At 44.9% G+C, this 258,798-nt stretch overlaps 12 protein-coding genes and 2 long non-coding RNA genes across 27 annotated transcripts; 11 read left to right on the top strand and 3 right to left on the bottom strand.

The window, feature by feature from the left end:
• The first annotated feature begins 14,556 nt into the window (after window positions 1-14,556).
• PSKH1 (protein serine kinase H1) lies at window positions 14,557-42,963 on the top strand. Its single transcript, XM_079987898.1, has 3 exons — window positions 14,557-14,677; window positions 19,995-21,013; window positions 42,532-42,963. The coding sequence occupies exons 2-3, from the start codon at window positions 20,093-20,095 to the stop codon at window positions 42,847-42,849; spliced, it is 1,239 nt and encodes a 412-aa protein (XP_079844024.1). The 5' UTR covers window positions 14,557-14,677; window positions 19,995-20,092; the 3' UTR covers window positions 42,850-42,963.
• An 8,538-nt stretch (window positions 42,964-51,501) lies between these two features.
• LOC307221876 (leukotriene B4 receptor 1-like) lies at window positions 51,502-53,418 on the top strand. The gene has a single exon (XM_079986594.1). It carries the CDS (start codon window positions 52,403-52,405, stop codon window positions 53,399-53,401), a length of 999 nt encoding a protein of 332 aa, XP_079842720.1. The 5' UTR covers window positions 51,502-52,402; the 3' UTR covers window positions 53,402-53,418.
• A 544-nt stretch (window positions 53,419-53,962) lies between these two features.
• LOC307221877 (leukotriene B4 receptor 1-like) lies at window positions 53,963-56,633 on the top strand. The gene has a single exon (XM_079986595.1). The coding sequence runs from the start codon at window positions 53,980-53,982 to the stop codon at window positions 54,955-54,957; it is 978 nt and encodes a 325-aa protein (XP_079842721.1). The 5' UTR covers window positions 53,963-53,979; the 3' UTR covers window positions 54,958-56,633.
• Window positions 56,634-59,398: 2,765 nt separating this feature from the next.
• LOC307222525 (leukotriene B4 receptor 1-like) lies at window positions 59,399-63,770 on the top strand. Of its 2 annotated transcripts, none has more exons than XM_079987863.1 (3): window positions 59,399-60,670; window positions 62,193-62,239; window positions 62,493-62,579. In XM_079987863.1, exons 1-3 carry the CDS (start codon window positions 59,673-59,675, stop codon window positions 62,510-62,512), a joined length of 1,065 nt encoding a protein of 354 aa, XP_079843989.1. In that variant the 5' UTR covers window positions 59,399-59,672; the 3' UTR covers window positions 62,513-62,579. The 2 variants fall into 2 exon arrangements, 1 of the variants encoding a protein (XP_079843989.1); XR_013841795.1 differs by lacking the exon at window positions 59,399-60,670 and adding an exon at window positions 63,648-63,770 and having other exon boundaries at window positions 62,146-62,239; window positions 62,493-63,581.
• Window positions 63,771-66,090: 2,320 nt separating this feature from the next.
• On the bottom strand, window positions 66,091-88,108 carry EXOC3L1 (exocyst complex component 3 like 1). Of its 4 annotated transcripts, none has more exons than XM_079987853.1 (13): window positions 85,813-88,108; window positions 82,914-83,171; window positions 80,997-81,216; window positions 79,759-80,437; window positions 78,976-79,093; window positions 77,242-77,367; window positions 77,005-77,105; window positions 70,473-70,583; window positions 70,215-70,356; window positions 69,185-69,310; window positions 68,420-68,575; window positions 66,939-67,063; window positions 66,091-66,215 (listed from the first exon to the last, which is right to left on the bottom strand). In XM_079987853.1, exons 1-13 carry the CDS (start codon window positions 86,095-86,097, stop codon window positions 66,131-66,133), a joined length of 2,532 nt encoding a protein of 843 aa, XP_079843979.1. In that variant the 5' UTR covers window positions 86,098-88,108; the 3' UTR covers window positions 66,091-66,130. The 4 variants fall into 4 exon arrangements, with proteins under 4 accessions (XP_079843979.1, XP_079843977.1, XP_079843978.1 ...); XM_079987851.1 differs by having other exon boundaries at window positions 66,135-66,358; XM_079987852.1 differs by having other exon boundaries at window positions 66,135-66,358; window positions 82,914-83,069.
• LOC307222527 lies at window positions 72,726-73,760 on the bottom strand. Its single transcript, XR_013841796.1, has 2 exons — window positions 73,539-73,760; window positions 72,726-73,484 (listed from the first exon to the last, which is right to left on the bottom strand). It is a non-coding gene; the product is annotated as an uncharacterized lncRNA (long non-coding RNA).
• A 110-nt stretch (window positions 88,109-88,218) lies between the features above and the next one.
• E2F4 (E2F transcription factor 4) lies at window positions 88,219-103,556 on the top strand. The gene is given in 10 exon segments (XM_079987864.1): window positions 88,219-88,456; window positions 91,710-91,819; window positions 92,882-93,044; window positions 93,638-93,683; window positions 94,481-94,542; window positions 95,101-95,389; window positions 98,144-98,335; window positions 99,521-99,568; window positions 100,247-100,291; window positions 101,299-103,556. Coding segments are annotated over 10 exon segments (1,200 nt in total). The 5' UTR covers window positions 88,219-88,327; the 3' UTR covers window positions 101,415-103,556.
• A 1,587-nt stretch (window positions 103,557-105,143) lies between these two features.
• ELMO3 (engulfment and cell motility 3) lies at window positions 105,144-130,043 on the top strand. Of its 5 annotated transcripts, none has more exons than XM_079987858.1 (22): window positions 105,144-105,519; window positions 106,420-106,550; window positions 106,736-106,836; window positions 107,037-107,077; window positions 108,643-108,715; window positions 108,833-108,883; window positions 109,846-110,015; window positions 115,090-115,189; window positions 116,055-116,206; window positions 116,688-116,766; window positions 117,799-117,849; window positions 118,466-118,588; window positions 119,615-119,746; window positions 120,640-120,744; window positions 121,206-121,314; window positions 122,636-122,772; window positions 123,620-123,783; window positions 124,292-124,404; window positions 124,609-124,713; window positions 125,738-125,820; window positions 126,525-126,602; window positions 127,603-130,043. In XM_079987858.1, the coding sequence occupies exons 3-22, from the start codon at window positions 106,759-106,761 to the stop codon at window positions 127,813-127,815; spliced, it is 2,157 nt and encodes a 718-aa protein (XP_079843984.1). In that variant the 5' UTR covers window positions 105,144-105,519; window positions 106,420-106,550; window positions 106,736-106,758; the 3' UTR covers window positions 127,816-130,043. The 5 variants fall into 5 exon arrangements, with proteins under 5 accessions (XP_079843984.1, XP_079843983.1, XP_079843982.1 ...); XM_079987857.1 differs by having other exon boundaries at window positions 105,145-105,395; window positions 106,420-106,504; XM_079987856.1 differs by having other exon boundaries at window positions 105,145-105,519; window positions 106,420-106,504.
• Window positions 130,044-131,070: 1,027 nt separating this feature from the next.
• Window positions 131,071-144,384, bottom strand: LOC307222524 (uncharacterized protein). Of its 3 annotated transcripts, none has more exons than XM_079987860.1 (7): window positions 144,265-144,384; window positions 138,233-138,334; window positions 136,396-137,379; window positions 135,834-136,046; window positions 133,767-133,979; window positions 132,200-132,417; window positions 131,071-132,037 (listed from the first exon to the last, which is right to left on the bottom strand). In XM_079987860.1, the coding sequence occupies exons 1-7, from the start codon at window positions 144,289-144,291 to the stop codon at window positions 131,863-131,865; spliced, it is 1,932 nt and encodes a 643-aa protein (XP_079843986.1). In that variant the 5' UTR covers window positions 144,292-144,384; the 3' UTR covers window positions 131,071-131,862. The 3 variants fall into 3 exon arrangements, with proteins under 3 accessions (XP_079843986.1, XP_079843987.1, XP_079843988.1); XM_079987861.1 differs by having other exon boundaries at window positions 133,767-133,976; XM_079987862.1 differs by having other exon boundaries at window positions 133,767-133,913.
• Window positions 144,385-144,467: 83 nt separating this feature from the next.
• On the top strand, window positions 144,468-152,119 carry TMEM208 (transmembrane protein 208). Its single transcript, XM_079989269.1, has 6 exons — window positions 144,468-144,606; window positions 145,546-145,641; window positions 148,071-148,130; window positions 149,495-149,631; window positions 150,599-150,683; window positions 151,492-152,119. Exons 1-6 carry the CDS (start codon window positions 144,601-144,603, stop codon window positions 151,627-151,629), a joined length of 522 nt encoding a protein of 173 aa, XP_079845395.1. The 5' UTR covers window positions 144,468-144,600; the 3' UTR covers window positions 151,630-152,119.
• A 2,070-nt stretch (window positions 152,120-154,189) lies between these two features.
• Window positions 154,190-171,102, top strand: ZDHHC1 (zDHHC palmitoyltransferase 1). Of its 3 annotated transcripts, none has more exons than XM_079989129.1 (12): window positions 154,190-154,477; window positions 160,610-160,708; window positions 161,817-162,035; window positions 162,500-162,675; window positions 163,479-163,580; window positions 164,553-164,677; window positions 165,001-165,159; window positions 165,989-166,101; window positions 167,439-167,524; window positions 168,172-168,241; window positions 169,519-169,633; window positions 170,490-171,102. In XM_079989129.1, the coding sequence occupies exons 3-12, from the start codon at window positions 161,817-161,819 to the stop codon at window positions 171,023-171,025; spliced, it is 1,701 nt and encodes a 566-aa protein (XP_079845255.1). In that variant the 5' UTR covers window positions 154,190-154,477; window positions 160,610-160,708; the 3' UTR covers window positions 171,026-171,102. The 3 variants fall into 3 exon arrangements, with proteins under 3 accessions (XP_079845255.1, XP_079845253.1, XP_079845254.1); XM_079989127.1 differs by having other exon boundaries at window positions 154,192-154,477; window positions 168,148-168,241; XM_079989128.1 differs by lacking the exon at window positions 154,190-154,477 and adding an exon at window positions 156,974-157,089 and having other exon boundaries at window positions 168,148-168,241.
• A 13,813-nt stretch (window positions 171,103-184,915) lies between these two features.
• TPPP3 (tubulin polymerization promoting protein family member 3) lies at window positions 184,916-200,330 on the top strand. Of its 2 annotated transcripts, none has more exons than XM_079987850.1 (5): window positions 184,916-184,953; window positions 186,045-186,125; window positions 193,541-193,734; window positions 197,320-197,473; window positions 199,556-200,330. In XM_079987850.1, exons 3-5 carry the CDS (start codon window positions 193,547-193,549, stop codon window positions 199,742-199,744), a joined length of 531 nt encoding a protein of 176 aa, XP_079843976.1. In that variant the 5' UTR covers window positions 184,916-184,953; window positions 186,045-186,125; window positions 193,541-193,546; the 3' UTR covers window positions 199,745-200,330. The 2 variants fall into 2 exon arrangements, with proteins under 2 accessions (XP_079843976.1, XP_079843975.1); XM_079987849.1 differs by lacking the exon at window positions 184,916-184,953 and adding an exon at window positions 187,494-187,574 and having other exon boundaries at window positions 186,066-186,125.
• A 19,857-nt stretch (window positions 200,331-220,187) lies between these two features.
• RRAD (RRAD, Ras related glycolysis inhibitor and calcium channel regulator) lies at window positions 220,188-228,051 on the top strand. The gene is made up of 5 exons (XM_079986593.1): window positions 220,188-220,331; window positions 221,234-221,626; window positions 224,390-224,463; window positions 225,848-226,052; window positions 227,136-228,051. The coding sequence occupies exons 2-5, from the start codon at window positions 221,242-221,244 to the stop codon at window positions 227,411-227,413; spliced, it is 942 nt and encodes a 313-aa protein (XP_079842719.1). The 5' UTR covers window positions 220,188-220,331; window positions 221,234-221,241; the 3' UTR covers window positions 227,414-228,051.
• Window positions 228,052-248,794: 20,743 nt separating this feature from the next.
• On the top strand, window positions 248,795-252,454 carry LOC307223441. Its single transcript, XR_013842088.1, has 3 exons — window positions 248,795-248,909; window positions 249,009-249,108; window positions 252,410-252,454. It is a non-coding gene; the product is annotated as an uncharacterized lncRNA (long non-coding RNA).
• The last annotated feature ends 6,344 nt before the right edge of the window (window positions 252,455-258,798 follow it).

Raw genomic sequence — 258,798 nt, 5'->3', positions numbered from 1 at the left:
TGTTCAGGCACACCATCATCTTTATGTATGCTAGTAGTAATCTTGCTTCTGTGTGCCAGTCCTTTATAAAGTACGCGGCTTCTTCCCAAGAATCCTGGGAACTGTACTGTACTCTTCACAGTTTATGTGCAATTCCCAGCACCCTTTAACAAACTCCAGTGCCCAGGGTTGTTGGAGCCAGGTGTGTGCTTTAACTCTGTGGTGTGTCTGCAGCTATAGGACACTGGATATAAGCATTCTGGTGCTGGATGGGGAGAGTGGGAGAGGAGGAGAGAGGGTGTGCTAACTGGCACATGTTTCCCCCCATTAAGGGTATTAACGGCTTTGCTTGGATTTCAGCTCTGTATTCCCAGCGCTGCTTGCCCATAATGTAATTAATCTGCCTTTTTGCTTAAAGCCTCTCCTGAGCCCTCGACACCCACCTCTGTTTCTAGCCCAATTAAGCCCTTCCATAGCGTGGCTGCAGTTCTGATACATCTCCTGGCACCCTCTACGCATTTGCCGCATGCCCAGGGCATGCAGGTACAATGGCTGCTTCCAACCTTGGGGCAAACATCCGCCGCTATGGCACAGATCTTGCTCGTTATTCAGTTTTCAAATGTCTCTTTCTTTTGTTATTTTTCTTGAATGGGCCAAATCCTAGCTGGATTGGACATTCAGCTTCTGCTCAGGCCAGATCCTCTAAACTACTTTAATCACTTGAGGCACAGATTCTGCACGGGAAATTGTTGCTGTTTTACACCCCTGGGCCTTTCTCCTGTTGATGATACCTAAAGATGGTTGGGCTATGTTGAGGGAGGTGGGAAACAGAACTTAAACGTTGTGGTTAGAATGATGGAGGAAACTTCACGTCAGACGCTTCCACTACTTGGTTCCTGCATTTCAGATACAGGACTGTGCACTGAAATAAAGTACAGTAGCCCATGACAGAAGAGGAGAAAGGTATGCATGGCAGTGAAGAGAGGCACGTTTTTCTCCCTCTCCCATAAGGCTAGAACTTATGGACATCAAATGAAGCTGAAGATTAAGGCAGACAAAAGACAGAAACAGCACATCGTTAAACTGGAAATGGCTCCTACAGGAAACAATGCTGGCCACCAATGTAATTGGTGTGGGTGACTTTTAAAAAGGATTAGGCATATTAATGTCAATGGCTATTGGCTACTAGCCATGATGACTGTGTTTTACCTCCACTGTCGGAGGCAAGGTGCCTGTGACTGTCAGTGGCTGGAGATTCACAAGTGAGGAAAGCGCTGTTGCATTTTGTCCTGCTTTAAGGTTTCCCAGAGGCATCAGATTGGTCAATGCAAGAACAGGATGCAGAACAAGATGGGCCTTTGGCCTGGTCCAGCAGGGCTCCTATATTCTGCTAGATAAATGGGTTGCATAACGTCAAGGCTCCAAAGCTTCATTCCTGTGCTTTCCACAATGTTGGTTGAAGGTTTTTAAGAGCTGTAGTGGTTGCTGAGTTGTAGCAGGAGTGTGCCAATGCAGTGCTGTGCCCCAACACTTGTCAAGGTGTTCCGTGTGTCAGAAGCGGTTTAGTCATGCTGGCCACATGACCTGGAAAAACTGTCTGCAGACAAATGCCGGCTCCTTCTGCCTGAAAGCAGAGATGAGCACCGTTCCCCATAGTCCAAATCAACTGGACTTAACTGTCCAGGGATCCTTTACCTTTACCTGGTACTCAGGGATATGTGGGGAGTGACCTGGGGGTGGTTGTTGGCCTGTACAAAGCAGCCCTAAATCTTTGGCTTTCTTTAGCCTGTGCTTCTTGTACCTGAACATGACAGAAATCTGGGCTTGCGAGCTGCTGTCTCTGGGGCAATGAGCTCAGCATTTTCTGAAAGGCACAAACAAGAGTCTGGTGCCTCCAGAGAGCCTCTGCCCCCAAAGGCCCCCTGCTTATTTCCATTCCACGCTCTGTGCTGGCACGCTTCAGGGAGAAACGGTCTCTTCCCTGTTAAGGCCTAATATAGCAGCAGGTGTGCACTGGGACAAGCAGGGGAGGAAAAATGCTCTGTTCACCAGGCTATATCTCACTGAATGGAAAAATGGGCTAAGGCAGGTAAAGTGTCTTCTTCTAATCTCCTATGTCCCTTCACCAGGTATCCCACTTGAAATTCCACACTCTACTTAAATCCTGCAGCAATTTCTCCAGGTCCTTTGATGCAAACTAGATGCTGGAAGCTGCTTTATACCTGAGCAGCCTATTCATCCATCTAGTCTGTATTGTTTAGTCTGAATGACAGTAGCTGTCCAGGATCTCAGATAGCAGCTCTCCCCATCTCCTGCTAGGGATGTTTGAGTATTCCAATGGAAATGGGAAGGCAAATTGCCAGTTCCCCTTACCCCAAATTGCCCTTATCTGTTCCATGTCCAGAACAGGACTCCGGCAAATGGGAATGTAGAAGCATAAAACACACCCCGATTCAGTGCAGCAATCCAGGTAAAAAATTATCAAACAAACCAGCAACAATTTAAAACCCAGCACAAATCTTTAAGTGGATCTAGATATCAGGTCTAACTTATTTAAATCTAAATAAAAAGGCCTTTAAGGCTCATGGGCAGCTGGTTGGCCACTGAGAGAACAGAGTGCTGAACTAGATGGGACTGAGACCATATATAGCAGCGCTCTCTTAAAATCAGAGAGAAAGAGGAGCTATACAGGATGAAGTACCACAAATGTGGGGCTACCACTGAAAAGACCTTATCACTTGTGCCTCATCTGACTTCGATTGTACGAGCAGAACCTCTGCAACCATCCTTAAGGCCCAGGCATAGGCTGCTATGTTGCTATATGCCCAGACAAACAGGGACATTGTCTTGGTACCACGATCATGCTAGACCACATTAGAGGGGGAAAGCAACTTTTGATTGCAGTGCTTGATTCTTTTTCTTCTTCCACATTCCACTGCCTTGCACCCATCTTTTCCCAAGTGGCATACAAGGCACTGAGATGTAAAGAAACCAAGTGCAGAGACCAGGAGATACATAGCAATAACAAGATGATCTGGTTATTTTAAGGGTCCTCCCTTTGCAGCCAAGATTAAATGTATATCCTAAGCTTTTACTTTTAGTTTTAAACTGTCTTTTTTGGTCAGGGGAGGGAGCACACAAAGTCCTACTGATCCAAAATCAACAATTGGTGTGATGAAATCTGTTGAGAAGGGAGAAAGGCCAAAATCAAAATCAAGCAATTTGACCAACAAATTTTTTTAACTGCCCTGTGCGTAGCCAGGGGGTGGGACAGGAAAAGGGCTGCCCTTTGTAAATGTGCACATTCAGCAGTTCTCTGCAAGGTCCCTCAGCATTTAAAAGCAGCCAGCAGGGCAGATAATCTGCCTATTCTTCATTTAGAATTTCAACAAGCCTGTGTTTAAGGGTGAATTAGTGCTGGATATCTGCAGGATTCAGCTAAGAGGATAAGCCAGGCTCATAGTATGTGTGAACAACAGAGGATACCCAGCTCAGCCTGAGTAGTTACTAGATGAATCACTTATCCAGGGCATACTCTATAGATCACTTAACATGAATTAACCACCAGTTTATTCATAGTCAAACATGTAGTTTTGCTGGATTTTTTTAAAAAAATCTTTCTATATGCCAGAGCCAGCCCTAACACTAGGCAGAATGGGGTGACTCCTTCAGGTGGCAGATGCTGGGGAGACAGCAGTAGCATCCCTCTGAGCCTCCCAGCCATTACCCTTTGATGGAGGACAGAGCTGTGTATGCCATACAGTCTATCCTGGCCCTCCTAAATTAGCCTCCTGCCCTCAGGTGCAATGGAAGATATTATCCTGTCCTCAGTATTGAAGAAAGGTTCAGCTTATGCCTTAATAAATGTGTTACTTTTTGATGCAACAGCCTAACACGGCTCTGGAACTTACAACTGTATACTGGCAGGTATGTTTATGATGCTAGGTGAAACTAAAGACTTGGTTATCAGAAAATTATACCTGTATCCAAAACTGACAGGTATGCATTTTGTGACAAAAACCTCCTCTGATCAGAAAACAGAAAATATTATCTATCTTGACAGAGCAGGTGTAGGTTTCTAATGCTACACAGGCCCTAGGAAACACTATGGTGACTTTCTCGGGTACCTGAATTTTGTTCTGATAAATTTCTGGACTATACTGGTAATGCTTTGAGCATGTAAACAGAAAAATGTTTAACATTTATTATTTTTGTTGTTATTATTAGACTGGGATCCAAAATCCCAGGAGCTGAACTACTGCTACAGACCAATTAGCTGACCCTGTTTTTGCCTATAATAGACAAACCAAATTTTCTTTTGGAGCTGTGACAACCTACACAAACTGTACTCTCTGCTGCTTGTTCTTCGACCTGTTTGGCTGCACTCTCTGCATCCCCATCAGTCACTATTCATAGGTGAACCAAGAGCCCTCTCACATTAGCTGTTCTTGTTTTATTTCATTTGGGTTTGATTTTATATTGACATAGTAAGAATGTACTGCGTAGGAGGTAAGAGGGACTGTGCTGGGAAGAGGCTGCGGCTGGATGTGGACAATGCATCCTGCCCCTAGATGGTGCTTGATTGAACAATACAAAGAAATACGTGCCTGGTGCACTGAATACCAACTACACTTCTGAAGGAAGAAGTTGAGAATCCATAAAGGCAGCAAGATGGAACAAATACAAGGTTCTCGTCAATATTCACATAACAAGGAAGCAAGCAAGCAGCTAACCAAACTATCAGTGTTAGAAACTTGCTGTGAAAGGGCAGCTCAGGCACATGGAAGCGTGACTCTGATAACAGTCCAGCCCTGTGTGTGTACTAATACTCTAAATTACGTACTTCTGTGTTCAGTGGGGCTTGCTCCCAGCTAAGTGTGCATAGGATCGCAGCCTTAATTGTAGATTTGAGAAACACCTCAACTGTCATCTAGTCAGTAGTGACTGGTGCCCAATGAGACTGGAGAGGCAGAAAACAGGGCCCATCAGTTGGTGGCACCAGAGACAGTGACAGACAGAGCCAAGTACTTCCACCATCCTCTTCTCTGCTGAGGAATCTGACATCCAGTGTCACCCCTAGACAAGATGTAACTAAGAAAGCAGGCAAGTGGGAGCAAACCGAAGTTGGTGGGGCAATGACCCATTTATCCTAATGGACCATCCATCACTGCATCTAGTCCAATCTGTTGCCGGTGTAGGAGATCCACTACTCTATCCCCAGTGTAGCAGTTATACAATTTTAGACTTTGAACTACTGTATATGATCTTACATGGGTTGATGGGAGGCTGTTGTTTAGATGGTAATGTGTATTTTATCACTTCAAAATGTAGTAAGCCGCCCCTGCAATGTTTGTGGTGAGGGGTCCTCCTGCTCATTCTGCTGAATGAGGCCCTGGGCTTCTTGCCCCAAAGTCCAGCCATGATGACAACAGTGTACAACATCCCTGATAGGGTAGAAGGGCGTTTTGTAAAAGTCTCCTGAGATGTCAATAAAGTTCTTCCTCATGTTCAGTCAAAATATCCTTTCTTGTCATTTGAACCCCTTGGTTCAGGTTCAGCTTTCTGGAGCTACAGAAAACAACTCATTATTACCTCATTAACATGCAGAAGAACTGAAGAAAAGCCTGCTGGATCAGGCCAACGGTCCATTTAATCCAACATCCTGTGGTCACAGGTGCCTAGGAGAAGCCCACAAGCAGAACCCAAGCACAAGAGCACTCTCCCTCCTGGGGTTTCCCACAAATGGTGATCAGAAGCATAGAACCTTGGAAACAGAGTGTGACCATCATGGCCAGCAGCCGTTGATACCATTTGCCTCCGAATCCTCTTTTAAAGCCAGCCAAGCTAGTGCCCATCACTGCCTTCTGTGGGAATGAGTTCCACGGTGTAACTTTGCACTGTGGGAAGAAGCATTTTCTTTCGACTGCCCTGAGTACTTCAGCATTCAGCTTCATTGCATGTCCACAATTTCAAGGGTTGCGAGAGAGGAAGGAAAACTTTCCGCTGCCCACTTTCTCCACGCCACACATCATTTTATACACCTCTATTGTTTTGCCTCTTCCTCGCTTTTTCTCTAAATGGGTTCAGACGCTGCAACCTTTCCTCACAGGGAAGTTACTCCACCCCCTTGATCATTCTTACTTGCCCTTTTCTAGCTCTGCAATATCTTTTCTCAGGTGAGGAGACCAGAACAACACAGAATATTCCAAGTGCAGTTGCATCATAGTTTTGTATAGCAGCATTAGGATATTGGCAGTTTTGTTTTCAATTCCTTTCCTTATGAACTCCAGCAAGAAAGTTGCCTCTTTTTTACAGTGGTTTCTTGGGTTAAGAACTTAATTCGTTCCGGAGGTCCGTTCTTAACCTGAAACTGGTCTTAACCTGAAGCACCACTTTAGCTAATGGGGCCTCCTGCTGCTGCCACACCAGCGGAGCATGATTTCTGTTCTCATCCTGAAGCAAAGTTCTTAACCCGAGGTAATATTTCTGGGTCAGCGGAGTCTGTAACCTGAAGCGTCTGTAACCTGAAGCATATGTAACCCGAGGTACCACTGTATATAGCTGGGTTAACGTCTTCATTGTGCTATCCACTACAGTCTCATTTCTGGTCAGCCACCATCAATTCAGACTCCATTTTTTTTTTGGTCTGGATGAGCCTTCAGACACAGGATCCTCCTCTCTTCCGTGAGCCATGGTACAGTCCAGGCACAGGCTGACCAGCGAGAGAGAACTAAGCTTAAGAGGCTAGGCTGCAAACCAGGAGAGTCCTTGAGTTCTGCCAGAAATAAGATTCTGGGTCAATATGAAAAGTTGTAAACTCTGGGTTTCATTTAACACTTTATGTACAATTTAAAAATTGCATTATATTATTGTCTTGTGAACCACCCTGTAACTGGATGAAGGGCAATCCATAAATTAAATTAATCAAATAAATAAATAAATGCCGTTTATCTTGGTGGGCAGATGATCATTTTAAGGTTGACCCTCATTTTTATAATGTTCCTATCTGCTGAGTCTATTTCTATTTATATGCTCTTGTTTTATTGTGTTCATGGGATTGCTTCATTTTTAATTGCTATAAGCAATTTAGATGCATTGGGAAGGGTATACGATTTTTAAACAATAAATAAATAAATAAATAAATAAATAAATAAATAAATAAAGTCAAAGACCTGGAAGGAGCAAGTTTCTGGCTTGGAGCTGTCCAAGGTCCTGTGATTTGAGCCCTACCTGGGCTGACTATTCCAGAGGTGGACCGAAGGTACATCAGCTTTTGCTTGTAGATCTCTGGGTGATTTGCAACTAGACTATAGCAAGGGTTTCTGAGTTTCAGTTGCTGCTAACAAAATTGTTCTCAACAAAATGACTTTTCCCACTTAAATTAGGTGGTTGAAATTAAAAGGTGTGTGAGTAACCAGGAATAGACTGCTGTGTAAAAGGACTGTGGTTTGTAGTCAACTTTTAGTTAGAGTAGACACATTAACATTCATAAATGTAAATTAGTTACATAATAAATGTAAGTTAGTGGGCACAATGACTACAATCTTGTGAGCTCAATTCAGTTATGATACTGCAAAAAAACTTCTAGGCTCAGAATACTCTGGCTGACAGACCTCTGGTCTTCTCCTGTGGAAGCATGTGCTCTGCCACTGAGCTACAGCCTTTCTGCTATCAGACACAAATTCAAGCTGCAAGTTCTCCATCCTTAACTAAAAGCATGAAAACCACCCATTTGCCCTTGATCTTAAAGTAGACCTGCCAAATCTGAAGTCTGCCCACCTCTGGACTATTGCCAGTCTTAGCCACCTCTCATACCCTGTCCCACCTGTAGCCAGGACAGAATAGTTCACACGGACTAGCAGAATTAGCACAGGAGGAAACTTCAGGACGAGGTTGTTGTGGGGCTCAAGCAGGGTTTTGTGCTCAAGCCTGTTTGCTTTGGCCTCTGTCACTCACAGTAATCCTCATATTGCCCAGTCAACTATGTGGACTAGCACAGGTTTGAACAGTCCCCTTGTGGCTTGTGGGAAATACTATTCTCCCACTCTCTCCTTTTCTTCTGACACTTAGGCTGTGTGCATGGTATATTTTTAAAGCACACTTTGAACATCTTATTTCCCTCAAAGAATTCTGGGCACTGTGGCGTGTTAAGGATTGCTGGGAACTGTAATTCTGTGAGGGGTAAGCTTGAGCACCCATAATTCTTTGAGGGAAAGAATGCATTTCAAATGTGCTTTAAAGGCATAGTGAGGACATCCTCCATCTGAAATTACCCTTCTAGAGACACCATCAGGGGGTGGAAGAGAATGTGGTGGAGGCAACTGGGCTAAGAGGGCAGCAAAAGCAATATAGACAGAGGCTCAAGCTTAGGAAATTCCCAGCCTTCCATTCTCAGCCATCTCAGCTTCCATTCTCAGCCATCATTTGTTACCTGTGTGTGCACACAAATGAATCCACTCAATAGAGACTCTTGACTGCATTCTCTTGTGTCCCAGCTGCAGGTGAGACTCAGCCTGCAATTTGTACAGCTATTTGAAAGCTAGTTTGAACTGGTGGGTGATTGATTCCTTCGTCAAGGGAAATGGGCACAGTGCACCCCTCTTGTCCATCACAAAACTCTCCAGTGACCTACTTTACCCTCCCTGCCGTTGTTCTTAATTCCTAGAAATGGCTGCGCTCCAGATTTTGCCCATCAAGGCAAATTAATTGGAGTCAATCCTAATTTGCTCTCTGCTGTTCTTTGGCCAGAAGATTAAATGCTTTGCAGACATTATCCTCCTCCTCTTCCTCTCTCTCTCTCTCTCTCTCTCTCTCTCTCTCTCTCTCTCTCTTTGCTAAGGGACAAACCTCCCTGAATTGGGATGGACAGGCGGGTGGGGGAAAAGGATAAAAGAAGGGAGAGTTAAAAGGAGATGATGTTTAAATTCACTCTTTGTAATTGTGAAGCGGGGGTGGGGGGAAGATGCTGCGCTGCAGCCATTGTTGAGAAGCCGGGCACCAGATGGTGAGACTATTCTGGGCAGCTGTGTGACAGCAGTGGGCACACGTGGAATAGAGCTGTGGGGGCCAAGACCATTCCTATGACAGTGCCCTCTTAAGATCATGCTGGAATATTGATGATCCTTACAGGGCCTGCACTGAGAGGATAGCTTGACTGAAAGTCAGTGTTGGCTTAGAGCGGTATGGCTCTATGTGAAACATTACATCCTCTCTCACTTTAGCATACTGGGGCCACATCCATACCATACATTTAAAGCACTATTATACCACTTTAAACAGTCATGGCTTCCCCCAAAGAATCATGGGAACTGTAGTTTGTTAAGGGTGCTGAGAGCTGTTAGGAGACTTCCATTCTCACAGGGCTACAATTCCTAGTGTGTTTTAACAACCAACTCAATGAACTCTGTGAAACTGTAGTACATACATCACGGTTTTTTTTCCTTTTAAACAACAACACCACAGAGGTCTTGCACAAAGAGTCCAAGATCTGAGCAGGTGTTGTTACAAGGTGGAATCACTGCTTGGCCAACACCATCTTAAGCAATATTTGAATCTTTACAAATCCCTTGAGCCAAGGAGAGCCTTACTCTGTTTTGTCCTGCTAATGGTTACCAGGTAATTCATTCTCCAAGGGCTAGGACTTCCTGCAATTAGTTTCCTGCAATGTCCCTGGATGTGTTACCTCAATGAGAAAAAAGAACCTTCTTTCTCAGGACACTGGGGAGAAAAAGGAATGGGATGTTATGGTTACACCGCCATAGGTCCCATCATCATCATCATCATCATCATCATCATCATCATAGTTTCTGGCATTTCAGTTTGGTAAATAACTTTTTTCAAAACCAGATGTACATCCCTCCATCATGTCATATGATTTAAGCAAGTCGTAATCCAGGAAAACCTCCAGGAAGCAGTAGTTTTCCATGTGATTCATATATCTCTTTATAGCAGGGGTAGTTCCTACTTTTGAATACTAAAGGTAAAGGTAAAGGGACCCCTGTCCATTAGGTCCAGTCGTGACCGACTCTGGGGTTGCAGCGCTCATCTCGCTTTATTGGCCGAGGGAGCCGGCGTACAGCTTCTGGGTCATGTGGCCAGCATGACTAAGCCGCTTCTGGCGAACCAGAGCAGCACATGGAAACGCCGTTTACCTTCCCACCGGAGCAGTACCTATTTATCTACTTGCACTTTGAGGTGCTTTCGAACTGCTAGGTTGGCAGGAGCAGGGACCAAGCAATGGGAGCTCACCCCATCACGGGGATTCGAACTGCCGAACTTCTGATCGGCAAGTCCTAGGCTCTGTGGTTTAACCCACAGCGCCACCCGCGTCTCTTACTTTTGAATACTAGTCCTGGTAAAATAGGATTCCTATTTTGTTTTTAGGAGAGAAACTGTGTGAATGTACATTTGTGTACGTCCATGTGCATGTGAATCCTGGGAACTATAGTTTCTTAAGGCTGCTGGCAATAGTTCTATGAGGGGCAAACTGCAGTTCCCATGTATCGTGTGCATGGAGGTTTTATATAAAACATAACGGCAAGCAGTAGGGTGCAGATTGGTGAGGGGCCACAGCTGATCTAGAGTCATCTTTCCTCACACAGAAGTTCTGGTTGCAGGTCTGATCCTAACTCAGTGTAGGCACACCACTCAAGCTTTTGATTTCAATGTGCTTCGGTGCACCTAACTCTGCAAGGGATCAAGCTGTTATTTCCTCAAGCTGTTACCAAAATAAGCTCAGTTCTAGAAGACCCCTGCCCCCATTCAGTGTGAAGCTGAATTTAAATAGAATTAACTGAACATGAATCCATTCCTTTTGGCCTCCATCCAGATTTGCAGATACTGATAGTGGCCTTTTTTGCACTCTGAGAAGGGCACCTTTTTTGCCACATGTTCTCCTTGCCCCAGGCATCTGGAAAAATCAGATGCCTCATGTAGCCTGCCCTTATTACTGGCAGAGAACTAAGTTCTGGTGAGGGAAAGCAGCTCCATTTGTATTATGTCAGTAGTTAAAACACAGAATACTAGCAGCTTCATATGTGGTGTTACTCAGGAATTCTAAAAAACATGCTCACTGGGCAACAGTCATTCGTTCCCCTTACCTTGGGATTCCCAGGAATAATAGTTTGTGACTAAGTAGTAGACTTTGAGCACTTCCAGAGTTTTGCTATTTTGAGGTGGGATTCATTCACATATTGGTAAATTCAGGTCACATAACTAAAACTGATTTGGAGCTCTTGCATAATGAATTCACTCCCATAATTTGACTTTTTGTGACAAGGAAAGTGATGGGGAAATGTCCTGGGAATCTTGGGGTAACATTTGCTTGACACAGCATCTTTTAACCTCCCTGCAAACTTTGTGCAAATAAATCAGGATGAATGCTCAATAAGCAGTTTGTCATGAACTGGATTGTATTTGTTTTCAAAAGAATGGTGTTTGCAGACAGGATTATTTTTCTACTGATGTCACACAATAGACAATTTTTTTCCACAAGAAAACAAGTGGTTTTGTTAAGAGAAGTATCCAAAGAATCGGGGAGTACAGATGAGAGAAGCTTGCTTTTGAGTCAAGTAGAGGCTTAATCCAGGAGTGGGGCCAACTCTTGTCTCCACATCACACAACATGATGTCAGTGTCTGTTTACAATTTCCAAAGGACAAACAGGATGGTATTTCTGCAAAAGAATTAATGAATACTAATTGGGTCTTAGAAATGACAATTCATAGAAACCAGAGTGAACATTCCTGTCTCTGAGGTGGTCTTTTTCTGAATTTAAAGGCTTTATACTAAACACACTCAAAAACCCTGAATGTTTTCAAGGCTAGTAGAGCTGCTGACCTGGAGTTTGTTGATTGATTTGACACAATTTCTTTTGACCTGTATTGTGATTTTTAGGTTGGTTCAGTTGGCACAAACAGTGAGCAGCTCTCACATATGACAACAGACAAATTGAGCACAAACTTCCTAGGTAGTCCGGACCCATCTCCATCTTTGGGCTTATTGAATGCATGTGACTCAGTCTCATTTACTGCAATTAATTTGATAAATGTAGTGCAGCCGGCTCCAGTTTTGTGGGTCAGTCAGGTGCTCTCAGCAGGCCTCAACCTTAGCACTCCTATTCTGCAATGCACATCTGCAAACTTGTTTGCTTTTCTCTTCTGGAACCAATCCATGCAACCATTCAGATAAAGAGAGAGAGAGAGAATAAAGCAGGCAAAGGATGTTGCTGTATCACCTCACTCTTCTGATTGTTTGCATGCTAGAAATGACAAGTGAACACAGGCATTGACAGCAGTGAGGATGAGGAGCAAGACCAGCAGTCTCCAGGGAATGGCAGTGGGCCCTTTGCAGGGGTATTGGCCACAAGAGGTGCCCAACAATTTTTGTAAATAGCCCTGTGATCTTCAGATGAAGGACAGTATAATAATTTAATAATAAAATAATATGTAAATAATACTGCTGCCGCCAGCCCTGACTGGCACTTTCAAGCATCTGTTGAAGTAGGCGCTTGCCTCCAAGGCCCAGCTGCTGCACATGGTTTCTCTCTCTTTGCCTTTGAACAATGAAGAATCCTGCATTCCTTGAAAGGAGAGAGGACATGCTACCCTTGTAGGATATCATGTGTCAGAAGGGAAATAAACAGATATTATTGCAAAAGGCAAATGCAGTTGGAGCAAACTTCATTGCTTGTGCACCCAAGCTTTCAGTTAACCTCATATCTGATTTAAATATTGTCCCATGCCGATCCACTTTCAGCTTTGTTAAATTGGAAGAGAATGTGTTAATCCAGACATAAAGCCACAATCCTCTTGTACTAAAGTAGCCCCATTAAAATAAACTGTACCAATTTTGAGCAATAAGAGGATAGTAACTCTGGGAACAAACTTCAGTGAGTTAATAGTCCTAGAACTGGCCACTCAAGAAGCAGTCTAGTATGTTTCTTTCTTATCCAATCTCATGTGTTTATTAGTTGTCACAGAAGTCTCCATGGTGAACCCTGACTTCTTTGCCATGCTAGGATCTGGATTACGGCGTTGGATTCTATTTATTATTTATTGTTCTTTCTAATAGCAAACTCAGGTGGTAAGTGCCGACAGAGACTGAGCTAAAACAAGGGCATTAGAAAATAAGATGGAGTGGTATGAGCATCCTCAGGGGAATCCGAAGTACAAAACATTAAAGGGGAACCCACAAAAACCAGCTGAGTGAGGATCGTACCAAAGAATGTTGAGTGTTAATGGAAGGAGGAAACCAGAAAACTGGGGGTTATGGGAAATTGATTACTCTGCTTGAACTCTTTATGCTCTCATACAGGAGGGCATAGCTTGCTGACAGAAACTCTAGAAAAGAAGAGCAATACTGCCAAAAGGTGAGATTACACTGTAACACCAAAATCCATATTAGGGAAATAATTTTATCATCAAATAGAATCATAGAATTGTAGTGTTGGAAGGGACTAAGAGGGTCATCTAGTACAACTGGCTGTTTTCAACTCTTTGTCAGGCTAGATGGTAAATAAGAAATTTAGATGCATGTGCAACTAAATTTACAAGCTAAAGCAAAAATACAGCAGTCGGCAACACATGAAAAAATCCCTAAAGAGCCCGCTTAAATAAAACCAACTGCTGCATCTCATGTTGAGTTGTCAGGGAGCTTTCTGTTATTTTTCTGCACAATCCTATACACATCTATTCAGATATACAGCTTCAGTCAATAGGATCTACACTCAGGTAAACCTGTATAGGATCGCAGCCTTTAAGCTGTACTTATTTTGATGAGTGTGGATATGCTTTATTTAGTATTTTTTAGGCAGAGGCGGTTAGTTTTGGGTGGCATGGAAGGGCAGTAAATAGTTATTGGATTTATTATTACTGTATTTTTAGTGCCAGGGAAGGGCAGAAGAAGTGCTTAGAATTTCTGCTATAGGTGCCTTGATTTGGTGGGGGTGGGGAGCAAATTGTCTCGATTCGGCTGTGTTTTTGTTCTCTTGCTGCTCTTCCTTATTGCTCGGACCTCCAGATGTGGCAAGGGACGTCTCAGTTGCTGGTCTTTTTTGCTGGTTGGTAATTCTAACACACCCAGCTTGGAAAAAATGCAAGTATTTCCAAAAAGTCACGGAATATGGAGGGGTTTTGTGTCGTTCTTATAATTTACGTGCCCTGCGTTTGCTGTAAGCCTCGGATATAAACCTCAAAGAACTTAAACGGTGATGGTTTTGTTTTTTTTAACTGTCACGGTTTGGTGAGACGAGATTTTAAAAACGCATTAAGCAAACAAACGCATGTTAAAAGAGGCGCATGTGTACAATGTATTCGTATGAAGGCAAGCAAAAACAGAAGAAAACAACCGTGAGGGGAGAGAGACCAAGGGGCGCGCCAGTCGCCGCCTCCTGTTCTCAAAGGCAGCCCGCACGGGCCTGTAAAGGGCTCCAGCTCCGCTCTTGGCACCCGCTTCCTTCCTTCCTGGCCTCGCCTCGGTTTCTATGACAACCACGGCCACCTCTTTCCCCCCGCTCCCGCCCCTCTGCGTTAAGCGCGGCCCACGACTCGCCTCCGCCAATCACAGCCGGGGAAAGCGGCCGCGCGCCATGTGTGTTGTTATCCCGAGCGCTCACTGATGACGCAATGACGCGAGCGCCAGGCCATAACCCCCCATTTGGGCTTGGGCTGGACCCGGCGCCCACCCCGCCGCGGGCTGAGGTGAGTCGGTGTGGGGCGACTTGGCCGCAGAAGGCACTGAGCTCGACATGGTCTTCTTGCTATTCGGCGTGGTCTTGGCGGGGCCTTGACTCGGGGGGGGGGATGTCTTGGGCGCACCAGACCATAGAGGGGCCTGCATTTCTCCCTTGTTCGTGCTGTATCCGAGGCCTGCTTTGCAGGTCCGCCCCCCCCCCCGCTCCGGCCTGGCGTGGAGCTTGAGGGCTTTCGCAGTGAGCCTCTGTAGTCCTTCCGTTTGCCCAAAGTAGCACTTCAGGCTGCTCCTCTTTGGCATTCGTAGCTCTTTCCCCCGGCAGCCTCAAAGCTCTAGTAGGGCAGCGCCTGTCCTTAGAATTCGAGTAAGCAAAGAAGGAAGATGCTTTAGTGCTGACTGTGCTTAGTCCCGTTAAGTTGGTGTCACCATAAGGTCAAGGAAAGGGAATTGTTTATCTCTTAAATAAAGGAAGCTGCGTTGTGCCAGGTAAGACCATTTGTCCGTTTAGTCCAGCATTGACTACTCCAGCATTTCCCAACCTAGTGTCCTCTTAACTGTTTTGAGCTCCCAGTTCATCACCCACAACCAGCTTAGCCAATGGTCAGAGATGATGGGAGTTGCCCTACAGCATGCGTAAGCACACATGTTCTCCATCGCTTGTAGCAGTTGTTCTTCAGGATGTGAGGCATAGGTCTTTCAAATCACCTGCTCCCTGATCCTTTTACCTGAAGATTTCAAGTACTCTGTCTTGGATCACCTTCCTGCAAAGCATGTGCTGGAGTTTTGGTTCCTCTCTGATTGGTCTGCCATTAAGAAATTTGGGAGTATTATTCACTTCTATAGCTTGATGCTGGTAGAATTTAGCTCTGGTTGACTGTTACCTGAAAACTCTTGAGTGTAGTGAGAGAGAATGAATGGGAGTAAATATGGCTTGCTACTGTTTCTTAACATATTTGGCCCTCACAGGAAATCAAGTGAGCTTCCATACATGCATCGTATACAGAATTGCTGCCCTGTTTATGCTTGTAGAAAAAAAGGTGGAGGAGGATTAAGTATAGGCTTCAGTGTTGTGTGGGTGCACATCGGTTTTCTTCAACATGCAAGAGGAAGAATAGGTTGTCAATGTATAAAACAGAAAAACAAGGGTGAAAAACAGCTTGTTACTTGTGACTGAAGTTTTCTTCCTACATGATTACTCCTTGTCTAATCTTGTCTTGAAAGCTTTAAAAATATGTGCCGTGGAATAAAACTTGTTAAGACTGTTTACAGAGAACAAGGGTTTAAATGGGCACTTCATTTTCTTGTGTTCTCATAGCAGTTTGAAACATGCTAAAATTTCATGGTACACATGGTCAACACCTGACTCCTGTGGTACTCTTGTAAACTGCCCTTTCAAAAATAGTCTCTCTCAGAGGAGCAGGGCAGTGGCCACCTCTTAGACTGTCCTGTGGCAAGCAAGATTTGGGAGGCACATGTGCTGAATAAATATGAAGGGTATTATCTGCATGGTTACGGTATAGTAAAGTTGCACTGGTAAAGTAATTGTACACCTGATCTTTAAACCTTAAAATTATGCATTATTGGCTTTTGTAATAAGTGCTGACGCACAAGAATTACCTGCACTTGAAGAAGTAAGAGAGGCCTGGACAAAGCCTGGTTTCCATGGAATTTGAGTGAAATTGATCCAGGGTCTGTGAGTGATGTTATACAGTTTTAAAACCACAGGACCTCTTTACAGAAAGAACCACTGCTTCAATCAGCTTACTAGGGAGACAACCTTTTTGCTTCTTGGTATGAGCTTTCGTGTGCATGCACACGAAAGCTCATACCAAGAACTGACTTAGTTGGTCTTTAAGGTGCTACTGGAAGGAATTTTTTTGTTTTGACTATGGCAGACCAACACGGCTACCTATCTGTAACTGGAACCTTTTTGCTTATATACCCACTAGTTTTCTCCTTGAAGTCAGTAGAATATCAGAAGCCTACTCCACAATAGCTTAAAGCTGGGCTTTCAGCATGGATGCTCCTCTTCTGTGGAACAGCATTCCTGTTGAGATATGAAAAGTGCCTATTATTTCATTTTTCCGTGATCGACTGCAGACCATTTTGTTTTGACAGGCATTTCCAACTGGGTGAAAAGGTATCTGCCTTAGTTTTAGTAACACTACAGAATAAACACCTATAGTTTTCATCGTTTGTACTATTTTAAAAGCTATTTTAAGTAGGGTGTTGTTGTTTTTGTAAATTACCTTGGGATACATATGGAAGGTGATTAATAAATTAACAAAATAAGTGTAGTATTGCTAGTTCCCCCCACCCCAAGATGGTGACTGCCCCTTTCAAAGCTCTGATTTACTAAGAGGATGCAGTTGTTACTCTACCAGTCTGTTACCTACCTTCATTCCTGCCTGCAGCAGCAAGGTTGACTTTAGATATGAGAGATGGTGGCTAATGGTGCAGCTACTGCAATATCTCTCAATGCCTTGATAGTTTTAATAGGAGAGGCATCAACTCGAGATGAAGACCAGGCTATTCTGTTTGCATTCCAATCACTTCCTTATAACAGCCTTCTAGGCGAATATTGAGAAATATTTTACTTCCTTGGTAGGTTCTGGGACAATATCTGATTGCACTGACGAGCATTGTTTCCCCCCGCTTCCACCCTTGAGATTTGTGTAGGATTGGAAGGAAGTACATCTGAACTCTTCTGAAAGTACAGTTCTCAAAACATTTTCTTGTTGAAATTCTATTGCAGTCTGTGAAGGGTTTGCACAATAAATCTTTTTTTATAATATCGTAGATTTTTTAAAAAGACATTTGAAGGAGGAATAAACATTAAATATGATGACAGGTACCTTTAAGATGAAAACAGGAAAACTTGAGGTGCTAACTTTTCTCACAGCATTCATAAGGAAGAAAAGTGTGTGTGTGTGTGTGTGTGTGTGTGTGTGTGTGTATGTGTATGTGTATGTACACCAGCCTTTCCCAAGCTGGTGGCCACCTGATAATTTGGATTGCAACTCCTGTCCTCCCAGACCATTGTCCACATTGACTGGAGTTGTTGGAGCTGGAGTCCAAAATGTCTGGAGGGCATTAAATTAGGGAAGGTTAGTTGCTTTGACTTTGCAGTGTGAAGAAAATGTGCTCATCATTTTTTAAAGATTATTTTGAAAGGTATGCTTCTAACACACTGAGTAATGCCACACTTCAGATAATTTTCCTGATACTTTTGAATGCCAATTGTGCATGATTGATGTTTGTTACAGGTGCTTTAAATTGACAAAGACATGTGGTAAGCCATCAGCAGAGGGTGGAATGTCCTCTACTCTGGCTTCCCCTTCTACTTCTTGAGCCTTAAGATCATTCCCGTCCTGTGAATGGAGGTTTAGCTTTAAAGAGATTTTTAGGATTAAATGTTAACCTTTGAACACTGACTTCCTTAAGCTTTTTGTTTTTTCAAAAGTGGAATGCTGCATTTCTTTCTGACATGCCTTTAAAATTCTGTTGTTTAGCTGCTCTTAGTAGATGGGATTCTCTTACGGTTGCTCTGGTTTCATGTACGTTTGAGGAAAGGTAAAATATACAATGGCAAAAGATGTTTGAGAACATCCAGCAGCTTTCTAGTACTTTCCATTGAGTAGCTTGAGTTTAGACATCTTTTCCTCTCTCATGGACCAGAATGGGAAAACTCAGACTGAGAAAGTGACATAAACTCCTGTCCAGCATTTTTTCTTTAAAAATAATAATCTTCAAACACTGTAAAATCAAGCAACCTTCTGTGGTGTGTTGGGATATAGGGGTGCTTTTCTCTTTTGATAAAATGAATGGAAGGTCCTCATTTTCCAAAAAGCGAGCCAATTCAAAGATCTGTCTGAAAAAATGATGAGACTGGTAAAATGTAATTCTGGCACCTAAGAATTTATTATTCTATTTGAAACTTTTGATGCTTAATTCCTAGGAATCTGAAATATTTTTAAACCCTGATAAGGAAGGTTATTTGGCAATTTAATCAAAATAAAAAAAATCCTTCCAGTAGCACCTTAAAGACCAACTAAGTTAGTTCTAGGTATGAGCTTTCGTGTGCAAGCACGAAACTGGCAATTTAATATTAGCCCAGCAGCAGAAAATGCTAAAGCTTGTAATGGAATTTTGTACCTGTGTAATCTGTATGATAATGTTGATAGTATTGTTTGAGAGTCAACAGTTTCAGCATTCAGCATCTACAACCCTAGCTCCAGCTGCTAGAAGGAACAATAGAGAAAAGAAGGTGCCAAACCAAACTGTAGGTCAATATGCTGATCAGCCAAACAAATAGACAAATACTGAGTTCACTTGGAAATCTCTTGACTTCTGTGAAATTTACTTTTAGTAACTATGCTAAGCTAGAATGCCTTCTAGTTATACAGCTGCTAGACTCCATTGCATTCCCATATTCTTTTTGCAGAAAACATTCGCTGTTCCAGCATCAATTTCCTGTCTTCAGCTTCATAGGTAACCTATAATTTGGGTGCAGATGCTCATGAAATGTGAGCACTTCATACCTGTGAAGTGATTCTGGTGACTTTCTCCCTTTCTCACAATATCTCTGCACATGTTTGGATGCAATTAATTAACTTACATGTTTTCCTCTACTGGAGATTGTATTAAGGAAGCTCTAGCCAACTGGTTTTGGGAGGACTTGGGTTGATATATTGAAACAGTTTGAACTGTATATGTACTAAAAGTTATCTTGAGATGCTCAGAATTGTTGGATCATTTTATTTTTAACTTGATGGAGTTAGCACAGAACTAAGAATGTCCGAGTCTTGGCTTATCAGTGGAAGTACTGATGTTGTGGCATTTCTTTCTTTGGTTTCATGACAGAGCTGTGGTTTAAAGCACACTTACACTCCCCCTTCCTAATTATATTTTCTGGGAAGCCAAGTCTCCTGAGTCATAGTAGAGATAATTTCCAAGTGATTGAATAAGCAGGAGAAAGAATTGAGGTTATTAATATGGTTCAACTCAGACATCACACAGAGGTATGGTTTGTGTCAGTCTTCCTCCAAGCTGGTGTCTTCCAGATGTTTTGGACTACAATTCCCATCAACTCCAGGGATGGTGGAATTTGTATTCTAATGGGTGCCAGGCTGTGCAAACCATGGTTTGGAAATCTACTTCAAACTGTAGTTATTGATTCTGATTTGTTGGTGATCACAAACTGTGGTTTAAGAATTCAAATATTGCACTAAGACCTGAATTAAGCTTATGTGCAGAAAGGAAGGGGGCATTTATTGAATAAATATAGTATGCTCATCTTTCTCTCTCTCTCTCTTTCCGCTCCAGCTTCCTGGGATGTCGTGGAGATTGGAATTGTTCCAGACATGCTTGCTCTGGTGTTGCTCTGGGAGAACACCTTGATGGATGATTAGTACCATTCAGTGATGGGCTGTGGGACTAGCAAAGTACTTCCTGAGCCTCCCAAGGATGTTCATTTGGATCTCGTTAAAAAGGTGGAGCCATATACTGGTTATAAAACTGACATATATAAGCACTTCATCAAGGGTGATGGAGATGCCATCAAATCTGCTATCCCTTCTCCTCCTCGTCACACTAACCCACATGTGGAACAGGCAGAGCCTCGCAAGAACAGAGTGGCAAAGTACCGTGCAAAATTTGATCCCAGAGTGACAGCCAAGTATGATATCAAAGCCCTGATTGGCCGAGGCAGCTTTAGTCGTGTAGTACGGGTGGAGCACAAGGCTACCAAGCAGCCGTATGCAATCAAGTTAATAGAGACTAAGTACCGTGAAGGAAGGGAAGTGTGTGAGTCAGAGCTGTGTGTGTTGCGTCGTGTTCGGCACACCAATATCATCCAGCTCATTGAAGTGTTTGAGACTCAGGAGCGTGTCTACATGGTGATGGAATTGGCCACTGGAGGGGAGTTGTTTGACCGAATCATTGCCAAAGGTTCCTTCACGGAAAGGGATGCTACCCGAGTGCTGCAAATGGTGTTGGATGGAGTTAAATACTTACATACATTGGGCATAACTCACAGGGACTTAAAGCCAGAGAACTTGCTCTATTACCACCCAGGCATGGATTCTAAGATAATGATCACAGACTTTGGGCTGGCGAGTGCTCGAAAGAAGGGAGACGACTGCTTAATGAAGACTACCTGTGGGACACCAGAGTATATTGCCCCAGAGATCTTGGTCAGAAAGCCCTACACAAACTCAGTAGACATGTGGGCACTGGGTGTGATCTCATACATCCTACTAAGTGGGACTATGCCTTTTGAAGATGACAACCGCACCCGCTTGTATCGGCAAATTCTGAAAGGAAAGTACAGTTACTCAGGGGAGGTGAGTGTGTCAAGGTTCCAGCAAGGGAGTGCCTGTTGTGCCAGTGTATTCTGTGATGGTCTGAAATCTCTGGTCTCTACAGGAAACACCCTCATCCTTAAATCTTGAAGCCTACTGCAACCCTGGTCCTTTAAAAGCTACTGCTTTCAGAATATATAGTGTATGTTTTTTTGTTTCAGAAATTAGGCCCCCTTTTGCACAAAATGTCTTACAAGAAGCAACAACAATGAGGTTGTCTGCGTGAAAGCAAAAGTAACAAGTGATTTCCAAGCAGTGGGAATCTCTGTCCCTGCTAATGGGAGGTGGTAAGGCCAGGCTTTTTCAGAAATGGAATTGAGAGTCATTTATCCATTTTTTGGAGATGTATTGCATTTCCTCTAAAGAAAAAAAAATCCTCTCAAAATGGTTTGCAAAGAAGAAAAATGTAAAAGAAATATTAAACTAATACAGGGTGCCTCGCAAGACGAAAAAAATGGTTTGCAAAGAAGAAAAATGTAAAAGAAATATTAAACTAATACAGGGTGCCTCGCAAGACGAAATTAATCCGTTCCGTGAGGCTCTTCGTATAGCGGTTTTTTCGTCTTGCGAAGCAAACCCATTGACAGCTTAGCGGATTAGCACTATTAGCGGTTTAGCGGCTTTTAGCGGATCAGCTGATAAGCGGCTTAGGGCTTAGGGAAAGGGGGGGGGGAAGGGGGAAAAAACCGCAGGAACTGGCTTTTAAGCAGTTTGGGAGGCCTCACTCCTCTGGAAGATAGAAGAATGCATGAGAGCTCTGCCAAGTCTTTACAACAGCTTCAGATGGGATGAGCTGAAAAGCCATTCCCCTCTAGGAGTCTGCCTGTCCTCAGGAAAGATGGAGCTAAATCTAACTTCTGAGTCTTGTCTGGTGCTGTTCAAAAGACCAGTGGACCCTCCAGAAGTTGTTGGACACCAGCTTCCATCAGCTCTGGCTAGCATGGCCAATGGCCAGGGCGAATGGGAGCTGTTGTTTAGTAATATTTGGAGAGGCACACATTCTCTGGAGAGGCAATGCTTTAGAGGCTATTTCTAGGAGGTGCTGGCATGTATCAATTAAATCTGTCATTGTACTGCTTTGGTCTGCTTCATTGTGTGTCTTATGGTTATAGAAAGAAGAATATATGAATGTGGAGATAAGTTCTATACTTCCTTCAGTAAGTTACACTCAGAAATAGAAATAATTCAACTATTGCCCCTAGTGGCATCTCAGCAAGAACTGAGCCAAATGTTTTATATGTGTAAGAGAGCAATTTTTCAGTCGGGGGTTGAGAAGTGACAGTAAAATAACTGACTGAAAAACAAACGAGGTACTTGCTAGTTCTCAGGCTGTGATGACATTTCAGTAATGGATGAAGAGTCCTTTTTATATTATTTGGGGTGTAATGTTCTAGATGCTAAATCAGGATATAAGTTGCTTTTGAAAACATTGAGGCAATTTTCATGGCTGTGCAGGTTTTGATAAGTCTTCTAAATAATGTGCAGTTGGTCACTCTTTGATTTGACTTGTAGCTTCTGTATGTTTGTGGCTGGGTTGTGTCAGGCAGTCAGATTTCACAAGCAAGTAGGTAACCAACCTACAGTATGTAGGCACCCCATTTATATTCTGTAGAGTAGTAGTAGTAGTTGTTGTTGTTGGTTATTTTGCCATGCCTGTTTTGCTTCCTGTAGACCACAGCCAGTGAATCCAGATGATCCAACTAGTTTCCCTATTTGTGAATTGTGAATGAATCTGACAGCTGCTATGTCCTGACACTGATTTAAGCAACATGTTTCACAGTGTTTAAGAATGAGTGATAATCAATGGAGAAGTAGGTCAAAGAGCTGATAGCGGGTGGTAGGCTCCCAAGCTCCCACAACACCCCCCCCCCCAATAATGGGTGTCTTGAAGAAACCATGCTTCTGCTAACCTGATAAATCTTAGAGAATCAGTTTTCTTCTTCTTATCTTTTCTGGTGTAATGGGAAGAAATCAGCCATAAGCTTGTTTTATCACTGGCCTTCCAAAAACAAATTAAGAGAACTTTTATTACACAGAAATCCTTTAAAACTGCACTGGATGCAGCTGTGGCAAACTGAGTGTAAGATTGAGAATGTGGGAGAAAAAGGCTGCTACAGAAAGGCCCCTACCCCCCCTTTTTTAGCTTTAACTCTGTGAAATGAACACACTTTTATCTGACAGTGGCACTCCCAAGAGGCATGTCTGTGGAGATCCGATCATAGAGTTATAGATTCGCCTGCAGTGACCCTCTGGGCTAAAGCATAAGAAATGTGCTTTTGAACCAGGGAGGAGAGTGTCTGCTAACATAGGCTCTCATAGAATTTCACAGGCAGAGAACTTGCATCATAGAAGAATCCAAAAAAGGTTAGATGTTTTTCCTTCTCTTCCTATCCCCAAAAGAAAAGCTGTACTTTCCAAGACAAGGCTTGCCTCAAATGCTGAACTGAGATTGTGGAGTCCTATTGAGAGAGAGAGTGCAAGAAGATCAAACACATCCATTCTTAAGGAAATTAGCCCTGAGTGCTCACTGGAAGGACAGATCGTGAAGCTGAGGCTCCAATACTTTGGCCACCTCATGAGAAGAGAAGACTCCCTGGAAAAGACCCTGATGTTGGGAAAGATGGAGGGCACAAGGAGAAGGGGACGACAGAGGACGAGATGGTTGGACACTGTTCTCGAAGCTACAAACATGAGTCTGACCAAACTGCGGGAGGCAGTGGAAGACAGGAGTGCCTGGCGTGCTCTGGTCCATGGGGTCACGAAGAGTCGGACACGACTAAACGACTAAACAACAACATTGAGAGAGAGAGATGTGAAAGCTGATATTCAGGCTGACTTGTGAAGTATTTCCATTTTCTTTATGAGAAATGAAGAGAGCTTACAATTTGGGTTCTTTTCCTGGAGCAGAGTGTCTGTTTTCAAGAGGCTAGTAGGCAATTGATGGGAAAGCTATACCTTAATAGCTCATTTAGGTCCTGCTGACCTCAGCTACTCTAATTATCATTCTCTGGCTCCTGATGTTATAGAGTTGATGGCAAAGGCATGGCGTTTAAGGCAGTCTGGGGATAAGTGACTTGGCAAGCCCTTTTGATGATGTTAGCTCCCTAGGTAAGGGTTACAATGCTTATCGAAGCTGGATCAGTACAGCCTATCCATCAGGAACTAATTGTGTTCTCCCCTGCCACCCTGCTCCCTGCTGCTCTTTCTTTGCTTTATCAGGGCTTTGCTAAATAAGCTGAAGGAGCTAGTTTTACTGTCAAAAATCCTACAGGTAACATAGCAGAAAACTTCTTCTGTTCTAGTGTTTCAAATAGAGAGGAGAGTTCACATGCTTTCCAGAAATGTATCCTGTCACTCTTTTGCATTTCTGATTTGATGCTAACAAACTAGAAGGCTTCCAACTACTTAAAAGTTGGAATTCAAGGGAGAAGTAGCTATTTGCAACTTGGCATAATATGTGGAGTACAGGTACTGGAGGCTGTTGGCCTGTGGGGAAACTTAGTGCTTGGGAGCTGGTATAGTGTAGAGTCTGATGTATAAATCAGGAAGTCCCAGCTTCAAATGTCACCTCTACCTTGAACTCATTAAGCTGCTTTAGGCAAGTTACTTTCTCATGGCCCTGGTTCTCCCATCTACAGTATGGGGGATAAAAACGCAGACTTAGGATTGTTGTAAAAATTACTGGAAAATATACATGGAACCAAGGACCTTATACCAAGTCAGGTGGTTGTTTTACTCAGTATTGTTCACAATGATTGGCAGGCAGTCTCAGGCAGGATTTGTTCCCCGCTCGACCTGGAGATGCTGGGTATTGAACCTGGGACCCTTCTGCATGCAAAACAAATGATCTACCTCTGAGTTATGCCTACTTCTTCTTGAAAGCACTTTGCCAATGTTAAAGTACTAAGACTTGCAACAAAATGTTGCAGTGTATCATCACCTTTGTAGAGGAGTGCTCCTCTTCAAGGTTCCAATCAGCCATGTCTTCCACCTTGATTTTCCATCTTTTTGGGCAGGAGATTATCTCCGCAGAATCTTTGCTGCTGTTAGTGCCCCTGCTGAGTCAAGATCAAGATGTCCTTTGGTCACAACAGTGGCAATGCTCAGGCCAGAGTCTGTTTCTGTTTCTAGTTGAATGCTACCATGTCATGCATCACCACAGTTCCCCATACCACTGCCATCCTGTTCCCCAAGCTCAGGTCACTATTCATATCATCTGGAATGATTCCCTCTCTTCCTACCGTTTGTCTTGAAACAGACAGTGTAGTGCTGTAGAGATTTACAGTCCTGGCAAGCTCTGAGTAATATTTGCAATAGTGCATGGAGCCTCGTTTGACAGAGTGGCAGGCAAACAGTTAGTTGTTTTACTATTATGTTCACCCATAATGGAAGCCACTAGCTGCATGTCATAAGAAGAGGAAAGAGTCCTGTTGGATAAGGCCAAAGGCTCATTTAGTCTAGCATCCTATTATCCCAGAAGCAGGATATGAGTGCAGCATCACTCTCCCTACTTGTGACCTAGCAAGCTGTATTTAGAGCCTTCAACAATGAAGACAGAACATACCTATCATGGCCAATAGTCACTTATTAATTTATCTAATCTTGTTTTAAAGCCATGAAAGTTGATGGCCACCAATACATAATTGTGGGAGTGAATTCCATAGTTGAACTATGCCCAGTGTGAAGAAGTACATTGCTTTTCCTGTGCTGAATCATACAACATTCAGCTTCCATTATGAGAGAGGGAGAAAAAGTTATCTCTATCCAATTTCTCCAACTATGCATACCTCAGTGGCTCAGCCTTTCAGCAGCCCCTCCTAGAAGGCATCATAAGAGTTGACTGGTACTCCGGCAAATAATTTTTGCATAGAACAACTTGGAAGTTCGTTGAAATAAATTGCATCATTTTTGTATCTTCATTTCTACTTGCCCCCATGTTCTTTGGTGCCTTTCGCTTGAACTGCTGCATTCTCAAATTCTTCCGTATATTGTTTGTGTTTCCTGGCTGCTCTGTCTCTGTGCTTGTTGTCTTAGATCCAGAACATTGTAGTGGTTAGAGTGTCAGGCTAGGAGTGGGGAGAATGGAGTTGAAATTCTCACTGAGCCATGAAGCTCACTGAGTGCCCTTGAGCCAGTCAGTTACTACACATTTTTTGCTCTATAAGACTCACTTTTTCCCTCCTAAAAAGTAAGGGGAAATGTGTGTGCGTCTTATGGAGCGAATGCAGGCTGCGCAGCTATCACAGAAGCCAGAACAGCAAGAGGGATTGCTGCTTTCACTGCGCAGCTATCCCTCTTGCTGTTCTGGCTTCTGAGATTCAGAATATTTTTTTTCTTGTTTTCCTCCTCCAAAAACTAGGTGCGTCTTGTGGTCTGGTGCATCTTATAGAGCGAAAAATACGGTATTTCTTTTGAACCTAGCTGACATCTGAAGAGCATTACAAAGATTATTATTAAATTTTTATACTGCCCTTCATCTGAATATTACAGGGCAGTTTACATTATAAAAACGCAAAAACACATACCATAAAAAGAAAATAAAACAATGCCTGCCATCAATGGTTTAAAAGACCCTAGATTGTTTAGGAGAAGAGGGATGTTTTTGCCTGACACCTAAAGATAGTAACAAAGGTGCCAGGCAAGGCTCCCTGGAGAGAGCATTCCACAAGAGGGGAGATAAAGGGTCGGGGAGAAAACCAGTGTGGTGCAGTGATTAAAAGTGTTGGACTATGACAGTGCAGTTCACTGAGTAAATGTGGGCCAGTCGGTCTGTCAGCCTAACCTACCTCACAGGGGAAGGGGAGAACCATACATGCCATGCTGAGCAACATGGAGGAAAGCAGGATAAAAATTTAACAAATCCTCTTTGCGTTGGCTTTTACTTCAAGATCTACTTTTACTTACTAAAGAAGCCCAGTGGAATCTGCGGGGAATGTTTTAGAGGACATGTCTAGAGTTACTGGAAGCAAAGTAAGAATCCTGAAAACATACTTTGTAAACTTTCCTGATCATAATTTAAAAAGTGTAGGCTGCATTATCTGTCTTGAAAGAGTGGCTGAAATCTATTGTCATGGATATTTGTTGACTCGCTTGAGTAAATGGTCCACCAACGTCACACCCCCCCTTCCTTTTGCTTTGTGACTCACACCAGCTTTTATTCTCTGATGAATACCACCTTCAGATGGGATGAGGCTTAAACACCTTGACGCACAATGCACTTTGAAGGGTCGTGTTGCATATTTAGCCTGGAACACGATGTGGTGCATAACAGTTTCTGGTTGACATTAGCTTGGGTTAGTGTGAAATGGAGGCATACAGAATTATAAAAGGGAAAGGGAAAGGAACATAACATAAATATTCAAAGACTCCTTTGTATTTAAGCTCCTCCTAACACCATAGCATCTGCCTTCTTCCCATTTGACACTCAAGCTTAGCTTTTTGCTATGACTTCACCAAGTCAGCTTCACGGGACGCAGTCCAAATAAAATTGGGATATCGTAAATATGTGTGATTTTTCCTTCACTCCTCAATGCAAAAACATGTTTACTCATGGGAATTGGTATCCCAAACATGTAAGGGCTGTGTGCCATGTGGGGATGCAGGAGGAACAGTGCAAACAAAGGGACAGTTTTTGCTGATGCCAGTGGGAGAGCATCTGATTTGCATGCAGAAGGCCTCAGTTTCAGTTTCCAGTATCTCCATGTAGGACTGGGAGAAACCCCTTTCTGAAGCCCTGGAGATCTGGTCCACACATGCAATATTGAGCTGGATGGACCAATGGTATATCAGTGTATGGCAGCTTCCTGTGTTCTTGTGCACAGGCCTAAAAGAAAACTAAACATTCCCAAGTCTCATCTAAAAGCAAGCAGGAATTCAGTGCATGTGCATTGATCTCAATGGAAATTTGGCTTGCCTTTACTAGCAGGGATGTGTGTTTATGATGTTATGGTATTATTATTATTACCTTATTTATTTATTTATTTATTTATTTATTTATTTATTTATTTATTTCCTGTTTTTCCCCTAACAGGGATTCAAGGCAGCTTACAGATAAAATATCGTGCAGTCAGATATTTTGGTGCTAAAAATATTTATACTTTAAACATCAACTTTAGGCAGGCAGTTTGCCACTTTAACTTTTTGTACCCACTTGTCAATCCATAACTCCCTGGATGGCTTACTACAACATATTCATAGCATATAACAAGAAAATATAGCCATAATAATAAAGTTCTGCAATCCTGTATTGACTTACCTGGCAATAAGCTCCACTGAACTCCACTGCATTTTCTTTTGAGTAGGATTGAACTATCAATGCCAGTAAGAGCCCAGAAAATTGAAAGTGATTTTTCTTTGACCCCCTCCATCACATTTGGCACTGCTACAAAAACGGTCCTGACTTTGGTAGACTTCCACCACACTTTGATAGTAGGGGCATTCAAGGGGTGGCTGATTGTAACAGCGAGGGAGCAGGAGGTCTTTTGGTTAATGCTTTTTCTTCATACATCCCTATAAATGACTGCACAGTTCTTCTGAGTCTTCTGAGGATTTGACTTTCCTGCAATAGTTACAGAAGAATGTTCCCAGCAGGAAACTAACCCAACTGAGACTGTAAGGTTGTTTCTTTCTTTCCATTGACTGATATACAGTATTTGATTTTCTTTTTGAAATTTGAAAGGTCTGAATGCCTGTTTCAAAGGATTATTCATTCCAACTCCCTCCTTACCTGTAGAAAGGGTGCTCGGAAGGTAAAATTCAATCTGATGTTTTCCATGCTTGGCCACACTGGCTGCTTCAAACATAACATGATGAATGAAATACATTCAAAGACAGCACAAATTAGAGGGCCCTTTGAAAGAGGTGTTTCACTTTCCTTGGTCCACTTTGTGCTTTTTTGGCTGGATGTGAAGATTTGGCTGTCTCCTTGGATGGTGCTTTGGAAGCAACTTTTGGATTTTTAAGATTGTCTTCCTAGTGGTCTTATTAGAACCACCCCTACCCCCACCATGTGTGAGATGCATTAAATGTTGCACATATTTCCCACAGAGGCCTAAAATTGTGCGTATGTACAAGAATGAACAAACAAATCAATGAAAATTCTGACTGGAATAAATAGAGGCTAGAAAATTCAGCTTTTACTGAGAAGAGGAACTGTTTTTAAGTGCACCTGAGAGTTCTGTCTCCTGGAAGAGAAGAGAAATCCATTTACAGAGGAATGTGCTCTTGTGTCCCAGATGAAGAGAGCATTGAGCAAGTATGGGTGAAGGCTGCATGTGACCTGAGGGGCCTCTACTTAAGAGACAGAGTGTTCTGGTCTCTCTCTCTCTCCCTCCCCCCTTTCTTTCTTTAATTTTTTTTCTTTCAAGACGGAGGAACATTGAAAAGAGCCTGAAATAGGCTGTCTCCATGCCTGAGGTGGAACGTTGAGGTCAGCCTGACAAATGCACACTCTATGATGAGGCTCAGAAGCCTTTTTTGCTCTGCCTCTTTTTCTTATCTCCTACACCTGACCTTAATGCAACTGTTCATCTCAGGCAGAGGTAGCCAACGTGGTGCCCTTCAGTTGCTGTTGGCCATGCTGGCTGGGGCTGATGGGAGTTGGGGATCCAGCAACATCTGAAGGGCATCATATTGTCTATCTGCAGTGCTGATGTAGTTGACGTGGTTTTGTGCTGAGCTGTGTGGCTAACTTACTGGAACAGTGGTAGAAACTTTTGCAGAATTAGAAACTCATGTAGCAATGCCAACATCCTGCTTGGTTACCTAGGGTGAGTGCAAATCTGCTCGAAGTAACCAGATATCCTGTAGTAAAGATGTTTCTTTGGGGAAGGGGGGAATGGACCTACATTTGGACCTGTATTGCAAGCTGAATTTGACACTTCTCATTGTCAGTTTCTATGAATTACTAAGCATCTGTATTGTTTTCTGTAAAATGTCCACTTTCCATTATGGTGCATTAATTATAAACTTCTTTGAGTCTCCAGGAGAGTATTTTTCTCAAAAAACATTGGTACCTCAGGTTAAGCACTTAATTCGTTCTGGAGTTCCATTCCTAACCTGAAACTGTTCTTAACCTGAAGCACCACTTTAGCTAATGGGGCCTCCTGCTGCCGCTGCGCCGCTAGTGCGATTTCTGTTCTCATCCTGAAACAAAGTTCTTAACCCAAGGTACTATTTCTGGGTTAGCGGAGTCTGTAACCTGAAGAATCTGTAGCCCGAGGTACCACTGTAAAGTGAAATAGTTTGAAAATCACACATCAAACACTTGTTTGAGATGGAAGTGAGTTCCTTGAATAATACTGGGACAAAACTAGTATTGCATTTGTTAAAATAAATGTGATTATTTAGAGAACGTGGAGAATATCAAATCAAGCATACAAATGCACACACTCACAAAGCTTCTAGCTCTGATTTAAATGTGACAGAATGCACAGTACACATTGTAGTTTATTTGCCTTCTGAAGGTGCTCAGTCCATTTAATAAAATGAGAAGGATAGTCTCCCATCAGAATAGAGTGAAGACTTCTTCTGCAGCATGAATCCCCTGAAGAGTAAAGAGGCTATCTCAGTTGTTGCATCCGTTTTAGACTTATTTGTTCACCGTCTTGACATCATAAATACATAGTTTCAACAGACCGTTAAAATATTTTGGGCTTGGGTCCCTTTTGACACAAGCCTGATTTGCCATGTTTAAAGAGAGAGCAAAATATGTTGGCCTTACGTCACAACTGACTGGCAAGTTGTATAAGTAGAGGACAGCAAAGTTGGGCTATAATGCAAATAATTTCATTCTCTCTCCCCCCCCTCCCCCCGTCACAGGGCATTGCAAAACCTTGTGAATAACCCAAGTAAACATTCCTAGAAAACTAAAAAAAGAAAGAAACCAAACTAGTTTAACTAATAATGCATGTTTCTTTTGGTCACAATGGGAACCCACTGAATCCACCAGGCAATATGGTGAATCTATTCAGCTGCATATGGAGCCAGCAGAAGAGCCTGTTCTTTCTGCCATACTAAGTCCACACATACAATGCAATTCTTTGGTGACCTAGAGGCTTTTTCTTGCCATTTACACCAGAAGGAAAATTTCTTCCTTTTCTAATACAATATTTTTATCTTATAAAATACACAAAATCTTATCATAAATAAGTAAATATACAATAGATTATCTTGATACATTTGTCATGAATATAAACTGATGGAAGTATCCAAAAGACTCAACATCTGTAAATTATTACAAATATTCTGCTCCTCAGAAAATCATGTATAAAACTGTTGTTACATTAATATTAAAATTTCTAAAGATTTATACATTCTCAGAAAAATGTTGCAACTGTGCCTTCTATTTCTGGGAGCCAACATGGTGTAGTGGTTAAGAGTGGTGGACTCATAATCTGGTGAACCAGGTTTGCTTCCCCGCTCCTCCACATGCAGCTGCTGGGTGACCTTGGGCCAGTCACACTTCTCTGAAGTCTCTCAGCCTCACTCACCCCACACAGTGTTTGTTGTGGGATGAGGAAGGGAAAGGAGATTGTTAGCCACTTTGAGACTCCTTAAGGGGAGTGAAAGGCGAGATATCAAGTCCAAACTCTTCTTCTCTCCTCAGCTTTTGATATCATCAATCATGGCATCCACCTGGGAGATGGGCTTCAGGGGCACTGTTCCGCCATGCTTTCAATCTTATCTCCACGGCTGGTTCCAGAAGGTAGCATTGGATGAGTGCTCCTTAGCCCCTTGGATTTTGAGCTATAGGGTGCCACAGGACATAATAATGTCTCTGGTGCTATTTAACATCTACATTAAACCATTGGTGGCATTCATTAGGAGTTTTAGAGTATCGGTAGGCAACCTAAGGCCCAGGGGCCGGATGCAGCCCAATTGCCTTCTAAATCTGGCCCGTGGACGGTCCAGGAATCGGTGTGTTTTTACATGAGTAGAATGTGGTGGGCTAGATGAAGGCTGCTCCTTTTCTGTGGAATAGCATTCCTTGTCAAGATATGGCAGGTGCCCATTATCTGCCCTTCCCAGAAACAACTGAAGACTTTTTTGTTCTGACAAGCTATCCCAGCTGGAGAAATCCAACTCTTCTGAAAGCTACTAAAAGCAAAGCCATTTTCAACAAATCTATTAGTCTTTGTATTGATATAGCCATAACAAACCCAATCAGTTTATTTTTCAACTCTTTTATAGTTGAAACCTTATTTAATCTCCAGCATTCATCATAATTTATTGTAGCTGCCATAACTATATGCACTGTAAGTTGAGAACCTACATTTTACTACATTTAACACAAACTAAGAGCAACTGTTACTGTAAAGACAAGAAGGTTTATTGAACTCTTCCAAAAACCAAGCAGACCTTCCCACCCTGCTTGCTCAAATATGTCTCTTATCATTCTGTCCAAGCTCTGGTTTATGTTTACTTTATTCCCACCACCCCTTGTCTTTCTGAGAATTGGTAGCTTTGTCTGTCCCTCTCCTCCTTTCCCTCCTGCAGTTCTGGGAGAGTGCCAGTCTGGAGTCCCCAAACATGCTTCCCAATTAGTTATTTGTTTGGACCTAAATTCTTTTCTGGAAGAATTGTGTGGTTCTGCTAAAACCTGAGAATCAGCTCAAGCAACCAATCAAGCATTGATTGGTTAAATGGTAAGCTGTTCAGACAGTTGGTTATGGGGAGGAAGCTTCCCGCTGTCAGCTGTTTGTAGCACCTGCTGATACTGGATTTGCCGGCCCAGCTATATAGATTCATGCCCAGTGGCTTGTAGCTTGCAGAGTTCCCATACTGTGGCATGCTGCACATGAGGAACGTCTCTCCTGGGGGAGCCTTTATTTTGAGATATTTCAGGAGATTGATTTCCAGAGTGATTGGGAAACTAATTTACAGCTGTATTATCCTAGACCAAAGGGGGTTCAAATCTTGTAGAGATTGCATGATGAGTACAATTCAAGAGATTTCTCTAGTTACGTGTCTGTCATCTTGAACTTTCTGAGATATATGGAGTGACATTCCTAGTGACATCCAGATCTGATAATGGCTTAACTGCTTGCCAGTACCCACTTAAAACAAGGCAGCACAAAATTTCCTTTATATTGTTCATTTATCAAGGAACACCAGTGGATACATCTGGAGCCCTTCATGGTCTATTTTTGCATGATGTGTCAAGTCACCAGACTCTTCCTGTAGACCTGGATTTGCCAACCACTTTGAGCCTGTGGGCACATTAGCAAACCAGAAAAATGCTTGAGGGCACCACACACATGCCACAACTCTTCCTCCCCGACTGTAGGGCCTCTAAAATTGTCCCAATGTCACAATTAGGTTTCAAAAATGGAGTCTTATTAGCCAGATGTAATTTCCGTGGGAGGATGGGACCTTACCATGCACCAGGGAAACCCTCTGTGCCATCGAGCAGTAGTTGTTAGCAGTGATATGTTGCTCTCCTGACTTCCCAACACTGCATGTCACTGCCAGTTTCTGAGAGGGAGAGGGGCAAGGCATTGGGAGCTTTGATGCAGTGCAGGCACAGTGGTGGAACCAACCTGATGCTACTCCAGGGGAGCAATACTATTAATAGCAGAGCAAGTGACTATGTGTAGGCAGTCAGCTGAATAAACCCATTAGGGCTAGGGCCAACCTAGCCAAGGCCAGTGTTTCTGTTCCCCTTCTTCCCTTGTGGTTCTGTACTCCCCACCCCATCCCATTCCTTGCTATATTGCTGTTTTCACTATTTATGATATTGGTGTTGCTTAATAACCGCTTCAGAAACCAAACATTTAGTTTGGCTGGGCCAGTCCAGTCTCTGGCAAATTTATATATAGTTATCCTTGCCCTGATTTGAGAAATGGGCCACTCTGGTACTCTTACAGCAGAGAGCCTAATACAGCATTTTAGGCTGGGAGGTGTATGTTTGTGTCTCCACAAATTTTAATTGCATGACTTAGAATCCTGAGAATCTCCTCTCCCTTTTTCTTTAAATGCCTGTTTCCAGCCCTCAAGGTAGCAAAGAGAAGCTTGAAAGTGTGTTTGCAATGCCTGTATACTATCAAAAGAAATTGTGGGGAGCAAATGGAAGAGGATTTGCTGTCAGCAGGGTTTCTGTGGCCTACATAACTTCTTGCCTTTCCCCATGACTAGCTGAATAACTTCTATAAATCTTCTAAATTTGCATAGTCTATGCATATTGCAGTATCCAGTATTTCTTGGTGTTGAATTTGATCTACCTTAGACAAGAATTATACCTGCTTTTGGGTTGGTATAACCATGGGTCCTTCTAGCTCAGTTTTGTCAATGCTGGCTGGCAGAGGCTCTCCAGGGTTTCACAGTTTCCCAGCCTTATCTAGAGACATCGGGTATTGAATCCTATGGCACTCAAAGCCAGTGCTCTGCCACTGATCTACAGCCCTTCAAGAGTACAGGGCTGCCATCTGTTTCTGTACTTCTGTGTTGTTAAGAAACGCAAGTAACCCAGACAGTACAAAATAAGGGTGGTGCCTGTTGAGGATGGTACCCACCGAAGATGCAGCAATTGTTTACGGCGGCTTTACTTTTTCATTTGAGCAGTGTTTTACAGAGTTTCTGACTGCTTGGCTTGCACAGGCTTTTGCTGACTACCACCAGCTGCCTGGCAATCTGTTTCTCAGGATTCATTAACTTCTTTTCTCTGGTGTGTGGTAAAGTATTTCTTGCTTGAGTGGGTTGATGCATTTAAGCTTGCCTAGTGCTTGGTCTTGGGGGACGCAGGTGGCGCTGTGGGTTAAAGCCTCAGCGCCTAGGACTTGCCGATCGAAAGGTCGGCGGTTCGAATCCCTGCGGCAGGGTGCGCTCCCGCTGCTCGGTCCCAGCGCCTGCCAACCTAGCAGTTCGAAAGCACCTCCGGGTGCAAGTAGATAAATAGGGACCGCTTACCAGCGGGAAGGTAAATGGCGTTTCCGTGTGCGGCTCTGGCTCGCCAGAGCAGCGATGTCACGCTGGCCACGTGACCCGGAAGTGTCTCCGGACAGCGCTGGCCCCTGGCCTCTTAAGTGAGATGGGCGCACAACCCCAGAGTCTGTCAAGACTGGCCCGTACGGGCAGGGGTACCTTTACCTTTACCTTTTTTAGTGCTTGGTCTTAAATGTGGCTGCCTTTAGTTGTGCATAGTGTATGCCTGTGTCTTAAGACTCTGTTTCTTAGGATGATGTGTGTCTGTTGTATGTTATCCAATGACCTCTTTTTAACAAGGTGTTTGTGCAAGGGAGACCACGTTGGCTATTTTCATTTGAGAAAACTAGGTTATAGGAGATGATGGCACCAGATGGCCGCATATCCTTAGAGTGCTGTGGATTATTAAAGGGTTTGTCATGCTCTTATCCTTTTTTCCTCCCTCCCGATACTGTCAAGTGCCCATTGCTTAAGATCTGTCATGAGTTGTGTCATCTAAGAGCAGGGGTGGGCCTAATTTCAAAAGATCTCTGGCAAGAGTGATCCTATAGGGAGAGAAGAAGAAGGGGTGGCAGAAATTAAAAAGGCCAACTCTACCATGTGTGCCTGGACGGATTATCCCCAAGCGAATGCAACTTTCAACAGAAGACAGGTTCCCCATTCCTGTTTTAGAAGCTGTACAGTTCAGGGCCTCAACACACCCTGGTCTGACTTAAGAACTCCTAGGTACCCATACTTTCCTGTTAGATGTTGGTAGGCCCCTCATCAATGGCACAAGAATCTATTGGAAGGAGTACTGGCAATTCTTCTCAATGTTTTATTCATCTTGCTATGCATACAGCTGATCCCACAGTTTTGGTGAGGAAGGCTTATAATTGTGGAAGGGAAAAACCTCTACATTCCTGTCCCTGTTGAAAGCCTGGAGCACACATCATCATAAGATGATAGAGTTGTGCTTCTTCTAGGCTGGGAGATGCCTGTTGTTGCACAGGCAGTCCTGATTAATCCAGCCGATCAGCTCCTGATCCCAGTTTTATTCTTCTTGTTCAGGAATTAGAAGCATGTCCTTGGAAGCCTGCCCTAAGGTCACTGTTGTTGGGGGCTGACACTGTGAGGCCAGAAGTACTGTGATATAATTCTTTCCAGCCCAGTTTACATCTGAAAGAATTTTTAAGCTGAACATTAAAACAAGCAATACTTCTGAGTATGGGGACGGGTCAGAGAGGGGCAGTGCTAGTTTCTACTTTTTTCTCTTAAGAGGCCCAGATAAAGGATAAAGTATTCAAGCTTCTCCTGCTATTAGTGCTGGCTACAGGGAAAATATTGTCCTAGTTCACACAGGAGCCTGTAAACAAGGCTCTGGGTGACTGTAGCAGCAACTAAGGATTCCAACAGCTACTACAGCCAGTTGGAGAGAGCCCCCCTCAGTCCTCTCTCATTGTGGCTGCTCACCCTTCCTATGGCAGTAATGCTTGCTTTCTTGCTTCTGCTGGTCCAAGAGGGTGAAGGAAGTAATTGCTTGCTGCAATTTATTGGGAATCCAGTAGCTCTATTTTTATTTTTGCTTCTTTGAATTCTTTGCTTGGAAACCTTTAAGGTGCATCACAGACAGAAGTCACCTGGATCCCCAACTCTTTAATGGATCTCCTCATCTCAGATCAAAATAAACATACCCACTCCAGATGTCTGCCCTTGCCATGAGAAGAGTTTATGAGGAAGTGTGGGCCATTTCTTTTGACTTGGGGTTTTGGACTAACACCCCTAAACTGCACTAAAATGCAAATGTCAGCACAGTTTGCAGTGCCCATTTTGTCACCTACTTTGAAAAGGCCGACAGCAGTATGCCTAGCTCTGATTTGTGATTGAGATGAACAGTCTAGATAATTTTTTGTGTGAGTAAAGTTCAGATTTTAATTTATATTAAGTTGCTGGTCAGCCCATCACGTGCACAGTTAGCTATGTATTGAAATGGCCTCTATGATTTATTTATTTTTAAGCATGGAGAGTAACTGCTTGCTTGGCGCTGAAAGCTCCTTATGGACCAAGAACCTTTGGTCATGTTTTTAAGCTAGATGAGTGGTTCAGATTTTATTTAATCTTTCTTAATGTAAGATTAAAAACAAGATTAGAAAGTTCTGGTGGCAAGACCAGCTCCTTGGAAGCTTATTGCAGGATTAGAAGTGTATTTCTTCTTGCTATCCAGAAAGCTCCCTTGTGCTACAACAGACATTAACTCATTTGTCTCACTGTGGAAGATTATAATCCACTTTCCAGTAAAGTAACCCTAGCATTTAGTTCACAGCAGGGCTTAGTGATGAATCGAACTGCCTCCTCAAGAAATCCGAGAGAGTGTGGTGTTACAAAAGTTTCCTTCCTCACAAGCTTTCACTCTATACAAGGCTGTGGTTCTGTCTGCACTACAGACTTGGTGTTGCACAATAAAGCCTTTAATACTGAGCCAAAGGAAATGGACATGTTTCACAACAGCATACAATTAAACTATGGGATTCACTCCAAAGAAGGCAGTGATGGCCACCAACTTGGATGGCTTTAAAAGAGGATTAGACAAATACACAGAGGATAAGGCTATCAATGGCTACTAACCACAATGGCTTTGTTGGGGGACAGTATGCTTCTGAATTCCAGTTGCTGGAAACTGCAGGAGGGGAGAATGTTCTTGTGCTGAGGTCATTCATGCAGGCTTCCCATTGGCATCTGATTGGCCACTGTAACAGAGGCGGTTTTAGGGTAACAAGACTGGTGCGGCACACTGGGTACCATGCTGCAGGGGGCACCACAACAATGCTGTAGAGCAGAGCATGAGAGGCAGGGTGCCATTGAAATTGGAGAGCCCAAAATTCACCACTGACCGTAAGAACAGAGTGCTACATTAGATGGCCTGTTGGTCTGATCCAGCAGGCTCTTATATTCTTACTTCAATAGTTATCAGCAACTAGAGGACTTGTAGTTCAGTCTCGCTCAGGGGAGCTTGCTGTTGGACTTATAAACAGTATGGCCCCAAATAAAAATGTATTATAGGAGAACTTCCGGGTTGGCGCCATCGCCGAATGGCGGACTCCCTCCGAGCTTCGGAGGGAGCCTGCTCGGCAGGGGCTGGGTTCTACCGCGCCGGCGACGCGGGGATCCTCAAAAACCATGGGCGCTGAAACCCATGGGCATGGTGACTCGGCGGGCACCGTTTGCGCCCCCCGACCCGCGAAGGAGCCTTTTTAAAGGCTGCGGAGCTGGTGACGGGGGGGTGGTGGTGCTGTGAGTCCTCCGCTTCCCCTGCCGAGCGAAGCCGCATGCCATTCGACGGAGAGCGCTGACTTCTTCCATTGAAAATTTGGTCTTTAAAAGAATAACCCGTGAGTAATTGGAACTTGGATTAAAAAAGGGGAAAAATTCTATTTAAATTCGGAGCGAGCGGGGGAGGTGCAAAAAGGAAGTCAGCCTCCCCCCTGTTGTAGAGGAGCTAAAGCAAAGGATTTGACAACTAAGATCGAGTGCAACCTTTTTTTTTTGATAAAGTTATTAACTTCGCGATGGAAAATTATAAGACTGGGCTGGAGGAGAAAAGTGGAATGTGAATTAAAATGCAACCCCCCCCCCCGGAAACCCCGGGAGCGATCTGTAAGAGCGCCGGGAGAGGAGAAATAGAGGTTTTGACAGCTGTTAAAGGAGCTGTCAAAGAGGAAGAACAAAAAGAGAACTTTGTTAGGAGGACTTTGCTGGTCACATTTGTTACAAATTGGATATAAATTGTTTAAAACAAGGAATAATAAGTTACTTTGACTGTTGGGTGTGATCGGGAAGGAAACTGAGTTACTATAATCCCTCTAGAGGAGCTGTGGGACACTACAAGTATTGCTGGCATCGAATTTGAATAGGACTTTTTATCGCCTGGGAAACTGCAGAAATGGAACACTATTTTGTCTACAGAGGTCTACACACTAAAGGAGAAGAATGGAAGGGACTTGACGTAATGTTTTGTTCCTGAATAACAAAGCCTCTGCAGAGGAATTAGAAGCTTTTTGGAATTAGAACATTTGTGCAGGAGAGCAGGGGGAAAAAAAAAAGAGGAGGAGAGAGAACAACAAGAACAATAAGAATAACAAGAACTGGACAAAGTTGGAAGATAGACTCCTTCCAAGATTGGACATGTGAAACCAAAGATGACCAAAAGATGGCAAAGACTAATAAAAAGACGGCAAAGCGGACTGGTGAAGGACTGTGGTTTAGATGTGGGAGCTCCAGGATGACAGTAGACATTGATGGACATTGGGAACGCAACCGGGAAAGGGGGGAGGGAAATTTGGAATCCAAAGGGTGTTAAATTACATTATATTCTTTTTTTTTTATCTTTCTGTTTATCTTAATCTGTATTGCATATTAAAGAGGGGAACTCGTGGAAGGGAACAGGTCGATTTTAGGGGATGGGAAAATATTTTTTTTAAATTGGGCCAATGATAATAATTTTAAAATTTGGGGTAAGAATTTGTTGAATCTATTTGAAAGAATTGGAATACAAGAGGGGGAGGGGAGGGGAAGTCCTGGAAAGATGCCAATGAAAATAAGGTTTTAAATTTGGATGTTTTTCTTTTTTAGTTATATTTGAAAATCTTTAATAAATATTATTTTAAAAAAAATGTATTATAGGAGAAAGGAAATACAGAAGGAAGACACAGACTGGCTTTGTTCAATGAAATGCAGATACGCAGAATCCATGTGCTCATCTAAACATGTACTTGAGGGCAGCTTTGAGCTGCCATAGGAACATAGGATACAGTAATACCTCCACGAACGTCCGCCTCGTCTAGCGTCCATTCCGGCGAACGTCCACGGCAAACCCAGAAGTACCGGAACGAGTTACTTCTGGGCTTGCCGCATGCGCAGAAGCGTTAAATCGCTCTTTGCACATTCGCAGAAGCGCAAACCGCTCCACTTGCGTGCGCAGACGTGGCACTTTGCCCTGCGTCCTTTTCAGCTAGCGGCTCTGGACCAGATCCCAGTCACAAAACAAGGTACAACTGTACATCAAGCTCAGCATCAGCTAGACCAAGACTTATGCTAGACTTATGTAGATTTTTCAGTTTCGTTGTTCTGTATGGGACAATGACAATAAAGATGTATCGTATCGTATCATATCGTATCGTCAACCTGGTCCCTACCGCCCACTGGGTGTTTCAGGATTCTAGGTGAGCAGTAGGGGGTTCTATGGCACAAGCTGAATCCTCCTTCCATTGAGCACTGGTGGGCGGTAGGAAAATTTCACCATCAAGAAAGATGTATTAGTGGGCAGTAGGTAAAAAAAGGTTGACTACCCCTGAGCTAGACTGACTAGTAACAAGTAGCTCTTTGTAGTTTCAGGCAAGAGTCTTTCCCCAGCTCTTCCTGGAGATATTAGGGGATGAATCTCAGAATTTCAAGCTTATGCTTTCCATTTGAGCTATAGTGCTTCCCTTATTACTGGTTTACCTATAAGAAGGACTCACGTGCTTACCTCTGCTTAAAAACCTCAAATGAAAGGAAGCCCACCACATTCCGAGCTAGTCTGCCTCTCTGCCAAACAGCTTTTACCATCATAAAGTTCTTCCTAATGTTTAGTTGGAATCTCCTTGCTTGTAATTTGAATCCATTGAGGGCCTAACCTTTGGAGCAACAGAAAACAAGCTTGCACTATCTTCTTTGTGACAGCCCTTAAGATATTTGAAAATTGCTATCTTATCTCCTCCCAGTCTCCTCTACTCCAGACTAAACATACCTAACAACACCCTCAATCATTCCTCATAAGGTTTGCAGAACAGCAAGAGTCTTGATCCAGGTTGGTACTTCGGTTGGGGGAGGATTACCTTAACATTTTCTCCATCACTGTTTCATGTTGAAAATCCCTCACACACCCCTCAGAATCTGCTATTTGCTGTTTTGATTTTTTTGATTTTGTTTTTGTTTTTTAAGTGGCAGAGAATCCCAATCATCGGGCTTCCAAGATGTGGTGAATATCATGTATACTTTGACCCTCTTTGGGCAAGTTACTTTAAGGCTCAATTTCTATTAATCTGAAAGGGAGAAGTGAAAGATTATACTGTAAAAATGATTTCTCCCCTACCCCCCGCTTCCATTGATGTCGTTCTTCCATCAAAGTTCAACCCTGCTGCTGTGGTTCTGTGAAATGGATCAACTTTGTCAGGAACTTGACAAAGAAGCTGGTAAACTCATCTTGGCTATAACCTCAGCAGGATATACTCTTTTTTCCTTTTTTCTTCAGGAGTGTAGCTTAATTAAATCAAGCCAAAGATACATACAGTACAGCAGGTGAAACCTGCAGCAGCATAAACAGATCAATAAACCGATTTGTGTTTGCTGACCAGAAGAGATTTCTAATTACTAGTGCTCTGTACTCCCCATTTCTGATGGCGTGGGAGTAATTGAAAGCATAAGAAATCCAATTCCCTCTTGTTTGGGAATTTGTTTCTGTTTAGCTCCACTTAACTGGACTGGTAATGCTGACTCGTCTGTCGAGGCTGAAGGTGGTAATTTATTTCCAGTTGTCTACTTGGGATCCTAGTTCCTTATTCAAGAGTTGCTTAAATTTTTTAGTAGGAGTTTATTTTTAGAGGTTTCAATAGCACATCAAAGTATATATGTGTGTGTATTTATTTATATCTGCCTAAAAGCACACATGTGCCCCAGACTTCCTGCTTCCATACTGTCTGAATCCTGTATCAAAAAGAGAACGAAAGCTTTGCTGATAAATAACTGTAAGCAGCACCGAAGGGGAAATTATCCTCCAATTTGTGAACATATGGAAATACTGTATATTCTGTATTGTTGTATAATATCTAGGATTTATTGCATGGAGAATCAAATAATATTATTATTACTGTTGTTTTTGTTGTTATTTAATCTATACGCTGCTTGCATGCCAAAATGGCTTCTAAGTGGTTTGTAACTATAGAATCAGAATCAAAATACACAATAACATTAAAAGATCCATAATTAAAATATACAATAAAACAAACAATTAAAAAAGCATAATGAAAACAGTGAAAACCCATTTCAGGAGATATGGGAGATAATCCAGCAAGTTTCTTAATACATGTGAAAGTGTTCACACACACCAAAACTGATTTTTAAAACTATTGATTTAGCATGTTTAGAACTTTTCTGAAGTTCTGTCAGAGTGCAAATACTGAAAACCCAAGTATTAGTAAATGCCTTTTGACTTTTCACACAAAACTTAATTAAGAGATGTAGCAGTATGGTTGCTCATTAATCATACGTTTGCTGCCCCTGTAGTTCTGCTGCCCTGAAATCCATTAGTCTCCAGTCATGTACCTGCCAATGTACATCAGCATCTGTGGCTTCTTACACTGCTCTGGGTGAAGGAATAACAAGGGCGAGGCAAGTGATGTGGTTCCTTCCACTTGCCAGAGCAAGTGTGGTAGGAATGCACACTTATTTAAAACAAGACTGCTTGCACATTGCCACTCTTACTCCAATGTGGGATGGTCTGTTTGTTACCAACATTAGAATTAATGCTTTCTTCTCTCCCCACCCCGTTTCTTTATAATTTTCAGCCATGGCCCAGCGTGTCCAATCTTGCTAAGGATTTCATTGACCGTCTGCTCACAGTGGATCCTAGTGACCGGATGACAGCTCTTCAAGCCTTAAAGCACCCCTGGGTGGTCAGCATGGCTGCCTCTTCTTCCATGAAGAACCTGCACCGCTCCATATCTCAGAACCTCCTCAAGAGGGCATCATCTCGTTGCCAAAGCACCAAGTCTGCCCAGTCCACCCGCTCCAGCCGCTCCACTAAATCCAATAAGTCCCGGCGGGTACGGGAGCGGGAACTGCGAGAGCTGAACTTGCGCTATCAGCAGCAGTACAATGGCTGACAACTCAGCAGGAGGCTGCCTGGCTTGTTCTTTCTTTGTCATTGGGACATGTTCTGCACTGTGTTCACTAAGTGAGGGGGCCCCAAGCTCCAGCCCTCTTCTCTCAAAGCCCAACTTCCTATGTCCATCTTCCTGCCTTGGGAGATGGAGCTTTAGGGATGCTGCTGCCCCTGGGAGCACATCTCACCTGTGTAGGGTCAGGGGATTAGAAAATCCTGCTTCTTGGCCCAGCCCTGGAAAAAAAGTCTACAGTTAGTTGCCTGAAATACTGGAGCCACGCAGAAGAGTCCTTCCCTAGCCAAGAATCTTTGCTACTCCTATTTATTGATTCCCAAGTTTTATCTAGCAAGCCTCTGTTGCTACAGGGTCTGGATGCTACAGGGATGATTTAGGCCAGGGTAGCTAACATGGTACCACCCAAACATTGTTGTACTACAGCTCGTCATCTCTGTTGACTGGCCATGCTGACTGGGGCTTATGGGAGTTGGAGTCCAGCAATAACTGAAAGGCACCACATTGGCTATTGCTGACTTAGGCTGTTGGTTAAAATCAGGATCATGGAACCCCAGGTGCAGAAGGAGATTACTGAGTTCCTCTTCGGGCTGCAGCCTTTTGCACTGCATCAGACATTGCCCCAGAAGTTTTTGTGACATCAGTTGGGGGTTTTCTGCACCCAAGAGAGAGGGTAGGGGAGCCTGTAAGTCCCAGTTCATGTGTGGAACACTGTGCACAGCTCTCTGAATCTTGGGCTATGCACTTTCACAGTTTCAGTTTTCACTTGGTTTTGCACTTAAATGGCTGCTTTCCATCCATACAGCTGTGAAATGGGGACCAAATTCTCCTTTGATACTTGTTGGAGGAAATCAGAATTAGTGCTGCTCCTCTCACTGTCCTGTGTGTTGAAGGCTGGAGAAATGGTTGTGCCTTAACGACACTAATTTTGTTGGCTGGGAATGGCTTTTCCTCCCTCTATTTTGGAGCCTTATCTTGCTCTCTGTTGTATCTTTCCACTTAACGCTGGAATGAATTATAGGAAACCCGGTCATCATTCTGACTCAATCAGTGCTCAGATGTGTGACTCAGTACTGCAACATTGCAAGTGACTGAGGAGACATCAGACAGCTTTCTTCCCTCTTCTGACCTCCTGTACACACACCGGGGGGGGGGGGTCTCTCATCACAGGGGTGACATCAAAAGTCTGTTTCTCTCATTAAAGGCTTGAGTGGGTTCAAACAACTGCTGTGCTTGCCTCTACAGCTGGCACACTGGGGTGCAGGCAATGCAGCTTAGAATCATAAAATCACATAGCTTAAAAGGACCCAAAGATAATCTACGCTGCATCCCCCCCCCCCCCCGGATTAACCCACTTTCCCTTGGTTTTAGTGTGCTGCAAATAAAGAGCCAGAGAGCAAATCAGGTGCTCACACCAGAGCTGCCTCTTGAATTAAGTAATATGAAAAAAAATTAGACAGTAAGCTTGGTGCTTATTACAGCAGCAAATTGCCAGAGTCAGTAGCCAGTCTGAGCAGAGAGACAACGTGTTTCTGTAGGGATTTTCTGTCTCCAGTTAGACAAAAGTGCAGCAAAATGATGTAATGAGGTACCAGAGTCCTGAAATAATAGGATGGCCTGGGGGTGGGATAAATTTATTTGGGATATAGGAGCAAGTCTTGTTGTTCTGCCCTTTCATTCACCCCAGTAGATAAGGTCAAGAAAAAAGGGCAGCTATTGGAGTTTCCAACCTTAAATCAATATTTCTCTGTCCTTTTCATGATTGGCATTGTGCCCTCACATCAGCTGCTCTGTTTCACAGAAACCAGCTACTTCCAGCTTCTGGTGGCACATCCTGTTTCCAAGAGCAACTCTCTTGTGCTGGTTAATGTGTCAGGATACATTGTCAGACATCAGCTTAAGGACATTGCGTCAGTCATGGTAGGCAGGTGGCCATATCATTTTGGGCAGTTAAATTTTATTGACGTCAACAAAGGCACTTCCTGTCCCAATGAACAGTGACTCAGTGGAGGTGTTAAGAGTAAAGGTGTACGAAGTGTCTGGGAGTGATACCATTGCAGTGGGATAGCCCTTGGGTGCTCCCAAGTGTGCATTTCCCTATGACAGAGAGGGAGGGAGTGATGGTGCAGCAGTAGCTGTGATGTTGAATCGCTCATTAGTAAGGATGTGAGTCTGCCTTGTCCTCACCTTGTTGAGACATCAGCATTACATAGGAAAAGTAATGTAACACACAGCTTGTGTGCTTAAGAAGCTTTAATCCACTACAGTGGGATTGATTCATGTCCATGTGTTCCTGCAGTAGTTCTAGAGGTACATTATGCAGAATCAGTTTCTCAGCCCAGGGTGACATCTAGTGGTCCAACATACTCTCTCTGTCAGTAACCAGGCTCCTATTGATGCTTGGCTTTACCTCATACAGTGGTTTCACTTAGGTTACTTTGCAGTTGGAGATGCACCTGCTATTTATGTGTCACCAGTGAGTATTGCCCACTACTGGTGGCACACTGGTCTTTCCATTGACTTTTGTAGTGTGTATGTGACTGCTTCAGGAGACACCCCAGCATGGGTGGTAGTGGTAAAGGTCTCTGCCTTGTCTCTCTATTTCCAGTTGTCTATTCTGGATAGGACACCAATTTTATAGAGGGTTATTCCTTTAGACTCACTCACACTTTCCCCCACAGTTATTTCTGTTACACGGTGGGGAAATTGCCAAATGTGAGGTGCCTATGTTCAACAGCCCTGGTGGTGAGAAATCTCTATGTTAAGGAATTATTAAGTTTGTAGGTCAAAAGAAAATGACCACATGACCTCTCACTGTTGTTCCGTCCTGGATTACAGAACTCCTAGTCCATGCTTTTGCTTCTCCTGCCCAGAGTTCATGCCAGTGAACCGGATTCATTGTGTGCATTTGCTTAAAAACAAAAAGCAACAAGATGGCAACACTCGGGTACTGAATTGTCTCTAGATGTTGACGTTGGTCTCTATCTTATACCAGCCCTTCCCTCCCTGTTGGAACAGTAAATATTGTAAATATATTGGAACTTAGCAATACTGTGTAAAAAACAAACCAACCCCTACAGCATCTCGGATCTAGTGGTGCAAAATCCACCTATCCACTGTGGAATGGGATAAGGTCAATGATTGCCACTTCAGAGAATGCGCAGCTTCAGATTATGTGATGTTTTTGTTGATAAGAGAGGACTCGCCCCAGAGACATAGCTGGGAATGGGGATAGGGGTATCATGGACAAGAGGCAGCTTCTAACTGGGTTGTGCCATTTGAAATGTCTCACGTTTTTGAGCCTGGAGATTCTACATGATTACTTCCTCCTACTGGTTTCCAAGTACTCCATGTACAGGAGTTCCCCTTCTGTATCAGCAGATTCTTCATGATGACTTCCTCCTACTGGTTTCCAAAATTGCCCTTGCCCCTTTGGATAGTACCTAGAAGTGTAATTGTGCCTTAACACCAGCCAGCAGGGATAAGGAGGTGTATTATGCTGGGACAAAGGGCCTTGGGGTAGTTTAATCAGAAAGGGGACAGGCTAGCATCTGCTATGTCTCTTCTCTTAGTGTTGGGAAAGTTAGTTTCTGTTGCTATAAAGGCAGTGCCCCAGTCATTAATGCCTAGTTCTTTGAAGTCCCCCACTCCATATGGGACCAAGCCCACACTCACAGTGGTTAGAGGCTTCCTTGCCCTCATAGCCTTACTAAGCAAACTCTGATGGCCAGCTGTAACAATCTGGAAGAGCTGGGTCTTCCAAGGGAACCTTTTGGCTTGGTCCTTCTAAGCTGTGGTGCTTCTGTTTTGAGGTGCATTGGGATGCTTCCAAATGGAGTTTTTTCCTTTTCTTTTTCTGGACTCATGTATGCTCCTACATGAGTGGGCTTCAAGAGATCCTTAGGCTTTCAAAACCATTTCCACATGCATGTCAGATGGTGTTCCCTCCCTCTTCAACTTTTCCTGTGTCCTCCACTCCTTGTACAGCATTGAAGACTATCCCCAAGAATTTTGGGGAGTAGCTTGTTGAGCCAGCACAGAGGTCTTCAGTCATAAAGGAGAGCCTCCCAAAGTTTGCACGATAATTCATTGCATGGTCATTTTGGGTCCTAGCCAGTGCTTTTTTCCCTAAAAAAAATGTTTTGGGGTACTCTCATTCTGTCTGAGACTCAGGAAACACCATGACAGGAAATGAGGCCGCCATTGGGGGTAGCAACCGAACTAACGATTCACCGTGCTAGAGAAGAAACTATTTTTTTTAGTTTCTTCTCCCGTTAGATTCACAAAATCTTTAAGGGGTATGCATACCCCTACATCCCCCCAGAAAAAAACAACAACCACTGGTCCTGGCCATGGAGCATGCCTGAAACCAGTAAGCCAGATGGAAGATATGTCAACCCTGTGCTGATACCAGGTTGGGGAGACAGCAACATGTGTAACGCAACCATTTGAGGTTTTTTCCCCTACAATTGAGTGATTTATAAATTTTATGAAATAATAATGGAGTTGCTACAGGTAGCACAATCTGCAGGAATAAATGTCTCCCCCCCCCCCATTCCACGTCCTCCTTTCTTCCTTCTCTGATGCTGTGGAGCAATTTTAAACCCCCATCTGGAAGCTCCCTTGGTCTTTATTTCTGATGTGCTGATTACTTTATTCATCTGTTGAAGAGTTATATGGTCCCTTTCTTAGAGTGCAGATGCCACTGCTACTGAAATATATTGTGACTGAAGCACAGACTTCTGCATGAGCTGTCCTTGTACTCATCCAATTGCTACCTTATAAGGAAAGAAGTCTGGTGGGGAAGTCCCTGATGTGATGGCATGTTAGGGAGATAGTGAAGGCAACATGGCACTTTTTAGCTGCCATAATGTGTATTTTGGCCCTCGGCTAACCAGACAGACAGCTGAACCTGCCATTACATGAGTCTCTGGTTTGGTGGCCAAGCAGTGGCCTGGGATGCCCTGGCTGAGGCTGCATTCTTCTCTGACACACACTAACACCAAAAGTATGGGATTGTCTTCATTGCAGTTGAGTGAAACGTGTTTGTCAACCATGTTGTTTAATCTAAATATGAATGAGACAGCTGAGATGGTCCTCTGAAAAATCTGTCAGTAGCAAATGCCGGGGGGGGGGGGAGCACTAGAAAAAGGTGTGTGTGGAGAGGAAGGAAGGAAGGAAGGAAGGAAGGAAGGAAGGAAGGAAGGAAGGAAGGAAGGAAGGGGGCTCGGTTGCATCATTCTGCCTATGCAGCTTTTACATACCTTTAGAAAAGTTGCCTGTTCTGCATGCCTTATACAATTTTCATGCTGCATTTGCCAACCAGTGCCTTATCTGAAGCAATCAGTCTCTGCCCTCAGAAATCCAGGGTTCACTTACAGCCCTGAGTCAAGCTCCAAAGAACTGCACAGTTAGTAATGCACATCAACTAGTCTTCCATGTTTGTGTTTGTCGTACTCCTGTTTCCCCCTTTCCCCCATGCTCTGCTACAGACAGTTTTTGAACTTGGGAGTCTGCTATGACACAAGCGACTCCGGTTCAAAGGGAGGAGCAATAAAATAAAAAAATCTCCCACTGGGCACTTTCTAGCCTGACACTGTTCTGTGGATCTCAGCTGTAGCATTTGTCCCCCACTAGCAGAGACATGAGGGACGCAGGTGGCGCTGTGGGTTAAAGCCTCAGCGCCTAGGACTTGCCGATCGAAAGGTCGGCGGTTCGAATCCCTGCGGCGGGGTGCACTCCCGCTGCTCGGTCCCAGCGCCTGCCAACCTAGCAGTTCGAAAGCACCTCAGGGTGCAAGTAGATAAATAGGGACCGCTTACCAGCGGGAAGGTAAACGGCGTTTCCGTGTGCGGCTCTGGCTCGCCAGAGCAGCGATGTCACGCTGGCCACGTGACCCGGAAGTGTCTCCGGACAGCGCTGGCCCCTGGCCTCTTAAGTGAGATGGGCGCACAACCCCAGAGTCTGTCAAGACTGGCCCGTACGGGCAGGGGTACCTTTACCTTTACCTTTAGCAGAGACATAGCAAAGAATGTGAAGTGCATTAATTGACTGAGGGTGGCTATCCGAAACAACCAGGTGCCCTGCTTTCTGGTTGGGCAGCCCCTGTGTTGAAAAATCCATTTGTCTCTGCTTTTCCATCACTCGGTCTTCTCTTCTGCTTCATCTTTGCTTGTCTGCCTCTGTAGTGTGTAATGAAAGGTTGTTTATAAAGTTGTGGATTTCAAGCTTTCCATTTGCAGTGTACATTCTAGCCCAACTCGTCTGCAAAGGAACCCTTCCCTGCTTGCCCATCAGAGAACCCCAGCATACTGCAGAGGATTCTGGGGCTTGTAGGGCATGACCTGAGCAATGGCTGCTGGTTAGGCCTTGTTGGGTGTTGCCATTTAACCTGTACTAAAGTAGAATGCCTTAGAACACAACACACCTACTACTGGCTATGCATTGCTGGGAAAGATTGGTAGTGATGGGCAAGCTGCCTATTGGGAAAGCTCGTTTGCCGCTACTGATTTTTCTCACTAATAAGTATTCAAAGAACCTCTGGGTTCTTGGAGTACACTTTGAAAACCACTGTTTTAAATAAACAAGGCTGCAGTTCTATAGCCACTTACCTGGGAGTCAGCACCATTGAACTCAGTGGGACTTATTTCTGAGTAGACATGCACAGGACTGCACTGTGTAAGACACACTGTCTCTGGCTAGTAGCAGGCTACTTTCCATGCCGCCTGCAGTCTGGTGGCCTTTGGACTGGGGGGCGCCACCTCTTGGCCTCCACCTGCCCTTATCTTCTCCCCTGTCCTGTGAATGGTTCACTTTTGACCCTGCAGTGCTTCTTGGAAGTCCTCCACTGCAGGTCTTAAGGAACTCGCTTTCACTTTTCAGACATTCTCCCCCACCCCCTGCTCATCACACTCAAGTTGCCAAAAAAGATTGTTCCTAATCTCTCTCTCCCTGTTCTCAATGGGACAGTGAGATTTTACTTTTTGTCTCAAGTATTCATGTCTGTGATTTTTGCCTTAGGTGCCTCTTTTATTTTTTACACTATGGAATCTCTACTTTTTTAGAGTGTGATTTGATACATGGCAATTAACCTGTAATGTTGAAATTAGTGTATAGAATTATTTATTTTGTGTATTCAGTCTGTTTTTAAATTTGTAAAAGTATTCTGTTTATTCAGTAAAGTGTTGATCCTCACTTAGTGGTCAGTGTATTTCATTTGGCGGGTGTGGTGTGGTGACTGCTTTATTGAATACATTGTCATTGTCTTTATATTGGTTCCTTTATGTGCATTTTAGTGGATGCTCAGGCATGCTTTATGAAGGGAGCCCTCTCAGGATAGCAAACGTTCCTAATCTTTCCTCTGCTTTTCTTCCACCTGCATCTGTTTGATATTTCTCTTGGGATATCAATTACTTGCTGAGCACAGGATGGAGTACTGTATGTGCCCCCCCCCCCCCGATGGAGACTGGAGCAAAGTGGTTTGTATGATGTGTATTTCAAAGGTATTTTTAATGACAATGAAAGACTGGAGAGTTACTATTATTATTTATTAAATTGTTCAGCTTCCCAGCAGCATCTACCTCATTGTTGAAAATGGAACCTTGGTTCAATCCAGCAGAAATCACATGAGCTTTCCACTCCTCAATAGAGTTCCAATACATAGCCACAAACTGAAAGTGTGAGAAGTTATGCCTGAGAAAATAGATGTTGTAATCCAATATTTCTTGTGTCCTCATCACATTTTCATGTGAATCTATGCCACCAGAGTTCAGACTGTTGTATTCCGTATCTGCACATGGAGGCAATTGGGATCTTCGTAGGTGCTGTGTAGCGTGAGAAGCTAAGCTACATGGATGGGTGCTTCATCTGAAAAAAAATGCTTAACACATGCTTTTGGAGAAAGACACTTTCAGTATAGTGCTTCCTCAGTATCTCTGACTCTCTTTGAGTTAACACTCTTACCTGGCAGGAGGAGGCTCCAGTCCCTGCAGCATATAGATCATAGATGTGGTGATACAGTTGCCTCAGTATTGCTGGCACTAGCTTACTGTCACCAGGGATAGAGCCACGTGCTGTAGATTGGCAGCCGAGCCACTTGCTACTGAAACAAATCAACCTCAGGTAGGGAAAAGGCTAGGCAAAGTGGTGCCTGGTGCCCATTCAGACTGATAGGGTGGAGGGCAGGAAGACTCAACCATAGGTAGAGCCAGAGCTAATGGCAAGCAGAGACAACTAACTTTGGCTTTGTCCATATTCTCCTGCCTGCTGAATTCTACAAGAACAACACAGAGAGTGCCATCCACTCTTATGTAGGGTGGGGCTCATCTCTCTCCCCCCCCATTTTATTCATGTTGGCACCCCTGGAAGCAGGGCCATTCCACTGGCTCTGCTGCAATACACGCTCCCTCGGGCACCTTTCTCAACTGTGACCTGACTGCAGCTGCTTATCTTGTCTCTCCATCAGTCACTACCCAAGGAGAGGAAGGAAGCAAAAACCACGGGTGGCACAGACCTGATTTGGTGATAGGTACACTGGCATTACTCACCACAGATAGTGCCAAGCAGGTCTAGGTAGGCAGCAGCTGTCCACAGGTTTCAGTAAGGCCCCAAGGGAACATCAGATCTCCTGGTACCCCTTATTTTATATGGGCTCCTCATCTGCACCAAGCAGCTTATTGACAGTTGCCCTTCTCTGTGTGTCCTTGAGCTGATAATAGCAGAAGGCCCAATTTAGCCTTGTGTTAAGTGCAGGTGCTGGACCAAAACGCTTCCTCACCAGGACCCACAAAGCCTCCAACAGTATCTATTCCTCATAACTGTCTCTTTATGAATGGGAAACACAACGTTCAGAATTAGGTGTGTGGTTTTTAATTCCCGTGCTTAATGGCTCAGCTATAGAACTATCTGAAGAAACATGGTGTTCCGTGCTCCACACGTGTCCAAGTAGTGAGAGTTTGCAAGCACTGGGAAGAGAGATTGATTATTAAAACACTTTTAAGACTGCAGTTAAGTGAAAAGAAAGGGTTCTTCTAACAAGTCAGTACCCTTAACAAATGACAGTTCCCAGGAGTTTTTGCTGAGAGCCATGGCTGTTAAGTGATATATCACTGCTTTAAATGTAAGGTGAAGGTGTAGCCAAAGGTGTCACTCCAAAGCAGCTCTTTTCACCCTAAAAAGCCATTGCATGTAATAGTGCAGTGCGACCACAGCTAGGACATCAAAGCATACTGTCGTTCCTTCTCAACACTTTAGCAATTGAGTGTAATAGGCATGCATTCTCTGTTGGTGTGTGACTTGGAATAACAGAGTTTTTCCATATTTGTCTATTGCAAAACAGTTGGGAAGTCCTAGTTTGAGCAAAAGAGAGAGAAAAGAGGAAGCCACTTCAAAAGAAATGTTGGGTTCTTACCATTTTTGAAAATGTGGTAATTTATGTACAAACTGCATCAGTTTCAGTCATTTCCCTTTTGCCACTAGAGCTCTTCTTACACTTGTTCTCCGACACCTATTTGCAAAGGCTGAGCTCTGCAGAAGGCACAGGATGGCTCTTCTCAACATCACAGACACACACTCGAGCAACACGGTGGCAGAGGTGTCATGGGTAAAGGCCAGCTTGCTTCCAAGCCTCTTCCTTGGGGCTTGCTTCCTGGTTGGCATGCCTGGGAATTGTCTTGTAGTCTGGACGGTTCTTACTAAGTTCCCCCAGCGCTCCTTCACCATTAATGTCATCTTGAACTTGGCCTTGGCTGACTTAATGGTCATGTTGACAGCGCCATTCTGGATCTACTACTTTCTCAACAGCTGGGTCTTTGGAAATGTCATGTGCAGACTTCTCCTCTACCTCGTCTACTTAACTGTGTATGCCAGCATCTTCTTCATCACCCTGATGAGCCTGCACCGCTTTGCTGTTGTGGTCTTTCCGTTCGCCTCCCAAATGTGGCGGAGGCAACATGTGGTGTGCCGGACTTTGCTGGCAGTTTGGTTGCTGGCAGGTGTCTTTGCATGCCCAACTCTGATATCTGCATCGACCAAGAACAAGGTTGGAGAGTGTACGGATGAAATATATTTCTCAGATGAGCATCGCCTTGTGGTCAACATTCTGGAGACCTTGTTTGCCTTCGTGATCCCGTTTTCTATTCTCTCCATCTGCTATTCCTGCATGATGAGAAGGATTCGGACACTGAGACGCTGCAAGGAAATGAAAACTGGGAAGCTGGTTGCAGCTGTGGTGGGTGCCTTCTTTGTGTGCTGTCTTCCTTACCACATCTTAAATCTCGTCATAATCTCTGCATTGTTGCTGAAATATACTCAGCCGGGGAAGGCAATGGCCTTGCTAGAGACAGCTGAAGCTCTAACAAACCTTCATGGGTCTGTAGCTTTTTTAAGCAGCTGCCTGAACCCCATCCTCTATGCTTTTGCTGCCCGGAGCTTCCGTGGGGGACTACGAGAGACCAATTTTGCCAAGTTATTTGCCAAAATGCAGGAAGACACAGAAGAGAAATCTACTAAGGACATTACTGTTTCAATGCAGGTTCTGTAACTCCAGGGGAGTAAGGGAGTAACTTTAGAATAAAATATTCCTCCTCTGATACGAGCATTTTCTGTATATATTAATAAGCAAAGGAAGAACCTCAGAGGTTGCTGGGGTAAAATAAATGGATGTGAGACCAAGGCAATGCTGTTGTGGCACCTGGCAATCTGAGGGAGACCCAGAGAGTTTTTGTGTGCAGCAACAACCTTATCTGTGATTCATTAGCTACTTTCCAATGTGGAGAACTCTTTATGTCTATCCTAGCCAAGTAACTTTCCTCCTTGTACCCAGGTAAACATATTCCGGGGGCATGTAGGTTGCAATGACAGAGCTTCCGTACTTAGCATAAACATATGTTGCAAACCAGTTGAGTAGTCCTAGTTTGAGTACCAGAACAGAAAGGGGAAGCCCCCCTTCAAAAGCAGTGTTTGGCTTTTACCAACATTTTGAGAAAATGTGGTAATGTACCTACATCATCTGCATCAGCCCCAGTCATTTCCTTTTTGCACTGGTGTTGTAGTTTCACTCATTTTCTGACACCTATTTGCAAAGGCTGAGCTCTGCATTGGCTCCCCCCCAATATTACAATGATGCATGGGAACAACACGGTGGCAGAGGTGTCATGGGTAAAGGCCAGCTTGCTTCCAAGCCTCTTCCTTGGGGCTTGCTTCCTGGTTGGCATGCCTGGGAATTGTCTTGTGGTCTGGACGGTTCTTACCAAGTTCCCCCAGCGCTCCTTCACCATTAATGTCATCTTGAACTTGGCCTTGGCTGACTTAATGGTCATGTTGACAGCGCCATTCTGGATCTACTATTTTCTCAACAGCTGGGTCTTTGGAAACGTCATGTGCAGACTTCTCATCTACCTCGTCTACTTAACTGTGTATGCCAGCATCTTCTTCATCACCCTGATGAGCCTGCACCGCTTTGCTGTTGTGGTCTTTCCGTTCGCCTCCCAAATGTGGCGGAGGCCACATGTGGTGTGCAGGATGTTGCTGGCAGTTTGGTTGCTGGCAGGTGTCTTTGCATGCCCAACTCTGGTATCGGCATCGACCAAGAACAAGGTTGGGGAGTGTACAGATGATATGTATTTCTCGGATGAGCACCGCCTTGCAGTCAATGTTCTGGAGACCTTGTTTGCCTTCGTGATCCCGTTTTCTATTCTCTCCATCTGCTACTCCTGCATGATGAGAAGGATTCGGACACTGAGACGCTGCAAGGAAATGAAAACTGGGAAGCTGGTTGCAGCTGTGGTGGGTGCCTTCTTTGTGTGCTGGCTGCCTTACCACATCTTAAATCTCGTCATAATCTCTGCATTGTTGCTGAAATATGCTCAACCGGAGAAGGCAAAGGCCTTGCTAGAGACAACTGAAGCGCTAAACAACCTTCATGGGTCCGTATGCTTTTTAAGCAGCTGCCTGAACCCCATCCTCTATGCTTTTGCTGCCCGGAGCTTCCGTGGGGGACTACGAGAGACCAATTTTGCCAAGTTATTTGCCAAAATGCAGGAAGACACAGAGCAGAAACTTACTAGAGAAGGTACTGCTTCAGTGCAGGCTCTGTAACTCCAGGGGAGTAAGGGGGTAATTTTAGACTAAAATATTCCTCCTCTGATACGAGCATTTTCTGTATATATTAATAAACAAAGGAAGAATCTCAGAGGTTGCTGGGGTAAAATAATGGATGTGAGACCAAGGCAATGCTGTTGTGGCACCTGGCAATCTGAGGGAGACCCAGAGAGTTTTTGTGTGCAGCAACAACCTTATCTGTGGTTCATTAGCAACTTTGGAATGTGGAGAACTCTTGACGTCTATTCTATCCAAGCAACTTTCCTCCTTGTATCCAGGCTATTACCTGCTTACATTTTTGCTCTGACCAGGACACCTCACAATATCTCCATGAAAGAACCATGAGCCCTGGCTGCATTAAGATGTGCTACCTCTACTCAGTCCTTCTTAGGGATGGACAAATCTATCAATTTCAGTTTCTCCCACTTTCCCATTTTTTCAATCTTAAGTTCAGTTCTTTACATTTCCACATCAGTTTTTTTTTTAAAGTCCTCATGAATATTCATCAGCATTTTAGCGTGGATTTCTTTTAGTAACTACATTTTGTATGCATATTAACCTGATATACACATTTTTGCAAAGCTATTTTCACCAAAAAAATGCAGACTGGTGTTTTATTTTCACAAATATAAGCAATGATATGCACATTTTCATCTAGCACTTGCATTTTTGTACCTATTATGTGGCTGGAGAACTGCACTGCAAAACTGGAAGAAGTGCAGATTTAAATGGCTGTTTCACTTCATGTATTTTTTAAGAAAAATACAAATTAGGTAGGTTCATCTTTAAATATGAATGAATTGAATTTACCCCCCATCCCTAGTTCTGGTGGCTACTTGGGTACTCAAGATAGAAGATGCTCATGGCAGGTTCTTTCCTGAAGTTTTCCAGTGCTTACAATAATCAAGTCAACCTTCTACCTGCAGAAATTGCTGCAGAACTGAAATTGCTGACCAGAGATATCACCTTGAAATATTATTGTGTCTGGTGGGAATCTGTTTTGGCTATCCTGCTATCCCAGCATTCCTTTGCTAAAGCCCAAACTTTTAAAGTATTTTGAATAAGGGCACAGCTAGCAGCAATACTCTTACAATACTTATGTTGAATTAATTCATCATTTTTTAAAATTTATTTTCAAACTGTGAAAATGCAAATATCAATTTTCTGGTTATCGTGCTAATTTATCATTGTTGATTGCAACAAGAATTTGAATGCCCCAACGGGGGGTGGGGATGGAATGGGAACTAATGCATGATAAAGTTATCATTCAGAAGTTAAATGGTTGGTGTTAAAATGTTTGCAGTTTGTATCTATCTATATGTCACATAGATACACAAATACATGGTACAGGGAGGGCAGCATGAGACACCTAGTTATAACTAACTAATTATGTGACCCCTGAGCATCAAAGGCTTCTGCTGCTGCCGAAAGTCCTCGAGATGGGGTATTATTGCTTGGTGATTGTTGCTAGGGTCAAGATTTAATTTTGAAGATGTATTATTTTGGGTGTTATTAGTCCTCATTAAAAATTATCAGTGGATTGTTTCATCTTATTGTATATTTATTAATAAGAGATGTTTTCATTAGCCTATTGTTTATATAACTATTTACATGTTCTTCTGTCTTGCAAATGCTCATGAATTATGTAAACTTTTTGAAGTTGTAAGCTGCTTTGAGCATGATCTATGATGAAAAAACAGCATACAAATAAACAATGATGACACATAGGAATGGCTGACAACTTATTTTCTCATCTTGGGTAGACCTCTGTGTATAGGGTGGTATATAAATGATAATGATGATTATAATAATAATAATAGCAGCTGAGATGATATGATGCCATCTTCAGGTAAATTCCACTTTATTTTGCACTAGTTGGGCTCCACCTGGAATACTATGTCTAGTTTTGGATGCTATAAGAAGTATTTATTTAAAAAACAGAATAGGTTTAGAGGAGGGCAGTGCAGATTATCCATGAGACAGGAAACAAGTTGTTTGAGTAAAAGTTGAAGGAACTTGGTAAGTTTAGCATGGAAAAGACCTACCAGCAGTGCTTTCCCCCCCCCTGAAGATTCTCAAGGTACTGGCACTTTTTTTTCCTAGAAGAAAAGCACTGCCTACCAGGGACATGTTAGCCATCTTAAAATATCTGAAGATCTGACATTTCTTTGCTACCCCAGATTAGGGCTATGTACACGTTAGTGCCTTAAAGTGCAGCAAGGGCATTTCCTCCCCCTCCCCCTACTGTGTTTCAAGTTGCATTTGTACTTGCTGTACCCACCAGAAAGTAAGTGGGGTGTCTTCACCCAATGTGCTTTACCCGCTTTGTTTCCCCATCCCAGAAACCCCCACATCTCCTATTCAAGGAAGCTGTTATCTGTGCATGCTGCACTTGGGGGCACTTTTCCTTATCGTATTTTCATGAGGCTGGTAGTGCTAAATCCCTGAAGAGAAGGGACCTCATGGAGATAATTAAGGGAACACTTTGTCCGAAAAAGGCACTGTGAGAAAGTGTGGTTTATGTGGCAATTTTTGGAAATGCAAGTTCCTGTTTTTGTTGAAGCTGGCGAAAGAGCATAATTTCCTCTTACATTTTCAGACATGGAATCAGGGTGGTTGCCTTGTGTGTGTTTGTGTGTGTGAATGAATGAATGAGGGAAGACTTCCAGTTGTGTATGATATTTGTAGTTAACAATTTGGAATGAGTTGTTATGTTTCCTATCCCTCCTTCTGAAAATAAAACAAAACTAAGTTTAGGATTTGCACAGCAATTTCCAGTGTCACCAAAGTGTTTACACTTTTGACATTTCCTCACCTCAGGGTCAGCACAGGGAAGAAATTAGTTCAATTCATAATTCAAACCTACAAAATTTGCACTTCTAAAACCTATACAAACTAAAACAGATCTCTTTAAAATGTCACACTTCTCCATATTTTGCAATGCAATTTTGCAACCCCAGAATGCATACAAAAATGTGTATATTGGTCAAAACAACGTACAAAAATGTGTTCTATTAGGACAAAATAACTTGCAAAAATTCATATACTTGGCACAACTGTATATAAGTTTGTTTATTGGGAGAAATGCACATTAAAATACCTAATAAATTTCCTGCAGACTTGCTTTTTAAAAACATTATAGACATATCTGGAAATGAAGCAAACAGCCTCAAGTTCAGAGACTGGAAACAAACTTCATGTGATGTGATTGGCTGCTGCAGCCTTCTGACAATGAGGACAGCATGACTCTAAGCTCTATCTGGGTGAAATTGGGTCGCTTTGGTTCCTGAGCACATGTTTGCTTAAATAGGGCCATCTCACTTCATCTGTGTTAGGTAAGAAGAGAGTGGCCTCAGCCAAACAGAACCTTCAACTGTGGTTTAATGTTATAGGAACAAAGTAGTGAGGTTATGTGGTTTCTTTCCCCCTTCCCTCCTCCATTGCTTCTGCTCTTGACTTGTCATGCCATCTGAACATGACAAACTGGTCAGTGTTAACTATGGGTAAGTAAATGTTGTAACACCATTATGACTTCGAACCATTGTTTGTTACATGCAAGTTCCTGCCTATTTATCATTTCGTTTACTCTGACGAGTTTGAAGTTGAAGGGACGTAGCCCTAGTTAGAAATGACTGACTAGCTTTCTGTATGTTTCTGAATCACGAGTTTACTCCTAGAATAAGATTTTATTGTACAGAGCCTGACGCTTTCTTACAGGAACTGATAACTGAACTTTGCTGGTAACACATGATTAGTATGTTGGTCTTTGCATGAAGTAATAGGAAGTCAGGATATTTACTCATCCCTTCCAGGACCAGTTTGTCATCAAGAGATGGAGGAGTGCACCTTTGGGAGTGGAGTCTATGGGGTGCCAGCCTGGGCAGTGTGTATGGAGGTCCTGGGCCGCCCAGACGACCAGAACCACCCTGCTCTTGGCTCCACTGATGTGGTCTAGAGGAAAGGAAAGCAAGACAAGACATTTGGCATCAGCTTGGCAGCAGGAGTTGCCGGAAGGAGGCATCAAAGATGCCATCCACCCGCCTTAGAAACTCCACTCTGGATTTGTGTAGGAAGAGTTTGATTGTGTGATGTGTGAAAGAAGTATTTCCTTTTGTCTGACTTCACTACCACTGAATGTGGCGATGGCCATTAGCTTGGAAGGCTGTAAAGGAGATTAGATAGATTTGCAGAGGATAAAGCTATCAAAAGCAGTAACTAATCATTATTTAAAACAAAAAAAAATCCTTCCAGTAGCACCTTAAAGACCAACTAAGTCAGTTCTTGGTATGAGCTTTCGTGTGCATGCACACTTCTTGAAGTGTGCATGCACATGAAAGCTCATACCAAGAACTGACTTAGTTGGTCTTTAAGGTGCTACTGGAAGGAATTTTTTTTGTTTTGACTATGGCAGACCAACACGGCTACCTATCTGTAACTAATCATTATTTAAATAACCAGGTTAATAGGCATGGAATTTGTGTATGAAAGTGAAGATCAACATCATAAGAATTCAGGATTTGTGGTGATTGTCTTTGCATTCCAACTCTGATATTCACATAGAGCCAGAAGGTGAAAGCTGAAGGATATGATGGATTGCACGAATTTCTTGAGAAGCTATGTTACTGCATCACCCCAGGCCATTTCCTCTGCATTTACCATGAACCTCTATATAAGATGGTGCTCACTCACTCTTTGCAACTGCTAATCCCCGAATGAGATCCACAATGGCTCTCAATAGTTCTACAGAGACTGGATTGAACAACACAGGGGTGGACACTTTGTGGGTGCAGCACACTTTGCTTCCAAACCTGATTCTTAGTGCTTGCTTCCTGACTGGCATACCTGGGAATAGCTTTGTGCTCTGGATCATCCTAACCAAGTTTCCCCGGAGATCGTTCACCATTGCACTCATCCTGAACTTAGCCACGGCTGACTTAATGGCATTGCTCACAGTGCCATTTTGGATTTATGACTTTGTGACCAGCTGGAACTTGGGAGAGGCTTCTTGCAAGCTCCTTGTGTACTTTAACTATTTAACTATGTACGCCAGTATCTTTTTAATCACCCTGATGAGCCTGCATCGCTTTGCTGTGGTGGTTCTTCCAGTTGCTTCCAAAAGGTGGCAGAGACCGCATGTGGTATACATAACTTTCGTGGCAGTTTGGTTGTTAGCAGTTGCCTTTGCGTCTCCAACTCTGATATTCACATCAAGCCAGAATGTGGAAGGAGATTGCTCAGATGACGTGTATGGTGCCCAATGGCAGCAGATTGTGGATAACGTGGTGGAGACTTTGTTCAGCTTTGTGATCCCCTTTGCTGTGATCGCCATCTGCTATTCCTGTGTGGCAAGGAAGGTTGGGACTCTGAAATTCCATCAGAAGATGAAGACCAAGAAGCTGATTATTGCTGTGGTTGGGGGCTTCTTTGTGTGCTGGCTCCCTTACCACATCTTCAGCCTCCTCACCGTCTGTGCACTGTTGCTGCAAAGCACCTTCCCAGGTGTGGCAAAAACTCTGGATCATGCCGACAAGGTTGTCTCAAACATTCACTGGGCTGTAGCCTTTTTAAGCAGCACTGTCAACCCCATCCTGTATGCCTTTGCTGCACAGAGTTTCCGTGGGGAGCTACAGGGGACCAGTTTTGCCAAGTTATTTTTCAAGCTGCATGAAGACACTGATGAAACATCTGCTAACACTACAACCACCAAGAGGTAGGGCAGAGTCATAACTAAAACTTATTGGTTTGAACTGAGTTTCATCCATGTAAGCACATGATCGTGGATTTCAACAGTTCTGGGCAAAATGGAAGCCTCTAGTTTCCAACGGTTGTGATATTCATTTCCAGTGACAAGGGTATAGCTGAAGCTAAATAGAGTAGCAGCAGGGAAAGATTCCCTCGGGGTCTTCTCTTGAACCTGACAAGTTTCTATGTGCATTGCAACCACATTTCTGGTTTGCTTGCAACTATCCCATGTGGAGAACTCCGTCTGTCTACTGCAGCCCATAAACTCTCCTGCCTGCCCCCAGTCTGTTACCTGCTTCTTATCAAAGTCTGTAAAATATTCATTTTATCCCTGTCCCTTCCGTGCCTTCCAGTGACAACGGTATAGATGAAGCTAAACTGCCTCAGCCCAATATACTTGAAGGAGCGTCTCCACTCCCATCGTTCAGCCTGGACACTGAGGTCCAGCGCCAAGGGCCTTCTGGCGGTTCCCTCACTGCGAGAAGTGAGGTTACAGGGAACGAGGTAGAGGGCCTTCTCAGTAGTGGCGCCTGCCCTGTGGAACGCCCTCCCATCAGATGTCAAGGCAATAAACAACTATCTGACTTTTAGAAGACATCTGAAGGCAGCCCTGTTTAGGGAAGTTTTTAATCTTTGATGTTTTATTGTATTTTTAATATTCTGTTGGGAGCCGCCCAGAGTGTCTTGGGAAAACCCAGCCAGATGGGTGGGGTATAAATAAACTACTACAACAACTACTACTACTACTACTACTATTATTATTATTATTACCAGTGCTTTTTTCAGGGCAGGACAAGGAGGGGTACGCATACCCCTAAACATTTTGTGAATCTAAGTTTGGCCTCATCGAAGGGCAGTATTTCAATATGAGTAGGAAAATGAGAGCACCACTAAACTTTTTTTTAAATAAAAGCACTGATTATTATTATTACTACTACTAAAAGAGCAGGTGGGTGGGGGATGGAACCTGGTATAATATAATACTGTATTTTATAAGAATTCTAAGATAATAAGAATATAAGATATTAAAAGCCCTTGTTTTGATATTAGCTTTATGACGTTGGTTTGATGTGTTATTGTTGAGATCAGCACTTATTAAACTATCCGATGTAGTCATCCAGCAATTCCCGCCCACCCAATGTGCCAGGCATCAGTACATTTGATCTCTGAAGTGTCCCACCCAACCTGGGCTGTGGTGGAGTTCAGCATGGACTAGCAATGGCTTATGGACAGCACCAGTCTGTGGACCACCACTTTGAGATAGCACTGTTGTTGTTGTTAATACCCCGCCCCTCTGCCTGGGTTGCCCCAGTCACTCTGGGTGGCTTCTTGCAGGCTTGCTTATAAATAGACTTTTTATTGTTCACTCATTGTGAGGCTTTTAAATGTTATAAACCGCTTTCAGTAGGCTTCTCCAGAAAAGTGCCTTTAAAATATTGTGAAATAAAATAAATGGACCCAGTATCTGTTGTGTGGTATTATGTTTGCAGGTGGAACATCCCAGCTGTGGAAACTGCTGTTGATTGTAGGAGAGCCAGTGTGGTGTAGTGGTTAAGAGCGGTAGACTCGTAATCTGGTGAACCGGGTTCGCGTCTCTGCTCCTCCACAAGCAGCTGCTGGGTGACCTTGGGCCAGTCACACTTCTTTGAAGTATCTCAGCCCCACTCACCTCACAGAGTGTTTGTTGTGGGGGGAGGAAGGGAAAGGAGAATGTTAGCTGCTTTGAGACTCCTTCGGGTAGTGATAAAGCGGGATATCAAATCCAAACTCCTTCTTTTGTAGGCATGAAGTCACCCAAGATGAAACATGAAACAGCATTGCCTTGTGCATGAACTCTCATCATTTGCATATGGCATATAAAATCAAGGTGGGAATAACTAGTGCTTGTGGTTGCTTGGTATTCAATGAAGTATACTCTGTGCCTGTTCAGAGGCAAACTTTTCTTTCTTATAACTTCTCTTAAGCCTGGCAGTGCTACATTCCTGGAAGAAGAAAACAGTAGTTGTCATGAGGGGGCAACTGCCACCAAGCCCATTTGGGGGAATAACTTTTTGGCAGGATTGTTTCTGAAGTTCCAGGCCAGAATTTGATATTTATTCTGCTGCCAGGTATGTTCCAGAGGACAGGTGCTCTCAAAAGCAGGCTTTGTCAGTCAGAGACAACCAGAAACCAAGCTTTAAATCAATTTTTTGGTTAGCCACCTTGCACTATATAATCCGCTCAGAACTTTTAATTGAACAATATCATATTAAGAATGCATAAACAGATGTTAACTCACTTTAAGGGAACATAGGAGATAAAAGTCAACTGTATACTTATTGAAAGCTGGACATATCTTTCAATATATTGAAAAAGAATTAAAACATAAGAAGATGATCCTCACTGGATATGAAGAAATAACATCATTTGAATCACATTTCTTGAGACAGTTACACCATTTTCTTTTTTCTCTTTTGGGACTTGGGTTTGTTCCTTTTGCATCCGTCCAGTGTAAATAAAACTATGTATTGTGTATGATCAAAAAAATCTTATTAAAAATACTGAAGGTTATTAAATGACATAACATAAGAAACATTTCTGGTTGAAAAAGTCCCCAATATGAATATGCGATGTTTTCTAGAAAGAAAATCCAAAGGCTTTATTAGAAATCAGTGTGCTTATAACAGACATTCAAGGGACTGTAGCCTTTTTAAGTTGCTCTCTGAAGTACTATATGACACTTCCATGGGGGACTACAAAAGCCCAATTTTGCCAAGTTATATGTGGATGATAAATCTGCTAAGGATACTACTGGTGCAATGTAGCATTTGTAATTCCAGATTTAGGCACCATATATGCAATACATTTGAAGTGGCATTATGCCACTTTTTAACAGTCACGTAGAATCATAGAATCATAGAGTTGGAAGAGACCACAAGGGCCATCGAGTCCAATCCCCTGCCAAGCAGGGAATCCTGGGAATCCTGGGAACTGTGATTTGTTAAGAAAGTTGTTAAGAGAGCCCTATTCTCCTCACAGAGCTACTGTTTCCAGAGTGGTTGAACAATCAATACTTTTTCTCAGGGAACTCTGAGAATTGTAGCTTTGTGACAGGAATAGTGGGCCTCTTAACAATCCTTAGCACCCACAGAGTCATGGGACCTATTTAAGGGTGTTGGGAGTTGTGAGGAGACCCTTAACAAACTACAGGTCCCCAGTTTTTTTAGGAGAAGTCATGTGTGTATATGGAAGCTTTAAATGAATGGTGTGACTATAATTTAAAGCAACACATCAGCTCTATTTTCTTCTTGACAGCCCTTAAGGAATTTGAAGACAACTATTATGTCACCCTGTTATCTTTTATTCTCCAATCTAAACACACTTATCTCCTTCAAACATTTCTTATAGGATTTGGTTTCCAGATCCCTCACCATACTGGTCTTGTACCAGTGGTGAAAGGAGAAAGGGGTCGACCAAGGATGGAGCTTTGATTTTGCTGCATTCTATTGTTTTTGGAGTGGCATTGTTCTGTGAAGTTCACATAGTGCACATGGAACATGGCAGGCAATCGTGGTTAGCTGGGGTTAAGGGAAATGCACTCTGTAGATGCTCAGAGGCAAACCTTTATTTCTTATTATTTCTCATGAATCTGGTAGTGGTAAATCCCTGAAGAGCAGGTGTTGTGAGCAGGTAGCTGATGAAATCCTTTGCTTGAAAAAGGCCCCATGAGAAAGTGTGTTTTTGAGAAAAGAAATGCAAGTTTATGTTTTATACCTGTTAAAGGAGGGGAAAGAACATCACTTCCTGTTGTAGTTTTCAAAATGTGTGGCTTGTGGTGGGGGGAAGAACTTCTCTTTTTCTCTGCAAGGACAGCAGAAATGATTTCTAGATGTGTACTTAACAGATTTTGAAATGAATTGTTTTGCATCCACACTTACGCCACTATGTAACCAGCCCTTACACCAGGGTTGGGTTGGGTAACCATATGTACTACCTTACAGAGGACAGTCCTCTATTTGAAGAAAGCCTTTATCTCTGTCCTTGCAGGGGACTAGAGATGGGAGAATCTGTTAATTTTGGTTTCCCCCAGTTTTGCATTCCAGTCTTAAGTTCAGTTGTCCACATTTCCACATCAGTTTTGCAAGTTAGAAAGATAAAAAAGGTTCTCATGAAAATTCACCAGCATTTTAGTGTTAATTTCTCTTGCATGAAGTTTTGCCAATTTTTTTGCAAAGCAATTTCCCCATATATATTGCACTTTGGTATGCTATTTTCACCAACATATATATTTATTTATGCACACTTTACCTCAGTATTTGCATTTTTGTCACTTTGCTTGGCTGGAGAAATGCAGTGCAAGATTCAGAAAAGTGCTAATTTTGATGAATGGTTGTGTTTTGGTTCCCATATTGATAGCGAAGCGGCGAATTAGGTAGATTCACCTTTAAATGTGAACTGATTCAAATCCCCCCCCCCCAATCCCCACAGCGAACCTAGCATGCAAAGAGATGGTGGCTTATCTCTTCCTTTCCTGATTGGCCAGGAGTTTAGGGCCCAAGATATGCTGGAGTGGTTGGTTCCCATTGCACTAGGAAGAAAAAAAAGGATAAGCCTGTCTTCCCTAAGTGCCGTGTTCACCATAAGGGCTACATGCCTTTAATTTAGAAAAGAAAAACTGAATGCTATTTATCTAGAAAACATTATCTAGCAAGCATATTCGGTTCTTAAACATGAATTGATAAATATGTTGCTCTTGTGCTCCATGATTGTGCCCCATGATTTGCATAGTTCTAGGATAAAGCACATTACGCTGTCTGCATAATTTGTAATGACAATGCAATAAGCACTGCTCTTTTGGGAGTAGAGGCCAGAACTGGCTTTGGTGCCATTTGCCAATCATATTAATCTTTTCTAAATGCTATAAGAGATGGGCTTCAGTGTACTAGTTGGTCTGCACAAGTGTTACACTCATATACTGTGTAGAATTCATAAGTGGGTTTGGGTGTGGATGTGATCTGAGCATATATTAACACCCAAAACCACACAACCCACAGAAAACTAGTGCAACTGGTGCGTAATAGACAACCATTCCTGTGTATTATCTTGCATAGAATATAGAGCAGGTGTGGAGAGCCTTTGGCCCGGCAGATGCTGCTGAACTCCCAACAGTCATAGCAAACATGGCCACTGGCTAGGGATGATGGAAATTGTAGTTCAGCAACATTTGGAGGGCCAAAGGTTCCTCACACATGGTAAGGAGACTGCATGTGGCTGTGCATGGCTGTGAATATGGGAGAGAGAACACAAAACTGACTAAATTTAGCCCCGTCCCCACAAAATGGCACCATGTGTTTTGGATTGCTGGAATGTAAAAAAAACCCACCAACAACAGGCTCAATCCCCCCTCAAGTTCCATCTTGCCAGGTCACCAGCTACCATCCTGGCAAAGTTAGCAATGCAACTGTAGACGTATCAGCATCTGTGGACGTATCAGGCACATTTGGACTTCCCAAGGCAGAAGGGTGGCTCTGGAGCTGGAACAAAAATGTTGCTAAAAACTGGGCGATAGTTCTCAGGCAGTACTTGAGGATTCTGCACCATGATCTCCAGCACGTTGTTGTGGATTTCTTTAGAGATGTCGCCACGCAAGTGGAGGAGCATGGAAACGTGGTCTTCGCTGGTGAAACAACAGGCACAAAACGTGTTACCTCTCCCTCGGCCTCCTGCTGCCAACCAGGACTGGCCCTACCTTTAGAAAGAGTGAGGCGGCCACTCCACAAGGGGATGCTAGTGGGTGGAGAGTTGGAGAAGAGAGCTGTATGTTCTCCATTGTGGCCTACCCTCCAATCCCTTAGCTAGGCTGCTGTTCTCAGGTACACTGGAGGAAAGGTACCTGATGCCAGTGCCGAAGGAAGATTGCTTTGGTGGAAATGGCCTTGTGGGCCAATGTGGACCCCCTGGCAGGCCAAGGTTAGACTGCAGGTTGGAGAGTTATCACCCTTGCGTTATTGCTGGGGCGACTGCCAGAAAATGTTTTCGGCCTTGAATTTGGAGAACGGAAGGGATGCCTAAGGCCTCAGATCCAAGACCTGGCATCTCCAAGCAAAAGAATTCCAGCTCTTACAGTGCTAGAAAAGAACAATGATTCTCTCTGTGTTGTATTTCCTGTGCTTCCTGTTTAGGGGCAAAATGCAAATCCAGTGCTTGGGGAAGCAGTGGTGGAAGATGGAAAAGTGCATTTGCTTTGAGTGCCCTACCTGATATCAGGATATTTTGTCACGAATCCCAGTACTTCCAGGCTCAGCATGGAGGGGTCCTTGAGACTGACGAGCTCCTGCAGGTCAGCAATAACTCTGAGAGTCTGTTCATTCTCTTCCAGGCCCTGGGAAAGGAAGCAGGAGACAAACTATACCATACCAGGAGGACAGAGCAGATGGACCGATGTGGAGGCTGCAAGATGAATTATGATTGTCGAGTGACTATTACTACTGTTAGCAGTTGCAGTTATACTGAATGTGGGTTTTGCATTTTTATACATTGATTTTTGTTGAGATGGGTAAACCTCTCGGAGATTTTTTAAAAATAAATATAACATGGTATACAAGTTCAATAGATAAAGAATACCGTATCATACTGTGCCATAATAAAAATAAATAAAAAATGGTCTAGTAGCACCTTATAGACCAACTAAGTTTGTTCTGGTATAAGCTTTTGTGTGCATGCTCACTTCTTCAGATACCTGCACACAAAAGCTTATACCAGAACAAACTTAGTTGGTCTATAAGGTGCTACTAGACCATTTTTTATTTTTTATTTATTCTTATTTCTACTGCGTCAGACCAACATGGCTACCTACCTGATACTGTACCATAGACATTAAAGCAGAGAGCAGCCCAGTCATTGCTAGACTACCTTCCACAGCATCCTTGAACAAAGTTCAACTAGGGAACAACTAGCAGCTGTTGGCAGAGCTAGCCTCATGACCAGGTGTTCTGCACTGTTGTTTATTCCCCAACCCCAACCCACCTTGCTGCACCAAACTGGCTTGGGTTGCCACCTCATGACCAAAAGGATGATTGCCTGATGTGACTTTTTCATGCAGGTACTGAAATGCAAAGACACCTCAGGAGTAAGCAGTAACTCTAGCTTGGTATTATCGGCCAGACTTGCTAGCCAACAAAGTTGATCTCCCAATAGTTCGGCCCTAGGAGAAACCTGCACAGGTTTCTTTGGAAGCTGGAAGTCATGCAACTAGTTGCTAGGGATGTTGAAAATTTTGCTCAGTCCACATTTTAAGTGAATTTATTCCATTCTTACTTCCCAGACTAATACAGGAACTGGAATGCAGTTATCCTTCAGTTGTTGAATATCTTAAAATTTTGCAATATAGTTCATGGCTCAAAAATATACAAAAATGTGTACTTCGGGTTAAACTGCATATATAAAATGTGAATTTCCCCCCCAGTTAAAACTAAACAAATAGCTGGTTGATGTGGAAACAGTAAATAACTAACTTATGAATGAACACGTGCAAAACTGACATGATCTGGAAATAGAATGATCTATTCATCCCTATTGGATGCATATTTAATCTTTGCTGGCCACGCACACAACTCTGTATTCAGCTTGGTGAGCAAAGTCAATCTCCCTTTCCTCTGTGATCACCAGCAGCTGCCAGCCCCATCCTTGGAACGTGTTTAGCAAAACATGATAGCTGTTAGCTGTTCCTTTCTCTCACCAGGCTGCAAAAGAGCTCCATCAGCTGAGAGGCGTCTTGCACCATCTGCCTGGCCATCCGGCTTCTCTCCTCAGCGTTCCGGCAGACTAGCCTTTTCTGCAAGAGAGCCCTCACGTACTGGCTCATGACCAAGCGCTCAGTCTCTGACAGGAGGTGCTGGACATCAAGGGGGGAAAATTGCCATGGTCATTCTAGTTAATGGGAGCTGCACTGAGACAAAAGGCAGAAATGCAGTGTGTGTGTTTCCTGCAGTGGTGACTGGTGCCCACTGGGCCTGGTAGGGCAGGAGGCAGGGAGGTCAACAGTAGGGGGAGCCAGAGCCAATGGCAGGCAGAGATAACTAATTCTAGGTTTGTCCCCATCTTGCTGGTGATGGGTGGCGCTGAAGCTGGCAGTGGGCATGGCCAGAGCAAAAAGTGGAAAGGACCTCCCTTTGACACTCTCTCTCTCTCTCTCTCTCCCCTCTCCCCCCCGTCTCTTTCTTCCACCCCATTTTCTTTCTCTTTCTGATAAGTTTGCAGAGAGCTTACCCTCGCTTTCTGTCATTCCACCAGTCTTGGCTCCCTGCCCCTTTCTTGCCAGGCCCCCCTCACCCACTTGAAATCCAAAGCCCAAAGGCCACATGTAAACCTCAGGCTGCAGACCCCCCACTTCTAGACTCTAGAGGCAATACTCAAATGGTAGACCACCCTCCCTGAAGCTAGCCAACCAGCAGTGCACAGAACTTCCCACCGCTGTCAGCCCCCAGCTATGGAGGGATCTTACCATGCTGATTGGCCTGTGAGTTCTGCAAAAGAATTTCATGTGCATTTCTACCACCTCGCATATGCTGCTCAGCACCTGGGATTCACCAGACAGCCATTGACGGGAGGGCATCTGAGCAAACGGAGGCTGGGACAGAACAAGGGACGTATTAAGTTGTTTTAAAAAGCGCTCTCTCTCTCTCTCTCTCTCTCTCTCTCACACACACACACACACACACACACCACCTTCCAGAAGGAAGTCCAGAATGGCTTACAGCAACAACAAAAAATACAGGCAAACCTACAAAATGGCATAGAGCTCCTCTGCAAATACTACATTTTACGTTGCCTTTAAAAGACCCGCTCAAGGAAGTATGTTTTGGTTTGCCTCTTGCAGGGTCAAGCTCTGGTGTATCTCCTTTGAGCAGAAGATCTATAGCTGTGAAGGCAGAGCAGATAGTTAGCCTGGCTTCCACCAATTCACCCTCATCAGGAGCTTGGCTGCTGCAAACTAGGGCTCCACAAGCTTCTTTGTGCTTGCTTGCAAGCACAGGCACTCAGGACCCCTCCAGACATCTTTTCTTAAAATTGCATTCATCATTATTTGTGCTCATGGTGGTATTAGGGCAGTTGGAAGTGGGAATCTCTAATCCGTTTACTATGTGTCAGAGGCGGGGAACCTTTTTCAGTCCGAGGGCCACATTCCCTTCTGGGCAAGCTTTTGAGGGCCACATGCCACTGGTGGGCAGGGCCAGAGGCAAAAGTGGGCAGAGCAATGCATGTTGACTTTACCTTCACACAGTAGGTTAGTTTTGACAATCTCACACAACGCTCTCTTATCTTCTATCCAGGCAAGCAGGAAGCATTGTCAAAGTTCAGGGGTATATTCTAGCCTGGGAAAAACTCGTGTGTGGGTGTGAAACAGGGTCAGCAAGGGACATGGCCTTGGGAGAGTTCCAAGGGCCAGACAGAGAGGCCTGCAGGGCCACATTTGGCTCCTAGGTCTGCGGGTCCCCACCTCTACCATAGGCTTTCTTCATAACAATGGGTACCTGCAGATCTTTCAGCATCTCCTCCAGCAGCAGCTGGCATGCCTTCTTCTGGGCTTTCTCCAGGGCAACGTGAAGGGTTGATGACATCTTGCTGGCCTCTGAGGATGTTGATCTGCCTTCACACAGGGCTGCAATGGAGGTGCTGCCAGTGGAGGGAAGAGGAATAGCTGGGAAGCGGGCTTGCATGTGGCCTGCTAGCAAGAGAAGCCCAGATACAGCAGGCATGTGGAAGGAATCAATCACAGGAGTTGGGAATACCTGAGAGCCTGGCAGTTGTTGAGGGATGATAGCAAGTAAGGCACGTAGCACTTGGAGGTTGCAGGTTCTCGTTGATGCTCCTTGCCAAATCCCACCAGGTCTTCATACAGGCTGCAGAGAGCACAGCAGTTGTCATGGCATCTTGCACACCAGTAGCCAACCCCCCCATCCCATGTGTCTTGAGAGTGAAACAGTGCAGAGTTCCACATATGATGAAGAATAAGCAGACCTATGCCCTGTTAGGGTGTGAAACCTAAGACGCTGGCAAGTTAGCAATGTCATGTCACTTTAAGTAGTGAAGCTCGTTATGTTGTTAAGTTGCTCAGTATATAAAGAGTGTTTGTTTTCTCTGCCTCCGGGGGGGCGTGAAGCAAAATGTCTGAAAGCTCCGGAGGTGTTTCTGTTATCTTTCTGCAATAAACCTGTCTTTGGAAAGACAGGCTTCCCTGTGTCGTTATTTCCTTGCTGCTGAGACTCTGAAGCATGTACTGCAACAAGAATCTCTGCACTGGACTTAATCAATGCTCTGCAAAGAGAACTGTTGCTGGTTGCGCAGCGGAAGCGTTTACTGGACCAGTACACAAACTCTCTTAGGTTATGGCTCTTTCTACGTTTCTACAGCTGTATTGTGTGCAGAGAAAGTGAAAGCAGCTTTCGGATGAGAGAAGACCGGCTTGGTCGTAAATCCAGCTCTTAAAGGAACTGAGAGGCTGCAGAGAGCTGCGTAAGTGAAGATTTACAGCTTCATTAGCTGCAAAAGGCTAGCTTGACCTCCCGTTGTGTTTTTGTTTTGTTAATAAAACCAGAGGACGGTGGTAGGTTGCTAGTGAAGAGACGGAGGAAAAAAAAAGTTTAAAAGGCTTCAGAGGAGGCTGGAGGCGTCTGAAAAGTGAGTAAAACAAATCCCAAGGGGAAAGAGAAGCAAGGGCACACAGAGGGAGTAGCAGCTGACCCCAAGAATGGCAGTGGAAAATTTCCAGGTTCCCTTTACAAAGTTGAACTCTGCTAATTACGTGCAGTGGTCTAAGAGGGCTCAAGTCTGGTTGGAAGCCAAAGAAGTGTGGGCTGACTATGTCCAGAGGCGAAAGCCATTTGTGGCTGTTGCAGCAGATGCCACAGCAGAGCAACAGGCTGCTGCACATGCTCAGAACAGGGAACATGATAAAATGGACACTAAAGCTAGATGCATGTTGATGGTATCGATAGACGATTCCCAATTACCTCATGTGGAAAATTTAAGGTCTGCATTTGAAATTTGGGAAGCTCTTAGGCGAATTCACCATAGAGCCACCATAGAGCGTGGGGGAACTAGCAGGCAGAGCTGTAAGGAAGCCTCACAAGTGTCTGCTATGGCCAGCAAGTCATGTTTTCGATGTGGCAGCAGGTTTCATTTGATAGCAAAGTGTCCAGAAAAGCAACAGGAATTTCAACAGTCCAAGGTCAGTTTCCGGAGCTACAGGGGAAGACGAAGTGAGAACTACAAGAGTCAACGATCCAGAGGGGGAGCAGATGCTGATAAGGGACTATCTGCAATGGCAGCACAAAAGAGTCCTAAAAGGAGGCAACAAACTTTGAAGTGGATAGTTGACAGTGGAGCAAGTCACAGTTTAGTTCCAGCGACATCTAGAGGCAGCTTGATGAACTGCAAGACATTGCCAGTTGCAAAAACTGTGACTATAGCAGACAATAGTAAACGAGAAATGAACCTTAAAGGCACAATTTATGTTAATTGTTTGCAAACTAACCTTCCTGTTTTTGTTCTTCCAGGAATGAAGAATGGACTTTTGAGTGTGTCATGCCTGGTAAAAAGTGGTTTTAAGGTTGAGTTTGAAAATGATGTGTGCACCATTTCGAAACAGGGGAAGGAGCTAGTTAAAATTCCCTGTGAGGATGGGCTTTTTGTTTTGGATGAAGAGCAGTTAGCAGCAGGTAGATGTTCAACAGGTGAAGCGCAAGCTAAGTGTGTAAATAAGGCTCCTCATACAGGTTGTGCACATCTACTACACAGAAGGTTAGCTCATATATGCTTTAAGTATGTAAGCAAGATGCCAGATTTAGCTGAGGAGTGTAACATTAAACCCTGTCCAAATTTTCTGGATTGTTGTGCTTGTAAACATGCTAAGGTTAAGACATGTAACTATCCTAGATCTGATAGAGTAAGCAAGAAACCCTTTGAACTTGTGCACACAGACGTGTGTGGCCCTATGCCAGTCAAATCGCTTGGAGGTGCGAGATTTATGCAAATTTTGGTGGATGATTTTTCAAGGGCTAGTTGGGTTTTCTTTCTGAAAGAAAAATCACAAGCAGCTTCCATCCTGATGGATTGGATTGAAGAAGTCGAATGTAAATTTGACACCAGGGTGCGTAAAATACAATCAGATCGTGGTGGGGAATATGTGAACCACACGCTGGAGACGTGGTTTAAAAGGAAAGGTATAGTTCATAGACTTACCAATCCCTATTCACCACAGGAGAATGCAGTTGCCGAAAGAAAATTTCGAACATTACAGGAAGCCATTGCTGCTTTGCTGTTTGATTCTGGACTTCCACAGCGGTTTTGGGCTGAGGCTGCACTGTATGCGAATTATACTTTTAACAGAGTGTACAATAGCACAGTAGACAACACTCCTTACTTCATGCTATTTGGGAAAAAACCAAAAATTGATCATCTAAGAGTTTTTGGATGTCGTGCTTATGTGCTGGTGCCTAGGGCACAACGTAGGAAAGGCGATCCTAGATCTAAAGAAATGCTTTTCTGTGGTTATCAAGCAAACACAAAAGGTTGGAGATTTGTGAATGTAGAAGGCAATCAAACAAAAATCACAATCAGCAGAAGTGCGGAATTTTATGAACAGGATGGTTGGAATAAAATTCATGGAAATCCTGACATACTATTTGATGTGGTGAACAGTAACAATGAAACTCAGGCCCCAGGGCAGGTATTAGTTCCAGAACAGGCTGAGGAATTTGAGTCTGAGGACGAAGGTGAGAAATCGCCTAGTTCACCCAAGTCTGTAAAGTCAGAATCTTCTAGCTCTTCTAGTTCACCTGTACAGCAAGAGAGACCTGTAAAGTCAGAATCTTCTAGCTCTAAAAGTTCACCCGTACAGCAAGAGAGACGTGTAAAGTCAGAATCAGAAAGTTCTTCAACTACTAGTGACAAACAGGTGACGACTAGTGATTCTGGGTCAGAGGGGGAAACTGAAGGAACATCCCAGGAACTGTTAAGGCGTTCCAAGCGTGCCAACAAAGGGATACCTCCTGAAAGGTACCAAGCTATCAGTGTTTGGGCTGGTTTGGCAAATTGCGAACCTGAAAGTTTTGAGGAGGTTGAGCAATTACCCCAGGAGGAGGCCAGTAGGTGGCGTGAGGCCATGCAAAAAGAGTTGAATTCTATGAAAGAACTGGGTGTGTTTTCCATCACCAAACTGCCAGAAGGTACCAAGGCAGTAAGTTGTAGGTGGGTGTACAGGATAAAGACAACAGCGATGGGGAAACCAGAGTACAAAGCAAGGCTTGTAGCTCGAGGTTTTACTCAAAGAAAGGGGTTACATTATTCCGAAGTCTATGCACCCACTTCAAGGAGTGAAACCCTTCGGGCACTATTAGCAGTTGCTGCTCAGAAAGGGTTCAAAGTGAATCAATTTGATGTCTCTACAGCTTATCTTCATTCAGACTTGGCTGAAGAGCTCTATATGGAGCTACCGCCAGGATTGAAAGTTGGTAAATCAAATCAGGTATGGAAACTACATAAATCTATTTATGGACTCAAGCAATCTGCTCATAATTGGAATGAGTGTTTGAATGACGTTTTGGTAGGCATTGGTTTTAGCAGGAGCAAGGCTGACAATTGCTTATATTTCAGAGGTTCAGGAGATGCTCAAGAATCTTTGCTTGTTTATGTAGATGACCTGATTTATACTTCAAAGACACAAGAACAAGTAAAAAAACTAGCCAAAGAGTTAAATAAATACTTCAAAGTTAAGAATCTTGGTGATGTAAAGGTCTATCTTGGTGTTCAGATAGATAGGACAAAAAATGGCAGTTTTCTACTGAATCAAAAAGGCAAGATATTGCAAATGTTGAAAAAGTTTGGCATGACGGAGTGTGCAGGTGTTAGAACACCAATGGAAATGGGTTTTGTAAAAGACAATGAGTTCAAGGATAGTGCTGAATTCAAGCGTGCTGAAATCTTTCAGTCAGCACTGGGAAGCTTACTTCATCTTTCGCAATGGAGTAGACCAGACATTGCTTACGCTGTTAACTTACTCAGCAGAGAAGCTTCAAAACCTAGTGTAAATGCATGGAAAGGAATTCAAAGAGTGTTAAGATATTTACAATACACCAAAGATTTTTGCCTTGAATTATCTTCTGAAGGACAAGCACAGATTACTTGTTGGGCAGATAGTGATTGGGGAAATTTAAAGGATAGAAAATCAGTGTCTGGCTGTGTAATAAAATTTGGTAACTCTCTGATTGGGTGGAGATCCAAGAAACAGAACCTGATTGCTTTGTCGTCAACAGAAGCTGAGTTCTGTGCCTTATCTGAGTTATGTAGAGATCTAGAATTTTACAAATGCTTGGCACAAGAGATGTATGAAAAGGCCATCACTCCAATCACTGTATGGGGTGATAATCAACCGTGTCTTAAGTTAGCACAAAATGGGCAGTTTAAAGGTCGTACAAAACATTTGGATATCCGCTTTCAAAATGTTTGTCAAACGGTAAAAGCAGGAATTGTTAAATTAAATTACTGTCCCAGTCATGAAAATCAAGCTGATGGTTTTACAAAACCGCTTGGGTTTCAGCGGCATGAAAACTTTTGTGAAGAAATGGGTCTGAAGTAATTTTGTTTTTGTATTGCCAGCGAGAGGGGGTGTTAGGGTGTGAAACCTAAGACGCTGGCAAGTTAGCAATGTCATGTCACTTTAAGTAGTGAAGCTCGTTATGTTGTTAAGTTGCTCAGTATATAAAGAGTGTTTGTTTTCTCTGCCTCTGGGGGGGCGTGAAGCAAAATGTCTGAAAGCTCCGGAGGTGTTTCTGTTATCTTTCTGCAATAAACCTGTCTTTGGAAAGACAGGCTTCCCTGTGTCGTTATTTCCTTGCTGCTGAGACTCTGAAGCATGTACTGCAACAAGAATCTCTGCACTGGACTTAATCAATGCTCTGCAAAGAGAACTGTTGCTGGTTGCGCAGCGGAAGCGTTTACTGGACCAGTACACAAACTCTCTTATGCCCCATCTTCAGTATACATTTAAAGCACTTTTGCCACTTTGCCACTTTAACAGTGGTTTCTCCCACAGAATCCTGAGAATTGTAGTTTGTTAAGGGTGCTGAGAGTTGTTAGGAAACTGTTTTTCCCCTCACAGAGCTACAATTTTCAGCATGGCTTAACAGTCAGTGCTTCTTCGCAGGAATCATAGATCTGTAAGGAAAATGTGTCTTTAACAAACTACAGTTTGGGATGAATGAACTTGTAATCTTGAAGCGCCCTCTGATGGCTTTAGAAGAATTAGACAAATTCATGAAGGGACAATGGCTACTAACCACTATTGTTAAATACTGCCTCCAGGATCGGAGGCAGACAACTTGTTTACTGAGCTTATGAGGAGGTTAGACTACATCTGGTCTTTACTGAGCTTTTTTCTGATTTGTTTGTGTGGTGATTATACAACAATGAGGATTCATCCTGTTTTGCTTGCGAGTTGATTTTACCTCTTTCTATTAGATATTTGCCCATCCTACACTTTTTAGTGCATTTCTCTATCACTTTCCTAACTGCAAATAGTCAGGAATTTGTTTTAAACTGGATTTGTTGTGCTAGGTCAACACAGAGCTTTCATCCACCTTCATTTCTGGTATGGGCTTAAATTCTTTTTGCATAATACTGACAGATCTGGAAGTAATGCCTCTTCTGGGGAAGAGCAGAGGAAGAGAGAGAGAGCTATTGCACTCATGTCCTGTTTGCAGGATCTCCACAGAGCTATGTATGGGAAGCAAGATGCTGGACTAGGCAGGCCTTTGGTCTGATCCCTCAGGGGTGTTCTTGTGGCGCAGAAATAACATACCTCATTTCAAGCCCACTAAAGGTTTTCTGTAAGGAAAAAGGAGCCTCAGTTGGAGCAGGATTAGGGAAATGAGCCTCCACAGCCCTCCAGTGAAAGAAAGGGGAAAGGAGCAGGGATCCTTAGCAGGAATGATAACCAAACTCAAGCAAGAACCCAAGATGTCTCATTGGGCTGGGCCTGAAGGTCCTATTGCTGGTGAATTAATGTTAGGGACATGGGAAGTTACCTTATTCTGAGTCAGATCATTGGTCCATCAATGTAATGTCATCACTGATGGGCAGCAATTCTCAAGGGTTTAAGACAGCAGTCTCTCCCAGTCCTCCCTGCAAATGCCCTGCTTGGGACCTTTGGCATGCAAAGCAGGTGAGTCTTGATGCTTTCCCTACTGATCTGTGCTGTGATGAGCATCCTTTTCTTGCCTCTCAGTCCCTACTCTGCATCAGCAGCATGGAGAGAGAACTGACCTGCCCAGAAAGACCTCAAGCTCCTCCAGGGCCATGTTGCACAACTTCTGCTGCAGAGTATCTGAGATGAGGGATGCCACTCGGATATTTTCATCCAGCATCTGGGGCAGGCAAAGAAAGAGGAAGGTGATTGGATGAGTGGGGATCAAACACATGGCTTTGCTTCCGCAGCCAATAGGACACGCTGTACAGGAATCAGGTAGGCTTCCCTGCAGTGCATTGTCTTTCTTCTCTGACCTTCATGACAATCATGGGAAGGCTGGTCTGGAAGCAGCCTTGATAGTCTGATTCAGGCTCCTCTTCACTGAACCACTCTTTAAACTCCATCTCCAACGTCTTCTGCATCCACTGAGCAAAGCTGGCCTAGAAGAACAAGCGGAGATGGTTTATGGCAACAGAGGTTGAAGAACCTTATTCACCCCGAGGCCCGCATTTTTGTCTGGATAACCTTCTGAGGGCCAAGTGCCTATAGTGGGCGTGGCTGGAGACAAAAGCAGGCGGAGCAACAAATGTGAATGTCACCTTTGCATATGGGCTAATTTCTCCACATTAAGCTCTCTATCTTCCATCCAGACACATTCCAGCCAAGAAAAAGCACTCATGGGTATAGCCTGGGGAAAGTTCCCAGGGCCAGATAGAGAGGCCTGGGTGGGGTGGGGTGGACAAATTTGGCTCTCAGACCTGAGTAACCATTCTCTTTTTAAGTGAAGACCAGGGACCCTCCACTGCACACAAGCCACTCACAACCCCAGCAGTGTTCATATTCATTTGCCTAGCTCCTTTCTCCTGCGGATGAGAAACATCTCTTTAGTGGGGCAGCTGATATACAGTACATACAGCTCAGATCCATACCACACATTCACAGTACATTTAATGCACATTGCTTCGCCCGAAGAATCCAGAGAGCTACAGTTTGTTAAGGGTGCTGGGAAATATAGCTCTGTGTGGATATGACCTGCAGTATGTGTTCGACCTCCACCTCTGGTCTTCCTGAAAACCTGCCACCTCCTATTTTTATCCCTATTTCTCTCCACTGCTGTGAAACAATGGATGCTTCCAGACTGTCACTATTTTCAGGTGGAATTCAGCCACAGGCCAGCAGGTTCAGGTTTGCTCAATTATAGTTGATTAGAAGGTCTTGCACAACAAACCTGTTTCCCTGAAAGGTAGCACTTTCTGTGCTATTTTTGGGTGGGATTCGATCTCATGCAGCAAACCTGTCTCCCAAATCAGGATGAATGTTCGTTAAATAGCCAACACCTTCCAGCCTCCCCAGCAAACAAATCAGGATGAATGCTCAATAAACAGGTGGTCTGGCTGAAGGCTACTTATTCAGAATAAAAGCAGTTTGGGGTAGAGACCTATTTTGAACAGAGAAGTAGCAGACAGAGGAGGAATGCTTAGCCCTTTCTTCACCAGCCATTTCCCCATCTGCTCCAAATCGCCCTCTTGACCCTCAGAGTCCCATGTGCGTGGTTGCCTGAGTTTGGAACCCTGAGCAGGGCCAAATCAGTTGGGGAGACAATCTGGACCAGGAAAATGGGTGGTGGGAAAAGGGTGAAGCACCACTGCCTCATCTACCCCCTACCTGTTTAAAACGGGCGTCTCCTGAAGGTGCTTTTCTTCAGAAAGAGGAGACAACAAGGATGCTTTACACAACTTTGTGTATAGCATAGCATGGCATCCAGTAATATGCCACTTGTCCCTTATTCACAGGAATATGCTGGATACTGAGTTAGACAACTGGTTCCTCTAGCTCAGTAGTGGTCCATCCAGCCCACAGCAGCTCTCTAGACTTTCAGATGGAATATTTCCACATTCACTGGTAAGAAAATATCTCTGCCTGAATATTTGGAGAACTTCATATTAACACTCTCCATCACCCAGGTTTCTAGGCCAACCAGCAAATCTAAATATATTAGTGCTTCAATATCCACAGTCATTTTGTTCCCCATAGTCTTCACGACTCACCTGTACTTTCCCTACATAGGTCTCCTCCAAGTAGTCTACTGTATCCACAGGAAGCAGAGGACCCAAGACTGCGATGTCCACTTCAGGTAGAAGGCTTGGGTGGGTCATCATTTCTGAGCTGTGGAACACAAGAAGGGTCAGGAGCAAAAGGTACCTAAGTTCAACTTTCCACTTTCAGGCTATTCAGTACACCTGAAGCAGGATTATATGTGCATATTTCTAGTATTCTTGTACGGGGAAATGCAGCCCATTGCCAAATCTGCTTCTTTGCAAATGCCACCCAACGGTTGCCTGCTGGTACAACAGTGAACATGACTGGATAAACACCCACCTGTTTAAAGCATTATCCTACCACTTTAACAGTCACAGCTTCCCCAAAGCATCCTGGGAACTCTGCTTCGTCAAGAGTGGTGAGAGTTCTCAGTAGACCAGTGGTGGCCAAACTTGGCCCTCCAGCTGTTTTGGGACTACAATTCCAATCATCCCTGACCACTGGTCCTGTTAGCTAGGGATGATGGGAGTTGTAGTCCAAAAACAGCTGGGGGGCCAGGTTTGGCCACCACTGAAGTAGACCTTTCACAAACAACAGTTCCCAGAATTCTTTGGGGGGGAGCCATGACTGTTAAAGTGGCCCACGAGTACTTCAGATGGATGGTGTTTGGGATTCCAAGTCAGAGTTATGGGCGGTAGGCAAATGCAAGCCCCAGCACTTCTTTTTCTAAAAAAATTAATGACCCCTCACTTCCCCTATGAACCCCAACACCTGCCATTAGGAGCACTGACCTTGGGTAGACATGGAGTGTCCACTGGAGAAGAGTAAAGACCTCCTGCTTCTCCAGCTCCCGAGTGAGGATGTGATGCAGGTGTTTGGCAAGGCTTTGATGATACATGGCAGCAAAGGCTGCGACGATATTGTAGTGAGGCGGGCAGCACTGGGCCATCAGGTCTTTCACAACACACAGTTCAGCCAGGATGCTGTTCTGCAAGGACGCCAAATGCTGAGCAAGGTGCTGTCCTTGGGCATTGCTTGGCATGGCCTGGAAGTGGGAAGCGACTATGGTGTCCTGTATAACCTGGAAGAACTTCTGCCTCCAGCACTTGGGGCGCCCTGGCGGGAGGAAGCCAGAAGGCAACTGAGTTCTCAGCAGCAAGGCAGCATCAATGCTCTCCTCACGCTCAATAATGCGTAGCGTGGACACAAAGAGGGAGGGGTCCTCAGACACCAGTCTTGTGCTGTGGGCCACAACGTGCCACAGGTGCTGGGCAAGGGCATCATTCAGTTCCAGGAGGCCCCTGAAGTAGGACTCCACACTGGCCAGGTGCGAGGAGCTGAGCAGGTTGTGGTGATGCAGCTGGAACAGGATGCTGTCCCGTAAACTCTCTAGCTCCATGAATCCTGCATGGGCTTCCAGCAGGTGGTGATTCTGCAGGAGGTCAAAAGTCTCGGAAAGGAGTTTGTGTACTGTGTAGGAAAGAAGAAAGGGAGAAAGGGCTTCAAAAGCATAACCTGGGGAAGAAAGAGGAATGATATCCAGTGTGGTTAGAGCAGTGGTTAGAGCAGGGGTTTGGAACCCTCTGTCCAAGGGCTGGGCAGATGAGGGGGAAAGGGGTGCTGTACAAAGTATGCAGCTCCTCTACAAGATTATCTGCTGCAAGACGATCAAGCCAGAGAGGGAAATGTCTCAGCTGAAAGGTAGGTGCGTTGCTTGCAGATATATAGAAGGTCATCCCATGTGTTTTGGAATTGCATGCATGCAGTTTTCCAGATGCAATGGCATTTAGATATTTGAGGTTATGAATAGCCTCTTTACCCAAGCCCTTGGCTGAGTGCTCTGTGCTGGTGCTTTGTTATTCTGATATGATTGTTTTGCAGTTTAATTTCATAATTTTAGTTGTTCATTGCACTCATTCTAATTGTGTGGTTTTTGTAACCCACTCTGGGACCATTTGGTGAAGAGTGAGGCACAGATGTAACAAGTGGATATAATAATAAATAACACATATTACAAACTGAAGCTCACCTGAGAAAAGTTGGGGCAATGTCTGGGCAACTGAACCCAGCTGGGCATGTTCCACTGCCACCTCCCGTAGTCTCTGCAGGCTCTGAAAAGAGTCGGTGCTGGATGCCAAGGACTGGCATATATTTCTCAATGCTTGTCGCACATGTCGAACATCTGCAGTGGCTGAGTGCAACTGCTCCAGGCCTGTGCTCACACCCTCTAGGTAGGACTGCACAGTTGACTAGGGACAGAGAGAATCAAGTGGCAAAGAGGACACAGAGACTTCACAGGCAGGACAAAGGGCCGTGGCTCAGTGACAAAACATCTGCTTTCCATGCTGAAAGTCCTAAATTCAATCCCCAGCATCTCCAACTAAGGCTGGGATGGACCCCTGCTTGAAACCTGGAGAGCCGCTGCCAGTCAGTGTAGACAATACTGTGCTAGCTAGCTCTGACTCAGTATAATGCAGCTTCCAGTGTGAAAAGCTCATATCTGGATCTCCAAACCCTTGTGCTATTAAATTCATAATCAAGGCTGCTTAAACCAGTGAGATTTCAGGATCAAGCTGCATTAATACTTGAAAGAGTGGCTCTTCTAGTATATGCCAACCTGACAACCGAGGTTTTGGGCAATGCCCAACAGACAGTGACCCAGGATAGGGTCTTTTCTGTTGTGGTGTCCTGGATGTGGCATCACCTGCCTCTGTAGGTGTGCCAGGCATCATCAGTATATCAGCTGTCATAAAGACACACCTCTCCACTTGGACCTTTGGGACCCCACTGGCATTGGGGTGTTGGGTGATTTTGGATTTAAATCCTTTTTTGCCAAGGTTATTCAAGGCTGCTAGTTCCAGTTACAGATAGGTAGCCGTGTTGGTCTGCCATAGTCAAAACAAAATAAAATTTTTTTCCTTCCAGTAGCACCTTAAAGACCAACTAAGTTAGTTCTATTGCAGTCGTTAAGAGTCGTCAACAGGCTCATCACAGCTATCTGCCAATCACCCAATCCCACCACCCTTCTGAGTAATACCCCTCCCCACCTTCTCACTATATAGAAGGGTCTGGTGACTTCTGTTTCAGTGTATCTGAAGAAGTGTGCATGCACACGAAAGCTCATACCAAGAACTAACTTAGTTGGTCTTTAAGGTGCTACTGGAAGGAAAAAAAATTTTTTTTGTTTTGACCAAGGCTGCTAGTGTTAATCTAGTTTTATCCTGGGACAGAGCAACGGGAACTCACCCTATCGTGGGAATTCAAACCGCAGACCTTACGATCGGCAAGCCCAGGAGGCTCAGTGGTTTAGACCACAGCACCACCCACGTCCCTAGAACCTTGGTTATTGGGTGGTTTATAAATAAATCTAGGCATAGCCAGGGCCTGGCATCTGGGATTGCTACTGATGGGCACTTGCCAAGGCCCATAACTCAGCATCAAGCCCTGAAACTCCCTGATCCTGCTGGTTCTCTTTTTTACAAACAACAACAGCCCTTGCCCGCTTTGAGCACGCCGCAAGTGATAGGGGTAGGGAGAAGGTGCAGCTGCCTTTGGTCACATGACCCTTCTGGTGAACCCATCCAATGGCCATCCAAAAGCTGGAAGAGCCAACCCAGGTGTTCGGGGAACAGTCAGTGGAGGCTGGTACATTAGGGCGAGTGGGGCACTGCCCCACCAGCCTCAGTCTGCTGTCACCCATTCCCCAACTGCCTGCCTCCATACTTACAATGGGTTCAGGAGGTTGCATTGCCTATCCCCTTCCTCTTCCTTACTCAGTGTGGCCACTGCAGAACTCAACAAGGAGGAGGATGGTGACAAAGCTAGAATCAGTTGTGTCTGCTTGTCATTGGCATTTGGCTGCACTTCATGTTGGGTCCCCTGACTTCCGCCCTCCCAATCCCAATGTGCACTGGCCAGCACTGGTTCCAGCGCTGCAACTACCAACCTTTATGCGGGATTGGATGGAACTGTTGCGTTGTATCTCTCGGATCCGATACTCCTCAAGGCCCTCTAATTTGTCAGGTCGGTAAAAGACCCCAGATGCCCATTTTAAGGCAGCTCCTCTGGCTAATTTTTCAGCCTTCTCCACTTCTGGCCATTCCTGGTCTAAAACAGAGAAGGAAGAGGGAGAAGAAGGAAATCCACACATACAGCTGCGAGTCTTTGCAAGACAGGAATTGCTCTTCCATCCCCAGCTGCTCCCCTGGAATGCAGGAAGGAAACAGGATGTGACCGCCTACCCACGATCTGGATAGCCTAGGGGGAGAGGTGGAATATCGGTGGAGGGGAAGCTTCTGGGGCTTGGAGACACAATGACCTGGGAAAAGGAGGCACACTTGTATTGTCAGACGTCTGGTTTCAGAGACAAGAGACGAGGCGGGAGAGGGGGCGTTAGAAGGGCGTATGGAGTCTGATAACTAATTCCCTCTACTGTATCTGAAGAAGTGTGCATGCACACGAAAGCTCATACCAATAACAAACTTAGTTGGTCTCTAAGGTGCTACTGGAAGGAATTTTTTTTATTTTGTTCCCTCTACTAAAGAATAGCTGTTCTATTTATAATGGGCATAAGGGCAATTATGAGGCTGCTAGCATGCTACCAGAGTTAGTTCAAGCTTTTGCTTTTAGCATTCAAAGCCCTGTACAACTTGGGGTCAGGTTACCTGAGGGATCGTCCAGCAACTTTGCAGTGGAAGCTGGAAGATAGGAAATTTCGCAAAGGCAAATGGATTATTGCACTATAAACAGCCACAGCTTCCCCCAAAGAATTCTGGGAACTGTAGTTTGCTAAGGGTGCTGAGAGTTGTTAGGAATGCTCTATTGCCCTCACAGTTCTGCAATTCCCAGAGTTCCAATAGCCAGGGCCACCCCTTGAACTGGTTATTAGTAAGGAGTTGGCAAGTGGCTGTGGGGAGATTTAACTTGGTGGGGCAGTGCCCCATTTGCCCTGATGGACCAGCCTCCACTGCAATTGTGTTCCTCGGGGGGGGGGCATTGTTAAGAGTTCTGCATGCTGCAGATGTATGCATGAGGTCAACTAAAATCCAGGTCTTAAGTGTTGTTGTGGCTTCAGCTCTATGGAATCTGCTCCCTGGTGAAATTAGACAAGCACTTGGGCTTTTAGGCAGCTATTGAAAGCTTTCAAAGAGGACTTACCCTGAGGAGTGACTCAGCCGTTTTATACTCAGGAGTGACTCAGCCATTTTTAATGGCATCTTGTAATTTAAGACTTTCAAGATTTTAAATGTTACATACAGTGGTACCTCGGTTTATGAACGTAATCCATTCCAGAAGCCCATTCTTAAACTGAAGCGCTTTCCCTAATGAGGCCTCCTGTCGCCGGTGCCCTTCTATCATTTGGCTTCCGTTCCTAGACTGAGGTAAAGTTCGCAAACTGGGACATTACTTCCAGTTTTGTGGAGTTCGTAAACCAAATAGTTCATAAACAGGGCTGTTCTTAAACCGAGGTACCACATATTTCTGTTGTACACTGCTTTGGAAACTTTAGTTTGGAAGTGGTTTCAAACTCATTAAAGAAATAAATAAAGGGTGAATTCAAATGACTGGGCAAATCTGTACCATGTAGGATCAATCTTCCCCAATATGATGCCCTCCAGATGTTTTGAAATACACTGCCCATTTAACTTGGTGGGTCCACTGGGAGTTGCAATCCAAAACGTCTGGAAGGCTGATATAAAGAAACCCAACATTGCCACTCCTCTCCATCCAAAGCATGAAGGTGTTGTAACACCAGGCTTCACCTTGTGATAAGAGGCCTACAGACCAGAAGTAGCCCACTGTGTCCCCTCCAGATATTGTTGGACTACAACTCCTATTATCCTTGACTATTGCCCAGCTGGCTTGTGGCTGATGGGAGTTAGAGTCCAACAACATCTAGAGGCACTATGTTGTCTAATCCTGCACTACTTTATTTATTTCTTTTATATCCCACCTTTTTCTCCAAGGAGCTCAAGCTGACATATGGTTCTTCCACACCCCACATGTAATGCCAACAACAACCCTGTGGAGTAGATTAGGCTGAGAGCCAGTGATTGGTCCAAGGTTACCCAGTAAACATCATGGCTGAGTGGATGACCCTGGCCCCCCAGAGCCTACTCTGACACTCTAACCACTGCTCCACATTGACTCTAGACTCTAGACTGACAGCACCCGACATAGCGGCATACACTAGAGTGGCCGTGTGTCCTGCTTTCAGAGGACACTTCTCTACTTGAAGGGCTCTCAGGGGCCAGTCCTTTATTTAAAAGTGTCCTCTATCAGAGCACCACACAGTAAGGTTTTAAAGCATCTATGGTATTGCTCCCAGTGAGGACAGACAGTGGACAGACAAACCAATCTCTGGCTCTGATTTTTCTAGCCCATTTATTTCCAAAAAGGACAGTTACTATGACATGTAAGTATCTCTCTGAGACCTCTGCCTTCCTACATGACCCCAAGAATGCAATATTATCTAGGAAAAAGTATCTGTGACATCTCACAGCCCAGGTGGATAAAGTTTAAGTGCTTTTCTTAAAGTGGAAGGTGCCTGGAACCCATATACTGATGGTTAGGCTAAAATTGTCTGGCACCTTCCTCCTTAAGGAAAGCACTTTAAAATCATAACCTCATTCATTGTACGTGTGCCGAGATGTCAGGTACAGTATTTTTTCCCCTCATCAATTGCAAGAACAGGGAGTTCTTTCTCAAGTAGGGAGAGAGAGAGAAATCAACACAGCTAGGAGACTTGCTTTACCCAAAGCCCATCTAGGAAGGGCCCCATATGCCTCACCCCACCCCACTGAATGGTACGGTCACTGGGATCCTGTAGCTGCATTTCCCGTTACCTTTGGATCTGGTGGAATCGTCCTCCTCTGCAGACATGCCCATAGATTCAGCTGCAGTGCCCAGGTCCAGAGCTTAGGGCTGGGCTGAGCAGAGGAAGCAGAGCCAGCAATAGCAGTTTCCGTCAGTGATACTACTTCCAGCTCCTCAGGGGCTTGTTCTGTAACACTGCAGATAGACTCAGGATGTAGGAACAGGAGGGCGGAGGAAACAGAAAATGCACTCGAAAGTTTAATTCTTAGGGAATGCAGATTAAGCAGCACAGAACAACTCTGGTATATATGCATGCCTGGGTTGTGGTCACCAGGATTCCTGCATGTCCCTCTGCCTTCAGCGGTAGCTACTGGTCTTTGGGACTAGTAAGGAAGGCAGGGAGATCAGCAATAGGTGGAGACAGGCAGGCAGAATGACAAGCAGAATCAACCTCTAGCTTGTTGTAAATAAGGAGGAAGACAGGTCCACAAGGGTCATTTAGTCCAACCCCCGCAATGCAGGAATCTTTTGCCCAATGTGGAACTCGAACCCACAACCCTAAGATTAAGAATTTCATGTTCTACCAACTGAAGATGTGTTCTTTCGGATATTTGGGGCCCAAGTCATACAGGGATTTAAACACTAATGCACCTTGAATTGGGGCCATAAATAAACTGACAACCAATATACTGAGTTCCTTTTTTGGAACCTAACACAGCATGTTAAAACACACACATATAATGTGGCTGAATAGACAAATAATATGAAGTGCTTCTTTTCTCAATGAAAGGGTTATCTAATGATCAATTGCTTGAGTTAGTCAGTGTGCCCCATCCTGGATAGTTATTGCTTATTTGTTTATTTTACATTATTTCCTTTCCTCTGAAAGGGCTCAAGGTGGCTTACAGGTAAAACAAGAACCACTAGAAACATAGAAAAATCAATCATTAAAATACAACGAAACACTGATAGAATTAAAAATATGTAATATATAAAATATGTTTAAAACATACCAATAATTACAATAAAAACAGCACAGCACCAGGTCACATGACTGAAATGAATGGAGAAGTATTCAGCTTAAGTCCTGGCCTGCAGCCCCAGCAAGCTTTTGCTCATCCAGCCAAGCCCTGTGTGAGCTGGGGTGAGCCAACTATGCCAGCGTATTCCTAGCTGAACTTGCATTCAGACTTACACTGGGGTAGCTGAGCTCAGAGTTAAATAACACTGAGGAAAACTTTTGCCTGACAGCTATTAGTATGGTTTCCACTGGGTGTGCATTAATGTGGTGGCACAGCTTATAGGGGGATCTCAAGCTGTAAGAAATCCAGTTCCCACCCCTGCACTGCAAGACCAGATATTTCTAAAGTGGGTTGCTACACCCACCATTCAGCTGTGATCTACATGCCAAAGAAGTATTTCACTGTAAGTGCTGTCTGGTAAGATAACCCATCCATCCAACCAGTTGCAACCATAGATTATCAGATCAGCAGGAAACAGTTTGTGTCTGAGGACAGTGATAACTGGGACACACAACAAGGGCTAAGAGAGGCGAGGACATATATACAGATGTTGAGATAGGTGAAAAGCAAGAGACTTTGGAATAAGGGGGTGTCATAGGTGCATTATGGCAGTAAGGTCCTAGATTTGAAAGTTATTGCTGTACTTTATAAATCTTTTGGGGACATTGATGACTATTATGGAATAACACTTTGCACATAATTCTTATTTCATTTGCTCTCACAACTACCCTGAGATAGATCATCACCGTTTACACTTTGCAAATGGGAAAGGAGTGACTTGTTTCAAGCTTAGGCCATCAGTGCCAGGAGCTGAAGATCAGCTCTCTACCTATTATGGGGCAGTGGCTCCCGCATGAAAGGTGTGTGGATTTGTATGGATTAAATCGCTAAACACAAGTCCCTAAATTGGATGTCTCTAGTCATGTGATTTCTTTCGGTTCTGCAAAAGATTTGACTTAAATAAATAAAAAAGTTTCTGTCCTGTAGTAGCAAACTACTGTAGTTTGCTATTTACAGTACGTCAGCCTACAAGTGGAACCCGCAACAAAATGTTGCATCATTGAGTGTGCACTGATTTAACCATTTGGCAACAGAAGTCCACCACTCATAAAGAGGAGATCATAACAAGCCCACCGGACAGAGCTATATTCTGCTCTTATGGACAAGAAGACAACGGAGAGGGGGGGGAAACGTTCATTTTCCGAACATCCCACAGGCGCAACCCTTTGGAATCCTCAAGGCGCCACCAGTGTTTACACGCCACTGGCCAGCAGGGGACGCTACAACGGCACGAGAGGGGAAGCCGGTGGTAGTGGTGGTGGGCGGAGCCGAGCAGAAGGAGGCGGGAGGGAGCGTGGCGGCGCTCCGCCCTCTCTCCCAAGATGGAGCCTTCCCTCCTCCTCCCTCCTCCCGTCGTGCCCTGCGGCGGCCGGAAGCGGCAGAGGGGTCAGCGCGCGGGGGCCGTACCGGAGACCCGGGATCTGCACCGGCCTCGGCGGCGGAGGGCCTGAGCCGGACGTGGATGGCGGAGTCCGCGGCGCAGGCACCGGGGGGCGCCCCGAGCCGGCACGAGAAGAGCCTGGGGCTGCTCACGACCAAGTTCGTGTCTCTGCTGCAGGAGGCCAAGGACGGCGTGCTCGACCTCAAGCTGGTGAGGAGGAGGAGGAGGAGAGAGCGGGGGAAACGGGGTGGCCGGGGGGGGGTCCTGCTTCCACAACATGGCTGGGGGTGGGCTATGGCTGGCTCCCATCAGGGCAAGAAGCACTCCTGCTGGGCAGACTTAGGGCTTCTTGGATCTATTTTGTTCCCCTCCTCCCCCCAAAATCCCCCCCTTCATCAGCCAGAGGGAGCTGAACACACACACACACACACACACACACGTGTGTCACTCAGCTAGTAAGAACAAGGTGCCAGGATCTGGGATGGGTTCCCTTGTACCACAACGGTATTGATATCACAACCCTTTCACGCTTAGATTAGCTTTCTTCATTTCAACAACAGCCCCATTAGTGATTTTTTTTTGGGGGGTGGGTTGTGTTGCTGCTATGAAAACAGTTAAGAAACCCTTGCCAGTAGATCCCAGTTGCTTTCTGCCCACCCGATGGTACAGACAAGGGAAAGGAGGCAGCGTGGAGTGGCGGTGGCAAGATTTGCCTCTTGGGGCCGGATCGGGCTTACGGAAAGTAAGGATCGGGCCCTATTAGGTATCTGTTCCGACCACCTCCTTTTGTCTGGAGCTTTGGTCTGTTGCTGTGTGTCCACATTTGGGATCTCTTGACTCCGTTCCATCTTCCCATGCAGGGTTGGATGTGTGTGTGTGTTAGGAAAAATCCCAGTTAATAGATCTTGCCTTGAATTGGGCTTTTCTCTCTCTCTCTGTCCTCAGACCAAATGAGCAAACTTTGGGAGCCAACTGCTTCCCCACCTGTTTGCTAGCTCTTCCTCTGACCTCCCTCACCTCATATCAAGGAAGCATGACCGTTAAGGTGCAGCATCCGCCAAAAGGGGAGATAATGCTGAGTTGCATGTTGGGTATGGACTGCAGGAGTGCATGAAGGGATCTCTGCGGGTGGGGGTGTTACACTGAGCTGGTTGCATATGTATAACTTAGTCACAGGTGTGATCAGTCTGTTGCCAGTGCAGAACTCCAGCAGTTGCAGGAGCTTCTGCTTTACCGCAACAGTGGCTTCTGTGTGAAAGGGACTGCAGGTGTTCGCAACCTTGCCTGAAGTGCTTAACCTTAACTGAAATCTGCTTTTGGTTCCACTGCAATGCAGGCAGATGGGGAAACAGCCTCTGCAGTTCAAAACGGTTTAGGACCAAACATGGGAAATCTAGAGTAGAAAAAGTGGGCAGGAAGAAGCTTTTAATGCTATGAACCACAAACTGTTTAAACAACAACAAAAAAAGCATTAGTTTAGTGTTACTGAATCCAGATGTGGCTTCTTATGTGAACTAGGCCAGTAAGCTGCATGGCCATCTAAGGGCCTTTGGTTTGGAAGGGAACAGCAGTGGGAAGGAGCCCTGCTGGAGCCCTGTCTAAGGTGATTGATGATGGCTTTGACAGCATAGGTCTGTGTATCTTTGCACCAAAGCAAACCCCCCTCTCTTCAGGTGGTGCTTACGCCTACAGAAGTGCAAGGAGGGTTGCAGCTTGAGACTTTTCATCAAGGCAGCTCTTGTATTTTGCTAACTCCAGAGGAGCAGACATAAGAAGCTGCCTTGTTCCCCCTAGCTCAATATTATCTAAACTTTAAATTACTGGCAAAAGCTTGCCAGGGTTTAAGATTGGAGGGTTGCATACAGTTTAGCGCCACTCAGAGTAGATCCATTGAAATTAATGGGCATTATTAATATAGGTCCATTAATTTCAGTGGGTCTACTCTGAGTAGAACTTGTGTACAATCCAGGGTCCTTCCTATCCCTACTTAGAGATGCTAAGGATTGAACCTGACTTCTTTTTCATGCAGGCTCTGTTAGCAGCAGCATATGTCCATGGGCACTTTATGTATGTTCTTATGTAGTAGTCATACTGTTCTTGTGAATGACAAAGTTGCACTTGTCTATTTAACAAACATGAACTGTGCTGCATGTTGCTGACCATAGCTCAGTAGTAGAGCACATGTTTTGTGTGCAGAAGGTTCAGAGTTCATTCGCTGGCATTTGAAGATTAAAATAAAATCTAACGGCAGGTAATGTGAGCTGCTGCCAATGAGAGCAGACAATACCACGTTACGTGGACACATAGCATAAGCTGCTCTTACACAACTCCCTTTGATCCATTTGTGCTCCCAGCATTGTGTGACTGAAAGACATCTGAATATTTTTATATGGGTGAAATTACGAGTCCTCTTAATTTCTCTAGAACCTGCTTTCTAATAGTAAGCGCTCTAATCTACCTACCTTTTCACCTTTACCTTGAGAAAAGGGCATCTTGGTATCTACAAAATCTTTGTTAACACATCAGGCATTTGTTAACACATTGCATTTTATGCAACAATGATATAGGGGATTTTGATTTTTCCCCTCTATTGCATCTTACTGCTGGATATGCTTCCAGGCATTACCTGTTTATGCATGCTATACATTTGGTGAAGCTGAGGATCCAGAAAAGTCACAGAATACAACCTAGCTGCCCTGCAGCGATACTGCCTAAACAGGATATAGAGAGTTTGGTTCTTACACTGGATACTGATAATCCACATCACTGTTCATTGATGTTCTGAACAGTGGATATATAATAGTAATAGTAATAAATAGGAAATCATCTTTTATATGTTATAGATTTTGGGATTGCAATATTATCATCATAATGATTATGATATTACATTATCCTGTTCTTCCTGCAGGGAGCCCAAGACAATTTACATATTTCCCTCTCCTGTCTCCCATTCACAATAACTTGGCTAGATAGGATTAGGCTGAGAGAGTGACTGCTCCAAGCAAGGCTTTATGGCTGAGTGCAGATTTGGATTCCTCACCCAGTTCTCTAGCCACTACACCAAGTTGTCTCTTTGTGTGGTAATGTAGCAGAGAAAGCAATGCCACACACGTACGCTTTTCTGCCATGAAAGGTAGGATTTGTGCCCTCATCTGCCATGACATCAGGCAGTCTTTGGGGCCACTTGGAAGGAACCCCAGGATGGCAGATGGGTTGCAGCTTCTCTTGCTGAACTTCTGTTTTGTTTATAAACTAACCCCCCCAAAATGGAACATGTGGGAGGCAAAGAGATTTAATTGATGGTTCCTCTCCCAAACCCAAGACACTGAGTCCAGGCATGTTCCTATGTATAACTGACAAAGTGGCTGGAGGTGTTTTTTTGTTTTGTCAGCTTCCTGCTGTTCTCTGAGTGGCTCAGGCATTCGTGAGCAGGGCATGATAATGTTTTGGGTTTCCTACACAGGCAGCAGATACCTTGGCAGTGCGGCAGAAGCGGCGCATTTATGACATCACCAATGTCCTTGAGGGCATAGGGCTGATTGAGAAGAAGTCCAAGAACAGTATACAGTGGAAGTAAGTGCCCGTGAATTGGAGCAAGGATTGGTGATCCTGAAACTAGGCTCTGTTCTCAGTGATGCATGGGGGGCAGTTGCATTTGAGGAGTGTGGCACAGTCACAGCTTGCATTTGAGTAGTTGACTGTGTCCTGAGTGCAGCATTTAAGGCAGTTTTGAATAAGCTTCACCAATGGTCATGCTGTACTTCTGTTTGCTGAGTGGTCACAAATAGTAGGGAAATAGCTTATGAAATTGAGCTGTAAGGGGAGTTGCAGGTACCCACAGCATTGGGATTTAGGTGCCTGCTTAAACTCATCTCTTTGCATTTGCTTTTCCTGAGCAGTGATCCAGTTATGTTTGATGTATTAAGCAGATATACTAATTTGGGATGTATTTTATAATTGTTTTACGAATATAAATTTATTTTATGCTGTTTGCCACCATGATATTTTCCCCTTGATGTTGGCAGTATAGCATTTATAGGTTCTAACTTATAAAAAATGTACCTCACCTGAAACCTAATGACATGATGTACTATTTGGGAGTAAAAACATGACTGAAGTTTGGAGGAACTCTCTTCCGAGGGAACTGTGTTGGTGGAAGGAGATCTTTGAATATTTTATTTTTATTATTTATTGCATTTATAGCCCACCTTTTTCTCCAAGGAGCTCAAGATGGTCACAAGGTTTCTCCCCATTCTTCATTTAATCCCCACAGCAACCCTGTGAAGTTGGTTAGGCTAAGAGGCAGTGACTAGCCCCAGGTCACACAGTGAGATTCATGGCCCGGTGGCAATTTGAACCCTGGTCTCCCAGATCCTAGTCCTGCACACTAACCACTGCACCATACTGGATAGAGACATAATATCTAAAGGGCTGTCCATTCCTCTCTGGAAAGTTTGAGCTTGGAAACAAAAGGGAGGAATAGTTTGTGCTCAGCGCGACTGAACAATCCTGTGGGTTTGGGGAGGTATTTTGCGGTTGCGATGGCAGTGCCTCTGATAGCTCATGCCCTCTAGGGAAGCTCTGCAAGAAGTGGCCTCTCTCATTTTTCTTGCTTCCAATTCTCGTTCCCTCCAGAGGAGTAGGTCCTGGCTGCAACACTCGTGAAATTGCCCACAAGCTGATAGAGCTGAAGGCAGAGATTGAGGACCTGGAGCAGCGGGAGCGGGAGCTGGAGCAGCAAAAGATGTGGGTGCAGCAAAGCATCAAAAATGTGACGGACGATGTACAAAACAGCCGATATCCTTCTGAGTGCACCGTAGTCCTTTTTCCTTCTTCCCCCTTTCACTTCGAGTTTCCAATGCTCGTTCCAAGTTGATCCTTCTAGGATGGCGGAAGGAAAACATTACTTTCCAGGGCTTGAAGGCAGTGACACCGATCCTGTAGTGCTGGCACAACTCTTTAATTTCAAATCACTTGCCACTCTGTGCAGGATACAGAAATTTCAGTCTTCTTGCTGGGTCAGGTCCACAGCATTGGCCAGTGAGACATCTATGGTGAGATAGTGACTGTGTGTGTCTTTGGGGGAAAGCCATAACTATTCACTGTTGTTTGAAACTACTTTATAATACAGGTGGGTGGGTGGAGCTTAAAAAGTGTTAAGTAAATGTATTGGATCCAAAATTTCCTCCTCTGCTGCTGCTTTTGTAGAGATGCACCCAGTAGGTGGGGCACATAGGACACATTCTGACCAGCGTGTTCTGCAGCACCGACTGATAACTAGATCTGTTGTTCACTTGTTTCTTCCAATTCCCCTAAACATCTTGAAGTGTTCCTTTGTCCAATGATCTTGTTGTTTCTGGATGCATCTGGTTTTCCCCCTTAACTTCAGGAACGTTAGCCTATGTGACTGATGAGGACCTCTGCAAATGCTTTCCAGGTGAGGATGTGGTGTATCCTAGCTAGATTCCCCCCCTGTATGCCATACCTTTTCCTTGGCATGGTGCTCTCCAGGTGTTATTAGGCTACAACTCCGATCATCTCTGATCATTGACTATGCTGGTGGGTGGGGGAGCTCAGCAACGTTGGGGACCCCACTCCTTGCTCTAGGAACAAATGAACTGAGCTGGGCAAGAGTTCCAGAGTTTAGAGCCTGTTTTTCTTAGAAATGAGGCAAACCTTCACAGCTCTCAGAAAGTGCAGCAGCCCTTGTCTTACTACCCAGGCTGGATTCCCCTCATGTATACTCTGTTTTGCCATCACCTTGCTTTAGTCACTTAGGTCTACTAGCATTAGCCAGATAAATATTGTGAATGAAATGGCCTTTTGCTCTGAAAAAATACAAGCAGCCTTTAAAAAAAACAATACACAAATGCTCACACTGCCCTTCTGTATCTGAGAACTGTACGCAAGTCTGGGAGATGTCCTTTTTTCCTGCCAATGTTACTGGCCGCATTAAAGGTTTGCAGACCAGGTAAAGCATGGATGGGGAAGTGTTGTCCCTGCTGATGTGGCTGAACTATGACTTCCATCAACCCTGGCCATTGGCCAACCTTGTGAGGCTGATGGGAGTTGGCATCTAGCAACATCTGGAGGGCCACAGGTCTTCCATCTCTTGAGGGAAGAGGTGAAAAAGGAGGAAAGAGAAAGAGTGCGCGTCTGGGCTTGCAACGGCTTGCTGCTCCATTCTTCACCTAGATCAGATTAGTAAATGCTGCGTTTGCTCTCTTGTTCCAGGTGACACACTGCTAGCCATCCGAGCCCCATCGGGTACTCAGTTAGAGGTTCCTGTCCCTGAGGTAGGTGGCACATGGGTAACAAAGGAATGGTCCCTGGTTGCAAAGAGGCTATGGTGGAAGTCTTATATGAGGGATCGCTAACCTTTGGCCCTCCTGGTGTTGTTGGGCTCCTGTTGGTGCCACCGTAGCTCATGTTTTGCCTGCAGGAGGTCCCAGGTTTAATCCCGAGCACTTCCAGTTAAAATGTGGTCGGGCAGGAAAAAACCTGTGGCTGAAACCTCAATGAACTGGTGACCCTTGGAACACTCAGCAGCATCTCGCATTGCAGGTTGATGCTGGCTGCAAGTTGTCAAGGAGCTTTCATTTTGCATTTTCTTGCACAACAACATTCATCTGGCACAAAACATTTTGCCAGTGGAACAAGTGTCCCGCTAAGATTGTTGAGATTCCTGCGTTGCAGGGGGTTAAACTAGATGACCCCCAGAGTCCCCTCCACCTACAGTTCTATGATTCTAAGTAACTTAACACTATATTGGATACAGTCCTTTACACACATAGATGCATCACTGCGCTGGCTTGGGTGCCTTACCTTGTAGCAATCTCTCTTCCTTTCTTTAGGGCTTAAATGGTCAGAAGAAATACCAGATCCACCTGAAAAGTACAAGCGGTCCAATTGATGTCCTGCTTGTAAATAAAGACGCCTGGAGCTCTCCTCCAGTGGTACTACCTGTCCCTCCCCCGGAAGACCTCATTCAGTGTCAGCCGGTCACACTCTCTAAGGCACAGAGACCACCTGTTGCCCACTTCCAAGAAGCATCTCTTCCCAGTGGCACCCACCCTTCTGCGCCTGTTCCCAACAGCACACAGGACCAGGTCTCTGCTGTGCAGAAAGCAGCCAGCGCCACAGGTGAGTCGCAGAGGAGCTTTCCCTTCCTGTAACCTCTCTCGAATATGACACTGAAGTCGAGTCACTTGGCCTTGCTGTCAGCCTCTTCCAGATGAAAGGCGTTGGCAGGCTTCGCTAGAGGCCTGCCTTCTTCAGCAGTCACCTGAGAACTTTGGAACCTGGCCTAGGCAAGGTTAGGAAGCCTCCAACATCACTGTCCCTTTTCAAAACTGCACCCAAACTGGACTGGAGATCCTGTAGCCCTCCAGATATCGTCAGGCTGCAGCTCTCATCTTCCCTAACCATGGGCCACACTGGTTGGTGCTGATGGGAGCTGGATGTCAGCAACATTTGGAGGGCCACAGGTTCCCCCCACATGCTGTGAAGCCTTCCTATTTCATCAAACCTTAAGGGAGAATTTAAATTTTCTGAGTTTTTTCCATCGTATGTGTAGCCTCCTTGTGATTTTATAATTGTTTGGCTTTTTGTTTATTTGCTTTAGTGTAAATTAGTTTGAATTCTTGGAAAGTAGTATAGCCAGGCAGCTGTAAAGTACTTGGGTCTCAAACTGGAATAATATATTTACAGTGGACTGTACCAGCTTTTCCCATCATGTTTAAAAATTATAGTTGTATATAAATTATCTGACATAATTTTCAGTACATACAATTATTGTAAGCCAATAACACATACGTTCCTTTTTTCTAGTTCTGAAACAGCACATTCTTTCATATATGTAGTTACTGTATTTCTTATCCCAAATTAAGATATGGAAAGCACATAACATCCATTCATTGTAATCATCACTAGTCTTAATGTATTTATTTCTTTAAACACATTATTAAATAGGCCACCATCAAAGTGGTATACACTGAGAATGAAACACAGAAACACAAGCTCAAAGAACAGTAAAATCAATTCAGCAAACTCAAACAATAAAACTATCCATACAGGCTCTTAAAAACAACAGTGCTATTTTATCAAATATAAAATTGATCTTCCATAAACGTCTGGCTTACACCTTGGGGTAAGATTTCCTTTTAAAAAGCCCGTATTCAGTAGGCGACTAAACATCCTCATGTTAGGTGCCTGGCTCGTAATTGATTCAGGAGAACTGGATCTACAACACTTCTTATACATTCAGAAACCCAATCAAGTATTGACAGCTGTTTTCTCTACTGTTCCATTGTTGGGAGAGAGAGAAAATCAGTCCTTCCCCCCACCACACTCCCAAGTTTCCCTTCTCCACATCCTTCCTTCCTTAAACTTGATATTGTGCGTGTACTAACATATTCCATGTATCAGTGATGGGGAACCTGTGACCCTCCAAAAGAGAAATTGTTGGACACAGCCACAGCCAGCATGCCCGATAGTACTACAAAAACATCTGAAAGGCCACAGGTTCCCCATATATGGCTTACATACCAGTTTAACAATCTGCCTACTGCAAGTGCATCAGAAAAGGGCAAGTTTTTTCTGTGGCAGGTCTGCCTGAGACAAATATTTGCTTTGCCTTGTGCATTTGTTTGTGTGTATGTGTGTTCTCTCTCTTTTTTCTCTCGAGGATTAAATTGCGGTCTACCACTCCTCACTCCTGGAATGTGTGTTGAATTGTTAAGGCAGTGGCTTGGTTTTTTTGTCTAAAATTCTAACCTCAAACCTACCTTTGATAACTGTTTACAGGTTGACTCTTTGGGAAAGCTGTATCTTCCCAGTTGTTAGGTTTTAATAAAAAGTATAGCTGGGTTTTTTTGTTTTTTAAAGTTGCGTAATAGGTTGTTATTGTGGTAAGAATTTACTTCTACACCACCTTGCTCTCAGGCGAGGGTAAATAAAACACGGAACCAAGGAAATAATTTGAGGCTAGCGCCCAATTAGGAACCCAGCATTTATTGTAGCAATAAGACAGAGCTCAACTTAAGTGGTTGTTCTAGCTGAACCACTAGTTAAGAAGTCGCCTGCCACTAAGAGAATTAGAACAAGGGTTTTATACTCACAGGACACAAAAGAGTCATAAAACATCTAAACGTTCTTAAAACATCAACATCCTTCTACATACATCAGGAAAAGTTACAGGTCATGAGAAGCAAAACACGCATGGCTCAATCTTGATCCCCACAATCAGCTTGGGGTGCCCCAAGAGTGCCCAGGCCATATGGTCTCAAATGTAGCATTTCTATCACTGTTCCCCTGGCAAGCAGCCCTTCATCAGGTTGTTGACATTCCTTCCTTTATCTCACTTTCCTTGGGGAAGCTTCAAGGATAGCTGATTTTATACTCTGGTCCTAACTCATGATAGATTTAGAATAACATCCTGGAGGGCCATTTGTGCCACTTTCAGGGTCAGATAGAAAAGGAATGCAGCGTGGAAGTCATAAAATGCAAACACAGAGAATATTAGAATGTTTTAAAAATCTACACCCTGGGTCTCTAATTCTTACATTATTGTGATAATGTTCATGTTGGTTAAGTTGCATCTGGCCTGTGGTGCATATGTCTGGAGTATGGCGGATAGCATAACAGAAAGCTTTTGGTTATATGAAAATTCATCCCCTTCATGTGGGAAAAGGCATGTTGAGGAGAAAAGTTCTAATCAATGACCTATGAAGGCTAGTAACTTCTGTGGCATATTTATAAGGCTTAGGGGATGCCTGTGGGCATTTAATGCAACACTGTACTGCCCTGGAGTTTGCTGGTTGAGTGTCATGTCCTATTCAGTGTGCAATCCATGAAATGTTGCAAAATTGTCGCCATCTATGTCTTACACCTTTGCAGATAGTGGCGTCTCAACGGCAGAATCGAGAAGCAGCGGGGAGCTGGACCCACTTGCCCCCTCGACAGCACCAGCCAGCCCACCTGCTGGGCTGGACACGCAGCCCCTCCAATCCTCTGCCTTGCTGGACAGCAGCTCCATCCTGCCCAGTCCCTCCACCTCCTTTGAGCCAATCAAGCCAGACCCCACAGAAAGTGAGAATTCTCTGGTTGCTGCCTTTTGGGTTGGGGGTTCCTCTGTTCCCAAATGGGCATGGCACAGAGTCCCTCTTTTTCCAGAAACTGGAGCAGCTTTGTAATGGTTGCTATGGTTAAAATTCTGCCGTGGAGCAATGTTTGTGTGCATATGGTTTGTTTTGGGTTTTTTTGAATAGCAAAGCATCTGCTTTGCCATGTGCAACAAGGGTGGAGAACTGGGTGTGGCCAGCAGGCCAGATTGACCCCACCTCCCCCTGTCACAGGCCACTTTTGCAAGGTGGGTGGAGCTCCTCGCCTTTCAATCAGCTGATGCCACAAGTCTCACTTTGAGGGCATGCAGTGCATATTAAAGAAAACCCCAACGTAATGCTGTATTGGAGCGGGCAATGAAATGGGATTTCTAAAATACCGGTAGGCAGGGTTGTGGGCAGGATATTTATGTCAGTTTTTGTGCTTTTTTCATGTCCATGGCTTCGTACAAGGAATCCTAGGATCTTTAGTTGTGTGGGAATGAGTGTCTCCAGACATTACTAGCTACTCTCAGAACTACAGTTCCCATGATTCTTTGAGGCCCGGTTCACAGACAAGGCTCAACTGGAGTAGTTGCGAAAGGCAAATGGGAAGCATCAGCTTTCTGGCTGAAGCTAACTTTCAGTTGCTGCATCCAGCAAGGGCAAACTGTGGCTGGTTTAAAATATTGTTTATTTAAATGAGCAAAGCTAAAGCCCTAGCTTCTGATCCTGGCTTGTACTGTACAAATAAAACCATAGCTTAAATTAACCATTGTTCCAAGGTTGGAAGTAGCAACATATTCTGGATAAGTAAGATCTGGTGCTTCTGAGCCCCTCATCCTGGTGTGTGTTGCAGGAGATCATGAGCCTGAGGCTTGAGCAGATGGATTTACCGTACATAGGGAGCCCTTTAGCATTGCTTCCAAACTGAGCCCTCCTTAAGCCCACAGTGTAGATATACCATCAAGCTTCACAACCATCTGTAGCAGAACTGTCTAGCAACATGGGCTTCCGCCAAATATTACGGCAGGCATCCGTGGTGTGTGGGATGGACGGACTCGTGATTGTGAACAGAGGCTACCAAACAGGGGAGAGCACCCTGTATAGGTTACCGCACTTTGGACATTATTGGAGCAGCATGGAAACCAGTGCCGTCTCTTCTGTTTTTCAGTACCGGAACTTCCCAAAGAGCTTTCGGAGATGTTTGATCCAACAAGAGGTGTGTTGCTTCAGCAGAACTATATTTGTTTCACTTTTCTGGGGCAACGTGAGGGACCTTTGAACCTGCTTGATCTCACATTTTCTCCCATGTTTTCAGAGGCCCTTACTATACTCGGTTTGGAGAAAGCAAATATCATGGCAGAGTGGCCCTCTGCTGGATACATGTGAAATAACAGCTAGCTCAGGGATGCTCATGCTGTGGTGGTGACACTGCCCTTGCTGTGAAACTAGGGTGCCTGTAGCTATCGCTCTGTCTTGTACAGTATTACTTGGTGCATTGCAAGCTGGCATCTGTTAATAAGCAGTTCCTTTAGGCCTCATTGCTCTGTTTGGGTCATCTGGAATGTAACACTTCTCCCTGGGCGTCCAACACTTATCCCAAGAATAATGGGAATTGTAGATCTGTAGGAGTGAACTACAGTTCCCAGGATTCTTTGGGGGAAAGTCATGTGTTGACTGTATTATAAATACACAGTTGGGGTGTGCAACTGACTGCTTCTGTTTACAGTTAACATCCAGGTAGTTAACATCCATCAAAGCCAAAGCTGGCTTCTTTATCATGAGAGTGTATTCTAAACTGACATACCTGAGCCTTTGTTTGAAATGATACAGAATATTCTATTGTACAATCCCAAAGCAGAGTGTGTGGTTGCAATGCAACTCTTTCTTCACACAGAATGCATGAATTCTGAGCTGCTCGAAGAACTAATGTCATCTGATGGTAAGGATTAAGCCTTTTGCTATTTCCCAGTTTTGGGGTGGAGATGGGTTTGGGTAAGGCTAGAAAGTTAGGGTATAGGAAATTGAGTTGGTCCAGTTGAACTGTAAGCAAATGGTAAAGCTCAGCTGAACTGTAATCAACTGAGTAGGTTAATGCACACTGGTCTCAAACTAACACAGGTGTGGGTCTGTTTACAAGCAGGACATCATTTGGATCCCTTGTACTCCTGATGTTGCTGAATTACAACTCCCATCATCACTGGCCATCGGCCATGCTTACTGGGGCCGATGGGAGTTGTAATACAACAACATCTAGAAGGCCAAAGGTTCTCCATATCTGGACTAACTGGTTAGGATCCACAAGCTAAGTGGTTAGGATCCACAAGAAGTGACCTAAAGTTGCACGTATTATTTTTGTTTTAACTGTCCCTTCCACCCACCACAAAACATAAAGCATATGTTTATCTTTGCTGCCCCCTTTTTGAAAAACAACAACATACATGTTGGTTCTGTAGTAGTTTAATTGCCATGGCTGTTCATCCCCCAAAATCCAGGGGTTTGTAGATGGGTGAAGATACTAAGCACTTCGTGTTGTGGGTCCTTAACCCCACCAGTTCCTCTTCTTTCCCCACCCTGCAGCTACACTTCCTCAGAGAGAAGGAGTAAATGTGACATTGGTATATCTGCAGTTTATTTGTGTGCCCTAAAAGAGGCATAGAAGAGCAAAGGAGCTTATAGGTTCTAAAGTTAAAGCAGGGTACCGTGTTTGAAGGTTGGGTTTAATGGTGAGTCCTGAGGGTCAAGCTACAAGTTGACATGGGCAATCTGCTCCTTGGGTCTTCTAAGGTCTTCTACTTTTGGTAAAGCATGCAGGGCAGGGAGGCATGTGGGTCGGGTGTTGCAGCATGTGGGAGGGCCCTTGCCCTGGTTTTTGTTGCCAAAGGGCCAGCATACATACAGGCACAGTGAGCCAGACACAGCCTGACTGTACTCCTTTCCCTTCAACAGTATTTGCTCCTTTACTCCGTCTCTCCCCGCCTCCTGGTGACCACGACTACATCTACAACCTGGATGAGAGCGAAGGAGTGTGTGACCTTTTCGATGTGCCTATCCTCAACCTCTGACTCCTGGCATATGGATGGACTTTAGGATACGTGTTTTTTAAAAAACAAACAAACCAGTCTTTGGAAAAACCTGGTGTTTTTTTGGATTCCTTTTCTGCTCTAGTGCTTGAGTGACACACTTGGCTGCTCTGGTCTTGACTGAAGATCAACAGGGATGGACTTGTGGACCAAGCAGCAGCAGCAGCAGCAGGAGCAGCAGCTCCCTTTCCTGGCTTCTTTTCTTCCTTTCCTATGTTGCACAAGGCAGTCCCCTGGTTTCCCTCTTGCTCCATTTTTGGCTGTCCTTTCACTAGATCTGAGGCCTCCTTCCCAGTGGCCTGCGGTCAATTCTTCCTGAACAGCAGAAGAGCTTCCTTGGGTCTGCAAGCCTGGCTTGGCTCCCCTACACTCCTGGTGGCACTTTCTGGAGAAAATAGGGCTGAACAACAGGGGCAGGGAAGGCTTGTGCTGTCTTGTCTTTATAGCTTGTCTCTATGTATTTCAGAGGTGCTCATTTCCTGTTCTTTCTCTGGCAACTACACACTTGGCACAAGGAACGAGGGGGAGAGGGGGAAGCGACGCCTCGTCAACCCTGCCTTGGATCCATTTTATGTATGGAAGGTGCTCAGAAGCTTCTTCTCGAGTTTCAGCCGCTTCTGTTTCACTTTGAGAGCACGACGATCACTCGGTCTTGCAAGCCGAAACATGTCCAGTTCTTCTCCTTTAGCCGTGTAGAGGTGCCAGTTTTGCACAGTCACTTTTCCTCCAAAGAGTCAGGATGGAGAAACAAATTGCCCCCTCCCCAACAGCCAAGTTGTTTAGGGATGGGGAAGCTTGGCTGGGATTGCCTGCAATGCAAGGCCCTGAGCTCGACAGTGAGAGCCCAAGATGGAGGGGCTTGGATTGAGGAAAGGGGCCAAGTCTGGGTGATTTATTTCAATATCCTCGGTCAATGCTGAAGGTGGGCTTTTTTGAGTGCATTCGAGCTACTGCATTTTCCCCTTTCCAAATTGCTGGTTTCATTTGGATGCCCGTCCGTGCAGCTTACCTTCTCTCCCAGAGTCTGTATGCGACACATCTTCCCCACCTTCCAGCACTGAGTATTGCTCACCTCCCCACCTGCACCCGTGAGGATCTGGGTTGGTGAACCTCCTCCTATGACTCCTTTGCACTTCTCAACCTCTTTCCCATAACCGCAGTGTTGCTCTCCAGTCTGCAGTTGTGCTTTTACCAGATGCCAGCCCCTAAATCACGCTCCCTGGCCCATAACCTTTGCACAGTTCTCGGCCGCAGGCACTGAATATGAAGGTGGTGCTGCCTTGCACCCTAACCTTAAAAACTGCTGCTTGGGTGAAGAGTTTGATTTCAGTGGGATTTCGACCTGCAGCCCTAAGCACACTCACCACTAAGCCGCCCATATTAAATCAGGGAATGTTTGTGTTGTCATGTGGTAGCTTTTGGCCAGCAAGAGCTAGTTTAAGCTGGCTGCCCTGTCCTGCTTCCTAAGAGTGGCCACAAGGCTGTAAGTGGTGCAGCCGATACTTCCCTCCGTATGGAATATACAGCCCTACAATTCCTCGGCATCCTTTCCAGAGTGGGAACTTGTTAATACTCTGCTTCCAGATGCTTCGTGTTTAGAGAAGCCTCTGGTGTCCTGTTTAGCAGGGATGGGCAACGTGGTGTCCTCCAGATGTTGTACTCCAACTCCCATCAGCCCCAGCCCACATGGTCAGGGAGCTTTGGGAGTTCTAGTCTAGCCACACCTGGAGGGCTACCCATGTGCTTAGGCACTTGTGAGGACACCTTCCTGGCCTGCATGTCTCTGTTTCCAGAGCAGTTCCTGCATTGCACAGATGCTCTAGGAAGCCCAGAGGTGTGTCGCATTTCTTCCTCCCCAATAGACTCACAGGCTTCTTGGTGTCTTTCGGAGGGATCTGTTTAGCAGCTGAACCGTCACTTCCCTTTGCTATAAATTTCTTGCCTTCTCTTTAGATGACGTCCTGAAAAAGATACCTAAAGAAAATGTACAATGGGAAGGGGGGTGGAAATGAACTTTGATTCATATATAAAGATTATTTTTATACTTTTTGCAGCAAGAGACTTGCCTGTAATATTTGTACAGTTTTTGTTTTTTTTTGAGTGAATAAACAAAACCTTTCCAAAGCTGTTTCCTGTCAGCATGTTGGAACAAGCCATTTCATGTCCTCTGCAGCCTGGCTGATGCTGTGTATTGCAAGGCAGAGTTTAAAGAGATTCTAATGCTAAAGAAGGATTTCCATTGCACGGAGCGTCTGGAAAAGAAGCAACAGCTGCCTCTTTTGGTTTCTTTTTCAAATAGTCTCATCCAGTCTCAAATTAGGCAATAAATCAGGTGTGGCTAATATTTGCCCCTCCAGATGTTGGTTTACACCTCCCATCAACCCTGGTCATCAGCCATGCTCTCTGGAGCTCATGAGAGGTGAAGCCCATTAGCATCTGAGGGCACCATGTTGGCTCTGGTTGCATCTGTCAGTCTAGGCAGTCAAACTGCTGGAAGGTTGCAGTGCCTTCTGTGGCTGTAGAGACTGATACAGGAGAGATGTTTAGTTGCAGCTGGGGCAGATGAAGGCCTCTGGTTGTGCTGCTGCTGCAGATGCACTGTGGCGTTTCTTCTCTCTGCGCTCCTCCCAGCAGCCATTCCTCCTCCGGTCACTACTATGGATGCACAACCGACGGTAACTGATGGTCTCCAGGTGCTGTGGTTGCCTGCATCATGGGGTTGGGGTTGCCAGCCTTCATGCCACCTTTGCAGACATCTTTGTAACACAGAGTTGATCTGCCAATGGGTCTGGTACTGGGAGCCAGCTCCCCTAGAGCACATCCTTGAGTATTCTATCTTCCGTTCTGTGGACGTGACCAAGCCAGTGTAGACGTCGCTGAGACAAGAGAGTGAACATGCTGGCTACCCAGTGGTGGAACTTATCAAATAGCACCCGGGTCAGCGATGTGGGGTGTGCCCTCGAAGATGGCACGGCCCAGGGGGAGCCCGCTGCGGCAGGGACACATTCATGCACCCCAGTCCAGGAGAGTGGGTGGCAGCATTGCTGCCTACTCTCCTCTGCCAGAGCTGCTGGTTGATTGCCCACACCGGCAGGGTGTGAGAGGGGACTCTGAGGGGTGTGGGTGTGCCTGGTTCATGCCCCGCCATGGTGCGCCCAGAGCCACCCCCCCCACGCTACTCCACTGTGACTACCCCAAAGGTACTGTGCATTGCCTTGCTTAGTGGGTTTGGGGACTCTTGCCCTGAGGCTCCTGCCGCCCACAGAGCCTTATCCTGATGGCAGATTGCTGCTCAGGAGAGACCAAACGGTTAGGGAGCATCTTGCTCTGGGTACCGCCCATCCCAAACCATACTGACTTTTAGAAATCCCGGACCACAAAGCCCGGCAGGAGAGGAATCATTGCCACTTAACCACTGATGGAGGCTGGGATTATGGCCACCACCTTTTTGATTTTGCCAAGCCCCGCTCCCCTTTCGACGGCAACCTCTTCACGCCCGCACCCTCGACGTGCAAAAATGCAGCACCCTGGAACCTTTTGCTGGAAACGGGGAGAAGCTTCCCCACTTTTACACGAAGCCGGTGCCGCGACGGCATTTGCCGGAGAGGGGCCGGGAAGCGAGGCGTCTGGGGGCCTGAGGATCCGGTGATGGGCTGCGCGCCGCCGGCCGGGGGCGCCCCGGCGTGTTGGACGGGACTGGAGGGATCCGGACTTCCTAGCCCTCCCCAGGGGCGGGGACGCTCGCCTTCCTCCTCCGCACCCGTGGTTGGCGGGGGGGGGGGGAGCCCAGCCACCGCCCCGGAACTACCGAGAGTTGAGCAGGAGGAGGCCGGGCCAGCGCGTTCTGGCGGCGAAGATCGGAAGACGAGGCGGGAGGAGGAGGCGAAGGAGACGGCGAGCGCCCGGACGAGACCTCCTCGGCGCGTCCTCCGGGGACCCCATCAAGGGCACCTGTTTGCAGAGGTGCGCGCCGGTCCCTTGCAGGAGCCAGGCTGGGGCTGCTCTCTGCAGGGCGCCTTCTTTTCCCGGAGGAGGCAGGCGGCGTGGTTCATCCGGGCCGCCGTCCCTTTCCACTCTCCCGCGGCGGGTATGTCTCCACTCCTCGATTGGGGACGAAGGGAGGCAGCCACAGTTTGGAGGGCAGAGGCTGAAAGCGAAGCAGGGGGGAGGATCCATCGTACCCCCGCAGGGATCGACGGACGTGGGGGAGAACTGGGGGATCTGCAAGCGGCGGGACGGTGCGAGGGAAGCTTTGCAAAATCCTGCCAGATCAGAGTAGCTGCATGTCGTGTTCAAAGTTCCAGAGAGAGGAATTTTGACTTTGGGACAAAAAGGGTTAAGCGGCTAATTACTGGTTTCCGGAGTCAGGGGTGATTTGGTTCCATTTCGTAATTTATTTCTCCTTATGATATCCGCTTCAAAAAAAGTTATATTTCAGGGATAGCCTGAGAGCTGGGGTATTTTTTTGGAGCTTGAGCAAGTGCAAAGTGCCTTGTGGTTTTACTTCACCATCTTTAAAATGTGGGAAGACAACCTTGCTGTGTTTGGAGGTCCTCTTGTTCATTGGGGAAGGGCCTTAGCTCAATGGTAGAGCATCTGCTTTGCATGCAGAAGGTTCCAAGCTCAATCCTTGGCACCTCAGGTGGGACTGGGAGAGAGTGCCTGCCTGAAACTCTGGAGAGCTGCTACCAATCAGTGTAGACAATATTAAGCTGGATGGACCAAGAGTCCAACTCATTTTTAGGCAGCTCCGTGTTCCTGTTGTGCTCAGTGGATCCCTGGACATCTGCTTCGAAGTTCTGCCCTGGGTGTTATAAACCAGGGGTTGGAAACTTCCTTCAGTCCAAGGGATGCATTCCTTCCAAGCCACCTTTGGTAGGTGGAGCTACAGACAAAAGTGGGCGGAGCAATTGATGTGAATTTTTGCCTTTGTGAAGTAGGCTAGTATCTACACCTATTAACCCACCTGTCTCTATCCTCCATCCAGGCAAGCAAGAGCCATTATCAGAGTTCAAGGACGCATTTCAGCCAAGCGCTGGCTCACACACTCACGGAGGGTGTGAACAAAACCGGTGAGGGTTTGTGGCCTGGGGAGAGTCCCTTGGGCCAGACTGAAAGGTGTGGATCTGGGCCTGCAATTCCCCTCCCCTGTTACAAAGCTTTGAGAACCTAGCAGCAAATACGCAAAACGAGCTTCTGGTTCCTAAATGGGCTTCCTCGCTTTCAGTGGCAGGGGATTCCAGAGGATTCCTCTTGTGGCTACTTCTCTAAAGGCCTTCTTAACTCCTGTGTTCTTCTCTCAGGTGGGAGCAGGTGAGGCAGCACCATGCCGCCCTCCAAAGATGTTGTGAAAATTGCTGTCCAGATGATGGGCGCCATCCCCCAGCTCATTGAGCTTAATCAGGTGAATGCCTTGCTGCCTTACCATTCTGTGCTTTGTCCTAGGAAGGGGTTCCTGGCTTAACTGTTACCCTAAGTGCTCTACAAAGCAGGACCACATCCAGGTTGGGATCCTTCTGGGCATATTTTATCTAGAATGGAAATGGTTTTGTTTCTCCTGTGTATGGAATCTGGTCTCCATGTGCCGTGTGCTTTTAATTTCAGGCCAAGCCGCTGTCGGCAGTTGTGAAAGAGGTCTGCGACGCGTGAGTAGCCTCTGCTTTCCACCTTCACCTTGAATTAGAGCAGCTTAGAGGGCAAGGAGTGAACTGCCGACTGTTACACAGACCTTTTCCAGCTAGAAAGCCATACTCCATAAATTTCTGCAAAAATCTACCATAGTTTTCTATGAACATGTTGAGCTTTAACTTTGTTTACTCTTTCCAGCTTTATGCATGAGTAATATCTTCAACTCTGTTGTTATATGCCCAAGACTGCATGTATGCACATGCACCACAATTCTGTCTAAGCCCAAAATGTGACGTTGGCTGCAGGATTTGGTTTCCTCAAACTCTGGCTGCAGGCATTCCCTTTTACTTTTAAATAACTTATTGCGCTAGAGATGGTTGCAAAGATATGCTTGAAAGTGTGTTTGTGAACAAAGCCCGGTTAGATGTCTGTTGCTGGAGTGGTAACTGAATAAGATTTTCAGAGTCCAATGATGGAGCTTCTGTGTCCTGTGTAAGCAAAACAGAATCTTGTTGCTCCTTAAAGGCTGCCAAACTTACGATGGAGTCAGTTTGGACTCTAGTTTGCAAAACATATGCCATAATAAATCTGCTAAGGTGCCACAAGACAGATGATTTTTGCTACCACACAGGGAGTGGTGCTTTACAAAGCTCTTTGGCTTTGTTCATGATTAGCAAAACCAGAATATATGTATAAACATTGCAGAATAAACGGAGCAAAACATATGTTTTACAAAATTGCACAATGAGTTTTCATGTGCATGATTTATGGAAGCTTCAGAATTCAACTGATTTTGGCATAGAATTTAATTCATTTTAGGGCAGTTCACACACAGCCCTAAACACTTCTTAAAAGTGTGAATAAATAGAGGTAGTTTTTTCTTTTTCTTTTAAACGGCTGTTCTCTGTTTAAAGAAAGCTGAAATGGTTTGAGTATTAGTCTATCAATCTACCTTTTCATCCATTTGCATATAGGTAAAAACAGTACTACCTTCGTTGTTAGAGATAGTATGCCTCTGGATGTCAGTGGCTTGGGAATCGTAAGTGAGGAGAGCAGTGGGGCATTCAGGTCCCCTCTTTGGGGCTTCCCATAGGCACCAGGTTGGCCATCGTGAGAACAGGGTGTTGGACCTGATGAGCCCTTGGCCTGACCCAGCAGGGCTCTTCTTATGAAGTCTGAAGCAAGAAGCTTACATTTTTAGGTTTTTAGTGATGCCTGCATTTGTCCTCTGTGGCATCCACCTGGAAGAGTCGCTCCCTCTTCTTTGTGGTGGCTCCTTGATTGACAACTGCATTTTTTTTAAAGTATTTAAATTAAAAAGAATCAGGGACCATTCTTATTGACATTCAAAAAAGCAAACAGTGTTGCTGCTCTTAAAAAAACAAAACAAGCTTAGGTCATTCCGCCCCTCCCCCCCATGTTGAACTGAATACTGTAGAAATTGATCTGCCCATCAGAAGCGTACTGCCTCCTTGTGGGATGGGAATATGTCCTTTAGAGCTGGTCGAATTTGCCTGAGGACATGCAGATGCTTTTGTGATCCCTGCTGTTGTAGAACTCTGACGGGTGGTCTCCAATACAGGTGGAACTTGAATAATTCGGAGCGCTACGCTCTGCAGTATGTGGATGGGCAGCAAGCGTACATCACAGAATCGGTGAGTACATTTGGCTTATATCATTGGTCTTCTTTCCTAGTGGTTGCCCCCTACTTGATTCTATATTCTGTGCCAAATTTTGATTGTGCAACCATTTTCTTTTCTTGTTTTTGCCAGAATCGCGGGGAGATTAAGAATGGGAGCATTCTGCAACTGACCACCGCTCCGGTAGGCTCAGTTATGCAATTGTTAAGTTGAAAAATGTACAATGAGATAACTGTGGTCCCTCGATAACTGTGTCATGCCCACTTTGATGGGCAGCTCTCAGAGGGTTGACCGTGCATCCATGTGGCCCTTGACCAGAAAAGGGTTAACTGCTCCTTTACGCCAACTCTGGTATAAAGAAGGAAGTGCAATACTTCCATCTGTTTCTGATGTTCAGGCTGTGAGTGATGTTGCTTACACAATAACCAAGTGTCACTATCCAGCCACCCACACCCGAGGGAGGTGTCACTTAGATTTGCAGAAGGACCAAAGATCTGTAGGAGGAATAGCTCCAAGCAAGTGGTGAGGGTGGGGACACAAGAAACAGTCTAGTCAGGATTGAGCCCTAGAATGCTGATGGACTGAATTGCTGGTTGGTGGCATATGAGAATGGAATAGCAACAGAAGTGTTTCATGCTTCAACATTTTGTTGCAGTTCTCACTTGTTCTGCGTATCTACTTTTATCTTGCATGATTTTTAAAAGCATTTTTTATCTTGCATGATTTTTTAAAGCATTTTTCAGATGTCCCCTCCTTGCCTGAGGTGTGATTTTTACCTTTTCCTACATCTATTTTGTTCATTTGTTCTATTTAAAAACATTTTTATACTGCCATTATAACAGAAGAAAACTCCTCCCGATGAGATTTAGAATTAAAACATGGTCAGAATGCAATAAAACATTTAAAGGAGCAGAAAAAGCTCCACAAACATCCAGCCCTAGAAATACCAAAATATATTATGTAACTGCGACAAAAGGCAAAAATATTTGTGGTCCTTGCTATTGTCTTGTTTTTATTGACTTGTGTTCCGTTTTTCGTTCTTCTTCCACACTGAGATGGGGGACCTGGAATGGTGCATGGTATTCCAAATGTGTCTGCTGCTTGGATCTGTCTAAAATTAAAAAGCCAAAAATTCTGCTTGGCAGGACCAAGAGGCAGCAAAGTTACATGGTGGGATTCAAAGCAACAACGTGGATGTGAAGTCTGAGTCTTTGAAGAAGCTGGCAGGCCTCTCCCGAGACGTCGCCTTTGCCCAGGAGTTCATTAGCAGAAATGGCCTCAACCAGCTCTTCCTCATTGTGGAAGAAGATAACAAGTGAGTATCCCAGGTGGGGGAGGAAGCTTCAGAGACCCCCAAACTTCACAGGGGAACATAGGAAGCTGCCTTGTACCAAGTCAGACCATTGGTCCAACTAACTCAGTACTGTCTTCACTGACTGGGAGTGGCTCTCCAGGACCCCTGGGGCCTTCTGTATGCAAAGCAGATGCTGTCACTGAACCAGGACTTCCCCCATGCACTTTGGCTGCAGCTGATGCTTCTTTCTGGCCAACTCTGAGGATCCTTTATGCAGAATACCTTCATAAAGGATTTGCCAGTGTATAACACATGGATGAGGGACCTGTGGTCTTCCAGATTTTCTAGGACTCCAACCCCCATCCATCCTTGAACATTGGCCATGCAGGCTGAGGCTGATAGGAGATGGAATCCTAGGGCCTCAGATTCCCCATGCCTGTCATATCTCCATTTCTATAGCTAGGCTGAGGGGAATCCTTCTCAGCAGTCGGTGGTTTGGTTTGCAGCTGGCAGGTCTCATGTATTGAGAAGGACTATATCTTGTAACCCAGAAACCTGTAGATAATTTAGCAGCATCCAACTGTGCTTTCAGACTTCTGAAATCCAATTTGCATTTTATAGTCAACTGGAAAGTCCTTTTTTTCAGCCCCAAATGTAGCTTGGTAGAGGAGGTGGGGTGGATTTTCATTAGGATCATTGTGTTTGGGGAAGGGTTAAAGCAGCATTCCTTCAACTGTACTCGCAATCGGTATTCCCCAACTCCCCACCCAGCTGCAGTTTGGGGTGCTAGAGGAATAAAAGAACAGACCTAGGGAGACGATGCAGTTTGGAAACAGGAAAGATTAAAGCCATAGAGTTCACAGACACAAATGGCTAGAGAACTCTGTACAGGCTGCAGCTAGTCAAGACAGCTGTGTGATAGGCCATCTACACCTGGAGAAGTTATGTTAAAAACAAAAAAGGAAGCCTATCATGGAAAAGATAGGGGAAGCATGTTAGGATTAAGATGTGACACAGGAATCCCCATAAAAAGTGGCTAAAGGCAGTATGTCTATTCCATAGTAACTGCCCATTGCAGAACCAGCCCCCAACACCAGACCTGGGTTTTTTCATTCCTCCCGTTGTACATTGTTCTCCCCCCATTTTCTTTTTTCTCCATAGCCATGTTATCCTTGCAACAACCTTACAAATAACTGCTTTGACAGGGTGTTTTTTTGAAAACACACACAGACGACAACAATATCCAAAAATCAAGTGTTATATAAATGTTATGAAATAAATAAATAAAACCTGTGAGGTAGGATAGGTTGAGAAAAAGAAACTATAGTAAGGGAGGGGGTGGAAAGCAGCAACTGTACAGAGTAGTACTCAGTGAAGTTTTATTCAGAGCAGATCTATTGAAATTATTATTTTTTTTTTTTTAAGTACTTTTTATTCAAGTTTTGAAAATACACATGTCTATACAAATATACGCTATACAGATCATCATATCACCCAACTTACAAGCATACATGTAGATATACAAAAGCATACATGTAGATATACAAGCATACATGTAGATATACAAAAAAGAAAGAAAGAAAAAAAAAAGAAGAAAAAAAAAAGAAAAAAGAAAAAAAAAACCTTTGGACTTTAGTTAGTCCTGGACTTCCCTCCACCCTATTGGTAAGTATCAAATAATCCTACATTCACGTATTTTCTCTTAAATTTAAATATTAGTTATTCTCTGTTAGAGTTAATCGAAGCCCACCAGTATCATCTACAATTTATTTTCAGTATATTTCCAGTATTTACTCCAATTTTTATGAAATATTTGCTCATCTTGGTCTCGTATTCTAGCCGTTAGTCTAGCAAGTTCGGCGTATTCCACCATTTTAACTTGCCAGTCACTTATATTAGGTATAATTTCCGTTTTCCAGTTTTGTGCCAGCATGATTCTTGCGGCTGTGGTGGCGTAGAGGAATATATTCTTATCTTCTTTTTTAATCTCTTTACCCAGCATTCCTAGCAGAAAGGCTTCAGGTTTTTTGGGAAAGGTATATTTAAGAATTTTTTTAAGTTCATTATATATTAGTTCCCAAATTTTTTTCACTTTATTACATAGCCACCACATGTGGTAGAAATCGCCTTCTGCTTCCCCACATTTCCAACATTGTTTGTTCTTTAACCTATAAATCTTAGCTAATTTCACCGGTGTATGATACCACCTATATATCATCTTCCACATATTTTCCCTCAATGCCATACACGCCGTAAACTTTATATTATTATTCCATAATTCTAACCACCTTTCAAAATCGATGTTATAGCCCACGTCTATCGCCCACTTTGTCATTGCCTCCTTCACCTCCTCATCTTTAGTGTACCACTCCAGTAGTATGTCATATATCCTGGACAGTGCTTTACTCTTTCCCTGTATTACCTCCACATTAAACCTAGATTTTTTATCTTCAAATCCTAATTTCTTTTTATCTTCAGTTAGCAGACCATTCACCTGGTAATATTGTAACCAACTTGTAAAAAGAGATTTTATCTCCTCATAAGGTCTAAGTTTCAAACCGTGTTCCGATTTAGTTATAAGTTCTTCATAAGTGGCATTCTTCTCTTCCATATTAGTTTTCTTAATAGTCAACACCTCTATTGGAGAGATCCACCAAGGGGTTTTCCTTTCCAAGAGATTTTTGTTCCTCTCCCATACCTGGAATATTGGACCCCTAAAAATATGGTTTAGGAAGCCCCTGTGTGCCTTCACCTTTCCGTACCACAGGTACGAGTGCCACCCGAACCTATTATCGAAGCCCTCCAGATCTAATGATTCTCTATTTTCCAATCTTATCCAATCTTTTAGCCACAATAAACATGCCGCTTCATAGTATAAACTCAAATCTGGTAGGGAAAAGCCCCCTCTTTCCTTTTTATCTACTAATATTTTCATTTTAATTCGTGGTCTTTTTCCCTGCCAGATGTATTTCGCCAAAGTTCTCTGCCATTCTTGGCATTGCTTTAGACCTTTGAGCACCGGGATAGTTTGAAATAGGAACAACATTCTGGGTAGAACATTCATTTTTACAACTGCTATTCTTCCTAAGAAGGATAGTCTCATTCTGTCCCAAATTTCCAAATCTCTCTTAATATTTTTCCAGGTGACCTCGTAATTATCTTTAAATAGGTTAATATTTTTAGCCGTAATCCATACCCCAAGGTATTTTACCTTTTTTACCGTCATTATTCCCACCCTTTGCTCTAGTTCTACCGTTTCTTCCTTGGTTAGATTTTTGACCAACATCTTAGTTTTATTCTTATTAACCTTAAGTCCTGATACGGTGCCAAATTCTTCAAATTTTTGTAGAGCTTCTTTTACACTATGCTTTGGGTCTTGAAGAGTTAGTACAATATCATCGGCGAAGGCTTTGATTTTATATTCATTCAATCCTACCTTAATTCCTTTAACTTCTGTTGATTCCCTCAGTCTTTTATTAAATATTTCCAGTACTGTTATAAATAGTAGGGGAGATAAAGGACAGCCTTGCCTAGTTCCTTTGTGTATCTCAAAAAATTCTGATGTTGTATTATTTATTACAAGTTTTGCCTTTTGTTCGTAATAAATAGCTTCTATACCTTTTCTGAATCTTTCTCCCATCCCCATCGCTGTCAGACTTTTCTTCAGGAAGTCCCATGAAACATTATCAAATGCCTTTTCGGCATCTATGAATACCAGGGCGCCCTGAACATCTATTCTGGTATCTAGGTATTCAATAATGTCTATTACGTTTCTTACGTTATCCCTCAGTTGTCTCCCTGGAAGGAAGCCCGTTTGATCTTTGTGAATTCTGTTGTTCAAGACCTTTTTTAATCTTTCTGCCATCACATCTGCGAACAGCTTATAATCGTTATTTAATAACGAAATCGGTCTGTAGTTCTTTACTTCTAAAGCATCTACATCTTTTTTAGGAATTAATGTAATATATGCTTCCTTCCAGGAGTTGGGGATTTTCCCCTCTTTTAGAATATTGTTCATCACTTCACACAATATTGGGGATATTTGTTCATTTAATGTTTTGTAATATTTGGCTGGTAGGCCATCCGGCCCCGGTGCTTTCCCGATTTTCATCTTTTTTATGGCCTTTTTAATCTCTTCTTGTGTAATCATCTGGTCTAAGAGCTCTTTTTCTTCCTTTGCAATTTGTGGTAAATGTTGTTTTTGGAGAAAGTTATTTATTTCGTCGTCCGTTTCCTTTCCTCTTTTATATAAATTCTTGTAATAGTTCTGGAATATCTTTTTTATTTCTTTTGGTTGCTCTACGATTCTATCTCCATCCTTTATCTTACAGATCGTATTTTGTTTCCTCCTCTCTCTTATTTGCCACGCCAAGTATTTCCCTATCTTATTAGCTGATTCAAAGTTTCTCTGTTTCATCATTTTTATTTTCCACTCAATCTCTTGATTAATTATCATAGAGAATTTAGTTTGCAATATCTTTATGTTATGCTTTATGTTCTCTTCATCAGGATTCATAGTTAATTTTCTTTCGTTTTCCATAATCTGTATTAGAATTTGCTCTTTATTTTTCTCTCTTTCTGTTCTTAAATGGCAGTTTTTCTGAATCAGGAAGCCCCTCATGTCAGATCTATTGAAATTAATGGACCTAGTCATGTTTGTTCATTGCACTGCATCTATCCTTAGTAAAACTTGGTTGACTCTCACCCATAAACGCTCCAGAATTAATTAAGTAATTTTTTAATGTTTGAAGTAAATTTTCTTTCCATATTCCATTTGCCAAATTTGGGGTTTCTGGGGGCAGAAGTTGAAGTTTTCTTAACTCTTCACCACCTGCTTGTGGTTTCTGAAGTTCTCCCTTGGCCTTTTCTAGGAATTTGAGCTTATAAAGAACTTCCTTCTCGTCACCTCTCGCTCTCCTTCTCTCTCCTTTTCTCCTTTGTCTTCCTTTTTCTTTCTCCCCCTCTCTCTTCCTTTCTAGGTGTCTCTAATGCATCCTTCCTGTCGTTTCTGGGTGTCTCTGTTCCAGCTGCACTTTGGCCCTCCTGGGTGGCCTCTCTGGGACTCTCTTACCCTGTTTGCTGTCTGTTGCTCCAGTATAGGGGAGATTCTAGCCTATGCTCTGAAGGCCTTCGTGGAGCTGATGGAGCACGATTTCGTTTCCTGGGAGACTCTCAGTCCGGCATTCATCAAAAAGGCAAGGTTACCTATCTATTATTGGCACCTCATCTTGTTTTTGCAACCCATTGGAAACAAGCTCAAGGGCTTTGGGCATATCCACACCATACTTTTAAAGCACACCCAACAGACATTTAAAGCACATGACTTCTGCCAAAGAATCCTGGGATCTGTAGTTCCCCACTCACAGAGCTATAACTCACTGTAGTCGAGGTGGCAAGCCAAGGACCTGTGCACACCTGGAGCTGGCTCTGATGTTAAGGACTGAACCTAGGGTGTTCTGCTCTATAGCACCTCTAGGCAAGTCCCCACACAGGATATGTTTCCTTTCTAAAGAAAAGAGTGCCTTCAGTGCAGGGGTGGTGCATCCCATTTTCCACTTGAGACGAAATGAGAAGTCCTGCCTTGTCCTGCCACTGCACCACTCACACCGAAGCATCCCTTATCTAGGTTGCGTGGCGCAAAGTGGTGGTGATGATGGTGGCAGGTTCTGGAGAGATCTCATGATATTTTGTTGAGATCCCATGAGATCTCACGGGAAGTCGGCGCTGATGCTGCCGTTGTTTCTGCACTGTCAGTGGAGGTGGTGGGGTGCTGCCTTGGGGAGTGGGTTGGCCCTGCTCCAATACAGCCTAGGAACTGTGAATCTTCCCAGGATATTCTACCATACAATTTGTGTTTGTTTTAAATTGTGTCAGCTGTCTTGAGTCCTGGTTCTGGAAATAATTGGGATCTAAATAAATAAATAAAACCAATTATCTTCACCCTTGGAAAACTACAGTTTCCAGGATTCAATGGGAGACGCCAGGAAAAACATAGGTGAGGCTGGGGCTTTGGCCCCTCCCAGACTTATGATTCTGTCCATTCCTGTTCCTTGGCTGCAGATCGTGAGCTATGTCAACATAGTCCCGATGGATGCCTCAATCCAGCAGATTTCATTGGCCATCCTGGAGAACATGGTGCCAACCAGCCATTCTCTCTTTGAGCTGGTCAAGCAGCAAGTGACTCTGGATCGTCTCATTGGCCTTTTGCAAGTGTAAGCCCAGAACAAACCACCTCCAATTTAGTTTTCCACCCTACAGGTGCCATTTTTTTCTTCTATTTCTACTCTTCTCGGTTTTACTGCTCAGGTGTCGGTATAAAAGCATTCTTCCCATCAAGGCCTCCATTGTCCGCTCTCTAAGCACAGCTTTCCCCAACCTGGTTATCCTCCAGATGTTTCGGACTCCCATACAAGCTGTGCTGGCTGGGGCTGATGGGAGTTGGGAATCCAGAACACCTGGAAGGTGCCAGGTTGCCAGAGGCAGCTTTAGGAATCCTGTCCTTGTGTGCCTAGTTAACAGTATGACAAGCATTCATCTGTAGGCTTTAGTACCTGCGTCTTGCAACTAACTAAACTTTTCTTGCATTCAGCATGAATATACATGGCGGACCTTTGGTACGGCACACAGGGGGTGCGGGTGAGATCCAGTCTCCTCCAGCATTTGAAGAATACTAATCTTTTGCTTTTCCTCTAGAACGAACCAGCAGCTGCAGCTGAAAGCCATGGCTCTTCTTATTGCTCTGCTCCTCAATGCCAAAGAGCCCGACAGGAGGGTAAGGGAGATCTGTTGGCCCCAGAAGGGCAAGAGGAGGAGCAGGTAGTCCTTAGCCAGTGGTGTTGGTGTAGGAGATTCACTTCCTGTAGGAGATGGTAGAGCCCCCTCTAGCGGTGGCATCAAATATTGGGGGTGGGGGTGGAAAGGTAACATTCTCATTCCCAGCGTCTCCCAGTCTCTCCCAAGCAGACCTTTAGCCAGTGCACATGTGCTTTCTCCTAGGTTTACAGCTATTGTGGATCTGCTAAATTCTGGACCATTAGTGGGGAGTGGGGGTATGTGGTTAGAGCAGGTGTGACTAACCTTTTGAAACCTAAGAGCCTAATTGAAGATTGTCTACCCCCGCACCCCCCATGAGGTTTGCATGCCCGTGGTAGGCTTGGCCAAAGTGACCAGTGCTTGCTCACTTATTTGCTCATCTGTGCATGCATACACACAACAAACATGCTACTTTCCATACATACAGTAGATGCACACAGACATTCAGACAGGCAGAGACAGCCCGTTGTTCTTTTGCTGATCAGCAGAGAGTGGGGGGCAATGTTACCTTCCACATCATTTTACTTCCCTTTTGGCATCACTGGTCTTGGAGGAAAGGAGCCTCTCTTAGCCCAGCACGGGTGTTAGATGGAAAAAAGGAGAGGAAAGGGCCTCTTCTCCCTTTGGTGCAGCACTATTTTAAGAAGGTCTCCAAGGTTCAGGAAAGAGAGCTCCTCCTTTCCTGAGCCTCTTAGAACCTCTTTGCATTGGTGTCAGGCTGGAGAGCAAAGAGGTGCCTGGTCTTGGCAGAGGGCTACCAGGCCATGAGTCACCACCCTTGTCCTGCAGCCTGCTTAGGGCATGCACGGAGAGCTTGTGAATTGTCAAGGGTGCCAAGTAATCTGTGGGTGGGGAACTTTGCCACCTGATGCAAGAAACTGGAACTTGGATGCTTGCTCAGATGTGCTGGGGACCTGTGCACATAGCTGAAAGAAAGGTGGGGTGGGAGGTTTGTTTTGGGGCTGACTCCCTGACTCCTTTCTCTTTCCAGGGCATGATGGAGTATCTGGGGAGGAAGAACCTCCGGCAATTTATCCACAAGGTGAAAGCATGCAAGTGGCCTGTGGTGGGGTGTGTGGCATAGATTTCCTCGTCATAAGCGTTGTGCTTTCTCACCTGTGTGCCCACTTCTCAGGCACAGGGATGGAGAAGCTTTATCGGCCTGAGCGCTGCAACCTCCCAGGGGCCGCGTGCCAGTGGTGGCCAGGGCCAGAGGCAAAAGTGGGGCAACAAACGGGAATTGTTACCTTTGTACAACAGGCTGCTTTCTATGCACACCCTTCTCTAGCCCCCACCCCAGGCAAGCAAGGGCTTGAAGACATAGTTCAGCCAGATAAGGAGGGTCTGGGCCTGTGATGGTGCAGCTGGGAAAGCCCGGGAGAGTCCTAAGCGCTGGATAGAGAGGCCCCTAGGCCTGAGGATTCCCATCCCCGCTCTCACATTTTGACTGACTAGCCTGATTCTCTGGGTCCTCACTCTAGCTTTCTCCCCTTCTTCTGTGTCTTCTCTTCTGCCCATTTCGCCTTGGTGGATGGCACCCCTTGTCCCCACTGAGCTCTGCTGTGAGGAGTTGGAATATCGCATCAGGGGATAAGGGGTGGGGGTGGGAGGGACGGAAGGAGGACAATGCAGGTGACTCTGCTGTTCTCTGTCCTTAGAACATCATCCATGCCTCTGAGCCCATTGGGGATGAGATGGCCCACTACCTCTATGTGCTGCAGTCTCTCACGCTGAACCTCCTGGAGCAGAAGATGAGGACCCTTATGGACCCCTATTTACAGGTCGGCTCCCTTTTCCTCACTTTCATGGCTTGCCTCTCAACTTCATTGTATTGCCCCAAAGTTTGATGGCCTAGGATATTTGGTCCCAGATTGCTGCGATCATCTGGAGTAGACCTCCTGACTGGTCCCACAGTTACCTCGTATTTAGTTTAGTTTTCCATGCCTTTTCCATGCCTTTTAGCTTAGCAACCACAGAACTTTGGAACACTCTTCGTGTTGAAATCTGTCAGTTCTGATATTTTGTTGCCTGCTGAAAACATGCTTGTTGTGCAAACCTGGATCAGCACTCCAGCACCTTCCCACTAGCCACCTCCCCCACCCCCCCACGCCCGCCCCAGATTGGAAATTTGTAGGAGGGAAAAACTGTTCCACAGCAGAACTACACCTTCATTGTCACATAAACAGTTCAACTCTCAGTGGAGTGGAGTGGAGTTTTAGCACCTTGTAAATAAGTCCCACGAGGGGACGCGGGTGGCGCTGTGGGTAAAACCTCAGTGCCTAGGACTTGCTGATCGTAAGGTCGGCGGTTCGAATCCCCGTGGCGGGGTGAGCTCCCATCGTTTGGTCCCAGCTCCTGCCCACCTAGCAGTTCGAAAGCACCCCTAAGTGCAAGTAGATAAATAGGTACCGCTTTATAGCGGGAAGGTAAACGGCGTTTCCGTGTGCGGCACTGGTTCTGGCTCACCAGTTGCAGCTTTGTCACGCTGGCCACGTGACCCGGAAGTGTCTTCGGACGGCGCCGGCTTCCGGCCTCTTGAGCGAGATGAGCACGCAACCCTAGAGTCGGTCACGACTGGCCCGTACGGGCAGGGGTACCTTTACCTTTAAATAAGTCCCACAGAAATTGTAACCCTTTTGGGGGCTGGCTGAGAAGGGGTGGAGAGCTCCGTTCTCCTGTATGCCTCTGTCACCTTGTCACCTATGCCTGCCAGGCCAGTGTTTAAATGCAAGCTTGCAGAAGGTGCCAGGCTCATTCCCCAGCCTCTCCAGCTCATAAGGCAAACCCTGCTGATATTCTCTGTGCAGGATCAGAGGGAGCTCCTCCAGTCCCTGCGACATGCGGCCTTTGTCTCCGAGAACGAATCCTATGCCAGCAGCTCTAACACCGAGCGCCGGCACTCCCTTTGTGCCAAGGAGTTCCGGAAGCTGGGCTTTGTGGTAAGTTCCTCATAGACTGGGGTGGAGGACCCTTTTCAGCTCAAGGGTCGCATTGCCTCTTGGGGCCTCATGCCAGGGGTTGATGGGGCCAGAGGCAAATATGTACGGGGGGGGGCAGCAGCTGTGGCTCTTACTTCAGGACAGCTGACTACACGCCAGCTTTGCAGAAATCAGAGGTTTCTAGACACTCCTTTGAGGCAAGCAGGAGGCATTGTCACAGTTCAGAAACACATTTTAGCTTGGCAAAAGGGCTGAAGGAGGGCCAGGGAAGGGCTGTGGCCTGGGTGATGGGTGACAGTTCCAATGTCCTGACAGAGAGGCCCAGAGGGTCACATTGGGCCTCTATGCCCGGTATAGATTATATGCCACAAGAAGAGAGCACAGCAAGTATTCAAAGTACCCACAGAGCAAGTTTTGTTGAGAGGGTGGCATCGCCTGTGTTGGCACCTAACAGCTGCCAGGGTTCCAGAACCAAAGCAGGGCCCACTGCTGACCCAGCAAGCCAGTCAAAGAGACCAAATTTCATTTCTTCGTCAGACTCTTCAGACACCTTCTTGGTTTCCACCTTGGATGGGACTGCTGACACCTGCATTGCCCTCTGCGGCCCCTGCTTTTATAAATATTTGGCCCAGCTCTTCAGACATCCCTGGGCAGCTGGGTCATGCCGGCATTTTATTTTCTGCCATGGTGGCTAGGCCCAGCCAGACTTGTAGTACTGCTACTCATCTCTAAGTCAGCTTGTCAGGGCCTGGCAGTGAAGGAGAGCCATCTACCCCTCAGCATTTTGAGTCACTGCCTCTTTATTGTGTCTTTTGGGTTGTTTTGTGTGTGTCTCCTCCCCTCCCTCCCCAATCTAAGCAGCCCTAATATTGCGTTGTGTCTTTCTTTTTCAGAATAACACTAACCCTGCCCTGGATTTGCAGCGCAGCCCTCCAGGGCTCCTTGCTCTAGACAGCATGGTCTATTTCTCCAGACACTTCCCAAGTGCCTACAGCAGGGTAATGGAAGAGCTTGTTTGCTTTGTGACGCTCGTCCTTTCCTTCCCCCCCTGCCCAACTTATAGCAGAACTTCAGGAATCAGTAGCAGCCATGTGCTTGGGATGGGGCTGGCTCTAGGATTGAGATGCCCCCACCCTGGGCAGTGTGTCCCTCTGGTGGGCTTTCCGCTGCGATGGGGAATAAATCTGGTTTGGTTCAGAACTTAACAGAAACCTACCTGATTTGCACTTTCTAAAACAATAGGCAAACTGAAGCGCAGCTATCCTTCCGAATTTGCACTCTGAATTTCATGACACTTTTCTCCAACCATAATGTAATGTAATGTAACGTAACGTAACGTAACGTAACGTAACGTAACGTAACTTAACGTAATGAATATAATAAATACTGCCTCCCTAAGCTTGCTTTTGAGACTCTTGCAGACCTGAAGAGGTTGTGACATTCTTCCTTTTCCTCTCAGTTCATTCTTGAGAACAGCAGCCGAGAAGATAAGCACGAGTGCCCATTTGCCCGGAGTAGCATCCAGCTCTGCTTCATGCTCTGTGAGATCCTTCACGTGGGGGAGCCTTGTGAGTATTAGTACTTCCCTTCTCTCTCTGAACCCAGGATGCCTTGCGACTCTGGTCCCTCTGCCGGCATTCACACACTGCCATTGAGGCCTTCTTTATGAGCCGGCAGGGCTGGCAGTAAGGTTTCTTTCTCCCAGTTCCAGTGCATTCACAGCTTTTCATAGGAAAATGTTTAGACAGGAGGTAGATTGGTGTCTACGTGCGGTATTTGGAGCATTTTGTGGCAAATTGGCAAGGCTTTCTGATTTGCAATTGTCTAACAGCCCTTTATAAAGTGCTTTCTCTTCCTAAACTAGATTGCTGAAAAAGAATGTGGTGTGGGCAAAAAGGAGTGGATTTGTGTGGAACGATATGTGAGTGTGGTTCTGGTTCTGGTCACATATTCCTGGGCTTGGAGGTGTGTCCTGTTCCTTAGTTCTTAGCCTATGTCCACAAACCTGAGACAGTATTTTGCCCTGGTTCTGGTTGGTGGATCCTAGAGTTACAGTAAAAAAGCAAAGTAGATCCCACAAGTCTAGAGTCTGCCACACCTCCCCACATGTGCTGTGGAAGAGCTGAGAAGGAAACAACAAAAGGAACAATCAAGGCCTAAAAAATTGGAGGGGAGGGGGAACCAAGTTGCATAGCTGTAACCAACAAGTCCCCCTGGACAGAAAATGAATTTATAGTGGTGTCCAGCTGTAGAGAATGAACGTAGGCATTTAAAAATACAGTGCTCTGGGAAGACAGAGGGAGCTCTCCTCCCCTACCCCCCCAGCCCTTAGGGAACCAGTGAGGAACTTCTGGCCTTTCAGATGTTGTCAGACTCCAGCTCCTATCATCCCTGACCATTGGGCTACACTGGCGAGGGCTGATGGGAGTTGGAGTTCAGCAGTATCTGGAGAGCACCAGGATCTCCACCCATGCTTTAGGACAGAGCTTTCCAAACTGTGTGTCGCAACCTGTTAGTGTGTCAGCTGCAGTGTGTGTGTGTGTGTGTGTGTGTGTGTGATGCAAATGCTCCCTGTGCTCCTTCCAGGGCTGGAAAGGGGTTAGTTCAATCTCTGGTTTGTTAGTAAAACTGAATTACTGTATCACGAAATGATGCATGGTCTAAAAAGTGTGTCACCAACATGAAGAGTTTGGAAAGCTCTGCTTTAGGACATTCACATCTTGTTCTGCGAGACTTCTGAGAGAAATGGGAAGGTGGTATTATGGGGAGAGAAGCTCTCCATGGAAGTTCTTGGGTGGTTATCAAATTTGGAGGAGCATAAGTGAAAGGAGAGAGGAGGAGATGATTTAAAAAAACAGACCCAGGGATTGGGTTTCTCTTTCATGACAGGCTCTGAGACAGCCCAGGCCTTCTACCCCATGTTTTTTGGCCAAGAAAGTTTTTTCGAGGAACTCTTCTGCATCTGCATCCAGCTGTTGAACAAGACCTGGAAGGAAATGCGTGCAACACAGGAAGACTTTGACAAGGTGAGGCCTAGCAGCAAGGACTTTGGGGCATAGGCTCAGGATGCAAATGTGCATGTGCTAATTGATATGTATAGGTGAATACCCATTTTATTCTCCCAGGTACCCATTTTATCTTCCTCACAACAACTCTATGAGGCAAGTTAGGTTGATAGAGAGCAACTGGCTTGCTGTCACCCAATAAGCTTCACCGTCAGTCCCATGCATACCCATTGGCATCGTATGATAAATAAGATGAAAACCAAAACTAATTGAACTAGAATACCATTTTTTAAATCTTACATAAAATCCAGTAATTGACCAAACAACAAAAACAAAAATGGATTACTATATCCTGCTCTACCAGATACATACCTAAATTTTAAAATCCCATTAAACAAATTTCCAGTTTTAGTTTTCATAGGTGACTGTTAACCAGGACAAAATATTGGTCTTGAGCTATTGGATACTGAATTGAAATACTCCATACTGTGCTGTGCTTACATAGAGGCCAGAGAGGGGCTGGCTTCCTTATCTATAGTTTTTAGATGGCTACTATTCATTTATTTCAATCTGTATGCTGCTTTTCCACATAAATGTGCCGAAAGCCGCTCACAATGCCACAGCAGTCGTGCACATCGATACATTTGGCATGATTTTTGTTGCAAACTAGATGGGAGTCGGGGAACAAAAGTGTGTCTTAATTCTGTTTACGTCTCCCCCAGCCTTTCTTTTGTAATTTGAGCACTTGCTGTATGAACATGCTTGAGGGGGGCTTTCAAGAGTTTAGGGGAGAGAGGAATTTGGTAGTGATGGGGATAGGGCATCATATCCATTTGTTTATCCATTGCATGAATCTCTGGCCCTGCAGGTGATGCAGGTGGTTCGGGAGCAGATCACCAGAATCCTCACCCTAAGGCCTACTTCAATGGAGCTCTTCAAGAGTCGAGTGAATAGCTTAAACTACAGCGAGATCCTGCGTCTTCGGCAGACGGAGCGGATGCACCAGGAGGAGATCCTAGCTGCGCCCGTCCTGTGAGTAAGGAGGCTTTGCTATATGTTTGTGCCTTGTATCAATACTTTTAGTATATCTGGTGCCTGAAGAGATACCTCAAGGTATCAATCCCTGCTCTAGCTTTGGATTTCCTGCTCAAGACGGATGTTGGACTATTACAGGCTTTGTGATTCTAATTCTTACAGCCCTAAATCAAAGGGTGGAGAAACTGTGACTCTCCAGATGTTGTGGACCACAATTCCCACCATCCTTAACCATTGGCTGTGCTAGTAGGGGCTGATGGGAGTTCTAGTCCAACAACTCCCATCAGCCTCTAGGGGAAGGGCCATAGCTCAATGGGAGAGATCTGCTTTGCCTGCAGTTCATTGCTGGAACAGAATGGGAGGATGTTCTGCTCTCTGGGAATGCCAGAACAGAGAGAATGTTCTCGTTCCGGCAGTAGGGATGAGGCTGGAGGACTGTTGAAAGCTCATGGGGCCTTGTGATATTAGGCAGTGTTACTCTTCCTTCCACTGTGCTTTGCCCCAGGGAATTGAGAGAGCACCTGAAACCTGAGCTTCTCAAGCTGATCCAACAGCAGAGACTCCTCCACCTCTGCGAAGGGACGCTCTTCCGCAAAATTAGCAGCCGGCGGAGACAGGGTAAGTGGCTGGAGGCCATGTTCTCCACTGAGGGATTGCAAGGGCAGCTGGAACTTGTGTGTCTTGGGCTTCTGATGGGAGAGGAGACTACTAGGAAACAAGTGAGTCAGGAAGTTGGAAGGCAAGGAGCTCATACTGGATCTACTGCAGGAAGGGCTCTTGCAGCCATAATCTCCATGCTGTGGCTTGTTTTCTCTTTGCTAGATAAGCTCTGGTTCTGCCGCCTTTCTCCCAACCACAAATTTCTGCACTATGGAGATGTTGAAGAGGGCATAGAAAGTCTGCCAATTGAGAGCCTGCCAGAGAAAGGTATGCAGACCTGTCCCGTGTGTCACATCTGACCTTCAATATTCCTGCTCTCATGATGGCTTCCGAGGCTGCTTTGCTTCCTCTGTTGTGCCACTCACAAGAGCAAAGGTGGGAAGCCACCAAAGCAAGAATGAGAACTGAGAATCTCTAAAGTGGGTATCTCAGAAATATGAGGCCACCACTGAAAAGACCCTGTATTTCTTTCTTTCTTTAATTTATATCTTGCCCTTGCTACCAAAGGGCAGCAAACATGAAGAGATAAAACATCATAAAAACAATTCCAAAACAGATGTAGGCTAGGAAATATCTCATTTTAAAAGCCTTGTTGAACGAGTAGATTACTGTCTAATATTCAAAGGCGGGAGGGATTCCAAAGGGCAGGTGATACAACACTAAAGGTCCGATTCCTATATTGTGTGGAATAGACTCCCTGATCAGATGGCGACTGCAGGAGGACCTCACCTGCAGAGCACAGTGCTCAACTGAGTATATAAGGGCTGAGATGATAGTTCATTTATCTGAAAGTGCCCATCAACCTAATACATCTTGATGGTGGGCCCATACGCAGGTCTCATCGAGGTTGATCTTAAAGGAGTATATAAAAGCAGCCCTCCTGGAGGTGGAAGGAGAGGGTGCCACCCTCCCAGAGGAGGAATAAGTCTTCCCTTGGGGCATCTGGTCAAGGACATCCTGCCAAGGTCCATCTAGTCAAGCATCCTCCCCAAGCGCTCATCCAGGTGCCTGCAAACCAGGGGTGGGGGACCTGTGGCTCTCCAAATGTTGCTGGACTCCAGTTCCTATCATTCCTGACCACTGGCTGGAGCTGATGGGAATTGGAGTCCAACAAAGACTGGAGCACCACCACTGCTGCACCCTTGGCTTGAAGAAATTCATGTGGGAGGGTTTGGATTGAGCACATTCTGATCCCTGCTCCTGAATCCTGTGATTCTCCTGGTTTGAGCTCTGCACACCTGTCCTTGTTGCCTGGTGCTGTATTAATCTGTGTGTGCTTCTTATCCCAAAGTTCCTGTGGCAGATATGAAAGCATTGCTTACTGGCCGGGAATGCCCACAGACCAAGGAGAAGAGCTCTGGCAAACAGAACAAGGTCAGTTTGCATTCTGTTGTTCTTCTCCTCTCACATATAGAAATAGGGGAATTGTGCACATGTATGCAAGCTACCTTCTCCCCCTACTGTTACTTAAGAGTCCTGCTGGATCAGGCCAGTGGCCCATCTAGTCCAGCATCCTGTTCTCACAGAGGCCAGCCAGATGCCTGTGGCAAACCCACAAGCAGGACCTGAACAGAAAAGCATCAGTGCTCCACCAGCTTCATTCACCAGCTTCATTCAGGCCTGTTAACCTTAAATACTCATATTGATTTTTTTAATGGAGTTCAAATTGTAATATAATAAAATACAATACAATAAAATAAAATAAAATAAAAAAGCAGTAACAACACATTGAAAAAGCATACAGCATCTACCATAGTGCATTACAGTTGCTACGCTAGGCAGAAAAATGGTCCAAGACCCTCAGAAATTTTCAAGTGGCCTATGGCCACTTCTGATGGTTTTCAAATTGTTTTGAAATGTTTTAAAGTTGTTTTTATTTTAACTTTTAAAACTGCATTGTGTTATCTTTTTGAAGTTTGATGTCTGTCTTGTTGTCTTGAGCTTTGGTTGGAAAGCCAGAATAGAAATTTAGTAAGTAAGTAATTCTGCTGAGTGGGGACCTGGACTTCTGCCCCAAGGTCTGATGGAACTGCATCATTGAAAATGCCTGGCATCTCTTCCCACTTTCCTCCCTGCAGGATCTGCTTGACCTTGCCTTTTCCATCAGCTATGATGTTGGGGAACATTTGAATTTCATTGCTCCTACACGCTATGAGGTGAGAAGCTACTTGCTGCAGAGGATCTCCTATATCTTAACAGAATGGGGTATTTGTCTCTCTCTGCAATAGAGCAGGGTTCAAGTGAAACCTGCAAGAACATGCTGATGCATGCTCTTGTTCACAGTTCCCCTCAGCCATGCTCTGTGCAATCTTCCTTTCCACTTCCCCTCACATCTATTCAGCTCCTCTCCATGATAGCCAGACAGCATTTTGTAGCTGCGTAGCATCCTCATAGGAACATAGGAAGTTCCCTTGTACTGGTCCATCTAGCATATTATTATTGTCTACTGACTGGCATTGGCTCTCCTGGATTTCAGGCAGCGTCTTCTCCCAGCCTTACCTGGAGATGCTAGGGATTGAACCGAGGACCTTCTGTGTGCCAGGCGATGCTCTACCACTGAGCTAGGACCCTTCTCCCCTTAAGTGGCTACTTAGTCCTCATCAAGCTGTTTCAGGGTTCTCTCCACTTGAGCCCCCCCCCCAAGGCTTTGTGTACTCATGCAAACTTTGGGGATTCCCCCATGCCTGCTGCATGGAGGGTGTTGTTTTGGCTACAAAAGCAATGGCAGGCACACCTGAACAATTGGAAAGAGAGGGAATGCTTAGGCACAGAGAAGGGACAGCAGTAGTACTGTAGCAGTCAGACCCAGCACGAATTCTGAAGTGGTCTATGGTGTGTTAAACATATCCGTTAACTCAGTGGGTTGTATCCAGCTAAGCTTTACTCAGAGTACGCCCATTAAAGTGAATGAACCTAAGCCAGTCATACCCATGGGTTTACTCCGAGAAGGGCTAGCATTGGCTACAACCCTCTCATCCTTGCTTTGCCCCTTTGCGGCAACGTGAAAATAGCACAGGGAGAATATTAGTGCTCTGCTGGATCACACCATCTTCCTGTCAGAAAGTGCTTGTGTGAACCCCTCCTTCAGCGCACAGGCTGGAGCTTAGGAGTTAATGCATGATGGGACTAGCAAACCCCCTTTTCCTTGTTCTTCAGTTCTGCTTATGGACCGATGGGTTGAACGTGCTCCTGGGCCGAGAGATGGCGAGCGAACGGACGCAGAGCGACTTGGACATCTTACTGTCTATGGAGCTCAAACTGCGGTTGCTGGATCTGGAGAACATCCCCATCCCAGATGCTCCACCAGCCATCCCAAAGCCCCCCAGCAACTTAAACTTCTGCTATGATTTCACCCATATAGAACAGTAAAGGCTACCTCTTTCTAGCCTGCTCTGCTTCTCATAGCCGCTGGCTCGTTTTGGATAATCCTCCAAACCAGATCAGGAACACGCTGCATATTTTCCCTCCCCGCAACCCCTGCTTAGGTACCAGTTCACTTCCCCATGTCATGTTTGCTGTAACCATTGTTTCCCATGATGCTGAAACTGAAAAAAAACACACTAAGCTTAGTCCTAGCTGGTAAGTCACGTTTGAGCGACAGTTGCAAATATTTTTGTTTGGAGAGTAGTGCTGACCCACAGATTGCCTTATTCAGTTACCACAGCAAACCAAATTGCAATGAATCAACATTATCACAAGCAAGGGAGAAAGAGTGTGCCAGTCTGCGGCATGTTCTCAATCCTCCAAACTAAGCCCATGTATCTAGAATCTTAATTCTGAGTTCAAAAAACCCAATAGACACATTTGCAGATATATATGTATGTATATAAACCTGACCTAACTTGCTTTCTTCCAGCTACAGCATTTGAGCCCTCTCAGAATTTTGAATAATTTCCTCCAGGTTGTTTTGCCAGGGACTTGGGAATGTATTGGAGGACGAAACAGGTCTTGAAGATTGAAAACTGAACACTATGAAAGGGAAACGGAGATGAGCCACTGATTCCCACCCACGGGGCTCTCTTGTATTTATAGCCAACACCTGCAACAATGAGTGCTAGAAAGTTGCTTTAAAAGAAAGAAGAGAGAGGCTTGCCTTCTGTAGATCCTGGGTTGTATTTTTAGATACCCTATTTTAGATTTTCCCATGTGATGATAATCCACCACACAGAGACGTTGATACTGTCAGCAAAACTGCTGCTTTACCAATGGATTGTATTTCACATTTAGCCTTGCTATACAGTGATGTTGCCTCAATTATGCAGATGACCTATATTATGCAAAATTAAAGGAGTTGGGGAAATATGATCACTTTTCTGAGGAATACATAAATAGATCTCCCACCTTAAGAAACTTTGACTCCTTCCACAGAGAGAGTGGCAATGCCATCTCTTTCCTAGTTCTGTTTAGCTAAATACTGCCTACAGGATCTCTCTTTGCCACATTTTGAAAGGCAGAAACAAGCACTTTACAAAACTGGCTCCCTTGCTCTATGAGAACAGCATCAGGTATGTTTTGTCACCTGCCTGAGCAACAGGAGAGCTGTGACAGGGTGAGGCACTCTGCCTAAAACTGTAGCATAACTATCTTTCAGGGACTTTCCCCCCATAGCTGTAGCAAGGGAGGAACATATGGAGAGAGGCATTTCTTCTTTCTTTATCCCCTCTTTCCAGAATGCTTCCTTTCTTCATAGGCTCCTGAATCAGTTCCTACTTCAGAGAAAAGCTCTTAAAATGCATCCAAAGTTTTCTTGAAAATATTTTCAGGATGTGACATGGTAGTTGTTAAGCCAGGGGTGTGTGTGTATCTGTTGCTTTTGAACTATCTCCCTCAATTATGCACTGACAAAAGATGGATTCAATGGCCAATGTCAATCATGCAAATTAAGCAGCTTTAAGTAACTTCTTATTTTGCGCTTTTTACCATTCCACATACTTTTTTCTTTCTTTTTCTTTTGCTAGCCTCCCAGGGGCAGTGGGGTAAAGGGAGATACCTATGCAGACACTAAAGTCCCATGGTGGGGTGGGGAAATTTTGGCCATCCAGATGTTGCTGAACTACATCTCCAATGAGCCTCAGCATTCATCGCCAATGGCAGGGATGATGGGACGTTGTATTTCAGAAACATGTGGAAAGCCAAAGTTTCCCCACAGGTTGGCTAAGGCCAGGAAGCTGACACTCAGGTGGCATTCCCATGGGCAGCCAATTCCTTTGTTCTTCTGTTAAGTCATTTTGTAAGTAAATGTGATTTTTGTTTTCTTGTGAAATTTTCTAGATGTAACACACACACACATACACATATATATGCATTTTCACAGCACTATGCCTCTTTAGAAACACTGAGTCCAATTGCACTGGAACGGCTATTTCCCAGCCTCCTACCCCCTTGCCTGTCTGTGTTAATCTTCAATTTTGCAGCACTGTAGCTGCCCACTATCATAGGAAACATTTCCACCTTCAGTATCTTCTGTAAAGGACTTCCCAGACTCCTTGAATTCCTTCCTGCTCAGGTGCTTCTACTGTAACATGTTCACTGTGGTACTGCCTCTGGCACAGAGGCCTTAATATTATTATTATTATTAATAAAGGGAATTATCTTTATGGAGTTTTTTTTTTTGTAACTGCTGTGAGTGGTTGAAGCTTTGCGATGACTGTGCACAAACCAGAGGAATCGGTTTCCCTGCTTGCCATTGTGAAAGCAGGCGGTTCCTCTTGATGTGTGATGCTTTGAGGTTGTGACTGGGATTTAAAAAAGCCATGGCCAGGGATTATGAGACCTGTAGTCCAGCAACATCTAGAGGACCATAGATTCCCTGTCTCCCTTTTAAAACAAGTGAGCTGCACTCTTCAGGCCACACCAGCAGCTGCTTTTTGAAGTACTCTGCAGAGGAGCCCCTGCATGAGAAGCCCAATGGCGTACGTGGAAGTAAGTGAACATTATGCAGCTGCCTTATGGTGGGCCTAGTTGTGGGTTCTCTTCAGGCCTGGTATCAGTATGGTGGCATCCCTAGGCAGCAGCCAGAGCCCAGTAGGGCTCTAACTGGGATGAGCCCTGAGCGTGACATAGCTTTCTCTGGTTTGGGGCTCACAGTCTCTGAAGCTCAAAATAGGAGGGCTCGGCCCTGAAAGGAAACTGCAGCCGTGGCTGTCTGCACGAAAGAATGAAGTGGTTTTCAAGAGGTCAGAGGGCCTAGATTTAAATCTTTCAAAAACAGGTTATTCAACACTTGCACATGTGTAGAACAGAGAACAGCTTTGCTCGCTGTGGAGGTGCAGGAAATGCCTTGTGGGCAAGGTGTGTGTGACTGTATCGCAGAACATTGTCACACAACGCTTAGCTGGAGGTGCAACCTATTAAAAGGAGCACCCAATAGGTTTTAGAGTCCTGATTGGAACCCAGTGCCATTATAGTTCCTAAACTGTGTGCTGGCAATGGAGATTGATTCATTAGAGCAAATGAACCACCAAACTGAGTTTGACCTCTGTGAGCCCCTGCCTGCCTGCCTTCCTGCCTGCAATCAGTCCAGGGGGTGGCACTGTCTTGGCAGCTTCTTCCTTCCCCGTCTCAGTCAAGGAAGGCAAGTCAAAGTTTTACAGGCTGCCGTCTCCATTCATTTAAAATCCAAAGTATGTAAAACAGATACTAAAGTCCTTTATTAGTGCAGTGGCTTTGGTGATGTTTATGGAAAACCCTGGTGCATAAGCATAGTGCATTTTTTGAAAAGATGAGTGGGAGGCTGGCAGGGCAGTGGCTTTCACACCTTTATATTGTTTGCAGGAATGCGCAAGAGGAAAAGTTTGGGTGCCTGAATATGCCATGGACTGCTTTTGTGGGAGTAACCTCCCACTGTCTCCATGTGTACCTCTAAAACTAGCAGCTGTGTACCAGGGGGACCTGGAAAGAAGAAGTCTCCCTAGATGCAATTTTCCAGCTGATTTTTTAAAAATCCCTTTCACTGACAGGGATGTTGCAGCTGCTGAAAGCAAGGGTGCAAATTAAGTGCTGGGCACTGGCTGTGCCAAAGATTACATCAGCAGCCATTACCGTCTTGCCTTATGGCTGCTGGTTACTGTTCCTGCTAGCGTGGGATCTGCTGTGCTCCAGGCAATCCCTCCCAAAGCCCAAGGTGCACTTCCCCATTCTGCTTGCGGAATGGGGGTGATGGGAGGCTTGCGCAACAGCCAGCTCCTCCATTGAGGCAGGCTTGGGTGAGGATGCCCCCTCTATAGGAAGAATCGGTCCATTTTATGGACCCACTCAGTGGCAGTGGCGCAGCTGCATTTAACAGTAGGCCAGTGGGACTACCAAGACAGGAACTGTTTCTCAAGACAAGTCCCCTATTGCCATTGAGGCAGCGTGGGGAGGGAGAGCCAGCTTGACCACCATTTATCTCTGGGAACTCAACCTACAAAGCTTCCATCAGAGAGTGATGGAAAGGTCTGCTCCACCCACAAACCGTGACTGGATGCTAGTCTGACTCTGCAGCGGGAGTTGCGACTGGAAATGCTCCACGTCTGTCATGCTGATCTTGCTGCACATGGAGACGTCCAAGCTCTTCAGTTGCTGGCACTCCTGCCCAATGGCCTTCAATGTCCTGTAAGGGAGAGTTCACCAGTTGTTGATGGTCTCTGCCTCTCTTTCAGTCCCTCCCAGTCAGCCAGCCAGGCCTTGAAGGAGCTTTCAAAGGCCTGCCTCTGGCTTGCCTTTACCTCTCCTCTCTACCTGCCAGTGATCTTTGCACTGCAGCATTACTCACCTGGGAGTCAGCTGGTTGCAGCCAGAAAGGATGAGATGCTGAAGTCGGTGCAGGGAGCCAGCTGCTTCTATGAAACCTTTGTCAGTAAGGTTTGTGCAGTGACTTAACGTGAGGTGCTCCAAGCTCCGGCAGTTTTGAGCGATGGCTGTGAGGCTGGTGTCTGTGATGTTGGTCACAAGGCTGAGGGACAGGCGCTGCAGCTCAGGAAAGCTGATGACCTGAGGAGGAATAACAGAACAAGGACAGGAAGTTGGGTGGCTCTGCCTGGGCACTGTGATAAAGGGTGCCCAAAAGAGCATCCTTGCCCAATGGCTGTAAAAGCTTTTGCTCTGCCATTGGCCATGCCCAAAACCATTCAGGATGGAGCTCCACACCAAGAAAGTGAACATGTGGACTGCAGTGTGTAGCAACTGAGGAAGAGAACTTCTTTCAGACCCATTCTGGTGGCTGAACAAGATGCTTAGAAAGATAGTGAGTTGCAGGCTTCTTGGAGTGTACCGCTTCAAAGTGCAGTTGCGGATGGGACCACATGTGTACAAATGCTCTCCCAGGTCAAAGACTCTCTATGTGTGGAAAACAACCACATCAGAAAGATGGCGACTGCTTGGAACCGTTCTGCCTGACACACTAGCTTTTAATGGGCAGGGAGTTTTGGGTGGCTTGGTCAGGTCTCATATAAGAGAAGGAAGCAGGAGCTTGAACTTTAAAGCTCTCCCTCCAACCAAACTGATTACATATGCTGTGACGTTCCTTGCATTCCTTTTTGGATTTTCTGCAGAACGTGACCTGTTGCCAACCTGTTTAATCCTCCCACTTTTTTTATGCCTTGACAAGTTTCTCTCCATCTGTGTATCAAACCACTTTCTCTTCCTCCGTGACCCACTTTTCTAAACCCTCTTCTCTAAAGCCTCTCATTCTCTCCATGGTTGTGTGGCCGGTCCCTCTACTCACTGACGTCTCACTACCCACACGTTCTACTCTTGCTTGTCTAACGTCAGTCTACCTGGAAGCATTACATCCCTCCCATGGCCTGTACTGTTGGTGCTCCATAGATGTTTAATTTGAACAGGTGCCACTGAAAGGGCAGGACACACAGCTCAGTAGTACTAGGGCATCTGTTTTGCATTCCAGGTGCAATCATTGACAATATTATGTCAGCTAAGAAAGACTCGAGATGGGAAAGACTCATGCCTGAAATCTTGGAGAGCTGCTGCCAGTCAGTGTGGACCAGGGATGGGAACCTGTGGCCCTCCAAATGGTGTGCTGGATGGAGCCAATGGGAGTTCGTAGCCCAAGAACATCTGAAGAACCACAAGTTCCCCACCCCACACTGACCGAGAGGGACAAATGGTCTGACTCTTGAGTAAGGCGCCTTTTGACGTTCTTAAGGTGGTACTCCTGCTACCCTGAAGCCAAGGCTGTAGATGGTTTCTTTTGCAAGAACACTCTGGTTCACTGGAATTTGTCTATGGCAGGATCACATGTCCCATCTAACAAAGCACCTACTCTGCCACTAAGCGATGGTATCCCTATAGCTGATTGTACTTGCAAGATGCAGTGTCCAAACCTTAGCTATGCTTGCATCTGTGAGTTTCGTGCAGGCTGTCAGGTCAAGTTCCTGAAGACGAGTCAGGGCATTCAAGGAGGCTTTGTGCTTCTGCTGAACATCCTGCTTGCTGAGGTCAATAAGAATCTGGGTGTCCTGCTCCAAATCCTGTGGAGGTGGTTGGAAAAATCCCATGTTGCCAAAGTTCCTGCTGAACTTTGGGCCAGCATCCTTCTGTCAAGGCAACAGAATGAGGGATTAAAAGGAAGCTGGGACCATCCTGAGACTCTCTGTTTCCTATCTGGGCGACACAGGTGAGGACCAATGCTGTGGATTTGAGTAAACCAAGATGCAACGGATGTTACACAGTGAAGACTAAGGCTGTGGTGTGAAAGTAGCTCCTGACCCCTCTGTTTAAACAGCCTCCCAAGGCTCATGCCGCCTGTAGTTTCTTGTGTGCTGTACTTCAAAATAAGCAGCAGGGGGCCACGAGACAACAGGAACCAAAGAGCCAACTAATCCCAGCGTTCTGCTTACGATAATTCACCAAGGAGGCTCACAAGCTTGATATGAATCTGAAGGTCATTTCCTGTTTGTCTAAGAATAAAAGGCAAACTACTTTCAAACCTGGGGGAATCCATTTCTACTGTCCTACTTAATAGCCCTTGTAGTGTGGCTGGTTGGGAGGAAGGCAGAAAGGCCAACACCACTTAGAAATGCTAACAAATAATAAGTGGTATATAAATGCCTTAAATAAAAATAAACAAACTACAGGTGGAGGCAGAGCCAAGTAATTCTAGTTTTGCTTGCAAAGCTCTACAACGGCAACAATGAGACTAAGGAGGAGGAGGCTGACAAACCTGAACTGAAGGCTGAGAGCAGATTGAGTTTGGGGGGGGGGCAGTGCCCCATTTGCCCTGATGAACCAGCCTCCACTGAATCCTTGACAGATAAACTCACCCCACCCCAATGCAATCTATCATTGTGGGCATCATTGTAAATAGTTTCACTGAACACTGTATATTTTGCATTCTGTGAAATGCTTCCTTTTCTTTTCTTTGCCTTGAATTGCCCCCGAGACAGCAAAGCACAAGGGAAGAACTACCTGGCCACTGGGAGGTTATATCCCCTGCTCTGCAGAAACAGGATCCTGGCCATCTGGAAGATCAGTCTGGCCCCACCCATTGGCCAGAGAAGTGGCAGCAGCAGAAATCTCTATCTGCCCTCCCTGCCAGAAAGAACACTCTGCTTCAGTTGCCGTGGGACCATAAAAAAGATTCAAAATGAACAGATCACAGACTTTTGATTAATCTTGGGTGAGTGAGTGTTACTTGTCACCTCTGCAAAACCAGACACTGAGTACCCAGTGGCCGACTAACTAGCCAGCATGCCAGAATCGCTGTTCTTAGGATTAAACCAAAATAGTGTCAATACTAGGAACAGCTGAGTACTACAACTTAGAAAACTGATAAACAGCCACCAGTACTTTCCACATCTGAACTGGGCAAAGTTTTCCACGCTGGTTCTGAGAAAGCAGGTACCTTTTCCTTTGGAAGGCTCCTGCCGTGATGATAGGAAGATAAAACTGCGGTTGTTTCTAGTCGCTGCAAGCTGTGCAGTTCAGTACGGGGCAGGGTATGTAGACTGCAGCATCTGGACTGTGGCAAAGGACGCACCTTGGAAAGGAGCAACTTCTGGACAAGCTACCAGTCTCTTCTCTGAAGCCCTGTTCACCACAGACAATGTGCTCCCCTATTCCAGGACAGAAGGTTGCCCCTGCCAGTATGTCGAACCTCAACTATCTCTTTATTAGTCCAGTAAAGACAAGAGAGTTACAAGTTGGGCTCCTGGCCTCCAGAGAGGCAGCAAGAAGCAGATCTGACCAGTTTCCCTGCCCTTCTCCCAGCTAAAAGAACAAATTAAGCACTGGATTAAGAGGAAACAGCTTCTTATTATGGGCCTCTTTGGGGAAAAAAGGGAGGGAAACAACATCAACAATAATCAGAGTATCAAAGATACTGTCATTGCACAATATTTCTCCTTTCCCCCACTCCCAGGTCACATAACTAGAAAAATGTCTACTCAAACCTCTCTGGCACGTTCACGCTCCTCTCTGGGCTCCTCAACCCCCAGCAGGCCCCAATCCGTCAGCTCCTTGCACCAAGCCAAACGCAGGACTCTCAAGAGCAAGAGGTATGAAGCGATTGCTTGGATGCTTCTGTTAGTGATGGACACACAGGAAGAGAGATCCAAAACCCGAAGGCTCTTTAGGCTTTCAGCCAGTGAAAGGACCAAGTTGTCCTGCAGAAGAGGGGGAAAATGTTTAGTTGAAGGCTGCATGCACACCACATGTTTAAAGCACATCCCCACTTCCAGCCAGGAATTCTGGGAACTAGTTTACCCCTCACAGAGGCTCCATCTGCACTATACTCTTAAAGCAGTATCATACCACTTTAAACAGTCATGGCTTCCCCCAAAGATCCTGGGAACTGTAGTTTGTTAAAGGTATTGAGAGTTGTTAGGAGACCCTCATTCCCATCCCAGAGTTCCCCGGAAGAGGAATTGATTGTGAAACCACTGAGAATCGTAGAGAATTGAGCATCATCTGGTAAAAGGCTGCTAAATAACAAACAAACGCCTTAGAACTTACCCGTAGTAAAGAGCAGAAGGCAATGTTCAGCGAGACCAGTTTGGGCTGTCCCTTCATAGTCCCAAATGCTCTCACCAGCTCACTGCATCTCATGAGGCTGCATTCAGAAACATCCAGGCTTTGGAGCTGCTTCAGGTGTGAAATGCCCTGGAAGCCAGCATCGGTGACACGTGGCAACTTTCCCAGACACAGGTACTGAAGAGACAGGAGCCGGGAGGTGATGACAAGGACAGCCCGGTCAGACAGCTCAGAGCAGCCACTCAGGTCCAGCACGGTCAGGTGGGGCTGGTGCTGACATAGGATGCTCACAGCCTCATTGGTTAGATCCCGGCAGGCCTGCAGCACCATCTCCTGCAGGCAAAGGTTCTCTACCTGCACCAGGGACTTCATAGCCTGGCTCGAGATACTGGTGCCACTCAAGTTCAAGGCCTTCATGGTGCTGGCTCGCTCCCGGATGAAGTGCAGGAGGTTGCGGAAAGACAGCAAAGCCGAGGAGTTGTAGTTACTAGAGCCGTAGTAAGTGTCCACCTCAAAGGTAATGTGGCAGCGGGCGAGGGAGAGCTTGGCCAGGGATGGACAGCAGCTGGCCAAGCGGTTGAAGGTGAGGTCAGACAAGTATCGCACACCGGACAGGTTCAGCTCCTGCAGGTTGATCAATGTTTCTTGGACTTGCAGGAAGGTCTCCTCTTTGGAGAGCAGGGTCCCGGACATGAAAAGGCTGTTGCAGCCGCTCAGATCCAAGGCTGTGAGGCAGGGGCAAGCAAGAAGGAGCTCACTGAAGTTGGCCTCCGTAAGGCTGCTCCCGTGCAGGCACAAGCTGCGCAGGTGAGGCCCAAGGAAGCTGGCAACGGACTTGATGATGTCCCGGGAAGTGGTGGAGCCGTCCAAGTTGGTCATCCTGACATTGCACACGTGCCTTCGGGACAGATTCTGGATTGTCCGGAGTGAGGCAGAGGTAGCCGGGATGTTATAAAATATGCTTTCCTGGAATTTGAGAAGGGACTACATGGTGAGGAGTTTTTAGATATGGACCAAGAGACATGGCTTCAGTTTTTTTTCAGTTAGCAAAAGAAGTACCCTGGGATGGCCAGGGCAAGACACACCTGCTCTTTTTTGGCCTAATCTACTTTGCAGGACTATTGTGAGGTTAAAAAAAACCAACACTCACTGCCCTGAGCTCCTTAGAGTAAGGGTCAGAGGAAAGAAAGTATGACAAATCTCTCTCAATCTATTTTTGTTTGTGTTCTTTTGTTGTAGCAGCTCCAGTGTGGCCTGTGTTGTGTATATTGCTCTTGAGGGGACTTGTGGATGGATGAGCCTGCCTTTGAGGAAGGACCATGGCTTAGTGGCAGAGCACCTGCTTTGCATATAGAAGGTCCCAATGTCCTAAGAACATAAGAAGAGCCCTGCTGGATTAGGCCTGTGGTCCTTCTGGTCCAGCATCCTGTTCTTACAGAGGCCAATCAGATTCCTGTGGGAAGTCTGAAAGCAGAACCTGAGCACAATAGCATCCTCCCCGGCGTGTATTATTTGTTTACCCTACTCTTTTCCATGCACGCCGGGGAGGATGCTGTTGTGCTCAGGTTCTGCTTTCAGACTTCCCAGAGGAAGTAAAAGTGGATCAGTTACAGTACAATGACAGAATGCTTGAATCCACTTTAATGACGCAAACCTAAATTTCCGGTATTGTGCTTGAATCTTTCCCGCAAAATACCGACAGTCTGGAGGTGACCTGTGGCTTAGCATTATGTCTGAAATGGGGCTATGACTCTCCAGCAGGGCAGCCCTGTAAGAACAGAGGAAGTATGGGTAAGACACCAAAGCAAGAAGCTGTTACCTGGCGTAAGGTATCCTGGACTGCGAAATACCATGTTTGATTCACTAGAGAGGCTTCTTTCCTATCTGCGATGGGCAGGAAGCTTAGGATATAAGTGATAATCTGCAAGGAAGAAAGAGAAAAGCCTTGACAATGAGTGCAAGCTTGTTTTTCAGCAAAAGGGCATGCCAATTTTAAAAAGGCAATTTAAATTGCAAGGAATGAGACATGCCAATTTTAATCAAGATTCCCATGTGTTTTTGTGGACATGAGAGGATACTAATACAACTACTGAAACGGTTAAGATGGGTTTGCAGCCTTTGGCCTCCCCAGTACCTTAATCAAAAATATCTGGCCATCCAGCTCATATCCTTTCTGTGCAACATAATTATATCTGATTAGAGAGAAGAAATGGGGATGTAATTGTGAAATTAATGGAGCAAGATCTGGCAAATTACTGGGCGGAACAAAAACATTTCTACAATATGTGGGAAGAAAATATCTGTGCTGTTTGGCTGATAGAATCATAGAATCATAGAATTGTAGAGTTGGAAGGGATCCCAAGGGTCATCTAGTCCAACCCTCTGCAGTTTAGGAATCTCAGCTAAAACATCCATGACAGATGGCCATCCAACCTCCAAGGAAGGAGAATCCACAACCTCCTGGGGGAGGCTGTTCCATTGTCAAACAGCTCATACTGTCCGAAAGTTCTTCCTGGTGTTTTGTCAGAATCTCCTTTCTTGTAACTTCAGTTTGAGTCCTAGCCTCCAGAGTAGGAGAAAACAAGCTTACTCCTTCTTCCAATATGCAAGATAAATGAGCAGTGTTTTTACCACAGAAAAGGAAGCATTACATCGTTTCACTGGCTTAAGGAATATGGGAAGTCTGAGGTAAACTGAGTTGAGGAAGAGGTTGGAAGAGAGGTAAAGTTAGTAGGTAAAGTGAAATGTTTATGTATCACTTGGGAAGACGGGTGAACTAATGTCAGTGGAAGAAGCAAAGATCGCCAGTGTCAAAGCAAGGATTCTTCAACATCAACTTTGTTGGACTGGTCATGTTGTTCGGAGGCCTGATTATCGTCTTCCAAAGCAACTACTCTATTCTCAACTTAAGAATGGAAAGTGGAATGCCAGTGGACAACAAAAGAGGTTTAAAGATGCTTTCAAGCTAAATCTTAAAAAATGAAGTATAAGCACTGATAATTGGGAAACACTGGCCTGCGAGTGCTCCAATTTGAGAATAGCCTTTAGCAAAGCCGACATGGACTTTGAAGATGCAAAAGGGAGAAACGAGCTAAGAGGAAGACACATTTGGCAAATCCTCACCGGGATCAACTCCCCTCCGTAAACCTATTTCCCCACTGTGGAAGGACATGTGGATCCAGAATTGGCCTCCACAGTCACTTACAGACACTCTGTTAAGGGCTACAAGTGATCGCCAAAGAAGAAGGGAGGGAGGGCAGGTATTCATCATGAAAGAGCAGACTTTTTTGCCTGCTTGGGTGAAGGAAGTATTCTGCAAGTGGCAACGTCTGCTTTTTCAGTTCAACTTGTCTATAAAAACCCAGGCATATAAAAACCCTTGTCAAGGTCGCATATTATAAGGCTATTAAAGCAGTCAATGATTGCCTTGGAGTTGATCGTACAAAATTGAAACATGAAAACTTGTAATTGCCATCCCTGAAGAAGGCATTTTGACTGGATGCATTGGGCTTTTTGAGTCTATAAATTCTCTTTTATGTACCAGTGAGAAGCCAACATATATTTTGCCCTTCTTTGGATGTCGCTGTGGTTGCCCTCCTTTTCTTTTTAGAAAAGATTAATAATTTTCAGACCAGGGAGTAAAATCTCTTTAATGAGGTGGAAATTGAAAAATCAATTTCTGAGACATGGTGGCTTCTCTGATAAACAGAGATGTTAAAGCAGCCAAAATATTCTGTGTTTTTATCAGTCTGTCTTTTTGTCTCTCGTTCATGCCCCTCTTCTCCCTCCTACCACAAGATTTGTTTGGACCCAAAAGGATTCCTAGGTGGAAACAACAACAAACTGAAAAACCACCCAAGCTATAATCTGTGTTTTAAAAACCTGTTCCACCTTGAAACTGTGTTGTTGGTATGGTTTTGTCTACAGAGATTATGTTTTTTAAACAATTGTAATTGCCTTCTAGACAGCATTTAAAAAACAAAACTTTATTATGAAGTTAAAATAGTCCAGTAAAAAATGTAAAATAAAGTAAAATAACAAAAAGAGTAAAAAGAAAAACTGTACCTAAGAATCCCTGTGTTCATAGCCGTAATAATATAAAATAATGTACATTCTCAAAAGACCACACAATATATTAAATGTTAAAACAAAAACTGGCCTGATGCAAAGATAATACAAAATGAAAGTTATGGATACTAAATAAAACCATATTTCATCTGGACTTGCCTTCCCCTAACTGACTTGTCATATAAATACCAATTGGCCACCAAATGGAGGTGAAATCAATAGGCTTAGTTGCATCCTGAAATACCCTTAATCTATGAGCTAATTTTCCAGAAATAAAGGTAAATATTACTTTACTATACCAAATATTTAATGAAAAACGTGAGGATTCCTTCCAGCCCTGGGATATGGTCAAATGAGAAGTTACAAACAGAAAAAATACAAGTAGTTCCCATATTAAGTCCGTATTCAACTCATCAAAAATTGATAAAAGACACCATTTGGGGTCTTTACATATTATTTGAGCTATTTTCTTCATCATCTCTTTCTATCCCCTTTAGAGTGACTTCCACCATTCAAAATTTTTACCACACTGGAAAAGTGAACTCCCACTGAAGTCAGTTTTTAAAGGGAACCATACAAGCCAGCCCTTCAAACATCATCATTGTGTTTTGTTATAAGAAAAACTGCTCCTTTTCCCTTATAGGGTACCCAAGAGTCCATATAGAGTCCTTATGTAGGTTCTCTATTGGTAGGAGAAAATAACAGAGGCCAACCAGAGAATATTGAGAAGCAAAGCAGCTAGTAAGCATGATCTTTATTAAACGGTTGCAACAGGGTGCTCACCCTCAATGCAGGAGGGAGGAGGAACCCAGAACAATGGTGTGCAAGCCCTGTAGCTCAAGACCACCCCCCTCAATACATCGTACATACATCACAGAAGGGGCAGCCTATCACAGAAGGGGCGGTCTACAGCAGAATCCTGTCTGGCAGGAAACTTCTTAATGGGTTTACCTGGATAGCCTGGCCATTATTTTGTGATGATACTGTAAATACTTAATTCCTGAGTCCAGGTCACAGACTCACCCTATTCATACAAAAATGTGCCCTTAAAGCAGGATTTGTGAGTACAGAGACAATGGGGAGGCTTTTCCCATTTCCATCCAAACTGCAGAGGAATATTTGAGGTCACTGAAAGAGACAAAATGGCTTTAGGACTGTTTTCCTGTACTGTTTCAGACATGTGGTTTATATATTTATGTATGTGTTTGCCTGGTACATTTATGAACATTTATTTTATATCTTAGACCTTATAATTCTCGTAACAGTTTCATGGAGCATTTGACAATATGGAAGGAACCCTTAAATGCATGCCGTGACATGTTTGCCAAACATTTAAAGGAAAAAAATTCTCATAAATTTCTCACATTCATTTCTACTTGAGCACAGCTAATTCTGTAGTAGAATCTGGGGAAGCTGGTCATGTTTTATTGGATGAGTTTTGGTTACTAAGACCTCAGGCTGTGGACATGGTGTTGGGAGACATACAGCAGCTGCTGGTTGGCTGGTTCCTTGCCCATTATGGCTAATAACATCTAGTGATGAATTGCTTTTTACAAGAATGGGCAGCCCCAGTCGCCTTGAAATAAGTGACTGTGAGGATATTACTGCAAAAGTCATCCTTGGGTCCTCAGGGCTGCAGTAACTATAAGCCAGTCCCTAATACAGACCTCCTTCTTGGGCAAGGTACCCAATACTCAAATACGGTAGGTGGTGAGTATTCGACACCAGGTATTCTTGAGATTGCTGATATAGACCTCTTTTAATCTTGTTCCAGAACTGGCACAGAAATACACCTTTTTGTGCTTCTAGCAGAATAGTATTACTACCCCTCTGGAATTTATCCCAGAAATGGCTCCTTGATATTGAGAGCTATATCTACATACAATCTGTATCTTCTTGTCCAGGCTTTTCCAAATGAGTTCACATGCAGGAGGGAGTGCGGATAAGAAAAAAGTGACTTCCTCAAATGCATGAACTTGTCCTAAGTTAGGTTTGCTGTCCCTTACTCTTAGAGTCTATCCCTCTCTCTACTGATCCGACAACCTTTTCCCTGATCTAAGCTCAGTTCACTACAATTTATTTCCTTAAAACCAAGGTTCCCTACAAAACTGACTCTGGCAATCATTCGCCTCCCCTTTCCAACCACACTGATTTAATAGGCATTTAATAAGTTTAGGTACTAGTTTTTCACTGTGAATACCAACTGCTGGAGCAGTTGCATAGGTGATAAGGGCTTCTGCTTTTTACTATCGCTGGCAAACCCAGTCTACTAAAAGTATGTACAGTACATTGAATTTGAGAAGGGGTGTGTGTTAAAACAGTCAGTCTTTCTTGCAGACACACCTATGAATAAAGGACTGGGGGGTGGGGTGTATTCCCTATCATGCACTTCCACAACCATAATCTATCTGTAGGAAATACTGGAGCATCAAGCCCCGTCTAAAGCTTTGCTTGCACACACTGTGTTATTAATATATGATGTCTCCATGCCAAGTAAATTATTTTCTTGCCACTACAAATGAAGTGGGATTTGTACCCCAAAATAACCATGGGGCAACCCTAGGCCATAGATCTCCTGTGATAGACAAGAAAAGGAGCATCATAGCTGAGAGTAAAGGTAAAGGTAAAGGTACCCCTGCCCGTACGGGCCAGTCTTGACAGACTCTGGGGTTGTGCGCCCATCTCACTTAAGAGGCCAGGGGCCAGCGCTGTCCTGAGACACTTCCGGGTCACGTGGCCAGCGTGACAACGCTGCTCTGGCGAGCCAGAGCCGCACACGGAAACGCCGTTTACCTTCCTGCTGGTAAGCGGTCCCTATTTATCTACTTGCACCCGGAGGTGCTTTCAAACTGCTAGGTTGGCAGGCGCTGGGACCGAGCAGCGGGAGCGCACCCCGCCGCAGGGATTCGAACCGCCGACCTTTCGATCGGCAAGTCCTAGGCGCTGAGGCTTTAACCCACAGCGCCACCTGCGTCCCTCATAGCTGAGAGTACTGTACTGCAATTTGTGGCCCAGGCAGAATACTAGTATCCTAGAGGTAATAGTCTCCAAGTGGCAGGGATGTATGACTCAGGATGGTTCAAATCTTACTTTGGGGTAATTTTGGTTCCTTATTCAGGCTGCTTCTCACGCACACAGAACCACATTATTTGAATACTGTTCAAGTGGAAAATTCCGGGGGGAAACAAATTCTTTCGTTTTTCAGCACCCTTCACAGCACTGAGTGGCTGGTACTTGTGACCATCCTGAAACCACTTCCCTGGAACAGCTTTTCTACGTTAATTAAAAATCAGTCAATCATGTGGTATCTTTTAAAGCTTCTGAACCAAGGTTTACAACAGATAAGCTGCGGGCTAGGTACCTGAAGAGCAACAAGAACAACATGCAGAAGATGCCAGATTAAAGTCCAGGCATCATCAGAGAGGGCTGAGAAAGATCCGCCTCTGCTTCTAGGGAACTACTGCCAGTCTGTGCAGACAATACTGAGCTACATGGAGAGCAGTTCTCTGACTCCGCGTAAGGCAGCCTCCCAGATTACTAATAAATAAAACCGCAGGGCAAAGGGGAAGCTATTAAAGAGGCAAGTATTCCATATGACAAATGAGAGGGCGTGTGTGAAGCAGAGTACCAGGCAGGAGGAAAACAATTACACGCCGACACGTGTTTGTAGACATGTCTGCGCGCACCAACGCGTGTTGAGTTAAGACTTGCGCCCCCCTCCAATCCCCTTGCAAAGCTGGTGCGATCATTAGTAGCAGCCTCTTTTCTTCCCCTGCTCCTTACCTCCATAGGCAGCTCGCATGCCTCCATAGCTCCCCGGAGCTCGACCTTGCGGGAAAAGCAGAAAACAAAAGTACTGTACAGTAAAGCCGGCAGGTCAACGGCCAGGCCACGCCCCCATTCCTTCTCCCCGCCCCGCCCCTTTCCCCTCCTCAGCTTCCTCGTCTCTCCATGACGACGGCGCGTTGCTTTTCGGGAGTTGTAGTCCTCCAAGGACAGACGTTTGTTGTCCCCGTCTGGCCCGAGCGATGACGTAGTAATCCCTGTGCCGGAAGTCTTGCTGTGCTGACTTGGTGGGTTTTCTGTCTGCCTGTCGTTGGGACTCGCCGTAGAGCCACCATGGCGGTGAGTGAAGGGGCCCGAGCGTGGAGAGCTTTCGAGCGTGTGGAGTGGGGTTTACTGTGTGCGGGGGCCAAGCCTGGCACGGATCGGGGTCGGAAGAAGGTTGTGGGTTCTCTCTGGCTAAATCATACTTAGAGGAGAACCGTTGGAATCAATGGAGTTGACTCCATTTATGTCAGCTGGTGTATGTCATGTGCGACGTATTCGGATGCAGCCCTCGATATTTTTACACCCCCGTTTCAGGATCAGCTTTCATCTCTGCATATTTCTCCCTTTTCTATGCAGTTTTATTTTATTTTTATTTTTATTTTTTAACGTGGTGCCGTCTATGTGGCACTTCACAGAGAACTGGCGTGACAGGCCAGCCCCCAAATTTGCATGCAATTTTAAAAGACACATGGAAACAAGCGAAGACGGGGTGGGGGGGGGGAATAGAGGTATAAGTAGAAAGAGGAAGAATGTGTGATTACTCCTGTTATATGTACAGTACTTTAATGGGCTTAAGGTTGTAACTGGGCAGCAAGATGTAGTAAATAATGCTGCTGAGAAACCGTGTGGAATTGTTGGAACCTAGACTACTTAAGGTAAATACTCTCTCCCATTTTAATATTACAGTTCTGTAATTGTAACAATTGCATATTCTTCGTCTGTTTGCCCCGTCTCCATTTCGGAACACTGCCACTTCAGTTTTAGTTTTTTTGCTGGTTCTACTCTCCTCTGCAATTCAGAAGTCTAGAGTGTTGGGTTTGGGTAGGAGTCACCTGGATTCAAATCTCACAGCCTTGAACTATTTCACTAACCTTGTTGTGCAAGAGAGCAAATAACTCACCCAGGCTCTTGTGAAAGATCAGAAAATAAGGGTAATTCTTTTTTTAAATTATTCAATCCCTCTATCATTTGATTCAATCATTTGATTCAATCTCTATTTTTCAATTTTTTCAGCCAAAGGGAAAGGTGGGAACCAAAGGTAAAAAGCAGATATTTGAAGAAAACAAGGATACCCTCAAGTTCTATCTGCGGATCATCTTGGGAGCTAATGTAAGTGTGTGATGCTCTGTGTGTATAGATTCTATACAGTGGACAAGGCCAGCCTGGATATTTTGGGCAGAAAGTATTTGCAGTTCTAAAAAACAAACAAACAACCTTTAGTTCTGAATAGCTTACCTGCTAGGTGTCTTTCCCTCCCTTTTTACTTTGTGCAAGGCCCAAAGGAGTAAGAACTGATACCTCACATGCTGCAAGCTGTCAGATACCACTTCTAAGACTAAAATGTCAGGGTGGGAGAGATAGGGGAACAGATATTATATGGGTGAGCACTGGATTTGGACTACTGCCCATCCCTGCCCTACGTAACATGGAGTTCAAGGGCCTGCATAGCTGCTGGAAAGCCAGTCTCCTTTTCTTTTTGATTGACAGTTCAGTTTCTTCATGGAAAGAATTATCAGCCTTCCCCTGCCCCCCCCCAATCCTTCTAGTCTGAGTGTGAGCCATTCCGTAGTGAAGCTTGCATGTGGCAGATCCTGCCTACCTGGGGTGCTTGAGACTAGGTGATGGTTGGAGGCAATGTGATTTAGTGATAATCAGGGCCAGAACCTAGGAAATTCAGAATTCAAATCCCTGAACTGAGCCAAGCAACATGTTCAGCATGCACCTTTTTATTACTGCAAAAAGCAGTCAGAGGGCAGGGGAGGTGCATGATCAGAACTGTGGGGCAATGGGGTTTAACTATTCTGTTGTAGGCTCCAGTCCAAACAAACCAGCCTCCTGTCACTGCCTCTCTGCCCCCCACCTTACCCTGTGCCCTGAAGCTGCTGTTTGCCATGGGAGGGAAGCTGTTGATGATTTGATTTGCTGCATTTCTGTACTGCTTTTCATTCAGATGAATCTCAAAGCGCCTTACAAACAATAAATAACAACATAATAGAACATGGGTAGGCAAACTAAGGCCCGGGGGCTGGATCTGGCCCAATCACTTTCTAAATCTGGCCTGTGGATGGTCCAGGAATCAGCGTGTTTTTACATGAGTAGAATGTGTGCTTTTATTTAAAATGCATCTCTGGGTTATTTGTGGAGCATAGGAATTCGTTCAATTTCCCCCCAAAAAATATAGTCTGCCCCCCCCCAAGGTCTGAGGGACAGTGGACCGACCCCCTGCTGAAAAAGTTTGCTGACCCCTGTAATAGAACATCACAAATACAGCATAAATCATATTAATTAGCAAATCATTAATAAAATAATTATCACCTGTAAAACACTATTAACCAAACAGAAATAAAAAGTAAGATAAATGTCATGATTGCAGCAAAAGTCATGTTATATGATTAACAAATCAATATGGCATTTAGAATCTATAAAACAATATTAACAACATTAACAAAATAGCAACTAAAAAATAATAAGCTAGGTATTGTTAACTTCATATACACATACTGCACACCCCATGACTTGTAATCTTTCACTCTATTCAGTTCATTAAAATACACATGTTGTTGGTGCCAATAGGAGATCTCCTGCCAGGGCAAAGGACAGCATTGGAAGGGTGGCTTGTGGTGGGACTATGGCACAAGGGTAAATATAAAAGCAAAGCAGAAACCAAAAGCTTGTTTATGCCACAGTCCCAATCCTGCAGCTGCTGTTTACATTATTGTTTTTAAAATGCACATTATATCCAAACCATTTGTTTTTAACACACAGTCAATCACTGGGCTGATCAGAGGGGAGGTTGGAGATGATGCTTTGCCCATCTCACAGGGTTGGTTTGTTTTTTATTGGAATAACCAGGGAGAGGAAGGTGGAATGGATATACTCTGTCCTGAGCCCTTTCAGATCCTATCTTAACTATTCTGTTCTTCTAAAGTAGCTACTCCATAGGCCTTTGCTCGTCATTCTTTCTAAAAAAAACAACCAAAAACAACCCTTAGCTATCAATAGCATCAAGACAGCCTGTGTCCATATTTGTCTGGGAGGGAAGGAACTTAGTATGAAGTTGTCACTTCATAAACTGCTGTGCCTGAAGATGGAACGGTGGGTTTGGGTTTCACCAGTGTGGCTTCATTCAGATTTAGATCAGACTTGTGGAACCTGCAATAAAACTTTGTAGTGTGGAGTGTTCCCAGTTCATTCCCCCTCCTTTCCCACTCCCCCACCCCAGTTTTTCCCTCCCTGTCCCAAACAGTCAGAAAGTATTCCATAGCTCACACAGCACTCATTGGGCTGTTCTGTGGGTTTCCCTTCCACCCCAGCTTTTTTTCCTAATGGATTTTTGTGTGCTTCTGAAAAAGTTGGGGTTTCCCCTAGTCTGTTGCCTCCTCTCTCTTGTGTGTCCACAGTGTTGTTTGGGCTGCAGTGGCACTCACCTTCAGAACTTATTTATACTACATTCATGTTTTTGATGCAAGAAGATTCAAAATTATTCTTTGTGTCTTCCCTTTTATGTGATTTCTGACTTTTGCTTCCCTTAATTTCAGGCAATTTATGGAATTGTTAACTTTGTGGTCTTCTATGCAACAGCCACTGCCTGGAGTTGGGTGAGTCCAAAATGTCTGGAGGGAACTACGTTGGGGAAGGTGGTATCCTCTGATAGTATAAATTATCATCTCCTGAGGGAAGTGCAATCCAAAACCATGTTGTCTCCCAGCCCCTTCATTTATCCCTGAAAATACAGTGGTGCCTCGCAAGACGAAATTAATCCGTTACGCGAGTCTCTTCGTCTTGCGGTTTTTTCATCTTGCGAAGCACGGGGCTTAGCGGCTTAGTGGCTATTAACAGCTTAGCGGCTATTAACGGCTTAGCGGCTTTAAGAAAAAGGAAACAAACTCGCAAGAACTCACAAGACGTTTCGTCTTGCGAAGCAAGCCCATAGGGAAATTCGTCTTGCGGAATGACTCAAAAAACGGAAAACTCTTTCGTCTTGCGCGTTTTTCGTCTTGCGAGGCATTCGTCTTGCGAGGTACCACTGTAATGAAATTTATACCGACTTAGTAAAAATACTGTATCATTACCATATGAAGCCATATACTGAGTTAGAAGATTGAGCCCATCTAGCTCAGCATAGTGTTAGCAGCACCTATGTGACCTCTCTGAGGTACAAGCCTGGTCAGTGTGTATTGAGGTCTTCGGCTGCCCAGATAACAAAACCCTCCTCTCAGCCTTGCTGATGTGGTTCAAAGGAAAGCAGAGCAATGCATTTCTGGCAAGAGTTGCCAGAAGGAGGCATACAAGGCACCATCCAACCATCTTAGGGACTTCATTCTAGATTTGTGTAGTCTTTACTCCGTAGCCTTTTCTTCTCCCAAAGATACCCCACAAGGCAGCAGAAATTTAGGATCAGTTTTCCTTCACTTAGATGAACTACCTTCCCAGGTTGACGAGCCCCATCTGCCCCTCACTTCCCCCTACTACAGCATGTGCACAAACCGCCTTCTTGACCATAAAAAGCCATTTAAGCCAGTGGCAATCACCGCATCTTTTGACACTGATGCAAGTTAAGTGTGCATGTGTGAGGAGGCAGTTTGTCCAGAATCTTCTGCCATTCAGTTTTTTCACTTTCTCCATGCTGTGTATAATTTTATAAAGCTTTTATCATGTCCTCCTCTTCTCCTCACCCCACTATGTCCTTCATTCCTAAGTTGAGCAAAAGCTGGACACATGCTGTAGTTGAAAGAGTGCTACAATGTCCCTTTTGTCTCTACAGTTCTGTGGTTCTATGACTTGAAAAGGCTCCAAATGCTTTAGTCCAGGAATGGCTAACCTGTCACACTACAGATGTTTTTGGACTCCCAATTCCCAGTGGTCACACCAAGCATAGCCAGTGGTGTCAGAGGTGATGAGAGTTGGAGCCCAGTACCATCTGGGTAACTTTACCTTGCTGATTTTTGTCTTCTCCTTGTAGATTGCATTTGTGTTCAGTTTGATGATCTACGGGGCCAGTTACCGCTCAATGAGCTCCATGGCAAAGCCTTCTTTTGCGGATGACGGTAGCCTTGCAGATGGTGGAATTGACCTGAATATGGAGCAGGGGATGGCAGAGTGAGTGTCTACACTACACAAGTCCAGGTGAGCAGGATCTGCTGCCTGAGTGCATACACAGATCTCCTTCACCCCTGAGCAGGAATCATATAAAGGTACTGGTGTCTTTGGGGAGCCATTGGCTGCTTCTCAGAGCTTTGTTCTCCAGCTCCTTCACTGAGAAACTGCGGGGGGGGGGGGGAACAGGGCCCTTCCTCCTTGTGTACACCCAGTGGTTAAGAAAAATGAAGTTCCTAAGTCTTTCCTTCTCACTGTCCCCTAAAACACGTTGCCGTTCTCACTCCTTGTCCTTTCTGCCATTTGTCATCCAAGTTGGTGCAAACAAATTACAAATAACTTTAGAAATCTGAATGGACTTGATGATGCTTAATATAGATTAAAAAGTATATGATGATCGTTGATTGTAAAAATGAAGATTTGAATTTCCTCCAAGGAGCTCAGTTATGCATTTAGAACTGGGATTTATGAGCTGTGGGATAATAGATTTATTCAGATTCAAAGTTCACATTTTCCTTGGCTGTTCTCAGATAATATTATACCAGATGCCTTTGTTGCCCCGGTACTTCCAGCATCAGTGGCATCGCTAGAGGCGACTGTGAAGGACAGCAAAGCAGAGTGGCCGCTTAAGGGAGGTGTTTAGGGAGGTGAAGCCAAAAGGAGCAGCATTTTGCTCCCTAGTGAGCAATAAGGTTTTTGAATTGTTATTCCTATAGATTAGTGAACCTTACGCGCCAGCATCAAATAGCAGTCATATTTCTTGTTGTTTTTAACCAGGCTATTTCTGGAACACACATATTCAGACCACCACCACTCCCATGCCATCCCTTCAGCCCCTCTCCTCCAGTCTCTATGGCAGAGATGGTTTTCTGTAGCTCTTCCTGCTAGTGAAAGGTTTTGGGACCATAGGCTAGGCAAGGCTTTTATGCTCTGAACCAGTAAACACCAGCTTCTTCTTGTTTATCCTCAGGCATCTGAAGGATGTGATCTTGCTTACAGCCATAATCCAAGTCCTCAGCTGTTTTTCCCTCTATGTGTGGTACTTCTGGCTCTTGGTGAGTCTTTCTAGCTCCATTGTTGGTACATAATGAACCTCTAACTTTCCTTTTCCACTGTGTCTGCAGATCCCAGCTGCTACCTGCCTGGATCAACCTTATATTCTTATCTGTGTTCAAAACAATGTTTTATTCTTCTTCTTTTTTTGGAAATGAATAATTGGGAGAGGACTGTAAAAGGTCATTTCTGCAAAGAGGTAGTCTTGTAAATACCATGTCTGCTGTTGGAGGCAATAAAGCTCAGAATACCAGTTTGCTGGGAATTTTTGGTGCAGGTGTTTGGTTCACCTGTGAGAGCAGCATGCTGGACTAGATGGGTCTATGGCTTGATCCAACATCTTACGATGTTTGAATAAAAGTCACAGTTTTTCTCCAGATTCCAGGTGCAAGGAGAAATGTTGAATCAACTGCCCTTCTAATGCTGTCCTATAGAGATTAAGGGGTAGCTTTGAGAAATGAGAATTAATGTCGGGCTGCTCAATCTTGTTAAAGAAGTTCAGGCCTGGAAGTTCACGCTTATGGAAAAATTGGGTTATGAAATAATGGTGAGAAGAAAAAACACGACGATAAATAACTTTTACTTTGTTTGGTCAGACTTCATTTTGCATGCAATGACAAAGGAACATGGCTTCAGACCACCTATTATTTATAGCGACTAATAGAATACCACACTGGTGTGAAAATAGTTATTGGTATATATATATATATATATATATATATATATATATATATATATATTGTAACTTGGGTTGCTTCATACCTGAAGGATCTGTAAAAAAAAGATCTTTGCCTCTCTCTTTTTTTGCAGGCTCCGGGTCGAGCACTCTATCTCCTCTGGGTTAACATCCTGGGGCCTTGGCTCACTGCAGATTCTTCAGCCGCCAACCAGGAGCCCAACGAAAAGAAGCAGCGTCGGCAGGAACGCCGTCAGATGAAGCGTTTTTAGCTGTGCTCATGGAAATAGATATCATGCCACCTGTTGTCTCCATGTGGCTGCTTATCAGGGATGTGATTTCTTTTTAACCAATCAGAAACGTCAGGGGTTTCTTCTCTCTGCTGACCCTCCCCTTCTGTGACAGCAGTTCACTATAAGGCAGGGCTGTGGAATCTGTGTCTCCCCCAGTTGCTGCCAAACTCCATCTCCCCATATCCCTGACCATCGGCCATGTTCCCTGGGGTTGATGGGATTTGGAGTCTCGCAGCACCTGGAGGTTCACAGGTTCTCCATCTGCGCTATAAGGCTCAATTGTTTCAGGGGAAGTGTCGCCAGGCAGATACATGGCCTTCATCTGCTTTGTGGCAAGTGGGGAGGGGACCTCTTGGATGTTGGAGGTGTGTAAATATCTTTATAAAGTGATGCTGTAATATGAATCTAAGGGCAGAGGCACTGCAGAGTTTTAAGAAATGGTTCATTAAAAAAACCCAAAAGGCTATAAGAGTCTATGAGAGTGCTTGTGGCTGAAGTTGATTTTATATCATGACAACTTGTACCTTTCACATTTGTTGACCCATTTCTAAGTGGGCACAGTAAATAAAACCAAAATACAAAACAAGCAATAAACTTCAACAGTCAAAACAATAATTAAAGCCAGAGTTCACAAAAGATCACATCCCATTTTAGGCAAAGAGAATAAGAGGCTAGTTGAGGTGTTCAAAAGAAGTTCTCATTTAAATCCTGGTGTATTTTTATTTTTAAACTGGCAGGTAGGAACCTCTGGCTGAAAGGTGGTATGTATGTATTTCATACACAACTGTACACCTCCCTGTCCTCTATATTACAACAAAGCTGAACTGATGAGGTTAGATGGGCCTCCCTTTGCAGTGAATTTCAGAAACCTAGCACCACTACCCAAAAGACCCTGCACTAGCTTCTTGTGAATCTGACGTCCTTTGATGAAGGAGCTGGAAATCCCTTTTTCAAATCTTTGTGTGTTGTGGATTTGCAGCACTCCTGGAAATGTATTTATTCTTTGGCACAAGGCTATTAGAGCCTCCTTGGAAGCAGGGACAGGGGGGCAAGTTAAACTAATGGCAAGAACCAGCAGTATCTCCAAGCAAGGAAGAGGAAGGATGGTTGGAGCGAAGACAGGGAACAAGAATGAGACTGGGGTTGAAGCTGCTTCCTGCAGCGGGAGGGGACAGAGGGCCTGACAGCCTCCCCCTTAAAATAAACCAGCAACAACAGAAGGTGGAGGTGACCTCCTGCTGGTTCTCCACTTTGGCTTCATAGGAATGTCTTCAGGGGGCTTTGCTTAGGGAGAGGCGCTTAGTATACCTTACTGGTGGCATCTAGCCCCCAATTCAGGGCAGAGTGGTGAGGGGAGCTGTTTTGCAAGAGGACATGGGCAGGATGGGTGAAAGCCTCACAGAAGTAGCACCCTACCTTCCTACAGCAGAAATATTAGCACATAGCCCTGCATCTGGAAGACAACAACTGGAAGCAACCATGCTAGGGTATGTGGACCCACTACCCCCAGCTCGCTGCTCCACCCCCAGCCCCAGCTGACTGGAGTGTGAGGCCAAGTTGCTTGAGGGCATTGGAGACATCAGACGCTTCCTGCGCTCAGCCAAACTGCTGGACATTCTCCAAGGTGATCTCCATCAGCTGCCCTGCAGGAAGGATTTCAGGAGAGGCAGCAAAGACCACCTCATGGCCTGCTCTTACTGAACTTTTTCCATCCTCGCCCAAATAAGATCTATGATCAACTGCCCTGTGAGAAATATCCTGGTGACTTTTTAATATTCCTTGTAAGCTGCCTTGGACAGATTTGTATCCCAAAGGGCAGGATGCAATTTAGATAGATAGATAGATAGATAGATAGATAGATAGATAGATAGATAGATAGGTAGATAGATAAGATGCTGAGAACAGGAGGGAGAAAAGCATTTAGGTGCACCATTACCCTGAAAATACGATCAGAAGGAACAGGAAGTAGAGATTTGGGGAGGGTGCATTCTCACATTATGGGGGTCTGCAGGAATTTTTCTGGGGTTGTGGTGGAGCAGAAGAAAAACAAATGAAAAGGGGAGAGTGGCCTGATTTCTCACAAAACATGAGAATACTGCCTGAACATTTTGTCTCGTATCTTGCATATGCTAGAAACACTCTTAAAAAAGAAGCAGATAGGAATGGGGGGTGGGTTTCATCCACCTCATGACCCAAATTGGAAGTAGCATCTGGTTAGAGAAGGAAAGGGGAACACTGAAGATAAAGAAAAAAGGAAGGATGACGTCTGTTCCTTAAAATACAACTTCCCTTGTCTGTCGCCTGACTAAAGCTTGCTAGCCCAGTTCAATGTCTACCCTTCAGTACCCTCCCCTTCTCCAAGGAAAATACGTACTCCATTATTTCTCTCTGTATATTTCAACTTTTAAATGGGGTTTTTATTTTGAAGGCTGGATAGGGTGTGGTCTTGCACAGCTTCCACATCGTCATAGGCCAGAAAGGGAGTGGCAATCCACTTGTTTTTAAATATTTTGCACATTAGGTTTCTTCCAGTGTTTTGGATTTACTCCAGTAGCTCTATTTAGAGATTTCTTCATGTTTCCCAGCCAGTCAGTTTCCATCAGTGCTGCTGCCTCAAGAGAGAGAATGGAGTCCAGTACAGCCTAAATGAAAGAAATGCAGTAATCCAAGAGGGAAGTTGTTGGCTTTTTTCTTCATTTGGGGCCTTTTCTGGTGAAGGTATGCAAGCTTTTGCATTTGACAGAGTGTCCTGGTTTTCAGGCAAAAACGAAGCGTCTGTGTGTATAACCTTACTGGAGCCACAATGGAAGCTTTTTAGTCATTTAATGTAAGTACAACCTTCAGAATAAATTGTTGAGATAATATGGAACTCTAAAAACCACTTTTATTGCCTAGGGAAATTGCTCTTTAAAAAAGTTTAAATTCAACATGTTTGTAGATACCAGGTTTATGAACTCGTTTTATGATTTTGTACAAAAGGAACAGAAACAAGTATTTTGAGACAGTATTCACACGTGTTGTGTACATGTGGATAACATTCATATATCTACTCTTACCAAATAAGTATTCAGTTTGTAAGAAAAGTGCTAGAGCATAGGTCAGCAACCAGCACTCCAAGGGGCTAGAAACAGCCCCCAATCTCATTTTATGCAGCGTCCATCACCTGAAACTACCCTATTCTTCTGCTTCATCAGAGTTCCTTCCTGTTCTGTTCCTCATTTTTCTTGTTTAAGTGAGTTCCCTCTCCATTTTTTTCTATGTAGTTTGAGAACAATTGCATCATTATTTTATTTGATAAACATAAATTGATTTTGTAACAACTTTCCCCCTGGTTGTAGGGAAAGGATGATTTTCCTTAGCTATCTGAAAACAAGCTGGTATGCTTCTACCATACCTGTTTGTATAGCACACTAAAGTAAAAAAGAAATAGCTTTCACTTTCTTTCCAGAACAATAGCTGTAACAAACAAACAAACAAACAAACAAACAAACAAACAAACAAATTCTGTATATCTATTTGAGAGTAATACCATGAAACCCAGTGTGGCTTACATCTGAGTAGACTAGCACAGGACTGGGACTTTTGTCTTGTGAAAGCTGAATCAGGAGTCTATTCCAGATTACTTAATCCAGAACACTCTTTGTCTCTGGCTTTGCCCACTGCTGATGCAACCCCCTTAGGGAGTTACTCTAAAGCTGACCACCCCTGTGCTAGACCACAGAAGTCCTGTCATTTAATTTCAGGTGGGTGGGTGGGTGCGTGGAGGGGGTGCAAGACTTTCTGCATAAATTCAGAGGCAACTGTGTCTTTGATATTCTGAGATACATGAGTGACATGGAAGAAAAAGTGTCACTTTAAGAACAAGAGTCCTGTCGGATCAGGCCAATGGGCCCTCTACTCCAGCATCTTGTTCTCACAGTGGCTAACTAGTTCCCTATGGGAAGCGATAAGCAGGACATAAGCAAGTCTGCTTGTGATTCCCAGCAACTGATATCTCCAACAAAATACTGCCTCCAATATTATGGAGGTAGACCCACAACCATTGTGTGGCTAGTATCCATTATTCTCTATAAATTTGACTTATCTTCTAAAGCCAACCAAGTTGGAGACCATCACTACAACTTGTGCTAGTGAATTCCATTTATTTAATCAATTTCTATACCAGCTAAGCAAAATAAACGGTTTTCAACATGGGTTAAAACATCTTTAATAAACAGCAAATACAAAAAAAGAGACCATTTTCTGTAAAACACCATTATCAACTGAACAGCGTATCCTTTTTAGTATCAAAATAAACATTACGCATAAAAGGAGCAACAAAAGTGCAAAGAGAATTTGCAGCCAACGCAGAAAGCAAATAAAGTATTCTTAAAAGATGAGGAAATGAAATATTACAAATGGAAGTTCCCTTGTAGACAATCAGTGCAGTATTGTGGTTAGAGCAGGCATCCCCAAACTCGGCCCTCCAGATGTTTCGGGACTACAGTTCCCATCATCCCTGACCACTGGTCCTGTTAGCTAGGGATGATGGGAGTTGTAGTCCCAAAACAGCTGGAGGGCAGAGTTTGGGGGTGCCTGGATTAGAGTGTCAGAGTAGGACCTGGGAGACCAAATCCATCCTTGACCATGAAGCTCACTGAGTGACCTTGGCCAGTCACTCACTCTCATCCTCACCTACCTCACAGGGTTGTAGGAATTGGAGGAGGAAATCTGTGTATTCCACCTTGAGCTCCTTGAAGGAAGACGTGGGATACAAATGCAATAAATACTAACACAAAATCTAAACAAAAGTATATATTCCAACTTTAAAAAACCCCACCCCACAGCCATATGACTGACAACTACGTGCTGTGTGAGGAAGCATTTTCCTTTGGGTCTCCTGAATCTTCAGACACTCGGCTTTATTGCATGTCCAGAAGCTCTGGGTACTGTATTATGAGTAGGAGAAGAAACTTTTCTCTTTGGGCACTTTTGGTCCGGAGTTGGTGTGCCTTTTGCTTCAATCTGGAGGCGTTGGTCCCCTCTGTATTTGAAACGAGATTTGAGTGGGGCTGTGAGGAACGAACGAGTCTTCTTTCGAAGCGAGCAGCGTGATAAGGAGCCCGTTGTCCTTCAAGGAGCATTAGGACTTTCGGGTGCCAAAAAAATGAAGCCGCCGGATACGCCCGTTGTTTTCGCGGCGAGAGCTGAAGTACCCTGTGCCTGCCAGGAGGGGGCGGGCTACCTGGGGGAGAGCTGAGGAAACTGCGAGCGGCAGGGAGCGAGGGGCGGGGCGGGGCGGGGCTTGGAAGGATGGGGGAGGAGTCGGGCCGCTGCCCTTGCTGTCGCCATGGAGACGGGCCCCGCGGCCTGACCCGCGCCGATGAGCCTTTGGTCCAGAAGGGCCTGCCCTGAGGAAGGGGGCCCCTCAGCGCCCTCCCGATCCCGGGCATGAGGCGGGTGCGTGGCCGCACTGAGCTGGGCGGGGGGAAGGTGAGGAGGACGGACTCGGGCCCCCCTTCCCCCGGTGGGTGGGGGTTGGATTTATACAGCCGCCGGAGTGAGGCCTTTCCCGCGGGGGGAGGGGGGATCGTGGACTTATGGGGTGCTCGTGGTTTTCCACGAACCTCTATGGAAGTATTTTTTGGGATGGAGGAAGGGTCTCTGTGCCATCACCGGCGTCTTGGCTTGAGAAGAGCTGGTCTCTCTCTCTCTGGCTGTCGAGTTTAAATCTATTTTATTTTATTTTTTTTAATCTACCTCTGTTTAATTAGTGCTGGAATTATAATAAACGTTCTAAGGAAGTGAATAGCAAGCACGATCCTGTACACGTTTACTCGAAAGTTATGCAGGCAGTTATCTATGCACTTTCCTAGGAGTGAGCCCCTTTGATTGGGACCCACAGTAGTATAAGTATTTTTTTTTAATGCTTGTGGGACTTTGAAGACTTAACAAATTTATTATGGCCATAAGCCTTCCTGGATTACAGTCCACTTCATCAGATGCATGAAGTCTTAGTTATCCTGTGTTACCGGTATAGTTATACACTGGGTGCTTCAGACAACCTGTTTATTATTCCTTGTTCAGACATCCAGATTTATTTTCAGGCAGGCTAGACACTTTTGACCAGAGGTTTTCAACCTTTTTGAGTCCACAGCTCTCTTGATGTTTAACTGAGCTTCCTGGGCATGGCTGGACCGCGTAGCATGTTGAGAACTGAAAATGCAAGTTTTCCATTATTTGTGCTTTCCTTCCACTGACTGGCTTTTTCCTAAATCCTATTTGAGGCATTTGGACAGTTGTGATTCATGAACTGACACTTTAATTTCTCCTTACTAGTAGCCTCTCAACATCTCTTGATATACCGTATTTTTCGCTCTATAACACGCACCTGACCATAACACGCACATCGTTTTTAGAGGAGGAAAACAAGGGGAAAAACATTCTGAATGAAACAGTGGATGTATCATTTTTGGGCTTCATGCTGTGGCCACAGACATGTGATCTGATGGTGAATTTGGGGTGACCCAATGCAAAAATCCTGAGAATTCCTGTGGATCCATGCTTTGTAACCACGTTTTTGCACCATTGCAGCCCCAGGCAACAGTGGGTGCGTGATTTTTTTGGTGCAGGCTGTAGCCATGGACATGCTATGTGATCTGATGGTGAATTTGGGGTGACCCAATGCAAAGATCCTGAGAATCCCTGTGGATCCATGCTTTGTAACCACATTTTTGCACCATTGCAGCCCCAGGCAACAGTGGGTGTGTGATTTTTTTGGTGCAGGCTGTAGCCATGGACATGCTATGTGATCTGATGGTGAATTTGGGGTGACCCAATGCAAAGATCCTGAGAATCCCTGTGGATCCATGCTTTGTAACCACATTTTTGCACCATTGCAGCCCCAGGCAACAGTGGGTGTGTGATTTTTTTGGTGCAGGCTGTAGCCATGGACATGCTATGTGATCTGATGGTGAATTTGGGGTGACCCAATGCAAAGATCCTGAGGATCCATGCTTTTTAACCACGTTTTTGCACCATTGCAGCCCCAGGCAACAGTGGGTGCGTGATTTTGGGGGGGCAGGCTGTAGCCATGGACATGCTTTGTGATCTGATGGTGAATTTGGAGTGACCCAATGCAAAGATCCTGAGGATCCATGTGGATCTATGCTTTGTAACCACATTTTAAGTGGGGAGCGAAGGAAAAACAAAGAAGGGACATGAGAGGGGTGTACAGAGAAGCAGCTGGCTAAGAATGCAGGAGAGGGATTTAACGGAGGGAGGAAAGAAAGGCAAAAGTTTCCCCCCACCCAAGCCAGCCATATCTCTCTCTCTCTCTCTCCCTCCCCCCTCTCTCTCCCTCCCCCCTCTCTCTCCCTCCCCCTCCCCCCTCTCTCTCCCTCTCCCCCAGCAGCACCAGAGCACAGAGAGGAATTAGAAGGAACAGACGCTCTGCTTTCCCCTCTCCTTCCCTGGAGGGGAGGGGCTTTCCCTGCTCTTTGTTCCGTTTCAGCAAACACAGCAACGAAACAGAGGAGGGTGGGCAGTAAGACCCTGAGGCAGAATGCAGGAAAGCAGCCACTTCTTCTTTTCAGGTTTCCCTTCTAGGAGACGCGCAATTTGATTTTTGACTGCTTTTTCGGCTCCAGGGACCACACATTCGCTCTATAACACACACAGACATTTCCCCTTCCTTTTTAGGAGAAAAAATCTGTGTGTTATAGAGGGAAAAATACGGTACTACACCTAATTTTGAAAGGTGCCTCAGTTTTCACTTTTCAGAACACGGAAAGGCATGTGGAAAAATAACTCCCCTTCTTCCCAGCTTGGAGACAATATGTTTGCTTCCAGTTCCAACCAACCAGATCACTATATTTCCTTCCTCAATTAGCCTTTGATAATTCTGATAACTTTTAAACACCCACTTACCAGCTAGTTCTTACTAAGGTGGTAGTAAGACCACCTCAAAACTCTCATTGTTCTAGGCGCATTTTGCGATAGGGAATTTCATTAGCGTGAGCAGTTTCTGAGCTCTGGGCACAGTACTACCTGTGCTTCTGTTAAGTGCTGTCTAGCAGAGCTATAGATTTATATATTTTTGTCTCCTTAATCATCTGCTGTGATTCATAATAATATGAATGTTTACAACACTTTCTTTTAATCCTCACAACAATCCTGTAAAACAGTCTAATATTACTATCTCTGTTTTCCAAATGAAGAAGTCTGGATCAGAAAAAATAGTGGCTTCCCTAAACCCATCTAGTGCGTACATGATTGAGATCAGATTTTAATTAGAGGCATATACTACATACTACACAAGCTTTCTGTGGTTGCCACTTGAGACTGTTTCTCTTTCAAAAAAATTTTGCAATCCCTGACTACGAAAATTTGGGTGTTGTGTGTTTGAGTATTGTGAGCACACGTGTGCAATCCTTGTGTTGTAGTGTGTATTTATAAGAAAGTGTGTAGAAGACCTGGCAATACACTAGTGTTGTGTTCCCTAGGGAGTGGCATCAAAAGTCACTCCTCTGCCAATGCATAAAATCAGTTGCTTTAGCCTCTGCTTAAAAACCCCCCAAAAACCTCTGTTAAAGGAGAATCATGAATTTTCACCTCTTGTAGAAGTGTCTGTTGTGTTCCAGTTTCACCAGCCAAAGCAGACAGTGGATAGCTTGCCTCTTTTTAGCTTTCGTAGTTCAGCTAGTTTCATATATTCGAGAATGAAGTGGGCTTTGCTTTGCAATAAAGGATGACCTATTTGGTGGGCTTTTCCATCACACCTGTCCTCACTGGATAGAGATGAAATGGGTCAAAAAGTACCCAGCAAAAGATACAAAATTGTTTTTAAAAACAGTATTACTTAAAATGTAAAGTATCATTTTTGTATTGAAGGCTTTGGCACAGAAGCCTTTATGTATCGTATTTTTTCAAAAGATTGTTTTTGATATGATTTAATCCTTCTAATTTACTTTATCTACAGAGAAAAGGACTGTGGGCCTTATGAGAACATTTTAAGAGCTACATGATCAGATTAAAGGAGCCTGCACTGAGAAACTGAGGCCACCATCTTGCGGCTGGGGTAAGGGAAGCCTCCATGACTTCTGCAACTTTTATAGTCTTCCATGCCCTTGGGCTACTCCAGGTTACACACACCTTGTGAAGCTTAGAGTTTTCATGTGACGTCTTTGCTTGTTTGTAATAAATATCAAGTAAGGGTGCTTGTATTAGATTTGTGCAGAAGACAAAGTAGCTGAACTTGTGGAGATAATCCAGTCCTCCTCTTCCCTCTGTTTGCTTTTCAAAGTACTTAGCATAAATGCAGAAAGTCTTTAGACATACATACTGGTTAAAGGCAGACATATGGACTGGGGAGGGAAAACTTTGCTTCAGAACTACTTATGTTTGGTGAGATATGTTTCCACAGTGCACTAAAACACACATACTCATTCATCTACGGGGGTTGGGATGCAAAGCATTACACAGTTCTCACCTAGAGCAATAGCACACTTGGCAACATTGCACCTATCTCAACGCCTAACAGTATAACAGATGTAACCTTTAAACCTGGTCTAAGCAAACATCCAAAGAGACAAGGCAAGCTGCAGTATTGTCTTATGGGGTGGTCTTTTTATTATTTATTTCATAATTTTTATACACTGCTTGCTTTTTAAAAACTTCCAAGTGGTTTACAGAACAATAACGTTATCAGTAGAAACAGTTAAAAGCAACTGTTTGAAACTTTTTTTAAAAAAAAATCAGCAATAAACTAAACAGATTAAAACATTCTAAAAATCAGGTTGGGCTTGTCTGAAGAAAACTGTGTTTAGCAGGCACTGAAAAGAGGACAGTGAAGGTGTCTACCTGATGTGAGTAGGCAGGAGGTTCCAAAGTGTGGGTGCTGCCATACTTAAAGATCCATTTCCTACAAATGTAGAACAAATTATATTATGTGGCACCTGTAACAGTGCCAGTTCCGCAGATCAAAGTAGTCAAGTGGGTATATTTGGGCAATGCAATTGATCTTTCAGATAAATAAAGCTACACAAGCTGTGGCACATTATGTTGCCACCTCTCTGGTGTTTAGACAGGCCTTTTCTGCACGGAAAGCTTTGACTGAGAGGTTTTATCCCTGTAAAATTTGTCTTTCAAGAAAGCATTTTCTCATTTTTCTTTTCTGCTTCTGGTAGATGAACATCTGCAATAAACCACCTAATAAGACAGCACCAGAGAAGAGTGATGAAGCAGCTCATGAGGTCCAGTCCCAGCATGCCCGGAGAAATGGCTGGAGCTGGCCTCCACATCCATTCCAGTTTGTTGCTTGGCTGCTCTACCTCTTCTTTGCCGTGGTTGGCTTTGGTGTCCTTGTGCCACTCCTGCCTGCGCACTGGGTTCCTGCTGGGTATATTGTATCCTTACATGTTGATGTTTCAGCATAGTATTGCAAATAAAGCTGTCACAATTACTGGTGAGGTTATTTAGGAATGGTAGAAAACCTTTAGTGAGCAAAATCACTGAGTGTTCCTATCGTTCAGACTATACCCTTACTTTACTGCAATTTGTAGGATTGTTGCATTTGAGTAATATCTTACGCTTTCTAAAAGAATAAATGCAATTTTCTGTACACTAATGGCTCGTGCCCTTTTGCTGTGTCCTTTTGCTCTCAACGCTGCCCACATCCCTTGTTAATTTTACTTCTCCTGTGCCTTTGTGAATGAATGGTAATTTGAATCCTTTGACTCACTTGGTGACAAAAGAGACCTTTTTCTTAACCGAAGAGATTAAAAACTGATATTTTGCCCGCTTAAATGGGACCCTGAAAATGAGAAGTCAGTATATTTGTAGAGACAACCCTTAACTGTGTCCACTTCAGTGTCCCGGAGTGTTTTTTCTCTGCCATCTAGTAGTTCATCTTACAGCAGTTTCTATTGACCCAGCTGATGACGGTGTGCGAGAGAAGAATTACCAGGGGCCACTCACTACTTTCAATCGAAGCCAGCATGCTCACGTCATTGAAAACCGCCACTGTCACATCTGTGATGTCAATGTGTAAGTAATAGTCTTGCTCTTCCTTGTGTTTTCTGTAAGTTTATTGCATTGAATCCTCTCACAGACAGCAGTCAAGTATTGGAAATATCAGATGAAGCATGTGTGTAATAGTTGTGGAGTTATATTCTACCTTCATTGGAGAACTGGAGAATTGGAGAGCTGTCAACTAAATACCCATTTGTGGTTCCAGAAGCAGTCCAGTCCTTAATTTTTCCTCAGTTCAAGTTATGGAAACAAATACTGCCAGGGCAATGATTTTTCCTGTTGGTAGGGTCCTGTGTTTTTGTTGTTGCTTCATTTCACTGGAAGCCACTGGCTCTGCTACATTGGTGGCAGGAAGTCACTGACAGTGCAATAACCACCAGCACCATTGTGTTTGTGCATTGGACACAGTGGTTAGGTAGGGATTTTGGCTTGCCCAACATACTTGTTTTTCAGTGTTTTTATTGTAGCATTAAGAGAGAGGATAGAATGATCTTGCTCAGGTGTGCTGGCAGGAAGCATAAAAGTCAGCAGCAATTAAGAAAAGAGCAATGGTCTCATGCTGCTTCATTGCATTTAAGTGGGAGTTGCATTGTTGCAAAATATATAAGTAGGCTCAATTGGGTTTGTAGCCTGAGAGAAAGAGAGTGTGTAATGTTGGTCTTTAGTAGACTTAGGTGTTCTATTCTTCCCCTTTTCTTTGTGTTTTAGGTGTCTAATGTAGCATCCCAGACTGTGAGAGGCATGAGCAACAAACTGTAATTAGTTCTGTTTTGCAGATTTTATCCACTCTAACATGAACATTCCTTTCTTATTGTTAGGAGCTCCAGATCAAAGCACTGTGGGACCTGCAACAAGTGTGTGTGTGGATTTGATCATCACTGCATGTGGCTCAACAACTGTGTGGGAGAGAGGAACTATTGGTATGGATCATGTCTTTCACAGCATTAATCAACACAAGCAAAGCTACTGTGCAAGACTGTTGATTCATCCCTGTGCCTTGTGCTTCAGCCACTATTGTCCAAATACCTAGTTTCTCTCCTTTTCAAAATTACAGCATACTCCATACAAATCAGAGAGCACTGTTAAGTTTACAGCCAGAATTGTATGCCTACTTCTTCAGTGGCTTTTCAAAGGGAGCACAGATTAGAACTTATTTAGCCAAATATTAGGGATCTCTGTCCAAATGCTTATTTTGAACCCTAACTCAAACAGCTGGACATAGAGCTCACTTTCTTGCTGTGTTCCATCTGGCTACTGAAGGTTAAGCTTTGTCCTCTTTTAGTAGCTCTGAAGTAGGTGATGCCAACCTTTTTTGGCATGTGTGTCACAAGTCAAACTTAAATTAGGATAGAGTTCTGTAGTGTGTGCCACACTACATGCACACCCCTCTGGGCTTTGAGGCAAAAATAAATAAATCCCAACTTCGCTTATACACTGATGTGGTCTGAGCAGACAATGATTGACCAGGAAAGGGATCTAAGGGTCATGGTGGATAGTTCAATAAAAACACAAACCCAGTGTGCATTAGCTATAAAAATATGAATTCTATGTTCAGGGTCATTAGGAACAGAATTGAAAACAAAACTGCCATATCATAATGCTGTTATACAAATCTATGGTGTGACCTCTCGGAATACCATGTTCTGGGAGTGGACTTTCAAAAAGGATGTTGTAGAGCAGGAAAAAGTTGCAGAAAAGGGCATGAGCAACTCTCTTATGAGGAAAGACTATAACGTTGGGGGCTTTTTGGTTTAGAAAGAAAAGCAAGTTGTATAAAATTATGAATGGTATGGAGAAAGTGGATGGGAAAAACCTCCTTCCTCTCTTAATGCTAGAACCGGGATCATTCAACAGACAGAGTAGTGCTAACTGACCTTCTATTTCCTTGGCAGGCTTTTTCTGAACAGCGTGATATCTGCCATCCTAGGCCTTCTCCTAATCCTACTCATTGCTTGCTACGTTTTTGTGGAGTTCTTCCTTAACCCCATGAGACTGCGCACAGACCAGCACTTTGAAGGTATCAACCCACACTCTGCATGAGGAACTGTTTCAATGTGAACACTTTGTTCAACTAGGTTCCCTCAGGGAGCACCTCTAGTGATTAAGTATCCCAATTATCATACACTATTACAGCATTCTATAATCAAGAGCAGCATGATGCAATTTCTTAAATCATTAACATCTATAAAGAGATGTTCAAGCTCAAAGTTTCTTAGAAATTGTTCCCTTTGACCTGAACAGCAAAGGTATTTCACACTTTCTCAGTATCAGTCCCCTTCAGATGTTCCATGGCTCCAGACTTGGCTTCAATTTCCTTATTTGTATAATTCTGTTTTCTAGGCCTGAAGAACCAGACGGATGTGTGGTTTGTGTTCCTTCCTGCTGCTCCCATTGAGACACAAGGACCTGCCATTTTGGGTTTGACTGGGGTTCTGATTCTCCTGGGGCTGCTGACTCTGTTCCTGTTGGGTCACCTGCTGATCTTCCACATTTACCTCAGTAGGTATCACTTTTTATCCTGTAGTTCATGTTAATTGGGAACCCCTGCTGTGCACATGCTGTGTAAGGAGCAACTGGGATATGTTTTCTATTATCTATATAAATACTCTGTAGAGACTATAAAAAGAAGTAAGTATTTGCACACAGGCTTCCAATCTAAGGCACAATACAAAAGGAAAAGGAAATGAGAGGAGAGAAAAGACAAGCAAATTCAGATACTAAGTCTTAAAGTTACATAATTCCCCTTATAAGTGACCAGCTGAACCGGCCACTGAGGAGGCAGTTTTGGGAGAAGAGAGGCCAAATAGCAGTTGGTCCCAGCTAAGCTGATGTAGTTGGTCTCTCTTCTCTCTGCTCAGATTCATCTTACTCTTCTTAGCATTTTTATTCCAACAGTTGTCTGCTTCCGTTCCCCAGTGGTTGAGTGTGTGTCTATCCCGACTTTCAAATGGTGGGGTAGTAATAAGCAGAATGGCAATTGTACCTTCCCATTCAAATATCTTTCTAAAGTGTGAATGCAGCTGAAGGTGAAGGTGGCTGGGGCATACATTCACTTATGGTCTGGATAAGTCTGGATAGACAGTGGAGTTCATAGTACTCTCCCATCACAGTTCTCCAAGGACCACCCATGACTGTTTTGTTTGGATTGGAGTATTTTGCATGCACTGTTTACTTAACTCTTTGATTTAACAATGAAAAATATATTATTTATTGAGAACCCATAAGGAGGATGTTAGTTAATAATTTCGAGCTTTTCCACCTTTATTCATGCAGTGTTTGAGCTGGCAGATTTTCTATCATTTAATTCTTCTCTTTTCTGTTTCATTAGTGTGGCATCGATTGACCACCTACGAATACATTGTGCAGCAACGCCCCCCTCAGGAGATGAAGGATCCTGTCAAGCAGCTAGAATCCTGCCCTCCTCAAGTGAGGCCTATTCAGGTATTGCAGGGGTGACCAACCTGTGACCTATGGGCTGGATCTGACCTGACAAGGCACACAGTAGTTTGCTGGCTCCTGCAGCTTATCTTCCAGTCTCAGCATGGTAGCACCTATTACTGAGATTGAGAGTCAGAGTACTCTGCCTGCTCTTTAGAGATGAAGTGTAAAAGGCAGCACTGTGGTGGTGGTTTTTTAAAACCTACATTGGGAATGTATTTAAAATCTTACCATAAAAGGTCTTTCTCTCGAGAGCTGGCAAAGCTGCTTTCTGCAGGGATTGGGGAACTCAGTCGGGCAGCTGATCCAATTGTGCCTCTCTCTGCCCCACACCTGGCATCAGGTTTGGATGAAATGACCTTGTGGGCCCAATTGGGACCCATGTAAAGCCAAGTTGCACCCACAGTCCTGGGATTTCCCAACCCTGATATAGATAGAAAAATCTCCTTTAACTCAATGTTTCTAGCAGAGGGCATTGATTTGGTTTATATAAATGACCCTTATATTTGGATCATTTAATACTGACCAAATTATTCTTTTAAGAGAAACACAGCATTTACAACTTCTTTAAAAAGAAGAATTTTAAAAAGAATTTTAAAAAGAATTAAAAAAAAAATTGATTCTCATGCAGCATATGCCTGATCAATCCTCTCTTGGAATGTATAGACAGTATTCACATTGACAATAAATTCAGTTGTACAATTTAAAGAAATCATCCATTCCAAGTGGATTTTGTGCACTTTCGGTACAATGTGATCTTCCATAGTCTCTCAGCACTGCATGGTGAGAGACAGTTTAGCTTGTATACTCGAATCTAGCTTTGAGCTGAATTTCAAATATGTAAGAAACTTGTGCAGACTAAAACCAAGCTGTCAAAGGGAGGTGTAAGCCATGACTTGAACATGGCATTAATAGGGAGCTAGTGACTTTTAAAATGAAGTGATTGATAGTGTTGGTGCTCAACTAAACACAGCATAATTTTATATAGTTCATAAACAATTGCCCAAGCCTTTCATCTTTTTATCATCTAAAATACAACTAGAAAAAGTGAACTATATGCAAGTGTCTCTCATTTTTATTTTGGTTGAGATTTTTTAAGATGCTGCAATCTATGCATGTTTACTTGGGAACAAACCCTATGGAACATACTGGGACCTCCTTCTGGGAAAATATATTATACAACCAGGCTTTTAAAAAGTAGTGATGATGTTGAAATCTACAGGTACTTGAGCTAAATTTTACAGTAATTTTGACTTACAATAAAGAGAGGGAAACTAACTTGTTAGGATGCCTGGGTTGTTCACTTGCCTCTGTTTTAAAATAACTCTTGCACATTTCAGGAAATGCAGTTTTATGTAGGAAGCCTTGGATATACCAATCCTGAGATCCAGGTGGAAGACTCTACAGGATTAGCATCTGGGAAAGAGTGAGTAAAGCTGATGTCAAGTTTCTTTTCATATAACTGAGCTTACCTAGAAGCTGTTCTAGAGTCACAGCAGGTAGATTAATGAAGTCACTCTGAGGGGAGGAAAAATTAGCACTTCCAGTTTTTCCAGGCATCTGAGGTGTCATAACACCATTCTCAATGTACATAATCTCATAGGTACAAGTAGAGAGGTTAGCTGTTTGTGTGAATGGGCTATAAGAGAAGTTTCCCTGTGTATATATGTTACTAAAGGGACACATGGAGCAACTTTTATCAAAGCATTTCCTCAAAATCATGGAAAAGAGATTAAATACAAATTATAATATTAAGATGAAATATACAGAAATTCTCCACATTGCAAATGGGTTTCACATGAAGAAGAAAATTATGTTAAACTATTATAATTTACATGGTGTGACATTTTTATTTTGTTACTTCTTGTTTTTGTATTTTAAAAAAGCAAAAACTGAAGGCATTTCTTCTTTCTGAAGAAATTCTGGGAGTTCAGACTAGAACTCCAGTAGCAAAGGCTTGATGGGCCGACAAAGGAGGTGAAGCTTTTATTTATTGTATTGTAGATGGATTGGTATGTAAGAAATCAGCACTGCCTGTTCTGTTTTCAGCCTAACCAAGTTCTGCATTCGCAGTGATGGCTCAGACACCAAGCTCATCCTCACCCCTGAGCAATCAGAGGTGCAAGATGGAGACCAGCCACAGGTGAGAGATAGAGCTGTGAGTTGTAGTCTTTTGTGCTAGGGCTGTGCTGCTGCGCCTGATCTTGGGGCATAAGTCATCATGCCACACTTCCTCTTTCATCTGCAGCTGTTATCATTTACAGCTGAACTTGTATCCTTGACATCTTCCCTTCTGTGGTTAGTAGCCCTTTATCTGCTTGTATCCTTCCATTGAAGCAAAATTACAAAGTTCATACTTTGATGGCAGTGTGAGGAATGGGGTTCTGAATGCTCTTAAACTGAAAGCATTGTTGTACTGAGGCTAAATATGAAAAGGGTCAGATGTGCACTTTCTCCTTCTTTTCCATGTTTTCATGGAAAATCATCTCTCTCATTCTGAGGGTATTTATTACTTATTTTATTTTTAAAATTGTATACCACTTAACTGTAAAAAACAATAACCCTCCTCTAGGCAGTTCACACACACACACACACACACACACACAGAGAGAGAGAGAGAGAGAGAGAGAGAGAGAGGCTGAAAAATAGTGACTGGCCCAAGATTACCGAGTGTGCGTCATGGCTGAGAAGAGATTTGAACCTGAATCTCCCAAGCCCCAGACCAACATTCTAATGTCTACATCACACTGACTCTCAATCATCAGTTATAAAACTATTTTAAAATGGAAGGAAGTGGTGCTAGTTTGATACCTACCACCTTGCTCATTGTTTTACTTTTTATCTCTCCCTCCTTCCTTAAAGGGGCTCAGTCGGACCACATTGTTCTTTGCCCTTGCTCACTGCCTCCCCGCCCCATCCTCAGAATGACTGCTCCTAGGTCACCCTGCGAGCTTCAAGGCTCAGTGGGAATCTTAACTCTGGTCATCCAGGTCCTTCTTTGTCACTCTAATCCGGGATTGGCTAACCACCCAAAGCATTTTTCCCTGCCTCCAAGTCCCCATCTGTTGTGGCAGTTGCAAAGCCATTGTTGTTTTTTGTTTCTCTCTGCTCAGCCCACTCCTATTGGAAACACAACTCACTTCCCCCCTGGTCATCAGATTAATCATTTTATGAGCAGGAAGGGAGTGATAACACTCCCTCTTCAGTTGATCGGCACAGATCAGCTGAAGCAGGAGGCTGTGTGATTATTCCCATGAGTGTAACATGAAAGTGTATTTTGGCCACACCACTGGCATTCAACCCCAGTGGGCTGGCCAAGGGTGAATCTGGGCCTCAGGCCACTAAAAGGTTAGCCACCCCTCCTCTAACCATTAAAATTGCAATAATTTTAAGCAGATCTGTCTTGTTGTGTAACTTCAGAAAAAGAAGAAGAAGAAAAGGAGAAAGAAGTTGCATAAGGTCCCCTCTTCTGTGTCAGAAGAAAGATCCAAGATGGCTGATGGCCCATGGTCCTCTCTTCCAGCTTTACAACCAGGTAAAAGGAAAAGGTGGAGAGAGTCAGAAGTAGAAAGTATTTGAATAGAGTTTTTGGTGTCATGAATGGTGTATGAAGGCAGGCATTTTCTCTTCCTTCATCATTGCACAGCCTCTAAACATTGGAGCATTTCTTCTCAGCAGCAGAAACCATATAACTCTTATTATCACATGTGACCACTAGCTGACCAATCAGTAGATTCCAGATTTAACTGCAGAGCTGCCACCTCTCCTTTCTCTAGATCACTTCTTTCTACATGCTCTAAACATACATGTACTGGAGCTCTGCTCTGTTTGCCTCTTGGCCTTTCTTGTGGAACAGGGGTGGTGGATAGGATCCAGCTGCTGGGCCTGATCCTGAGTTCCCCTGAGTATGCTAGGTGGGCAAGGTGGCCTACCTGTCAGTTCCTGTCAGTCATCAGGTGATGCAACAGAACTTACTAGTGGAAATGCTGGTCAGTACGTAAAGCAAACCCCTCTTTGTGTGGGGCTTGGCTGCACTGTAGAGTTCCTAATTGAAACATGCCAGTTGGGAATTCAGAAGCACAGCCAATCCCTGCAAGGCTTGTTGTCACCACCAATCAGGTGATTGATGCTGATGGCAAGCCTTACTTGCCAAGGAACAATCAGGGGCACACTTTAAGGTTTCCAATTATTGATTTGCAGCCACATCTCTACCTGCCCACATCTGATACCACATATAAGGTCATGTGTGGTTTGTGGAAGATGTCTTCACAGGGCATATTACGAGCCCTTCTAGACTTTATTTGGTCTGTGGTCTGGAGGTTCCCTGCCGTTGCTGCTGAAGGAGGGAAATATCATTTCCTAACACCCTCTTCCTCCTCTTATGTTTGCAGAACTTTCCATCACAGGTGCCACCTCCTCAACATCCTCGTCCTCCAGCCTTCGCCTTCCCATGCCGGCTGCCCCTCCCAAAATAGTCACACCCACAGGCAGCAACGGTCCCGTCCAGGCCGCAGGTCCTCCAGCTGACTACCATTCCGAGTCAGCCGAGTCCATGGATGAGATCCCCGTGGCTCAGACGCGTCTGGGGAGCAGTGCCCCAAATGCAGCTTCCCAGAGCAACGCTCGGCATCTCCCCTTCCCCACTGTCCACTCCAGAGGGGGAGGAGAGAAGCATCAGAACACCACGCACAACCCAAAAGACAAGAACTGTCAGCCACCTGCAGGTCAGCGGGTGGAAGAGCTGGAACTGTCTCCTAAGATCCCAACCATCTTTGTGAGCAAAAGCAGTGGGGAGCCACCTGTCCCCAAACCCTGGTCCGGTGAAACATCATTTGAACCCCCCCACAGAAAATGCTCCAGTAAACGGCACGTGGATGATCAGGACTGCCACGTATGGGACTCAACCACCAGTTCAACTGCAGCTTAGACATCCTAAGAGCCAAGGCAGAAGAAGGGATGTGTGGGCTGCTCACTCTCCAAATATATTCCTGTTCAAGGATTTAATCTTGAGTCATCTGTCTTGCTCTCTGGAGCTGGCTGTTCATGGCTCCTTGTTAACCTGCCTTTTGTGGATGGGGGAGAGGGCTTATTCCATCATCTTTGTAGCTTTTGCAGGGAAGTCATTTTGCCTTTGAAGGCCAACGGAATTGTAGAAATCTGCTCCTGGGCAACAGTCTTTCCTCACTGATGGGTACCAGGAGGTTTGAAGGTTTAAGGCTAAGCCTTATAGGTGGTTGGAATCTTATTTCAAGCTCTCTTACAGATCCCACAGAAGCAAGCCTGTGCCCTTTGCTTAACGCAGTGTATTCCTATGGGGTGCCAAAAGCAGCTACCACAACAGTGCAAGGGGCAGGGTGGGAAAGTCACTCGTCCTACAGTAGCATGGATTACACTCTCCTCTGGAAACAGCTCCCTGTTTTTCTATCTCTCTGTCTGAAAGGGTTTTCTCTTTTCCGTGATGGCTTATTCTTGCCTTGTAATGCAGATTCACTGGCCTCACAGTGGAGGACTTGCATTGATGGCCAGGGGACTTTGAGTGGGTGGCTTCCCTTGAAAATGCTGTCTGGGGAAAATAAGGCTCTTTGCAAGGTGTGCAAGGAGATAAGGTCCTAGGACAAGGCTCCTGGGTGCTTGTGAACCTCCTCAGTGTTTCACTGCTTGCTATGGAGAGGGACCATGTGATGGAGCACATGCTCTGCAGTTCAAGCAGGGCGGGGAACCTGTCATCCCTTCCAGGTGGCAGTTTCCCCACTTCTGCCCTAGAAGTCTCGTGATCCATCCCTGGCATCTTTAGTTTATAAAGGCACAGGTAAACAGTACGTGAGACTGTGCCTGCGACCCTGGAGAACCACTGCCAACCAGGGAAGACAACACTGGTCTAGACTGACGAATAGGTTGGCCTCTTGCAAAGCAGCTTCTGATGTTCACGCAGCAATATTCTCGGGCTCCTTGAACAGCTCTGTTTACAATAAAAAAAACATTTCTATGCTCTTTGCTAAACATTTTTCTCCACCACCACCCCGACTTTTGTGCCTTTGGTGAGGATGAGCAGCAGTTTTACCTCTTTAGAGGCCCAAAATGTTTCAGTGCACATTCGGTTGGATCCTGAATGCAGCATCCCTCCGCTCTGAAAATGTTGTAACCTTTTTTTGGGCAGGGGTGCAGTCAGCCCTTCAGTACTTCTTCAAATAACTGCACTTTTCAACTGGATAAATACTCAGAGGACAAATCTGATTTTATTTCTTCTGAGAACATTTGAGAATCATTATCAGTAGAAATAAAATCAGATTTGTATTCTGAAAGGACAGCTCAAGTAGGATAGCACATTTGTTTCAATTCACAAGCTCTTGGGGGTCAATTCCTGGCATCTTGAATAAAATGATATCAATGTCAGGGATGGGAATGATTCTGCTTTGTCTGAGTTTCTGGAGAACTGCCAGTCAGAGTTAGTGCTGAGCTTGATGGATTAATGGTCTGTGTTTGGTATAAGGCATCTTTTTATGTTCAGCATATTAGAAATGACTCATAATACAACATTCAACCTAAGTCCTGGTTCTAGATGTGTTGAAGAATAACTAGTCTTCAAAATCTGCAAATTAAAGTAATCTACAGAGTAGGCTTGTAAGTCCTACAGCAGCCAATACTTGCAGCAGTCAAAACTGAGGGATTACGAATCTAGAGTAATCTTTACCAGTACTACATGCTCTCTAATCAGGTGGTCTCTAGGGACCAAACAGCAGCTTTAAAGTGATTTGGGTGATGATTTTCATCTGGAAAATGGAAGGGAAGGGAACTTTTAACCTCCTCCCACAATGCCTTAGTCCCAGCCAGATTCCCTTTCCCTCACAATCCCAGATCTCCCACTGTCAGATCTAGTTGTGCATTATTGGCTCTTACAAAATGAAACCTCTAATGGCCTCTAGAGGGCAGACTCTGAACAGAAGTGCACCAGAGCCCTGAACTGTACTTGCATCTGCTGCTGCTGTGCGCTGGGTTGCTTGATGTATTAAACCTGACAGCCACAGCACTCTTCCCTTTCTCTAATTGACTAAGAGGCATCTGGAAGACATTTAAGACAAAAGCAAGTGGTCCTTTCTGGGTTTGGAATGAAAAACTGCATGTTGCTGCTGCCAGATTGTGTAGGGTGTGGATTGCTTGGCCAATATCTCCCTGAGATGTGCTGTGTGCAGGTGGCTTCACAGGAACATCTACAGCCAAGACCAGAGCAGAGATGGTTTCCCAGCCACCTTTCAGTGTGTTATGACTTCTTCTTCTCCAGATTCCTCCTTTCTCCCTCCCTTTGGGGAAATCTCTTTGAGGCTGTGTCCTTCCTCTTGTTGTTCTGATGCTGGAGGTGGTGGCAGCACCTATATTTCTGCCAACATCGCTACAGGGCAGCCTTTGTGAAGCTGGTGCCTCCAGATGTTTTGGACTGCACAGCCACTGTAGTTTTAGTTCAAAAGATGGACGGCATCTTTACAAAGGCTGCACACTGAGGCAGGCTTAGCCGTGCTGAGCAAAGCAGATGAGTGCAATGGGAGTGAGGTGTCCTATCCTTTGCATCAAGGGAAAAGAGAGCTTGTTTGAAGCCTGTAAAATGTGCTGTGTGGATGAAACAGCAGGGCAAGCCAGGGGCCTAGCTAGAGTTTGCTGGTTGCCCTCCTGCTGTGTGCCCTTGGCTTGCCCCTGGAGAGCAGTTGCTCTCAGCCAGCCAGCTCAGTGTCTCATTTCCTTCCCCCTGCTGTGCTCAGCTGCCAAGAGGAATCCAGCAGCTGCCCCACAAGGTTGCAGGATGCCTGCCGTCTAACTTGTATCGGCTCATTTCCTTTCAGATCTCCCTAGGGTGCCCCCCTCCACCTTGGCTCCAGTGACTCTCTTCCGTGACACTTAACCGGGGCTTATGCTCCCTCTTTGGCTGTTGTGGGTGCTTGCAGAAACTACCTGCTGGCCTCCTGCCATCCTTAGGAAGATATTGGCAGTTATTTGCTCCTGTGGCCTTTCAAGACCATCCACCCCACTACACAGGCACAATTCTAGGTCTCCACGGGGCAACTGAGCTTAATGGAAACTGCAGCAAGTTGTTGAGTAATGAACATTTAAATGTGGAACAGCCTTGGGAACTCCATGGCCATTTTTTTAAAAGGCTGAAAAGGAAGTAGAAGTCTCTTTATTCTGCCCTGAATTCCCATGGAACAATGAGAATATTTAGTCATTAATGGGGTTGCTTTGTATTCCACTTTACACTCCTCTGTTTGAAGGGCTGCTGTTTAGTTTAAAGATGAATCCTAAGAAGGGAGATTGGGGCCTTGAATTTGCCCATCCATATTTAGTGTCTGGACAGCACACTGTGCACGCATGTAGGTCGCCTAGTCACAATCTCTATGGTGGTGAGAGGTACAGTATTAAATTATACTAATTATTTTTCAATTTACATGTCTAAAATAGCACATGCAATTCTGTTTCTCCTTTCATCCTCTTTTTGTGTGTGTGATGCATTTCCACTTTCTTTGTGATATGTAAGTTTGCTACCCTAATCAGTGCACCCCTATCCTTTTCCTGCTGAGGAGTTCAAGGCAGCCATCATGGCTCCTTTCCACTTTCATTTTTATCCTCATAATAACTCTTTGAGGTCATTTAGACTGAGAGATGGTGACTGCTCCAAAGTCACTCAGTGAGCTGCTACTCCTGGGTTGAAACTAACCACTGTACTGTACTGATTCTCTTCTGAGCTGGGATAGAACAGAATTCACAAGTGGGATTGCCAAGAAATTCTTGTAGGACAGAGTGTTTCCCATTCAGAATTCCAACCATAACCACCACCACTTCCTCCCCATTTCCTCCCCAACAGTCAGCCATCATTTTGTGTTCTGGGTTTTTCACCAGCTTATTTGTGCAAATCTTGGGATTCTCTCCCAAGTCTGCTACCAGCTCTCTCTTCTGCATGGGCAGTGCTCTTTTGGCAATTTAAGCAACAGCACTCGTAGCCTGAACATTGGAAATAAAAGGAATGATACCACTGTGTGTTGAAGGGAACTGCATGCTCAGCTATGGTTGCAAGAAGATGCTGCTTCTGTACCATTCCCTTTTCACTATTCCATCATGACGGTGAACCTGGCTTCAGGTAATGACTAGGTTTAGCCAAGCGATGCTATGTTGCTCCTCCTGGTGGTGGGGTGCAGCTCTTCCCCCATATATGTTGCAATGTTACGTGTGGAGTTGCTGTGGATACCAGGTATATATATTGCATAAGGGCCCAGTAGACAGTGCTAGTGTTTTGTAGCAACTGGTGTTATAGAAGGCGTGCTGTGTAATAACCATCACCCTCTGGGCTTCCTGCACAAATTCATGTCTTCCCTCCCCTGCAAAATAAGGTTCCCTACTGGCACTACGAGCAAAACTTACTTGAATGCCAGAGAAAACATCTGAGCATGTGCAGAATGCCCTTCCTTTACCATTGAATAATTTCAACCAGTTCTAGAACCAGCTGCCCTGTGAGCTAGAGAGGAACAGGGAGCCAGCTGTCACCGACTGTCTCTAAATGGCCTGTTTTTACTAATTTAATTATACATTATTCATAATACTATTAATTTTTCATATATCTTATGCAAGTTGCTCTGGGAGATTGTTGTTTCAAGAGGGGGCTAAAAATGCTATGGAGAAATGCATACCTATATTAAAAAGGGGGAAGTGCTTCCAGAAAAAGAGATTAAATGTGGTTTACACGCTTGTAAATTCCAAAGGTCCCTATTTACTCAGGTAAAAGTCCGTTTTCTGGCCCCTGTCCTTATTTTTGTTTCCTTGGTGGTTCCTTGTTCCTATTTTCTCAATGTGAATTGCTAAATTTGCCGTTATTTAAGTTGCAGGCTCTCCCACAGGGTTATAGATGTTAAGGCTGCAATCCTACAAAACACTTAGATTCTGAATCATTGAGTGAGAATACTTCAGGGTCATTTAGTCTAACACCTGCTCAATCCAGGATCTGCAATGCAAGATACGTACAACTTCACCACCAAAGATGAGATAGCATCCTCTGCTACATCTGTGGCAGCAGGCTAGTTGCAGAGTGGGGAGCTGGCGGTGGGACAGGCCATGTAACATACACAGCTTAAGAGGAACATCAAGGTGACTGCTACCCCCAGCATCTGTAACCTCAGGCCATTGCCTCACTTTGCCTAATGATAGAGCTGGCCCTGCTTGCAATGTTATGCAGTTGTGCATGCATGCAAACAGGATGCATTTCAGCTGCTCTGATAGTGTTTTGTACCCTTGAAAACCCATGCACAGAAAAATCTCCCCTCTTTTAAATCTGCGCAGGAGGGACCTCTGCAAAGAGCAAGGACATACAGCGAGGAGTCCTTTGACAAGGTGTAACAGCAGTGGGTGGGGTGAGCCTGCAAAGCGATCCTCGGCATGAGAAGCAGGGTGTTTACAAGCATGGCCCTATTTCCATCCCACAAATGTTGCAGGGCATGCTCTCCAGATGGCTTCTGGCATTAGCCTCCCTTTGCCACTGCTGAAACAAAAGTCGTGGTGTTCCAGTGTGATAAATAGGATCAGAGCTGCATAATAATAGAATCTCCATTAGCCCAGATATAACATGATGCTAGCTGACAGACCACACCCAAGGACTGCAGACCTCTCTTAGATTTTGTGCTGAGCAAACCAGGAGGAAGGGAGTGACTTGGCCACACTACGCCAAGCACCAGAGAACAGGGTGTGGAAGGACAGATGTGCACCCCATGGATCAGCCTTTGTCAACCAGGTGCCCTCCAGATGTCTGGGCTACAGCTCCCATCAGCCCCAGCCAGCTATGCTGCCATGGTTGTTGATCTGATCATCAGTATGTTCCACCTTTTGAGTGCAGCTCCTAAGATCTGGCTGTTTCCGGCCTCCCCTGCCAACAGATCGATCGATGCAGGCTGGCTCAAAGCCCAAGGCATTGCTGGGAAATCTAATTAATGCAATTGGTTTGTAGGGCGGTGTAAACCAGCAAGCTTTGCTTTAGAGTGCTATACTGTCAGCCAAGGACAGGAGTGGAAGATCTGCCCAGCTCCCTGAAAGTGGGCTTGGCTTAGCTACCCACCAGTTTGGGAGGAGGCAAGCTTGAGGGATATGGGGGCTGCCTCTGATGATATGTGGGTGTGCAGTTAGGATAGAGGCGCAGCTAGGTAACTTCAGGTTTAAGATTCTATGCTCTTACAAGGGGGCTCTGTAATGTGTATTATTCCAAAATGTGGTGTGCAAGCCTTACTGTGTCTGCCCAACCCTCTTGCTCCTTCTGGTGAGGAGTGGGACTCTGGACTTCTGCTTGAAAGTATGGACTTGATGGCACCGCTGAGTTAGGGTACAGAATCTGAGTCCTGGATGGGTGGTTTGCATAAGGCTGCATTTACTAAGGTCTCTGGGCAGCTAGCAAATCTTCCCTAGACTTGCACAACCAGTTCTTTTCAGGTAGGAGAGGTGTGGGAGTTTCATTCTGGTAGGTGCAGCAAGGAAGGTAGACATTTATGCACTGCCAAAAAAAGAGGGAATATAGTGTCACAAAAGAGCATGGATTTGCATAAAATGTGCACATGCTAATTTATCTGTAGAGATGCATTTTTTTAAAAAAGGTCACCATTTTTAAAGACAAATGTAACACATCTCACCACAGTGGGAGAAGACTGTGACCAGGTGACCTGTGACCTGTGTGGCAGCTAACTTTTGATGGGCACCTTCAAGGACCCCTGGTCTCCCTTCATAGGGTTGTTCTTCTTTAAACTGGAGCTGGGCTGGACAGCCCTTCAAATAGAACAGGGGTGGGAACATGGTGCACTCCCAGTATTGTTGGCCTACAGCTCACATCATCCCTGACCATTTTCCTGGCTGCCTGAGGCTGATGGGACATAGAATCTGACAATATCTGGAGGGCTACAGGTCCCCCACTCCTGAAACAGAGCACTCTTTCAAATAGGATGCTGCCAACTTACAGACCTTTAAATTTCCCTCTGTAAAACAAATACCATAGGTCTTGCTGATTTGAGAATCTCAGCATCCTTTATTTACCTGCCACTCCTTCCACGTTTGAAAAATCAGGGTCTGAGAGGGGTGAACAGTGACTTGAACCTCAAAAATGGTTAAACAAAGTTGTTGCTGTCTGCCAATCATATGGCAAATGCCTTGGAGAGTCTGTGTCTTTGTGGATTTCTAGTGCTAAAGTTGGCAATCTGATCCTCTCAACTTTTCTTTATTCAAAAGCTAGTGACTAGTCCACATCTTTAGACGTATTTTTGGCAGCAACTAGTGAAAAGCTCAGAAAGCTAGTTGATGTGGGCAGTCCAAATGAAAGGGGCATTAGCGCAGCTCCCCTTTTCCTCACTTGGTGAAAACTTCCTCTCTGTCTCTATCAGCTTCAATCTTTAGGAAAACTCTTCCTCTTTTGCTCTAAATGAATGACATACAGTAACTGGTATAAATGACGTGAAGCTAAACAAGCAACATGGAGTTCGTTTGCATCACTTCTTAATCTGATGGTGGGGGTTCACAGGGGACCCTACAGCCCTGCTCAGAACTAGGCAATTAGAAAACCTTCAGTCCTGCCGAGATGGATCTGCCTTAGGGAGTTCACCTGAGGGTCAGAGCCAACCCTTTTCTAAGCTGGGAATGAGCTTGGAGAGTCATTTCCCAAGGGAGCCCTTTTGCATGGGGAATGCCTGCTTTCCCTTCCTGCTGAGAGTCATAGGTGACACCTCTGGGACCCTGGGATGCAGCTGATGGGCTGGGGCGGGTTGGCTCAGCCCTGCCCGGTTGCTAGCTGCACAGGGCCTGCTGCCGTGGAGACGCCTTTGCTTTCACTACAGCCGAAAACATTTCTCCTCTCCTCTGTTGTGCAGCCTGTTTGTTCTGTTCTTGGCATCCTCTCCATTCAGAGCGAAACAATACCGCATGTGAAAGGCAGTGACGGCTTGTACCGTCCATTGACCTCTCCCACCCCATCCCCAGCTTACTGCCTGCTTCCCTCCCCCACAGTCCAAGAGGCGAGGCCATGGCGGAAGCAGCAGCAGCAGCAGCAGCAGCAGCAACGCTTTGATCTAGATGTTCCCTGACACCATGGAGATCCCTTCTATGGGGGCCAAACAGATATCTCTGGTCCCTTTTGGTCTCCCGCTGCAGGAGCCTCTGGATTCCTGATGGTGTGTGTCACACAAACGACCTGCCCTGCTCCCACAACTGCTTGCAGGCCTGGCTAGGAGGGCAGGCAGCTTCTTCCCTTGCCTGGCTGAATAAGCAAGGGAGAGAAGGCAAGGAGAAAGAAGAAGTTGTGTTGTAAGTCCCAGAGTAGTAGAGAGCCACAGGTGGGAATTGTTCAGCTGCCTTCATGCGACACCATCAGACTTGAAGCTCGAGCTGAATCCCATTAGCTGGAATTGAGGAGGAGGTCACAGAACTGGGAGTTCCGGCCACATCAGCTCAGCCTCTGCCTGACTGTGGGAACAGAAGAATGAGCCAATGTGCATTTTGTTCCTTGCTGACATCAGCCACTATCACAAAGACTCCCAACGCCTCTGGTCAATGTTTCAGTCCTCTGGTTCTTGGGTGCTCATTTAGAAGGGAACAGGGTTATAAAATGTGCTGCACTCCTTTATTAGGTTGTTTGTGAAGGAGAAACATAAAAGTTTGCCAGGCACAATCATTTTTTCCAGGCAGAAAGAGCAAATTATGACACACGCCCTGCCCTCAGGTTCACAACAGCAGAAGAGAAAAAGAGGGTGAGGAGGGAAGAGGAAAACCAGAACATTCAGGTACCCAAAAATGTTCTGCTTGCAGAATGACTTGGTCAAACAGCCCTGGAGAAGACAGTTCTAAGTGAGCAGCCAAATGGCAAGAAGTCCTATCGATTGGTGGTTGGTCACCATTTGGACTAGTGGGTCAGGAGACAGGGAGCCTATCAGCAGGTGAAGTCAGTGCCAAGGTTAGGCAGAGCCAGCTCTTTCTAGTTTTGTCCCCATCCACCTCCCTGCTGAGTTCTACAAGGGGCAACACTGAGGAAGAGGAAGCTGATAGGCTGGGCCAACCCCTGGACTAGATGCAAGTGTAAAGGCAGGCAGGCAGGTGGAGGCAGACTGAGCGCAGAGCCCCATTTGCCCAAATGGAACAGCCTTCATTGGTCCTAGCTGACCTGATGGAGAGGTCTGTGTCCTCATCTCCCTCTGCCTCAGCCTCAGTTGCTGATTGTCGTGCAGGTTTTGCCTAACAACGGTGTCCTGCCCTAAACAAAACAGTTACACAATGGGTAGCCAGAGGCATAACACCTAAGCACAGCCCCTTGCGAACTTAGCTGCAGCCTTGACTTAAGTTAGGGTGTTTCTGTGGATAGGATAGAAGCTGTTAAAACTCTCACATGGTTTTGGAAACCAGGCCAGGCCACCACTCCCAGTGGTCAACCAGCCATGGTAATGGCAGTGTACAGCCTTTGACTTCTGTTCGTTTTCTCAGCTCATCTGAGCTTTGCAGTGTGAGAACCGTCTGTGCTATTTTCAACTATGCCCCTCCCTTAGTTTTCAAACTGCATCGCAAAAGAGCCCAGCTGGATCAGACCAAAGGCCCATCAGGCCAGCATCCTGCTCCCACACGGGTCAACCAGATCTCTCTCTCATAATACAGTGGAACCTCAGTTCCCAAATGCCTCTGTTGTCGTACGTTTCGGTTCTTGAACGCCAAAAAACCGGAAGTAAATGCTTTTGTTTTCAAATGTTTTTTGGAACCTGAACGTGTGATGCAGCTTGCACTGAGTGCAAGAAGCTCTTGCAACCAATGGGAAGCTGTGCCTTCGTTTTCAAACATTTTGGAAGCTAAACGGGCTTCCGGGATGGATTACATTCAAGAACCAAGGTACCACTGTACTAGAATTCAGGGTCTTCCAATGCTGGAAGATTCAGGAGAGACAAAAAGAAAGCACATCTTTACATTTAAAACTATGGAACTTGCAGTGATGGCCAACAAAGAGGCAGTGATGGCCAACAAACTGGATGGCTTTAAAAGAGCAACAGCTACCTCTGGACAACCTTGTGCTTACCATGGGAAATCAGCTATGTCCTGCCGGTCCTGATTATGGAGATCACACACACAACACACTTCATGGGTGTTTTAGCACCTGAGGGTGCTGGTTGGTGACCCCGTCATACAACCCCCCAGGCTGCTTAATTAGAGCTGATTTGGAGCTCTTGCGAAACAAGCCCACTTCCCCTAAATATTGTGCTTTTTGCAATAAGGAAATAAAGGAAAATGCAATGAAAAGTGTGGATAACACTTGCTTGACGCAACTTCATCTAATTTTCCACAAACAAATCAAGATGAAATTTCAATAAACAGGTTGTATGGAAGTGACCATTATAAAAGGCAGTATTTGTTAAATAATAAAAAAAGAAAATGTGTTTTCCTTGAAAACAACCTTCTTCAGAATCACTTATTGAAAATAAAGATCGTATTGGCTTGAGAAGAGAACCTCACTTGCAATCAGTGCCCTTAAAGGTAGTTTTGAACCAAATGCATTGGAGTATGTATTTCTTGGTATTTTACAAGCCCACAGTTTGATTTTTAGCACTACTTAGAGGCCAAAATCTCCCTTCTTTTGCTTCTCTCAGTTCTAGTTGTATGCCATTATTTTTCTTTGCAAAATCCAGTGTGACAGCCTTAGATCCTCTACTACTCTGAACAAGATTCTCTTTCTCTGGAATGCAAAGGCAAACCTCTTAAGGGGTGAACCCTAGGCATCCTCTTTTAGTGCTTATGATATGTGGGAGGGCAACTGGAACTTCTGCTCTGCATAGGCAAATGGGAATTGGATCCCAGTGTGTGGGGGAACAGGCATATAGCCAGTGGGTTGACTGCCGAGTCCCAGGCAGGTAACTGCGACACGAGAAATCCTATTCAAAATCCCCCTACATTTCTAATGTGTTCACCAGAAGAAGAAGAAGAAGAGTTTGGATTTGATATCCTGCCTTTCACTCCCTTTAAGGAGTCTCAAAGCGGCTAACATTCTCCTTTCCCTTCCTCCCCCACAACAAACACTCTGTGAGGTGAGTGGGGCTGAGAGACTTCAAAGAAGTGTGACTGGCCCAAGGTCACCCAGCAGCGGCATGTGGAGGAGCGGAGACGGGAACCCAGTTCCCCAGATTACAAGACTACCGCTCTCAACCACTACACCACACTGGCTCTCACACCAGCCTTGAAAAATGTGCAGGTACTCTTCAGAACCTTTAGGACTGGAAGACTGCTTTTTGTTATGTTTAGGAACCTAAGGTTATTCATATTCTGAATTGTCTGCAGTAGCAAGTTTTCTGTACTTGAGGAATAGAAACAGTCCTGGATACTATCTATAGCTTACTCACCTAATGTTTTGATTTAAGATGGCATAAATCACACATTTAAAAGCTTGATGTACAGATAAAAAATAGCCCAGCTAATCAATGGATCCTGACTGTTCAAAGAAAGTGCTCTCTCCTTGTAACATAGTGCTTTTAATTTCTGCTTGCTAGATGGCACAGTCAGTTTAATAGTCCTGTGTGGGATTTGTAATGGGACAAGAACACATTTTTGTGGGAGCCAAAGACAAACATCTCCTGTTGATGGAAACGTCTTCTCTTTTGCTGCAATCCTGTGCACACTTACCTGGAAATAAATCTCACTAAACTCATTTGGACATGTAAAAAGCCTTGTGCTGTTGAAGTACTTAGACTCAAAAGTACTTCAACTTTTGTTAAAGTCTTTGTTTTGAGAGCTGGTCCTACCATTAAGCAGAGTGAAGCAAACATCCCAGGGGGCAGAGGCCAGGGGGCAGCAGCAACAACCCCCCACCAGTTCCTCTGGAGTTCCCTCTGTTCTCTTCTGCTGCCACAGAGTCTGTCCTGAAGGAGCATCTCCACCCCCATTGTTCAGCCCGGACACTGAGGTCCAGTGCCAAGGGCCTTCTGGTGGTTCCCTCACTGCGAGAAGTGAGGTTACAGGGAACGAGGTAGAGGGCCTTCTCAGTAGTGGCGCCTGCCCTGTGGAAGGCCTTCCCATCAGATGTCAAGGAAATAAACAACTATCTGACTTTTAGAAGACATCTGAAGGAAGCCCTGTTTAGGGAAGTTTTTAATGTTTGATGTTTTGTCGTGTTTTTAATATTTTGTTGGGAGCCACCCAGAGTGGCTGGGGAGACCCGGCCAGATGGGCAGGGTATAAGTAATAAATTATTATTATTATTATAATTTATAATGTGACCTGTTGAACAAAGAAGCCACACCCGTTGCTCTACCTGACCCCACCTACCCACCACTGGTATATGGCCCCCAGGAGGTTTCTTACTGGGCAACCCTTGGGTTGAAAGAGGTCTCCTGCCTACAATGGCAGATGAGTCGAAGTCTCATCAAAGTTGAATGGAGGCTGACCCACTACCAGGGCAAACATGGCATATTGCCTGTCTTCAGGCTGCCCCCACCTGCCTGCCCCCTTACAAGTAGTCACAGTGAAGGGGGGGGCTCTGTCACTGGAAGCCATGGGCTTTAATTGTATGTCATAGAAAGCTGTCCTCTACTCAGCCAGAGCTTTGGTCTATCTAGCTCAGTTTTGTCCACTCAGACTGGTAGTTGCTCTTCATGATTTCAAGCCGGGAAGTATCCCAGCCTTACCTGGGATGAAACCTCAGACCTTCTGCCTGCAAAGGAGATACTCTACCACTGCATTATAAACCTTGCCCTTTAACTTCTAAGCACCGAAATGGCTGGGGGAGGGGGCAGGAGATGCATGCAATCACTTGCTTTCCTTAGAGGAGCTTAGAGCTCCTTAGAGCTTAGTGGCAGAGCATGTAGATGGCTCCAGGTTCAAACCCAGGCATCACCAGGTAGGCCTGAGAATGTCTCTCCCACCTGAAACCCTGGAGGGTCACTGTCAGTCACTGAATTAGATGACCAAGAATCTGAAAACCAGGCCATATGATGAATGGTTGAGGGAGTTGGGTATGTTTCACCTGGTAAAGAGGAGACTGAGAGGAGATAGGATAGCCATCTTCAAATAACTTAAAGGGCTGTCACATGGAAGATGGAGCAAACTTGATTTCTCCTGCTCCGGAATCTAAGACCCAAACCAATGGATTCAAGTTACAAGAAATGAGGAAGAAGTTTCTGGCAGTAAGAGCTGTTTGACAGTGGAACAGACTCCCACAAGAAGTGGTGAACTCTCCTTCCTTGGAGGATTTCAAGCAGAGGTGGGGTGCCTGTCTGTCCTGGATGCTTTAGTTGAGATTCCTGCATTTCAGGGGGTTGGACTAGATGACCCTTGGGGTTCCTTCCAACCCTACAATTCAAGGGCTCAGAGTCTTGGCACAGACGGGGGGCCGGTCTTTGGGCTAAGCCTCTTGCTTTGGGGAAAGAGAAGGGCGCGCAGAAAAAGGTTGCTGAGAACTTCAGGATGACACAGGCATCTCTCTCTCCTGCTGCTCCCCCTCCCCCCGCGATGCCATCCATTTATTCCCCGCTAATGTTCCGGAGCCAGCAGCAGCAGCAGCAGCAGCAATCCCAAGGTCTCAGCATCATCCACCGTCGCACTAATGGCCCATTTGGCGCCAGGCCCGCGTTGGAGCGGGCGGAGGGGCTGCCCAGCGCGCCTGCGCCTCCCTCTTCCCCGGAGGGAGGTGTCTTGGCTCTTTCTCGCTTTTGCACGCCCCCCCCGCCGCCGCTTCCTATTCCCTCCCCGCGCTGTGTCACTGGGGTCTCTATGGAGACGGGAATCAACAGCCGAGCCTCGCCCCGCCGGCAGCGGCGCGTCTCCAAGAGCCAGAGGGGTGGTTTTCTCCCCCTTTTTTTGCAAGGCGCAGCGTAGTGGAAGGCAAGCCGGGTAAGGAGCGCGCGCGGGGGGTAAGGCGTAGCCAGGCGAGGGGGATCCGGAGTGGGGTAAGGAGGAACCGGGGTATCCCCATCCCCGTGGACAATGCAGGCTTCTTGCAGCCGGAGGCTTGGGGAACCCCTGTCTCTCCGTTCCTCCTGCATCCACCCACTAGGCATGCTGACCAAACCTTTGCATTCCGCTCCTTCCCTTCCTCTCAGTCAATGTACCTCCGACGATCTCTTCGTTTATTCCCATCACTATGCTAAGGTTGCAATCCCGATTCTCTACATGCATACTCGGGAGGGAGTCCCAGTGACTTCAGTGGGATTTATTTACTTCCACGTAAACAACGGCCGCGAGGCTGTTGCTTGATGTTTGCTGTCGCAGGGTCATCAGGGGGTGCTGCGTCCAGGCGGGTGTTTGTGGCGGGGTCTCCCTCTGTTTTTCAGCATTGCACCCGAGGCGATGATGTCACTTGGCTCCAGACTAACTAATTCGGAATAATTCATTCTCTTTCCTAGTTCCCTGTGCATGTATAATATAAATACCGGGTACACCCTCCTTCCCCTGCTTGTTTAACTAACCAGATTGTGAGAATGGGCAGCTTGTCAACCGGAGCAATCTCTGTTAGAAATCCCTGTGTTGTGTCTGCAAACCTGGAAATGGAGGAATTAGCTTGGCATCAGCTGTGCTTCGATGAATATTTGACTCACTAGATCTGCACCACATGCCTTGAGTCGGCAGATCCACCCATGACTCTGTATAAAGCTTCTTTTAGGTGCTCTTTAGTTGTTCCAGGGTATGCATGTTGTTAATAGCATTGTGGAATAGAAAGCAGAAGATAGCACTCTCTGTTTATTATCCCCCAGTGGAATTTATTTATTTGCATAACATAATTTTGCATGTCACAAATAAGCTGCACTGAGTTCAGTGGGACTTATTACTGGAAAAGTGTGTTTGAACTGCAGCCTTTTTTTCTTTTTGATGTTTTTTTTCTTCTTTACCTGATGCCTTAAATTGACCCCCCCCCCATCTCTTTTTGCATAGAACATGGGTGAGTTGACATTGCTTTGTCTACCTTTTGCTCTGTTCTTTTCTAGAATCTCCGCCCGTCATCTGCTGATGTATTTTAAAATTTGCAACCCGGGACCTCTTAACTGTTGAAACATAACTAACCTGTGGTAAGGAATCTTGAGTGTTCATTCTTGCTTAGAAATGCAGAGTTGGATCCAGACTTGGTTGTGCTTAGAGCAGACACATCGAAATCAATGGGTCTTCTTTAAGCATGATTAAATCTGGATCCTCATCTAGTTCAGTAACCTCCAGGAGAATCCCAGCACAGACCAATGGGCACAAAATGGCAAGTTAGGGGTTTCCTCTTGCCCATCTTGGACTGTAACGTCTGTGCAGTTTAAACGTTAGTGACAATCCCAAATGGATGCATGCAGCAGCTTCCCAGGATCAACCCCTGGCATCTCCAGTTAAAGGTTCAGGTTGCATGGATTTTATTTATTTATTTAAAAACATTTCTATAATGCTTGATTGTACAAAAACCTCTAAGTGGTTTACCAAAAAAATATAAAATGTTCAAATTATTAAACATACTTAAAAACAGCTCTTGAGACCCTGCAGAGCCACTGCCACAAAGTAGTAAACAATAGTGGGCGGGATGGACAAATTGTCTGACTTGGTATACAGCTTCTAAAAGCGACTCTTCTGATTTTTGTTTTGGATGTTGAGAATGCACATATGCACACAAAAAGCCTGAGAGATGTTTTACAGAGGTGCTTTTGGCATCATGCACAATCGTGCCTTTAGCCCTCTGGTCTTGTGTATGTCTGGATTTACGTGCCTGCAGAAAAGCGGCCAGCGAGATGCTTTCCTTTGAGTGCCGCTGGCATTGTTCTGGCTTGGTGATATCATTTCTCAGGCTTCTGCTTCTAGCAGTTCAGCTGAACTGGCAGAATAGAAAACTGCACCAGGCAAGCTGGCTGTAGTTCAGTGATAGAACCTTGCATGCAGAAGGTTTTTGGGTCATTCGCTGGCATCTCCAGGTAGGACAGGGGGTGACTCTGGTCTGAAGCCAAAGAGAGCCACTGCCAGTCAGTGTAGACAGTACTGAGATGGATGGATCCCAGCAAAGGAGAGCCTATCGCCTCCCAAGGCAGCCTGTCCCATTGCTGGACAGCTCTTTCTCGGAGGTTTATCTGGAATATGCTTTCCTGCAATTTCCACCCACTAGTTTGTGCTCTGCATTCTGAAGCAACAGTGCACAAGGCTGCTCCATCTTCTGTGCGAAAGCCCTTTGGGAAGACCCCCGAGAGATAGGTGAATTTGTCGATTTCTGTTTTTCTTGGTTTCTCATTTTTCCAGTCAAGTTTTCCACATTTCCACAACAGCTTATCAACATTTTAGTGCAAATTTATTCTAATATGCTCATTTTTGTTTGTAATTTTGCCTAACATGCCTTTATGATTGTTATTTTCATTGATCTTTGCATTTATATGCATGTTTACTACAGTATATGCATTTTTGTACACATTACATAGGTGGAGAATTGCATTGCGAAATTTGTAGAAGTGTGAATTTTGAAGGATAGCTGTGTTCACGTAGTGCTTTGAAGTGATTTGGTAAGTATGCTTTAAATACAGTCTAAAGCAAATTTCTCCCCAATCCCCTACAATGGACAAGGATTGTAGTCCAAAACATCTGAAGGGCACCAGGTTGGGGATGGCCACTTTACACTAAGTAGCCAGTGTGGGGTTGGATCAGAGGGAGCCAAATCGGAACCACAGTGTGGAGGGAAGTGAGTTTTAACCCTCTGTCTGCATCCCCTGTTGTTTGGAATGAGAGGAAAACTCTTATTTCAGTCAGTGGGAGCTTTCTTCCTATTGCAAATAGCAGTTGCCGGGGGTCTGATTCCAGCTGGGACCACAGCAAGGGTTAAAGGGTGCATAGGGAATCTTTTTCAGACCAAGGACCACATGTTCACCTGGGCAACCTTCTGAAGGTTCCATTCCAGTGGTGGGAGGGGCCAGAAGCAAATGTGGGTGGAGCAATGAATGTGCATTTTACCCTTGTAAAGGTAAAGGGACCCCTGACCGTGAGGTCCAGTTGCGGACGACTCTGGGGTTGCGGCGCTCATCTCGCTTTATTGGCCGAGGGTGCCGGCGTATGGCCAGCATGATTAAGCCACTTCTGGCAAACCAGAGCAGCACACGGAAACGCCGTTTACCTTCCCGCCAGAGCGGTACCTATTTATCTACTTGCACTGGTGTGCTTTCGAATTGCTAGGTTGGTAGGAGCTGGGACCAAGCATCAGGAGCTCACCCTGTCACGGGGATTCGAACCGCCGACTTTCTGATTGGCAAGCCCTAGGCTCTGTGGTTTAACCCACAGTGCCATCCACGTCCCTTTACCTTTGTACATTAGGCTAATTTTTACACACACTCAGCCACCTCTGACTTCCATCCAGGCATGCAAGAGGCAGTCAAGCACACATTCCAGGCAGGCAGAAACTTAAGGAGGGTGTGAAGTAGGGCTAGTGAGGAGTGTGGCCTGGAGACAGGGGTGTGGTGGAGGAGGGGGTGCGCCTGGCAAGAGTTCCAAGGGCCCAACAGAGAGGCCCTTCAATGCACTATGTGGTAACATTGGGGAATATTCACAGAGCAACTAAAAAAGAGGAATGATGTTTGGATATTCCTGTAAAAAGCCATCACTATTTCTGCATCAGTGACATGTTGCAAATACACCCTGGAAAAAACACCAGTTTGGAGGAACCCTCTGTCTAAGAAGTGCAGGCCAGGCCAATTTCCTTAAAAATGCAGACTGGATAAAATTCTTGAGCATCCCAGCTGATGAGCTAGATGTTCACTGGTTGAGCTCTGATATACCTTTGACTTTTGCAGCCCCTGTGGGCTCCTTTCTTCAATTTGAACTGACCCTATCATGCCGACTGTTGATGCCTTCTGGACAGGATTGAATGTGTGAAATGAAAGCAGATGAGCAGCTCTAAACCACAGTTTAATTGTTGTAGCTTTGGAAGTAGAAACGGTGGTTTAGGTTCTAAGCTACAGTCAGCACAAGCTATGGATGTGATATCTTGTCTGAACTGAACCAGATTGTTGTTTAGATAGGTTCTGTGTTGCCCACGTAAATTGTGTATGTGTGTATTTGTGTAGCTAAGATCTCTGAAGAAGACGCAACTAGCAAGCCAAGCATAATGACTGACTTAGTTAGGTGTTGGCCAAATGGTGAAAGAATCCATACATAACTTGAGCAACTGTAGAAAGGCAGGGTTGGTTTTAAATAAATACATTAAATAAATACAAGGATTAAGAGCTGCTGACCTCTACCTGGGTGCTTCACGATTTATGTGTCAATCATGTTTGCTGTGGCTACAACTGACGTTGCCCACAGTAAACATGTAGAGTGTGAAGGGCAAGTGGGTGTCCCTAAAGTGCAGCTCTTTGTGTGCTATGTCTCTGACTGTGGGGGTAGACAGATGCCTCTGAGAGCAAACTGCAGATAGAGCATTTATCCCTAAACACACAGGGACGTGTACCAGGGAGTCCTGATAGGCTGTGACTCCCTGTCTAGCAGAAGATCTCTGATTGGCTGCGACTGTGACTCACAACCAATCAGGGCTCCTATGTGAATAAGGGAGTCTCAGCCAATCTTAGGTGCATGCGTCTCAATTTTTGTGTGAAAAGTGAGAAAACCTGCAGTTTGCTTTGCTCACCTGTGCAAACATCTCTACCTCTGCATGTCAGGGAGACAAATTGTGGGGCCCACAGTTTGCTGTCAGCCTAAATCTCAGTCCAAGGGGCATCTATTATAGAACATGCCGCAAGTCTGTCAGTCAGTTTTATTGTATACAGTGGTACCTCGGGTTAAGTACTTAATTCGTTCCGGAGGTCCGTTCTTAACCTGAAACTGTTCTTAACCTGAAGGACCACTTTAGCTAATGGGGCCTCCTGCTGCTGCCGTGCCACCAGAGCACAATTTCTGTTCTCATCCTGAAGCAAAATTCTTAACCCGAGGTAATATTTCTGGGTTAGCGGGGTCTGTAACCTGAAGCGTATGTAACCTGAAGTGTATGTAACCTGAGGTACCACTGTATAGCCAAAGGTCTTTACAAAGGACAACAGAGAATAAAAGGAAAACTTTCAATCATACAATGTAGCAGTTTACAACATAAAATAAATGTACAACATTAAAATGTAAGACATGCACAAAGCTTCTTCAGGAGAGGGAGCCTTCAAACCAGCCTTTTGGGGAGCATAAGGTTCAATGTAAGTAAAGTATAAAATGATGCACATTTGGGGAAAACGCATATAGGTTTGAGCTTCAAGCTTCTTGGATGAGGGCTGCGGCAAATAATTTTAAAAAGTTAAATTATGAGTGGCTATTCACACGGGTTACCGCATGTGTGTCTCAGGGGTAAAGCACACTGACCAAGGTACACTGAGTTTAGTTCTTCACATTTGCAAAGTCAAGGATTCTGCAATTGGATAAGGACACAGCTGTACATTATCATCATTCTTTAATTTATTATTTCTTAAATTTCTATACTGCCCTTCATCCGAGGATCACAGGGCAGTTTGCAATATAAAAACACAAAATACATAACATAGTTACAAACAAACAGAAATAACCCCCCTCCCGCAGTTTAAAAACCCATAGTTTAATATGCCCGCATGTTATTGCAGTTTTCCAAAAGGCCAAACCTGCATAATTTGTGCCCATTTTTTTTTTTTTTGCAGTTGTGCACCCAGTACACCTGCTGCTGTGTACAGTGGTACCTTGGGTTACATACGCTTCAGGTTACATACACTTCAGGTTACACACTCCGCTAACCCAGAAATAGTGCTTCAGGTTAAGAACTTTGCTTCAGGATAAGAACAGAAATCGGGCTCCGGCGGCGCGGCGGCAGCAGGAGGCCCCATTAGCTAAAGTGGTGCTTCAGGTTAAGAACAGTTTCAGGTTAAGTACAGCCCTCCGGAACAAATTAAGTACTTAACCCGAGGTACCACTGTATTTCTGTGCATGCAGATTCATGTACATCTAAGTGTGGCTGTGACGTCTGTTGGGTCGGGCCTGCAGCTCCACTGCCCCTTTCCAGGAGATATCTTCATCCAGCAGAGGAGAAATTTTAAGGAGAGAGAGAGAAAGGGGAAAAAGTTCACACGCATGTCTATGTCCATTAGTGTGGAGTTAAGTACATATGCTAATCCACACTATCCTCCCCAGAGCAACCACGTCCAAGTAGCACAACCCGCCCTTAGCAACTGTCGCCAGGCAACACAAACTGTGGCCGCCCCAGCAGCCAAGCCCACATGCCTGTTTTTGTTTAATGTCAGGCCGTAACTAAGATCCTGGACCTGGCAGGCCCCCCAGGCTGGCTAGTGCCCTAATAGCCTGCCCTGGGCATGGGTGGATCTTGGCAGGGAGCCCGAGCAAGGGGATAGCTGAGGGTAAATGTCCGTGAGAAATGGACAGCGTTTCCCCAAAGTAGCAATGGATTGAGTTAATAATTGTGTGGGGAAATTCCAGTTAGTGCTGGCATTGACACAGGGCAAGCCAGGGCGTTTGCTGAGAAGATAGGTCTGCTCTTGCTAGGCATGGGCAAATCTGTCCATTTTGGTTTCCCTTGTTTCCTCATTTTTCTAATCTTAAGTTTAGAAATTTGCATAGATGATTGCAAGAATAAATTTAAAAACTTGGAAAAAATCTCATGAAAATTCATCAGCGTTTTTGTGAAGATCTTTCCTAATAGACACCTTTTTGCCTATAACACACAACTTTTGCAAAGCAATTTTCCTTAACACACTGCACTTTCCTCTTGTCCATGTGCTGGTTTTTCGGATTATGACAACAATGGAGCTCGCATACTGAACTTCAGAAGTAGGGGGAAAGTTTATGATAAATCTGAAACAGCCAGTAGCTTCTACAGAAGGTTTCAGAAAAGTGCTCTATCTATGATGCCCTGATTTATCTCAGGAACCAAGAAATCTGTTCAAACAGTGCACTAAGACCAACAATGGAGCTCAGGGAGAAATCCAATTTACTTTGCATTTAAATGTGGATTTTTCTAAGTCACACTTTCTAAAACAAATTGTGAACTGAAACTCAGCCAATCCTTTGGAAATTTGCAGTTCCCCAGATTTTGCAATGCAGTTCTCTAGCCAAGTGGTTGGCATCTGTCTGTCTCGAGAGACAATGGATCATGCCTCCAGGGATGAAGGCAAACCGCTGAGTTAGCAGCACTGAAATGACCTCCTTGGGGCAAAAGCCTGAGCAGTGTATATGGAGGTACTGGGCTTCCCAGATGACAAGACCCCCCCCCTCTCAGCCTCACTGATGTGGTCCAGAGGAAAGCAGAGCAATGTTTGGCACCAGCTTGGTTGCAGTAGTTTCCAGAAGGAGGTGTACATGGTGCCATCCAACCGTATTAGAGACTCCACTGTGGATTTGTGTAGCAAATTTTCTTCTCCCAAATTTGTGTAGCCTTTTCTTCTCCCAAAGATATCCCACAAGGAAGTGGAGGTTTAGGACCAGGATTTCCCTTTTCCTAGAAAGGTTATCTTCCTAGATTGACAAGCCCCATCTGCCCCTCTCTTCCTTCTACAGCATGTGCAGAAACTGGCTTCTTAACTGTTTGACCCAGTACAGTGGTACCTCAGGTTATGAACTTAATTCGTTCTGGAGGTCCGTTCTTAACCTAAAACTGTTCTTAACCTGAAGCACCACTTTAGCTAATGGGGCCTCCTGCTGCTGCTGCGCCGCCACTGCACGATTTCTGTTCTCATCCTGAAGCAAAATTCTTAACCCGAGGTAATATTTCTGGGTTAGCGGAGTCTGTAACCTGAAGAGTATGTAACCTGAAGCGTATGTAACCCGAGGTACCACTGTATTGGTTTCGTCCACTCAATCTACCGGAGTCTGTCTTCGCGTGCAGGGAAAGTCCCTAACTCACCAAGGGATTGAGATACATTGGCTACCCTCACTTAGTTTAGCCAGCCAGTCAAAGTCGTTTCCTGGGGTGTGGCCGCTGTTGCATGCTGACAGTTTTTAGGAGCCACAGGTTAAAGCTGAGTGCAGACAGGAGACCAAAAGTGAACAAACTTCTCCAAAAGGAGTGCAATATATCCCCCCACCAGAGGCACTGCCCTACCCCTAGCACCCCATACACCTCTCTAGTCAAGTAATGTGTACTATAATACATATACTAGAGTAAAGTGTTCATATAAATACATACATTACTGAAAGCAAGATATAAAAATGCAATATATATGGGGAATTTGCTTTGCAAAAATGTGTATCAGGAGAAAGTTGACCTAAGATGCTGATGAATTTTCCTAAGGACTCCCCTTCCCCTCCCACTTTTAACAAAAATTGCAAATTGTTGCTGTGAAAATGTGGAGAACTGAATTCCAGTTTGGAAAAAAATGATAAATGAGGGGAAAATGAAACTGACAGATTCCACCATCCCTAGGTAGGGGGAAATGTCTAGAGGAGCTTTAGGAAATGTGTACATGATGGCACACACAATGCCTGTTGCTTGGATCTGAGCAGCCCCCTGTGTGTTTTACAGAACATCATGGCTGAGAGCACAGACATGGCTTCATTGGAGGAGAGCTTCCGAAAGTTTGCCATCTATGGCGACACCAAAGCTACAGGGCAAGAAATGAATGGCAAGAACTGGGCCAAACTGTGTAAGGATTGCAAAGTAACCGATGGCAAAGGGGTCACCAGCACAGATGTGGATATTGTCTTCAGCAAGGTGAAGTAAGTGCCTGCTTCCATCTCACTTCCTTCTGGTTCTGCTTCATGTTGGTTCTTAATTTACAAAAACAAGGAGACTTGGATGGGGCTGAAAGCTGTGGGCAAGTCTTTGCCACAGCTCTGAAGCCCTGACCCTGGAAGCAAGAGCCCAATGAGCTAATTCATAGAAACATTATACTAAATCAGATCCTTGGTACCCTAACAGGCAGGTTTCCCTCCCATACCTGCCTCAGATGTTGGGGATTGAACCTGTGACCTTCTGCATGCAAAGCAGATGCTCTTCCACAGAGCTACAGCCCTTCCCCAGACTTCTATTCCATTCCATTGCCTACCAAGCAAGGCCTCATCAAGACATGCTGAGACCCTAAGCTATGTCAATTTCAATTTTATTTGCTGTTACAACCATCGTGGTCATTTCAGCCACCTCCAGAAAGAAATATACATCCTATGCATACTATACAGAATGTGCATAGATATACCAGTTTGTTTGTTTGTTTGTTTGTTTGTTTTGTGTGTGTGTGTTTATATAAGCTTTGCCAAGTTGAAGAAGTCCCATGGCATTACCACCCCCACCCTGCAAAATTCATAGACAACACTGAGCTAGGTGTACCAATAGTCTAACTTGATATAAGGCAACTTCTTATGCTCTGTTGAACCCTGCTCCCCTCAAGTCAAATACTTACAGCACAATGTTATGCATGTTGACTAGGAAGGAAATCCCATTGTGCTCAATGGTGCTTATTCCCTAGGGGTAACATGCTTAGATTTACAAATACCTTCCTAATCTATTTTTTGACTTCTGCAAAAAATGTTTGAGATATTTTTATAACACACTTGTAAAAATAACACAGCACATGTTTATCTGTTTACTAAATATAAGTAAAATAGATAAACCTGATCTCAATTGATTAAGGGCAGTGACTTTTTTTCTTTTACTCCAATACATAATTTTCCAGATGACTTGCATTAATGGCGACAAGGGACAGAAACTCTGCACATGTTCAAAAACCCTGTCTGCAGCCAGACTACAAACCTAGCAGAAAACAGCCCAACCCACAAAAAAGAGGCTTAGCTTGCTGTGTCAATGCCAAGCACCAGCTTAAAAAGATACACACACACAGCTTCTTTGGCTCAATGCCAGCTTCAGTTTGGCATTGTTGTGTTTCACATCTGTGCTTCTGGGGAGACTGAGCATGCATTGCTCAATGGTGCTGTCCCGGTTTGATTCAGCAATATTGGCAGGAACACTTTTGTTTGTACTGTTGAACTGTTCCATGTCAGCTGCTGTTTGAGAAATCAAGCCTTTGGTCCTGGCAAAAATAAAAAACAAACAGCTATTGACTGCTGCTAGTGTAACTCTCTTGCAATAGAAAGCACTTTGGCTGCAGCAGCGAAAGCTACAGTTTAATGGGGGGGGGGGAGAGAAAGAGAGAGATGAGCTGGGCCAGCCCACCAGCTATATCTTGTCCCTCTTCAGCTGTGACCCCTCCACCTTCCCAATATCCCTCCTGCAGAGAGACTTAGAGCTTACTAAAATTTTTCCATTGCCACCAGTTGGATTTTTAAAAAAGCTTTGTAGCAATGACGGAAGGGGATTAATTTTTTTTTTTATTGGTGGGATCACAGTTGGGGAGAAAAGTGATAGACCTAACTTCTGGGCTTGCAGTGATCTCAACAGCAAGTAAGGCCCTCTGCAGCTATAAATTAATTTAACAAAAAAGCAACAGTCATAGCGGCGCACAAATGTAATATGTAGTTTGATCATAGGCTGGAGACTTGTGACCCCAGGGCAGGCCCAGCTTCTGAAGGAAAATGAGACATAGATGCCTGCTGTGCATCCAGCTTAACATGTGATTTAACCACTAGAAGCCCCATATCTCAGAGGTGTGTGGACTGGTTGCAGTTAGTGGTTTGGGGAAAGCTCTTGGCATGTGTGTCACCTGTTCTCAGCTTCAGTCTGCTCAAAACTCAGGGACAGCTTATACCAGGGATGGGGAAGCTGAATGTGGCCTCCAAGTCTCTCTGTCTCACAGGACTCTCCTCAGGCCACACTCCTCTCCAGCCTTGCTTTGCACCCTCCTGGACTGCTTTTGCTTGGCTAGAATGTGTCCTGCAACTCAGATGACGACTCGTGCTTGTCTGGATGGGGGATGGAGGCAGGGAACTCTGTGTGTGAGTCTGTGTAGAAACAAGCCTGTTGTACAAAAAGTAAAATCAATCTCCATTGCTCCACCCTCTTTTGCTTCTGGCTCTGCCCACCACTGGCATGTGGCCCCAAAAAGGCTGCCTAGGAGGGAATGTAGACTTCCAGCTTGAAAAAGTTCCCCTGCCTCTGGTTTATGCAGGCAACAGAATCAATAAGTAAAGCTATTTTCTGGATGGCGTCACCTAAAGCCACAAATGAGGAATTGCATATCTAAGTGCTCTCACACACATCCAATATTTCCCTGCATGTAGAAAATCAGACCGAAGACAGATACTTGTAGGATAGTGGGCCTAGTTTGGAAGCACCTTTGTTGTGGTCTTTCCAAACATACCTTTCCTCTCTGGGGGTTGAGGCCTCAAAAAGACAATTTCTGCCAGTTTGCTGCAGAAGCTGTCAGCGTTCAGCACTGATAGGTGTTGCCACCAGCTACCAGTCTCTAGAACTTTTAAACAAATGTTTCAGTTATTCTAGCTAGTTAGCTGGTATATATCAAGATTTTCAGAGATGTAGCCATGTTAAGTTGCGTACACACTCCAAACCAACTTCAGTCTGAATTGAGAACGACCAGCTGTGTTTTAAGCTGGTAATGTGTACACAGTCTTAGTCTCTTTCTTTAAAAGCAACAAAGATTCTTGTGGCACCTTAAAGACTAACAGTTTCATTATGGCATAAGCTTTTGTGGACTACAGTCTGGCCTGGCCTGACTACATCGGATGAAGTGGACTCTAGTCTGCAATGGTCACAGCACATCTGGAGTACCATGTCCACTTCTGTATGGCACAACTTAAGAAGGACATTGACAAGCTAGAGCTTGTCCAGAAGTTGACACCCAGGATAGAGCTGGGTATGTTTAGCCCAGATAAGAGGAGATTAAGAGGAGACATGATAGCAGTCTTCAAATATCTGAAGGGAGGACATGTAAAAGATGAAGCGGACTTGTGCTCTGTTGCTCCAGAGAGCAGGAATAGATTGAGTGGTAGAAATTGCCCGGAACCAAAACCCAGCTAAACAATGGGAGGAACTTGCAAGTTCTTGTCCTTCTACAACTGGGAGCCAGGACACCCTCCTTGCATGCTTTTGCTTGGCAGGAATGTATTCTTGAACTCTGATAATGGTTCGGGGTTGCCTGGAAGGAGGTGGTTAAGGGGTGTGAATGTGTATTGAAACAAGCCTACTGTACGAAGGTAGAATTTGTATTCATTCCCCGCCCTCTTTTGCGTCTGGCCCCACTTATCACTGACCTATGGCCCCTTAGAAGTTGCCTAGAAGGAAATGTGGCCCTCAGACTGAAGAAGGTGTCCCCCCCCCGCCCCAGTGTATGAGTCAGGGGCAAAGGTAGTTGCGATTTGGCTCCTGAGTCCCTTGTGCCTATTCTGTTCCAGAGGGAAGACTGCCAGAGTCATAAACTATGAGGAGTTCAAGAAGGCCTTGGAGGAGCTGGCCCCAAAGAGGTTTAAGGACAAAAGCAAAGAGGAAGCGTATGAATCCATCTGCCAGCTGGTGGCAGGCAAAGAACCGACTAACGTGGGCGTCACTGTGAGTAACTGCTGCCGGTGCTGCAGGAAGAAGCAGAACAGACTCCGGGTGGGAATCCAGAAGCAGGCCAGGTTGGGTCTAGGGCAGGGATGGGGAGCCAGTGGCCTTCCAGATGTTGCTGAACTCCAACTCCCATCAGCGCCAGCCAGCATGGCCTGGGATGATGTGTGTTGTAAACCAGTAACATCTGGAGACAGCAGGTTCCCCACCTGAACTCCACTGACTAGGAGCAGCTCTCCAGGGTTTCCCAAGCCTTACCTGGAGATTCTGTGAATTGGACCAGGAAATGTCTGTATGCAAAGTGTGCATTCTGGTAGTGAATTGCAGCTTTCTCGTATGGTACGGCTTAACTCACCCTCAGTACTTCTGGACAGATCAGTCCTTTTCCAATTCCACAAGTGATCGTTTATGAACCTCTTCTGTCCCATTAACTAGCAGAAAAGAAAGCAGTATGGAATTTTGTGTATAAATAATATTTCAATACACAATTTATCATAAATTGTACATTTATATACATCTTTTATCTCACTGTATGTATTTATGTACAGTCCAGTGCTCTTTTCTGAGGGGTACTCAAGGGAATGCAGTACCAGCACCTTTTTTCTAGAAGAAAAGTACTGTACACATTTTAATATGCATTTTAATGCATTTTGTTTCGTTTTCTGAGCCGGGAACTTTATCACAAAATTCAGTGAAGTGTAAAATAGGGTGGATAACTATGTTCCAGTCTTTATGATAGTACAGCAGGTATGGATCAGGTCAGTCTGCTTTGGAACTCATGGAAACTGAATTCCTTAAGTACCCCCGACCAATACAGCTCCTGCTCTTTTCCTATGGGAGGCCCCAGGTTTAATACCTGCACCCCTCATGGAGGATTGACAAAATCATTGAGAACAAGACTTATTGATCATGATGGCTATGTTCCCTCAGGTATCAGAGCCAGTGTGCCTCTGAAGGCCAGTCTCCAGCAGAGCACTATTGGGCTCATGTCCTGCTTGTGGGCTTCCTACAGAAATAACATTGGCCATTGTGAGTAGAGAGCGCTGAGTTGGATAGGCCTTTGGTCTGATCCAGGAGGGCTCTTATGTGCCAGTTGAAGGAGCCTCCAAATTGCAAGACTGGGGAAGACCGCTACCTGCAATGCTGGAGAGCTGTTGGTAAAGCCAGTGGTACTCTATGTGTCAGGGGTGCGGGTGGTGCTGTGGCTTAAACCACAGAGTCTAGGACTTGCCGATTAGAAGGTTGGCGGTTCGAATCCCCGCGACGGGGTGAGCTCCCATTGTTCGGTCCCTGCTCCTGCCAACCTAGCAGTTCGAAAGCACGTCAAAGTGCAAGTAGATAAATAGGTAAACAGCGGGAAGGTAAACAGCGTTTCCGTGCACTGCTCTGATTTACCAGAAGCGGCTTAGTCATGCTGGCCACATGACCCGGAAGCTGTACGCCGGCTCCCTTGGCCAGTAAAGCGAGATCAACGCCGCAACCCCAGAGTCGGTCATGACTGGACCTAATGGTCAGGGGTCCCTTTACTTTTACTCTATGTGCCAGTGGTTCACATTGGTACAAAGCAGCTCCTCATATTATTGCATAAAGGTAAAGGTAAAGGTACCCCTGCCCGTACGGGCCAGTCTTGACAGACTCTGGGGTTGTGCGCCCATCTCACTTAAGAGGCCAGGGGCCAGCGCTGTCCGGAGACACTTCCGGGTCACGTGGCCAGCGTGACATCGCTGCTCTGGCGAGCCAGAGCCGCACACGGAAACGCCGTTTACCTTCCCGCTGGTAAGCGGTCCCTATTTATCTACTTGCACCCGGGGGTGCTTTCGAACTGCTAGGTTGGCAGGCGCTGGGACCGAGCAGCGGGAGCGCACCCCGCCGCGGGGATTCGAACCGCCGACCTTTCGATCGGCAAGCCCTAGGCGCTGAGGCTTTTACCCACAGCGCCACCCGCGTCCCTGATATTATTGCATAGTAGATAGTAAAGGAGGTGGAGGTGATGTGGAGGCCATGTTCTGAAGTAGGGGCGATGGTAGTCGTTGCTGAACAAAGAATGGTTCTGACCCCCTCCCTTGTTTTTGTGATTGGCAGAAAGCCAAGGCTGTGGGCGCGGTGGAGAGGCTCACCGACACGTCCAAGTACACAGGCTCCCACAAGGAACGTTTCGACGAGAGCGGGAAGGGCAAAGGCAAGAGCGGACGGGAGAACATTGTGGACAACAGCGGCTACGTGTCGGCCTACAAGCATGCCGGCACTTACGATGCCAAAGTGAAGAAATAGGAGCGGCTGCCGCACCCGTTTGAAGGAAGGGCCACCCTAATGACACGCCCCCTTGCCCTCGTGGGGGTTCGGCTCTGCCCGGCCTCACTCCAGCCCCAGAGCAATAGCTGGAAGGGGTGCCTGTCCTTGAATGGTTTACGCAGCTGCAATGTGACCCGGTCACGCACCTCGCTTCCCAAAGTTACACAAACTCAGACTTTTATCTGCGGCACCCGCCTGCGCAGCCTACCAAAGGCCTCTACACCTCAGATGTCTCCCTTACCTCACTCTAACCAGCCCCCTCCCCACTGCTTTCCTCACTAGTGCTAATAATGGGAGTCTCCTGCACCGCAGAGAAAATAAAAGGAAAGCTTCATTTGTTGCGCAGCTTCTAGGGCCACAAAGCTTCTGTCAGGGCAACAAGATGGCAGTCCCTGCCACACAGTTCCCAGGCTTCTGATAGCATTTCCTCATAGTCCTTGCTCTTCCAACCCATGATGATGTCTACTTCCTGTTTGCAGGGGACCCCAGTGCTTCCGACGGCATCATTTCACCGCTTTTGATTGTATCAGAAAAGCAGTATATAAAATAAAAGTACTACTCACAACCATCTTGCTCCTCAACTGACAAGGTAGCCGATCCCTTTTAAACACTGTATGCAGGGGTGGGGGAAACTCCTCACCCTGTGGAGGATCACATTCCCTCAGGGGGATATCTGCTGGGGGCACCATGCCATTGGTGGGCACAGCTAAACCCAGGAGGAGAGGGCAAGAAGGACAGGGAAGAAATTTGATTCATTTCACATGTAAAGGCAAATCTGTTTAATACCACACTGAATAGTGACCGTCCTTCAAACTTCACACCTGTCTGAATTTTGCAGTTCTCCAGCCAAGAAATACATACACTGCTGTGAAGTATGTTCATAAATGCATATATTCATGAAAATAATGTTAAAAACGCATCGTATTAGAGGAAACTGCCCAGCAGAAATTCGCATCTTAGGATAAACGGCATACAAACATGCATTATATTAGGAGAAATTTGCACTAATGGGAAAATGCATGTATTTGCCTCCAACAAAGTTAGTTAATGGTCATTAATTTCAATGGGTCTACTCTGAGTAGAATTAACATTGGCTACAAGCTTTCATAAGTGCTTGCAAACATGTATCAGGAGAAATTTCCACTAAAATGTTAATGCATTTTCATGTGGACTTAAAAAAAATATCACAAACTGATGTGGTGGTATGAGATCTTCTTGGTCTGGGTAAAAAGACTACTGAGTCAGAGCTTCTCAACATAAAATAATGCCCTTGGGATCCCAATTGTGTTAGAATACCATTGCATGTGATCCAGACCTCAATAGAACAATTTTTGTTGTCTTCTCCTGCAGTTGAAGCAAGGATGGCAAGTGGCTGAAGGAGACCGTCTCATGCCTGACTCTCGGTTAGGGATGGGCGAATCTGTCAATTCTGATTTCTCCTATTTTCTCCTTTTTCCAAGTTTTGCCACATTCCTGCATCCCTTTGTGATTTTTTAAAAAAGCCATCTTAATAATTCTTAAGCATTTTAGTGCACATTTTTCTTAATTTGTACACAATTCAGCCTAATATACACGCATCCTTTGCAAGCAATTTTTTCTTAAGAGAATGCATTTTTGTAAGTTGGCTCATACAGTACATGCATTTTTGTGTGTAAATTCCTCAAATATATGAATTTTCCTTCCCGTTCTTTGGTTTGAGACCTGAAAATGTCACAGGAGAGCTGTATTTCGGTTTGTGCTTCACTTAAGGAAGTGTGAATTAGGTCGGTGCACATTACAGTGTGAATTGAACCCCATCCCTGTCCCTCCTTTTGAGTTTGCATCTGGGGAGGGGCTTCCCAGCTGCTGTAGGCTAGACCAGGTATGTGTTCAGTGGCTCCTTTTCCCTCGGGTGCCAAAGCCCCCAGCCCCATCTGTTAGAGAGTTGGGGTTCGTGTAAGGGTGGGGCAGGAAAGTGGCACGAAGGCCAGAGATCCTGCATCTTTACTCAATGGTGGAACGCATTCTTTGGCTATGAAGAAAGTCCCAGGTTCCATCTCCTCATGGGGGCTAGGAAGAACCTGTGCCTAAAACCCTGGAGAGCTGCTGCCAGTCAGTGCAGACAATATTGAGCCAGATGGACCAATTATCTGAACTGGTAAAAGCCACCTTCCTATGTTCTTCCTATGCTGGGCTCCAGAACGTGGCTCCACTATGTGTATCCTTTAACCCAGTCTGACTCTGGGCTCAGTGTTGGAGCATCTGCTCTGCACGATGCAGAAGGCCTTGAGTTCAATCTGCAGCATCTCAAGAGAGGCCTGTGAATGTCCCTTGGTCTGAAAACCTGGAGAACTTCTGCCAACCACTATAGACAATATGGAGCCAGATGGACCAGTGATCCCAGTGCTCTCATCTTGAGGCGGGGGAGAAAGCAAACAGCCCCCCCCCCAAGTGTCCTGTCTCTTCAGGAAGAGTGTTGCAGGCACCCACTCTCCCAGAGTCCAGATATTTCTGTGGGCTGGGAGAGTCGCACCAGCTGAGTAGTGATGTTGTTTTACACCCAGCATGGAATTCTCTGCCTGCGACGGAAATGGCTTCCTGCCAGGCCTCTTGGAGCCTGTGTGGGCCAATATCTCAGCCGCTGATTTTTATGGCCTTGCTGCTATTTTCTCCCTCACATTTGTCTCTCTTTATCAGTTTTCCCAGCGCAGGCTCCTGAGAGGAATGTCAGGCGATGGCTGACCCACCATCCCTGCTCAGTTCAACAGGAAATAAGAAGCTGTCAGACCATTCATGGTACATTGAGCTCAGTGTTGTCTGCACAGACAGGCAGCAGCTCTCTAGGGTTCCAGGAAGGGAATCTTTCCAAGACATACCTGGGGGTGGTGGGGATTGAACACGGGAGCTTTCGTGCGCCAAGCTGGTCTTCTTCCGCAGAGCTATGGCCCCACCTCAAGCAGCCCAGATCCCCCTTTCCAGAGGGAATTAAGTTGTTTACTAGCTGCTACCTCCCCTCCAGAAGCAAATTTGGACACAGAATTTGAATAAGAGTTTGTTGCAAACCTGGGAACTACCATCTGAATGTAGACCTCCTGGCTACCTATGACTTCCCACCAGGGAATACATAGGCTGCCTGCCTGGCATTGTAGAAACAAAACGGCTGGGTTTGTTTCAGGCACTCGATAGTACACAATTCAGGACAGGCTCAAGACACATGACTGCCTGGGGTGGCCTAGATGGCATTCTGCCATTCCATGTACAGAACTAATCAGATTTGAATCCTACTTCTGGTAACAGAGTAGTGTTTACCAACACATATGAGGGCAATAGGGTAGCTTCTGAGCCATGTTGCAGCCGGATAAGGGGGCCAGTTATGCATTGCTAAAAAAGAGGATTTGCATCACCAAAAAAAGATACCATTTTGCACAAAGTTTGCATGGGGGAGGTACCAGTTGACTGGTGGGTTCAGTCTGCTGGCCAGGTGCTGTTAACTGCCGACTAGCTGTTCCTGCTGCGCCTTTCTTACCTTTAAACCAGACTTGGGCTGGACAGCCCTCAAACAGAGAACAGCTTCAAATAGAGGACTGCCCCCTGACGACACTCCAAAACAGAAGACTGTTCTCTGTGAAGTAGGACACATGGCCATCCTACACACTCCCCCCCACACCCCTCCATCATCCAACATCTGCCTCTATTCCCATCTTTGCTTGATGTCTCAGCTGCACTCTAGACCTAACAGTAGGGCTGGTGCTGCCACCGTTCACGGCTGGTTGGGAGAGATGCCCTTTGGAAGCGCTTGCATACAAGGTTGCTGACCTTCAAGACAGCAAAAGGAGGCCTGCTCTGCATTTCTAAGGATCCTGTGAGAAAAGGGTCGTTGTCTGAGGATGGCAGGTTTGGGACAGTGTATCAAAGAAGACTGGATGCTGCCAAATACAATCCTGTGTTTTAATGTCCTGCATCTTCCTGGCTGACAGGGGCCCTGAGGATATTAGGGATACTACATCAGAGCACCCTTCTTCAATATCGTGCAGCCGGCATTATATGGGAGCGGCAGCTATTGGCAGTTCCAATTCTGTGGGAGCTATCCTGCATCTTTTATACAAGCAGCCTGGAAAACATGCTTTTTAAATTGCATAAGCAGAGAGGCTGAAAAAGTGAGAATAGCACTGTTAGCGAAAAAGTGTGATGCAGATTGAGGATACAGCCAAAGGAGTAGAACAGACAACAGCACCATCTGCTGAGTTAAAGGTTTAATGCCCCATGAACGTTGGGATAAACTACAGTGGTACCTCAGGTTAAGTACTTAATTCGTTCCGGAGTCCATACTTAACTTGAAACTGTTCTTAACCTGAAGCACCATTTTAGCTAATGGGGCCTCCTGCTGCTGCCGTGCCACCGGAGCATGATTTCTGTTCTCATCCTGAAGCAAAGTTCTTAACCTGAAGCACTATTTCTGGGTTAGAGGAGTCTGTAACCTGAAGCGTATGTAACCTGAATCGTATGTAACCCGAGGTACCACTGTACTCCAGAAAGAGCATGATGTGTTCCTCACCAGGGGGCCTACTCCTCTTCTAACACCCACCCCATATGCTCATCAGAAAATGAGAGAAATAGATTCAACCACTGTTATCCCTGTAATACTTGTATGGTGCAAATAACAGCTTTGGAAAGGCAATCTCTGCCTTTGCTCTGGCCTAGAATGGCTCCCTCTCCTGTAATTGCTGTTTCGGTGAACCATGAGATCCTGGCGTCTCATGCAGTTTGGCACAAGAGGGGCAGCTTCTTGTTCACAGGTAGCAAAACCAGTCTGAGCCTTTCCAAGTTTATTCAAGAGAAAGGCAAACTACCTGACCAAGGTGAGTAGCCTTCACACTGGCCAGCTGGACCCAGCGGGATGCAGGTCAGTGGGGAAAAGAGGCTGGTGGTCAAACTCTAAATGAAGGGAAGCCTGGTGGTGGAATCTTAGGCATTCAGCTGATCTGGAGCTCTTTCACAAGAGGTCCACCCCTCTTTTTTGGGATCAGAAAAGTGATGGGGAAATGCACTGGAAGGTCTGGGTTAACATTGGCTTGATGAAACAGCATCTGATCTCCCTCTAAACAAACCAGAATTAATGTTCAGTAAATAGTTGATGTTGTCTGTGCTCCTTGCAGACTTTGTGCAGGGATAAGCTAGTCATATAGAAAGAAACCTACCATTCCTATCAGATTCTCCCACCAGCAGATGGTGCTGGAGGTTTATGCGAATCAGAATTAATGTTCATTTCTGTCATTACGCACAACAGAGACTGTGAAAGAATCTAAAGGGGCCAGGGGGAAAATAAGCTTTTCTGCTTATAGAGGGAGAAAAACAGAACAATGCAAGTCCAGATCTGTGACTGGGGGTGGACAAAGCCATCAGTTGTGTTCCTCTCAGTTTCTCATTTTTCCAATCTTCAGTTCTCCACATTTTCACATCAGCTTGTGATTTTTTTTAAAAAATAAATGTGAAAATTCACCAGCTTTTAAATACAAACTTCCCCAGACATATACATTTTTGCCTAATTCACACATTTTTGAAAAGCAATTTACCCTAATATAATGCAGTGTGTGTGTGTGTGTGTGTGTGTGTGTGTGTGTATAATGCAGAGTGTGTGTGTGTGTGTGTGTGTGTGTGTGCGCGCGCGCTTATATATAAAAATATATGCATGTCTACAAACACTTTACCCTACTATATACATTTTTGTACATATTACTTGGCTAGAGAACTGCACTGCAATATTTGGAGAAGTCTGGATTTTGAAGGACTGTTTTCCATTTGTGCATTGTTTGGAAAGTATGAATTAAGTAGATCACTCCCAAGTGCTATGGAGGCTGCATGCTTTTTGGCACTCTTAAAAAGAACTCTAAAAGCTCAGTCAGGCACCTTCAGCCTGAAATGGTATGGTCCAGAACTCAACCATTAAAATGAACCATCTCTTCCAAAGGCAATATGAAGACAAATGTTGTCATTCTGATATCTTCGTTTTTCCGTGAGCATGCTCTTATATGGGCAAAGGCATGTCCTCTGTGTCTGAGCATGATCAGTTCAAACAGCCTTGTCTGGCAAAAGCTGGCATTATTTGAGGTTGCCTAGATACTGACATCCATCACCCTTAGAAGGCTAGAAAATCAGGTGACACGTTGCTCAGCTGTTAATTGTCTTGAATACAAGGGGGGAGGGAGGCACAGAATTCAATAGCCGCTCTTGCCTCTGAATAACTTTTACTCATAAATTTCACAGCAGGAGCAAATACGTAAAATGTGAGCAGTCACATTAGTATAAAATTTAAAAAATCTGTGCTTATTTTGTATGCAATTATTTAGACATTGATGACTAAAGTAGCTGCTGCACACTCCCTGCACATAGATCCTAAAACTACAAACTAGAGCATTGCTTTATGACAGTAGCTGGGAACCTGCTCCAGCCCAAGGGCCACATTGCCTTCTGGGCAACCTCCTGGGGTCCACATGACAGTGGTGGGCGGAGCTAGCAGGAAAAGTAGGGGGGAACAATACATGTGAATTTTAACTTTCTACAGTTGGCTAGTTTCTATAGGCACTCTATCATCCATCCAGTTAAACAAGAAGCAGGATCAGGGTTCAAGGACACATTCCAGCTAGGAGAAAGCAGGGCCAAGAAGGGCTACAACCTGAGGAGACTTCAAAGTCCAGAGAAAGAGGCCCAGAGGGCCACATTTTGCCTCAGGGCCTGACGTTCTCATCCCTGCTTGATGATATTCAGTCCAAACCACACCAACTGGAACACCCCTGAAGGCACTGTTGCCCCATTTGGTAGTTCTTTGCCAAATCTGGCATGGTGGTTCATGTTACTATAAAGAAGCAATGCAGAAGAAAGAAGCAGCAGCTAAGCCAGCTGCTGGTGGCTGGAAAGCCAGACAGGATGTTTGTGACTGTTACCATGGCAATAAAGGGGCAGTCCATTCTCCGTATTGAGCACCGGATGTTAGCTCAGTGTGTGACTTATGACTTGTACAGGATGTACAAGGGTGGAGTTATGATTCTCTCTGCTGTTGTGAAGAGTGCAGACATCTATATCTGTATGGCTGCTAAAGACAGAAATAAAGACATGTAAATACATTTCTGCCGGAGTCTGATTCCCCTCCCTGGGGAGCAGGGAGGAGGGAGAAGCAGTGGTGTGTTCTTCTCACAGTCTGAGAAGAATCGCCGATACAGACCTCGTCTGTTTACCTGCCGGGCGTCGCAGGGGGAGGTCAAAAGGAATTCAGCCGGTGCCTGGAGAGGTAGGCACATTCCTCTGACCGAGGCAGAATTCCAACAGTTCTAACCTGCGCCAATTTGGATGCTTCTGGGGATATCGCTGCCAAACTTGGCACAAAGTTCCCCACTGTGGGGAAGGTGGTCTTCATCTATGTTTGCATGTTGGGTGCCATTTTTAATCGAGATGGTGGACCAAATTAACCCTAATTAGCTGCCTCCCCCACAAATTGTTCCCCAGGTCAGGTCAGAGCCCTGAGTTGGTGTTTGTGCATGTGTACATATGTGTGCAGAGTCCTAAAACCCACAGAGTACAATATCTATTTTAAAATCACAATATTTTGGGCGCTCGTTTTATGTTTTAAATTCCTGGGCAGTGCCAGGCACTCCCTGCTAATATAAATATAAACATTAAAATAGGCAATCCAGATGTCCCGATAGATATGTAATCTTGATTGATAACAATATGATATACCGTACATTCAAATTGCATAATGGATGGTGGCTGCTTATCCTTCCAATCTTTAAGTGTAATTCTTTTTGCAACCATAAAGGGCTCTCATGTCCCACTTGCAACCACCTCATTTCCCCCCTAAAACTCTGTATAAATATCTAGGCGCTTACATGTTGCTGTATTTTTAAAAATGCGGGCAGCAGCTGGAAAGCCCCTCTCATCAAGCTGGACGACAAATGGAGGCAGCGCATGAGAATGCTGAACAAGAATTTCCTGCGGCACCCACCTGACCGAGGATAATAAAAACCTCCATGGGAAAGATTCCATTGGATCATAATGGCATATGCCTCTGGAATCTGGGAAGCATTTTTGATTGACAGCACAGAAGGCTGATTGGAAAAAGAATATCAGTCCCCCTGGGCTGACTCACAACGATGCCTTGTTTCTGGAGGTTGACATAAGCCGTGACACCCCAAACTTAACATTTTGTTTAAAGCTTGAGAACTCAAGTTTTGGTTCCGAATTGACTATGAATTTTGCTGAATGGGATTTGAGATGCTTGCTGGGATTTGTGGGGGACCACAGCTGAGTGGTAAAGCATCTTCCTTGTATACAGAAGCTTCAAGATTCAGTCCGTGGTATCTCCAGGTAGGGCTGGGAATAGCTCCCACCTGAAACTCTGGAGAGCTACTGCCAGTCAGTGTAGACAATACTGAGTTACATCAGCAACTGGTCTGACTTTGTCTAAGGCAGCTTCCTCACGTTCATTATGAGGTCTAGAAATTGTTTAGCTGGGCCGATGCACAAATAAATAAACATATCTGTTACAAATCTGTATCTGGAGCATCTCTAACTAGACTTGTTTTAAGTTGTTTTTATTGTTGATGCTTTTGCAGTGAAATTGCTTTGAGACATTTTATGGGAAGGCATAAATGGAATCATTCTCTCTCTCTCTCTCTCTCTCTCTCTCTCTCTCACACACACACACACACACACACAGAGAGAGAGAGAGAGAGAGAGAGAGTAGGATTTAATATTTTAAATTTGGAATTTTAATTTATTTTTAGAAGCTGCCCTGCATTAGGCAACTAATAAAACAGTAAATAAATCATTGTGGCTGTAGCTTCTGCCCCAATCTATGTGTTCACAGAACATGCCTACAGAGAATTTAATTTTAAACCGCTGGACAATCTGAAAAAGAACTGTTGCTAAGAGCCTCTCCCTGGATTAGCTTGTTGAAAAGTTCAGAGAGAATAATTATTCCAATAAATATAATAAAATAATGGTTGGGACCCAAAGAACTCCAAAAGGCAGAACTAAAGATTTGGGCTTGCTCACTGGTAATCTTGCCTTTTTCTTTCTTTGAACAGCAGACACCACCAAACTGCTGTCACAGATCCCTTCCTTTTCAGAAAGTGGATCAGGTCAGGAGCAGCTACAGTTTGAGAAAACGGAGCCCAGTGCTCCCTCGACGGCACAGAACCAATTATATGAGTTTAAGCTAAGAGAAATAAGGTCCAGGAGTGCCAGTTTGGCCCCGCAACCGTGTGTGCCTGGGGCTGTGGGTGCCATGCCCTGGCACCAAAATTTGTGGGCGCCTGGCCCCTTCACAGGGGATTTTGTGGGTGCTCGGACACCCAGGGCCCCAGGGAGTTGGCACCTATGATAAGGTCCCAGGTCCCATCACCTGCATTTCCATCTAGGTCTGAGTAAAACCCCTCTCAGAGACCCTGAAGAGCTGCTTCCTGGTCATGTAGGTCATCAGTGGGAGCCTCACGCCTGGAGGCCAAATGTTGCTCTTCAGGCATTTCTTGCTGGCCCTGAAGACCCTCCGCAGACCACATGGCTCCTTAGCCCTGCTCCACACCCTCCTGGAGTGCTTTTGCATGGCTGCAAAGTGTCCTTGAACTGTGACGCCACCTCCTCCTTGCCTGGATGGACAATGTGTGCATGTGGTGGATGTAAGTGTGTAGAAAGCTCTACCTTTGTACAGCTGGAATCTATCCGACTGTACAAAGTTAAGAGTCGCATCCATTGCTCTGTCCACCTTTATCACTGGCCCCCCACACCATTGGCATGTCATCCCTCTAAGGTTGCGCATAAGGAGATGTGCAATGGGGTTCCTCTTGGACTGGAAGTGCTGAGCTAGATGGCCAAAAGGGTCTGACTCAGTATGAAGCAGAATCCCATGATTTTAGAGCAGGCCTCGAAGGTACAATTCCAATGCACATCCCCTAACACAGTCTTCACACCCAGTCCACGTAATCCAGAATACAACACTTACGTAACTGCAACAATATTCTTAGCATGCCACCCATACGTAAAGTACTGATGAGGAACGCTGCACTCTTTGCCCTAACCCTGAAATGGTATAGGAGAAAGTAATGGAGGAGGGGGCGGGGAGAAAAACCACCCCAACCCTGAGCTCATGCTCTGAATTTATTCCAAACGTGAAATCTAATAGGAGCAGATGGGTGACCACATCCAGTATTGCTCATGAATCAGCTGCTCAAATTCCACAGCACCAAGAGGCTTCCCAAATTCTGACACCACGGCATCTCATCAGGATAAATGTGCCAGAATAAACAAATAGATATAAATCAGACTAAAGGCTAAAAATAACAGATATCTGAAATTAGACTATGACACACTCGCCTCTTAAACACTTTGGCAGCCAAGCAATTTGCCAATTGCTTGCATCCAGTTCCCACCACCACCACCACTGCCCCCCAAGGCAAGTGTTTGAGTAGTAAATAGATAGAAGGAGAGGGAGCAGCAACAAAATGTTGGAAGATCATCACCTCCTAATAAGAGGGCTCCTGTTTAAAGTTCCAGTCTGCCGCCTTCTTCTTCTTCATCATCATCATCATCAGCCTTTTAGCATGAAAGTTTTTGTGTGGATTTTTGAGTAATGTACATATTTTTGCAAGCAGTTTCCCCAAGTTTAATGCATGCTTGTAAGTTATTTTCACTAAATATGTATTTTTATGCCCACTTTATTATGGTTGGGGAACCAAATTGCAAAATTCAAATAAGTGAAAATTTCAAAGGGTGGGTATGTTTCAGTTTTCATATCATTCCGTGAAATGTAAACATGATGGATTTGCTTTTAAATGTGAACTGAACAGAATTTCTTCCACATCCCTAATAGGTACGGAGTGTGCTCAACCCTTATTTGGGAGTAGGGAGGCAGCTTCTCCAAGTTTATTTTTTGAATGATTTTTGCAATGTTATTTTCTGCTAGCAAATGGAATATTAAAAAAACTGGTGTCTTGTCAAAACAGAGTCAGCCTAGCCTGCTTCACAGGATGGAGTTTAGTTAGATGATAAGCAATTGTTCTATGACAATGCTCATGGTACCTAACAAGACAAGAATAGCTTATTGGATCAAACCAATGGGCCCATTTAGTCCAGCATCCTGTTCTCACAGTGGCCAACTAGATACCCCAATGAAAAACCCTCAAGCAGGAAACAAGCATTAGAGCAATTCTGTGATTTCTAGTCACTGGTATTCAGAAGCATTACTGCCTCCATAGGCAGAACATAGCCACCAGTACCTTCGCAAGGGAAGAGGATAAAACCAGAACAAATTGGCCTCACCTCTGGTGGCCCCTGTGGTCCTGCCTCCAGTCCTACCTCTTGGCTGTCCCACCAGGGGCAGTGACCAGCCACCACTGCTTGTAGTGCAAGTCCAACTGCACTGAAAGTGATGTGGTGCTACAGCAGGATCCATCTATAGAAATGAACAGTTATATAACTCTTGGTTTCCAAGGAAATGTGTAACCAATAGCTTATGTTAAATCTCACAATGGGGCCGATGCACGAACAAGCAATTAATAAAGAAAATACTAGGCCAATTCATGCTAGAGGAACAGAAATGGTAAATAAGTGCCTTTGGGGGAGCTTAATAACAACTGCATAATTGCCACCCTTAAGGCAGAAGGTCCATGCAGATGTATTCCAGGTGGTGAGTCTGTTGCAAGGCATTGTATGTTCTGAGTGCACAATAGAGGGTGGCCACTGGCATATCACAGTGAAGAGCTGCTGGGATTGCTTGTTAAGTATAAGTGATTTAATTGACACTGAAGTGGGAATGGCTAAAAGTGTGTTGATGAAAAGGTTTAACTCGGGGAGATTCCATTGAAGCTAAAGAACAGCAAGAAGAGCTCTCTCTGAGCTTTAACTAGGTGATAATTAACTGGTTATTGTTCTCTAGCAGCTAGATAAGGTGACAAAGGTAAAGGTAAAGGTAAAGGTACCCCTGCCCGTACGGGCCAGTCTTGACAGACTCTGGGGTTGTGCGCCCATCTCACTTAAGAGTCCAGGGCCCAGCGCTGTCCTGAGACACTTCCGGGTCACGTGGCCAGCGTGACAAAGCTGCATCTGGCGAGCCAGAGCCGCACACGGAAACGCCGTTTACCTTCCCGCTGGTAAGCGGTCCCTATTTATCTACTTGCACCCGGAGGTGCTTTCCAACTGCTAGGTTGGCAGGCGCTGGGACCGAGCAGCGGGAGCGCACCCCACCGCAGGGATTCGAACCGCCGACCTTTTGATCGGCAAGCCCTAGGCGCTGAGGCTTTAACCCACAGCGCCACCTGCGTATTTGGTTGCAAATCTCCCTTTTGAAGGGAGTTGTCTAAATTCTCTTGCTTTCAAAGCTTTCTGAGAGTGAATGAAGTTCTCCTAGAAGCTGCAAGGCCTTAGGCAGGCTAAGGAAGGTTTGAATGGGGGAGACACCATTTTGATTTTGGGAGTTATCTCTTATTTCTAAGATGCTGAGCCTGTGCTAGACAGCACAAGACATTGTCTGGATGTTTGCATGTATCATTTGATGTACTTTGTTATGTTATTGAAGAAAGCTCTGCATTTAACTTTGCATAATATTTTTATGGGTCTGGACAATGGTTTCTTCCAAAAGGAGTCAGTTTGTATGCTTTCAGTCACTTCAAACTGTGCAGTATTAATATCTGTAATATCACTTTGGGCAGGACAGTTTTTGCTGTGACTTTCCCTTTAAGGCAGTCCCAATCTCCCTTTGCAGGAGCCATGACTGCTGCTGCTCAATCAGGACAGGCAGCAGCAAGGTGAGGCAGGTAGCAGTTGCTACCACCACCAGAGCTCTGGAGTCTAGACTCTGCCTCCATGGTCAGAGGCTTCTGAATACCAGTTGCAGGAGGAGAGTGTGCCGTTCTACTCCTTGTTGTGGGCGTCTCATGGGCATCTGGTTGGCTAATGATAAAAGAGGACACGCCTGTGCATATGCTCATTTCTATATATAGATGCAGGCTTAGACATTATTAGTGTGATTTGAATGAAAATATAATAAAACTCAGTATGGTGGAGAAGATTGTGACCAGGCGATGAGTGTGCCTGCTCCATTTGCTGTCCGGGTGCTAATTGCAGATGGGCAACTGCAAGATCTCTGCTCTTCCTTCTTATGGCCCTTCATCTGTAAAACCAGACTTGAGGAGAACAGCTGTTCAAACCGAAGACTCCTTCAAATTTTAGTTTCTCCCACTCCTTGTTAGTGCATCCATTGTTAAAGCAAAGCACCCTGACTGCAGCCTTAAGCACACTGACTTGGGACGGAGATCATAACATGCAGGCTATGTACAGATACAGAAGTGGAAGTGCACTCCCCAGCTTAAGTTTAGCTATACAGTTTCTCCGCTGCCTGAAACTGCATATTTATAGCAGATGGTGGTTGTGGTTCGAGGACCCGACCCCCGCGAAGTAAAATGAAGACACAGGGACACGTGATATAAGGTTAATGGGCTAGAAAAGGCCACAACTTTATTGATTACAGCAATGAAAAGGTATTGGCTTAGGCATTGGATCGCGAAACAAGTGGGTTTATTCACCGGGGGTTCATCACCTGTTGATGCTAATCCAACTATAGGCTCACCCCTGATGTCACCGAGGGTCGTGCCATGGCCTCCCGCCAAGCAGGCTTCGGACGGAATACACGACCGCCAGATTCCATTAACGGAATACCCCTAGAAATTGAAGGCATAGGCGATGGCCACACCTAGCACTTCGACACACCACAACACATTATTCCAATGCCTAACCGCCACCCGAGCTAAAGGCTCGCCGCCAATACCTTCAAAGCTGCAACCAATCCCAGATGCTTTTGCTGACACTAGCTAACCAAATGTCGTTCCCCAGATCCGATAAGTGGATGCCGTCATTCCGGTATGAAGCTTGGTCGCCGATCCGGATACGGTCATGATAAATGACTCGGCCATACATAAAGCGCACCCAACGGGCTACCGCCCGATTTACGAGTTTCCTGGTTCTTATAAAGGCCATACAGCTTTGCGTACCGCGCCAAACAGTTCTTTTCAAGAAGGAGGACCAGAACACCGTTGTTCTGGGACACAAGGCTGCAAATGCATTCAAGTCTCTTTTTATGCTTTGCGTACCGCGCCAAACAGTTCTTTTCAAGAAGGAGGACCAGAACACCGTTGTTCTGGGACACAAGGCTGCAAATGCATTCAAGTCCCTTTTTATGCTCCACAACAAGTCCACACTCCTTCTGTTAGCGAGGTCATTCTCCCCAAATGAATTGCAAGGATGTCGGGAGGGCCGAACTTGGCTACTTTCTCCCACAGCAGATTCTGAGGGCCAGAGGCCTAGTTTTCACTGCCGCAGTTACTGCCAGAGAGCTTGGGCCTGCGCCTGAAAACTGAGAAACGTTGAAGAGGGCGGCAGAGGTGCCTGGGAGGTCATCAACCTGGGTGAAAGGCAGGCTCTTCGGAACCACCTGGGAATCTAGTATCATATCAGGGGTAGCAGCGGAGGGCATGGGGTTAGGGGTTGCTCGAAAAAATGCTGCTCATAATGACCAATGAACGATCTAAAGGCATTTAGGTAGTGCGAAATAGGTTTGGTGTTATTATCCTGTCCATGTGGCACCCATGCAGCCTGAGGTGTGAGCTGACTCCGCCGCAGAGCACTTCCTCTTAGGCGCCATGGATAACACGCTAAAGTTACTGCCACAAACACGTGCTGCTGTTTACAAGCGGTTGTACAGGCACCTGTTATAGATTCTGAAACGAATGTACTAATTAACAATTGATTCACTTATAATAAATAACAATAATGAGGCCGGGGGGGAGGCTGGCACTGCAGCATAAAGGCTCCTGGACAGCCACCGGGGGGGCGTGAGTGCCAGCCAGGTGAGCTGGAGGCAGGGGGCAACGCCCCCTGCTAGGAGCGGTGCTCGGGCTCCCGTCCACAACCACTCCCCTCTCTTTCAGGGAGGAGAGTCTTTGTGCACAGCACTGATTTGCTTGAAGTGATGCTGCTACTAACCTGCACTCCCCTTCTTCTCCAAAGCAACATTTCAACATATTTTAAGATGGGATACTAAGTTTCACATACATGAATCACTTTAAAAAAACAAAAAACTGGATAACCTGCATACTTCATGTGCAATGAGTGACATAGTCTACTGAATGAATGTTTGATTTACTTATCAGTCTGCAAAATGTATTGCAAATGCAGGGAGAAGCTAATTTTAATTCATGGGAGAAAGATCTTCAACAAATCCTGATTTGTTTGCATGTATATTTTTATGCAACCTGAATGTGATTTACTTCTGAATAATGATGCATATGATTGAACTTCATGCGTCTTTTTTTAATGTAGAACATTAGGAATTTGAAAAACTGGGAACCAATTATTGACTTCTTGTTGGTTGACTCATTCACTTCTTTTTAACTGAAGGTATACATCATTGACTAAATGTAATAAATTTGCACATTCGTAAAAATGTAACAAATGTGCCTTTTAGGAGACATTCAAAAAAAACAATTTAATAATCAAAAGCAGTAATTGCTAAAAATAAAGACTAATTTATGCTTTTCTGTTTTCATGTTCCCCATTTTACCAATAATTCCAGCCTTTATTATCTCAGCTCTTGCCTTGGTACAGTTCCCCCTCCCCCACAAATGGCAACCTCCTAATTTAATGCCATTTTAAAAATTACTTTAAAAAAACCCTCCACCTACAAGTTGTAGTTGCTTAATCAACTGCGGCAGGAGGGGGGGGGATTTGAACCCTCAGCACTGCATGTTATGATAGATTTCTGGTGCTGACTCATAAGTTCTGATGTTTATATAGACAAACTGCATTGCCTGCATGTAAGAATCAGCTAGGCCTGAAGCTTGCAGAAGTACCCCAAAAAAGGGTAGGGATAAATGACCCTAATGGAGTGGGAGGAGAATATCTGCAAGGCAGCCCAATTCGGAATGAGCATGCTCAGTGGGCCCAGAATGCTAATTGTTAAGAATAAAAACAGAAAAACAGGAAGGTGGAAGAATGTAACAGAGTAGCTCAAAGGAGGGCATGACAGGCTGACTGGCACCGTAAACAAGAAACAAGAACTGTTGCCATATTTTCTTGCAAGTCCCACTTCTTCCATACATTCCTGAACTTGCTGCCCATGAAGCTATACTTGAATTTGTAACTGGTGATGTCATGAGACAGGGCGGTTCTTTGGTAAGAGGCATTGCCTAAGAAACCTAAGCCCCACGCCCTCCACCAGTCCAGCGCCTTGAATCGTGATTGGCAGCCAACTGGGAATCCTGGGTCTGTTTAGAAGCCAGGGCTATCTTAAGCATATGCGGTGCCAGGGTGCAAAGTTCCGCCTGGTGCCCCCCCAGGTTTCCCAGTCCCAGGTGCGCAGGACAGTGGAGCTGGCCGCCCAGCCGTCTCAGAGTCTCGCTGGCTCCATCGCCCCCGAACTCGCGGCACAGAGCTGCCCACAGTAGAAGAGCCCGACGCGGCACTCTGACCGGCGGGCGGGCTCTTCCCCGGACTCAACTCTTGGGCCCTGGACTCTCGGCCTGGCGCCCCTGAGAGCCCGGCATCCAGGTGCCCCACACCCCTAGCGCCTATGGGTAGAACGGCCCTGTTAGAAGCACATGTGGAGGTATGCTGGTTCATGCGAAATTTACCCTGCCTGTTAAAAGTGAACAGCTTGGCAGGGTGACATCCCTGGTTGATTCAGTGGAGCGAATGCCGTCTTCACCTACTTTACCAGTGGCTCCGACTAATTCTAACTGACAAGACCATCTCTTTGTTGAGAGATAGGCCGAGGGGCTCTTGCTGAGAGCAGCCTGTGACCTTTCCTTGTCACATTAACACTCCTCGCCATAATCAGTCAGGCGAACGGGACTGAAATGATCCCACCGTGGCACACTGGGCCAATTTATAATCTCCTCGTAGGAGTGTTTGCGATAAGGCAGCTAAGGAGCAAAGCAATAAATACTAGTAAATAGCAACATGCCCACCAAATGGTGAAAAGGTAGCCTAGAGGTGGGTGAGTCCTTGAAAAATGAGAAGCGTTCATCTGCCCCAGGCCTAGCAGAGTGTGTCCTTGCCCCCATAGTCCAGCGCTCAGCTGTTTCCCCAAACAGTAGCTGTGGCAAGATGGCTACTTGTGCACTGCCAAATAAGAGGAAATGCATTGCCAGCAAGGAGAACAAAGGGGTGTGCATTTGCATAAAACTTTGCATATGTTAATGTAGATGCAGCTTTCAGACCGTCTCTCCCTTCCATGCCAGTAAAGACACTGGGCAATCAGACAGTCTCTCAAGCAGCTGGGATCTTATTATAGATCTGTGGTGAGGAACCTTTGGCCCACAGGCTTAGTTAGGCCTCCTAGGCCTAGAAGGTTGGCCCACCAGGCTATTTTTGTGAGCCATGCCCACCTTTCCCATGCCTGTTTTAGCTGCAGCTGCTGTGAAGAAAGAATCAGGCAGGGTCAGCGCATCACATTTCCCTGCTTGAGGCGGAACAAAGTGCCATCCCACTGCGCCATCTCTGCCACCAGTGGAGGCATCATAGGTGGGCATGAAGCTGCTTCAGGGCTTCCACTGACCAAGGTGGCAGCTTCACCCTGCCTCATGCATGGGCTGGGCCAGGAATTGAGAGTGCACTTGCAGCCAGAGACTGAAGTTACGTTCACCTGTTGTCATATGTCTGCCCACCTGTCAAAGGGGCTTGTGGAAGGTTACCAAGGTCTAGTCCTCCACTCCAGTTATAGCTAGAAGATACCATACTGTAAACATGTGAGCATATAGCTTTGGATCCAGATCTAGTCATTCTTTTAAGGCTGTGGAAACTAGAGGAGCCATCAGGGCCCCCAAAGACAGCAGGGCTGTGCATGACGTGTATGAAGGAAGTGCATGAAAGAGTCCCTATCTCCCCATGAAACATTAAGCCTAGAGACTAAAATCACCCACCTGTCCCATTGCTGCTATCCTAGTTCCACTCTGTGTCAAAGAGCAGTGGAGTGCCAGCATTTGGATTGGCACAGGGCTGCTTTGTCCTAATGCAGGGGTCAGGAACCTTTGGCCCACAGGCCTCCCTATTTGCCCCACAAGGCCATTTTGGCCAGGCTGCACCCACCTGTCCTACACCTGACATCAGGGGCAAGTTCGGATGCAGTCGGGCCAAAGGGGGGGGGTGCTATGCAAGCGTAGTGCCAACAACCAGCTGATTGCAAAGTCCTGATATAGGGACATATTAGGAAGCTGCCTTATATGGAGTCTAGCCTATTGGTCCATCTTCCTCAGTACTGTCCATGCCAGCTGGCAGTGGCTTTCCAGGGTTTCAGACAGGAAGTCTCTCCCAGCCGTACCTGGAAATGCCAGGGATTGAACCTGGTTCCTTCTGCAAGCCAAGCAGGTGCTGTGCCCCTGAGCAATGTCCCCGACAACAGCTCCAGCCTGATGTATTCTGGAATCAACAGCACCAGGGATGAGTCAATGACTTCAGCAACAGCAGCTAGCTGTCAAGTTGTAAAAAGATGGTGACGTTGCAAGCTAACTGTCAAGGAAATCAGAACGCTTTTTCCTAGAGTTTCCTTAAAGGTAAACTGCTCCATCAGATTCTTTCTATGTCCCTGACCAAGTCTCTAGCTCTTACCCTGCATTGAGATGGGAATAAGACTGACTCTCCGAATCAATTCAAAAGTATCCTATGATGATTAAAAAATAACTATGAAGCTCAAGTCATGCGCCGTACGTGAAGAGCTCTGCTGGGTCAAGGCCAAAGGCCCATCCAGTCCAGCGTCCTGCTCTCACACTGGGAAACCAGATGCATTTGAAAAGGCCACAAGCAGGACTTATGTAAAATGGCACTTTCTCTACATGATTCCCAGCAAATGATATTCAGAAGCCCTTCAACACTGCCTTCCACAGTGGAGGGAGAACATCACCATCACTACTAGCAGCCATTGATAGCCTTAATCTCAATGAATGTGTATTATCCCAACTGGGAAAGGCCACTGCTCAGTGGCAGAGCATGCCGGTCCCAGGCCCAATCCTCAACTTTGCAGGGGAGGGGCAGCTAGGAGAGAATCCTGTCTGAAATTCTGGAGAGCCACTGTTGACAGGGTAGACAATATTGAGATAGATGGACCAATGGTCTGGCTCAGTATAAAATAGCATCCTTTGCTCCTCTGTTCCTCTTTTAAAGTCATCCGATTTGGTTTCCGTCACTACATATTGTGGGAGTAAATTCCATAGTTTAACTATGCACTGTATGTGAAGAAGTACCTTATTGTCTGTCCTGAATCTTCCAAAATTCAGCTGAGTTTGAGTATTATGAGTGGGGGAGAAAAATTGAGCTGTAAAAACTCAGGCTGCCATCCTATGCACAGACTCCCCTTGCTTGGACACAGTGGGACTTACTTCTGAGTAAACTTGCAGGGGATTGCACTGGCAGCTGAGAAACACGACTCTGTGTGCGCGCAAGGCAACTTGTATTCTCTCATTCTGGGGTCAATCTGCAGCAGCAGGACAGGTACAAATCAAGGGCCAGCCTTCCTTCCTCTCCTGCAGCTTCCCAAAATCGAGTGCCCTCCAGCTGCTTTGGACTACAACTACCATCAACCCCAATGCTTGCTAGGACTGATGGAAGTTGGAGTCCTAAACAGTTGCTGGGCACCAGGGTGAAGCAGTTATATATTCTTAACCTGGTTTGCATCTTGTGATCTGTCTATGCTGACTAAAGACTTCTAGTCACCTTATAAATATGAAATGGTGATTAAGAATTATGATTTCATCAGCCTTTTAAAGCTACCTCATTCTCAGTTATTGCAATTATAATGAAATTAAGGGAATATCGGAAATATTATCTGGTATAAATGGTTAAGTGGCAGAATTCCTAACATGTTGTTTAGAAGCTGTTTGTCATGGAATTCGACACACTTTGTTGCATTCCTTAGATTTTATACTTGTTTTCCAATTTAAAAAACTAAAAAATATTGTCATTTATATCTGCTTGCCAATGGGCTCTGTGCAGTTAAACATAGCAACAAAAGAATTACAGAGTTGCAAGGGACCTCGTAGGTACCTTCTCTGTCTGCCAAACAACCTCTGTCACTCAGAAAGCTTGTATATTCAATAATAATAATAATAATAATAATAAGAATAAGAATAGTTCGTTGTTGCTTGCTGCCGGCTTATGGTTGGGCATATGTTTCTTTCCATCCATTTTTTAAAAATAGCAGGGACGATCCCCAATTCCGCCGGGGGCAAAAACGGCGGTGACTCACCCAGCTCCCGTCTGGCACCTCTGCGCGCCCCCTCCGGGCCGAGGGGGGCGGGGAGCAGACGCCCCGCTGGAATTCTAATTCAGAACCTGGTTGGGTTCTAGCTCGTGGCGACGTCACCAGCGGGGCGGGGCTGAGCTCTCGGGAGCTGCATAAATGGGCGCCAAGAAGCCCCGAAAGGGAACAGAAGCGGAGCATCGCTCAGTGCTGGGAAGGACTGAGGGGACGCAGCGGCAAGTGGGGACAGGGAGCACGAGAGAAAGGCGCTTTTCCGGACCCAGTTCCCTTAGCTACATCACTTCCAAGGTAAGTCGACTGCCTTTGATGCGTGGCTGTTAAGGCGGGGTAGCTTTTGGCGTTGGGGGGGGGGGTCGGGGGGCGGTTGTTCGACGGCAGAGTCCCGCTGCAGGTGGGGGGGGGCATCCCGCGATCAGGCTCGCCAGGATCTTTCGGAAGGGGTCGAGCGAGGACTTGGTGGGGGCGGAATCCGCTTTGCTGCTTCTGTCCCGGGCCGGACGTGGCAGAGACACCCACCCAGTTGTCCGTTCGAGAGTCGAGCACACCAGGCAGTGGCGAGAGTCGTGGAAGAACTGATTTCTCCTCGTTTCTTTGCTCTGCGTCTCTGTCATGCATGGATCCGTAACTCTGCTCCGGATTAGGGATGGAACCCCGCGCGGAATTGTTTGATCAGGAGCAGGAAGGGGCGTTCATTCTCCCGTGGATAAGGAGCGCTTGCTGGATCAGGATAACATGGCCCGTCTGGTCCAGCTTCCTGATCTCCAAGTGGGCAGCCGGACACCTCTGAGAAGTCCGCAAGGAGAGCAGGAGCGCAGCCCTTCCCTCGCCCCCTTCCAGCATTCAGAGGCATCGCCTCGGGCCACCGACGGCGAGGCGGAACATAGCCGTCGTGACTAGTAGCCCTTGATATCCTTGGGGGGAGAGCGAGAAGTCGCTTCTTTCACTCTCTCTCAACGCATTGTTAGCGACTGTGAGTGTGTGGATTTGGAGTGTCTCGCTTACTCCGGATTAAGTTCGGAGCTAGAGAGCGTGTTGCTGTGATGTCCGCCCCTGCCTCTTTCCTGTTAAAAGCGTGCCTCTCGCCCGGTGTGGAAGGGAGGCGCACCATAGCCAAGAAGGGGTGCGGGCGCGCGCTTATTCCGGATTAGTGAAAGTGCCGTGTAAACGTCCTGAAACGTCTTTCTCTCCAGGCGCCCCCATGACCCTGAACCGCGGCGACAAGCTGAGGCACCTGGACAAGCGGCGGGGCAGCACGCCCTTCGCGGCGCACCACCTGCAGCAGCAGCACCTGCACCGGCGCAGCATGCCGGTGGACGAGCGCGAGCTGCAGGCGTCGCTGCCGCCGTCCCCTCGAGGCGAGCTCTCGCAGCTGATGCGCTGCACCTCCTACAGCCCCGCCGACGACGACGAGGCGCACCGCCAGGGCTGGGCCTCCGACTCCTCCGACTCCGTCATCTCCTCCGGCAGCGACTCCGACAGCAACCTCTACAAAGTCATCCTGCTGGGCGAGCACGGCGTGGGCAAGACCAGCCTTGCCAGGATCTTCGGAGGGGTGGAGGACTGCCCGGATGTCGAGGAAGCTGGTGAGTGCGGAGGAAAGGGGCAGACTCCGGGGGGTGGGGCGCAGACGGGGGACAGCGTGGTGCAATGGTTAGTGTTGGACTAGGACCCAGGAGAGCAGAGTTCAAATCCCCACTCAGCCATGGAGCTCCCCGGGTCACCTTGGGCCAGCCTCACCTACCTCACAGGGTTGTTGTGATGACAAAATCAAAAGTGAGTGGAGAATCCTGTGTGCCACGTCCAGCTGGTTGGGGGAAAGGCAGGATAGAAATGGATTAATAATAAATAAATTCAAAAGGTAGCTCTGCTGGGGAAATGGATCTGCAGAGGGCTGTATGCCTGAGCAATGTATGGATCAGTCCACCACCACCTGTCGAACACAGGAAGCTGCTTTATACTGAGCCTGACCATAGGTCCACCTACTGGCTTATTATTGTCCACACTGACTGACAGCAGCTCTCCAGGGTTTTCATGCAGGGAGTCTTCCCCAGCCCTCCCAGGAGATGCTGAGCATCAATGCTGGGATGGAACTTCCTCAAAGAATTAGGAGCATGGGGAATGGCAGCATACGGAATCACCAGAGCTATAGGTCCATTTAGCTCAGTATTGTCTGCACTGACTGGCAGTGGTTCCCGAGAGTTTCAGATAGGGAGTCTTTCCCAGCCCTACCAGGAGAGGCCAGAGACTGAACCTGGGACCTTCTGCGTGCAGAGCCCTCCTGGATCAGTCCAGTAGTCCACAGAGCTAAGCATCCTTTTCCCCACAGTGGCTAACCAGATTGTGCCTCTGGAAAGCCCACAAGCTGATAGGCTTTCTTCCTTCATCATGATTCTTTTATTGCCTCTCTTTAAAGCCATCTCGACTGGTGGCCACTTACCCTTTTGTAGTAGCAAATTCCTGATGGTAATACTGTACTATGTGTGGGGGTGGATTAAGATCTTTAGAGACCCAAAGCACTGCAAAGATTATGGTTCTCCCATATGTAATTAAGAAGAAAAAGAGTATTAAACTGCAAAATTAAAAGTTTTTCAAAATGACACAAAGTTTACAAGTATGCTGAAATGTCCTTACATGTGTGTCATGTGAAACACCTGATCTTATTCCCTTGCTTTATTCTGATATGCGCCAGTGGGGTTTCTCCCTAGTTTAGCTGGGGAGAAGTAATAAAAAGAGAACGGAAAAATGGGGGAAGCATGTGTAGTGTAAAGAAGTCAAATGTCAAATTCCTGCCCCCACCCTATTCTCTTTGTGTGTAAAACAGAGTTGTGTTCAGGCCAACTGTTTCATTTGACAGCACAGAACTCTAGCACTGACAAAATCAGACATCTGTACAATACTTGTGGGCTTCCCTAACAATGGGGCTGAGGACACTGAAGAGGCACAGCTTCTAGGAAGCTTTGCCCCCCCCCCTAAGATTTTATGATATTTCAGTTCCCTTCAACCCTGACCACTGGCCATGCTGGCTGTGGCTGGTGGCAATTGAAGGCCAGCAACTTTTGGAGGATCACTGATCCCCCACGCCATAAGTTAAAATGATTCTTTGGTGGGGAGGGGGAACTTGTTGGAGAATATTCAGGGGGTTGGATTAATGTATAATTACTTGGAAAGTAACTTGGAATTACTTAGAAAGTTTTGTATTAAAACTGTTGCCTTTTGGAAATTTATTTTTATTAGTTTTCAAATTATTATGGAACCACAGAGACAAGTAACCAACCAAACCAAAATACTGTATCCAATTAAAGACAAAACATACAAAACCTAAGCATATTAACTAACAACACCCAGTCTAAAATAATGACTACCCTATTTCTCTGAATGGCATGGGCAGAGATGCTTGTAAACCTGAAATTAAACTATATGAAATAAAATCCCACAATACTGAAGAGAAATGATCTGGATCTTCCTGTCCCTGGAGTGTTACTTTTGTTCTGCATTGACTAAATTCCAGAGGTTTTTTTTAATTAATACCACAAGGATATAGTCAGATTTAAAAAAAAATCACACCTGTGGATATGGCAGATGTGTCTGTTGTTTGACTGAAAAAAGTGGATTGAAGGAAGCTCAAATTCTGCCTGCTGCATTTTGTTATTTGAAAAATATGCCTTGTGTGTGTTTTATCTTCCATACTTTGGTTGTTGTTGCTTGAATAGTTGAATAGCCACCTCCACCACTTCTTCCCATTCAAATATGAATAAAGCAAAATAAATGTTAAAGCATGGCTTGCATTGCATTCATTCCATGTCCTTTTCCTATCAAGTGCTGTGCTGGAACTGTTTGTACAACAATAAATTTAGAAGGGATGATAATTGGAAGCAGTACAAGGATGGCAGAGGCTGCTTTGTTTATGCACCAGATAAGGAGTTGTATCACCATCTAGTTTGTTCAGGTGCTTAAGCTTAACTGCACAGTTAAGCTGCTGTTTTATATTTCAACTGATTTGGCACCTCAGTCTTAAAACACATCTGCTTTGACTAGAGTCCCAGGATTTTCAAATGGAGCAAGATTCCCAAATCCTACCACCCTATGGCTACTCTCCTGGTAGTCTTAGTTTGCAGGAAACATGCTTAATGTTGCACTAGATGTAATATTAAGCATGTTTACTGAAAAGCATGTTAAGAGTTAATCTCATGGAGTTGTCTTAACTGGATTTTGGATCTGACTCACTGATACTCATAACGCAACAAATATCTTACAATAAACATTTTGTGGTCCCTTTCAACTCTACAATTCTATGAATCTTGAGGGGGGATTATGTTATCCTAATGTCTTTTTAATTTCCTTTATAGGAAACACATATGACAGATCTATCATAGTTGATGGTGAGGAAGCTTCTCTGGTGGTGTTCGACATTTGGGAGCAGGTAATGCATTATTTACTTTAAATGTTACATAGATTCGGTGCTTTTTCTGGGGGGGGGATGCAGGGGGGATACATATCCCTAAACATTTTGTGAATCTAAGTTTGGCCTCACTGAGGGGCAGTATTTCAATATGAGTAGGAAAATGAGAGTACCCCTAAACATTTTTGAAGGAAAAAAAGCACTGCATAGATTTGTATCCCATTTTGTGGCCCAAATTATTTTCATGTGTTCTAGTGATTGCTTGCAACAAGTTAAGCAGCATTCTGTGCAAATTAGTAATATCTTTAAACAGATAACCAGCTCATAAAGCAGTAAAGCACAAAGATCTGGATGTAGCAAACTTAAGTCTGTGTGTACACTACTGTATATCTTTAAAGCATATTCAAAATACACTTTTTCTAAACAAATTATGGGCACTGTAGTTTATCCCTCAGAGTTACAATTCCCAGCAACTCAAAGCAAACTAGTGTCCAGTGTTATTTGGGGAGGGAATATGTTTTGAATGTACTTTAGAAGCACAGTGTGCACCCTATCATACTACAGTACTATAAATGCTTGCATCGCTGTGCCGCCTTACCCCTTCTTGGTCCCTTCCATATCTTGCCTCCAGTGCAGGTCTGGGGAATCTTTAAGCTGCTGCATATTGCTTGAACTATAACATCATCCCCATTGGCTATGCTTGCTGGGGCTGATGAGAGTTGTAGTTCAGCAACATATGGAGGGCCAAAAACACTCCACCCATATTCTGCTGGCATGTTCTTTAAATCCAAGTAACCATTCTTACTTAGAGCTTTAACATATGCAGGGGTCAGCAACCTTTTTCAGCCGTGGGGGGGCCGGACTATATTTTGAAAAAAAAAATAATGAACGAATTCCTATGCCCCACAAATAACCCAGAGATTCATTTTAAATAAAAGCACATATTCTACTCATGTAAAAACACTAGGCAGGCCCACAATTAACCCAGCGATGCATTTTAAATACAAGGACACATTATACTCATGTAAAAACATGCTGACTCCCGGACCGTCCGCAGGCTGGATTGAGAAGGCAATTGGGCCACATCCGGCCCCCAGGCCTTAGGTTGCCTACCCCTGGCATATAGCCACCTTGGTTTGGCCCAGGCTCATATATACCAGGCAGGTAGAGGAGTGCCCTTTTGTGGGGATTTTCTGGAAGAAGTTAAATTTTTTTAAAGTGTTTTGATTGTACAATATCCATTTCCCCACCATGAGGTCTAGTGGCTTACTTTGAAAAAATCGACCCACAGTGGGATGATTCCTCCCCCAACTCAAGTTGCTAAAATAGTTACCAAGTAAAAAATGTCTAACCTAATGTTTACTTTGTTCAGTACAAACCTCTCTATTCCTATTTTTAACTGTAGGATGATAGTCAATGGCTCCAGAGCCACTGTATGAAAATGGGGGACGCTTACATTATCGTCTACTCAGTGACGGACAAAGTTAGCTTTGAGAAGGCCTCTGAGCTGAGAATTCAGCTACGAAGAGCGAGACAAACGGAGGACATTCCGATAATTCTCGTAGGAAACAAAAGTGACCTGGTCCGATCACGAGAAGTTTCCGTAGATGGTAAGTTACCTTCTCCTAATATAAACTCAAGTGTTGGGCACTTTGCTGTTGGGAGTTGGTGGGGTTCTAACAGTGATTATTGGGAAGAGTTTCCTAAATCGCTGAGCTCACCAAGAATTCAACCTGCACTGCTGCAGAGAGGTGGGGGGCAGAATGCAGGAGATGTGAAAGCCCCAACACTGCGTTTGTGGGGGCTGGTTTCACATATGCATGTTTACTGTTTGATTGCAAGATACAAATGATGACTTCCATGTGCCAATGGACCACTGTAGATCTAATCCCAAGCAGGATCCCTGAAAACATAGCAATATATAGCAAATATAGCAATATAGATATAGGAAATGGAGCTGGTTCACATACTCTGGTGCCAATCCAGTGTAAAGAAGTCAAATGACGCTTGTGTTTCTGTGTGAACCAGCCATTTGTCACTGAAGTAAGCTGTCTAAACCTAGGCACTGTAATCCTGGCAGCCTGACCCTATCTATAGAGGTGGGCTACAAGTTTGAACATAGGAAAATGCCTTATACTGACTCAGTCCATTGGTCCATCTATCTCAGTACAATCTACACTGAATGGCAGAGGCTCTCAATATTTCAGATGGGAGACATCCCCAGCCCTATATGGAGATGTCGGGGATTGAACCTGGGACCTTCTGCATGCAAAGCAAATGCTCTATCACTAAGCTACAGACCATACCCATGTATCTAACCAAGCAGATTCCTGAAACACTACAAGACATGCTTACCAGTACTGAGCTAGATGGCTAAATTGTCTGATTGAGTATAAGACAGTTTCCTATGTATGTATGCGCCCACACTTGCACCAACATTTGACACTTGAGATAAGAGTTTCTAGCATCTTATTCCTGTGAGTGACTGTAATTTGTTTTAACTGTTTTTAATATTGAATTTTAATTTGCCATAACCTGCTACTGGTGGGTAATAAATTGAATAATGATAATCTCCCACCCTATGATTTTCAACCCTTGTATAATCTCTTTCCACCAATATTTGGGAGGAGAGCATGTGCTTTGCTGGCACGTCATAGTTTTAAATAATTCGGTGTCCTCCTTCTGCCCTCCAGAGGGACGTGCCTGTGCTGTTGTGTTTGACTGCAAATTCATCGAGACTTCAGCTGCTTTGCATCACAACGTCAAGGATCTGTTTGAGGGGATCATCCGGCAAATCCGGCTACGCAAAGACAGCAAAGAAGACAATGCCAGGCGGATGGCTAACACCAAAAGGCGGGAGAGCATCAGCAAGAAGGCCAAGCGATTCCTTGGGAGAATTGTAGCCAAGAATAACAAGAAGATGGCATTCAAGGCCAAATCCAAATCCTGCCACGACTTGTCAGTCCTTTAAGAAATGGCTTTCAGCAGGACCAGATGCTGTGTGTGTTTAGCGTGGGTTGTGAACATGCCTTTGACTGTTGAAAGTGTGTGTGTGGGAAAGGACTTTGAAAACACAAAGCTGCACAGTTGGGAGGAAAAATATGCTCCTTGATGCCTTACAGTACCGAAGCAAGACTTGGAAGTAAGAATACTGTGTCTTCATGGGTAAAACGGTTTATAAGCTTCAGTGTGTGCAAGCTACTGAACTAATTTTCATTCAGCGGCATTGTATGCCTGCATTCTCACTGTGTATATTTGCCAGCTGTCCTGTGGACATCAGGGGTGCAAAGATAAGAATGGACAATGGTACACACACACAAAATGCAAAATGTATCACCATCAACTTGTCTCCTTTGCAGAGCAAAACTTGAATACATGTACGCAGGCTCGTACACTCTCCTCTTTGGTAAATATATTAAAAAGCAATGATCTTTTAAAAACTAAATGTGGGCTGGTAAAAGGCCATTCAAAGCGCATTTGGATGAGTGAAAGGGGGGAAAATGCAGAATAAATATAGTTTTTTGAAGTTTTAATTTGCACTTTCATTAACTGTTTAATTTGTTAAATTGTTTACATGCAGATTTTATAATAAAGTATTTCTGGTTATAATCTGTTATCATGTTTTTTTCCCCTTATAGTAAAGGCATTGGGAGAGCTAGTGGTATTTTAAAAGTGTCCAAAATGCATATCATAGCATTCAAAGTTTGCAGATTTTTATTTTTAATTAATAACCAAACAGAAAACGGCAGACCAAGAGAGTCCAAATCTTTATGCAGTAGCTTGCCCCCTAAATTAGGGGAGTTCCAGCAGTTGTATGCAAATACATGTAAGCCTCAGAGGGTTTAAATGAAGCACACCTTGATAAATTGCTATTTTGAACAGAGGATCTCTCTCTCTCTCTCTCTCTCTCTCTCTCTCTCTCTCTCTCTCTCTCTCTCTGTGTGTGTGTGTGTGTGTGTGTGTGTATACATTGCACTCTTTCCCTGTTGACTGTCTTCATACTCCATTGGTTTCCCAAGCTGCCTTCCTCCCATAATAAGGCTATGGATAGATATGATTGCAAACAAGGCTGACTCCAAGTTTCAGTGGGCAGGCACCAGCACTGTAGTGGAGCCTGCTGTGGTGCTTGGGCCTCAGATGCTCTGTGGTGATGCTGGGCCTGATATTCAGTACTCAACCTTGGAACTCTGAGGTAGCAAGGGAAGAGCCTGAAAGTTAATAGCAAGTTGGCAAGGCATGGGTTGCACTCTCATTTCTCTCTCCCACTCTTCAGTTCAAAACTGCAGCTTCCTAAGGATGCTTTCCTCTTTAAACTAGGGCTGAGTACAAACAGAGTAGTACTGGTTTTTCCCCACGTAGTTCACGAACAATCTAGAAGATCTATTGCATATATTATTTTTTTTTGCCCATGAAAAGCGCATCTTGAGAAAGTAGTTTCATTCTGAAAATGAACACTCATTGCAGATTGAGTCTGTGTTATCCTGCAATGTGTCTATTTCAAAATGGACCTAAGTGATCCTGGTGTTGTAGGGGGCATCCAAGATCATATATCAAGATCACAACCGCCACTTCCTTCTTCAGTCACCTGGGGCATGTACAGGGTGGGAGAAGCGTGGATTACATATGAACATAAGATCCTGCTGGATCAGACCAATGGTCCATCTAGTCCAGCACCCTGCCAGCAGAGGCCAACCAGATGCCTGTGGGAAAGCTGTAAGCAGGATTCAAGCCCAAGAGCACTCTCTCCTCCTTGGCTCCAGCAAGTGGTATTCAGAAGCCTCTGACTGGAGGCAGAGCACAGCCATCATGGCCAGCAGCCAGTCGATAGCCCTCTCCTGCATGAATTTGTCTAATCCTCCAGTGGGATCGAGTTCCATATTTTCACTATGTGCTGCATGAAGAAGTCCTTTCTTTTCCCTGCTCTGAATCTTCCAACACTCGGCTTCAATGGGTGCCCATGAACTCTAGCATTATGAGAAAAGGAGAAATGCTTTTCTCTATCATTTTCTCTGTATCATGCGGAATTATTTTTTTTACAGTGGTACCTCGGGTTACATACGCATCAGGTTACATACGCTTCAGGTTACAGACTCCGCTAACCCAGAAATAGTGCTTCAGGTTAAGAACTTTGCTTCAGGATGAGAACAGAAATCTTGCTCCGGCGGTGCAGCAGCAGCAGGAGGCTCCATTAGCTAAAGTGGTGCTTCAGGTTAAGAACAGTTTCAGGTTAAGAATGGAACTCTGGAACGAATTAAGTACTTAACCCGAGGTACCACTGTACTTGTCTTTAACCTAACCTAACCTAACCTAACCTAACCTAACCTAACCAAGTGAAGGTTTCTAAGAGTTTTCCAAGTAACCACACCCACCCCTGCAGGCAGCAAGAACTTGAATCAATCTAGATTGAAAGCAGCGTGTTGAGGGTGAACACGAATAAATCCAGGTGGAGAAAAACTACACTTTTGTTATCCAAACAGGTTAGTGTGTATGCAGCCTCCATTTACAATTCTAGTCCAGTTATGGGGCTTACATCTGACTTGGCATGTATAGAATGGCTCTGTAAAATACAGCAATGGCAGAGAGGCCTTCTGAATTTAGCCCTACACAGGTAGCCTAATGGCCATTGTTGATGTTCAAATGAATTCAGGCAAAAGGAACAAGTTAGCCCACCTCATCCACGTAGCAGAGACTCTCAATGGATTGTACAGAAATGATACTCCTGACATATTTTTGGACATTCACTCTTATTTATTACGCACAATTTGAACCTGTTCTTTCATTTCAGCTATTGGTAGGATTAGAAAATAAAGTTTCAGCTGCTATAACCCTCTCTCTTTTACATTCCCGTTAAGATTTTGTGAGCAAAATGGGGAGGCCATGATTACGTTCTTCTTGGAGACACAGCCAGCTCCAGCTGCTCCCACCACCTCCAAAGTGATAAGTTGAAAATGCTTTTTTAAAATAAGTATAAGGCAGCATATGCTGCAAAGCCACTATTTAAAGCTCAGCTGTTCTCATGGTGCAATATATTACGATGCGTCAGTTGCAATAACGCAGCAGAGCAAGTGTGACCGCAGGATCTGCTCAAGGACACAGTTAATGGTTGCGCTCATGAATACATCTCATTGTAAATCACACTCGTTTTTTATGGATAGGCCTCTTGAAAAACTCTCTTGAGCTGAAAATATTTGTCAGGAACAGAGGCTGTCATCAGCTAAATATTCCTATTGAAATCAAACAATACAAGTGTTTAGGTTGCATCTTTCAGGTGGTCAAAGTACTTTACAACTGATTATAGAATCGTAGGATTGAAAGGAACCCCAAAAGCCATCTAGTCTAATCCTCTGCCAGTACAGGAGACCTGCTGCCACATCGGCCCTGATAGGTGGCCATTCTCCCTCCACTTAGGAATCTGTAATGAAGGACAACTCACCACCTTCCAAGACAATCTATCTGACCCTCAAAGCAGGAAGTTCTTCCTAAATCAAAAGGGGTAGTTGAAATCCCCTTTCTTCAGCTTCTACCTTCTGGAGTGGCAGAAACAAATTTCTTTCATCATTTATGAGACAGCCCTTCAAACACTGGAAGATTGTTATCATGTCATCTCTCCATCATCTCCTCTCCAGGCAAAGTAATCTGTCCACCTTCAACATTTCCTGCTGGGACCATCTCCTTCAGGCTCCTCACCATTTTTGTTGCCCTGCTCTTTATTTCTCAGAGCACTCATTGAAATTAATGGACATGACTAAGTTATGTCCATTAATTTCTACTTAGTTGAATGCCACCCTGTGTTGTTGTTGTGGTGGTGGTGGCTATCACTGTACATGGCACTTTATAGCATGTCAGATTCAGGAAAGCTTATTTATATCTAGTCAGTTTGTCATACTAAGTAGCTGCTGCCAGAACTTTTTTTTTTTTTTGCAAGAAAGTAGACACTGTCTACAATACCATCTATTCAAGAATGGGCTGACAAATTATGGAAATTTGTCATAATGACTCAGCTAAGACATTTTATCAAATTCAGGGAGCAAAACAAAGACATTACAAATATATGACAAGGGTGGATTAATGTTACTGCATATAGCAAAAAAAGAGGGAGCTAGTTTCAAAGGCAAGCTATAGCTTCACAACACTTCAGTACTAATAAAGTAAAATATTTAAAAAAACAGGCTGATTACACAAAGTATTGTACAGTGGCATCACACTTATAATTAAAAATAAGAAATCAGGGTAATTTATATAGGAAAATCTCATTTGGGAAATGGGATAAAGACAATCAAGCTTCTTCCTCCTCCGTTGTTTTCTTTTTCTTTTTCTGGGGCAGAAAATTGAAGACCTCTTCTCATATGCAGATTCATAACCTCCTTCATGGCAAAAAAAGTTACAGAAGTGGGATGCAATAAGGTAAGATAAAACTGAAAGGAGTACATACACAGTGAATTAAAGGAAGGAAAACCAGTTCTATAGTTACGCCAGGGGTGCCATCTCATCCTCAGGATTGTGGGTGCCTGCCGCCGCAACACAGACATGCAACATCACATGCACACACCTGTATGTAGTGCGTGGGACATCACACGCACCACATGCAGGCGTGTATGTGTGACGTTGCATGTCCATGTTACAACGGTCAGTAGCAGCTCCTCTTCCTCCTCTCTGCAGCCAGTGAGGTACCCTTGTCTGTGGGAGGGGCTTGGACTTGAGGCAGAGAGACTATGCCTCCGCATCCAAGCCCCCCCCCCGGTGCCTCCCTTGCTGGCAGTGGAGGGTGGAGCTGAATTGCTTCTCTCTTGGAGGCAGCGCTGCTGCCAGCTGTTGGCTTTTTTCATGGACTTTGTGGGTGCACAGTCCCCACAATTATATTATTGTGGGACTTGCCGATCAGAAGGTCAGCAGTTCAAATCCCCGCAATGGAGTAAGCTCCCGTTGCTTGGTCCCTGCTCCTGCCAACCCAGCAGTTTCTAAAGCATGTCAAAGTGCAAGTAGATAAATAGGTACCGCTCCAGCGGGAAGGGAAAAGGTGTTTCCATGCACTGCTCTGGTTTGCCAGAAGCGGCTTAGTCATGCTGGCCACATGACCCAGAAGCTGTACGCCGGCTCCCTTGGCCAATAAAGCGAGATGAGCACCGCAACCCCAGAGTCGGTCACGACTGGACCTAATGACTGGGGTCCCTTTACCTTTTTAAGCACCCACAGCTCCCTGGAGTTGGCTTCTGTGAGTTATGCAATTATTATCCTGTCATTGTCATTGTCATTTATTCAGGGAAAGCCTTCTTCAACAACAAAAAAATGTCTTCAAAAGCATGTTCAAAGCACGTTTCCAGGCTCTGTGTGCTGCTCTGTCCAGCCAGTCTGCAACAATGAGGCCAGAGCACTCCTCTGTTCCCAAGCACAGCTTATTTATATCACTGTTGGTGCTGCACGTGCAAGTTCCATGTGTGACAGGTAGGCATGTGACACTGCTGGTCTAGCACATCTGTGCCCTTAGGGGAAGCCATCTTGATGTCTCCTGGGGCCCCTGAAAATGACCCCAAAGCCTCAGGGCCAAAACCACAGCCCTGGCAGATAGAAACACAACAATATATTGACAACGGACTGCATAAAATCCCTTTGCAAGTAAAAGTGAAAAAGCAAGCAGGTAACTTAGTAGGAAGTTATTGATTACAAGCTTATGAAGTGTATATTGTGTGTGGGGGGGAGGGGAATCTTTCTCCCACATACACCCACCCAGGAACACTTGAACACTCTTACAAAACACCAGCCTACACACGTTGACACATGCAGGACTCTCCGATGATAGCACAGGCACACACAGTCAGAACTCTCACTCCTTCCTCCCCAGTGAAAGAACAGTCATTAAATCACTATTGTATTCCATTGACCCACTTAGAGGTATGTGTGTGTGGTTTTTTTTGCTCACAGGTTATAATGATTAAAACCTTTGTTTCAACAACAGACATTGCAACTACTTCTGCCACTTCTTCTTTGCCTCCTATTAGTTGAAAACCTAAATGAGTGGCTTTTGTTGTGTGTACGGCTGATGCTGTTCTGTGAATCACCTTCAATGCTTCTTGTGGTTTTGATTCAGGTTTCAACAAGATGCTGCTCATTAAAAAAGAACTTTACTTAATCTTGGGGAAGGGTCGTAGCTCAGTGGCGGAGCTTCTGCTTTGCATGCAGAAGGTCACAAGTTCAGTCCATGAAGAAGAAGAAGAAGAAGAAGAAGAAGAGGAGGAGGAGGAGGAGGAGGAGGAGGAGGAGGAGGAGGAGGAGGAAGAGGAGTTTGGATTTGATATCCCGCTTTATCACTACCCGAAGGAGTATCAAAGCGGCTAATATTCTCCTTTCCCTTCCTCCCCCACAACAAACACTCTGTGAAGTGAGTGGGGCTGAGAGACTTCAGAGAAGTGTGACTGGCCCAAGGTCACCCAGCAGCTGCATGTGGAAGAGCAGAGATGCGAACCCGGTTCCCCAGATTACGAGACTACCGCTCTTAACCACTACACCACACCATGAGATCTCTAGACCTCAGCTTGAAACCCTAGAGAGCTGCTATCACTCAGTGCTGCCACTCAGTGTGGACAATACTGAGCTAGCCTGACCATTGGTCTGACTCAGTACAAGGTAGCTTCTTATACACCACTGCATGGAGGAGCATTATACTCACCTTGTGGCACCATAGGGACTTTGGGGAGGATGGCTGTAGCTCCTGTGTCGAGCATGTGCTCTCCCTGCAAAAGGTCTCAGGTTCTGCCAGCTCTGTCATCCAGAGGGTATAACTCCAGAGGGTATTCCTCAGAAGGAATAACTGAGGGCAGGGAGAAGCTATCAACCCGATTCTCCAGAATCTGCCGCCTGAGGCGGTCGCCTCACTTTGCCTAATGGTAGGGCAGGTCCTGCAATTGTATTCTGGATAGCTACAGAGAAATATTGCTGGTATGCAGCACTTAGAAGAAACATTAAACAAATAAATGTTTAAAATATTCTGTTCCCTGCCAAGAGAGTATATTGCATAAGGCACACTCCTGGTAAAAAAATTTTTAAAAAATGAATTCAGTTCCTAATAACCACATAGACTTCATTGTTTTCCGTTAAAATGACAAATATTTCCCCCCATTGGCAGTTGCAGTTGCCATCTGTTACTTAATAAGTATTTTCTGTGACTCATGAGTCAATTTCCAGCATGGGCTTAGAACATTGCCATTATATGGCTTCCATTCTCTCTCTGGCACCCCCACCCCAGTAACTAACTAGGCTTTTATAACGTCAATACAGACAGCTGTAAAGATAAAAGAAGACTGATAGTGAAGTATTGGCTGTTTCCATTGCTGGTACAATACTGGTGCTTTAATTAACTGCTGCATGTAGCTGTTCTCTTCAAGATGGGTTTTCTTTTTTAAAAAATTGCCCCATTTCCCCCTTTGAGAACACCTACCAGTTGAAACCACTATCTTCAGCATTTTCAGACCCGCTTTTAAGCCACAGCTGCAACATGGAGCACATTTGGGATTGACAGCTTAAGTCTCTCATGGCCACATCAAAATTCCCTCTATTTTAATTTTATTTAACAACGTTGAAATGCCACTTGATTGCAAGAAAACTGCTAAGCAGTTTACCAAAATATAAAATAAAACATTAAAATGATTGACTAATAAAAGAGGTGAAAACTGGTATTAAATATAAATATATCAAAAGATGCTTAAAATCAACACCAGGTAAAAAGAAATAAGACACATGCAATTTCTGCATGTCTGGATGGGTTTGCTTAAATAAAAATGTTTTAAGCAAGAGCGGAAAAGAGGACAGTGAAGGGGTCTGCCTGATGTCACTAGGCAGGGAGATCCATAGGTGCTGCCACCCTAATATATTATTATGTGGCACCTGTAGCAGTGGGGTAATGCAATCCCACACATTAGCTGGTCTCAATATGCTATGGGCTTTATATACTAATGGGTTCCCAGTGCAGATCTCTGAGCAGAGGTGTTCTGTTGGCAGGCTATTAACCATTAACGTTGGCATATGGTGACATGTGAATGAAGGGCAAGCAATGGCAGGCAGCATATCTCCAGGGTTTCTGGCAGGAGTCTTTCCCATCACAACCTGAAAAAGCCAGGAAAGGGATCTGGGGCCTTCTGCATCTAATCAGGTACTCTACCACTAGGGATGGGGAGAAATTTGGCTTTGTTAGGATTTTAATGTGACCCTACCTAATTTGAACTTTCTGAAACTATCTGAACTGAAACACAGCCATGTATCAAAATTTTCCAGATTTTGTGATATAGTTCTCTGGACAAATAATACGTATACAAATGCATATTTTAGAGGAACTAAGGCATGCATATGTATTAGTGCAAATAACATATCATGCAAATATCAGGCAAAATTGTATGTAAGCATGTGTGCACTAAACAAAGGTGCACTAAAATGTTGATGAACTCTGATTGGGACTTTAATAATAATAATAATAATATCAACACAGAAATGTGAGAACTAAACTTAAGATTAGGAAAATGAGAAACTGAGAAAAACTCAAAACCACAAGAAGATTTGTCTATTCCTATCTATCACTGAGCTGTGGCCGTAGAGGCAATAAAATCACATATTTATTTGTTTATTGCAATTTATATTCTATACAGTCATACCTCGGGTTACAGACGCTTCAGGTTGCGTTTTTTCAGGTTGCGGACTGCCGAAACCCAGAAGTACTGGAACGGGTTACCTCCAGGTTTTGGCAGCTGCACATGCGCAGAAGCGCTAAATCATGCTTTGCGCATGTGCAGACGCACCAAATTGCAACCCGAGCATGCGCAGATGCGCCGTTGCAGGTTGCGGATGCTGTGGGTTGCGAACGTGCATCCCGCATGGATCACGTTCGCAACCTGAACGTCCAAGGCAGTTCACAATCAAATACAACCAACCAAAACATGGCAAGGTCACAAGCTCCTCCAAGCAGATGGAAGTTCCAAGGGCAGGGTTTTGCCAACCTGGAGCCCACAGGTGCCAGTGCACCCACCAGTGCCTCTAGTGGGGCCCACAAAAAGCCTCAGTAATTGTTCCCTCAAAAATAAACTATACATGGACACCCAAAGATGTGCAAAGAGCTTTCCCTTGTGAGTGTGGCAGTGGCTCATGTAGGGGCCTTTTCCCCTTGGGGACAGGCAAAGACACACCATTTTGTTTTCCTTGTCTCTTTGTCTACTCTGTTTGAAGATGTGGAAGCCATTTTGTGTTATGTCATGTGCTATAGCAGGCATTTTTAATTGTGCCGCATACTCCACGGCGGCCATTTTGTGACTGGCGCCCTTCCTGAAAACTCCAAATGTGTCCACTGGCTCAAAAAGGTCGGTGACCTCTGTTTTTATTTACAAATATAACAGTAGTAGAGCATAGGTAGAGGCATGTAGTGTATGCATTCCTACCAGGCAGCAGATCAACCATCTGATATCAGATCGCCAGAGAGAGGAACTCCATGCCCTACCAGGCTGGTTGCCTCCAACCTTTACCATGAGACTGAGATAACAGTGATGCTTTGAATCCCTGGGAATGGGGTGTTGTTGCGCTGGCAATCCCAGCCATCCAGCTGCACTGTCCAAGAGCTTTTAAAAGAGCTTGAAAGGCATGCACTTTTAATGCAACGCTTTCTCTCCCTCCCTCTCCTCTCCCCAGCTCTTTAAGGACATTGCTTTAATACAAATGATACCGTGTTTGCATAAGAAGCAGGAATTTAAGAGATTATCTTTTGCCTGGGTGGAATGGGGGGCAGGCAAGGGAGGAATCAACAGCAGACAGAAAGGAATTGGAACCCTACCAGCAAAGACAATAGTGCACAATGGTGCTCTCTGAGCATTGCTTCCCCCCTTCCCTTCCCATGCAGAACAGTACGTGTGGATGTGAGAAGTTGAGTGCCTTGTTCTCTGGGATTAGCACCTTGCTTTTTAACTGGCTGTTAGATGAGATCTGGGCAGTAAACAAGAGAGGAAAATATAGAAACCATGTGACAGATTGTTCCATTGCTGTAGATGGCGGTTCGGTCGGTTCTGGCTTACTGATGTTTGGTGGCGAAATGTCAGGCAGAAGATAAGCAGGCTAAAAGAAGGTTTCTCTCTCTCTCTCTCAAGCTGCTCTGTTCTATCATTAGTTTGACAGATAAACTTCACAGTATATTTTTAAACATCAAAAGTTTTTTGGCTTTTTATAACAAACTGGGGCTAGAGTAGTTTCAGGGCATTTGTTTAACTGCCACCGTGAGCTGATTTGTAAATCTGAACCATGGTACTGAATTACAATATTTTTGCTGAGGGTCCTAGCTCTGCTTATTTCAGTTAGGAAGTGTCCCTCTTCCACCACCACCTCACCGTGAAAATTAGAGAGTGGGACTCTGCAATCTGCATAGTTGCCTATGTCTAATTCATGTTTCAAATGGTACATTAGCCAGTGTTTTGCTTGATGTAAGAAAAAAAGAAGTGTACGTCAGCCACACATCAAGAGCCTATCAGAGAACCCACTTGAATTCAGTTTTACGCCAGTAGATTTCAGGCTGTTCTGTATTTCTGGCATTCAGCTATGTCTGTAAAAGTATCAGGAAACAACTTAAACGGACAATGCCAAGGGTATGCTTTCTAGTTATTAGGTAGCTAATTTTGGAAATGAGGGCTACTTACAGAAAATAATGTGGTACAGTAGTGTTTTAGAATGCATATGAGACTCATATATTTCAATGATATCTCAGGTCCTTCATAGGAAAATACCAAAATATAGGCTGAAGTAGCAAGCACAATGCCTTTCAGATGCTGCTGGAGTCAGATACAACTCCCATTATCTTTAATCATTGATAATGCTGGCTTAGGCTGATGGGAGTTGTAGTCCAACAACAAAAGAAGAACACTGTGTTGGCTACAATTGTTATCGACCTTCTCCCTAACACACATTTCCATTGGTGGGTCAATCTGTCAAGACTGAAAAAATCAGAAACTGAGAGTAATCAAAATGGATGGCAGATCCACCCATCTTTACCCATGGAAACCTTGTGTGTTAGAAAGAAGGTTTTATAGCAGTGGTAGCCAAGGTGGTGCTTCCTGATGTTGGACTACAACTTCCATCAGCATAAGCCAACCCAACTGAGTTCTCCACATTTCCACATTGTTTGTGCTTTTTTAAAAGAAGCCCTTGTGAAAATTCACCAATTTTTTGCCTGATACACATCATTTTTGCATGCATGTTTTCCTAATTCACACATCTGTGCAAAGGCATTTCCCCTAATATAATGCATTTTTGTGTATTATTTTCACTAAGATATGCATCTTTATTCACACTTTACCGAAGTATATGCATTTTAGTACACATTTATTGACTTGAGAACTACACTTCAAAATTTGGGGAAGTCTGGATTTGAAGGATGGCTGTGTTTCAGTTTATATATTGTTTCAGAAATAGTGGATTCAGCAAGTTCACCTTTAAATGTGAATGAAATCAAACTTCTCCCACATCCTGACTAAAGAATTCTGAATGTGAGGAACATTCAAGTATGTTTCCCCTCAGATTTCTGAAATTGCTATAGTTGCTATATGGAGGGCTGTACGGTTTCCGTGAACTCTCCAAATGATCCAAGGGCACCTAAATAAGAACAGTTCTGTCCTCCATTTCCCGCTGCTAGGCATTTGTTTCTGTTCCCTCACTATGACATAGTTTATTGTGATTAAGTAGCTGCTGACTACAATAGTGAATGTGTACTAGCACCTTCTAGAATTCTGCAGATAAGGAACTACAGACTTTGCCATGAGCCAGCTCGTCAAAACTAGCTGTGGCAGAGGATGGCCTAAGGTTCTCTTAGTTAAAATTCATAATAATGATGCTTATGCATTTTTAATATGCCGGGCCAATACATTTAGCTGTGATGAAAGACAAAATGGCGCCCATCCCCATTCCACATACAGAAGTGGCTGGATTGGAATCTTAGGTCACATCCATACCATACATTTAAAGTGCTTTTATACCACTTTAACAGTCACGGAGAACCCTAGAAACTATATTTTGTTAAGGGTGCTTGAAACTGTAGCTCTGTGAGGTCAGTAGGGCCAGTCCTGTGTTATGGTTATTCTATGCACCTGATGCCACCAAAGTCTCTGTAATCTTTTCTTACTTTCCTCAGGATTCAGACTAAAAGCATGGAAGCAGACTCAGAGGCATCTAGATCAGATAAATACATTTATATTATCCATCAATAAAACAGTTTGATTGAGGGCCTAAGATTGGAGGACCGCAATGGGAATAATACCATGGAAATTAAAAAGAGTATTGTTTGACTTGAAATTTCCAAATGACTCAACGCTTAATAACTTAATTAAGTTATTGTTGCATAATTTCTGGAGGGAAAATGTGCCCACTGAACTCAACGGGAGAGACAACCACTTAAGAAAAGGGATTGTGAACTTACACCACCTTCTTATGAAAGGATTATTGTTGTGGTCAGAATACTGGAAAAAGTACTCTGAAAAATTCCACCACCGTCATCCAGCTTTCATTAAAGGGGTGCTGAAAAGGACATTAGTCACATATGAGCTCAAAAGCAAAGAACAAGAAAGCTGGACTGCAAATAATGGAGTGGCCTTAAGAGCAAAGCTGGAGCACACCAAACAGCCATCTTGTAGGCCAGCATCCTAACCTTCACAGATGTCTCCAGGAAGGCCACAAGCAGGGCTGCTCCCAGTTCGTCTCACTCCTCCAGCATCTGGTATTCAGAGGAATTCTGCTTCTTAATATGAAGGTCCCACTTAATATTCATGAACAAATGGGACCAGCAATGAACTGTTCAGGTTTTCCATCCTTCTGCTGACCGCTCCTCCAGTTAGTCAGCATTCCACAGCCACTAAGAATGCTATCTTCATTAGTGATGGAGGAGAAATTCAATTTACTCAACATTTAAAGGTGAATCTATTCAATTCACGTTTTCCGAAACAGCACAGCCTACGGCCTAGGACCCTCGTACCTACGGGACCGTCTCTCCCGGCATGCCCCACAGAGAGCCTCAAGGTCCATAAATATCAACACCCTAGTGGTCCCGGGCCCTAAGGAAGTTAGATTGGCTTCGACCAGAGCCAGGGCCTTTTCTACTCTGGCTCCGGCCTGGTGGAACACTCTGCCTCCTGAGACCAGGGCCCTGCAGGATCTGATTTCTTTCCACAGGGCCTGTAAGACAGAGTTGTTCCGCCTGGCCTTTGGCTTGGAGCCAATTTGATTCCCTCCCTCTCTTTCTTTTTTCTTTTCCTTCTCCTCCTGCGATGAGGCTACATTTTAATATTTTAATGTTTCAATATTTTAATGTTGTATTTTAATTTTGTTTTTAAGTTGTAATCATTCAACTTGTTTTTATTATTGCTTGTAAGCCGCCCTGAGCCCAGCCTTGGCTGGGGAGGACGGGGTATAAATAAAAAAATATTATTATTATTATCCTTCAAAATTTGCACTTACCTGCATCTTGCAGTGCAGTTCTCCAGCCAACGTTGGCAAAAATGCATCTATCAGGGGAAAGTGTGCATAAAAATAATGTACAAATGTATTATGGGAAATGTGCACATTAGTCAAAACTGTATACAGAAATGTGTTTATTAAGAGAAATGTGTACTAAAATGCTGTTGAATTGTGCAAATTGTTGCAGAAGTCCGGTGAACTGAATTTATTATTAGAAAAATGAGAAACCGAGAGAACAGAAATTGACAGGTGCTTCCATCCGTGTTCTTCAGTGAGCTGTGGGGGGCGGGGCGTGGTGGTGTCTCTGTAGCACCCTGCTTGTGGTTAACGCTTAGCTGGAATGAAATATTCAACGCAGCAATAGAGAAATTAAAATAATAATTTATTTGTCAGACAAATAAATATGAGGCACAGTGGTATATGGTTACCAAGCTCTGGCCTGGCCTCTTGCCATTCTGGCCAGCACTTATATTTCCTTAATCCAGCCCCCTTGCTCCTCCTGTGGCTGCCTCTGTCCAATCAGCCTGGTTGAAATTCCTATTGGCTGTTTGCTAGAACCAATCACAAAAGATACACCCATTTCCTTTTGCCCTTTTATGGGAAATAAAAGCTATATTTATAATTGGCAAACAAGTAGCCATTAACCTCTACAAGGCACCTTAATTACCAAATCACCTTTGCCCCCTTAATTCTAAAATAGAGCAGATGGCTAAAACAGATGGTGGCTAATTCTATTTTAAACAGGTATCAAAGATCTTTTGTACGCATCATCAATGAAAGATCTCCTTCATTGGAGGTTCCTTTAAACAAAAACCTGACAACCATCTGTCTAGAGTGCTCTGATGGTGTTTTCCTGGTTGGCAAAAGGGGGGCTAGGCTAGTGGCTGATAGCCCCTGTGATCTCTTCCAACTATATGAAATAGGAATCTAGCATAAGGATTTAACATTTCTTAGCTTCTAATTCCTTTGCATAATTACATTTAAGCCAATATATTTTTAATACATAATATATAATTTTTTATAAGCAAAGACGTTTTCGAAGTAAGAAAAAACTTAAAAACACTTTCTTTCCCTATTTCCATTAGCTCTTGCCCTTAGGAAAATGTGGCTCAAGTCTCTAATGGGAGGCACAATAATTCTTACTATTTACCAACTTAATTGTAGCTTAATTGTACTCTGCAATATGCAAGGTCGGTGACCTCGCTCAGCCTTTTATGACCGCAATAAACCAGAGGGCCTCTCTGGCGGAAGAGGATGAACATCTGCCAATATCTTAGCCAGCCTAGTTTCTGCCTGGCACGAATCATTTGTGAATTTGAACTCATTTTTAAGATACAACCTTGATCAAAAAATATAAGCTTGATAAAAATGCAGGCTTATGATTAGATGCCTCATCTCTTTATCTCTGTTGTCATTTTGGTGCCTACCAAAAGCCTTCCTCTTTCCGTAAGTCTTTTAAGTGGAGCTCTTATGTTTTTATTATTTTATCTCTTATTGTTTGCTGCCCAGGACTCCTTTAGGAAGAAGAGGAGGATAGAAATTTAATAATAAAGAAAAAATATGAACAAACATTTAAAAAATGTTTTTAAGCATGGTCTGCCTCTATGCTGTTCCCACATGCTCTTGATGCACATTTGTCAACCTGCAGATGTTGCAAAACGCTACAGATTTCTGGTGTTCTCTCTCATTCCATGGAAAGTGACCCTATAAAAAAACAACTCTGGAATTTCCTATCGCTTAAGTGGGAAGCACCAGGGCTGGTGTCTGCAGCCAGCATTCTTGGACAACTGCCAGGGCCGCAGCACACTGGCATGGCCCACTGCTTTTGTTGCCTGCCTTGAGGCCCCTTTCAGATCCCCCCACTTCCTGGATCTCTGAGCAACACTAGGCTGATGGAACTAGGCACCATTTTAATTTGCCGCTTCTCCATAATGCTAGTCTGGGGCATTGTGGAAAATTAGAATGGAAGCAGCCCAGCACTGTTTGTAGCACTGCTGCCTGTCACCTCCAGTAAGGCCCACCAATGGGTGAGGGGGCCCAGAGGGCATTTTACCCAGGCGGGCCGGAGCCATAATGTGGTTGGGTTTCATATCAGGTCATTAAGCCACTGGCTGCAGGCCCTGGTAAGCTGGAAATCAGGGTTTACCAAGACCCCCACAGGCCAGGAACTGGCCTCTGGAAGCACACAAACATTGCAGAGCACATTGCAGACGATCCGTCGATTGGGAAGAGTTCAGATTGTATGCTCAATCTCTTTACTCAAGGAAGGCAGTTCCCAGTGCCACACAGCTGTTCTATGCAAATCCCGTCACTGCTGTTTTTAGAGTGTGATGGGCTTTGTGTCTGTAAAGGCGCTTCAGCACAGTAATCTCTCGACCGCCATTGCTTCAACATTCCTGTCGCTTTAGCAAATGCTGCCTGTAAAGCTCTCCAGTTCCCATCCATCACAGGACAGTTTACACAGGCAGCGTCTGAAGGTTGTTTCTGTTTACTAGAACTCCGAAGGGATTCCCTTAGGAATGAGAATACTTAGGAACGAGAATGGGAGGGGGTAATGGGTGATTACTCAAAATGAATTTCTTATTTTAAACATCTCTTTGCGATTGCGTTCTCTGCTCGTTCCACCGACAGAAGAAAGGCACCATCCCAAGAAGGGAACATGAGTACATCAACATAGTTTGGGAATACAGTCACCCAGTAAAAGGCACTCCATTTAAACAAAGGCAGCCAAGACATACATTAGTGGTCATAAAAATATGTATCAATGTTTAAATTAGGCCCCATCAGCACTATACATTCAAAGCACTATGTCTGATACCACTTTAAACAGTTATGGCTTCCCCCAAAGAATCATGGGAACTGTGGTTTGTTAAGGGTGGCAAGAGTTGTTGGCAGATGCCTCTTCCCCTCATAGAGCTACAAATCTCAGAGTGCCTGTTAAAGTTGTATGACAGCTTTCTATATGTATGGTGCAGAGGGAGCCTCAGACTAAGGGAATTTGTATCAATGAGGTGCTGTTAGGGACAGCTGGCGCCCGACTTTCTCCCAGGGTTGGCCCACAGCATTTTGCTGCCTGAGGTGAAGGATAAGATGGTAGTCCCTCATTTGAAGTCAAATGATGGCAGACAGACACTCAATCTAACTTCAACGCTAGTGATTGGGCAGGGTCTATCTTCACAGTTGTGGCAGCAGACTAGCTAAATTTTCACTTTCCAAAACAATGCATGAATGAAAATGCAACCATTCTTTGAAATTTGCACGTCTTCAAATTTTGCAGTACGGTTATCCAGTCAGGTAATGTGTACACAAATGCATGTACTAGGGTAAAGTGTGCCTACAAATGCATATATTAGTGAAAATAGCACACATGATGCATATTTGGGGAAATTGCTTTGCAAAAACGTGTACGGTTGGCAAAACTGCAGACAAAAATGAATATAGGAAGAGAAATATGCAAAAAAAAATCCTGATGAATTTTCGCAATGACTTCAAAACAAAACCTGTAATCTATCACAGAAATGTGTAAAACTGAACTTAAGACTAAAATAGAAAGAAAGAGAGGAACTGAAATGGACAAATTTGCCCATTCCTACTGTTTACTCCCCAGGATCTGTCACCTGAGCTGATTGCTTCACGGTACCCAATGGAAGGGCTGGCCTTGTTATGCACTCCTTTGGAAACCCAGAGATGAAATGACTTATTTCTGCCTAGTCAAGTGTCAGGTTTCACCAATTTCACCAAGGTTGCAGCTGAAAAAACAAGAGCTGTTTGTAGCTTGCTTTGTCATTAAGTAAGTAAGTAAATAAATAATAAATAAAGCAGTTTATTCTTGGCCTGATTCATCATCTCTCATGCTATCTCATTGCTTATGGTCTCTCCCTTTTCACGTTGCTGGTATATTTAGCTTGCTGTTATTCCATTTGGGATTTAAATCAATCTGCAAAAACGATTTGGCTTTTCGCCTGCTAAATGGATGCCAGGCAAAATGCTGCTCCGGGTTTGATTTTTTTCTTTTCTTTGCCTGTGTGGGCATCAAGAATATTCCATGCAGCCCCTGCAAAGGAAACCAGCCTTGGCATGTTGGATGAATTCTAATTATTCTTAGCAATGGAGCAAAACAATTGCTGGACATGGACATGTCAATGTTAAGCATATTTAGGTCCTGTTATTTTCAAAGGGCACTTCCACACAGCATCTTATTGTGGCCCTAGTGCTACTCATACATGTACATTTTGTTGCAGTGTCCACTCAATGTGGCCTTCATCAAAATGCCAAACTCTCTAATCTGAAATGTCCTGTACACCCCTTGCAAGCGAAGAAGTTGTAAAGTGTACTTAACAGCGTAAGCAAAGGGTATCACTTCCCCATACAACACACGTACCACCAAAGAGGGAAAGAAGATGATGATGATGATGTCTTCCACACACATTTCAAGGTGATGTACAACAAAACAGCTTAAAAACAGAGAAAAGCAACACAGAAAATAAGAGCAGATAAATTTTAAAACAATACAAAAAAGACCGCACACAGCTCCACACCATATATTTATGCAAATTCCATGCATATTTAAAGCCAGTAGCTTTCCCCAAAGCATCCTAGGAATGGTAGTTTGTCAAGGGTGCTAGAAAGTGTAGCACTGTGAGGGGAAAACTAAAATTCCCAGGTTTCTTCAGGGGAAGTCATGCACTTTAAATGTGCATTGAATGTGCTTTAAATGTATGGTGTGGATTTGTCCAAGGTACAAAGTTGGCAGGTAAGAAATATAAAGTACCATGCAATTTAATAAACACCCGCAGTTTTAAAAGGCAGTGATAAAACTGGGTGCTAGAGGTCACCTGCAAGAAAAGATGTGTGTGTGTAAGCAACACCCTTTGTTTAAAACAGAGCTTTCCAAACTGTGTGTCGCGATATGTTAGTGTGTCAGCTGCAGTGGAGGCGTGTTGTAAGAATGCTCCCCACACTCCTCCTGGGTCTGGAAAGAGGTCAGGTTAACCTCCAGTTTGCTAGTAAAACTGAATTACTGTGCTGCGAAATGATGCACGTCTAAAAGGTGTTTCACCAATATGAAACATTTGGAAAGCTCTGGTTTAAAAGAATGGGAAGTCTCCCTTGCAGAATCTTTGTATGTGTCTCACATTACATCACGCATTAGCTCTGCACTGGGAGCTATTTGTGTGAGGTTCTTCCTTCCCTCATCTACACACTATACCATTCTTCGCCAATGCATCTCCATTAAAAGGATTTCAGCTTGCAAAGCTCAGAGCAATTGTGAGACCTTAAAGAGTTGCTTCTAATCGGAATAGAGAGAACTAGAGTGGATGGAAAAGAGGTCTGTCTAAGTATAGTTATGACCCCATCTGAACTACACATTTAAAGTAGTATCGAACCTGGCTCCCCCTGCCCCACAAAGAATCCAAGGAGCTGTCATTCATTGAGGTTGCTGAGAGTTGTTAGGACACCCCTAGTCCCCTCACAGAGCTACAATTCCCAGAGTTTCCAGGGAAGAGAGATTGATTGTTAAACCACTCTGGGAACTGCAGTCCTGTGATGGGAATGGGGTGATTCTCTTAGCATCCTTAACAAATTACAGTTCCCAGGATTCTTTGGGAGAAGCCATGACTGTTTAAAGTGGTGTGAGCCTGCTTAAAATGTACTGTGCAGATAGGTCCTCTAAAGGACATAAGAGCAGCCCTGCTGGATAGGGTCAATGGTCCAGCTAATCTAGCATTTTTATTCCTAATCAGGAGCGGCCCACAAAATGTCCCCCACCCATTCCCCACCAGGGAAGAAGGGGGTGAGTCAAGATCTACATCAGGAACAAGAGCGGAATAAAGATCTCTTTGTGGAACTGCTTCCCCTGTGGATCCTGCCACCTAAGGCATTTACTCAGCTTGCCTCATGGGTGGGGTGGCCCTGTTCTCAGCAGTATCCAGCCATGTGTTTTTGACTGGGCTGGCATCAAGACTCAGCATGGCTGGGCATCTGCCAAGGGCCACCAAACCAGCAAAGCTAATTGACAAGAATCTCTCTGGACCTGCTCCTCTTCTTCACCACTGCAACTTGCTTGTTCATATGCCTCAGGCTCAGCCCACAGTGGTGGTGAGAAAGAGAAGTAACTGTGCCACTGCCTGCTTGCTCAATGGTTCTCTGCCAGGCAATCAAGGAGTAATAGCAACCAGAAATAGGAGGTGGTGATAATGGCAGCAGAAGTGGCTCCCCAGATGGGGCAGAGCTAGCTTCCGACAGGTGGGTCACTGTTGCTTAATGGGAGGGAGAGGGGCAAGCCAGCAAAAGGAGGCTGGTGCAGTGCAAACACTGCTGGTGCAGCGCAGGAGCACTGGACTGGCCCCACTGGTGTGTTTGCACCACACCAAACTTCCTTCCGCCTCCCCCCCTCCAACTCTCCCAGCAGAAATGACCCACTTGCTAGGAAACTAGTGTAGCAGATCTGCCTCACCCAGTGTGCCCCGTCTGAATGGCAGCAAGGGAGATTGGCCCATGGAGGCAATCTTGGCCAAGGACCTGCATCCAGACCATCTCCTGAAAAGTTTGCAAGTGGCCCTCAACCTCATTCTGGAACAGCATTTAAGCTTCCTGAATAATTCCATATATACATGACCCTAATTCCCTACAACCCACTGTGCATTGTCACCTCTGGACTCACACACTGTGGTCCCTCTTAGTACAGAAGGTGCAGTGCTTGTGGACAGAATGTGAAGATTATCATCCAGGACCAGAATCTCTCTGCTTTCACAGGGAGCTCTGCTACAAGGGTGCTGACATCTCGCAGTTTTGCACTTGGCAAGCTGACAGTACATTGCAAAAGTTATCCTGGAGTACAATTGCTCTCATATGCAGACAACTATAATCGGGATCAAGGGTGGGTTTTCCCCAAGCTCTCATTATTGGCCTCTGACATCCAAGTAAGTCAGTGAGGAACCTGCTACTCATTTCAATCAGGGCATAACAATTGCAAAAACAACACACCATTTCCCATGTTCAGTTCCTGGCATCTCCAGTCAGCTCCTCTCTCTGAAACCTGGAGAGACACTGCCAATCAGTGTAGACAGCACTGAGCTTGATGGGCCAGTGGCTTGAATCAGTATAAAGCAGCACCCTCCCTGTGAGAGAAGCCAACAAGACTATATCATTCTAATGAGTTGCTGAAGGAATGGGCATTAAGTAATGCCTACTGATTCAGCCTGAGACCCTCAAGTTACTCATAATTTCAAATTGCAAAATTCCTATGCTTCCATCCCTCATGAGGCACTAATGGCAGTTAGGCGTTAGCACTTGGGGCTGTGAATCATCACCCACTTTCCATTTTAAAAGACATTTGCTGAAAGCTTGAACAGCTCTTCAGTGAGTAACTCCAAACTCTGAATCCCCATGTGCAAATCTAAGGAAGTGGGCAACTGGTACTGTGAAAACATAGGGCCCAATCTACATAGGATTTGTTTGGAATGTGGATGGTTACCATGAGGACACTAGAAGGATGATCTGGATAGAGAAGAATGGGAGGCCTTTACACTTTTATGCACACTATCAAATGCTGCTAAGCGTTGAGGGAATAGCTAGTTGGACATCCATGGTTATTGTCAGGGACTGGACTGAGGAGGAATGGAGGGAACCACCCCCACCCTCTTCCTGCACCTTCCTGAGAAGAGGAGGACAGTATAGATTTAGAACAGTGGTTTGCAGAAGGTCATAGTTCAGAGGCTGCAGAGGAGAAGCTGGGAAATATTGGGAGAGCAGCAGCAGCAGCAGGGGAGAGACAGCTGACGACTCAGTGTCTCTAGAAAGCATTCCTGACCCCCTAGAACCAGGCGTTGAAAGTAGTAGAACAGAAAGCTCAGAGGCAGAAAGCACAGGTCAGCCAGTGCAGGGGTGATGTAGAATAGAAGAGACTGAGGAGGTGGGACTTTACTTGGAGCAATGCCATTATCAAAAGGAGACCACATTCCTTCATCTCTCTCTCTGTGAATAGCGAATAAACAACTTTGGTAAGAACTCTTCTTGTTTATCTGCTTTCTGGCTGCCACCATGGGAGGGATAGGATTCCCTGAAGTTATTTATGGAAACAATCCTCTTCTGTTTTACAGAGATGGGAACAATTACCCTGAGGTTCCAGCAATAAATGGTCTACTTGGCATGCCAGCAGAAGTCATTTTAGTGTTCTTGATTATGATGGTGCATACACAGGTAAGAGAGCCAATGGGAAGGCATTAGTTAGTTAATGGGAGCATATCCAAGTCGTGCAAGGCTCACTGTAGGACAAGGTCCAAGGTCCATGTGTACCTTTATAAAGCCCTGAAACGCTGACACAAAACCCCACACATACACTAAGTAGAAGAATAGAAGCTTTGCCATGCCGACTCCCCCTTTCCCTCCCCTTTCTTCCCAGCCTTATGGTGCAGGCACCGCTAATGTCTCACAACAAATGAAACTGATCTGTAGAAAACACGACCTGAAAAAAGAGACAATGCATGTACTTTTGTAAACTAAGAAATCTTTAATAAAATTATTTTAAAATAAATAAACAAACATATAAAGCCCTGAGCAACTAAGGGCCAGGGTACAATTCTGAGAGTGGTTGAAGATTCAGTCCCACTTCCTGAGGAACTCAGGGAATTGTGAGGGGAATTGGGGGGTCTCCAACAAACCCTCGGCACCCTTAACAAACTAGAGTTCCCATGATTCTTTGTTTAGTGTTGTATCATGGTGCTTTAAATTTATAGTGCAGAGGGAGCTAAGCCTCTCCTATGGAACATTCACCCCCTTAAACATGCCCACATTTCACTGGGTGAAACTAGATAAAAATACTGTTAAATAAAGAAAGAAGAAGGTGAAATAAATAGAAAAGCAAGATTGTGAACTGCATTACAGTTCTGCTGCTTAAAAAAGAGAGAGAAGAGTGTATTTTGTTTTGTTTTATTTTAGTTCCTGGCACAAGGCTGGTAGCTGCAGCCAGATAAACAGAACAGTCCTTCCTTGAAAATATATTGGCACATACAGCAATGTGAATCAAAGCAGCAAAAATAGCCACTTGTCCTGGGAATGCACTGAACAGGCTCAGCTCTATGCCATCAAGGACCTGGTGCTAATGTAAGGCTTACCTTCCTGGATCAGATTGGCTTTGTTGCCAACCAGATTCCCCTAAGAAGCTCATGAGCCATCCTCTGTCATCTGCCGCAAGGACCTGCTGACTGGAGATATGCAGCTTCTGGTCATGAATGTTCCCTTCAGCCCTCCCTGGCTGGCAGCCTTGGGTAGATCTATTTTCCAGGAATTTGATGAATTCTTTCTGTAAAGCCATTGAGGTCAGCACTCATTGACACATCTTATGCCAATGCATGCCATAATCTAATGGCACATTGTTTTGCAAAGAACTGCTAATGTTTGTTGTGGGCCTACTGTGTTAAGCAATGTCATTGATAGACCTTGAGTTTTTGGCTTGGCTGTCACTAAGGTGGAAAGCCAGCCATCTCCAACCTGGTACCCTCTAGATTTTGCTGGGCTACAACCCTGACCATTGGACATGCTTATTGGGATTGATGGGAGCTGTAGTCCAATGACATCCGGAGGGCACCAGGTTAGGGAAGGCTATGGTAGGCCCTGCCTGTTGTTGGTTCTGGCTCCACCTTTCCCTTCTGCCCTACCAGTTCCAGTGGGCACCAGTCACCACTGAGTGAGGGACTTTGTCAAAAGCTTTTGGAAAGATCAAGTACACGTACTGACATTCTCCACAAACTCTAAAAAGCTAGAGAGATAGGAGACTTTGGAGAACTTCTAACAGGCAAAAAACAGGGGTGGGTGAATTTATCAATTCCTGTTTCAGTTTCTCAGTCTGAAGTCCACATTTCTGGTTCAGGTTGCAATTATTATTTTTTAAGTCATTGTGAAAATTTCTTAGCATTTTAGTATACTAATATATACTTACCTGAATTCAATTTTGCCCAACACAGATTTTTGGAAGCAAATGTCATTAATATAATGCACCTTTGCATGTTGTTTTTGTTAATATACTGTATGTACACAGTATTTGGTTGGAAAACCACATTACAAAATTCAGAGAAGTGAGAATTTAAAAGGACAACTATACTTTGGTTCATCTGTTGTTTCATAAAGTATGAATTAGGTAGGTTGTCATCAAAATTAGAACTGAACCAAATTTCTTTGCCGTCCTTTGTTACAAGTTGGGCAGGCCTATTCAATCATCTTCCTCCTTTTGTCCTCTTTTTCCTAATGTTGCACGGTTCAGGGCTAACCATTTTCTGCTGAACACTAATGTACCATCACACACATTCCTCCTCTTACATTCTTAATAGGATGAATGCTTTTATAGGAAATGAGGGACAAGGAGAGTAAGATGAGTAAGTATTCATTCCATAACAGGATCAAACCAAGCATGAAGTGGGCAATCCACAGTTGGGTCTCCTGACTCCTCCCCCTGCCCTTAAAACAGTGTGTGTGTGTGTGTGTGTGTGTGTGTGTGTGTGTTGTGGGGGGAATCAGAGAAGCAGCAGTGGTCCTGCATTTTATTCCTAATAAATAGCTTGGGACAGGGGCAATTTGGATCAGGAAATGGAGGGAAAGCATTCAGCAACTCCTCCACCAGCGCCTCTGCTCTTATCAAAATCAGAGCACATCTGCAACTGCTTTAAGAAACAAATTCTCATGAAATCACAGCTCTTCTATGTCCTGTGAAGTTTGGCCCCAGATCTCTGGGTTAGATTATAGCACATCGAGGATGGAGAATTTACAGCAGGCCTCCAGGCTAGGGCTGGACGATATCTGGTTTTCAACATTGCAATATATCACCAGCTAAACATCACAATATACTGCTATATAACAATGTCTGAAATAAGCATGGAGCTATGTAGGGGCATTGGCTGGCTTCACGGTTTTTCCCACATTGTGATTTTTGGCATAGCACACACACATATATCATGATTCGCGATATATTGCCAGGTCAAAAACGATGAAACCAATAGTATGATATGGACTTCGAACCGGTTTGGGGTGGTATATCGATACATCACCCAGCCCTACTCCAGGTCTCTCTGGCTGGTCCTTGTGACTCTCCTGAGTTCATACCTCCTCCACAGCCAAATCCCTCCTCCTTAGGCTATGCCCATCACTGGCCTTCCTTCACACCCTTCTCTAGCATTTTTGTCTTACTAAAATGTGTCCTTGACTCTGCTTATGTACCTTGCTTGCCTGGGTGGATGAGAGAAAGAGAGAGGGGTGTGTGAACACATGTGGAAACTAGGCTATTGTACAAAGTTTACATTAGTTGCTCTACCCACTTTTGCCTCTGGCCCCACCCACCACTGTCATGTGGCCCCAGAAGGTTGTTCAGAAGGGGATGTGGCCCTTGGGATAAAGAAGATTCCCCACCTTCGTAGTACACCATTTCTGCTGTGAGGCATCGGTTCCCTCCTTCCTCCTTGTTCCAATCAACCCAGCACTGAGTACATACTAACCTCTGATTAAATCACAGAATGACTCATTATATCTCCCAGTCAAGCTACTACCCACCTGCGCCCAAGACAATCCGTTCTCAAGGTGTATCATCACCATCATCTTTAGCCTCTTTGAGATTTCCCATTTATAGGAAGCAACGCCAGCTTCAGAAAATGCAAAAGCCGAGCGTTCCATCCAGACACACGCTGCCAGCCGAATGACTGAGACTTGATATGATACAAGCAATTTATTGCAAATTGCCCACATTTTTTTTCCTGTTGCACTTCTTTTGACAGCGACAATAGTAAACCCTGTGTCAGGCACAGGTGTGAATCAGACAGGGGCTGAAAAGGGAGAACGTTCTAGTCTGAATTAGCTGGAGCACATCCGATGGTGACGTCACGGGAGGATGAATCACTGGAGTGTTTATGGGAATAAATTGTTGTGATCTAACCTGCTAATGTGCCTGATGCTGCACTGCTCCGTTCCTTGGAAATAGCCGATCTATTGCAGATGATGTCATTTCCCATATAATAAAGGTTTAAGCCAGGACAAGGGTCTCTGATTTTAAGGTAGCCATTGCAACAGAATTTGCAAAACAAATGTATAGAAATATAAGAACATATGAGGGAGGGGTTTTAAATTGGGTTGTTTTTTGTTTTATTATGTGTTTTGTGTTTTTATATTGTGGTTTTATGTTGTAACTGCAGGTATAGGGCGGTATACAAATATAGTTGACAACAACAACAACAGAAGAGCTTTGCTGGAGGCGACAGATGTCCATGTAACCCAGTATCCTGCTTCCAGCCTGCTCTGCATCAATAAAATATGGTAGATCACCATATAATATCAAACTTTATTTTGACTTCTAAATCAATCCTTTCCAGTACCTCTGTCAAGTCTTGAAGAAATCTAAATATCTCTGATTTGTGGAAAAGAGGGACTGGAAAGGAATATAATGCAATACTAAGGAAACAGAGGCTCTGAGCATATGCAAAGCACCGTTCCCTCAATAGTAACTTGAATGGGACCCTCTCACTTGCAGTTTTAGGAAAGAACTTTAATCTCGAAGGCAACATTTCAAGACAGACTCAGGCTAGTATGGCATGGCTCAGAAAAACAGAACTAAATGGTTACTATTTTGGGGGAGAGGTCTATTTCTGCCAGTTACTTGTGGATGGCCAAAAGCCTGCCGTGAAAATGTTTGCTTGCCGAAGTAGTTATTGTGGTTATTATTAACTAGCATTAGAAACATAATGGCATTTGTTTTCTGCTTCCTTTCCAACATCACAGTATATGTGCAGTATATAAAATACTGAGATGGGATTGTCATTGTTCGAATATGCACACTGGTATCTGTTTACCTGTAAGCACCCCCCCCCCAAATACAAGTTTCTCAATCTACCAGATTTGCACAAAACAGCAGCTGTGTGTGTGTGTGTGTGTGTGTGTTTGTTTGTTGCTCCAAGCCAAGAAACCTGATGTCCATGGGTATTTGTTTACATGTGCACCTACACCTTTCATGATCTAGCATGCTTGCACAAAAGAGTAGTCCAAAATAAATAAATAAGTGATGCCTCACTCGAAACTAGAACCAGAATGCTGACCTGACCAGACGCAGGTTTACTATTCTGCATAAACTGCTTACATCTGATTAGGAGCAAAGCTGTCCTTTTACAGCCCAATTGCAGTCCCATTTAATAGTGACAGGCTGCACTTAAGAGTCACATTCAAAGCCATTTACAACTGTTGTGCTTTCATACCAGCCTTTCCCCCCCTTAGAAGTCAAGAAAGGCCACCAAGTCACATCTTTGGGCTGCAGCCAATCCAACTAAGGAAATTAAAGGCTTGGGGAGTTGTTTTCCAGCAGAATTCCATAGTAACAAAAAGTAAGAAGGCAAATACTGTACAATTGAATGGAAGCTGATTTCAAAATTTCAGCACCTGACAGATTATTCAGATGGCCATCTTGATGTTGACTGTCCTTACATTTAGCAGAGTTTTTTGTTTAATGAAACAAGAATGGGCAACTCTCACTCCCCACAAAAAACTGCTGCAGGGGACTTTTACATGGATTGGAAGTGTGATTAATGTGGTGAGTGTTAACCCTTTACCCCCCAAGTGTGGGAAGGAGGTGATTTTTGGTGGGGACATTGTTGTTGTTGGAGCTAGGTAAGGAAATGCAGCTTCCCTTATAGTCACTTTCTGTGTACAGGTACCAAAAGATCCTTTTCACATTACAACCCACTGGAGTTGGTGCTCAGGCCAACTTCCAAACAAAGGAGCTTCTCATGCAATCAAGTGTTTTATGACATCTACACAACATTGTCACAAAAATGCTAACCATGTTCCCCCTATTTAATAACAATTTATCCAATAGGATTTTAAAAAACCAACCAAATCCTGCTCCCAATGACCCATTTGGGATACCTCACTGACATATTTACAATATTAAGTCCCCGTTTGGAAGTCCCCTCAGTTATTCAGAGCGGGAGAACTAGTTGTATTGTAAACTGCCCTGTGATGAAGAGTGGTATAGAAATGTAATATATGTAAAGAAATGGTTTAATTTAGTTTTAAATCTTGTCATTCTGAGTGAGTATAGAATTGGCACCTTGAATATTCTGATTTGGCTCTTGTGCAGGAGATTGTGGAAATTATTCAGTGAAGCTTTTTATGGCATGAAAATAAAATAATGGTGTAGCTGGCAGAGCAGATGGACATCCTTTGTGTGTCCAGTCTGCTGCTGCTAAACACATGAGAGAAAGCCCAAGAAAAGGTGGCAACTCTAAGCACCCACTATTAAGTTCTACTTGTAGCACAAAACTCACTTTTAATTTTATATTTTTACCATATAGCAGGGATGAGGAACCTGCGGTCCCCCAGATGTTGTTCGACTTCAGTTTCCACCACCCCTGACCATTGGCCATGCTAGCTGGCGCTGATAGGAGTTGGAGTCCAACAACATCTGGAGGGCTGCAGGTTCCCTGCCCCAGCTGTAGAGATTAGGGCCTGAGTAAGAAATGCTTTCCATCTATTTTGCTAAAATAGCAATTAGCAGTTAAACAAATGAACCTAACTGTGAGAGGTAAAAAGAACAACCATTAATGGAGAAGATATATAAGCCCAGTGTGTATTTTTAAACTTTTTCCATCCTCAGATTTATTGTAACACCTTAAATAAGGCAAATATTTTTTCTGGACTCCCTTCTCAACATGTAAAAGTTTACAAGTTTTAGCAAGGTCTTTCAGATTTGTGAACAAAGTTTCGTCTCTGCCTTGGCCCACACAAGTTGACTTCTTGTTCCAAGACTTGATAGGTATATGTTTTAAGAAGGAATTCAGCAAGCTTTTGGGCAAGTTCAGAGTTTCCATATTACTGAAATGAACATGCTTAAGGCTGTGTATTAACAAATATACATTACATTTCAGGGGTTGGGAACCTGTGTTCATCCCGATGTGCTAAACTACTGGCTTTAGGCCATCGTGGTGGGGCTGATGAAAGTTGTAGTTCAGCACAGCTCGATGAACACAGGTTCCCAACCCCTGAAATAGATTGCCTTTTGTCCAGTAGGATACCTGGCTACTCAAAGCCACCTCTGCCATTGGCTTTGATCAGCGAAGGATGTGTGACAGGTCCCAAGGCTTTCAAAGTGGACTGGAAGTTAGCCATTGGCCCCAAGGCCTCATGAGGTCCTGCACTACCACCCCTGCCAAAGCATGATCCTTGCTTCGTTCCCGAGTGCTGAGCAAGCTGGCTGTGAATGAGGCAATGGCACAAGAGAATGAAAGCAGAAAAGCAAATAGAAAGGGTTTTCTACTATGAGGAAGGCATTTCTGAAACACTGGAGGGTATGGTATGTCATAATATGCCTACTAAGCATCCTCTGCTGAACTGTTTTGGATTATCTAGTTGACACCTCCACCTCTCTTATTTATCAGTGGGAGTTCTTTAGATGAACAGCTCAGAGCAGGTTGGCTGGCACACTGTTGTGCTGCCTGAATTTCTCCTACCTGCAGTGCTTGTCAAAATGAGCAATCCCTGCTCAGTTCTGCTATGCAAAGTCTGAAGGTGCTTACTCAACAAACTCAACATCCCTTTCTGGAGCAGCAGTCAAAGTGCATTGTAAGGAACAGTTCCCATGGCCAAAGAGACAAACCATTTTATAACTGATCAGTGGCTTGTCTCTTTGGCACTGAGAACTACCATAACAAAAAGGCACGCAAAGTTTCAGCTAAGTGCATGCAAGCCTGCGTCTATATTGTTGTGAGTTGAGGGGTGGTTAGGCTGTATGGCTGAGTCTCTTCTAATTCCTGGATCCAGCAAAGGTTCAACTGCCAGAATAGCCTGGCCAGTTTCTTGGTAATGGCCCTAAGAATGGGTTGTTAAGGTAAGAAAGGAAGTGGCTCTGTGCCAGAGGGCAAATGGATGGGTCCCCTTCTTTACCTTGCTGTTCAGAGTCCAGAGTTGTGTGTGTAAGCAGGCTGCAGGCTGCAGGTCACATGCCAGCCAAAGTTAAAAGTGAGCAGAGCAATAAATGTTCATTTCACCTTAGTACAGGAAGCTTGTTTCTACACCCACTCGCTCCCACTTCCATATTCTCCATGCAGGCAAGCAAGAAGCATGGACAGAGTTCAAGGCCATATTCCAGCTAGGCAAAAATGCTGAAGGAGAACACGAAGCAGGGCTGTGGAGGAGTGTGATCTGAGGTGAGTCCCAAGGGCTGGAGAGAGATGCTCGGAGCCTGAGGCTCCCAATGCAGTTTCTGCCCTGGTTTATGTGGGTGACACTTTATGCGTAGGTGTTATCTGATTTCATCAAATTGGCTTATTCTCTGTACTTGCATTATCAATCCATTTGTCTCTAACAGCTATAGCACGCAATTAGTGTGCACTTTCAGTATGCAACTTCAGCAGAAAAGAACTGTTTTTTTGTTTTTGTTTTTGCCTTCAGGTCAGGGTTAGACTCAACTAAGCATGCCAAATATAGTAAAATAGATAATAGCAATTAAACTCAGCTTTCACAATAAGCCAGGCTTGCTGGCTTATCTTGGTTTATTAGAATGCTACTCCTGATTCAGTCTCACCTGCCATTCCACTTTTTTTCCTGCTTCCACCACTGCCTGCCACCTTGTCCCCTTTGTGGTGGTAGCAGTGGCATCATCTGCTTTGCTCCTGATGCCTCCCCCCCCCATTCCTTTTTTTAAAAAGTTACTTGCAACTTTAATTTACTTCTACTTCTAAGTTTAAGCATCCTTTCTGGCCACCGCAGCCAACCATAGCAGAGGCACAGGCACCCTCCAGGCCAATTCACCCAGAATGCCTCACTCTGAGAAAGGAGCCCCTTGGCATTTTCCCAGAGCAAGGATTAGGCAGGCAGGAAGACTAAGGAGCAAAAAGTTGAGCCCTGGCCTCACTGGCTGGCTGGGGAGGTGATTGGTTGGCTAGCCCACCCAGGAAGGAGGTGAGCAGGATGCCAGAGCGTGCCATTTGCAGCTCCCCAAGAAACAATTGACTCATTTCATCTCAGCGTTGGGCTGGCTAGCCTTGCTTCTATGATCCTCTGTTTAAAGGATTGAAAATGAAGTGGGGGTGGGGGAGTGTATCTGAATTATGACAGCAATAAATGCATAGTCCAAGCCTGGGGGGGGGGGGGAAAGGCCTTGGAGATATCTGCTTGGAAAGAAAAAGGAAATGGAAAAACCCCACGCATAGTACACCAACATCCATACAAATTAGATAAGGAAATGTTTGTTCTTAATAGAAGCCTAGGCAGCAGTGGCAATGTTCTAGGACTTTAATGAATGACACATTCCCCCGAGTGGTGAAACTTTGGGCTAAACGTTGAGAGGAGGAAGAGAGTCGTGACTGGCCCTCTTCATCATGTCTTCTGAAGAGGCAGACACCACCCCCTGTAGCAAAAGGAAGGAGCCTCACTATAGAGGCCCCCCCTCCAACCCAGTAAGCTCCAAAGTTATTTAATTTCCAAATGCAAATTTATTGCTCATTGACACATCAGACCAGACACATGCACACAATAAAATAAAAAGCAAGATAACACCAAAATAAGTGCATACAAAACACATTACCATAATGAGATCTAATAATTATTTTCTTTTATAAACCAGATATCCCAAAGTTCTGACAGCTGCAACACGATTTTTAAAAATAAGAAAGGATGCATGTTTTGCTGTTACAAATGGAACAATTTTAACTGGTGGAACACGAGGTCTGTGAACAATTAACAGCAGCTACAAGGGGTGTGGGCAGGGGCGTACAAAGTGGGGGGCGGGCTGCCCCGGGTGCCACTCGAGGGGGTGTGACAAGATGGCCCCTGCCTCCCCCCAGCTGTAGAGTGGCCGAGGGTGTGTGCAGTCAGTTTGGGCACCACTGGCACGGCGTCCGTACAGGCTGCCGCTCTCGTGCA

The sequence above is a fragment of the Podarcis cretensis genome (genome assembly GCF_951804945.1).
Source record: "Podarcis cretensis genome assembly, chromosome: 8".
Taxonomy (NCBI): Eukaryota; Metazoa; Chordata; class Lepidosauria; order Squamata; family Lacertidae; genus Podarcis; species Podarcis cretensis.
The sequence above is the reverse complement of the archived record's forward strand: the minus strand, read 5'-3'. Positions and strand labels throughout refer to the sequence as shown.

Coding starts and splice junctions, on each gene's coding strand:
- PSKH1 (XM_079987898.1), top strand. CDS start 20,093: ATGGGCTGTGGGACTAGCAAAGTACTTCCTGAGCCTCCCAAGGATGTT. Junction 21,014..42,531: donor AGTACAGTTACTCAGGGGAG/GTGAGTGTGTCA, acceptor TATAATTTTCAG/CCATGGCCCAGCGTGTCCAA.
- RRAD (XM_079986593.1), top strand. CDS start 221,242: ATGACCCTGAACCGCGGCGACAAGCTGAGGCACCTGGACAAGCGGCGG. Junction 221,627..224,389: donor CCCGGATGTCGAGGAAGCTG/GTGAGTGCGGAG, acceptor TTTCCTTTATAG/GAAACACATATGACAGATCT. Junction 226,053..227,135: donor ACGAGAAGTTTCCGTAGATG/GTAAGTTACCTT, acceptor TCTGCCCTCCAG/AGGGACGTGCCTGTGCTGTT.
- EXOC3L1 (XM_079987851.1), bottom strand. CDS start 86,097: ATGCATATATACCAGAGTTGTTCTGTGCTGCTTAATCTGCATTCCCTA. Junction 80,438..80,996: donor ATTGCCCCAACTTTTCTCAG/GTGAGCTTCAGT, acceptor TTTCCTACACAG/TACACAAACTCCTTTCCGAG. Junction 69,311..70,214: donor AGATGCTGAAAGATCTGCAG/GTACCCATTGTT, acceptor GTTCTGTCCCAG/CCTCCGTTTGCTCAGATGCC.
- ZDHHC1 (XM_079989127.1), top strand. CDS start 161,817: ATGAACATCTGCAATAAACCACCTAATAAGACAGCACCAGAGAAGAGT. Junction 164,678..165,000: donor CACAGACCAGCACTTTGAAG/GTATCAACCCAC, acceptor TCTGTTTTCTAG/GCCTGAAGAACCAGACGGAT. Junction 168,242..169,518: donor AAGATGGAGACCAGCCACAG/GTGAGAGATAGA, acceptor GTGTAACTTCAG/AAAAAGAAGAAGAAGAAAAG.
- TPPP3 (XM_079987850.1), top strand. CDS start 193,547: ATGGCTGAGAGCACAGACATGGCTTCATTGGAGGAGAGCTTCCGAAAG. Junction 193,735..197,319: donor ATTGTCTTCAGCAAGGTGAA/GTAAGTGCCTGC, acceptor ATTCTGTTCCAG/AGGGAAGACTGCCAGAGTCA. Junction 197,474..199,555: donor CGACTAACGTGGGCGTCACT/GTGAGTAACTGC, acceptor TGTGATTGGCAG/AAAGCCAAGGCTGTGGGCGC.
- TMEM208 (XM_079989269.1), top strand. Junction 145,642..148,070: donor GGATCATCTTGGGAGCTAAT/GTAAGTGTGTGA, acceptor CCTTAATTTCAG/GCAATTTATGGAATTGTTAA. Junction 149,632..150,598: donor ATGGAGCAGGGGATGGCAGA/GTGAGTGTCTAC, acceptor GTTTATCCTCAG/GCATCTGAAGGATGTGATCT.
- LOC307221876 (XM_079986594.1), top strand. CDS start 52,403: ATGGCTCTTCTCAACATCACAGACACACACTCGAGCAACACGGTGGCA.
- ELMO3 (XM_079987858.1), top strand. CDS start 106,759: ATGCCGCCCTCCAAAGATGTTGTGAAAATTGCTGTCCAGATGATGGGC. Junction 117,850..118,465: donor TCCGGCAATTTATCCACAAG/GTGAAAGCATGC, acceptor CTCTGTCCTTAG/AACATCATCCATGCCTCTGA. Junction 123,784..124,291: donor ATCCTAGCTGCGCCCGTCCT/GTGAGTAAGGAG, acceptor GCTTTGCCCCAG/GGAATTGAGAGAGCACCTGA.
- LOC307222525 (XM_079987863.1), top strand. CDS start 59,673: ATGAGATCCACAATGGCTCTCAATAGTTCTACAGAGACTGGATTGAAC. Junction 60,671..62,192: donor AACACTACAACCACCAAGAG/GTAGGGCAGAGT, acceptor TTATGTTTGCAG/GTGGAACATCCCAGCTGTGG. Junction 62,240..62,492: donor TGTTGATTGTAGGAGAGCCA/GTGTGGTGTAGT, acceptor GTAGGCATGAAG/TCACCCAAGATGAAACATGA.
- LOC307222524 (XM_079987860.1), bottom strand. CDS start 144,291: ATGGAGGCATGCGAGCTGCCTATGGAG. Junction 132,418..133,766: donor CAGATGCAAGCATAGCTAAG/GTTTGGACACTG, acceptor ATTCCTCCTCAG/GTCATCAGCTTTCCTGAGCT. Junction 132,038..132,199: donor TGCAACCAGCTGACTCCCAG/GTGAGTAATGCT, acceptor TCTCCCTTACAG/GACATTGAAGGCCATTGGGC.
- LOC307221877 (XM_079986595.1), top strand. CDS start 53,980: ATGATGCATGGGAACAACACGGTGGCAGAGGTGTCATGGGTAAAGGCC.